Below are 288,358 nucleotides of genomic sequence, written 5' to 3'. Positions count from 1 at the left end.
AGATTTTCTCTCCTCAACTACCAGCTTACTTGGAAGTTCTAGTAGCTGAGAGCATCTCCTCAAACCGGCTTTGCCACTGCAGAACAGTGGTTGCAGGAGACATTTTCAGAAATATACACTCCTACACCCCACCTCCCAACTTGGAAATTCACAGTGCGCCTTAGTAATAGAAAAGATTCTGAGAATTACTATGGTTCAGAGTCCTAACTTTGTTTAAACCTGCCCTTCCCAGTATTATTTGACCAGATTCTTTGTTCTATGGCAGCCTTTTTGAACATCTTTCTGCAGATAGCTGTTACTGGAACACTGTGCTTTTGTACTAACTGCAGTTTGCGAAGGAGTACATCTGGAGCTGTGAGAGAGGAAATATATACTCTTTATTAAGCCTACTGTGTGCCAGGCACTGGTACTAGGCATTGAAAATACAGTGGTGAGCAAGGTAGACATGGTTACGCTTCACACAGAACTTATAATTTAGCAGTGAAGAGAGAGAAATTTATACAAAGTGGGACAAGTGCCATGACAAGGAAAATACAAGACCTTAGGAAGCACAAAGTAAGGCCACCAGACACTCAGGATGGGCAGAAGGACTTTCCAAAGGATGTAGCACTTAGGAGGTCATCTAAATTGTAGGAGGGGTGGCTTGAAGGGAGAGGATAGTGCAGTTGGAGGAACTGGATACGTAAAGGAAGAGGAAACACGTGAGAAGAGGAAATGAAAGATGTTTTCTATGGACGGAACTCAAATACAAATAGGAGATAAGTGAGAAATTAAGTCGAGAGATAGTAACTGTAGTAAATATTGACTAATATTTATGTGTCAAATATGTCAGATACTGTATCAAACATTGTATTCTATCTCATTTAATATTCATAACTACACTTTGAAATGAGTATTAATATTCCCATTTTACAGATGAGGACACTGAGGGACAAAGAAATCCAGTAATTTGTCTATTATGAGACAGCTGGTAAGCAAGAGGTCAGTCTGGTTCCTCTAGACTGTGCACGTCATTCATTTTGCCATTGTATAGGTTAACTTCCAAGGTAGCTTCCAGCTCTTTAAGGACCTGTAGACCATGACAAAAGGTTTGGCGTTATCCTACAAATGATAGGAAGCCATTTAAGGGTTTTAAAGCAGATTCACATTTTGGAAAGATAATTCTGGCTAGAAAGTAGATTGGAGACAAAGTTTACCAGTTAGGAGTAATTCTGGTGAGTTATGATAATGTGTGGCTAAGATGTGGTCTCAACAGGTAAGGAGAGAAGCGGATAAATTGAAGATACATTTTTGATGGTAGAATCACTAGGAGTTGATGATTGATTCAATGTGGGTAGGTAAAAGAGGAAATGAGGTTTACCTGGGTTTTACTGTTAAGCAGTTGGGTGGGGCTATTTACTGATATGACAACACCTCACAAGGGGCAGGGGTTAAGGGGATGATGACATCCAATTTGGGGCTTGTTGTGTTGAGGTTAGTCAGACATAGGAATACAAATAGTTAATAGTAAGAGATATAATTTGTAGCTTAGGAAAGAAGTCAAAGACAATGATTTGGGTGTTATCCACACACATAATAGGAGGTAAGGCTATGGGAGTGGAGCACTCTGCTTAGATGGTGTGTAGAATGTGAACGGAAGGTCTGTGGCTGAAGCCTGGTCAATATCTAAGAGGCCAGCCGCGAAAGATAAACCTACACGGTAGATTGCCTAGGCATCCTGATAGGCCAAATCAGCTCTGGTGATCTTTGTACCACACAGCTGCGCTCAAAGTTGACCTGTTGTCATAACTGCTCATTTCATTACTTGAGCAAGCCTTTTGGGCACCTGTGTGATATGGGCACTCTGGAGGAAACAGTGCCATAGTCTGTGCACTCATAAAACTTTAAGCAGTATATGAAAATGTGCTACTTAAGAAAGGGGACAAAAGTGATTTTTTAAACCCTTATTAAAATTCTCTTAAACTTAGACCAGTGTTATAGATATGTTAACCTTCTTTCAATTCAAAATAATGCTTCAAAGTATAATAATGTAAAATTGTGCTATTAAGCTAGACGATAAGGTATAGATAAACTGTTTAAACCTAGCAAAAATTGAGATAATAGGTGTGACAGTGCTGTAAAAGTACAATGCAAGTGTCATTAGAAAATACAGATACAGAAAATCATAAGATAATTTCTTGGATGATCGATCCAGACAGGGTATTAAAGGAAAATAGGACTAATCTAAACCTTTCAAGGTGATCATGAAGGAGGACAAGTATTATGTTATGCTCTTTAATTTTAGGTTTAATGGATTCAGTTTGGCATTTCTTGGGGTGGTCCTGCTAGTGATTATGACAAGGTATGATTATAAACTAACAAGGCTGCTTTCTGCAAACCACACATAAAAATCAGCCTTGTCTGTTTTATGATCATGTGCTTCACCTGTGTTTTCATAGCATTGTGTATAAGCTTATACCATTATGTAGGTAATACAATGAAATGTAGGCATTTAGGAAAATCTTACTCTTAGTCGTTATTATAGAAATAATATTTGATCACAGGTTTCAGTGAAATTTACTTTCTTTGAAAAACTGCTTTTCCTGTTCACAGTTGTTGAAATTACCTCCAACATTCATGCCAGTGATTCACCACTCTCCATGAAGAGTTGAACTGGCACAAGTGGCAATGTATGTTACTGATGTAGTTGGCACAAAACTGTTTTCTTGTTTTCTCCTTCACTGAAGCCTATAGCCAAGGTAGGGAGTTTTTCTATGGCCAAGTTAACATTTCAGTCTGGCACATCACAGTGAATAAGATTTTTAAAACACATTATGATAGTATCTTAGTAATAGAACAATTCTAAATTATATCCAATTGCTCTTTATTCCTAAACTAGACTACAGGTAATTTCTTTTCTCTCTAGTCTATATTGCACATTGCTGCTAAAATAATTTTCCCAAATCATATATCTGATCCTGCCATTGCTGGGAGGCATGAACTTAGTTCTTCACCCCATCTGTGAATTTTGTAATTCTCTTCAAGCCACTTAACCTTTTGGAGATTCAGTTTTTGTGTCTCTATAATAGAGTTGAAGGCTGAGGTTTCTTAAGTTTCTAACGTGTTAAAATGCCAAATCTCCCCATCTCTCTCTGCAAGAATGAAGTGCACACTCCCGAGCCTGACTAAATCACTGTTTCTACTCTTTCCTTCCACCACTCCCCTCATGTATTCTACAATCCTGCAAAAATCTGATTTGGCCAATTATTCTGTGAACCTCTCAAGTGCTTTCCTACCTACGAGCCTTTGTTATTACCTCCTATTTTGCTTGTAACTACCTGTGGGAAGCTTTCCTGATCTCTTAGCTGAAACTCTTGCCTGCCACTTTTTCATAGTTACTAAATAGAGCTCTGTGTCTTTTATGGAACCTGGCACATTCTGTCATGGATTACAGCTGTGAGTGCATTACCATAGGTAAACTAGTATAGTGTCGCTTCCCATGGGCTCCATGCAGCCCAAGATGACTGTGAATGCAGCCCAAGATGACTGTGAATGCAGCCCAACACAAATTCGTAAACTTTCTTAAAACATTATGGGATTTTTTTGTGTGATTTTTTTTTTTTTAAAGCTCATCAGCTATTGTTAGTGTTAGTGTATTTTGGTGTATTCTATAGTTTATACCCTCATAAAACTTTAAGCAATACATGAAAATACTACTTAAGAAAGGGGACAAAAGTGATTTCTAAGCTCTTATTAAAATTCTCTTAAACTTACACCACTGTTAGAGATATGTTAACCTTCTTTCAATTCAAAATGATGCTTCAAAGTATAATAATGTTAAATTGTGCCATTAAGTTGGATGGCAAGACATAAACTGTTTAAACCCAGCAAAAATTGAGATAATAGGTATGACAGTGCTGAGATAATAGGTGTGACAGCGCTGAGATAATAGGTGTGACAGCACTGAGATAATAGGTGTGACTGCACTGTAAAAGTACAATGCAAGTGTGGCCCAAAACAGTGTGGCCCAGTGAAGCCAAAAGATTGAATATCCCCGTAGGGGCTTGATTCATCCCTATGGCTTCTCTAACATGGAGTTCAAAGTTATACCCATGATAGGTAAATAATGAATAATTAGAGGGTTGATTACTAGAGGGTTGAGTACTATTTCTGCTGCTCAGCAGCAGATTTCTGCTCAGCAGCAGAAATAGTACTAAACAGATTAAACTAATACAGTCTTCATTCTGTTTCATTAGGTAATTAAATTTCTGTCTCTTAAACAAATTTCTCTGTCTCTTCTTTTTTTATTTTTTATTTTTTTGGGACGGAGTGTTGCTCTGTCACCCAGGCTGGAGTGCAGTGGTGCTATCTTGGCTCACTGCAGCCTCTGCCTCGCGGGTTCAAGTGATTCTCTTGCCTCAGCCTCCTGAGTAACTGGGACTGCAGGCACATGCCACCATACCCAGGTAATTTTTGTAGAAACAGGTTTTACCGTGTTAGCCAGGATGGTCTAGATCTCCTGACCCTGTGATCCGCCCACCTCAGCCTCCCAAAGTGCTGGGATTACAGGCATGAGCCAACGCACCCAGCCTCTCTGTCTCTTCTTACACCGTTTTTCTTCACGGATTAGTTGTACTTTGTGAGGCATGTAGACTAAAGAATTTTATATGTTTCATATCAATATAAAACTCATATCAGTAGTTTAAACAGCTCTTTGGTTGGTTTACTGTTTCTCCCTTTGGAGTCAAATGATTATGAAGGCATTTTTTAAATTTTAATTTAATTAATTTATTTATATATTTATTTGGAGACAGAGTCTCGCTCTGTCACCCAGCTGGAGTGTAGTGACACAATCTCAGCTCACTGCAACCTCCGCCTCCTGAGTTCAAGTGATTCTTATGCCTCAGCCTCCTGAGCAGCTGGGATTATAGGCGTCCACCACCATGCCTGGCTAAGTTTTGAAATTTTAGTAAAGATGGAGTTTCACCATGTTGCCCAGGTTTGTCTTGAACTCCTGGCCTCAAGTGATCTACCTACTTCAGCCTCCCAAAGTGCTGGGATTACAGTTGTGAGCCACCACACCTGGCCTATGAACGCATTTTTAATGGGCTATTAAGACATCTGCTATTTCAGAATACTTGCATTGAGAAACTCATTTAGCTTGTTTTTTAAATTGTCTTATTAATTAATGAAGTATTAATGTTTTAGTAAAAAATGTCTAATTTCTACTGATTTTTCTACTTTTTGACTTTGGTACAATATTTGGAGTCCCAAAAAAGGAGTGTATCTATGAATTTTTAATATAAATGGTATAAAAGTAAAATACTTGGAATTTTACTTTGCATCAACTTAAGCAGAACATATGTATTATATAAATAGATATTACCACTTATAAAATATGGCTGCAGTTTGAATTTTAAAAGCAGAAGAAACTGAAATTGTCTTTATAGGTCCCCAGATTGTAACTAAAACCGTAATGGAGTAACCAAATGTAAAACTTGTTACCAAACAAAATTAATCTAATTGACTCTAATCCAATTAAAAATGAAAAGAATGGATCCTGTGACAGAAGTAATTGCAATTTCTAATTAGTACTAAAAAACTTAGTTACTTAAGCTGTATATGTTTAAATTTAAGCGATTGTAAAAAATATTTTAATGAAAATGTCTGGCTTCCCTAAATTCCAAAATAGACAATAAGAAAAATATAATATTAAGTTCTAAGCATCACTGTTAAAGTTCCCAGTGACTAAGTTGTTGACTTCGGAAAGATAGGTGTTGTAAAATTTCAAGGAAATAAATTAAAATCAAATATGAGATTCCTTTGGTGACCACTGACGAATCTCAAGCAACTGTTGAGGACTCCATCTTTCTCTCAATTTTTCTCAGTCCTTTTATTTTTGCCCCTTCTTTTTGGTTTTCTCAGTATTTTCTGTTTCTTCATTGCCTACTGTTAACTTTAAAATTTTTTTTCTTTTGTGCTAACTACTAAGATATAATTTACATGTTTTAAAAACAGCACAGATCACAAATGTTCAGCTTGAAGAATTTTGACAAATAAATTGAGTGTGTGTGTATATGCACACGCATATTTCTTAGCTGGCAACTGGGGTCCAGAAAAGTTGCCAGTTCCCAACTTCTGAAGTACAGTCATGCACCACAAAATGATGTTTTGGTTAATAACTGACTGCATATACAATGTTGGTCCCATAAGATTATAATACTCTTATTTTTACTGTATCTTTTCAATGTTTAGGTATATTTAGATACACAAGTACTCACCATTGTGTTACAACTGCCTGCAGTATCAATACAGTGACTTAGGAGCAATAGGCTATACCATAGAGCCTAGGTGTATATAGGCTATATCACCCAGGTTTATGTACACTGTGACATTGCCACAAGGACAAAATTTCTGTGTTGTGCCTCACAACACATTTCTCAGAATGTATCCATGTCATTAAATGAAACATGATTGTATTTTCTTAAGCTTATAACCTCAAATCAATAAGTATTTGTTGAGCACCTCTTAGCAACTCTACATCATGGTAAGCACTGAGTTGTATTCAAAATTATGTGGCTACTTTAAGTTACTGAAAGATAAAGGACCAGCCCAATTACCTGATTCCTCCCACCACCACCCAAGTTGTTTAACAGAATACTAGATTCAGAGTAAGCCCTTAATATTTAGCAAGTATAAGAATGAAGACCTCTAAAATTTGTTCCTGACGTCATGAGTTGATAAAATTTTATAGAAAGTCTGCAGTGTAGCCTCTCTGAAGAATTTACAAATGCAATCATTGCCTTTTGTCAGATAATATTTACTTGACAATTACTTTTCTTAGTGTTACAGTTTTGTTTGGGGGAGATTTCCAGATTGGTTTTTGAAAGGGTAATTTGATCACCTTTCACATTTTAAAGGTGCCAAAAGGTATATAGTGACATGTCTCTTAACTCTTTCTCCGTCTGGACTTAGTTTTCTTTCTTCAAGTAACCAATGTATATCCTTACAGAGGTACGTCTAATATCTTCTGTAAGAATTAAAGAAAGAGGTAAGAAACATGAAAAGATGGCTTGCCAGTCATGACAGATTGATTTAGAGAAAACAAACCTGAGAGGCGCCTTCTGGCCGAGTTAGGTGAGAGGCACACTTGCTTACAAACTAAAAGTTCTTAAAGATTCAGGGTGGGAGAGTTTATCAGAGGCTTGGACTGCTTCTCTGTCTCTTCCTTGTGCTTATCTGTGAGGGAGAGTCGTGTGTCAGTTCCCATACATCTTTCTGCAGCTGCAGGCATATCCCCCAAGTCTGCTTTTATCTTTTCTATCCTAGTGCACCTGAAGGGGAAGGAATGTGCTTATTAAGGCCCACTATTTTACTGGGGCCCATTGTATGAGGGTGAAGTTTGGCAGTTGCTCAAGAGACTTCCCCTCCAACTCCCTTTGGGCCTGAGCTATCTTACCTGTATTTTATTGTCTGCTCTTTCTGGCTGCTTATAATTAGAAGAGAAGTAATTTCCTTGGAATGAGTGAGGCTAGAAAGGGAGCTGGAATTTAAAGTGGTGGTGTTTGTCTGAGAAGACAGTGCTCCTACTCTATCACCTTTTTTTAATACAAATGGCAACACGCCATTAACACTGTTATGCACCTTGCTTTTTTTCTTTTTACAATATATGTTAGCGATCATAACATCATTAAATAAAGACCATCCCCATTATTTCATACCATAATTGATTTAACCAGTTCCGTATTGACATTTAAATTATTTCCACTCCGTCCCTATTACAAACAATGCTATAGTGAATAACATTCTACATAAGTCAGTATGCATTTGTGCAAATAAATTGGGAGAACTAATTCCCAAATGTGAGACTATTGTATCAGAGAGGTATATACGCTTGTAATTCTGACAGGTTTTATCAGCTTGCTTTCCATAAGAGATAGTACTAATTTATGCTCCTGCCAGCAATGTATGAGAGGATGCCCCCCTACACTTCCTTCAACCTTTTCAATCTTTGCGATTCTGATAAGTGAAAATGGAATACTAGTATAGTTTTTAGTGTACATTTTACCTGTTGTTTTAAATAGGACTGAGCATATCTCCACATGTTTCAGAGTCATTTCTATTTCCGTTTCTGTGAACATCCTTTGCCCATTTTTTTCCTATTGGTTACTGGTCTTTTTCTTAATGATTCGCTGAGATGTATGCATAGGGATAATTGCCCTTTTTTGGTCCTGTGAGGTGCAAATATTTTTTCTCAAGTTTCTATGTGTCTTTTGAGTTTGCTTTTGGTGGTTTTTGCCATTCAGTTTTTTCTTCCAATGTCAAATTTTTATGTTTTTATATAATGCCTTTTGGATTGCAGGTTATGATTAGAAAGGAAAATTTTGAGATGGGCACACTGTATTACTCTGGACAGCCTTAGCAAACTTCCAAAAGGAATGGAGCCAAGAACTGCACAGGAGCCCAAGGCAGGGAAGTAGGTAACTTAGCTGAGTAAGGGCCTCACAGTATAGCCCTACTATAGTCAGTTTGACATGGATTTTGAGTGCCATTATATCAGCCAGGGTCCTTATTCCAAACAATAGAAACTGACTAGTTAAGTAGAAAAGGAAAGATATCAGGTAGCTCACTGAATCTAGGCAAAGCCTGCATAATAAGGGTCAGAAAATAGAAATGACCCAGGGAACCCATATCCAAGATCCTGCACAAGCCCAGACCTGGTTAGGGCTGCTACTGCCAGTGACATCAGTGCCCCTGGAAACTGGATCCTGACAACAGAATGAATTAACTGTCCCCACTTCATTGTGTTACTTGTCTCAGATCTACTAAGTCAGTTGCCTTAGATTCAAACTCTTGGGTAGAAGCATTCAGTTGCCCAATCATGAAAATTAAAGACTAATGAAGCTGAAATAATAATTTAACCAAAGACTGGTGAGGAACTAGCTGATATAAAGTACTTTATTTAGAATTCTGGTTATATTTCCCTGTCATGTAAAAGTTTCAACTTTAGGAAACAAGATGACCTGCCAAGAAAAAGTTTCATAGTTTGTTTATTCTAAAACTATGGGATACTTGAATGATGAGTTTTATCAGTGCCTTTTGTCATGAGTTCAATTCTAAGGCATGCTGAGATAAGATTATTTCAGATCTATCTATTAGAACATTTTTATTCTGTTGTAGTAATAGTAGTGATGCATTTAGCATAATTTTATTCAATTGTTTTAGCATCTACAGTTTCTGTGGAAATAGATTTAACACTGACTCCAGTTCTCTGAGCTTTTTTTCAACATGCAGTTGTTTTCATAATAAAAGACCCTCAGATTATATTATTCATCTGATTTTATTCCAGTCAATACTGCTACAATGTAACATACTTGTTTTTAACTATGACAGGGTTTATGGGGAAACAATGGGATTAGAGCACAATGCACAAAAGCTTCAATGACACATTAAAAAAAGATAGGAACCAACACGGTGAAACCCCATCTCTACTAAAAATACAAAAATTAGCCGAGTGTGGTAGCAATCCCAGCTACTCAGGAGGCTGAGGCACGAGAATCAATTAAACCCGGGAGGCGGAGGTTGCAGTTTGCTGAGATCACTCCACTGCACTCCAGCCTGGGCGATACAGCAAGACTCGGTCTCAAAAAAAAAAAAGGGGGGGGCCGGGAGTGGTGGCTCACGACTGTAATCCCAGCACTTTGGGAGGCCAAGGCAGGCGGATTACAAGGTCAGGAGATCAAGACTATTCTGGGTAACACGGTGAAACTCCATTTCTACTAAAAAAAAAAATACAGAAAAATTAGCTGGGCATGGTGGCGGGCACCTGTAGTCCCAGCTACTCAGGAGGCTGAGGCAGGAGAATGGTGTAAACCCGGGAGGCTGAGCTTGCAGTGAGCCGAGATCACGCCACTGCACTCCAGTCTGGGCAACAGAGCGAGACTCTGTCTCAAAAAAAAAAAGATAGGAATCTCATAGAAACAGTAGCACAGTTTTACACATGTTAATTAGTTTAAAAAATGCATAAATATTACAATAAATATGACACTTTACCTTTTAAAAGACCTGGAGTTTGCTGTGCAAGTGAACTTCAGAAGAGTTGCAGTTTATGAGTTATGAAGTGGCAGTAAGAGGGCAATAAGGAATCCATAAAAAGTTGTAACGCCAGATGTGAATGGATGTTCTCAACATTTTTGGTGAACTGAGGTCACTAGAAATGTTTTGAGATATATGTGCTTGTGTATTTTGTATACTCCTGTGTGATTCAGATCAGCTAGATGCAATGTTCTGCATTTACTTAGTGTTTTATGTGGATGAAAGTCACATTATGCTCAAATTATTTGTTTCCCTAATGTATCAATTACATTAGAACAATATTTGCATTTTTAAAACAAATATTATAGTAGAAGAGACTGTACTTTTACTAGAATAATTAGAGACAGGGTCTCCCTCTGTCAGCTAGGCTGGAGTGCAGTGGTGCAGTCATAGCTCACTATAACCGTGAATTCCTGGGCTCAAGTGATCCTCCTACCTTAGCCACCCAGGTAGCTAAGACTAAAAGCACATGCCATGATCAGCTAATTAAAAAAAAAATTGTAGAGATGTGGTCTCGTTATGTTGCCCAGGCTGGCCCCAAATTTCTGGCCTCAAGGAATCTTCTCAAACTGCTGGGATTACAGGCGTAAGCCATGATGCCCCACCTCAATAATGTATACTTTAAAACAATATTAAAATTTAAGGGGAAAATAACTAATTTTTAACTTCATAACACCAAAGAAATAGTTTTAAAATTATATTTATTTTTAAATTAACACTTTTATGTTTGGACTGTATGTATTTAAATATTTAGTTAGGATTATTTCTCCATTTCAAGGGTTTGGAAATTATATGCCCTTTACCAAGAAAATGGAATAATACCTGTAATCCCAGCACTTTGGGAGGCCGAGGTGGGCAGATCACGATGTCAGGAGATCAAGACCATCCTGGCTAACATGGTGAAACCCCATCTCTACTAAAAATACAAAACATTAGCCGGGCGTGGTGGCGGGCACCTGTAGTGACAGCTACTCAGGAGACTGAGGTAGGAGAATGGCGTGAACCCAGGAGGTGGAGCTTGCAGTGAGCCCAGGTTGTGTGCCACTGCACTCTAGCCTGGGCGACAGAGTGGGACTCCGTCTTAAAAAAAAAAAAAAAAAAAAAAAAAAAAAAAAACCAGAAAATGACATAATACTATACTGGGGCTTTCATTGGTTGATTGAAGCCATTATTGGAAGATAAAATTAGTTTTAACTATATATGCATACAATGGAATATTATTCAGCCATAAAAGGGAATAAAACTCTAATACACGCTATAATATGGATGAACTTTGAAAACATTCTGCTAAGTAAAATAATCCAGGCCCCAAAGACAAGTATCGTATGATTTCCCTAGGTATGAAGAACCTAGAAGAGACAAACTCATAGAGACAGAAAGTAGAATAGAGATTACTAGGGGTTAGAGGGAAGGGGGAATAGTCAGTTGTTTAATGAATACAGTTAGTGTTTGGGATGATGAAAGAGTTTTAGAAATGAATAGTGATGATGGTTGTACAGCATTGTGAATGTACTTAATACACCTAAATTGTATACTTTAAAATGGTTAAGATGGTAAATTGTATGTTGTTTATATTTTATCACAATAAAAAGAAATCAGTTTTAATTTGTCTCTGGTATTTATATCTTCAACATTGCCTGCATGTGCTACTAATTATACAGGATTACTGTATTTGTAAATATTTATCAGAACTGGATGGATATATGACTAGTTTTTCTCTTGTCAAAATTTGAGTGTTGAATTTAGGTATTTCTTATAATACCTAGCAATTACAGTAAGTCTTCTGGAATTTCACCAATTCCTATAAGAAATTAGATTTTTTTTCTTCTAATGGAAAACAGGAAAATATTTGTTAACCTTAATGTCCATATATATATATATATATATGTAAAAAAGTAAATGTCCGTGTGTATACATATATAAAAAATAAGAAGTAAATTATTTTACATTTGAGGGACAGGCCAGAGTACCCTGGAATTTCTTCCTCAGTGCTGTAGAATTCCTGGAATGTTTAAACTCTTAACTATTTACTAGATTTTTTTTTTAACTTTCTTTTATTTTTCAAATTTTATTTTAGATACAGTGGATACTTGTGCAGGTTTGTTACCTGGATATATTGCATAATGGTGAGGTTTGGGGTACAAATGATCCCATCACCCAGGTACTGAGCATAGTACCCAACAATTTTTCAACCCTTGTCCTCCCTCCCCTCCCAGTGGTCCCCAGTATCTGTTATTGTCATCTTCATGTCTATGAGTCCCCAGTGTTTCAGCTCCCACTTATAAATGAGAACATGTGGTATTTGGTTTTCTGTTCCTGTGTTAATTCTTGACTTAGGATAATGGTCCATGTTGCTGCAAAGGATGTAATTTTGTTCTTTTAAATGGTTGCATAGTATTCCATAGTGTATATGTACTACATTTTCTTTAATCCACCATTGATGGGCACCTCAGTTGATTCCATGTCTTTGCTATTATAAATAATGCTGCAATGAAGATGTGAGTGCATGTTTCTTTTTGGTGAAATGATTTTTTTTTTTTTTTGAATATATACTCAGTAATGGAATTGCTGGGTCGAATGATAGTTCTGTTTTAAGTTCTTTAAGAAATCTCCAAACTGCTTTCCACAGTGACTGAACTAATTTACATTCCCACCAACAGTCTATAAGCATTACCTTTTCTCCACAGCCTCACCAATATCTGTTGTTTTTTGACTTTTTAATAATAGCTATTCTGACTGGTGTGAAATGGTATCTCGTTGTGGTTTTCATTTGCATTTCTCTATGATTAGTGATGTGGAGCATTTTTTATGTTTATTGGCCATGTGTGTTTGTCTTATTTTATTATATTGAATTAGAAAAAAATCTTAATGATTTGAGTAAATTGGCCTTTGTGTTGATTTATAAGAGTCATATAATTGAGTAGGTCATTAAGCTGGGTTAGAGATGATTTTTTTGTTGTTGCTGTTTCTTAAATAAATAAATTCTGTTGGGTGCAGTGGCTCTTACCTACAATCCCAGCACCTTGAGAGGCCAGAGGAGGATCGCTTGAGGCCAGAAGTTTGAGATCAGCCTGGGCAACAAAGCACAACCTCATCTTTACCAAAAAAAAAAAAAAATTTTAAGTTAGCCAGGTGTGGTGGCACATGCCTGTAGTCTCAGCTGCTTGGGAGACTAAGGTAGGAGGCTCGCCTGAGCTGGGAGCTGGAGGCTTGTAGTGAGCTGTGATCCTGTCAGTGTACTCTAGCCTTGGTGACAGAGTGAGACCTTGTCTCAACAGAAAAAAAAGAAATTCTACAACAAATGGTTTTTCTTAGCTTTTTTCATACAATAAAGTTTTTAAGTTTTTGCATTTTTTTTTTTTACCTCCTAAAATTCTATCCAATTGTATTTCAGGTTGCAACAAGGACAGTGTCAGAGCAGGCTGTAAAAAATGTGGCTACCGTAAGTATTCTAAAAGATGACATGTTTTGCATTATTCATACTGGAATCATGGCCTCTTAGGGCAATATAACATAGCATCCTGATTTCAGGGGCCCAGTTGCATAGTCCTTTAGCCCTAAGCTAACATGTAGTTGTTACAGAAATTCCTCTGTTAGCACTAAATATTCACTTTTCTTCCCTGCTTTAGACCCAGTAACAGGTAGCTATGTATCTGATGACTAGCAAAAGTAGCATGAAGATACAGGTGGTTAGTAGTAGATTAAGGAGTTTGGAGAAAGTATATTTTTTAAAAACTATATACATACTTATTCTTTTCCTCCTTTCCACATACTAAGAGAAAACGTGGAGGCAATGCAAACTATTTATGAAGATTTTTTGTGTTTATTACATTTACTTTAAAGATTTAATTGATCTCAGAATTTCTGCTCATGAGCAAAAACTTGATTTAAACAATTATTAATCTCCATTATGATTAACTGAATGAAAAGGGAAACTTAAGCATGTATAATTATATAATATAAATTTGTAATTTTATACTCTAAGTAAATATTCTTTAGTTAAATGTAGCAATGCCTAAAGCTTTAGTAACAGCTATGGCAACAACATTTGCTATTTTCTGAGTTGTCTGCAGACCATGCAAATTAGCCTGGATTGTTAATACACTGCAGTTCATTGAAGAGTTATTATGTTTTACCAACTAAGAGTGATTTGACAAAAAGATGTTCATGCAAGAACGTGTGATAAGAGTACTCAGCATAAATCTCCATCAGAAGGGCACATTAAAAGCATGCTGAGAGAACAAGTCACATACTTCCAAGCAAAAGCTAAAACTGGCTCAAGGGAAGCTTGCTCAAGTAGCAAAATTGCATATATAATTATATATATATATCACTCATATAAATGAAAACTGAAGAATGTACTTGCATGCAAGAAATGAGTGCAATGAAATCTTTTCTATTTTTTAATTTGTTTATATTTATTTCCGTTTTGTTTACTTTGTTTCAACCATTGCTAACTTAAGCTTTGTTTACTTTCTTTTGATCATTGCCAACTTACCTGCCTCATTTCTTTATTCAAGAATTAAGAACCTACAAATGCTTCATTTACTTCAAAATCTGGAAAGGATTTCCCAGTCTATCTACAAATATCAGTCTCTACACTTGGACTTCTTTTAACCTAAGACTTTGAGGAAAACAATTAAATTCATTTTCTGGAAATAGAATATTTGTTGATGTCGTCTCCTCATTGTTATTTAAGACAACAATGCAAGTATCTGCAGTAATTAGAATTCTTTAGGAGAAGCCAAGCCAGCAAATAGTTTTGTCAATATTTCCACATTTAGTTATTTTTGCTTTATTATTTAGATCTTTGATTTTAGTGATTTAGTCATTAAACAATTTCTGATTTGTCTCCTGTGGAAAAATTTAGTAATATTTCCCTTCTGTGTTAAATTTACATCTCTACAGCTCTTAAATCTCTACAGCTATTAAAGAGGAAGGTCTTCTCAATTTACAAGTCTTTCTAATATAAATTGCTTTTACAAATTAGCTTATCTTTTATTTCGGGGCCAAAATTTTTGTATAGAGGTAAGAGAAAGATCAAGAAGATGATTCATAATATTTTTAATGCACAAAAGTTTGGGTATTTTTCAGTTGTTTACAAAAAAATATGCTCTCTCTTTTGTTGCAAAAATAGTTATTCAGATTGTACAATTTAAAGAATCTCAATACTTGATAGAAAAAGATCTTATTCTCAGTATGTGTCAATAGTGAATTTATCATTTTTAAAGTTTCAAGTTAAGTTTGAATGTATTATTAAATAACATGGGTCTCTCTTTCTGTGGCAGAATTTCCTTAGCAAAATTAACTTAAAAGAAATTCACAGAAAAAGAGTTATTTCAATAATGAGTTTTTATTAGAATTTCTTTTTAAGTTGGTAACTTCAGAATATTTAAAAACTACAAGGACAGTAGGCCTTGGGATTATTTATGAGATAATGTCTCAAATAATTATGATAGTTCTCAGAAAGTATGATTAAAAGATTAGTAGACCCATTGGTTGATCATAGCAGCAGGAAATAAAAACAAATATGTAAATACCTTTAACATTTACATAAATATAAATTCATCACTTTTTTATTGCCTGTTTGTATGTCTGTTTATTGGTGTTCAGTCTTGTGTGTATAAACCACATCTGAAATGCATTTTCTATTTTTTATAGTTTGCTTCTTCAAAGGTAGGCAATGCCTTTTACAAGTCTGACTCTTTTATATACCCCTGTTCATCCTCATTGCAGACAAACGAATCTGACTCAAAGTTACTATTTCTCTGGGTTGTTACCCACCACTCCCCCACCACCACATAGAGTAGTCAGGCAATGCTTGAGTGTAACAACCACACATTCATGCATATTAGCATTTTTTATTTGTCCTTAGTCAACTTCCTCTCCTGCTTCCCTCAGTGACTTTCCCAAACCGGTACCTGTCTCAAAACATTCATCATTCACTGTCCTGTCCTACTCAAACTCCCTACCTAAGGAGGCAATCCTGTCTTCTAATTTACAAAGAAAATTGAGATTATGAGGCTGGATCTCCTACTTTCTGTCACTACCTGAAAACATCTGTATCTATTCTCATCTAGTTTCTTCCAAACTTCAGAGGTATCTTTGTCATACCTCTTAAAGGAACTTGCTTAATCTTTCCTTATCTTCAGTATCTCAACCACAGCCTGATAATCTTATTAAAATTTCAGAGATAAAACAGTTGCAGATGATAACAAGGACCATAGTGTGGCCGTGGAATCTAGAATGTCAGGGAACCCAGAAAAGCTATCGACAACCTACGCTGTCCATTCAAGCTCGTGGCAGGGCTTAGGGTAAAGAGCTAGAGTATGAGCCAGATTCAAAAAAATTCAATGAATGGGGCTATTAACCTGCAGCAGGCAGCTGAGTGGACAGTTAAGGATTACTACTTGGAAACAATATTGAGAAGCCTGGAGAATACTAATAATACTGAGGTGAAGGATAATTAACTATAGAGAAATGCCCTCAAGGAAGAGCCAAATATCCCTTAAGTGTAGTGGCAATATTATGTGAGCACATAGGGCAGTTACATGTTTAAGAATCTATTGAAAAAGACTAGGAAAGGGGCAATGATCAGCTAGGTCAGTGGGGAAATAAAACAGATAAATATGAGGATAAGATTTCCAAGGAAGGTGGCCAGGTACAGTGGCCCATGCCTGTAATCCTAGCTCTTTGAGAGACTGAGGCAGGCAGATTGCTTGAGCCCAGGAGTTTGAAACCAGCCTGGGCAACATGGTGAAACCCCATCTCTACAAAAAACAAACAAACCAACTAGCCAGGCATGGTGGCGTGCACCTGTAGTTTCAGCTACTTGAGAGGCTAAGGTGGGAGGTTGGCTTGAGCCCAGGATGCAGAGGTTGTAGTGAGCTAAGATTGTGCCACTGCACTCCTGCCTGGGCAACAAAGCCAGACCCTCTCTCAAAGAAAAAAAAAAAAAAAAGACTTCAAGAAAGAATATATGACTACAGAAGAGGCCAGCATTTTTAGGGGAGGAACCAAAATGTTAGGGATGTGGAAGCTTGGTGGAATGAACTGGGTTTAGGAATTTAAAAGCTTATAAAATAGCTGTGTGTTCTTAAATCTGAGGATTTTACATAGCGCTAAAGCCTGGTTAAGTTAGTAGCTGTTAGCATAGTCTATATATTCTGTAAGCCCAGAAGTAGACATTTGGGTACCCTATTTATAAAACAAGAGGGGTTTGTGTGTGTGTGTGTGTGTGTGTGTGTGTGTGTGTGTGTGTGTGTGTACATTGACAGATTTTTATCTGCAGTCAAAATGAAACTGGAGGTTGTTTTTTTGTTTGTTTTTTGTTTTTTTCTTTTTTATTACTTGGCATTTGCTAATATAGCTACTCCTGGAGGGAGGAAAGGGGAGAATATGCTTTTCCTTGTATTAGTGAAATAAATAGTTATAACCTGGTACCATGTACTAAATACCTATTTGGTGCTTGTCTCTGTACTAACTGCATGAAAGATATTATTTTATTCTTAAAATAACTCCATAGAGTAGGTTTCATGATCTCCAGTTTTATGAACATTCAAGACAAATGGTTCTGGCACCAGATTACTTAGGTTCAAACCTCTGTTGGCACTTACTAGCTATGTGATATTAAGCAAATTGCTTGATCACTGTGTTTCAGTTTCCTGTCTGTAAAGTAAGATCATTATAGTACCTGATCCCATAGAGTTGTTGTGTAGATTAAATGAGTTCATGCAATTATTTGGATCAATGACTGGCTTCAGTAAATCCTCAATAATTGTTGTTATTTTTGTTATTGTTACATATCAGAAAACTGAGGCCCAGGGTTACCGTGTTAGTCAGTGGGAAAACTGAGATATGAACTCTGGTTATCTGTAAGATTTAATACTATGCCATGCTCCTTTTCATTTGCTTTTTAAAAAAATTGTGTTAAAATATATATAACACAAAATTTGCCATTATAACCATTTTTTAAATATACAATTCAGTGGCAGTAAATATATTCACAATGTTGTAAAGCCATCATTACTAATTACAAAACTTTTTCATTGCCCCAAATCTGTAACCATTAACCAGTAACTCTCCACTCCCTCCTTTCCCCAGTCCTTATTAACCTATCTCTGTGAATTTGCCTGTTCTAGATATTTCATATAAGTAGAATCATACATATTTGTCCTTTTGTGTCTGACTTATTTCCCTTAGCATAATATTTTCATAGTTCATCCATGTTGTAGCATGTATTATAACATCATTCCTTTTAATGGCTAAATTATTTCTCTATATGTATATACTACATTTTGTTTATCCATTCCCCTGTGGATAGACATTTGGTTGTTTCCACATTTTGGCTACTATGAATAGTGCTGCAATGAATGTTGATGTACGAGTATCTGTTTGAGTCTATGTTTTCAGTTCTTTGGGGTATGTACATAGGAGCAGAATTACTATGTTGACTTTTTTGAAAAACTGCCAAACTGGTTTTCTTTTTTTTGAGACGGAGTCTTGCTCTGCCACCCAGGCTGAAGTGCAGTGACGCCATCTCGACTCACTACAACCTCTGCCTCCCGGATTCAAGTGATTCTCTTGCCTCAGCCTCCCAAGTAGCTGGGAATATAGGCGCGTGCCACCATGCCTGGCTGCTTTTTTGTATTTTTAGTAGAGAAAGAGTTTCACCATGTTAGCCAGGATGATCTCAATCTCCTGACCTTGTGATCTGCCCGCCTCTGCCTCCCAAAGAGCTGGGATTACAGGCGTGAGCCACCGTGCCTGGCTGAAAAACTGTGAAACTGGTTTTCGTAACAGGTATACCATTTTACATTCCCACTAGAAATGTATAAGGGCTCTAATTTCTCTACCTTTTTGCCAACACTCATTATTTTCCTTTTTAAAAAATAGTGATTTGTGATCATAAGAAATACATATTTGGTCATTGTCCCTGGTTCTTGACACAGAGCTTCTAAAACTCTTGGAATTTCCTGAGTGATGGGGGTGATAGGAGAATCTTTTATTATTCATATCATGCCCCTTTCAACCATGCCTGAGTTTATACTATTAAGGTGATCTCTTGGGAGGCTCCTAGATCATTTCAGGATGGGGGCCAGTTGTCAGAGGAACAATCCATGTGATTAGAAAGTTGGAGCTTTCAGCCCCACTTCCAGACCTCCAGAAAAGGGAGAGGGATGAGGAGCTAGAGATTGAATGTAATCACTAGTGGTCAGTAATTGAATCAATCATGCCTATCGAATGGGGCCTTCATAAAAACCCCTAAACTACAGGGTACAGAGAGCTGCTGGGTTTGTGCACACATAGAAGTGCCGCGATTGTGGCACACAGAGAGCACATGGAAGCTCTATGCCACTTCTTTGCCCTGTGCATCTCCTCCATTTGGCTATTCCGAGTTCCGTGCTATATAATAAACAGGTAATAGTAAGTAAACTGTTTTGTTGAGTTCTGTGAGCTTTTCTAGCAAATTTTCGAATTTGAGGATGGGGTTGTGGGAACCCCCTGACCTTATAAAGCTGGCTGGTCAGAAGTATGGGTGGCCTAGACTCACTATAGGCATCTGAAATGGGAATAGTCTTGTGGGTCTGAGCCCTTAACTTGTGCTAACCCTGGGTAGTAACAGAATTGAATTGAATTGTTGGACACCCAGTTAGTGTCCAGAAAGTTGGAGAACTGGCTGTTGGTGTGGAAAAAACCCACACATTGGATGTCAGAAGCATTATGAGTAGAAACAGTTCAGACCATCCTCGTAGGTATGAAGTGGTATCTCATTGTGGTTTTGATTTGCATTTCTTTAATGACTAATGATGTTAAGTATCTTTTCATGTACTTATCGGCCGTTTGTATTTCTTCTATAGACAATGTCTCTTCAAGCCCTTTGCTCATTTTTTCACTGGGTTGTGTTTTTGTTGTTGAGTTATAGTTGTTGTTTATGTATTCTGGATATTAAGCTCTACCAGAGAGATGATTGCAAATATATTCTCCCACTCTGTCACTTTTCACTTTCCTGATAATTTTGCACAAAAGGTTTTAATTCTGATGACCATGTTATCAATTTTTTTCTTTTGTTGCTTGTGTTTTTGGTGTCAGATCTAAGAATCCATTGCAAAATCCAAGGTAATGAACATTCACTCCTATGCTTTCTTCTAAGAGCTTTACGGTTTTATATTTTATTTTATTTGACCCATTTTTAGTTAATTTTTACATATGGTCTGAGGTGAGGAGACCAACTACATTATTTCCCATGTGGAAAAGTTGTCTCTGTACCATCTGTTGAAAAGACTATTCTTTCCACACTGGATGGACTTAGCACTCTTGCTAAAACTCAGTTCACTATGTAAGTGTGGGTTTATTTCTGGACTTTCAATTCTATTCCATTGGTCTGTGTGTCTGTTCTGTGTGTCAATCAACTGCTTTGATTGCTATAGGTTTATGATAAGTTTTAAAATCAAGAAGGGTGAGTCCTCCACCTTTTTTTTTCTTCTACATTGTTTGCTACAAGAACATTTAGATTGCTAGCCATAAGAACTGTAATTTGCAACACAGTTATTACCTAGGCTTCACTAACTTATTCCCCAATAGAAAAAAAAAAATCAGTAAGAAACTTTATTTGTAATTTTGCAATTGATTTGTCTTATCACCTTAGGGTCACTTTGCTTGAAGCAAAGCTAAAATGGGTGTGGGGCAGAGACTGCTACCAGTGTGGTCATTATTTAAGCATTTTATTTATTTTAAATATTCATTTCAATGAGAGGATGAGAGGTGTTTGTGTACAAAGCTAGCTTAAGTACATCATCAGGATGTTAAGTGATCATCAGGAGGTTTTTTTGTTTGTTTGTTTGGTTTTTTGTTTATTGTTTTTGTTTTTGTTTTTGAGGCAGTTTTACTCTGCTGCCTAGGCTGGAGTGCAGTGGCACAATCTCATCTCACTGCGACCCCCACCTTCCAGGTTCAAGCGATTCTTGTGCCTTAACCTCCTGAGTAGCTGGAATTACAGGCATGTACCACCATGCCCAGTTAATTTTTGTATTTTTAGTAGAGACAGGATTTCGCCATGTTGGCCAGGCTGGTCTTGAACTCCTGTACTCAAGTGATCCACCTGCCTCAGCCTCCGTAAGTGCTGGGATTACAGGCGTGAGCCACCATGCCCAACCTGTATCATCAGGAGTTCTGATCAAAGAGGCCAGCCAAACCAACCCAGAAAGGCTTCCATTCTGCTACAAACACGTGTAACAATGCAGGAGGGAAAAAGTGTTATGTCAACAGCAACCACAACAACAACAAAAAACCCAGCTCAAAAGAACGAAAGGGAAATCCCCAGGTGCTAGACAAGAAAAGGAGCTGGAAGTCAGAGTGGGAAATCTTAGCTGAAAACAGTGGATCGACAGGCCTACTGGGTAGGCGTTTAAGAGCTGTGGAGTGACGCTTTCAAGCCCTGGGAATGGCAGTATGGCAAGGGTGGAGCCCCTCACATAAAGTCAGACTCCTTAAAAAGGCTATGAAGCAGGGATTAGAAAAAATTTCACTCACTGAAAGAAGCAAGAATGCATATAGTGTGTTTGAAATCCCATAAAATAATTAGAAGAAAACGAATAATCGAGAATTGGCAACCTCAGCTTACACCTTGTAAGTATATCTAACTATGAAGAGTGAATTTACACTGCTTCCAGTGAGGCAGGAACTATTTTTCCCATGCTAAGAAGTTAATGTTAAAAACTGTGCTGATATCAAATCAAATTTAAAAAATTAAGTCCAACTACATGTTGTGATTAATAAAACTACACATAAAACTAATAACTACACAGAAGTTTTCAAAATAAAAGGATAAGGCAAAAACACATGTTTGATTGAACATTGCTGATAGTCCACTGTTTTACCTACAAAAATGGCAATTTCATATTACCCAACGAATAATGAACAAAAGAGCACTAGTGGAACTGTTAGCGGTGGCAGGTATCCAAGTTACCTGTGGCGAATCTGTACAGGTCTGTAGCAGCCTCTATTCTTGCCACCTCAGAGGAAAGAATCTACTGAGGGTCATAAGACAGAAAAAGAGACGGAGGCAAGTTTCAGAGCAAGAGTAGATGTTTATTAAAAAGCTTTAGGCCGAGCACGGTGGCTCAAGCCTGTTATCCCAGCACTTTGGGAGGCCGAGACGGGCGGATCACGAGGTCAGGAGATCGAGACCATCCTGGCTAACACGGTGAAACCCCGTCTCTACTAAAAAATACAAAAAACTAGCCGGGCGCAGTGGCGGGCGCCTGTAGTCCCAGCTACATGGGAGGCTGAGGCAGGAGAATGGCGTGAACCCGGGAGGCGGAGCTTGCAGTGAGCCGAGATCACGCCACTGCACTCCAGCCTGGGCGACAGAGCGAGACTCCGTCTCAAAAAAAAAAAAAAAAAAAAAGCTTTAAAGCAGGAATGAAAGAAAGGAATATATACTTGGAAGAGGCCCAGGCTGGCACCTTGAGGTCAAGGCCCCATATAACCTTGAACCTAGCATTTTACATGCTGACTTCCACCGTCTTGCACCCCTTTCCCTTCATTCTTCCCTTATGCATGGTGCCCTGCCTACGCTTGGGAGGTGAGCATGCACAGTATGTTTACTAGAGTTGTACACGTGTTTACCTGAGGCTTTTTCTTCCGTTTTCTGGTGGAATGCCCCCAGAAGGTCATACTCCTTCATTTTTGTCTCCTAATGCGCATGCTCGAGCCCACTTGCCCAGTTCCTGAAATCTTATTGGAAGCTGCTGATTATCAATTTCAGGTATTTTTACCTATTCAGAAACTGCCTCTCCCTGGCACTGGCTGTGACCAATTATCATTTTAGAAAGACAGTGTGACAGCTGCCGGACCATCACTTGATGGTTGCCTGATGTTCCTTTGTGAGTAGGGGAGCCCTCTCCTGCTCCACTCATGCCTGGCTAGCTACCTACTGTAATAGAACCATTATAATTTCAGACTCTTGAGGCAAAAGCACTTCTGGCGATAAGGGGAAACTCAAGAACAATAAACTAAAAAGATAAAGTAATGATCTTGAAAGCATTTACTGATGTCTCTCTCTCTATATATATATATAGCAAAAACTGTATTACAAGGAGAAATGGACAAACCTACCCTAGAGAAAACCTGGTGTATGTCCACAGAGACATGTACAGCTGCTCATTTCAGCATTGTTTATAATAGCAATTATTGACAAATTAATACTTGTATAATCTTAAGTACTTCTATCAGAAGTTATTAGACAAAAAAAATAAGGTGGAGAAGAGTTGAACAAGCAAACAGATATAGAACCCTTTTCAACAAATAGCAGTATGTGGTTGTGTTGTTTAACAACAGGGATACACTGTGAGAAGTGTGTCATTAGGTAATTTCATCTTTGTGTGGACATTATAGATTATAGTTTCACAAACTTGGATGTATAGTCTACTACACATCTAGGCTGCATGGTATAGCCTGTTGTTGCTAGGCTATGAACCTGTACAGCGTGTTACTGTACTGAATAGTATAGGCAGTTGTAACACAGTGGTAAGTATTTGTGTGTCTAAACATCTAAACATTGACAAGGAACAGTATTATAATCTTAGGGGACCTGTGTTGTCTATGTGGTCCATCATTGATGTAAACACCATTATGCGGTATGTGACTGTGTTTTTGAAATACTTAACAAATCTTTCCTAAATTTACTACATCCTAGGCCATGAAAGAAGTCTCATCAAATACCAAAGAACTAAAAACATACAGATCCCATTCTCTGATAACAGTGTAGTAAATTTAGAGATTGACAATAAACACAAAGCCTGAAAACTCCTTATGTTTGGAAGCTAAAAAGAGTGCTTCTGAATGATTCATTTGTTCGGAAATCACAGTGAGGAAAACTTGTTCCAATAATATGGCAGACTAGACTAAGAAGCAACTAAGAAACTTTTATAAAATGTGCAATACATATTTTAGGTACATTAATATACTAGGAAGAAAATAAAGAATTAAAGAATATTCAAAGGCCAACAACCAAAGAAAAGGATAAGTTCCAGGAATTAAGCCTTGAGGGTATTTGATGAACCCAAGACTCTTGAACTTCGATTTTTCATAGGCCGACAGGATGCAGAGGATGAAAGCAAGGCGCAGGGCCCTGCCCAAGCAAAATTGGAACTCTAATTAGAGAGTCTCTGATATAAACCTAGGATTCCCAAAGGACTTCACTCACAAAATAAGAGACAACTAGAAACAACCCCTAGCATAGACTTGTAGTGAATCATTAGTGGATCGTGAAATGAATTATTTAGTCACCATTAGCACTGGTTGTTTTAAACACTGAATATAGAAATCCTTCAATTAACTTTTGTTTCAGTTTTTTTGTGTTAGAGTGTATTTATCCATGAATGTGTGTGTGAGTGCACTTGGTTGCATTATTTTTTATGTTCTCAGTTCTTAAGAAAACTTAAAAGCTGCTACCCTAAAGAAAACCTAGTACCTGTGCAACTGCTTATTTCAACACTGTTTATAATAGAGACATGTACAACTGCTTATTTCAACACTGTTTATAATAGCGAACTACTGGAAGCAACCTATGTTTCTGTCAATAGTACGATAAATAAATAAATATAATTTTCATACAGTAGAACATTATCCATTAGATAAAGTGAGCAAATTACACCTGTTATATTAGCATAGATAAATCACAAAATATTGGGTGGCAGGAAAAAATTGCAGGTATAGGTATAATTGAGTTTATTTTTTTCAGAATACATATCACAATATGTTGTTTGGGAATGATGGAGACCAACTTTAGTGCAGTTGCTTCAGAGGACAAAAAAATTGAATGAGATTGAGAAAGTGTTGCAAAAATTGATACAAGCTCTCCAGCTGTGTGCGTGTGTGTGCACAGGCATGCGAGTGAGCTTTTTCCTTAAATGAATTGAAAGTGAGCATGACAAAATGTTAATATATGGATGATAGGTATTTAGGTATTGGTTATATTATTTTCCGTACTTTTATAGTGTTTGTAATATTTGACTTTCTAAAACATATATGTAAGTGGATAACTTGTAGTTTTCTTATAGGGTAGAGTCTTTAGGGAAATGATGCAAGAATTAAACGTTTAGGTATTCTTTAGTAAAGCGCATTCGGTTATATTAATGCTTGTGTATTATTATGCCAACTTTAATTAGATGAAAGGTATATAATTCCATGAGTACGTTAGTCAGACTGGGAAAGAAAAGGTATGGCAAAGGAATACAATATAAAATCCCAAGTATGATGGTATTTTTGTATTTACTTAGTTTAGTTAAAGATATTACTGTGTTTTTAGAAAGGGAAATAGAATAACTCAATACTTTGAAATCCATAAGAAGTGGTCCCCAAAAATGCTTATTGAATAAGGAGTTCTGATGAAGAAAGGAAAAAGTTCTTTCTCAGTATTGCATTCATGGAAAAGTATAGGAAAAATAACCAAACTACTACCAACTGAATAAAAGTTAAAGCTTTCTACACTATATTATTGAAATTGTAACTTATTGGTTACCGTGAGGCAGCGAAACATACAAAAATACATAATGTATCTTTAGTTTTATCATTCACATTTTTTTTGTTTGTTTCACTTAGCTGGTCACCTGACTTTTGAATGCCGCAATTTTCTCCGAGTAGACCCTAAAAGGGACATAGTTTTGGATGTCAGCAGTACAAGTAGTGAAGATAGTGATGAAGAGAATGAAGAACTGAATAAATTGCAGGCATTACAGGAAAAAAGTAAGCAACATTTTTTTTTCCATACTTTAGAAATGTTTGTAAATGTCATATCATGCTTTCCATTACACTTACTAAGATCTCTTTTGTAGTTTATGTAAGAGCTACTGCATAGGAAACAGGTTTTAAATACTGTAAGTTTCTTGCCTAAAATTGAACAGCTAAGCAAGTACAGATCCAGGAGGCAAGTCTATTTCTGACACACAGCTTATGTTTTTTGTTGTTGTTTTTCCCCATCACATTAGGATATGTGTCAAATGGCTGAAAAAGCATGATTTAAGATTTGGTTTCTAGTCCTATTTGGCAATTTGTTTTAGCACATGACTTTCACCAAGTCACTTAACCATCCTGAGGCTTGGCTGCCTTGTGGGATAACACAAAATATTGGATTGTCAAATGATGCTCAGGCAGATCAGCGATGTTAGCCAGTATCAAGCTTCACTAATAATTTCAAGTATACAAGTGATCATGAGGCATAGGCAAAGCAGAGAGTTCTGGGCATGTCAGTACAGCTCCCCAGGTGTTTCCTTCCTACTTCAGAACCCACTCTGATCAATGTTAACAAGAAGTTTCTTTTTTTTTTTTTTTTTGAGACGGAGTCTCGCTCTGTCGCCCAGGCTGGAGTGCAGTGGCCGGATCTCAGCTCACTGCAAGCTCTGCCTCCCGGGTTTACGCCATTCTCCTGCCTCAGCCTCCCGAGTAGCTGGGACTACAGGCGCCCACCACATCGCCCGGCTAGTTTTTTTTTTTGTATTTTTTAGTAGAGACAGGGTTTCACTGTGTTAGCCAGGATGGTCTCGATCTCCTGACCTCGTGATTCGCCCATCTCGGCCTCCCAAAGTGCTGGGATTACAGGCTTGAGCCACCGCGCCCGGCCAAGAAGTTTCTTTATTACTTCTACCAAAGAAAGTTGATTTGGTCATGAAACATACTCATTTTATGCTTGGGTAGTTACATTTTCCAGGGAACTACACCCCATAAATCCATAGATTCCAGGTTTGTTTACTATCAGCAATCTCAGTTACATCCCACTAAAAGGATGTAAATAATAATTATATAAGTAAGGATTCTGTGGCTAATAGATATCATTTATTTTTTTTCCACGAGATCTGTTGTTAGTGTGTTTCAGAGAGATTTCTCCAGGTCACTCTCTGTCTTTCCTGGGTATATCCTCCTCTCTCCCTAGAGAGAGAGTGAATTGCAGACCTATTATTTAATCCTTTCTTTCCCACGTTATGTATAAAATAGCTCATCTGTGCAGTGGGGTTTTTAGGAATAAAATGTGATGCCATAAATTAAACTACTTTGTAAACTACAAAATGCAATATGGTAGATATCACTCTGAAATAAAATATAACTTATTTTAATATAATCTTAGACAAGGAATGAGAGTTATAAATTTTAAATTCATTTTAGTTTAGATTATCAATGAACATTAAACAATAAACTTTGTTTTTAATATCAAGCTTTCCATATTATGTCCAGTTAAGTGAAGAAGTCAAATGTAAGGTGCTAGAACAAGCTGAAAACGAAAAAGAGGCAGAGAATCCCAAAGAGGGCAAACAAGAATCATATTATATATGAGTATGTACAGCTTCAGGGTAAAGATAGTTGATTGAATACACACAGTTTTGTTCTCTACTGAAATACCACTAAAATGACAGATGTAGAAAAAAATTTAAAAACATAAACTCACAAGGGCAAAGAAAATGAGTTAGGAGGGAATAGCAGTAAAATTTTGGAAACTGAAAAGCAGATGGGTGATAACTGATTACACTCTTGAAAAAGCCAAATTCTTTAGCAGTGTGGAAAGCTGTGAAGTAACCCGATATATATTCTAAAATCCCCTAAAGACTGATAAATAGTATCCTTGGGTGCCTCTGGCTGAATATAAGGCTAAAAACAGGAGGATTGGTTTCAAGTCTGCAGGAGTTAAACCCTCAGTCCCCTTCCCCTGTGAAGTCAGATGACTTCATCACCCCAGCAGACTACTGGAGGTTTATTTTCTAGACAGGGTAAAACGTAAGTTCTTTAGACTGGGACACACTAACATAGCTGAAAACAGGGAGGAAGTTAAAGGCTGAGAACTTTCCAGCCCTCTTCACCTATTTGGTTCCCAGACATATATCACAATTAGTCTAGGAAATACTTCACTCAAATGAGTCCCAGAAAGAAAATGTCTAAGAACTGAATGACATTAGTTTTACAATTGAAAAGGTTCCACAAGTACCAAATACAGAGCTAAAAATAGACCCACACAAAAGCACACCATTATAAAACTTCATATCACAGGGAACAAGGAAAATATAATCCAGGCTTCCAGGATCAGGGATTAAACAAGTCATCAGTCAAAGATCAGGAGTCGGAATAACTTTCCACTTCTTTGAAGCAGTCCTGAAAGCTAATAGATGTGGGGAATGCCTTCACATTTTGGAAGGGAAGTTATATCCAAGTCAGAATAATATTCTCAACCAAATTATTAGCCAAGTGTGAAAACAGAATAAAGTTGTTTTCAGATATCTTCATTTTAGGTTGATTTTTATATATGGCATGAGGTGAGGGTACAGTTTTATTCTTTTGTGTGTGCATATACACTTGACCCAAGACCATTTGCTACAGACATCATTTTCCCATTGCGTGTTCTTAACACCCCTCTTGGTCAGTTCATCATATATGCATGCGCTTATTCCTGGACTTCCTCTTCTGTTCCATTGGTCTGTGTGTCTGTCTTTATGTCAGTACAATACTATTTTAATTACTATAGCTGTGTAATATATTTTGAAATCAAGGAGTGTGATGCTTACAGCTTTGTTCTTCTTAAGATTGCTTTGGCTATATGGGGTCTTTTGTGGTTCCGTATACAGTTTTGGATTATGTTTTATATTTCTGTCAAAAGAGCCATTGGGATTTTGGTAGGAATTCCATTGAATCCATAGATTGCTTTAGATAATGCAGGCATTTTAACAATATTTTTTCAGTCCACGAACACAGATATTGTCAAATGCTCTTTCTGCATCTACTGAAATATTCATTTGATTTTTAGCCTTCCTTTTCTTAATGTGGTGTTTCACATTTCTTGATTTGCATATATTGAGCCATCCTTGTATCCCATAGATGAATCCCAACTGATCATAGTGGATGATCCTTTTAATGTGCTGCTGAGTTTGGTTTGCTAGAATTTTGCTGAAGATTGTTGCATATATGTTCATCAGCTGTATTGGTCTGTAATTTTATTTTCTTAAGGTACCTGTGTCTGGCTTTGGTATCAGGGTGATGCCAGCCTTGTAAAATAAGTCTGGAAGTGATCTCTTCTCTCCAGTTCTTTAGAAGTGCTTTAGAGGAATTGGCTTAATTGCTCTTTAAATGTTTGGTAGGCTTCACCAGCAAAGCCATCTAGTCCTGGGCTTTTCTCTGTTGGGAGGATTACTGACCCAATCTCCTTACTTGTTACTGGTCTGTTCCTATTTTTGATTTCTTCATGATTCACTCCTGATACATTTTATGTTTCAAGGAATGTATTCTTGTAAGTTATCCAATTTGTTGGCATATAAATGTTCCTTGTATTCTCTTATATAGTTATATATTTATATAACACCCCTTTATATTTCTGTGACATCACTTATACTCTTTTTTCAGTTCTAATTTTGACCCTCTGTTTTTTTTTTCAGTTAGTCTAGTTAAAGATATGTCAATTTTATCTTTTTATTAAAAAACTCTTAGTTTCTTTGAGCTTTTCTGTTGTTTTTCAAGTCTCTATTTCATTTATTGTGGGTTTTTTTGTTGTTGTTGTTCTAGTTTCTTAAAGGTATAATGTTTGGTTGTGTTTTTTTGAGATCCTTCTTTTTTTTTTTTTTTTTTTTTTTTTTTTTTTTGACAGTATGAACCACCTCACTTGGCCCTCTTCTTTCTTAATAAAGTCGTTTATCATATAAATTTCCCTTTTAGTACTGCTTTTGCTGAATCCCATAAATTGTGGTGTGTTGTAATTTCATTTATCTCAAGATTGTTTTTTAATTTCTCTTTTGATTTCTTCTTTGACCCAATGGTTGGTCAGGTGTGTGTGGTTTAATTTCTACATTTTTGTGAATTTTCCAGTTTTTCTTTCATTACTGATTTACATTTTCATACCATTGTGGTCAGAAAAGATACTCAATATGATTCCAGTCTTCTTAAATTTGTGAAGACTTATTTTGTCGCCTAACATGCTCTGTTCTGGAGAATGTTCTATGTGCTTGAAAAGAATGTATTCTGCTGGTGTTGGATAGCATATTCTGTATATTTTGTTTTCATTAGAACCAGTTTCTCTATAAAACCTAGAAAGTAAACTCCTTATCCATCATTGCTAAGTGGAAGAGGAAATTATTCCCATAGCTACTGTTTTATTTCCTTAGTTCCTCATAACTTTTTTGGGACATGTTTGCAGTAGTTAGTCTGAAATTATCATAACTCCAAAAAAAAAAAAAAAAAGAGAGCGACAGCTATTAAAAGGATAGCTAAAGTGACAATTTTAATGTCAGACCAAATAGATTTCAAAGCAAAGAATACCAGCAATAAAGAGGTTTTTTCCTAATTATAAAAGGGTCATTTGATCAAGAGAACATAAAAATTCTAAGTATGGGCCTGGCATGGTGGCTCACGCCTGTAATCCCAGCACTTTGGGAGGCCGAGGTGGGCAGATCACCTGAGGTCAAGAGTTCGAGACCAGCCTGGTCAGCATGGCGAAACCCCGTCTCTACTAAAAATACAAAAAATTAGCTGGGCATGGTGGCATGTGCCTGTAATCCCAGCTACTTAGGAGGCTCAGGCAGGAGAATCACTTGAGCCGGGGAGGCAGAGGTTGCAGTGAGCCGAGGTCATGCCACTGCATTCCAGTCTGAGCAACAGAGTGAGATTCCATCTCAAAAAATACATATATATATGTATATTTTCTAACTGTTTATGTACCTAATAACAAATATCTGAAACAAATCCTGGTATAACCGTAAATAAAAATTCTTATGGATAGATGCAATTATAGCCATAGATCTCAACACCTTTCTCATTGACTAATGGCTGAATATAAGGCTTATGGATAGACAAATTTGCAATTATAGCCATAGATCTCAACACCTTTCTCATTGACTAATGGCACAAGTAGATAGTAAATCTGTGAGGACATGGAAGACTTGAGTAACACTATCGACCAACTTGACCCATTTAACATTTATGCAACACCTCACCCAACAACAGCAAAATACACTTTTTTGTTGTTGTTTTTGTTTGTTTTGTTTTGTTTTTAAGTGCACCTATCAAGATAGACCTGATACTGGGCCATAGCAGAAAGCTACTTAGAAAATTCCCAAGTGTTTATAATTTAACATAATTGCAAATAGTCTATTGGGTCAACAAAAAAAAAAAGAGCAAAAGAGAATTAGAAGGTAATTTTAACTGAATGAAAATAAAAACACATTTGTGGTATGCCTCCAAAGAAGTACTTAGAGACAAGCTTATACCTGTATTAGAAAAAAAGAAGAAATGTCTCAAATCTATGACTTCAACTTCCACCTTAACAAACGAGAAAAAAGAACAAATTAAACCCACAGTAAGCAGAAGAAAGGAAATAATGAAGATCAGAGGTAAAAAAATGAAATGGAAAACAAAACTACAGAAAATCCACAAAACCAAAAACTGGTTATTTGAGAAGGTCCATAAACTGAAAAATCACTATCCAAACTAATGAGATTTTAAAAAGAGAAAAGGCATATATAACTGATAACCAGAAATGAGAGAATTGATAACACTACAGATCATATGGATATAAAAGGGAGAAGAGAATATTTTAAAGAACTTTATGCCAATAAATTGGATAACTTAGATAAAATGGACAAATTACTTGAAAGTTACAAACCAGCAAAAGTTTGAAGAAGAAATCTAAAATATGAAGAGTACCCCTGCAGCTCTTAAGTTAAATGTTTAGTTTAAAAACTTCAGGCCAGGCGCTGTGGCTCACGCCTGTAATCCCAGCACTTTGGGAGGCTGAGACGGGTGCATCACGAGGTCAGGAGATCGAGACCATCCTGGCTAACACGGTGAAACCCCGTCTCTACTAAAAAAATACAAAAAAAGTAGCCGGGCAAAGTGGCGGGCGCCTGTAGTCCGGAGCTACTCGGGAGGCTGAGGCAGGAGAATGGCATAAACCCGGGAGGCGGAGCTTGCAGTGAGCCAAGATCCGACCACTGCACCCCAGCCTAGGCGACAGAGCGAGACTCCGTCTCAAAAATAATAAATAAAAATAAAAACTTCAACAAACTTCATGCCCAGTGGCTTCTCTTACAAGAAAACATTTAAAGGAGAAATAATAGAATTTGTACACAAAATCTTTTTAAAAATTGAAGGGAGGAGAGTATTTCTCAACTCAATTTATGAGACCAGCATTACCCTGATAACAAAACCAGATTAAGATATTACAAAAAAAGAAAGTTAGAGACTTATTAATACAGATGCAAAAATTCTTAAGAGAATTTTAGCAAATTGAATCTAGCAGTATATAAAAAGTATATCATGACTAAGTTGGTTTTATTTCAGGAATACATTTGTTTTATATTCAGAAGTCAGTGTAATTCATGATATTTAAGAGACTAAAAACAACCTATATTATTGTCACAATATTTTAAGAAAAATTATTCAGCAAGTCCATCATATACTTCTGATAAAAAAATTCTGAGCCAATTAGAAATAGAAGAGAACTTCATTAACTTCATACAAAATCTATAAAAAACCAAAATGTTACATCATACTTAATCATAAAAGACTGAAGTCTTTCCATAACATAAGAAACAAGGCAAATATGTCCACTCATACCACTTCTACTCAACATTCTGCTGGAGATTCTAGCCACTGCAGTATGGTATGAAAAATAAATCAAAAGTATCCAGATTTCAGGAAAGAGTTTAAAACTGTCTTTTTTTGCAGATGAATGATCATCTATGTAGAAGTACCTACTAAATCTATCAAAAAAGCTTCTAGAATTAATAACTGAGTTTAGCAAAGTTGCAAGACACAAGATCAGTTAGCAGAAATCAGTTATATTTCTGTACACTGGCAGTGAACAATCAGAAGTTAAAATTTTACAGATATCTTTTACAATAGCATAAAAAATGAAATACTAAGAATGTAAATCTGACAAAAGATATGCAAGACTGAAATATATTTTACAAAATATTGTTGAGGGAAGTTAAAGAAAGAAATAAAGATATGCTATATTCATTGAGTGGAAGTTTCAATTTTAAAATAAATGTCACTTCTCCCCAGGCAGATTTATAAATTCAAAGCAATCACAATCAAAATTCCAGCAGGCCATTTGAGAAACTGACAAGCCAAGCAAGACCTTATCTCTAAAAATAAAAATAAAAAAAATTGACAAGCCAATTGGAAATGTAAAGAACCTAGAAAAGCCAAAACACTTTCAAAAGGATTAGTAAAATTGAAAAACTAACACAACCTAATTTCAAGATTTTTTGTAAAGCCACAGGCAATCATGAAAGTGTAGTATCGATGTAAAGATAGATCAATGGAACAGAATAGACCCATACATATGTGATAATTGATTTTTTAATCGAAATTTTTATTTTGAGAATATTGTAGATTAACATGTAACTGTAAGAAATCACACAGAGACCCCTTTTGTCCCTTCCCTGGTTTCCCTCAATGGTAACGTCTTCGAAAACTCAGTTTCAAAGCAGGATAATGTCTTTAATACAGTCTACACAGAACATTTCCATCACCACCACGACCATTCATACTGTCTTTTGATAGCTATATCCACTTCTCTGTTGCCCTCACCACCTTCCTAAGCCCTTTAAACCAAAACTTTGCTCTCTGTTTTTATAATATTGTCATTTCAATAATGTTTTGTAAATAGAATCTTACAGTATATAATCCTTTCTGATGGGCTTTTTTCACTAATTATAATTCTCTACAGACTGACTTAGGTTGTTGCATGTATCAATAGTTCGTTATTTTTTATTTCTGAATAGTAGTGTGTGTTATGGATATACTACAGTTTGTTTAAGTGTTTATCCACTGGATTGTCAGTTTGGGGTTATTATTAATAAAACTGCTATAAACAGGATTTGGGTGAACATAAGTCTTTATTTCTATGAGACATATGCCCCAGAGTAAAATTGCCGGGTTGTTATGGTAGTTGTATGTTTTGTTTCCTAATAAACTGTCAAACTCTACAGTGGCTGCACCATTTTACGTCCCTACGAGAAACATATGAGTGACCAGCATTTGGCTTTGTCACCAGCATTTTTGTGCTTAGCATTCTAACACATGTGTAGTTATAGCCCATTGTGGTTTTATTTACATTTTCCTAATGCCTAATAATGTTATGCATCTTTTCATTACTGTTGAATGTTGAGTTCTGAACATATATAGATATATCTGTGTGTGTGTATATATATATGTGGGTACATGTGTGTATTTTGTATGTTCTTTATACATGTTGATATTCTTTATACCATTCTAGACACTAGTACTTTCTCAGATACCTGTTTTGAAAGCATTTATTCCTAGTATGGCATTTGTCTTTTTTATCCTCTAACCAGGTCTTTCACAAAGCAGTAGTTTTTAATTTTGATGAAGTCTAGTTTATCAATTTTTCCTTTTATAGACTATACTTTTGGTGTCAAATATAAGAACTCTTTGCCTATGCATAGATCTGAAAAATGCTCATATATTTTTTTCTAAAAGTTTTGTGGTTTTAATTTTACATTTAAGTCCATGATAAATTTTGAGTTGATTTTTATGTAAGCAGTGAGGCTTGATTTTGCCTATGGTTGTTCAGTTGTTCCAACACTATTTCTTAAAAAGGCTGTCTTTCCTGCATTAAATTGCTTTGCTTTTTTTTCCTCCCGCCAAAAAAAATCGGTTGGTTCTATTTGTGTGTGCTTGTTTCTGGATTCTCTGTGCTGTTTTGTTGATCGATGTGTCTTTGCCTCCGCTAATACCACATAAGCTTTATTAATATAGCTAAAAAGTAGTCTTGAATGAGGATACTAATTCTTTCCACTTTATTCTTCATCAGAATTGTTCAAGCTATTTTAGTTCCTTTTCGTGTCCGTAAAAATTATAAACTCATGTCTATATTTACAGAAAGCTTTGCTAGGATTTTGAATAGGAATTGCATTAAATGTGTATATCAGTTTGGGGAGAATGGACGTCATTACTTCGTTGAGTCTTCTGATCCATGAACATGATGTGTCTCTTTGTTTATTTAAAACTTCTTGGATTTCTTTAATCAGCACTGTGTAGTTTTCAGCATATAAGGCCTATACACTTTTTATATACTTTTTTTGGAAAATTATAAATGATACTGTAACTTTAATTTTGTTCTCTGCATGTTCGTTGCTAATAAAAATGAATTGATTTTTGTTTGTTTATTTTTTCTTCTTGCTGAACTAATTCTAGATTTTTTTAGACTCCTTGGGAATATCAGTGTAAATTGTCATGTCATTTGCAAATAGGAACCTGAGCTGATAGAGTGTTTTGTCATTTCCAAGTATTTCATGTAATTGAAATAGGTGAGCTTCAAAAATCATATTATTCATTCTGCTTAAATAGTATAGAATCTCTCCCAGCATTTCATCACTTGCATTGTTTTAGTACTTCTGTCATAATGGAGAGAAGTTTTTCAGGACAAATGGCATTGATCAGTTTTCTAAAAAGCTGTTGGCGTAACTGACAAAATCCTGGATACTAGAAATAGAGATAAGTAACCTATAGTACTTATTTGTACAATTTCTGAGTCTCCAGATGTACATTGTCATTGGATGTGATTTTTTTAAAAATGCCTTATTTCCCCCATCCTGTTTTTCTTCACTTTGCCTTTAATTATTTTTTCCAACTTAGTATGCCAACCATTGACACCTTAGCTGATAGCACTCAGGAAAGAGGTGGCCAGCGCCACCTCCAGAAAGGAAGAGAGATAACTGAGAGCTGGAAGACGTTAAAAATAGTTCTTGGAATTTCAAGACTGCTTTCCTCCGTAATACATTTTATCTTTGGTCTGGCCATTTTTTTTTCCTTTTCTTAATTACATTTTTAGTTCTCTAAACTACATACTTCCCACTGGTTGTCTTTAATAACTCACATTTTTTATATCTTCAGGACATCATCAACGTATTGTCTTAGCAAAATGCCCTTTTGAGACTCCTGTCATTTGGCTCTCCTGCTTCTTCCCATTTTTATTGTCTTCATATATCTACTGCAGGCCATTCCTCACAATTATTTGAAGACTCCTTTCTTTTTTTTTTTTTTGAGACAAGGTCCCACTCTGTTGTCTAGGCTGGAGTGTAGTAACGCAATCGTGGCTTCGTGAATCACTGCAGCCTCAAACTCCTGGGCCCAAGCAATCCTCCGCCTCAGCCTCCAGTGTAGCTGAGACTACAGGCATATGCCACCATGCCTGCTAATTTTTTTTTCTTTTATAAAGACATGGTGTCACTATGTTGACCAGGCTGGTTTCTAACTCTGGGTCTCACGCGATCCTCCACCCTCAAACTCTCAATTGTCTTATTTTTTTCATCTCAAGTCCTCTCATTGTTCTTAGAGACTTTCTTAGATGACCTGTGAATGACCTGCCAACACCCTAGCTCATCTTCTGGACCTTATCATTGAAAATGATCTTTTCTGTCTCTTCACCTCAGCCACACATTTCCATGATTGTACCCTGGACCTTGTTCTCAGCCTCCAAAATTAATGTCATACACTCTACGCTTTTTACGCCAAGTTCTTATCTTTCCAGTTTATTTAATGTAAAGACCCTCAGGCTATTGACCCACCACTTTCATTCAGTTAGTCTTCCCCTTATCTAGCTTAGATTCCATCATACATTATCATAATTATTCTTTTGCAAATATCAGTAACTGCCTTACTCATTTCTTTATCTTTTACCCTTATCTAGCAAGACCCCAAATATGGATGGACCTCTCTTTGCCTTCTCCATGCTGATCCCCTTACAGCAGTGCAAAGGTAAAGAGGCAGACTCGTGTTTTTATAAATTCATGATCCCTAATCTCAGCTTGCATTTATTTTTGCAAGTTCACTCCTCATACTTATTTTGTACCTTTCCCCCAGTCTTCAGACTTCCCACTTCTCCCTTCCGCCTTCGGCTAATGACTCCCTCTTTCATTGACAAAATAGAAGACACCAGATTAGCTTCCAATTACTTAATCCACAAATTTGCATATATATCCATCTTTCTTTTCTTTCCTTCAGTTAAAATGGAAGGACTGTCCCTCCTTTCAAAGGCATGTCCTACCATAATTGCTATGAATCTTTTTCTTCAAGAATTTTATTTCTTCAGTTATCCCCTCTCTACATCATCATTTCAATCAGCATCAATTTTTTTCTTGTTTTTCCCCCCTTCTTCCCTAGATCCTTTGCATACCTCTAGCTAACATCCCATTTCTCTGCCGCTTTCTAGCTAAACTTCTCAGAAAAGTTATTTATTCTTACTTTCTCTACCTTTTTATTTCCATTTGTTTTTCAGTCCACTTGTCAAGGACTTTAATTACTTTTTGCCAAATCTATTTGACATTTTTCTATCCACATTCTACTTGGCCTTTAGGTACTATCTGATAGGTGGCCCCTCTCTTCTTTAACGTTCCTACTTCTTGGTTCTGGTATTCTTCCAACCCTGTGGCCCTTCTTTGTCAATCTTTTTGATAGCTCTTCTTCCTGCTCTTCTCAGCCCGTAAATGTTGGAGTTCCTCAAGATGCAGATGATCTTCCTGGGCTTTACTCCCTGTATTTTTTTCTCATCATTCTCTAACTAAATAATTTTATTTATTCCCCATAGTTTTAAATACTATCTGTAAGCTGATCAGTGTGTGTGTTCAGACTAATCTCTAAACTTCAGAATCACATACCAAACTGCCTACTTCAGTTACCTACTTGGATGTCAAACAAGTCTTTTAGATCTCATATGTCTACAATTGAAGTCTCCACTCCCCACCCACAATTGTCCTCCAGTCTCCAACCCACTTCCCACCAATCCACATTTTAATCAATGGCACTGCTAAAATCCTGGTGGTCATCCTTGATTCCTTTCGTTCCATCGTCCTTCTCACACACATACCACCACCTCCACTGCCTTTATTCAGGGCACCACTGTCTCTGGCCTGCATTACTCCAGTTACTTTATTATTCCCCTGACTTTTCCCTTTAGCCCTTTCCAATTCATTTAACATGTTAAGACTGCCGATCACACAGTCCATCTCACTTAGAATGTAAAATCCTTACTGCTGCCTTCATGGTCTTGAATAAGCAAGTTCCTGCTTACCTCTCTGGCCTCTCATTTCAAGGTACTCTACATGTATTTATGATTTATTGTTCATCTGTTCTCATTCGTGTTCATTCTTATTCATAGTTGCCCCTCCCCTTCTATCTGCAACAACCTCTTGTTAGTTTCTAGAATGCACCAAACTCTTTTTGCCTTGGAGCTTTGGCACCGATTTCCTCTTCCTGACGTGCACTATCCTTGCTCTTCACTTAGAGTGCTATCTTTGCCTGTTCATTTTCTTTCTCACCACTTAACTGTAAGTTCCCTGTGGGCAAGGATCATGCACAGCAAAGACCCAGTACATAGCACAGTGCCTGACACATAAGCATTTAGTAAATATTTGTTGAATAAAGTGTGGTCAATAAAAATCTCCTAGGATTTTATGAGACAAACTGATCTCTATTCTCTACCTTGCCAAATAACCCCAAGTCTTCCTGGCTACTAAAAGGAGATCCTAACAGCAAAACTTTAATTCTCTTATTTATACATTTTTTCTGAAACCTATAAAGTCTCTACCTTGAACGTACATTGCTTTCATAATTAGAAAATATATAGATTTGGAATATATACATATATATACACAGATATTTTAAAATGTTTACAGCCAGGCGTGGTAGCTCAAGCCTGTAATCCCAGCACTTTGGGAGGCCAAGGCGGGCGGATCATGAGGTCAGGAGATCAAGACCATCCTGGCTAATATGGTGAAAACCCTGTCTCTACTAAAAATACATAAAATTAGCTGGGCCTGGTGGTGGTTGCCTGTAGTCCCAGCTACTCAGGAGGCTGAGGCAGGAGAATGGCATGAACTCGAGAGTTGGAACTTGCAGTGAGCTGAGGTCATGCCACTGCACTCCAGCCTGGGTGACAGAGCCAGATTCTGTCTCAAAAAAAAAAAAAAAAAAAAGAAGAATAGCTCCAAACTCTTAGTTTTTTATAGTCTTTTTTCTTTAGAGAGCTCTTTTGGGAAATAATCTTTCTTGTAGAAAAGCTATTTCTTGAATTTTACTTTAATATTCTTTTATTAAAGTAAAATTGAATGTATTGCTGTTTTTTGTTTTTGTTTTGTTTTGTTTTGTTTTTTTGAGACTAAGTCTCACTCTGTTGCCCAAGTTGGACTGCAGTGGCTTAGTCTCGGCTGACTGCAACCTCTGCCTCCCGGGTTCAAGCAATTCTCCTGCCTTAGCCTCATGAGTAGCTGGGATTATAGGCTCCTGCCACCACACCTGGCTAATTTTTTATATTTTTAGTAGAAGTGGGGTTTCATCATGTTGTCCAGCCTAGTCTTGAACTTCTGACCTCGTGATCCGCCCACCTCGCCTCCCAAAGTGCTGGGATTACAGGCGTGAGCCACTGCGCCCGGCCTGTTCTTTCTTTAAATAAACGTAAACAAGCTCTGTCACCCAGAAATACTTCTTATATGTAAAAGATTTCTATTGCTTATTGTTTCTAACAATGAAAGTAGAAATTGATAAATTATGGCTCATGGGAACACTATTCTGTGTTTAATAATGATATTGATATATGTTTAATGACAAAGGTAAATATCTGCTATGTTAAGTGAAAAAAATAAGCTGCAAAATATATGTGACAGTACGTTTTTCAAAGGCAAAAAAATACTTGGAACTTACGTGCAACTATGTGTATATGAGTAAATGTGTGTGTATGAGTAAATGTGTGTGTATGAGTAAATGTGTGTGTGTTTGGTTTTGTAAAAAGAATGCCTAGAAGAATAGACACCGAATAGTGTATTTAAAAAACAAGTTAGAGAATAATATGTATTGCATGATCCTAATTTTGTTGCAGAAGAAAGTTTTAAAACTGTGCACTGTTGTACTGTTCTGCTTTTTGAGGCCCAAATGGTGCCCATCAAACCACTGGCATTGACGTCCTATGGGAATTAGAGGTGGGGTACTTGCATTTTTTTGCTTGATGGACTTAGTATTTGAAATGTTTATAAAAAGCATTTAATACTTTTATGAGTTTTTTAATGGATAAAGATAATTAAGAAAGGGGAAAATTATTACAAAAGAAGTACAATATCCTAACCAGTGAAATTCACCAACAGCTAAAACTTTAACGTATTTACATGCCATATTAATATATAGACTCATGATGACTGGATTTTTTTCTTCTCACCTCCCAGGAATAAATGAAGAAGAGGAAAAGAAAAAAGAAAAAAGCAAAGAAAAAATCAAATTGAAAAAAAAAAGGAAAAGGTATTTTTTAACAGCATTTTAAAAAACAAAGCAGGCCTATGAGTCTAGGATGGATTATAAAATTTTATTTTTTACGTATAATACAGTTAATTTAATATTTTTTCTTCAACAACTAAGCTTTTCATTGAGCTTAAGTTTAAACTCTTTATATTTTGTCTTCATATACATGAAGTTGACAAAAATATTTGTATTCTTGTAATATTACCATGGCTAATAAATTAACTTATTAATAGAATTTAATAGAACTTGTCATGCTGTCCAGGTGCGATGGCTCATGCCTATAATCCCAGCACTTTGAGAGGTAAAGGCAGGAGAATGGCTTGAGCCCAGGAGTTTGAGACAGGCTTGGGCAACATAGTGAGACCTCATCTCTGCAAAAGGAAAAAAAAAACATCCAAGTGTGGTGGCATGTACCTGTGTTCCCAGCTACATGGAAGGCCGAGGTGGAAGGATTGCTTGAGCCCAGGAGATGTGATCACACCGCTAAACTCCAGCCTGGGCAACACAGCAAGACCCTGTCTGCCGCCCGCACCCCACGACAAAAAAATATATATATTTTTTTATATGTATTATATATATATAGTTTTATATATTATATATATATAATTATATATATGCACATATGCACCTACATACACACACATTTGTATTTATATTTACATATATTTAGCATGACAAGTTCATATATATATATATATATGTATATGAATGATGGCTGATGAGGGTTGTGAAAGACCTGAAGGAATCACTGGCATCATAACTTCCTTCCAGTCTTCAGCCACCTGTGCATTTTTACTATTAACTCTTTTAAAAACTAACTGGTTAAAGAAATTATTGAAAGTAGTAAGTGGCCATTTCTCTTGTTAATCAGTGCAGTTTCATTCATACTAGCATAAATTTGCACATACAGGCATTTTTTAAAAGCAATTAACCATAATTCTAGTTTAGACCCAGTTCTCATACAGAATAGGTTCTAGAAACCAGGGGCTGCCACTTCGTAGTTTTTATAGAGCATTTAATACATGTATTTTAATATTTCAGGTGTCTTATAAATTGGAAAAGTAGCTCACTTTCAAGTGTTAGGAGTTAACTAATAATCTTTAATATAAAAACAAATAGGAATGTAGAGCTCAGGGTTTTCTGTTCATGTATTATTAACTCATGTGTTGCAGCACAGCAAGATGGATTGCTTATAGGAAATGAGATTATCTAATAGTCTTCCAAATTCTAATACAGATAGTTCCCAATTTTTGTGGTTCGATATGATCTTTCAACTTTATGATAGTGCAGTAGAAATGTACTTCAGGTACCCATAGAGCCATTCTATTTTTCACTTTCAGGACAGTATTCAATAAATTACATGAGATATTCAACGCTTTATTATAAAAATAGGCTTTGTGTTAGATGATTTTGCCCAACTAGAGGCTAATGTAAGTGTTCTGAGAATGTTTAAGGGCGGCCAGGTTAAGCTATGATGTTCAGTAGGGTAGGTGTATTTTGTGTATTTTCAGCTGCAGATAGATTTATCAGGGCGTAACCCCGTCGTAAGTTGAGATACATCTGTATATTTCTTTTCTTTTTCTTTTTTTTTGAAACGGAGTCTTGCTCTGTCGCCCAGGCTGGAGTCCAGTGGCGCGATCTCAGCTCACTGCAAGCTCTGCCTCCCGGGTTCATGCCGTTCTTCTGCCTCAGCCTCCCGAATAGCTGGGACCACCGGCACCCGCCACCATGCCTGGCTAATTTTTTTGTATTTTTAGTAGAGACAAGGTTTCACCGTGTTAGCCAGGATGGTCTCAATCTCCTGACCTTGTGATCCACCTGCCTTGGCCTCCCAAATATTTCTTTTATAGTAACAGATTATTTATTTGGGCCTGTTTACCTTGAGCATCACAAACCTGAAATTAAACTAACTTTTCTGTGCACATTTAGCAGAGATAGTGCCACCTGAACGTGTTGCTATGCCACAGCCTAAAATTTTATCTTAAAATTGAGACTTCAGGCTAGGCATGGTGGCTCACTCCTGTAATCCCAGCACTTTGGGAGGCCAAGGCGGGTCGATCACCTGAGGTCTGGAGTTTGAGACCAGCCTGGCCAACACAGTGAAACCCCATCTCTACTAAAAATACAAAAATAAAAAAAAATAGGCATGGTGGTGTTGGTGCCTGTAATCCCAGCTACTTGGGAGGCTGAGGCAGAAGGATCGCTTGAACTCGGGGGCGTGGAGGCTGCAGTGAGCTGAGATCACGCTATTACACTCCAGCCTGTGCAACAAGAGTGAAACTCTGTCTCAAAAAAAAAAAAAAAAAAAAAAAACTCTGGGACCAAAAAGCTAAAGAAAAAAGTGCAGGCAGGGAAGAAGCTTTAGTCAGAATCCAGAGGTCAAGTCAAGCAGGGTCTTTAAAACAGGAAAGTAGACAAGATTCGAGAATAACAGAACTGAAGAGGCAAGGGAGCAGGAGAATACATGAGATAATAAGCTTTAACAGATGGTCGGAAGTCTGAGTAAGCAGACAAACAAGGAGGAGAAAGGAACACAACATTACAAAAATAAGGGAAAACTCGGAGTCACTAAAGGAGGAAGGCAGTCAAGGAATTCACACACTATACAGACACAAGATAGCCTTGGACCCCTGTAGTCTCCTGAATTTACATTGGCACCTCCTTTATGTCCGTCTCAGGTTTTCTTAGTTTGAGTTTTAACTCCTAATATTTAGATCACTAAACTAACTCTTCAGGTACCTTTTTTTACATTTTAAATACACTCAGTTTCTGTCTTGTCACTCATATTTTGAGTTTGAGTATAGGTAGAATGTTGCACATCTCTTTACGTAAGATCTTGAAAGACAGTGTTTTCTGTTCTTTTTCTTTTTCTTTTCCTTTTTTTTTAATATTAGAGGAAGGAATCCAACCAATGTTTCCAATTTAGTATTAAAGCAATATTTTTCAAACGCATAATGATAACCCATCCTTTTTCATTTATATCTAGCATAAAAGCATCCTTTGTAACTAATGAAAATTATTTTGTAATGCAAGTATTCATTACTCTCCGTCTAGACGGACCCAGTACTTGAAAAAATCAGCAGAATTTTAATTTGCTAACTTTCAGCTTTAATTCATTCCTATGAACGCAAAATTATAGCCCTTTAAAATAGAGAATTGCAACTTTTGAGGCAGTTTTAAGAAAATATGCTAAGTTATTATATACACAAGTGAATATAATAAGGCTTGGTGAATGCCCCTTTGTTTGCATTTTAGGATTTTGAATGGTATAACTGCATGAAAAACCAAAAGTCACAGAAAAATAATTTCATCCTTACTGAATTTAAAACTCATTACTAAAATTGAGTGGAATAGAGATACTAATTTTGTTAATTTCTGTGACCAAGCAGCACAAATTCTAAATTCAGTGTTTTAAGGGAATGCAAATATATGAAGCACATTTTAAGTTTATGTTTATACTCACTACCTTACTTCAAGAAGAATTTAAGGCAGTTCAAATCCCGCTTAAATTTATCTATCAGTCATAAATGCAATTCTCAGTCAGTGTGTATTATTATCCATAGGTCTTACTCATCCAGTTCCACTGAAGAGGACACTTCAAAACAAAAGAAACAAAAATATCAGAAGAAAGAAAAGAAAAAAGAAAAAAAGAGCAAATCAAAAAAAGGGAAACATCACAAAAAGGAAAAAAAGAAGAGAAAAAAGGAAAAGCAGTCTTCTACACCTAATTCTGAATTCTCCAGAAAGTAACTGAGACTTTGGCTTAAGCCATTAAATTTAAAAATTTGTTTTTAAAAAGTGTTTGCCCTTCTTTGGAATTTGCTATATATTGTGCTTTGCAATAAATCACAGCCTTTTCCCCATAGACATTTTTCATATGTGGGACCATTATCCCTCTGGCAATATATTTTTAATGTGCTATGACTGCAAAGTAATAAATCAGTCTTGTTACTTGATCACCATGCCCCAAGTATAGCTATTTGTGTATACTAAACACATCGTTTTTGGTATTTGTGTCTCTGTGTGTTTGGCTAGTGTTATTACTTCATTAGTTGATTGTAAAATGGCTTTACCGCAGTCAACACGGGTCATCTACGTAGCAGCTAATGAGTATTGCTGATTCAGGTGTCCACCTTCCAGTCATGAAGCTAGGTAAGGGGTAATGTTTTGCTCTTGACACAGAAAAATTTAATAGCTTTATATACTAAAATAGAATATCTTTTAAAGATAGTGAAATTCTTCTTTTTTTTCTAAATCTCTAGGGATTTTTTTTCAATGTCATAGAAGGTGCAGCTGCTTAATGGTCTTGACTAGGACTTTTTAAATGAATGGTGTCTGCAGGAAGATGATCATGAAAATATCTCTAACAAAGTTTCACTGTTCTACGAAATGCAGAATTTCTAGTACCTGCCTCCTTTGTTTTTGTAATAATTGAAATATTTCTTTCTTATATAAAGAGATTAGTTCAGCCTGTTAGTAAGTCTGCAGAGATGATGCTGAGTTGGTCAGGATTTTTAGGATAGACTCCTGGGTTGTTTTACAAATGTGCCATATTGGCATGTCTTACAGTGATACCTCAAACACAGAAATTTTTATTTAGGAAGATAGCTAAATCTTTATTAGAACTGATTTTTATTGTATTCAGTATGTAAATTTTGTGAAGCTTGTTTCTATGAGTAATGTGGAAAATTTTATAAATGTGAGCATATATATTTATTTTGTCAGACATAATTTGTAGTTTTAAAGCAAATTTCACACTGAACTTATGTTTTCATAAATGAGCAGTTTGGGGTGTTTCTCTCTTTTCCTTTTGTGGCAACCTCAAGAGCAGTGTCAAAAAATAGAATTAAGAATTTTATTCTGTACTTTTTAAAATTTAAGAGCCAGGGAGTTGCATCATGAAAGCCTTTATATAATAATGGAAATTTTATATGGGTAAGCATTTTCAAATACATATTAGTAGATATGTTTTTTAAATTTCTTTTTTTTTTTTTTTTTTTTTTTGAGATGGAGTCTTGCTCTGCCGCCCAGGCTGGAGTACAGTGGCCGGATCTCAGCTCACTGCAAGCTCCGCCTCCCGGGTTCACGCCATTCTCCTGCCTCAGCCTCCCGAGTAGCTGGGACTACAGGCGCCTGCCACCTCGCCCGGCTAGTTTTTTGTATTTTTAGTAGAGACGGGGTTTCACCGTGTTAGCCAGGATGGTCTCGATCTCCTGACCTCGTGATCTGCCCATCTCGGCCTCCCAAAGTGCTGGGATTACAGGCTTGAGCCACCGCGCCCGGCCCTGTTTTTTAAATTTCTATTTTCACATTGATCGGTGTTACTTTGCTTAATACTTAGGTATCCCTTATGCCCAATAAAGTAAATGCTTATGTTGTAGAAGCATCGAATATCAACCAACATCATGGCATAGCACCAAAGATTGCAAATACCTCACTATGGTGCACGTAGAAATTTTCAAATTGATCACCTACAGATATGGCTGCAGGTGAATTCGTGATAATGAAATCAGCTAAGTATACTTAACCTCACAGGCTAGAAAGGTTTACTGATTCTTCTTTCACCCGGCACCCAATGTGGGTACCCTCAGTAAGACTCAGGGAGCCTTATAACTCCTCTTAACATATGCTTACCCATGCTTAAATTCTAGGGAAGCTGTATCCACAGCCCTCTTCTATAATAGCATTGCAGCCATGACAGCTCTTACGCTTTCAGCCTTTCCATAACCTAATTTAGTCGTTTGGGCCTCTCGAAATGCTTTTGTTTAAATAGATCAGTCAGTAACTGGGAGAAAAATACAGAGCCAACAGGTTTTTAGGGTTTTGTTTTGCCTTTGCTGCTAATTTTTTGAAAATACAGTTCTTCAATTATCAAGATTTTAAAAATCGGTTTTTAATATAAAGCTTTTTTAAAAATGAGGCTGACCCAAGTTCGGTAGTGTTTCTCCACTCCCACTGCTTGACTTGACTAGCCTTGAAAAAATAATAGTAAAATGAAATATTAAAAAATGATTAGAAGATGCTGCAAAGGCAATGACCTCATTCCATTGAGTAAGATAGTTAAAAATGATAGTAATTGTAGTGAAATAGTTAATTGAGTTATTTGTAAGTTTTATTACTGTTAATTGTAGAGATTATAAATTAGGTCATTAGGTTTCTGAATGGTGACACAATAATGATTGAGAAGAGCAAAAGTCAATCCTCATTAACTAATGTAATATGCAAATTAAAATATTTTAATGATCAGTAATTTTCCCCCCAGAAATTATCTTGGTATTCCTAAGTAAATTTCCTATAATTTTAGCATAGTTTATGAAATATCTTATTTGAATAAAAATTTATTTTTACTGAAGTAATTTTCTTCTAAAATGATATTATTGAGATTGGATGTAAATCTCATGAATACATTTTAGAAGAAAATTAATGAAATTCCCTCCCAGGCAATATGTACCAGAAGGAAAACTGAATTAGCAGTAAAACAGTCTGTTCATTCTAACTACCTGTATGATCTTGAACAAAGTCACTTAGTTTCCCTGGGCCTTGATGTCTTTCATCTATAAAATGTTGTACCAGATTATCTCTGAAATCACTTCTAGTTTTAATATATATAATTATCAATATTTTAAAATTCAAGCAATATTCATTTTAATTATTATAAACAGCTAGCATTCTATAATAGTAAAGGTTGAATTTATTAATATAACAGTTAAACACGTTCAGCTTCTTCAAGCAGACAATTGATACTTGGTTCATATTCTTACAACCTAATGCATGTCATTTTCACCAGAAGCAGGTGGAATTTATATTTAGGTTTGCATCTGGAACTAGATTATCTGGCACTTTATGGCCATTATTTTTGGATTGATGGACCTTCTCCCCACACAATTTCCCCTTTTATTTTTTTGCATATCATATGTTGGCTGGTATTTCTCAGAGATGTCCCTCTTTCTTCATACTTAATATACATCTCCATTTACATCTTTGGTTCTCTGAGGTCAAAACAACAATAAATGAGAAGTAAAACAACTATATGTGTTTGTATTTACAACTCTATCTAAAAGTATATAACCCTAGTTTGCCTTCAGAGTAAACTAGGCTGAAGAGTTGTTAATAATGTTGATTAAAATGCCATTGAATCCTTTCTTCAACAAATATTTATTGAGTACCTAACATGGCAAATGCTGTGCTAAGTACTGGGGATACAGAGATAAGTAAGACACATTTGCCTCCCTGAAGGACTTCACAGTGTAGTTGGTAGAAGAAACACTAGAGCATATTCCGTTATATAATTAGTGCAGTAATTGACATGAGTTTATAGAAACTCAGAGTGGTACCTAACCTAGTCTAGAGAAATTAGAAGAGGCTACCTAGAGAAAGTAGTGACTGAATTGCACTTTGATTAAGGATAAGAATGAAGGTTATGGCAGTTATTGACAGATTGGGTGCTGTAAAGAAACACCAGATGTACAACAAGCTGTGTTAGGTGTTTGTCAAGAATTACAAGCAATCTGGTGTTGCTGGTGTATCATAGGCGAGGCAGGAAGTGGTAAGAATTGAGACTGCCATTTTAAGTTCTTAGGAACAAGAAGAAGGGGTCGTGTGTTCCATGTTTGGGAGCTTGAACTATAATCTGTAAGCAATGAGACATCATTAAAGAGTTTTAAGGGGGGCCAGGCACAGTGGTTCACACCTGTAATCCCAGCCCTTTGGGAGGCTGAGGTGGGCAGATCAACTGAGGTCAGGAGTTCAAGACTAGCCTGGCCAACTTGGCGAAACCCTGTCTCTACTAAAAATACAAAAATTAGCCAGACGTGGTGACAGGCGCCTGTACTCCCAGCTACTCTGGAATCTGAGGCAGGAGAATTGCTCAAACCCAGCAGGCGGAAGTTGCAGTAAGCCGAGATCACACCACTGTACTTCAGCCTGGGTGACAGAGTGAGACTCTGTCTCAAAAAAAAAAAGAAAAAAGAAAAACAATAAAAGATTTTAAGGAAGGAAATTACTTTTATTGGGGTTTGGTTTTATCAGTTTCATAATCCGATTAATCCCACCATTTTTAAAAGATGAAATTGCTTTCATTAGAAGGCTATGTAAAATATAATTTGATTATTTTAGGGTCTATTATTAGACTCACATTTCTTTCTACGGTCTCATTATTATTTCCAAAAATTACACAGTAACCTAAATCATCTAAAAACACATAAAGCTGCTGTATTCCTTATTAGACCCATCCCCAGAGTTATATGTACATGTACATACTTTGAGATGTGTTTTGTTCTTAATTGTATTGGCCTAAATTCTATCGCTATTTTAGTATTTGTTAGGTCCAAATCATTTCGAATATTTTTCAGTGTACAAAATGTGCTGTAATTTAATAAGGCCCCTTGCTTTTGAAATTTGGCTTAACCTGTGAAGCACAACTGCTTCAGAGTTACAGAGAGACATACCAATTGGTCCACTGGATGAGCCCTGTGGTTCTACCTCAGGTAACCTAGTTTTAAGCTAGCTCAGCAGGGAGTGCTTTAAGGACTCCAGCTGATCCTAGTGCTGAAACCAAAACTTCCTGGACATTGGGTGCCCAAGAACAGTAGGTTTCTTATGCCAGTGTGAAAATAATCCCAGTTGCGAAGACCAGAGTCTTCTGACCTCAATATCGCCTCCTAACTCCTCTAAAAATAGGTATAGCGACAGAGAATTGGGGTGCCTCTCCTACAGCACAACCCATGATGCATCCAGTCATGCCTGGCCCCACTATGCCTTTTGCACAAGTTGGGAGGAGTTGGGGCAGTGAGCATTTTGCTAGCTCTGTCTCTTTCCTGCTTCTTGTGCCATTTATAATTCTTGCCCTTGAGCAACAAAAGTAGAATAGTACTAGTGCCTTAACTAAATTTTTCTCAACCTAGATTTTCACCAGAGACAATATGGTAATATTACTAAATTACTGTATATCAAGATAGCAAATTTTCTGGGATACTTTAAAATCAAAGTTATATCAAAGATCAAGAAGCACCCATAAAAGCTTTATGAACTTTCACAAAATAAGTGAAAATTCTTTGCTTTTATGGCCATGTAAAATGTCATTTTTATAATGGAAGTGTCTTAATTTTCAAACTTAACATATACTTTAAGCAATTTTAATATTTAAACATTGGCAAAATTGTCTTTTTGAATGTGAAGTTCAACTCTGGCAGTAGGATGTTGCAATAGTGATCTGGAACTATGGGGCCAATATAGCCACATGGGGTTATTTAAATTAATCAAATAAATGAAAAATTTTATTTTTTCTGTTGCATTAGCCACATTTTAAGTGCTCAGTAGCCACATGTGACTGGTGGCTACCATTATTAGTGCAGATATAGGAAGAACATTTCCATCATCTCAGAAACTTCTCTCTAGACAGTTCTGGTCTAGGAGATAACAATAGTTCTTGGTAGAAATTTTGACAGGCTAATGACAAAATGTTTGTAACCCTGAGCTTTGCATGCCCAAGAAAAATAAGGCATTCTTTTTTATGTATCAGACCAGAGAAGCTGTATTCAGCACATTTTGAAATGCTAGTTTTTGGCTATGGCCATACCAGTCTAAATGTGCCAGATCTCGTCTGAAATGCTAGTTTTCTGACTACAAAAACTTCACAGGACATAGTAGATAAGCTCAGTAGAGCCACTTAAAATAATTCCCTTTTTTTTCTGATGAATTCTATTACAAAACCAGGTCTGTGTTATAATAGAAAACACACTTATGAATTAAAATCTTTAAAAATTATAATTTGCAGAAATTAGTTTTATTTCTAGATTTCTAGGTGGTATTAATGTGATAGCATTAGGTGGAACCAGAGAACTCATTTGTTTTGTATATTTCATTATACAGATTATTTAGGAAATCTATCAGCAAAAGTTTTTTTGTTATGCTTATCTCTTGAAACAAAATATTTATTGTACAGATTATACATTGTGATTTTTTTGTTACTGAATATATTGTTTGCGCCCAGAAAAATCTAAAAAGACATAGGTTGACTTCTAAGAGACTTAAGAACAAGTCACCTCTAGTTTATAAGACAGTTCCCCCTGATATTTACCTATCCAGTACCATCTCATAAAAATAACTGCCTGTTATTATCAAAAAGTTGAGAAATGGTGGTAATGTGACATAAACTTCTCATTGTTCTTCACTGAGATAGAATTTCTTGTTATTGATAAATTCTTTAATTTCTCCTGAATAATTAGCATAATCTCATGTGATACAGAAACATCTTAATTAGCAAATAAAAGTAAATTTATACAAAGGAAAACCAATAAAAACCTTAATGTGTGTTTAATAAAGTAACTGATCAAAAATGCAGCTGTGTCTTGCTTTGTGAGTGACGAATTTTTGAAAAGCAATATTACAAACTGTTTCAAATGCACGCTTTATTTTTATTGCCCCATCTCTCCAGTAAGCATTTAAAACACAGAATTTTTAGTTAATAAGCAATGTAGATTTGTGTTGCATCCATTGTTTTTTCTTGAATTACATCATCAGCTTCATAGTATGTTTCATTCGTTGCATTTGATGCTGCATTTGAATTGAGGGCTTTGGTTTTTTCATTTGACTTGCCTGCAGATACACAAACCAAAATGAAATAATTATTTGAAATTATGACATCGAGTTTCACTTATAAAAATGTGCACTTAAAAATAATTTTTGTAGCAATATTGAAAATATATCCTGAAAATGTTATGTGTATGAGTGATAATTGAGTTATTTTGAAGTGGTTTTTGAGTATTTCTTTCTGAAAGTCAAATAAGGGAAATAGTAACAGAAACAAAAAAATTGATTTCCATGCTTACCTTTTTCCTCCATGCTTCCATGAGGAAAATACACATTTGATAAAAAGGTAACAATTTCTGAGTGACTTAACAAAAGTGTGACTGTCCCTCTCCTATGCATGAACTACATTAAAGCCAATCATAATAACTTGCACAACCTTAAGGCTTTGCCATTATAACTGATTTAGATGTGGTTTATTAAAAGGGCACAGTTGTGCCACAATCCCATTCACTCACTGCATATAAATATGAGTCCAAAATGAGCAAAGGTAAAAGAATATGGATCTTTACTGATCGGAAGTTAGTACTAAACAAACACAGCAAAGAAATGGATTATTCAATGAATAGTGTTAGGAAAGTTGAATGATTGTAGAAATAACTAATGTATCATTTCACCAATAGAAAATAACATAAATATGTAAAGAAGAGTGGAAGAAATCACAGACATTACTAATGACCTCCATGTTGCTAAATGCACAGTCCGGTTCATTCTCATCTTATTTGATTTCTTAGCAGCAGTTGATCCAGTTCTTTCCTTGGCTTCCAGGGCACCATTCTTTTTTACTCTCTGCTACCTTACCATTACTAATTACCTCCATGTTGCTAAATCCACAGTCCAGTGGCCAAAAACCTCTGGTCCTTGATGCCTCTCTTCTCTCTCACCCTACATCCAATCCATCAGAAATCCTTGTTGACTATGCTTTTAAAATACATCCAGAATCAGACCACTTCTCACCATCTTCACTGCTACCACTATTCTGTTTTCAGCACAACATTCAAAGAGCCATTCTTTAAAAACTAAGTTGAATCATGCCCTCTGCCCAGAACCCTCCATTCACCCAAGTCTTATACAGTGGCCTACATGATTTCATACACACACCATTAACCTCTCTGACTTCATTTTTTTCTACTTCATTCTTTGGTTCACTCCAACCTCTTTGATTAAACATTTCAGGCATGTTCCAGCCCTTGGGACTTTTGCACTGACTATTTACTCTGTCTACTATGCTCTTCTTCCAGATAATCTGCACAATAACTATCTTTTTTCCAAGTCCTTCCTCAAAAGTCATCTTCTCAATAAGACCTACCCAAAGCATTATTTAAAATTGCAGCCTCCATATCCCCATCACCAACCCCTTCTGCCCTCCATTTTTCCCCCGAAGCACTTATTAACTAATATAATTTACCTATTTATCATGCTTATCAGTTATTATCTGTCTTCCCTCACTAAAATTTAAGTACCACATTCCAAGAAATTTTTGACTATTTTGTTCATTAATGATGTGTCTATAAAAATGCCTTGCACATAGTTGTTCAATAAATATTAGTTGAGTGTATTAATGAATTAAAGGATAAGACAGAAAACTTTAAAACTGGGTAGCAAAAGACAAGATTGAAAACCAACTAGCAAAAAATATTTAGAGCAAATGATGCATGTCTAATATGTAAAGATCTTACATATCAGCATGTAGGACATTAACACCTTTTAGTGAGTGAAGAAAGTGACAGAAAAGATAAAATGACTAATAAACATGAAAAAGTTTTAATCTTGCTAGTCAGAAAGAAATGTAAATTTGAAAGGTGAGAAACAATTTTTCATCACTCAGGTGAGGATAAAAAGTAATTTTTCTTTCAACGGTGTAGCATGATGGGAGTGTAAATTGGTGCATACTTAAAGGTGTCAAATGTTCCTACTGTGTAATTTCACTTTAACAAGAAATTCCCAAGGAAACCATCAAAGATGAGATCTAAAACTTATAGACATCTTCTTCACTGGTTATTTTCAATACCAAGAAATGAAAGTAGCTTAAATTTCCAATGATAGAATTGCTAAATATCATGCCTGAGATACCATGCAGCCCTTTAACTTAAAAAAAAATAAAAATGGTTTCTAAGAAATGTTTAATTACATGGAACGTGCTTAGAATACAATGTCAAGTGAGAAGAATGTAAAACTATCAGCAATATAATAATAGTTAATACTTACATAGCACTTACTCATAACATTATCAGCCTGTCTGCTAAAGCCCTTTGGGATCACACATAAACTTGGTTAGGCTGATGATCTGGTTCTGCTTTCCTCTTCTGGCTCAGTTCACCCCACTCCCTTCCTTGTCTTTGGTGGTTCAGATACCCACAAGTCCTGTTTTCCCCAAACTTTCCCTGGTGTCTCCCTCTCTGCCCCAAGCCTCTTCCAGTTGCCTAGTGTCTCTAATTCTCCAGCCTCTTTTGCTTGAAGAATTCTCCTTCAGGTTTTAGAAAATCTGCCACAAACCTCCCTAAGGGGAAGTCCATTAGCCAAGACTCCTTCCATTAGAAGTAGCTACTGTACATCCTCTTCTTTTCACCATACAGCATATCTTCTGGATATGAGTTTTTAATTTTTTTTCTTCAGGTGAATCTAAACCTTGCCTTTAAGCATGCCAATACTTCCTGGCTTTGCATATTAATTGCTTTCTATAAGTAAACTGCTTTTTGCAAGTAAAAATATATATTAAAGATACTTTTCTATAGGTAAAATGCTTTCTAGGATCGATCAGGACATCCCTCACTCTGGGACGATTTCATGGTTCAACACTCAAAGGACAATATTATTTACAAGTTTTGAAAGATGTCTCACTGCAGCTTCCATATCTTACCCATAAGACTGAAACATGCATGGTATTGATCTCTAGGCTAATATTAGAAGCACTGAAATTTAAAATCTGGGGCCTAGAGTGGCACAATAATGACTTTATTTCAATTACTTCTCCTCTGAACTATTTTTGGTAGTAAAATAAGTTACTTTCTACTTCTAAACATGCAGTAAGTATAATTTGATTTTTAAAAGCTAATTTGTTGTAGGCACAGCATTTGCCAGCCTGGAAAATAGCCTTTGCCCAATCAGCAAGCAAAGCTATTTAAAATAAATATAGTAGAGAAAGATGGCATGAAAAATTTAAGAAATAAAAAATTATTGACTTTGCAAAGCAAATATTTTCTAAAAATTAGATTCAAATTTAACAAATAATAAACAAGGTTTATGGAAATTTTATCTTGTCAAGATGATTAAAAAATCAGGCATTTTATAGATTGTTTTCAAGATTTTGAAAGACAGGTTTAATTGGCCTCATGCTGTCTTTATTAGGGCTTATGATTTGGGAAATTAAGTCTTTTCTCTCAAAGAATAAAGGTTTTCACCTGTTTTTGAAATCTTTATGTTATCACCTTGGTTAAATGAATGACTTACTTTGCAATGACCTGTGATCCTATTTCATGATATCAAGCCTTTTAAACTTTTTATACTTGACACACTTTCCAAAGTCAAATTCTAACTTGAGTCCTCATTAATTTTTTGCCTTTAGTCCCCAGAAGTCCAAAAGAGACATATTTGGCTTATTGGTATAGAAATCATACAGGAAGCATTGTCAAATATGAAATGGTGTTTGGTTTTCTTTGGGCTATATTTGTATAAATGTTATTGGTGTGTGTGCCAAAATTATAGGAAACTCCTATAATTCTAATATGACTTATTGTATGTTATTAATAATTATAATTATGTAAAACTGTTGTATGCCAGAGAAGTAACAAATTGCTAGTCAAATGTGGTTTTAATAATGGCTGTCCTAAGACTTCTCTTGTTTTGATCCTCTTCAAAAGGTGGTCTATAATCAGCTGTAGGACTTTGATAGGTGCTCTTGAATGCAGGTTTTTAATAACTTTGGAAATTGTGACATTAGAATAAAAGAAAAAACTTTCAGGACTCTCAGAGAACTGAAATGTTCACCAATATCAAACAGGACCAGAGTTAACTGCATGGACTGAGCTAAAAGAAGACTGAAGTAATCTTTTTTACTTTTAGCTTAAAATGTTGCTCATCTTTTGTTTTTCAGAGTGAAAAAAACTTATTTTAAGCTATCTACAGCTTTTAACAATTGAGTAAAGTATACTCCTGTAAACAAAATTTGGAGCATATTTCTCTCTTCCTTATTTCTCCAGAATTTGTAAACTATTTGTGAGTTTTCTTAACTTATGGCAACATAGTTATTTGCGTAAGTGCAATAAGAATGTTTTCTTTTGCAACAGGGCACAATTGGAGAAACTGGTTGTTTTACCAAGGCTTTGAATAGAATAGCATGCTTTCCTTTAAGGAATCAAGCTTAACCCATAGAGCCAAAAAAAGCCCTTTGGGGAAAACTGGCCTCATACCGTGTCCTCATGGTTCCTGCATAGGGCTCCTAACCGGCTCCTAACCTGTGGTAAGTAAAGAATATCACATTCTAACAGGCCCAGGAGGTCCAAGGTATCTTGGGACCTCAAGAGGAGAGGAAATTACACAACTCATAGGTATTTGAGGATACAAACCTATGGCTGGGCTCAGCTTAAAAAAAAAAAAAAAAAAGAAAAAAAAGAAAAGAAAAGAAAAGAAAAGAAAAAAGTCTTATCTGAGATTCCTTGAGTTTCATCAAAGCCAAATTTTAAAAGGCTATTTGAAAAATAATTATCCTTGCTGCCCTTTATACAAATAATCAGGCCAAGCATAAGACTAAATCTTATTTTTGCAAGCAAATCAGTCCTATTATGATTTGTTTTTAATAAAAATGGGAGACTGGAGAGAGAAAAACTATGTTTCAAAATGAGCTATAGTACACTTGTTATTAGATTCTAGTCTTGCCTAATGTTTTTCAATTTTTATTCTTTTCTACAGTTTGGACTGAATTCTAAAATTTTTCCAGGCTACAAGTCTCCAAAATAATGTTTTTAATTTAATTTTTGTTGTTTCTTTTCCCTTTTTTCCCTAGTTTTTCTATGTTGAAATCACTGAAAACTAAGCTGTGCTTTCTTTAAAGCCCTGCAAACTGAAGCTAGACAACTTAAGCTTTAAAAGAAAATAACAGCAACCTATTTACATACATAAGTCGCTTCATACCTGCCTACTGATGTATGGACTTCAAAGTAATATGACCTATATTGATTTTCCAGGATTGTTCTGGTTTTGTTTGTTTTCTCTCTTCCTCCTCCTATTTTCTCTTCATAGGACATGAGACTTCACAACCTGCTAAAAATGAGCTTTCCTCATAATGTGGCACCTACCCATCTAGGAATGAACCATACTAGCCATGAGAGATCAGACCAAACCTGAGACCAGACTCAATTTTCTTCTAAAATACTTTCTCCAAAAGATTTTAAAAAGAAAAAGGTGGGAATGTGAAAGGAAAATAAATCCTGGGATCCCAAAATCACTAAGCTAAAGAGAAAAGTCAACCTGGGAACTGCTTAGGGCAAACCTGCCTCCAATTCTAAGTCATCCCTCTGAGGCTTACCTGAGACAAATGCATATCCGATTGCTTCCTCTGCCCTACTGTTTATGTAAAAATGCAGATTCACTGAGCCAGACTAAATTGTGTATTCAGTGGAAGGCTGATCATGGACTCAAAAGAATGCAACCTTTTTTCTCTTATCTACTTCTAACCTGGAGTTGTCTCACCTTACCAGACCAAACCAATGCACATCTTACACATTTTGTTTGTGTGTGTGTTAAGACAGTCTTGCTCTATCACCAAGCTGGAGTGCAGTGGTGTAAGCTTGGCTCACTATAACCTCTACCTCCTGGGTTCAAGAAATTCTCCTGCCTTAGGCTCCCGAGTAGCTGGGACTACAGGCACGCACCACCATGCTTAGCTAATTTTTTTAATTTTTTGGTAGAGACAGGGTTGCCCAGGCTGGCCTCAAACTCCTGGGCTCAAGTGATCTGCCCACCTCTGCCTTCCAAAGTGCTGGGATTACAGGTGTGAGCCACTGCACCCAGCCCATCTTACACATATTAACTGATGTCTCATGTCTCCTTAAAATACATACAAGCAGACTGTACCCCCACCCACCTTGGGCACATGTCTCAGGATTTCCTGAGGCTGTGTCAGGGATGCATCCTTAACCTTGGCAAAATAAACCTTCTGAAGTGACAGAGACCTGTCTCAGATACTTTGCGTTGACATTATGTAATATTTGAAAATCAAATTAAGGTGTTTGTAGGTTGTTTTTCACTTGTTTAATATTATTTTTACTCTTTAGCATAGCAGGTAAAGATAAAAGATCAAAGATTTAATATATAAATTAATTTTGTATTATCTGGGTGACATCTGTATCTTATATAAGCACCGATTTAAGTATCTAAAATTTTAATTTTTTTTGAATTCCTGGAAATCTAAAAAGTGTAATGTTAAAGTCCTTCGTGTTTCCAAAGCTTTTTACATACTTAAATTCATAATAGTTTAATCAGACTTTCAAGGTGTTTTGTCATAACCAATTTGGGTTTTTTGGTTTTTTAGTGGGAAATAAACTAAGGAAGTTATTTCCTAACTTAGTCATTCTGGGGTTCTCTCTAAGTTATCCCCATTCTGATGCTCTTGTTTCCATTATATATTTCTCTGGCAACAACTGAAGGAATTTATCTAACTTGTTTACTCCCCTCTGAGATTTAAAGGCTTGCAAAATACATTACAGTAGTATAGATTTTTATTCATGTATGACTTGTAAAGATCTTTATTCCCCAGCCTCAACTCATTATTTACTTGGCTATTGGATCCTTCTAACCAGTGTTAAGTACAAAGATATTTTTTTGATTGGCTTCTAAAGCCAAAGCAATTCCCCTAACAAAACCAAATTGCTATGTGAACAAGAAAAGATGTGTTATAAACACCATAACACCTCTAGCATTCACTCTCTTCCTGCAGGTTAGACAAATCCAAAAGTGCTTTTTTCAAGGTATATCCCTCTGGTAACTTAGAGTAATCGGACATATTGGGAAACAACTGCAGTTAGTGGAGCTGTAGTGATAATACAGTCCAGCTAACTACAGCTCTGGGATAATTTTAAAAGAGAAAGATAAAAATATCTCAGCAACCTCAGCATTTCCTAGTTTTATTTTAATCGAGAAACTAGTTTCTTAACCAACAAAATAGGGATAAAAACAGCAGCCTCTTTTCTGTCACAGGTAACAACATGGATTCAATTTAAATGAATCTGTAATATCATTGCGCTCCCAAGAGATTTGTCACACATAAAAATTTTTTCTTTTTTAATTTATTTTTCTCGTTAGTGGAGTGGGAATTGCCAAGATTCAACATCACAGTTCCTTCCTACTCAATTGTCAACTGCTCTTCCTGCTGCCTGCTACTTATTTCCATTCTTTGGTTTTTGTTGTTCTAGTCATTGTATGCAAATTTCAACCTTCCTTTAATCCTATACTTCCTAGACTGGCATTAAATTAAAGCTTTGGCCTTTGCCAAAATTTAAATCCAATTCATCGAACGAAATCTTTCTACCTATCCTTATCACAGGTAGGCCAACATAATTTTTCTGATAACAGTTAAATTTTATATTTATTTTCAAACCCTTTCTTCAGGGACCTAGAATTCTTCTGTGAACTCTGCCCTTGCCTGCCATTTCAAAATATCAAAAGAATGTTGGGGACTCCTGCAGGTCTTTATCTCGTGGCTATCAGGCAGAACTGTCATTAAGCCTTTCTACTATCATCTGCCAATGTCCTCCTAGCTTCTGGGTTACCATTCTGATGTTCTTCAGCAGCTTCCATGTACTAACCTAGCTGAGTCACTTTATTATTTAGTAGAAAATCTACACATCCCACTCATCCTGCAGTTCCTTTTTGCGGAAACAAGCAATTTCAAGTTTTTACCCTAAAAGTGTTTTTTTTTATTTGTAAGAGGATGTTTTCCCTTCAAATTTAATACGATGATGCATAGGACTGGGTGTGAGCTAAATGGTGAAGTGAGCAAAACTTATTGACCTCTCCCTTTTCAATGCCCTGCCCTCCCCTCAAGTATGTAGAGAGATCTCACATAAGCACAGTTAAAAAATTTATCATGAAAGTTAGAATCTTGGAATTGCCCTTTTGCTTTAGTCACTCATTAATGAGTGCAGGCAGTTCTATTCAGAAATTTTTTCCTACACTATTTTTTCCAGAATTCATCTTTTTCTTTCTGTATTGTTAAATTCTTCCAACCATTGATGATTAACAATATCTTACAGAGGAAGTTAGCTGATATTATATGTCCTTGAAATAAATGATTTTCAATGAGAGATTGGCTTCTATTTTGCTTATTGGTTTGAGCATGACTGAGGATTGCCTGACTCTGCCCTGAGGAGGACTCCAAAATGCTATTATAATGCCAAAAACCGCAATTACTTTTGCACCAACCTAATAATATAGGTAACTACTGAGCAATTTTATTTTCTACATTGTAGGAACAGAAGCAGTTGTATAAAATTCTAGGCTCATTATTTTAAATAAAAAGGTCTTTCTATTTAAAGGGACACAGGTGGCCTTTTATGCCATTGAATTCCAATTACCCTATCTTCTGCTAAGATCTCAATGAATTCCTTTAAAATCTTTCTGAAATAAACACTGATTACCATTAATAAATAATTTGGCAGCGTAATTCATAAGAGCTTTGAGCAAATGTTTTTGAAAGGACGTTAAGGCTATTTAGAAAAGTAGTTCTCAACTTCTTTATACATTTAGTACAAAACCCATCAAAATACCATTTGTCTTTTTAAAATTGGACATCGTGATTCAAAAGTTTATTTGGAAACTTGAATGTTACTAGAGTAGCCCGAAAACTGAAAAAAAAGGATGACAGGAGAGGGGAGATGGAGTCTTGTTTAATCAGATATTAAAATAAACTGTATAGCTACAGTAATTCTTAAAGTATATTACTAGCTTAAAATAAACAGATGGATCAATTTAACAAAACACAAAGTCCAAAACAGACCACAATATATGTAAGAATTTAGCTTATGACTAGTGACATTTTAAATTGTCAAGAGAAAAATAGATTAGCCAATAAATATTTGACAACTGACTCATTATTTGGAAAATTAAAAAGGCAGATCTCTACCTCATATTTTATACCAAAATTAAAGCTCCAGGAGTATTAAAGATTTAAGTATAAGAAAAATGCATTAGAAGAAAATATAGACAACTACATAATTACCTAGTACAATATAGTTATCTATAGGTATCTAAATATATAAATATAGGTAACTATATTATATTAGGTAATTATACAGCTAGGTAATTATATAATTAGATAACCATAGGTAACTATAACTAATTACTAATACTTTGAACTATATTAGAAAATGTATTTAAAAATTAACTACATTAGAGCTGGGCTCTGTGGCTCACACCTGTAATCCCAGGAATTTGGGAGGCCAAGGCAGGCTGATCACCTGAGGTTGGGAGTTCGAGACCAGCCTGACCAACATAGAGAAACCCTGTCTCTATTAAAATTCAAAATTAGCCTGGTGTGGTGGCTCATGCCTTTAATTCCAGCTACTCAGGAGGCTGAGGCAGGAGAATAGCTTGAACCAGGGAGGTGGAGGTTGTGGTGAGCTGAGATCATGCCATTGCACTCCAGCCTAGGCGACAAGAGCGAAACTCCATCTCAAAAAAAAAAAAAAAAAAAAAAAAAAAATTAACTATATTAGAAATCAAAAATCAACTATACTAGAAAATATAAACTATACTGGAAAATACAGTTACCTGTATTTTCTACTAATGCATTTATTTTTTATACTTAAATATTTTATCTTTATATCTTCTGGTAAGGGGAAAACTTTCTAAGTGTGAAACCAAAAGGAGAAAACACAAAAAAAGAAACTTCTGCAGTTGAAAATTAGTCACATATAAGATTTATTTGTTTGTTTCTCTGTATTTCCTAATTTTCCTATAATGAACTGATAATGAACTATAATGAATTGAGAGGAAGATTTTCTTTCAAGGGAGCAAAATATAAGACAAATATAGCAGACCATGCTGAGCCAGCCCAAATCCTATTTTGCTCACAGGCAGAATAAATGTTTGCATTATCTTTAAATTTGCTTTCCTTCTCAGTATTTCATATATAATTTATGCTTTTCTCCTAGACAACTGTGCCTTACTGCTAATTTACTTATCCCTTTTCATTTATATCATCTGTCTTTACAAAAGAGAACATGAAATACAGGCTTGTTGTTTATTATACCTATACAACTGTATTATTTTATTTGTGCCAAGCAGCTCTACTAATATTTGCCCTTCTAATTTTTATCAAAAATTCTGTGTCTAAGAACCCTTCTCTTTGCTCCTTCCCCCAGCCCCTTCTACAACTCCAGAGTATCAATAGATATTCAAAGCCCCAGGATAAATATGCTTTATATTCCTGGAGCATCAAGTTTACTCAGATATGAGAGGGAGAAGATGCTATTATTAGAGTAAAGCAAGTCATATTATGCAGTCAAATTGAAAATTCTCATAATTTTAAAAATAAAATGGGAACTTCAGATAATTTAAAGTTCATTAGGCTTAAAGCAGGCCTTTCTACTCTAGCCCTTAGAATTCTGGAGACACAGGTTCCTTTCTCTTACATAGTTGGCCCTCCATATCCATTGGTTCTGCATCTGTAGATTCAACCAACCATGGATCAAAAATATTTGGGGAAAAAAAGCATCTGTACTGAACATGTACAGACTTTATTTTTCTTGTAATTACTCCCTAAACAACACAGAATAACAACTACTTACATAGCATTTACATTGTACTACATCGTACTACATATTAATCTAGAGATGATTTAAAGCAGGGGTCCCCAACCTCTGGGCCACGGACCAAGCTAGTCTGTGGCCTGTTAGGAACCAGGCCGCATAGCAGGAGGTGAGCAAAGGGTGAGCAAGCATTACTGCTTCCCCTCTACCTCCTGTCAAATCAACATTGGCATTAGATTCTCAAAGGAGCACAAACCCTATTGTGAACTGCACATGCGAGGGATCTAGGTTGTGCGCTCCTTATGAGAATCTAATGTCTCATGATCTGAGGTGGATCTGTTTCATCCCAAAACCATCCCTCCCATACCCGACCTGGAAAAATTGTCTTCCATGGAACCAGTCCCTGGTGTTAAAAACAGTTGGGGACTACTGATTTACAGCATATAAAAGGGCCAGGCACAGTGGCTCAGGCCTGTAATCCTAGCACTTTGGGAGGCTGACACGGGTGGATCATTTGAGGTCAGGAGTTTGAGACCAGCCTGACCAACATGGTGAAACCCTGCCTCCACTGAAAATACAAAAAACTTAGCCAGGCATGGGGACCAGTGCCTGTGGTCTCAGCTACTCGGGAGGCTGAGGCAGGAGAATGGCTTGAAACAGGGAGGCAGAAGTTGCAGTGAGCCAAGATTGCGCCACTGCACTCCAGCCTGGGCAACAGAGTGAGACTCTGTCTCTAAATAAATAAATAAATACATAAAATGGAAAGCTATGCGTAGGTTACATGCAAATACTATGCCAGTTTACATCAGAGACTTGAACATGTGAAGACTTTGGTATCCGCAGGGGGTCTTCAAACCAATCTCAATGAATACTGAGGGACAACTGTATACATTTAAGGATACTCTGGTGGAAAAGTTTGAGAAGCAGGGCTCTAAGACGCCCCTTTAATTGCTCCTCGGTTAGCCATTAATTCCTCCACAACCTGTGGAATGAGCCCTCACCCTCAGAGTGTAGACTCAGAAGGATGCCTTTCACACAGCCATCTGTTTTCTCAGGAGCTGGACGTCCTATACAGAACAATTTACAAGCAATAGTATTCTTTTAAACATTGGCATTTGAAGCATGCATAACCCGAAACACAAAGTTTAAAAAGAAGAAAATGGTTATGGAACACAACTTAAAGACCGATCAATTGCTTCAGCAATAGGTCCTCTGTACAGAATGAGCCCTAGGGGTAGTCCAATTACAGTCTACAATCACTGCCAGAGACTAGCTTTTTTCAAGATCCATTCCAAACGTTGGAGCCTTAAATTGTAATGCAAGTCAACAGAATAAAGATATACTATGCAAAATCTTGGCAAAATTGTCTAATATTAGACTATTTTAGACTCTCGTCACTTATAGAGGGAAAAAAAATTCAGTGTCCTAAGTCAATTTAGTGTGTACACAAGAACATATTTCCCTTTAGGCCATTCAGATTTCCTATGATGGAAACAGTTTCAACTGTAAAAATCAACCTGAAATATCGAGAGGCTGACCCATGAATTTTTTTTCAAATTTTTTATTATACTTTAAGTTCTAGGGTACATGTACACAATGTGCAGATTTGTTACATATGTATACATGTGCCATGTTGGTGTGCTGCACCCATTAACTCGTCATTTACATTAGGTATATCTCCTAATGCTATCTGTTCCCCCACCCCCTCCCCACAACAGGCCCTGGTTTGTGATGTTCCCCACCCTGTGCCCAAGTGATCTCATTGTTCAATTCCCACCTATGAGTGAGAACATACGGTGTTTGGTTTTCTATTCTTGCAATAGTTTGCTGAGAATGATGGTTTCCAGCTGCATCCATGTCCCTACAAAGGACATGAACTCATCCTTTTTTATGGCTGAATAGTATTCCATGATGTATATGTGCCACATTTTCTTAATCCAGTCTGTCATTGATGGACATTTGGGTTGGTTCCAAGTCTTTGCTCTTGTGAGTAGTGCCACAATAAACATACATGTGCATGTGTCTTTATAGCAGCATGATTTATAATCCTTTGGGTATATACCTAGTAATGGGATGGCTGGGTCAAATGGCATTTCTAGTTCTAGATCCTTGAGGAATCGCCACACTGTCTTCCACAATGGTTGAACTAGTTTACAGTCCCACCAACAGTGGAAAAGTGTTCCTATTTCTCCACATCCTCACCAGCACCTGTTGTTTCCTGACTTTTTAATGATCACCATTCTAACTGAGATGGTATCTCATTGTGGTTTTGATTTGTATTTCTCTGATGGCCAGTGATGATGAGCAATTTTTCATGTGTCTGTTGGCTGCATAAATGTCTTCTTTTGAGAAGTGTCTGTTCATATCCTTCGCCCAGTTTTTGATGTGACCCATGAATTTGGAAAGGACATGGGTAACTGGTGAAACCAATTTTCCTCTGACATAATATTTACTTCTTGATTTATTATGCAAATATTCTATTATGTTCCTAACCTTCAAGACATTCCTTAAAGGCAATAAAGCCACAGACTTGCTTTCTCAATAGCTAGAACACTGGCATCCATTGCTAGGTAGTAGAATCATTGGAACGGAACATGCATATTTAACGAAGGGTACAGCAATGTGTAAATATCACATCAAAGGCTCGCTTTCAAATACAAACAATTTTCTCTTTCATTCTAGTGACATTTGAACTATTTTATTTTGGGCTCTCCACTTTGTCTGATTTGGTTAAAATCAATGCAAGGGACCAAAATCACCTCATTTGAAAGCAGCAGGAAGTCACTGATCACTTAAAATCCTGCCTTACCAATAGCACGCATTCAGGAAAGGTGTACTGAATTGATTTGCCAATTTGACAAAATATACTTGTGAGAGGGGCAGAATAAGGATATTTCTTTGCAAGTAAGCAGCCTCATCTAACTGTAATGGACTTCCTCACTCAATAGCAACAAGAATACAAAATTTGAATCAACAAGCCAACTAATTCTGTTGCTATGTTCTGAAGTCAATGTGAAATAAAATTTTGGAGCAGTACCTAAGCTAAATCTGGAAAAATAACCAATTTTTATTTAGCACAGTGCATTGTATAGAGAAGGCGGTCAATGAATGTTTTATGACTGTGACAGTGACAATATTTTGCCAATGTTTCTCAAAATATGCTCCTAGTATGACACACATGCAGTGCTACCCCATCCAATTCATTCATGGAATATTTGCTATGTGTTCTAGGCACTGGGGATACAGTAATGAGCAAACAAGACAAAAATTCCTACTTTTCTGGGACTTAGTTTCTACTCGGAGTGGACAAAAGATAGACAACAGGTAAGTAAAGGATATAATATGTTAACGGTGAATGCCTAAGATAAATTCAAAGCAGGAAGAGGGTATTAAATGTTGAAAGGGAATTAAAAATGCAGATAGGGTAACCAGGGGAGAGCTCCTGGGAAGGTAACTTTTGAGTAAAGATGGAAAGTGAAAAAGTAAGTCATGCAGATATCTGAGGGAAAAGCATCCTTGACAATAGTGGAAGCATGTGTAAAGACCTTGAATCAGGAATTTCAAGGAACAGCAAAGGGGCCAATGAGGCTGGGCATGCGAAGATAGGAAATATAAGGGCAGATCACAAAAGTCCCCATAGGTCATGATGAAGACTGTTTTCTCCATTGAAAGAGACAGGAAGCGATTAGTGTTTTCAGCAGAGGAGTGACATGACCTGACTTGTGTTTTAACAGGTCTGCTCTGGCTGCTCTGGAGAGCAGACAGCAGGGGAACAAGGACAGAAGCAGCAAGAGGAGCTGCTTGTTTTAAAATGCAGAGCCTGGAATTTGTGTTTTTTAACAAGCTCTCTATGTGATTCATAGGCAGTCAAATTTAAGAACTGCAACTTTAAATTACCTAAGCAATTGAGACAAAAATTGATTTTACAATCTGATTATTTGATAATCACTACTCGACATCCAGTGGAGAAACTGGGCCTAAGTCATTTGTACTAAATTCAGCTAACAACCTATCATTTCAGCCATGTAATCTCCAAACAGTACTTCCGGAAGAGAACTTTCAAGGAATCTTGGCCCCCTTGTTCTGTGACACAGGATACCCTCTGAGAGGTCTCCTCTGCAGAGAAGGAAATGAGAGCTAATGCAATCGCACAGTGGTGATGTATTTGATAAGGTCACAGAACAGGTACCCTATAATATGAGAAGTTTTAGGATGCAACTAAAATAGAGTATATGGGTGAGGACTTTCCTCAATTTTTTTAACATAAAGATTTTCATTTTATTTTTACATGGAAGCAAGTAAGCACTTGTGTGTCATTCTAAACACATATATAAACCCTAAATTTAACAATCTGTTTATATATTCTACATATAAATTATTGATAAATTCCGTATATATTTTATAATGTATATTCTAGATTGGTTTATATGTGCATCTCACAATAAAATTTATAATTAGTACTTTTTAATACACTATAGAAATTTATATTCACAACAGTTAAAAATTCTTTGTGATTGAGTTTTATAATGGTAACAACTAGCATTTGCACAGCACTTGATGATTGAGATAATAGGACCTAGTTCCACAAACCATAAATAAACATTATTTCTACTTTATAGTCACACTATACACATACAAATCCCAATATTTTAACTAGTTTGCAATCTAGCCAATATATCTTCTACTTATTTTTTGTTTCTTTTATATGCCTCTGAATTATTTTATATGCCCCTCTGAACTGTGTACACAGTAGACACACAGATAAATTCTTAACTGACCACTGACTAGCCAATCTAGAGTGATGAAAATATTTGGTTCAGAGAATAAGTTATCAAATACTTGTTTCCTCTATTTATTTGACTTCTTTGACCCCATCTAAAAACAAAATTTTTAAAATTTCAAGAGGATAAACCTTAATAACCAGAAGGAACATAAATATATTTAAAGCAGATTTACTGAACCAATGGTTTAATTTTCATGAGAATAATTACATCCTGCTGCTATTTTTCCTTCAGCACAATTTCCCTAAAGTATTTCATCATTAAGGCCTGATTCAATGTGAATTTTTAGTAAGACACATAGTAAACTGAATTTTTAAAAAGCATTCATTGTTAACAGTATGATCACCCAGGCACAAGTTATTCTTTTGGATAAAGTTCAGGTAATTGGTAACAAATAATAGATACTGATTACCTTCTTGAGTGGAAGAAGCCTCTAAGTGTTGAAGCTTAAGGCCAGTGTCTAATCTTTGAGGCTTTGTATACAGAAATAAATAGCAAAGGACACAGACACTGATGACAAAGGCGAGTAAAACAAGGGCAGCAATTCCTAATCCAATCAAGGCACCAATGCTGAGGAAAACAGGAAAAAAACATGTGTCACACAAAGTGGTTCACACTGGTTCAACTAAAGAGAAGGCATAAATATATCGTTAGTTCTTGCTCTCAGTCATTCATAACCAAATTGTATTTTAGCATAAACAGTAACTGATTGAAATCTACAGTTCACCTTTTTCCATCACCAAATTCTTGTATTTTCTCTGTAGGATTTTCGAGACCCTGTTAAATTTATACATTACTTTTTTTTTTTTTTTTTTTGAGATGGTGTCTCATTCTGAAGCCCAAGGTGGAGTGCAGTGGCACAATCTGGATTCACTGCAACCTCTGCCTCCGGGGCTCAAGTGATTCTCATGCCTCAGCCTCCTGAGTAGCTGGGACTACAGGTGCATGCCATCATGCCCAGTTAATTTGTTGTATTTTAGTAGAAATGGGGTTTCACCATGTTGCCCAGGGTGGTCTCGAACTCCTGAGCTCAGGCAATCCACCCACCGTGGCTTCCCAAAGTGCTGGGATTAAAGGCGTGAGCCACCACTCCTGGCCAGCCTGTACGTTACTATTAATAGGGAAGATCATGTGTTCATATTATAGGTTAAAGGTCACATGATTCTTTTGGGATAATTCTAAAACATCTCCATCAAATAAACCTCTATTATTCATATATTTTAGAAGCAAAGATCAGGTTCAACAACAAATGATGAACAGAAAAATATTTGTTTCTGCAAAAGCACTAAAGACATATGTGAAATGCCATTTGTTGATTTACAAAGCCAAAACTATTATAAAAAAGGAGAAAGCAATTTGAATTAAAGGAAAATGGTATTTGTGAAATTCATGTCAAGTTTATGTTCAGTTTGACTTTTTCCTTTCTAAAGGGGCATAATGTCAATGGCTTCTAGCATTAAGGAAGAAGCCCTTATATTTTTCTCTAAAAACAAAATGTGTATCTGATTGTATTTGCTCCACCCTAAATTTGTAATGATTCCGTCTGATACAGTTACCTCTCAGTCTAATCATTTGAGAAATATAGTTTTCATAAGCCCGTGAACTGAATACTACTAAATGGGAAAAGAGCTTGGGGGAAAAAAAAGCATTATCTTAAAAGACTAATATGCTAACACGTACTTCTTGAACCACATTTTGTTCTAATTAAAATCTACCAATAGATTTTAACCTATAAATAGATTTTAATCAATTTTACTCAAGAACAGATACTTCTGTTGACTTTCATGGTAGTGTTGTATACACTTGTTTAAAGCATTTGAGAGTTTAGCTTGTAGAAAATGTTCAATAAATGGAAATAAATAATAATTGACTGCTGATTGATCTACCTGTATTTGGAACATACATCATTGAAAAGTAATGATCTTTTTCTTCATTATCTTCCTGGCTTGCCTTTAGGCTTCTGCTCTTTCCCTGGGATTAGGACACTGACAAGTTTAACCTGTACCAAAAGGGAGGGGAGGGAGAATTTGACCAGGGATGCCAGGAGCATTGTTGCTTTGGGAGGAAGGAGAACAGAACTGAAAGTGAAAAGTTAAGTTCACTCCACTTGTCCTTCATTTTAGGAGCTAGAACACCCCTGCAAAGAAGAGATTGCCTCCTGAACCACACACATGAAGTCGACTTTCAGAGATTCTTGTGCTTGTTTTATTGTCAACCCAGTTCCACTAGCCTTGTAGACAAGTGAAGGCTGGGGAAATTTATGGCTAGAGTCACCGTAGAGCTATATATTTCAACTTGGGGTTTGCTCTCACTGGATGCACTCTCATCTAAAAGGTAGACTCCCTATATTTGGCGACTCCTCTTTTATACTTGTTTGCACCAAACCTAACTTTTGTGCATTTTAAGTGTCAGGGAAGGTTAGGATCACTTCACTATACACAGACACATGTGAATGTAATCCACTCAGTTAATATTATCTGGTGCACAGAGCAGATAAGAGGCTAGACATCTGGAAAGATTCTGCAAGCAAGAACCTGATTATTAAAAAATCTTCAAGGTAAAAATGTAATTTAGTCTATTTGAAAGCAAAATTGTTACTTTAATTAACTTCCACATACACAGTGTGGGCTTTCAATATACAAATTATAAAACCAGACCATTAAATTTGAAAGAAAAACAAAAACAAAGCATGCCATCCCTGCTTTCTGTTAAAAAAGAATGTTCTTCATAATAGTGACAAATAGTTTCAATGTCATGGTTCACTTTATAAAAAAGTTGCTTTATGGCTGGGCGCAGTGGCTCACGCCTGTAATCCCAGCACTTTGGGAGGCCGAGGCAGGCAGATCACGAGGTCAGGAGATTGAGACCATCCTGGCTAACATAGTGAAACCCCATCTTTACTAAAAATACAAAAAATTAGCCAGGCATGGTGGCAGGCGCCTGTAGTTCCAGCTACTCGGGAGGCTGAGGCAGGAGAATGGCATGAACCTAGAAGGCAGAGGTTGCAGTGAGCCGAGATTGCGCAACTGCACTCCAGCCTGGGTGACAGAGCGAGACCCCGTCTCAAAAAAAAAAAAAAAGAAAAGAAATGTTGCTTTATGCATGCAAAGCTCTAGGTATAAACTCTCGGTAAAGATGGAGCTCCAGGAGACTCCTTAAATATTCATTTCAATAAATACTTTAATTAAATAGCCACTCATGCATGGCCCTGTCCAATAGACCTTATTTTCCCAAGTCCTGGAGAAGATTACCAAGGAAAATCCTAAGAACATAGGGAGTCATCGGAAGAGAAAAGATGGGAGGGGGCCAGACACAGGAAAGGAAGAATTATCCTTTCCTCAGCACCCTATGGCAATTGTTTTACAAGCTTTGAGAGAGGGTCTGAAGCTGCTGTCACATTAATGCAGCAATTCTCCTACTTAGGAAGTTCATTTACCTTGCGATAGCCACAGCTGTGCCTTTCTCCAGCCACTATAGAATCTCAAAACAAGGGCTAGTGACTCTTCACAGTTGGACTATTTTAAATTAGGAGTGGAGAGCAAAGAACAGAGGGGAAATGAAGCTCTAATAAATTTACCTCCCTATTGTGTTCTCAGAGCTCAGTAATTCACAGGGACCCCAGGTTTAACACTGCCAACCGACAACATCAGTTGAAGTGATTTTTCTATTTCCCAGGGAATGGAGCTGCACTGTCCGTTTTGTCAGTGCTGAATGAAGACCCCAGCAAGCTGTTCACTCCTTTGTGTCCTTATAAATCTTAGGAAGGTTTTATGTCCTCTATTGCTTGTCACTTTGGAACTATTCAGGGATCTGAAAATCTCAGGCACATTTTCCAATTGAGTTTGACTTAGGAATTGCCAGTCTCTGTTGGAGGTGCTTCTGCCATTAGTAACGCCTCCAATGACCCAGAGATAGATTACTCTGTTAGTTTCCAAAAGGCCAGATAATAAACCAGTGCAATACAGATTTCTTCCCCATGTAATCTACTAAGGATAAGCTATCATTATTTTCTGACATTTTGCCCTTCTCCAGCAAAATACAACTTTGTCAGTTGAACTTACTGGAAGGTAGGCACTCCTGTTGAGACTTTTTGATGCTTCCAATATAGAAAAACATGTTAATATTTTATTGCTTCAAGAAGTAACATTTAGTCATTTGCTATAGACTTGGCCTGTGTGTTAAATTCTGGGTCATGTAGGTGACTGGGAGACATAATCATAATACTTTATCTCTTACTAGCAGAATCCATCTCCTCCAACCCCATAAACTAATTAATATGTACAAAACAATTTAAGATGGGAGCTCTTTCCTTGACTGTCGAACCCCTTTCATTCTCCAAGCAAAATGAAAAATTAAGTTTAAAGTTTGCAGCCCTTCAGAGTGGAAGGGGGAAAAGAAATTCATAAGGAAAATGTCTACATCAATACTAGTTGGAATAAGTAAAATAAAATTGCCACTATAGGAAAAAGAAAGAAGACCCCACCTTAGAAAGTCTCTTCACATTCCAGCAATAGCCACATGGCTCAGGTTTCAAGAAAGGGGGTGTCCTGTTCTACAGAGGGTGTGTATAATCATGGCAACCAAAAGCTGTATCTTTCTTGGTGTCTCTTCAATTCTCTCCAGGGTAGGGGTCAGATCCTCCAAAAAGGGCAAGTCGTAAAGCCCAGTTGCTTGCGCAGGCCCTCAGGAACACACACACACACACACACACACACACACACACACACACACTCTTTAAAAAATATATGTGTATTTTAAAGAATACAGCCAATTCCTTCACATCCCTCAAAGAGTCTTAAAATACTCTGATCCTTGTTAATGCAGTAAAAAGAGCCCCAAAGGAGCCTCCTTTCTCTTCAAATACACCAAATAAACCTAAAAGAGGATTTTAAACCTTCCCCTTGGGTTATCTGCTTGTCCTCCCGCTCCACCAGTAGGGCTGCCAGCCTGGGACTGGTCCCCGGCGAGGGGAGAGCAGTCAGCTCCCGGGAGGCGGGCGGGGAACCCAGCGGGGCCAACCGGGAGGGCCCCAAGTGCGCCCTGGGCGCAAAGCCCGCGCTCCTCCAGCGCGCGCCTCGCCTCCGGTCCCGGCTTCTGGGGGAGTTTCGAGCCGGGGCGAGATTTCTCTCCCTACCCTCACCCGCCCTCAGAAGCTCCGCTTCCTTCCGTAGGGACCCAACCCAGAGCCGATGGCGGGGACCCGGGGGACTCCCCCTGGCCCTGGCGTGGCTCCGCTTGTCGCCTCCCTAGCCCCGGGCCCGGCCAGCCGCCGCACGCGCGGGCTCTCAGCCCACCTGAGGCTCCACATGTAGCTGTGCTTGTAGGGGAAGTAGCTGCCCGGCTCGCTGCAGCAGTACTTGAGGTCGGCGAAGCCGCAGCAGTACTGGAGCGCGGCCCCCTCGCCGCGCCGGGGGCACTGGAAGGGCTCCACGAAGCTCTGGTTGAGGCTGTAGTAGCCGGAGCACAGCCTGCTGTCCTCGCTCATCGCGGGCAGGGGCCAGAAGAGGCTCGCGAGGGGCCCGGTCTGCTCTCGGATCGCACCGGTCCAGCACCTCCAGAGTCCGCGGACCCCTCTGCCCGGACTCAGCTCTTCCGATCTGGGCTCTGGCTGCCCGGGCGCTCAGTCTGCCCGCGCCACCTCTGCTTTCTCTCCTCCCCTTGTCCACATGGTGTCTGGGCGCCTTACTCTCGCCTCTCCCTCTTGCTGCTGAGCGGTCGCTCCTTTTATCCGCCCATCTCGGCGCCCACTCCCCTCTACTTTCCCTCACTTCACCAGCAGCCTGGAGACCTTAGCTATCCCCACACCATGCCAGAAAGAGCTTTCTCCAGAGGGAAAAAAGGAGACGTGGGACATGTTTTCAGTCCAGGCAGATGCTGCCAAAGTTGCAGTTTTCCTGCCTAGGGACAGGGCAGGTGGATTCTGGGCAAACAGACCAGGTCTAGTGGAACCTTAACTGCCCAGCCATAGACTCAAGGAGTGGAGGAGAGGACCAGCTAAAAGGCAGTGAACAGTAGTGAGGCGGCGTTGGTGTTCTCTTTCTTTGAGAAGTAAATGTGAAACATTAAGATCTGCCCATTTAAACATAAAAAACAAGAAACAAAGTCTCCCCTAACAACTGGCCATGCTGCAGTTGCTTTCTGTGTTCAGCTAAAATATCCAGAAAAGTTAAGAAATGCAAGACATGAAGGTAAAGAAAGTGAGAACTTTCTAGAGAGGGAGGCAGCCAAAGGAAAAAAAGGCAGAGGAAATAGGGAGAAAACTTCAGTCAGTTTTGATGTGCTGTAGGAACTTCTTTTGTCTCCTTTTTGTTTGATATTCCCATTTTCTTGATTGGTTTGTTCACAAAGGCTTTTTAAAATAACGATGATAATGCATGCTTATTGTAATAAGTCAAGCAATGCTTGGGTGTATAAAGAAAAAGATAATAATAGCCTTATGATGGGAGAGGAGGCGATTATAACATTTATAAAATGTACAAGATAGAGTATTGTTTCTTCCTCTTCATTTCTGCTTCCTTCCCTTGGCCAGGGCCTTGATTGGATCCCAGATGTCGAATTTTACCTTGTTGGGTGCTGGATGTTTTTGCATTCCTATAAATACTCTTGAGCTTTGTACTGGGATGCAGTTAAGTTCCTTGGAAACAGTTTGATTCTTTCAGGATTGATTTTAGTATTTGTTAGGCAGGACTAGAGTAGCCTTTAGGACTGAATTTTTCCCCACTACTGAGGCAATACCCTTCGAGTTATTCTACCCAAACCTTGTGAATTATAGGGCTTACCATTCTGACTGGTGGGAACACAAAGTATTTTCAGCCTTGTGAGGGCTGCAAGGATTGTTGTTCCCTCTGTTTCTTTCAGGTGGTTCTTTTCTGTGGTTCAAGTTGAAAGTTTCCTCCCAGGCCTGCAGTGATCGGTATTCATGAAGACTCTGGTGATGTCCAAAGTGCTCTCTCCCTCTCACTACCTCTCTTCCGCTCTCTCTTTCTCTCCAGCCCTCTCCTTCTGGTACTCTGTTCTGCTGCCTCTAGCCACTGTTCCCTGGACTTCTCAGACCACTGAGTTCTACCTGGCTTCTACCTTCTTGTACTGCAAAGACCTGAAAACTCTCTCCTGCCAGTGAGCTGGACTCATAAGGCCCACCTCACCTGTTTCCCCTCTCTCAGGGATCACTGTCCTGCAGTACCTGATATCCATGTCCAAAACCAATTGTTTCAGGTATTTTTGTTGTTTCATCATTTTAGGCAGGAGTGTCCATTTGGTCCCTGTTATGCCCCTACGCCTTAGCCAGCGGATTGGACCTGATTCAAAGTAGGCCAGTTAGGGTCTGTCCCCTGGAAATGGAATTCCACCCATGTGGACAGGAAGCCTCAAGAAGCTAGTGTACAGGAAATAGAAAAATGAAGCAAACAGTAGCAAAAGAAAAGGTGGGTAGAAGAGTGCTGGCGGCTTTGCAATTCTTGATCAAGTCCTTTCTGGAAGCCCAGGGCATTCTTAAGAGTTTCCTGACATGTCCTATTTCCTTATAGCCAAAATCCGCTTTTCTGGCCACAGTGCATTCAAGTTGGATTCTACTGCTTGCAGCCAAAGGGTTGTAACTCAGACAGGACATCTTCAGGCAAACGTGAGGGGAGGAGGCAGTTGAAAGGAAAGAATGGAAGCTTTTTATTCAATGGATCAATTTCCCTTGGAAGGGGGAGAAATATGCAGCACTAGCAGACTTCTCCTCCCGTTACATGAGAGAGGAAAAGAAATTTGGAGACAAAAGAGAGGAAAGTTTTTCTGGAAATATTGATTGTCTCAATAAAATATTATTGAGAGCATGAGACAACAAGGTGGAACTTAGGTGCTTGACAAGAATGGGAAAGACGGAGTGAACACTGTAGGGAGCATGCCTGGGTAGAGGCTGAGTGGAATAAAAGGATCGGGTGCATCGCTGAGCGCCCGCTTTGGGCTAGAAATCACAGTCTTCAGGTAGAAACTCTCCAACAATGAACGGTCAACAGTCTGGGAGCAGCAGCAGGGAGTAAACAGTGAGATTTATCAGGATGATTCTCTGGGGCTATCACAGCAATCACAGATCACCTCAGCCCCCTCCAACCTCCAAATACACATAAAACACAGAAAAATCCAGAGACAGGCATGACCACAGAGGCCGAATTTCACCAAACTTGGAGTACCTTGAAGCCTCTGAACAAAGGAGCCTTTTACCATATGAAGCTTAAGGGCAGTATTAAGACTGTGGCTTTAACCAGTTAGGAAATCACTTGACCTTGTCTGCTGTGTAGTCCCATGTGACTAAGTCCCTAGTTACCTTCCTCCAGGCAGGAGTTCTGATAGGGAGTAGGGTGGGGCTGATCCCGCACCAAAAGATAGCCATCGATTACATCTTTTATTTTCTCTTCTTCTTGTATCACAAGAAGAATTCTCCGTTAGAGAATATTCTGGAAATAAGGAGACAGTTTTGGTTGTCATGATGACACTGTCCTGGCATTGATGGTAGATAGCCTGACCCCCTGCAATATGTATATGAAAATGAAGAACTGTATGTGACTTTCAAATGTTCTACAGTTCATTCATGTAGATGAAAAACCTACTTATAATTGTCTGTACCTAGAACCTATCCTTGGATTACAAACAAATACAACGTTTTTCTTGAATTTTCCAGGAATACAACTACCATGTAAAATGAGGGAAGATTGTTACTTGTTTTGTTTGGAACTCTACCAAGATTTGTTCACAAAAAATTATGTGCCAATAGTTATGTTGCTCAAGGGTTTGTATTTGTGTTGCCAACACCACACGCTGTGTCAGCCTGCATTTGTACCGTCACTCCACAGTGATTTGTAGCTATTGCATGCAGAGTATTGATGTAAGCATTATGTCTTTTGGTACAGTTGTGCTTGAGCATTTACATATGGAAATACTGTATATATTTTATGGTAAATTACACTCCTTTTATGTATTCTTTATATTATAATAAAGGCATTATATAGAATTACTGTATGTGTTTGCTAGGTCCCCCATAATAAAGTACCACAGACCAGGTGGCCTAAACAACAGAAATGTATTATCTCACAGTTCTGGGGGCTGGAAGTCTGAGATCAAGATGTCAGCAGGATTGGTTTCTTCTGAGGGTTGTAAGGAGAAGAATCTGTTCCGGGATTGTCTCCTTGACAGGCCTCGATTGCTGTCTTCTCACTGTGTCTCCACATCATCTTCTCACTGTACTTGTCTCTGTCCAAATTTCCTCTTCTCCTAAGGACACTCTAGAACTGGACTAGGGCCCACTCTAGTGACCTAATTGTATTTTAATTACCCCTTTAAAGGCTCTGTCTCCAAACATGGTCACATTGTGAGGTATTAGGGGTTAGGACTTCAATATATGATTTCCTAGAAGGACACAGCTCAGCCCATACCAATTAGGTATGTAGACACATCCTATTTCAAGATAGCAAAGGGAAAGTTATAGAAAGATTTCTGATAAAATGGGGACATTGAGTCTGATAGGGCTGAGAACTGCGGGTATGACTCCTCACAGGACAATGGTAAGTGGTGTCTCATAGGTGAGTGCTGCCCCTTACTTCTAATTTCCAGCCCAGCAGGGTTTACCGAGAATTGGCGTGACAGAGCAAGTGGAGAGAGATTAGGGACAAGAAATATTGGCTGTTGGGTAAAAGAAAGATAAGGGTTCAAACAAAGCTGACTTTGGCTATAGAAATAATGAAGAGGCCATATGAGTGCTTTGCTTAAAAGCTTTCAATATATCTTTATTTCTGAAGTTTCTATAACCAGTGCCACTCTACCTTTCCAACTTTACTTTTCTCTTGTTTAACATCTTCTGATGCTCTGTTGAATCAATCTTCTTCTTTCCCCAGAAATACCTTAATGTATGTTTTTCTATCCAAGAAATGCCACATCTTTCTTCTCTATCTTGAAATCTTGTCCAGTTTTCAAAGCTGAGCTATGGGATTTTCTCACCCCATATCTCCCGGAAACCAATAGAATTGAGCAATTGGTAGGTAGAGTAGAATCTGAAAAGATGCACATGAAGAGGCCAGGAGGAAACAGGGGTCATGAGAAAGCTGAAATTGTAGCCTACAGGCTATAAGGCAGCAGAATAGAAGAACAAACGTATAGAAAACCAAAAAGAGTAAAACAATTTCTTGGCAGTAAAAGGAGGATGAGAAGCAGAGTTGCTGAGTGAGCATAATGGTGCTAGTGGAGGCAGGGGTGGGGTGGGGTGTTGATGAATTCTTGCTGCTGAAAGGGTTAATAAATTCTGTCCCTAGAGCTGTGCTGTATCTTTCAGATACCAGTCACCATGATACCTAGATATTCGTGGATTCCTGTGAGTGTGTGCTATGGTGGGATGGAAGTCCTTCCTGATATATCTCATATTACAGTTCTCATTTACTCTTTGGGAACACAGATGTAAGATCACAGAACCTCAAAAGGCATACATCCATCTATTACTTCCAAATTACATCATCTCTATGAAAGACACTTGTTGCTTTATACCAGCTCCCATTTCTTCCTCCTCCTTTCCAAGATTACCCATATATTAGTTTCTCCACACAGACCCTGAGTTTCAGAGGTAGGTAAACGAACCCCAGTGCCAGAGATGGCCCCTGAATGACTGGTTGCAATCCTTGGTTTAAGGGTTAAGCATATGACGTAAGCATCTCAAATCATTGTGGGCTTCAAATTCTTGCTCAAAATACTAGGCCAGAGTCTCCTGCTGGATGTGGGGGAAAGCACAGGCCTGGTGGCGGCCAGGAGTCAGCCACGCTACAACTATGGTGAGAGGCGGCCTCGGGATGAAGAGGACGCTGCAGATGGCAGAGCTGAAAGGCAGAAAGGAAAGAGGCCCTTTTCCAACACTGAGCCACTGGATCAGCCAACTCCCTGAGCTTTTCATAATGTGAGCCAATTAACTGCCTTGATTGTTTCAACTTCTTTGAATTGGGTTTTCTGTGACTTATGACTGAAAGATCCTGACAAACTCTGCCCCTTTGACATTACTTCATGGACCAGCTACAGGAAGAAGAGAAATGTTACACCATTTAAGCCAACTGGCGAGTACTTGGCTTCTTGGCCATGGTGATTTAGAAGGTTAGAGCAGGCAGTACTGTGCAAACGCCAATAATTCCTGGGCTTCTGAAGCCCTCTTTGGAAGCTTCAATGAAGAGTCCAGCAGCTAAAGTTCCACTGGGAGGCTTCCACTGCAATTAATTACAGCGAAGGCAATGTCTTTAATACATCACACACGAGATTAAAAGCCATGTGGCTAATTTTTATACCTGGCACACAGAAGTCAGCAACAGCAGCACTATCAGACAGCAGGCTGTAAAGTATCAATAATATGCACAGGTGGCAGTGGGGGATGCCTGCCAACCCCAAAGACACCGGGGGAGACTGTAAACAACGTTTAGGAGGTTATCCAGTTTTATTGTCCTTATTCACATGTGTGGCGTTACAGTGCTCCCTCATTCCCAGAGAAAAGCAGAGTGGTTCTCTGTTCTTTCACCCAGAGAGTCACAACCACCTACAGACAAAATTAACACTAACGGTTACCGTTGATTACTCACTCTCCACATGCCAGGCACTGTCGTGTGCATTTCACATGTATTGTTTCACTTAATCCTCATAATATCCTTTAAGGTAGGAACTATTTATATCTCCTTTTCAGAGATGAGGAAACTGAGGCACAGAGAGGTTAAGGTCACAGAGCCAGTAAGGTCCCATGGCGAGTAAGGGGCACAGTAGGAGTTTAATCCCTGCTATCTGGCTTGCGTTTCTTAACCCCAACACTACATTGTCAACTTCTGTGCCATACTCACTTTTCTGCAAATCATCAGAGACCCCTCTGATGATTTGTGAGAGGATATTCATCTTACTTTTAAAATGTATATTTTATATGTGTATATGCTTTTCATGTATATTTTATGCCTATAAAATTACATCTATACTTTTCATATTTATATTAGTATTGTTATCAAAAGTTAAAAACATCCCCACAGTGCAGGGTGCAGTGGCATGTGCCTGTAGTCTCAGCTACTTGGGAGGCTTAGGCAGGAGGATTCCTTGAGCCCAGGAGTTCAAGTCCAGCCTGGACAACATAGTGAGATCCTGTCTTTCAAAAAAAGAAAAAGCCCCCAGCATCCCCTCCCCTAAGAGGATGGACTCGCTGGGATCCACCCTGAGACTATCAGCACTGGCGACTTCTATGAGGGCCTTTAGCCAAGGGTAGGCATCTCTCCTGAAGAAGCTGCAGGGCAGAAGTAGCAGCCATGCTTAGAACTCACAATCCGATTTATCTGATGAAGGAGGAAGTGTCTGATTTCATTGGAAACCTGAACATACCTGGCAAACTTTCTGGCCTGTAACTAAGATAAAAAGGCTCACGGCTCATGGCTCCGTGGACATGGCTAACTTACACCCTTCTCCTTTGGGATGAGCGTCACCCTGTCAAGATGTTGAAGGAGTTTGTGTCCCGACACAAACAATATGATTGAACTAGTACAGAATTGGGAGACGGGGTCCCTAGCCAGCGACTATGAAGACAAACAGCAATTCATCAGGAAGTGGTTGCTGTCACCAATAAGTGATACAAACACTCCTTAGAAAGCATGTCACTCCATGAAATACTTGTGATCTGAGCAGAAAGAAGTTTCCTTCATAGCTCTTCCGAAGGTAAGGGTGTCAACAAAGGACCAGCTCCTGATAAAGGTTACTGTATCATAACATAACCTAGGGACTGATTTCTGACTCTCCCCTTTTCTTACAACTCTCAGGATGTGGGGAGAGGGAAAAGGGTCTCTCCCTCATTTGAAGACGCAATTTGATTGGAGGTTCATTGGTCTATGTGTTATTTCTAATCTCTGAGAGGATTTATCTTAAGTGTAGTAACCTCTACTTTATAATTATTAACCCAGTTTTAATAGTCACTGTTTAACCCACCTTTCCCCTTCCAAGAGAAAGGAAAAGGCTACCAATTCATTTAGCATTTACTGTGAATCAGATGTTGTCATAAAGAGTAATTCACCATTCCCCCTTCTCCCAGATTAAAGGGGAAATGGTTGTTTGTGATCTTGTGGTCTAGCATAAGGATGGGAGAGCCACTGTTTGGATTGATGCTGTTAAGTATGGTAGAATGGGTGTTCCAGGGTTAGGTAGGTTCTAGAGAGTGGTAGAAATAAGGTAGTGCAATGGTTTGAATGTGCCCCAAAAAGCATGTGTTGGAAATTTAATAGCAATTATAGTAGTATTATAGGACTTTTAAGGCAGGACTTTTAAGAGGTGATTAGGCCACATGGGCTCTGCCCTCATGAAAAATAGATTAACACCATTATCGAGGGAGAGGTTTTGTTATTGAGGAGTGGGTTTTTTTATAAAAGGACAAGCTTGCCCCCCTTTTCTCTCTCTTTCACCTTGCATCATATGATGAACCAGCGAAAAGGCCCTGACCAACAGCCAGCCCTTAGATCTTGGACTTCGCATCCTCCATAACTGTGAGAAATAAACTTCTGTTCTTTAGAAATGACCTAGTCTCAGGTATTCTGTTATAGCAGCACAAAACAGGCTAAAACAGGTAGGCTAACACCCAGCTCTTTAGCTTTAGTTTATAGAATCAGCAATTCCCAAGGACGAAATTTACACTCAGTCTACCAAGGTTCTGTTTGATATGTAGGGTCAGAAAAACTAGTCTAAATTAATATTTACTCAAAGATTCTGCTCATCTTTGCTAGATTATGTGGGTCTCAGAATCAAATGGGGATGGACTCTGCTGGTTTGAAAGTTTGAGTGTGATGCTTCTACCAGGAGAAATGATCATGTTTTCCATACACTGGGACCTGCGACTGCCCCTTGGCCATCTCTGATTCCTCACCCCTCCTACAGAACATTCTTTCCTTGTTTTCCTCCTGGAATAAAGTCTCCATTTTCTTTCTTTCTTTCTTTCTTTCTTTCTTTCTTTCTTTCTTTCTTTCTTTCTTTCTTTCTTTCTTTCTTTCTTTCTTTCTTTCTTTCTTTCTCTCTCTCTCTCTCTCTGTCTCTCTCTCTCTCTCTCTCTCTTTCTTTCTTTCTTTCTTTGAGACACAGTTTCACCTTGTTGCCCAGTCTGGAGTGCAATGGTGCAATCTCGACCTCTGTCTGCCGGGTTCAAGCGATTCTCCTGCCTCAGCCTCCAGAGTAGCTGGGATTACAGGCATATGCCACCACACTCGGCTAATTTTGTATTTTTTAGTAGAGACAGGGTTTCTCCAGGTTGGTCAGGCTGGTCTTGAATTTCTGACCTCAGGTGATCCACCCATCTCAGCCTCCCAAAGTGCTGGGATTACAGGCATGAGCCACGAGGCTGGCCAGCTGTCCATGTTCTTAACTTTGGTTGTAAACTCAAGTGCTCTACCAGTATTCCAATGTGCAAAGGGATCTCACAGCTCTGGCATAAGCTGGGCCACTGCATTAGTATTGGCAGAGGCATTGACAGCAACAGCTCTGTGGAGGTGGCACTCATGTCCTTGGTGGAAGCACAGGACCATGATGACAACATAGGTGGAGCTAGTGAGCTCCAAGGCTTTCAGGGGCAGTAGAGATCTCTAAGCTGATGGAAGCTAAGAGGGCTTATTTATTTGCCAAAATTAGCAGTTGCCCTGAATTCACCTATGAATGCATGCAGGTCATTGGGAAGATGAAACGTGACTGAAGCGCTAAAATAGTGGGTAGAGCTGAAGCCAAAAAAATGCTTTTAATTACTGTTTATATGACCTTTAGTGACTTCCAAGTTGGAGAGGAAGAATTTTTTTTTTTTTTTAACTGTATCCATATAAGATTTTTGGTCAGAGAGTTTATCTAGAAAAAAATTGTTACCAAGTTCTATGATGGGTTTATGTTATAAATTTTTGAAAATTTAACCATATCTTCCCATATTTTACTAGTAAAATTAATCTAAGAATGCTTAGATTTTTTAATTAGAAAAAACAAACATTTAAGCATTTAGTATATCACTTATGTTAGCTATGTTATGGCAATATAACCGATATGAATTTACATGCTTAGGTGAAAAAAGACATATTGAATCATTTGTTAAAATCAAATGAAATCTGATGCCAAACACCAATCTAACTGGCAGGAAATTCAATCTCAGTCACATGTTGGGAGAACTTTATCTCTTCTCCTGTTAGTGCAAATGTCCTGGAGAGATTATGCAATTCTAAACAATTTGCGGGAACAGTCTGCCCCAGGCGCAGGCATAAGAGGTTGCATTTTTTGTAGGCAATTAAAAACAATAATAATGCTAATTTAAAAATCACTCTGCTTTTTTATTATCACTGTGTCCTGGCTATTTCAAATAATGTCAGTGAAAAATACTCCATCATGAAAAAAAAAAGTTGTGGGTCCAAAGTCTAAACAATTTCTGTGAATATTGTTGAGTTTTAATAATATATATGTAAGCTATAAATTAGCACTTTTCATTACTTATGCTTTAATAAATATTTCACGCTACATGGACTTTAAATAGAAGAACCTTCCATTTTTCATTTATTTCACCTCACTTCACCACTGCCGTAGATCAGTCTTACACATTTGGTTAGTGACAAATTCCTAAAGCTTAGGAATCACTAACGTGAATCTCTGTGGTGTTACATATTCCTGCATTTAAACAGTAGGTTCAAAAGAAGCAGTGATAACACAGTGATTGTACAGATGAGTAAAGAGAGCTTCAGTTATTTCAAATCTCCCTTTCCATATGGCAACTTGGAATTTTTATTTCTGTTTAAAATTTAAAACAGTGACTCCAAGTGCATACTGCTCCTATGTGAAATATTCTAGATCAATTTGCATAACCTTTTTTAAATTGAAATTTTATATTCTTAATTGTTAATCATTTTAAAACTAGAGAGTGAATCAAGAAAGTAATTATTATGTGATTATTCTAAATGTAATTTTATCTTATATAGGTAAGGTGCCAAAAAAAATGATTGATTCTTAGTGTCAAATGCACTGGCTATGCCCCTGCTCTGGTGTTCAATTCATTATAGGGGCCTCAGCTCCTGGCAGCAGGGTCTGTTTGAAAGGTGGCAGGTCTGGCCAACAATCACTGGGACAGCTTCCTCAGCTCCTGAGTGTTCACACACTGCCCATAAATAAAATAGTCACTTTTTAATGCTTGATTAAAAAAAAAAAAAAAAAGCCTTCATGGATAAGTCTTTTTTGCCTAGGTTTTGGAAAACAAAATTCTCATAACACAGTTCTGGGACAGGGAAAGTTCACCTTTCTTTTTTTTTTTTTTTTTTTGAGACGGAGTCTTGCTCTGTCACCCAGGCTGGAGTGCAGTGGCCGGATCTCAGCTCACTGCAAGCTCCGCCTCCCGGGTTTACGCCATTCTCCTGCCTCAGCCTCCCGAGTAGCTGGGACTACAGGCACCTGCCACCTCGCCCGGCTAAGTTTTTGTATTTTTAGTAGAGACGGGGTTTCACTGTGTTAGCCAGGATGGTCTCGATCTCCTGACCTCGTGATCCGCCCGTCTCGGCCTCCCAAAGTGCTGGGATTACAGGCTTGAGCCACCGCGCCCGGCCTCACCTTTCTTTTTATGTGTGTATTATTAGAAGAAGGAGATGGGTCAGGACTGGGACAGGGAATCAGGAGTAATATCTCTTATTGTTTTGTGTTGAGACTATAGAAACATGAGACATAATGTGATGGTTAATTTTACACGTCACCTTGACTGAGCTCAGGGACACCCAGAGAGCTGGTAAAACATTATTTCTGGGTGCATCTGTGAGGGTGTTTCGAGAAGAGATTAGCATTTGAATCTCTTTCAGTGCTGTAGACTGAGTAAAGATCGCCCCCACCAGCGTGGGTGAGCATCATTCATCATCCCTTGAAGACCCAGATAGAACAAAAAGGCAGAAGAAGGGCGAATTTGCTCTCTGCTTGAGTTGGGACATCCATCTTCTCCTCCCCTCGAACATTATGCTCCTGGTTCTTGGGCCTTCAGACTCAAACTGGGACTTACAACAATGGCCTCCTGCTTCTTAGGCCTTTGGGCTTAGACTGGAGCTACACCACCCGCTTCCCTGGGCCTCCAGGTGGCAGTAGTGGGACTTCTCAGCCTCCACAATCACAGGAGCCCATCCCTCATAGTGAATCTCTTTCTCTTTCTCTCTCGCTCTCTAGATTCTATTGGTTCTGTTTTTCTGGGGAGCCCTGACTAATACACACACTAACACACCTTGACTAACCCTGACTAAAAATTTTTCTCTTGTGTTATCTTGCCACATTAGTCAAGAGTATTGTGGAATTGTATTTAAATACTAATTCCTGTGAGTACTATCAATTTAGAGAAGTAAAAATGATTGCATTTGTAGCACCGTTAAATCCCACAAGCTTAGAAATATTATACTCCACTTGAGTCACTGAGTTTGTTAATTACAGTCAGGCTTTATTTTTGTGGGATATAACAGTATTCATCCTTGATTATATTATTGTTCTGTGGTCTTATCAGTATAATGTGTTATTGTATATAATGTGGGCGATAGCATTTTTTGAAGGTGACAAAAATATTACCTTTTTGTAAGACAGAATGCAGCAATTAAACCATGAAGTATCAACTAATTACCCAACTGTGTATAATGTGAAGTGAGGTGCCTCACTCACCCCACACATCCAGATTTGATATAACAAGCCCCCCATGACCATCTTGGGCCATGTTAGCTTGCTGCCTCTTTACCTTACCAATCACATTGACAGTGCAGGTGTGATGCTTCTCAACAGTGTCTTTTCTATCTCCCCATCCCTACCAGCTGGACTGTCCACCCCTCAGTTACTGGAAGCAGTAACAGAAGGCAGCTTGCTCCTAACCCTTCCATTCCTACCCCACCTATAATTAACTCTTTGCATTCCAACAGTGCCCTCTAATTCCACCAACCCTGATTGGAAATGATAGAAGTTCCTGTCTAACTGCTGAAGCTTGGGAGCTTGATCCTGGGACTGCTACTTAAAACTCAAATTCCATTTCCTTACAGAACCGATTTTTGTCAGAGTTGAAATAAATCTTGAGTATGGTACCTCTAATACAGTTTGGATCAAACAGGCTTTTTGTAGGCTGACAGGAGAGCCCAACTACAATGTATAACATTAACTCTGAAATGTATGCTCCTGTAGACTTCGATATTGTCTGGAATCAATCTTGCTGGGAAATAAAGCCCATTTATAAATTAGAAATCCTCTGACAATTCACATTGTCTGAACCATGCACTCTAGCCTACACCAGAAGCACCAGTGGGGCCTCCATGTTGAGAACAAAGGGTCAAAATAAGAACATTAGTTCAGGAAATAAGTAGCTAGTGCCATTGTATCTCAGGATGTGTCGAAGAGGCATGGACACTGGAATTTGGGTGTATGTGGGGAAAGGATTGCAGGTGGAAGGGGAAGTGAGAGCTGGAGTCCGGGTATTATACCCTCCTAGTCAGGCAATGTAGAAACTCTGAGATGCAGAAAAGAGCCAGGAAATGGTCACTGTCAGTCACAGACCACGGCAAATATAGGAAGCCCCAACATATATGGGGACTCAGTGGTGGAGCAGCTAGGGCAGAGGATAGCTGGAAGATACAGTTGTCAAACTCGAAGAATATGTTGGAGGCTGGGGTTAAGATTAGGGGCTCTAAGAAGGATCTCAAGAATTAAACAAGATTTCAGTGAGGACCAATGAGAAGCTGAGTCCTAGAAAATAAAACATGTCGGTGGGGGGAGAGAGAATGTACTGGGGGAAAGAGATGCTTACCGAGGCACAAGGAACCCCATTGTCATAACACGGAATCAGGGGAAGGAGTGATGGTGAGCTGCAAACTAAGGACTGGGAGAGAAGCCAGGTGCCGGTGATGAATCTCCACATTCTGGGCCCACCTTGCACCTGCATGTTGAATCAGTGCCCTGAGGACAAAGAATGATTGGCGGGTCTTCTTTATTCCTAGTACACTGCCAAGACCCAAGCACAAGACATCCTGCTTGTCTCTCCGTTGCTTAGCAACGGCCACCTTCTTGATTACCCGAGTTGTCATAGTTTTTCTGTAGCTATCTACTCTGACACCCGGTACATTGGGCCTACAAAGAACAAGGCAAAAGCCTGGTCGTTCAACCCAATACAAGATGACTTGCAGTGATAAGCCAGTACATGCTAGTATGGGCAGTTCTCAGTACAGGGAGCAACAAGACCGATTTCATGCTGAACCCAAACGTCGAGTACCAGACAGAGAAGGGAAGAAAATTCCAATTCCGTAAACGCCAGAATTATGGGGGAGAGAAAGAAACAGAGAGAGAATAAAATAAATAAAATGTCAGGTAATGATATTTTAAATAGAATATGTGTTTCAAATGTATATTAAAGTAAAATTTCTTCATCAATCACTCTTTTTCTAGGAAAATCATTTAGTTCTGTCAAACACAAACAAAAACAGGGAGGTTGCCACTCAAAAAGCCTAAAACTTCCAGATTAAAATGGTCATAGATGTTTCTCAAGAATTGCAGTAGTTAAATGTTAACATCTAAAAGGGTTGGGAAATTCTGTTCTCTGCAGGGTAGAACAAGGACTAAGTCATCAATCAGATGACATAATACCAAAAATAGTTTGGAAAAGTCAAGAGTAGAGATCTAAACGTTCTCTCTATTCCCACCTGAAAGATCATCAGCTGGAAAATATTCTACCTGCAGTGATTAAGTCCAAATCTGTGGCACGGTGCTTAGAAGAAGAGCAGCAAGTTAAAAGTCTATGTTTCTGTCCATTAAAGCCCTTACACTGCCTATTCACCAGCCACAGCCCTCTGGAAAACACACCTGTGCGTTTTTCTTCTTTGAAATCTGGGATGGCAAATCTTCTTTTATTGTTGGGCATCACTGTCACTCCCACCCAGATCAACAAATGTTCTCATGCAAGTACAAAATGTACGTAGTTCTTTTGGTCTCCGTGGGTTTAATAGAAATTATTTTTATTGAAACAGATACATTTTTACCATTTCGCTCCCTATCTATTAAATGAGATATACCTAATAAAAGGAAACCTTTCAGGTCACATTTTGGCTAGTACAAGCAAAAGTTGCAGCAGGAGAAAGGGACGTGAGGAGAAAGGATGGGGGAGGGAAGAAAGGCGGGACAGTGGAAAAGTGGTGAGGAACCAGGAGCTGAATGAGAGGGAGAGGCTGCCCAGAAGCCAGAGGGCCAGTGCTGATCACCTGGCTCTCCTCACATCCTGTGGGTGATCCAGGCGTGTCTGTTTCAGACAATCATTGTCATCACCACCCCTTGAGGTTTTTATTTCCTTCTTGTAGTATAAATTATTGCCTGACTTCGGGCCGGGCGCGGTGGCTCACGCTTGTAATCCCGGCACTTTGGGAGGCCATAGGCGGGTGGATCACGAGGTCGGGAGATCGAGACCGTACTGGCTAACACGGTGAAACCTGGTCTTTACTAAAAATACAAAAAACCAGCCGGGCATGGCTAATTCCTGAGCAGCCTCCCAGCTACTCGGGAGGCTGAGGCAGGAGAATGGCATGAACCCAGCGCCACTGCACTCCAGCCTGGGCGACAGAGCGAGACTCCGTCTGGATAGGAAGGAAGGCAGGAAGGGAGAGAGAAAGTATTGTTTGACTTATTTTTTAAACTTCAGTGTTTATTTTCTCAAGAAATTGTATGTTCCCATTCTCCACTTCTCCTCTCCCTGCTGAGGAATCATCTAAAGAAATTCTCAAGCTTGTCCAAGTCACCTTATTTTATTGTTGTTGCAGTTCTGTTGTTTTTGTTTTAGGCTTTTAGCAGCCCGAAGCCATGGTTTTTAGTTTCTGTCTCCAGTGATGAAAGGAAAAAAGGGATGAGAAAGGGGCTTTACCACCCCAACCACAAATGGATACTAAGAACCTATGTCTATATTCTCTTCCTTGGACACCTAACCAGTTTACTTAACAATATTTGCAGGATTAGCTGGATGCAGTGTCCCATGCCTGTAGCCCCACCTACTCCAGAGGCTGAGGTGGAAGGCTCTTTGCAGGGATTTGAGTTTGGGCTGGGCAATATAAGGAGAACCCCCCTTCCCGCGCATCTCTAATAAATAAATAAAGTTTTCGAAGGATTAGTCAATTTACATAGTTATCTGCCCCAAAGTCTTTGCTGTCTCCCTTTGAAACTATAATTTAGAAATCAAACCAAGCAATACTAATTAAAATGCTATATCCAGATTTTTTTCTTTTACATTAATTTTTATACCTTATCAAAGTAAAACATATTAAAAATTAAAATAGCACTAAAAGGCTTATAATGAAAAACAGTAATCCTTTAACCAGTTTCCTCCTTAACAGGTCCCACCCACCATCCTAATACTATCCCTCTTCCTGGAATCAGCCACTTACAAATGATTTAGCTGTTAATTTGGATACTTTCCTCAATATTTTAAAACAATATACTCATATATGAGATTTATTTTTGCACAGCTTCAGATGATTATTTCATTTGTAAATATTGTACAAATTTTATGACTTAAATAATTTATACAGCCAAATAGAAAATTGCATTAATGATTGCTAGGGCTTGTGATGATATGGGATCAGCGTAGCATATAGGGCTCCTTTTCCTTGCTGAGGCTGTAGACTGGACAGTGGCCTGGAATCAACAGGAGTGGGGGTTTACTTGTACGCCACCAGTATCCTTGGGCAACATTCCCTCTTCCTGAGGTCTTCTGCACTCCAGTCCGTGGGGGACGCCATGGTGCAGGCTGCTCAGCTGGGCCTCAGAAATCCTTCTCCAGGAGCCAGGCTTGAGCTGCTGATCAAAGTCTCCTGGCCGGGCGTGGTGGTTCACGCCTGTAATCCCAGCACTTTGGGAGGCCTAGGCGGGTGGATCACAAGGTCAGGAAATCGAGACCATCCTGGCCAACATGGTGAAACCCCGTCTCTACTAAAAATACAAAAATTAGCCGGGCGTAGCACCTGTGCCTGTAGTCCCGGCTACTCAGGAAGCTGAGGCAGGAGAATCGCTTGAACCCGGGAGGTGGAGGTGGAGGTTGTAGTGAGCCAAGATCGAGCCACTGCACTCCAGCCTGGGCAACAGAGCGAGACTCTGTCTTAAAAAAAAAAAAAAAGAAGTCTCCCCTGACTTGCAGCATACCTGTCACCTCATTGACCTGGTGCCTGGTGTACCGTACGGGTATGGGTACACAGGAACGGGTGTCTTTTCCAGCAGTGGGCTCAGAAAATCCTCCACATCCTTCAGCAGCGCCCAGATGTCCTCCTCCACTTTCGGGGTCACAGTCATCTGAAAGTTGCCATGTGCGATGTCCTTACAGACAGGGATGTTGTGCATCTGAGGGCATTGCACAAACTAGGGCAGATTGGGCGGGGTTGGGGGGGGTTCTCTGAGAGACTGCCAGCCATTAGGGGTGGGATAATGTTCATGCCTTGGGGACTTTGGGATCCTAGTGAAGGGTAACAGTCACTCTGCAAACGTGTTTATCCACAGACTTCACAAAGCTGGGATAATCCAGAGGCTCTAGGGTATGGCTCAGCAGCCATAGCCCACAGCCCTGGTGGAGGCCCGTCCTCCAGCCCTGCAGCATGTTCCACAACATGGTAGCTGCCCCTTACCTAGCTTATTCTGCTATCTATTTAACAATTTAGATGTTAGCTATTGACTTATTTATGATGTAGGTGATTTCGCTTTTTAAAAAATATTCCTCCACCCTTTCTTCCCATCACTAGAGTTATATCACCTTACTCAGTTTGTCTTTACATTATTATAATAATTATTAATTATATTATAATTGTATTATATATAATAATTATATTATAATGAATAATAATTAATTGTTATATTTGTTCACCACTGAGGCAAGTCATCAAATGTATGCCTCCTTTCTTGTATAGTGTTTTGTTCTCTTTGAAGTTCTTTTGTTCCTCATGGTACATGTTTCTACCATTTTCTCCAAGTTGTGTGTGTGAGTGTTGTGTGTTGTGTGCTTTTGTGTGTGTGTGTGTGTGTGTGTATTTTGCTCTCTTTTATATTAAAGAGATTTTTGACTCTGTTCATGTTGAAATGTGAAGTACCAAAAATGTGAATTGAAGCTCTGTGAGTTGTGTTGGGCTCGCCCCATTTGTATTGGGAAACCACTAAATGTCATATGTGGAAGTCTTTGTTTCTGGGATATTCAATTTTTCCAGAAAAGAATCATCTAATTTTCTGCTCATACATGCCGCATGTGGGAGTCAGTGAGTGTTGTGTGTCTGTGTGTGTGTGATCCTGGCTGTTGGCATTTGGAAGACTGCATTGGGTGAAGGAGATTATGGATCCCACCATTTGATGTGCAGATTGTCACTTATTTTTAATTTTCAGTTTTTGACCCATGTCTCCCCTTCAGGTCAGAGGTAATTGAGTCCTGTCCACAGACTTTCAACCAAGCCCCTGTTTGAGCTTCAACCTTTGCCAAGATCTGTGTACTCCAGGTCTGTGTACTTCCAATGAGTGCTGGTGGTCTGATAGGAAAGTGTCTCTCTCACTTCTGGTTGGTACTCATTGGTTCCCAATCCTCCATGCACTACCCATTGAAATTACCGTCTATAAAGGGGAGTCCTATATAAGGAATTAATCATGAATTAAGTATACAATCCAGAAACCATTGAAATGTAGACTTTAAATGGATAAATTATATGGTATGTGAATTATAGCTTAATGAAATTATTTGAAAAATGATCCTTACATCAAAAAACTGGAAAACAAGTAAAAAAAAGTTTTGTGTTTTTGTTATTATTTTTTTTGATGGAGTTTCACTCTTGTTGCCCAGGCTGGAGTGCAATGGCATGATCTTGACTCATTGCAACCTCCGCCTCCCATGTACAAGTGATTCTCCTACCTCAGCCTTCCAAGTAGCTGGGATTACAAGTGCCCGCTACCACGCCTGGCTAATTTTTGTATTTTCAGCAGAGGCAGGGTTTCACCATGTTGGCCAGGCTGGTCTCGAAGCCTCCCAAAGCGCTGGGATTATAGGCATGAGCCACCGCGCCCGGCCAAGAAAGGTTTTTTAATGCACTAAATTGGGAGACTCTATATGTGTGTATGTAAAATATGTCTATAAAATAATTTAAATTTCTTTGTCGTATTGCAGATCAAAAAAGAAAATAATAAAAGGATTACAGTAGAACAACTTGGGAGCAATAAATAAATAATATAAATACTGGAAACTTTCAAATTTGAACTTCATAATTGAGATGTAAAAGTGTATGAAAATCTGAGAAATAATATGACATATACAGTAATTAAAACCATTTTCTATTAAAGTTCCATTTTCTATAAAAATTACTCTCAGAGGAATCATTCCCAAAGAAATTAAGGATCAAAACCGAAGACCCAACATATACAAAAATAAAAAGGCAACTACTATAATGAGTTGTATTAGTGGCCTACATACACAACAAAAATAAAAGAAACTGATACATTCTAATTTCTGATTAAACTGTGGCTTTAAACAACTATAGAAAACACATTGTAATACAAAACTATGCACACAAAAGTGCAATAACATATGAAACCTTGGATGCAGTATAATAAAAATTTCAAGCTGTAAAGCATGTCTGAAAAAGTCTCTCATAAATATATGATTAAAATAAAGTTTAAAAAAGTCTTCTATCTCTTTCCAAAGAAAATCAGAAAACAATTCACAGGGAAATAGTGTTTTAAATCCTCAAAAACATTAATTAGGAGAACAGAAGGATCAAAAAAGATAAGTAGCAAAAGGATACTAAAATAATAAGACAATATATCTTAAAGGACAAAAGCATAGGATTTATATACAAAGTGATAACTTCAATGCATGTATTATACATTAAGGACTCAATTGATGTTAAAGACTAATTGTTGGTAATGAAGATACAAATAGTTAATCTTACAATTTTAATAATAGACAAGTAGAGGTCTCTGATTTTTCTTACCTTTGCTCTTTAAGAGATGATGACTCTGCCTCTCTTCATATTACCTTAAGTATATCATCTTGAAGCAGGCCAGATCCTGTTTTCCAACTAAAAGTTCTTTTAGTTTGGGGAAATGCTAGATAGCTGTATTAGTTTCCTGTAGCTGCTATAACAAATACCACAAACTGGGTGGCTTAACAGTGTATAAATTTATTCTCTCACAGTAGTTGTAGAGGCCAGAAGGCCAAATTCAAGGTGTCAGCAGGGACACATACCTCCTGAAGTTTCTAGCTGACAATCTGTCATTTGCTTTTCTAGATTCAGGTGCCCATAGGTGTAGAATAATACCTAAAATTAAGGCCCAATTTTCTGTGCTGTCTTGACATCTATCTGATAGAATTAAGAGAGCCTTGAATGGCCTAACTGCGACCTCCTTTCCCCGTTCTGCTACTGCAGATCAGATTCTCTAGACCGGATAGCCCACCTTATGAAAGGGACCAGGCACAGTGCCTACCTATCCTTGAGTAGTGGGTTTCAGTTCTCTGCCAGCCCATCGAATTATTCAAATAAGCCAGTCGTCTCCCCACAGGAACCATGATGTACTTCATCCTCTTGACATTACAGAGCCTGCCTCCCACTGCCTCTGGTTGTTCATTCTGTTACCAAATGCAATCCCCATGTGACCCTGCATGGCCTGTGATATCCTCTTCCCCAGGCTGTGAGTATGTGTGAAAAATAAACTGCTATTGATCTCATCTCTCCAGTGACGGTTGTCATGTCTTCAGCCATCCTGATAATCTTGGGGTGGGGATCCCTTCCTCACCAATGGGGTAAATAGGAGGCAGTTAAAACAACAGGCATTCCTTGACTTGTCCAACATCACATCAATTTCTGCCTCTGTGGTCACACTGCCTGCTTTTCTCTCTGTCCTTTCCTATTCTGTCTGCCTCAAATTTCCTTCTGCCTTTCTCTTATAAAGACATTTTTTCGTTGGATTTAGGGCCTACTTGAATAATCCAGAATGACCTCCTGATCTTAAGATTCTTTCCCAACACTTTGGGAGTCCACAGCAGGAGGATGACTTGAGCCCAGAAGCTCAAGACCAGCCTGGGCAACATGATGAATTTTAAAAAGTAGCTGAACGTGGTAGCATGCCTGTAGTCCCGGCTACTCAGGAGGCTGAGGTGAGAGGATCACTTGATTGCAGGAGTTCGTTACAGGGAGGTATGATTGCACTCCAGCCTGAGTGTCAGAGTGAGACCCTGTCACACACACACAAAAGATTTTTTATTACATCTGAAAAGATGCTTTTTCCAATTGAGATAACATTACAGGTTGTGGGGATTAGGATGTGAACATACCTTTTGTGGGCCATCATTCAATCCATTACAAGAGCCCAGGCAAAAAATATGATGTCCCTTCTTTCTTCTTACATTTTGCTCTAGTTATTTTTTAAGCTCATCGTTGTGAAAGAAACATGTTATGATGATTTCCATAAAGCTTTCTGAAGCTGATATTAAAATTTGATGCTTTCTGAAATAAAATGTACGTTATGTGAGTCCCTCATGTTTACTAACAAAAACAGGTTTCAAGCAAAAAGTGAAACATAATCAAATTTTAAGGCTTGCCTAGAACACTGTAATGAGAAAAATTCTGAGTGCATTCCAGCCAATAGGAAAAAATACTATGATTGATTAGCAATGCCTGCCTCAGGTGAAGGAGGGAGCATGGCAGAACACACCATGAATTTGCAATCCCCAAATTTTAATGACCTCAAGCCATAGTCTTGCAAAGCAATTCCTAGGTAAATTTCAGGTTGGCTATAAATTAAGTCATTCTTGTCCCTAAGAATAATCATTATATCAGTCAAGATTTGAACAGAAAGCATAACCACTAAGAGATACATTTAAGAAGGAAGATTGTTTAGGAATTTGACCTTACACACTTGTGGGAGCTGTTTGAACAGTTTATGGGAGACTGTTTCTTTTGCCTCTAGAGCTACAGCCTGAATTCAGCGGGGCAGGCAGTGAGCAAGGGCAGAAAAACATGAAGTGGAGGAAGCAGGAACAAACTAGAACCTGAGAGAATAAGCAAAACCGATGAGGACAGACTGAAACCTGCGTGTGTCTCTCCCTGATGGCAAGCCTCCAACTGTGATGATAGGATGGTCCTGCAGGAAAAGTTGGTGCTTGGAATAGTTAACTTTATGTGTCAACTTGATTGGGTTACTGGGTGCCCAGATTTTTGGTTAAACATTATTTCTGGGTATGTCTCTGTGGGTGTTTCTGGATGAGATTAGTGTTTGAATCAGTAGATTAAGTAAAGCTAATTGCCCTCTCCAATGTGAGTGGACATTATTCAATCAGTTGAGGGCCTGAAGAGAAGTAAAAGGTGAAGGAAGGGAGAATTTTCTCTCTCAGCCTGAATGCTTGACCTGGAACATTGATCTTTTCCCCTCAGATTAGAACTCTCATCATTGGTTCTTCTGGTTCTCAGGCCTTCAGAGTTGAATTAGAAGTATAGCTCTGTGTCTTTCCTGTATCTCCAGCTTGCAGACAGCAGATCATAGGATTTAGCCATTATAATTGCATGAGCCAGCTCCTCACTCAATAATCTATCTATCTATCTATCTATCTATCTATCTATCTATCTATCTATTCCATTGATTGTGTTTCTCTGGAGAACCCTGACTAATACAGTACCCTTAAGCAAGGAGCTAAACATGTAACTGACTCAGTATCTAAAGAAGTTGATGGAAGAGATCCAGTGGATCTGGGGAGAGCTGCAGGACCAGTTACTGCCTTGCCATTAAGATGAGCCATCAGATCATAGTATGTGTGAGCTGCAATGATGCTTCATGTTCTGCTTTGACCTGAGAATAAAAAGAATGTGGTTGCTACTCTACTTCCCTTTTCTAAATCTCATGCAAAACATTTTTGGTAGCCCATACTAGCTCGGATCTATGTAGGAAAGGGAATTCTTAGAAATGTTGTTCCAGCTTAACTAAATTGGCTCAATACAAATTCATCACAAACATAACAATTATAACATTAGCAGGGTTGTCTCATGTCTGTTGGTCAAGCAGAATGTTTTCTTACCTTTTCTGATGTGTTATCTTTGTTTCCTTCTTTCCACATGTGGCAGCCAGATAGGTGCACTGCTTGGTTCATCCTTTAAGAAAAATTGCCATTCAGCTGTGAGAAGGACAGTCAAATGACAGATTCTAGCAGCAGGATCTTTGAGATCTACTACAGCTTTTAAGTGGAGACCACTTTCCCATCCAATGACTGAGCACAGAAGGTACTAGGGCCTGGTCGTTTCTACCCAGCTGACACTTGGTGATGGTGTTTGTTTACTAGAGCTGTGTATTAGCCTGTTCTCACACGCTAATAAAGACATATCAAAGACTAGGCAATTTATAAAGGACACAGGTTTAATTGATTCATAGTTCTGCAGGGCTGGGGAGGCCTCAGGAAACTTACAATCATGGCAGAAGAGGAAGCAAACACATTCTTCTTCACAGGGCAGTAACAAGAAGTGCTGAGCAAAAGGGGTGAAAGCCCCTTATAAAACCATCAGATCTCGTAAGAACTCACTATCTTGAGAACAACATGAGAGTAACTGTCCCCATGATTAAATTGCCTCCCACTGGGTCCCTCCCACGACACGTGGGGATTATGGGAATTACACATCAAGATGAGATTTGGGAGAGGACACAACCAAATTATATCAGGCTGCCATAATAAATACCACAGCCTTCCAGGCTGTTGGCATAATTCCCTCTTCTTTTGGAGAGGCCGATCTTTTTCTCTTAAAGCTTTCAGCTGATGGGATGCAGCTCACCTACATTATGAACAATCTGCTTAACTCTCAAAGTCTGCTGTTGGAAGTGTTAATCTCATTTTAAAAATACCTTCACAGAAACATCTAGAAAAATGTTTAACCAAATACCTGGATACCAAGGCCTAACTAAGCTGACACAAAAAATCAATTATCTTAGTGATATTTGCTTCAGAGCTCCTCATGGGATTGGCTGAGACTGTCACATTTGCATAGCAGTCTGGGGGTCTCCCTGAACAGTTTTGGTTCAGGGTTTGACATAAGGTGAACCTTGAAAAAGAAGCTGGAGTCTGCAAGGTAAATAAGGCTGGGATAAATCATTCTAGTCAAAAAACAAAACAAACAAAACAAACGAACAAAAAACCAAAAAAAACCCCACAAAAAACAAAAAAAACCCTCTATTTTTCCTGGCATGGAGTCTGAACAGAAATGGAAAGTAACTTGGTAAAAGAGATCAGATAATAGAGTACTTCACAAATTACCTAATATGTCAGCTTTTTTGGCTTTTACAGAAACTAGTTAATGATAGCAGTGCTAAATACTATTAAAAGCTCTACAGTTGCATGTTTAACTTATACACCTTGTATAGGAATTACATCTTCTATTGCTTTTATTGCTGTTTTGATTGCTAAGAACATTAACTTTTTTGTTTTTTAAAGAAAACTAACTTTCTTACAAGCATGATTTCACCCAAGGCAACTCCCACAAGAAACAGCCAATAGGGAAAAGAAGGAGAGTAGCATGAAGCAGGGAGAGAATTGTCAGAGGTAGTTCATTAAATGAACTTTATAGTGTACACATGATCCTCAGTACAGAAAGGGGACACACTAAGACCTCCTATACATAATGGAATGTTGAGTGTTATTCAGAAAAATCTCATGTTTACAGTTCAATTTTTACAGTCTATGAACCTGAGGAGTATGTTTCCAAAAAGAGAAAATAGTATATAGCATACCACGTTGATACACTGTCAGTCTCTGCACTTCAGCTCCCTCCTTCTTTTCTCCCTTCCTTCATTCCATAAGCATTTACCAAATAGTAACAATATGCCAGGCACAGCCTGTAGCCCAGAATAGGAAAGGGTGAAATAAAGGAGTGAATAAGAAAACATGAAGAGGTATTCCTCTTTTAGTTATACAAGTGACTAAACCTGAAGTAATATAGAAATCTATAGAAAATCTGGTCTACAATCCTAAAACAAATATAACTATCAACTAAATAGTAATATATAAGTTTGCTAACTGAAAAGTGACTCTTTTTTTTTTTTTTTTTGAGACGGACTCTTGCTCTGTCACCCAGGCTGGAGTGCAGTGGCCAGATCTCAGCTCACTGCAAGTTCCGCCTCCCAGATTTACGGCATTTTCCTGCCTCAGCCACCCGAATAGCTGGGACTACAGGCGCCTGCCACCTCGCCCAGCTAGTTTTTTGTATTTTTTAGTAGAGACAGGGTTTCCCCATGTTAGCCAGGATGGTCTCGATCTCCTGACCTCGTGATCCGCCCGTCTCGGCCTCCCAAAGTGCTGGGATTACAGGCTTGAGCCACTGCGCCCGGCCAAAAGTGACTCTTAAAGATTTGGAATCTTCATGTACACACTTTCTGGAGAATTTAATGAGTTTTACATAGACAGAAATAAAATCTCAAGGAAAGTTTGTATGTGACATATTCTAGCTAAATTGTCAGAATGTGGACAGTTTTCTTAGTGTTGACATCATCATTGTTGCTTTGTCTTTAATCATCATTCTTTTATCTCTTATGAAATAGATATTGTTGCTTCATTAAATCAGTACAAATAAAATTTATTCCAGATATGTCCAACTATGAGGCAGAATAATGTCATTCTTAGTAATTTAACTCAGGTTAATCAATAGATAAATAGATACATTGTTTTTCTTTTTTCTTTAGATTCAAGTATCACTTTGTAATAATAACATTTAGTTTAGTAAGTCACAAAATCGCCAACGAGGCTCGCCAACTTAATTATTCATATGGGATAGTATTTATGACTACATAACAAATATTTATTATCTCACACTTTCTATGGGTCAGGAATCTGGGCAAGGCTTGTCCGTGTGCCTCTGATTCAGGGGTCCCTCAAAGGACTGCAATCAAGATCTTGGTCAGGGCTGCAGTCAGATCAAGGTTATGTTGGGCTTCCAAATTCACTCACAAGGCTGTCAGCTGATGACATTAGTTCTTTGCCACCTCAGCCTCTCACGTGATGGCAAATTTTGCTTTCTTTGCAAATTTCCTGCTTTCCCCAGAGTGAGAGGAGTGAGAGAGAAAGAGAAAGAGAGAAAATAACAGTCTTTTTGTAAGCTAATTCTCAGGAGTGACATCCCATCTCTTTTGTCATCTTCTATTTGTTAGAAGGAGGTTGTTAGGCCCAGTCCACACTCAACGAGAAGAGATTGCACAGGTTGTAAATAACTGGAGGCTGGCCTCATGGGGGGCACTTTACAGGCTGCCTAGCAAGTATGATAAAGCCAGTTTTCTTTACATTTTATATTTTCAAATGGTAAGGTCAGACTGTATTATTTCATGATCGTGATAATGGCTTTTTAAATTGAGTCTTATGTTCCAACAGCACCGATAAACATTTCTGCCTGAGCCCTAGCCCTGGGAATGTGGGTTGTTAGCTTTTAGAGATAGGGGATGGTGAATCATGCTATTTCTCACAGTTTGTCCTTTCCTTCCTACTCTTGTCATGTTCACTGTGGGAGACGTATATGATGCCATCTCGCTAACTTTAGGTTTGGTCACGTGACTTGCTTTGACCAATGGGACTTGGGGGGAAGGAACACTGTTCCAGTTCTGGGCAGAAGTTTTAAAAGGCATGCTGTGTTCCCACTTATCCCCTTGTATCGCTGCCTTTTAGTACGAAAAACACAGAATGAGAGACACAGAGCACAGACCTCAACCAGAGCCATGCCTAAGCCAGATATGTCATATTTATGCCGCATATCGGAAGGCAGAAATATCTGTTTATTATTGTAAGCCTCGGAGGTTTGGGGAAATGCTTCACTGCTGCAGCAAAAGTTGACTGGTGAAAATGGAGACAGCAGGTATGATAGAGTAAGTGAACATCCCAAAGAGTGTCTACTACTTCCGGCGCTCTGTTTCTAGATCCCACTGAGACTGATTAAAGCCCAGTCCCCATAAGTATTTGTATTGGATGATGCTGTGTTTCAAGAGGTTCAGTCCCCAAGGCTTGCTGCATAACTTTGGCACAATCCTCAGGGCCCTCAGTAAAGACCTATAAACTGTAAAAAAAAAAAAAAAATATATATATATATATATATATATGTTTTAAATCAGTGATTTCAAGGTACTGTGTTTAAAACTGGGCAAATGTGGCCGGGTGCGGTGGCTCAAGCCTGTAATCCCAGCACTTTGGGAGGCCGAGACGGGCGGATCACGAGGTCAGGAGATCGAGACCATCCTGGCTAACACGGTGAAACCCCGTCTCTACTAAAAAATACAAAAAACTAGCCGGGCGAGGTGGCGGGCGCCTGTAGTCCCAGCTACTCGGGAGGCTGAGGCAGGAGAATGGCGTAAACCTGGGAGGCGGAGCTTGCAGTGAGCTGAGATCTGGCCACTGCACTCCAGTCTGGGTGACAGAGCGAGACTCCGTCTCAAAAAAAAAAAAAAAAAAAAAAAAACAAACAAACAAAAAAACTGGGCAAATGTTCAGTTTTCTAAAATTTTAGATAGTGTATTTTGCCTCTCTTAAAAACTTTTGTTTGGTTTATTTTGTGATCTAGATACTGTCATTGAATCCAAATAGTGAAAGAGGAAACTTTTAAAATGAAATAATATGCATGCTAGCTATTATTAACTCAGCAGGGTAGCTGTTTACATAGTCAAGTGATTGTGCTATATCCTTGAACACAGAGGGAAAAACATGAAAAGGATTGGGTAAACAACATGTTGCCTCTAAAGATCTCTGGAAATACTGGTATAAATCAAGCAATTATAGTCTCTGTCTGAAAAACAAACGTTGAAGAGATTAGGAGACACTCATTCTTGTGGTTAATTTTTAAAACATTTTTTGTTTCATTTATTTGTTTTTTAACTCCTTGCCTGCATATGTGAAGAAAAGCCAAGGGCTGCAAAATTGTTTCATACCACCAGATCAGAAATCATCTCGAATAGAGCATTGGGTTATCCAGTTACATCTTGCATGCGTGTATGTGTATGTGTAATCTAAACCTGCATTATCCAGAGTCATTGCCAGGGCTTCCAAATTCATTTATTGATAGCCCAGCCTTCTGTTCTGTAACCTAATAGTCTAATAGCTATATAATATATAATTCAGGGACCAAAAAAGGTGATATATTCAAAATGACATTAGGAAAAACAATTATTCACCTGATAAATTAAAACCCTAGGTTAGATTATCATTGAATGATGTAACAGATCAATTTCCACATAATTTTCTAAAGTTGTGATGCTCTGTGAATCTGCCCTCCCCAAATGACTTCAATTATTTCTCTGTAAAATGTTTTATTTTAGTATTAAAAGAATAATTTGGACCAATACAGTTAATTTAATCTTCCATTCCTTTCCCTGTTCCTTCTCTGCCCCTTCTATTTCCTTTCTGCCCCACTGTTATCATCCTACTTACAATCTAGTGCCTGAACTACAGCGTAGGTTTCCAGCCAGCCTTGCCTTTCTCAGGCTCATTTCCCTTCAGTTCATTTCCCAGTGAGATACCACATCTCCCCAAGAACTTCAAAATGAGGGAAACTCTTGTCCATTATAAAAAAGTCATGCTCACACTTCATGAGTAGGAGCAGAGACAGACACCATGGGTTAAAAGCAGGATTGCTCCAAGGCCTGTGGGAAGCCTCTCCTATGGAGCCTCTTAGAATACATTAAATTATCCAAAGAAACATGAAAAATAGAACAAGGTCGTGTCAAACTGACAAGGGCTGGTCATCTCTAGAGGTTCAAAAGGGAGAGTTCCAGAGGCCATTGAATAAGAGCCCTTCCGAGACTTATCTTTGGACCAATTCAAAGTGATAGTTCTGCTGGGGAGCTCTTGAAAACTACCTGGCTCATATCAATACCTGATCTCTACCTGAAGAAATTCAGATTTAATTCACCTGGGGTGGCACCCAGCCTTGGTATTTTTAAAATACTCTCCAGGAGATTCTAATCCAGGCTGAGAATCTCTGGTAAACTCTAAATTCCTATTGTAAAACAGGCCAGCAGGCTATCTCAGTTTCATGTCTGCCAGTAGCTCCAAAGCCAAGAAACAATGCATCCTGATTCCATGTTGACTGGGCAATCCCCTGATTTCTCTGAGCCCGGCTACAGAAAGAGTTTACATCCATCAGAGGAACTAAGCTTGAGTCCTTATGATGGTTCTCTTGTACATTCTAAAAGAGCTTCTTGTCATGATTTTCCATTTTATTCATGGAAAGAATATATTATTAACAGAATTTCCAGTCTATGTGCCAGTGATATTTCTCACAGTAAATAAGTAAATTGGAATTTTTGTGTTTATTTTGATCTCCTGTGAGTTTTGGTTTCATTTTTTTGCCTTTCACTTCTTAATGGAAACAATGTATTTGCCAGGAGCCTTCAAAGTAGAAAATTCAGAAAGTAGAAGCTTTAGTGACTTTCCTCAGAGATTCTGCTATACCACTGTCGTCTGCTCCCAGTGTCTGTACCTTGCAACTAAATGAAATCTTTCTTTTTTTTTTTTTTTTTTGAGACAGAGTCTTGCTCTGTCACCCAGTCTGGAGTGCAGTGGCATAATCCCAGCTCACTGCAACCTCTGCCTCCCAGGTTCAAATGATTCTCCTGCCTCAGCCTCCTGAGTAGTTGGGATTACAGGCGCCTGCCACCACACACGGCTAATTTTTGTATTTTTAGTAGAGACAGAGTTTCACCATGTTGGCCAGGCTGGCCACGAACTCCTGACCTCAAGTGATCTGCCCACGTTGGCCTCCCGAAGTGCTGGGATTACAGGCATGAGTCACCACACCCGGCCTAAATGAAATCCTCCTAAAGTGAAGTTCAGATCACATTACGATTCTTCGCAAAAACTTCCAGGACTTCCTCACTACCTTCTGTTTCAATCTGCCTTTCCTCTCTCAGTGCTTCCATTAAGAACTCAACTCTATACTGCAGGCAAACTGATGCATATAAACTTCATTTTCCTGCCTCTTAATTTTAAGTTGAAACTGGTCCCTTCATTTTTCACCTCCACACTCTTATTAATCTCTACCATTTTTCTTGGTGAATTCAATTGACTTTTAAAATGTGATTTCATCTATGCTGCCTACCTCCCTCACCCCAGTCATAAAAAAACTATTTCTTCTGTACATGCTTCATTGGTACAATTCCAACCTGTTTCTTCAGTCTAGAACTCTCTCCTTGCCCTCCCTACTTCCACTCATATTATATTCAAGTTTGAACTTAGATATTTTCCCTATGGAGGCCTTTGCTGACTCCCAGACTTCAGTGAGATTCCTGATGTGTGTCTCCAATGACGCTCTGTACTCCTCGGTCAAAGCAGTCACCACATTCAATTACTTGCTCAGAGGCTATGATCCCTGATCATCTCTGAATTCCATAAACGTAAGGACAAGTCCATCTTATTCACTGCTGAATATTAAGCCTCTAGCCTAGAACCTGGCACACAGTGGATGGTAAGTTTGTATTTGCCAACTGGATGTTGAATGAATTCAATTTCAATTCGATGAATTTTACTAAGCTCCTGTAATGTGCCAGGCACTGTTCTAGGTGCTTGAGAGAACAGTGAATAAAGAAGAGAAAGATCCTTTCCCTTATGGAGTTCAGATTCTAGCAGAGAGAGACAGATGATAAAGATGATAAATCAATGGTATAGTATGTTAGAAAGTCATATGTGGTGTAGAAAAATGCAAAAGAAAAGCATTAAACCTGAAGTGCACAATTTGCAGTATTAAATAAGGTGGTCAGGGTGAGTCCCGTTGCAATGGTGGCATTTCAGCAAAGATTTGAAGGAGCTGAGGGAGTCAGTCATGTGGACATCTGGAAGGAGAGTGTTCCATGTGGAGGAACAGCCAGTGCAAAGCCCTGAGATAAGAGCATTCTTTGTGTTTGGGAGAAACAGCAGCAGACAGTGTGCCTAGAGCAAAGTGAGCGAGGAAGAGAATAATAGGAGGGGAGGTCACATGATCTGGGGCCCTTCTGGATGTTTGTAAGGACTTTGGCTTTTATGTGGAGTGAAAGGGGAGGTAATTTCAGGACTCTGAATAAAAAAAGACAAGATCTGACGTATGTTTTAAAAGAATTACAGCTTGCTTGATACTAGAGTCCAAAGGAGAGGGTCAAAGGTATAAGTACAGAAAACAGCTAAAAGGTAGGGGAATCTGGCAGGACCAGGGTATGTGGACCAGAGTGGTAGCAGGGGAGATGCTGAGAAGTAGTCAAATTTTGCTTTTTTTTTTTTTTTTTTTTTGAGATGGAGTCTTGCTCTGTCATGCAGGTTGGAGTGCAGTGGCGTGATCTGATGGTTCACTGCAACCTCTGCCTCCTGGGTTCAAGAGATTCTCCTGCCTACAGGTGTGTGACACCACACCTGGCTAATTTTTGTATTTTTAGTAGAGACAGGGTTTCACCACGTTAGCCAGGCTGGTCTCAAACTCCTGACCTCAGGCAATCCGCGTGCCTTGGCCTCCCAAAGTGCTGGGATTACAGGCATGAGCCACTGCTCCTGGTCAAATTTTGCATTTTTTAAAAGGTAGAGCCAATAAGATTTTCTGACAGATTGCATATAGGATGTGAGAGAAAGAGGGGAACCACAGGTGACTCCAAGGTTTTTATCATGAGCATATGGAACAAAAGAGTTGACATAAACTGAGAAGGAAAGTTGTGGACTGATGGTTTTGGGGGAAGTGGGAATCAGGAGTTCAGTTTTGGACATGTTGAATAAACGATGTTTATTAGACATTCAAGTGGGGATGTGAAGAACCCAGTTGGACATATGAATTTCAAGTTCAGAAAAGAGGCCTAAGTTGAGATAAATTTGAGAGTCATCAAGAAAAGCATGAACATAGTATTTAGAGTAACAAGCCTAGATGAGATCATCAAGGGGGTGAGGAAAGAAGAGGACCAATGACCAAGTTCCGGGACCTCTCACATAAAGAAATCTAAGAGAAGAGGATGAACCAATAAAGGATATAAAAACAGACCAGAATCAGAGAGGAGGAAACCCGACACTGCATTGTCCTGGAAGCCAGAGGAAGTCAGTAATTCCAGGAGAATGATAGGTTGTGACAAATGCTGCTAATAGGTCACATAAGGACTGAGAACTGGCCATTAGATTTAGTAACTGGTCATTAGTGAGCTTTATGGAAATGGTTTTGGAGGACTGGTGGAGGTAAGAGCCTGTTTAGAGTAAAGAGAAAATAGAAGGAGATGAATTTGAAGATGAATGAATGCGTGAAGACCTATGACCTTTATCTCATTCTACCTTTTGTTATCATTATGTTTTCATTTTGTCTCTTTTTCTAGATTATAAACCCCCTGAAACAGAAAGAGGCTGTATCTATGACAACTACATAGCTGTCATGGAACCTGGCACAGTGCTAGCACACAGCAGAGATCAATAAATGTTGCTTGACTGACTAACAAAAAAATGAACATTAAATGAAGACAGTCAGGTGAAATTAAGTTCCTCCTTATCCTTTTGGTGTTCATTCTTATTCTTTATAATTCTATTCTCCCCACCCAGGCTCCCAGGTACTCCGAATCTGCTTGACAATTTACCTACGTTGAGCCTATTCCTTCAGGAAGGTGATGGGAGTAAGAACAGAACAGCTAATCTCGTAAGAGAACTCCAACTCAGGAAACTATCATTTGATGACAACTTCTATTGAGTAACATCCACCTCAGAAAGGTACCTATTCTGATGCTCGGTAGTAAAGGCCAATGGAAGCCAGATCTCACAATACAGTGAAAAGAATTTGAAATATGAAAGTGTGTTGTTTTCCTTCATTTAATCTGAATTACACACATCCAACAGTGAATATTAATCCACTGTTTCTAACGGAATAAGAAAACAGTCTAAAATAAATCAAAGTACCACAGAGCTGTTCTTAATTGCCTTCTCATAGTATTAGCTTTTAAAGTTGCAAAATAGTATTATATATTTTTTTCAAATGAAGCATGGACTTGTCTGTCTAATGATTTAATGTACTTTCTTCAAATTAGTTTCTGTAATGGGTTAATTTTAGGCTATCATACATTCTTAAGTTAATTTTGGAATATAGGATTTGAATTGCTAAATTTTATTCATTCATTTATTTAAGAAATATTTATATATGTTAGACACTGTGGTCTTAAACATAACAACAAAAATGCATTTAAAGCAAAGACCAGATAAGATCACTTTGTTACCCGTTGGGAGAGATAGGTTAAAACTACGTTTCCTCTTATTTCTTTTCTAACCTCTCCTTTGCAGTTAAGAATTTTAACTATGATACTCAAACATTTATACAAATATATTTCAGTAATTTAACTCTCAAATAGGAGCAACATGTTATTTCAAATGAGAACATTAAGGTACAAAGAAGGAAACTGACTTAGTTCATGTTATTTGACAACCAATGTGCAAGCAACAGAATTATCCAGGCATAAAGTCTGAAAGCAGCTTAATAAATACTTTCCACCAGGATGAAGGCAAGATCTATATAAATTCAATCAAGCAAATTATTTCCACAGGGAGAATGCACACAGGAAGGGTACTGGGAACATTTTTGTCGTCTAGGTATCTTATTTTTCCAGATAATTAGCAAAAAAGGACAACATAATTTTTTTTTCTTGTTCTACAAAGGCTGCCCAGAAGCCAAAGATAAGCGTTTGGGGTGACTGACAGGTTTCAGTAAGGAGAATGGAGCTATGATCTGTTAACAATATGGTCATCAAAGCATAAGAGTGTATACATTATATATTTGTTCATATTTGAATCAAAGGAAACTGGAAAAGAAATGAAGAAGTGAATCATAGGTATTGAGTTTATTCAGGAAACAAAAGGATAATCAGCTCAGCAAAGTATAATAGTCATAGTTCAGCTCATTCCTGAAACTCCATGTGATCCAGGCTAAGCGGCACCAGCTGTAGCAATTCAAGCTCGCTCTTGTATTATTCAGGCAATTTTGCAAAAAGATAAAGAGTTAAAATAAGCTAGCCTTTTCCATTTCCCTTTGCTCCCCTTTCCCCACAATCAAGCTATCAGAACAGCAAAATAAAACCAAAACAGTCTCTATAAGAACACTTTATGAGTTTCCTCTCTGTCATTATTCTCTTTTGGCTGAGCAATCTTTTTTTTTTTTTTTTTTTTTTGACTACAGAGTATTTATCTTCCTTGCAATTCCCGTATTCATGGCCTTTTGCCATCCACTGTGGTAATAATTTAGCTGGATAAAAGGTACAGACAAGGTCCATTTGGAAAGTCAATTTGTAATTTTTGTGTTTTAAACTTTTTTCTCATCCCTTAAATTCATTTCAGATAGAGTAAAAGATTGACTAATAGAATACTAAAGCTTACAAATCAGAATAAAATATAATTTAACAGCTTGCAGACTATGAAAAGATATTTTTATAAATTACAAGCTTAGGAACAATAGATAAAATAATAATGGAACGTACCAACAGATTTGAATGCCTACAAATAACAAAATTTGCACATAGAAACAAAAAAGAGTTAAAGTCTCTATTTTATAGAGAGCTCCTGGAGGAGAATCCTTTCACTGTGGCATCACCAGATCTTTTATTATTGCTCTTATCATATATAAAGACCTTTTCTAATGCATTTTACAAGAAAATCCTCAGTACCAATCAAAATAAATGAATAAAATTTAAATCAAAATAAATTACAGAAGATCAAATAAATGAGAAAAATTGCTAAACTTTAAATAGCTAATGGGCAAATGCCATAAATAGTCAATTCTCATCAGCATTAAGCCAGTTGCTTAGTAAACATGGGAAAATACTTCAGTCTCATTAGAGAACAAAGAAAGGCAAATCAACCAGTGAGGTACACTTTTTCTTTCTATTGAATTAGTGAAATATATGATTACACAAATGGCTGGTAAGAATACAAAATAGTGGATACTATGATACATTCTAGTGACTGCAAAAATGACTTCAATATTTTTGAACCCTATGATGGCACTGTGGATAGAAAAGCTAGAAAAATGTCCTGTGTCTGCTTTCTGCCAAGATGACAGACTAGCCTGGGTTGTAGACTCTACCCAACAGCAACGCTGAAATAACTGTAAATGTTACAAGGAGGCATGGATTCCAGAAACCAGTACCAATAACCATCAGTGAAAAATATCTGGGAAGATTAAATCTGTCCTAAACATTATGAGGGGTTGGATGGTGCAATCTGGTGTGGAGAGTGGCTGTCTTTGGCAAAGAGAGGATAGGTAGAAGAAAGTTTTATAAATTCTGCAGTGTCTCTGTTTTGGTTTGTCTTCAAACAATCATTATCTGCCCTTTCACCTCTGACACTAGAGCCCTGAAGGCAAAATCAGAGCAGCATTAAAGTCTTGCTGGGGAAGGGTGTTCATGAAAACAGACCAGTGTCAGTCTTTCAGCCTTACGCTTTGAAACCCTTAGGCCTAGGATTTCAACCTAGTCTATTCCAAATGCTACTCTTCCCTAAGGGTCAAAGGGAAAGACTGGGAGTAGCAGCAGGAGATCAGCAGCGGTTCATTTGTGCCCGAGGCTCTGCATCCTTGACTTATCTTCTCTCTTATCCTTAAACACACCTGGACTGACATAGACTTTGGGTGTTCTCTGGTGCATATTACTGGAGAGAATAGCTGATACCTTCAGGGGAACATAAGCTCAAAGGCCAAAATAGCTAACAGCTGAATAATTCGACTGTCTCAAAAAAAAAAAAAAAAAAAAAATCCCATAAACTGAACATTACTTATCATCTGAGTTAGAAATATTAAAACAGAAATATTGAGAATTTAATATAGTATGTGATAGATACAGGGATAGATTGCTAAGGAGCAAGATACGGAAGTAAAAAATCAGAAGAACTCTTCCAGAAAGCAGCAAGAAATGATAAAAAATAAAACAGAAAAGGAAACTGAGCCATTTAGAAGAGCAGGAACCCAACATTCAGATAATGGGAGACCCCAAAGGAGAAAACAATAAAGATGAAGAGGAGAAATATTTAAGAAATGATTTTGGATAAAGTTTTTAAAAAGATGAAAGACTTCAGATGGAAAAGAGAAATAAAGAAATATCCAGATATGATAATGAAGTTTAAGAATATCAAAGACAAAAACTATAAAAGCAAAGAATAGATCAACAGAAAGGAATAAAAATAACACATCAGATTTTTAAAATAAGCAACATGAGATCAAAAATGGCAATAAAGTAATATTTTTAAGATAGTAAAAATAATTTCAAAACTACAATGTTAAATTCAGCCAAATTGTCAATCAAATTTGAAAATATAAGAAAAATATTCTCATGTTGTACAGCCTCCGAAGGTATACCACAAAAAGGTTTTTACTGAAAACACTTGTGGAGAAAGAGCAAAAAGTCTAGAATCTAGGGCAAGAGATATGGGAAGCATGGGTGGTCAGATAACTTATTAAGGCCTATTTTTTATTTTTAAAAACCAGAACTAAAGAAATTTTAAAAATCATATTCATAATAAAGAAAAATTAAAATTCTAGATATTAGCAACATGATAAGTGGGCTATGAGGTGGAGAGTACTACAAGCACATAAGAGTGTGTGGGCCAGGCATGGTGGCTCACGCCTGTACTCCCAGCACTTTGGGAGGCCGAGGTGGGCAGATCACAAGGTCAGGAGATCAAGACCATCCTGGCCAACATAGTGAAACCCCGTCTCAACTAAAATACAAGAAAATTAGCCGGGCATGGTGGTATGCACCAGTAGTCTCAGCTACTCAGGAGACTGAGGCAGAGGAATCGCTTGAATGCGGGAGGCAGAGATTGCAGTGAGCCAAGGTCATGCCACTGCACTCCAGCCTGGCGACAGAGAGAGACTCCATCTCAAAATAAATAAATAAATACATAAATACATAAAAATTAAAAAAGAGTGTGTCAAATTAATTTTCTTGTTGGAATTAATTTATAAACACTGATAAGCTTAAGAAATCAACAGGTGCAAATAAACCTGAGTATGGGTGTTAAGTTAAAGACAATATCGAATGAAAAAAATATAATGTATAGCTATTAGATGAAGAAAAATCATTTAAACTATCAAATGGAGAACAACAAAGGAAAAAAAAGAAACGAAAATAAGACAGCCATGTCTTTGGCTGGGGGTGGTGGCTCATGCCTGTAATAGAGGCCGAAGTGGGTGGATCACCTGAGGTCAGGAGTTCAAGACCAGCCTGGCCAACATGGTGAAATCCCATCTCTACTAAACATACAAAAATTAGCCAGGCATGGTGGCAAGCACCTGTAATCCCAGCTACTCAGGAGGCTGAGGCAGAAGAATCACTTAAACCCGGGAGGTGGAGGTTGCAGTGAGCCAAGATCATGCCATTGCACTCCAGCCTGGGCAACAGAGTGAAACTCCATTTCAAAAACAAACAAACAAAAAAACGATATCCATATCTTCATCCCTGGAACCTGTGACAATGTTAGGTTATATTGAAAATGGGATTTAATGTCACAGATAGAATTAAAGTTGCTGATCAGGTGACTTTAATAGCAACATTATCCTGGATTATTCCAGTGAGCCCAATATAATTCTAGAGGTCCTATTAAGTAGAAGAGGGAGGCAGAAGAGAGTCAGACACAGAGATGTGGTAATGGAAGCAGGGTCAGAGAGATGCTATAATGTTGGCTTTGAAGGTAGAGGGAGGAGGCCATGTGTCAAGGAATGTAGGTGGCCTCCAGAAGCTGGAAAAAAAAGGAAATGGTTTCTTCCTTGCTATGAATCTGTCCCTCCAAGATTTATAGTTGGAACTTAAATCCCAAGGTGATGGTATTAAGAAGTCAAGGAATGTGGGTAGCCTCCAGAAGTTGGAAAAAGAAAAAAGGGAATGGTTTCTTCCTTGCTATAACTCTGCCCCTGCAAAATTTATAGGTTGGAACTTAAATCCCAAGGTGATGGTATTAAGAAGTGGGGAATTTGGGAGGTGATTTAGCCTTGAGGATTCTGTTTTCATGAAAGAGATTAATACTGTTATAAAAGAGGCTTCAGAGAGATGCTTATCCTTTCCATCTCTTCTGCCACACGAAGATACAGTATTTGTACCTTTTTTCTTGTCTGCCATGTGAGGTCACAGCATTTATACCCTTCAGAAGATACGAGATGCCATGTTGGCAACAGAGAGTGAGCCTATACTAGATATTGAATCTACTGATACTCTGATCTTGGACTTTCCAGCCTCCAGAACTGTGAGGAATACATTTCTATCACTTATAAATTACTCAGTCTGTGGTATTTTGTTATAGCAGCAGGAACAGACTAAGACACTTCCCTAGAGACTTCAAAAGGAATGCAGCCCTGCCGACACCTTGATTTTAGCACAATGACAGCTGTGTTAGGCTTCTGACCTAGAGAACTAGACATCATAAATTTGAGTTGTTTGAAGCCACTGTTTGCAGTAATTTGTTATAACAGCAATAGAAAACAAACACAGAAGGGAAGTACGATCCTACTATGTATCTGGATGGAGGAAGAAGTGGAAATATTTGGTGAATAGCACTAATGACTATCACAGAAGGGAAAAGATTATTTGCGTAGAATAATTATTTGCACAGGATGATCACTTACCTAGAAAAAACCCCACAGAATCAATAGAACTCTCTGAACAAACAGAGGCATTCAGCAAGTTTGTTGTATACAAGAGGAGCATTAAAAAAATCATAGTCCATAAGAAACTAGATACCATTAACAAGAATTAACTTACATATGAATATGCAAGCCTGCAAACAAGAATTAATTTATGCATGAATATATAAGATTTCTTTGGGGCAAATCTTAAATCTCTAATAAATGACATAGAAGATAGTCTAAGTGAAGAAAGAAATATAAAATTACTCCCCCAAATTGTCTATATCGTATTCATTGGAACTTGTGAATATGTTACCTTACATGGTAAAATGGACTTGCACATTTAAGTTAATGTTTAGCAATCTAATTCACAGATTCCTGAAAAGGCCCCAAAATTGGGAATTCAAGGTATCTTTGAAGGCGGTATTGTTGAGCTGAGTGGGCTGAAGAAGATAGGTTTAAAGTCTTAAGGTCATACAGTTTAGTCCCAGATCACCTTCCCAACTCTGCAAAGCTCACTGCCTCTTCCCACACTGCATCACATATCTATTTCTGTGCAACAGAGCACCCCAAAGCTGCATCGTAAAACAGCAGATTTATTATTTTTCACAATCCTATATGTTGGCTGAGTGTTTCTTTTATTGTTCTCATCTGACACTACTCTTGAGGCTACATTCAGTTAGGGATGATTGAAGGATGGCTGGGCCTCTTTCTCTATGTGGTTTCTATTTCTGCATGTGCTCACTCATCATTCAGTAATCAGCTTGGACTTTCAATATAATCATATGAGCTGGATTCCAAGACAGCAAGCTCATCCATACAAAGGTATGATTCACTGAAGGCCATTAATGTAATAATCTACCATGCCCATTGCCTTTATCCATTTTTGCATTGCTATAGAGAAATATCTGAGGCAGGATAATTTATAAGGAAAAGAGGTTTAATTGGTTCACAATTCTTCAGGCTGTACAAGCATGGCTTCAGCATCTGCTTCTGGCGAGAGCCCCAGGAAGCTTACAATCATGGAAGAAGAGGGCAGGCAATGTCATATGGTTGGGGGCTTAGGAGGAAGGTGCCACACATTTTTAAACAACCAGATTTTGCATGAACTCAACTCACTCATCACCAATGGGATGGTGCTAAGCCATTCATGAAGGATCTGTACCCATGATTCAAACACATCTCCCTAGGCCCCGCCTCTAAGACTAGACTTGGTATCTGAGGTCTGTGGGTACAAATGAGGGTGGAAATTAATACAAACTAAATGGTTAGATTTTCAGCTGCCTTATCCCCAAGGTTCTAGCATGCTGACAGCCAGAATTATTCCCACAAGGTAGAAGTTTGGAGTATTCTTCTCTGCAAGAAACACATCAGCCTTAGGAAAAAGGTCTGATTAGTGATAGTTGGGAGAGGACTAATGAAATAGATAGGGTTCGTCAGAACTCTCCAAGTTAGTAAGCTCTCCTACCAATACAGAGCTGCTAAACAGCTTTTTTTTTTTTTTTTTTTTTGACAGGGGCTCACTTTGTCATCCAGGCTGGAGTGCAGTGACACAATCAGCTAACTGCAGCCTCAACCTCCCAGGATGAAGCAATCCTCCCACTTCAGCCTCCCAAGAAACTGGGACTACAGGTATGTACCACTGTACTCAACTAAATTTGTATTTTTGGTAGAGAGAGTGATGTGGTTTGGCTGTGTCCCCACCCAAATCTCATCTTGAATTGTAACTCCCACAATTCCCACATGTCATGGGAGGAATCCAGTGGGAGGTGATTGAATTATGGGGGCGGGTCTTTCCCGCACTGTTATCATGATAGTGAATGAATCTCACGAGATACCATGGTTCTAAAAATGGGAGTTTCCCTGCACAAGCTCTCTCTTTGCCTTCTGCCATCCATCTAAGATGTGACTTGCTCCTCCTTGCCTTTCACCTTACACCATGATTATGAGGCCTCCCCAGCCATGTGGAACTGTAAGTCCAATAAACTTCTTTCTTTTGTAAATTGCTCAGTCTCAGGTATGTTTTTATCAGCAATGTGAAAATGGACTAACACGGAGGGGTTCTCACTATGTTGACCAGGCTGGTCTCAAACTTCTGACCCCCAGTGATCCTCCTACCTCAGCTTCCCAAAGTGCTGAGATTACAGGCATAATCCACCATAATCAGCTTTTTAATGCCTTACTTTTAAATATAAATAGACAGCCAAGGATAGTTACCTACTTTCAGTAGCTACATTCTATTTCATTGCCTGGATGTGTCATAGTTTATACAATTGGTTCTCTATTATTGGAAATTTAGATTGCTTTTCTACTTTACTATTACAAGTGATGCTGGAACAAATATTATTCTATATATATCTTTGTATACATGTCTGATTTTTTTCTTAGGACAAATTCTGAAAAGTGGAATTTTTGTGTCAAAAAGTAGGCATTTTAAATAGGTTTTTAAAGCACACTGTCAAATGGGCATGTTATCTTAATGCAGTTTATTAATCTATTGCTGTGTAACAAATTATCTTAAATCATAGTAGCTTCAAATGATAGTAAAATTTATTGTACTTATCTTTCTATGGGTCAGAATTTCAGAAATAGCTTACCGGGGGGGTTCTAGCTTAGGATTTCTTATAAGGCTGTGGTTAGGATGTTGTGCTGGGCTATGCTATTGTCACTTGAAGACTAGGAGAGGGAGTCAGGTGAAAGTTATTCTTTTCATGAGTTAGCTTCAGAAGTCACATGGCATCACTTTTCTATTTGTTAGAAATGAGTCACTAAAATTGGTCCCCATTTGGAGGAGTGGCAAATAATTTGTTGACGTATTTTAAAATCATCATGCTTAGGAAAATTAATTATTTTAAGTATTGAAGGATTTTACTCTTAAAATAATAAACATACATTTACACTTCAATTTACTGATTAAAAAAATCCATATTTAAAAATACCTTATGTGGGCTGAGCATGGTGGTTCATGCCTGTAATCCTGGTGCTTTGGGAGAATGAGGTGAGAGGATCACTCGAGGCCAGGAGTTTGAGACCAGCTTGGGCAATATAGTGAGATCTCACTTCTACAAAGAATTTTAAAAATGTTTTATAAGACTGTGTTAGTCCATTTGTGTTGCTAATATAAAGGAATACCTGAAACTGGATAATTTATAACAAAAAGAGATTTATTTGGCTCACAATTCTGTAAGCTGTACAGGAAGCATGGCACCAGCATTTACTTCTGGTGAGGGCTTCAGAAAGCTCATACTCACAGCAGAAGATGAAGGGGAGCCAGCATATCACATGCTGAGAGTGTGAGCAAGACAGACAGAAGGAGGTGCCAGGCTCTTTTAAACACCCAGCTCTCCTTGTGAATTATCAGAGTGAGAACTCACTCATTACCAAGGGGATGGCGCTAAGCCATTCATGAGGGATCTGCCCCATGGACACACATATCCCAGTAGGCCACACCTCCAACACTGAGGAATCACATTTCAACATAAAATTTGGAAAGGACACACATCTAAACCATATCATTCTTCCTCTGAATGCCCAAATTTCATGTCCTTCTCACATTGCAAAATTATCCCTTCTCAATAGTCCCCCAAAGTCTTAACTCGTTTCAGCATTAACTCAAAACTCCAAAATCTCACCTGAGGCTCCAGGCACATTCCTTCAACCTATGAGCCTATAAGATCAAAAACAAACTATTTACTTCCAAGATGCAATAGTGGCATAGGCACTGGGTAAACATTCCCATTCCAAAAGGGAGAAATTTGCCAAAAGAAAGGAACAACTGGTCCCATGCAAGTCTGAAACCCAGGAGGGTAGTTATTAAATCTCGCAGCTCCAAAAAAATCTCCTTTGAGTCCATGCCCCTCATCCAGGGCATACTAGTGCAAGGGATGGGCTCTCAAGGCCTTGGACAACTCCACCCCTATGTCTTTGCAGGGTGTGGCCTGCAAGGTTGCTTTCACAAGTTTGAGTTGAGTGGCTATGGCTTTTTCAGGCTTAGGGTGTCTGATGGTTAATACTGAGTGTAAACTTGATTGGATTGAAGGATGCAAAGTATTGTTCCTGAGTGTGTCTGTCAGGGTGTTGCCAAAGGAGATTAACATTTGAGTTGGTGGACTGGGAAAGGCAGGTCCACCCTCAGCATCTAATTAGCTGCCAGCAGGGCTAGAATAAAGCAGGGAGAAGTTGGAAAGAGCAGACCTGTCGAGTTTTCCAGCCTCATCTTTCTCCCATGCTGGATGCTTCCTGCTCTTGAACATCAGACTTCAAGTTCTTCAGCTTTTGGACCCTTGGACTGATGCCAGTGATTTGCCAGCGGCTCTCGGGCCTTTGGCCACAGACTGGAGGCTGCACTGTCAGCTTCTCTACTTTTGAGGTTTTGGGACTTGGACTGGCTTCCTTGCTCTTCAGCTTGCAGACGGCCTACTCTGGGACTTCACCTTGTGATTGTGTGAGTCAATACTCCTTTAATAAACTCTCCTTCATATGTACACCTGTCCTATTAGTTCTGTCCCTCTAGAGAACCCTGAACTAATACAGGGTACAAGCTGCTGGTGGCCTTACCGTTCTTGCATCCCAGTATAGAAAGGGTGGTGGCTCCCTTCTGACAGCTCCACTAGACAGTGCCCTGTTGGAGATTCTGTATGGGGGCTTCAAACCCACATTTCCCCTTGGCACTTCCCTAGTAGAGTCTCTCTGAGAGGCTCCATCCCTGTGTCAGGCTTCTCCCTGGGCACCAGGCTTTCCCATACATTCTTTGAAATCTAGGTGGAAGCTGACAAGCATCTTTTACTCTTGCATTTGGTGAACCTGCAGGCTTAACACTACGTGGAAGCTCCCAAGGCTTATGGCTTGTGCCCTCTGATGTAGCAGTGTGAGCTATACCTGGGGTACTTTGAACTGAGGCTGGAACCAGAGCTGTCAGGATGCAGGGAACAGTGTCCTGAGGCTTAGCAGGGCAGCAGTGCCCTGGGTCTGGACCATGAAACCATTCTTTCCTCTCAGGCCTCTAGGCCTGTAATGGGAGGGGATGTTTTGAAGAACCCTGAAATGCCTTTGAGGCCTTTTCCCATTGTCTTGAATATTAGCATTTGGCTTCCTTTTAGTCATGCTAGTCTCTCTAGCTAGTGATTGCTCCACAGCCTGCTTGTATTCCTCTCCTGAAAATGCTTTTTCCCTCTTTGCCACATGGCTAGAGTGCCATGGAGATTTTCACTCCAAGTTACATTTAAAAATGCTTACCTCTATTATTTTACCAAATTTCTTATTTTTTAAAATTTCAAAACTATAGAAAAGTTGAAAGAATGGTACAATGAATATTCTGCATACCCTTTGTCTGGTTCGTCAATTGTTAATACTTTGCCACATTTGTTTTATCTCACTGTCTCTGTGTGTGTATATATATGTATGGTTTCTTCCTGAACCATAAGAAAATAAATTCAAACATTATGATATGTATACCTAAATACTTCAGTATGAATCACCTGATAACGAAGTATCATCCCACAATAGGCACAATTCCTAGGAAAGTTGATAATAATGCCATAATGTCATCTAGTATCTATTATATATTCCCCAATGTTTCCAACTATGACTTTTATAGGCATTTTTAAAAATTCAGGATTAGTCAAGGATTACACATTTCATTTGTTTGATATGTTCCTCATTGTTTTTAACTCAGAAGAATCCTTCTTTTTTTCTTTTTTTTCACTTTTTTGTGACTTTTTTTAAAGGTTTATTGAAGAAATCAAGCTAGCTGATTTATAGAAGATTCCTCACGGTATAATTAAACTTGTTATCTTCTCTCTGTTTCTTGTAAGCTTTCAGTTAGATCTACAGGCTTGATCAATCTCAGCTAAACATTTTGGATAAAATATTTCCATATTTCATAATGCATCACATCAAGATGCATATAATGTTAGGTTGCCTCATTATTGATAATAATAAGTTTGAATAATAATAATATGTTTGATCACTTGATTTGGGGTTGACTGTCAGACATTTCCATTTTAAGTAAGCAATCAATGAGGTCATATTTTGGTATTGAGTTTTCACAATGTCTTTTCACGTGGTGGTTTAGGAACCCATTGAGGATTTTGTTTTCAGCCAATTACAATATTAGGAATTGAGTTACAAAATGGTGATTTTTTTCCTTCTATCATTTAATCTATATTTATAAGCTGCATTAAAAAATAAAGATGAGCTTTTTTCTCTCTTAACTATAGACTTTTAGATGTTATAATCAATTATTGCCATTATTCTCTTTGATGCTTAAATTAAATTTAGTGAATAAATTATAATTAATGCCAAATATGGCCAGTGCAAGCCAGCTCCTATCTCCCTTTGATATGACCTAATCAGTTCTGAGGACTACTTTGCTTTGTGAGAAGATGTCCAGTTTTGCCTTAAACTTTCTCTGCTCCTGCCCTGGAGTCAGCCATTTTCCAAGGTATGTTATTACTTTAATGAGGAATAGTATTTAGAAACCCATCTGGGCATGGGTGAATCCTTAATGATAAAATTTCAGACATTGCTGTTGGCTTTTTGCAAGAGGCCTTTTGGAGTAGTCACGCCCATCCGAACGCTTCTCTAATCATGCTGTGTATAATGCTGAACATTGTTCCTCAAAGGCCTAAGACTAGCCTATGAGACAGATACCGTCTTGGAGCTTCAGAGAGCTGGATGAAACTAAGAAGGGCTGATTAGAGCAGAATCTGCCATCTTAGTTTCAACCTATGTGTCCTAAAACAAAATTATTTGTGGAGAAAATTATGGTCTCCATCCGCCCCCAGCTTTCTTACCCCACCTGGGTTATTGAACATAGTCCAAAGCTAAAACGTCTTCCAGGTGTCCTCCTTATTGTCTGGTTTACTCCACCCTTAGAATTAGTATAGTCATCTAAGAACGGATCCTAGAAGAATTAAGTAGACCTATTTGTTCAACGGCCTTATTAGTCTCCAGGCCCCAGGCTATACCAAAATAAACTCTCCCTTGGCCTTAACAGGATGAACATGGAATATCCAGTTACTAGAAGTGAACATGTATGGTTTGTGTAAACTCTATGTACCAATGTATGGATACATTGATGGATCCATCATACCCAATTTAATTTTCTGGTTTAAACGTTCTGGTTCTAGCCCTGCTGAGCAGACAGCAGGTGACAGGACTCCTCCCATTCTGTGCAGAATTTACTGGTCACCCAATCAGGATTTGAACCAAAGGATCTAGAGAGAAGTTTCAGTCTTTAGAGTTTAATGTACAATTGGGTCTGATAGCTATGTATAAGTGAGAAAGTAAAGAAAGATGGCTGAGAGATTATGGCAATAGGACAAGGCTGTAAATAGATTAGGGTGAAGGATACCATACCATTGCTGAGAACTATTTCACCTCTCAGGGTCATTCCCTGTCCTCGGAGTCTGTGAAGTTACTGTGTCCTTGAAATTAACTTATTTCATTAATAGAATTAGTTTGAGTGTTCTTTGCAACTGGCAAATCTTGGCTCCAATACTATACAGTATAAAGGTGCATATTATTTTTTCATTCTTTTTTGTTATAGAGAATCATTGTGTTTTGGGTTATATTATCTGCAATTATCAGACGAATAGAACGTTTTCAAATATTTGCTTAGAGGAAAACTGCATATAAAATATTAAATGAACACTACATCTACTTCTTTTGCAACAGCAGTCAGTTGTTTTGTGGATCTGTGCCTCTCCAGCTATAAGATTTGATTTAATCTGTCAATAAGCAATCCAATCAACAGAAGCCCAGGAATGCTCTGATCATATGTCAGCCTCACACATGTATCTAGTTATGTTAGTTATGTTAGCCTTTCTCTAGATCCAGCTGTGGTTGTACCTATTGTGGAATCAAACAATACTCATAAGTTGAGAATGGTAAATGTTTATGGATAGCGAGTCATAATAAAGTAAAAATGTGAAACATAAAAATACAAAGGGAGTAGAAATTTTAATTTGGGGTACGAAAAGAAAAATGCAGAAAATTACTTTGGCTGAATGTAGTTTGGTGTATGTTTGACCTCTTCCTGAGTCTGACCAGTTCCAAAGCTACCTGTCAGCTCCAGACCTGGGCACTGAGACAGGAGGTTCTGCTGTGAGGTGTTGGGCACTGTAGTAGATGTTACCATTGCTCCTCACCCATTCTCTTCATTAGGCTGCATCAGGACCTCCTCCGGCTGCTTTGCATGTTAGTCGATAACAGCTCACAGGTGTACCCTTCTCCTGAGAATTGCCCGGTGCCAACAAGAGCCACTTCACCTGGGCTTGCTTGAGAAATTACAGCCTCCCCTCAGGGTTCCTCCCAGTCAACGTCTGACTGACATGTGAGTACAATAGTCTGGCCCTCTTGTCTCCAGTTAAGATAACCCTGTGGTGTTACTGTTGTCCAGAGTTCCCTGTGAGGTCAGACAAAAGCTAGATTTAGACAAAAACCACACCTTTGAGTGTTTTTTTCCCTGCCCCCATGCTTCTTTCCGCATTCCTCTGCAGATTTCACTTGAGGATATTCAAATTTGCTCAGTAGTTCCCATCTCAGCTCTCTTTCTAGGGGACCCAACTTAAGTAATCTAGTATTTAATTTGACTAAGTAAAGATGGTCTTTTGCTTTGCTATTATCTGTAGCTTTGCTACTATCTGTAGCATTGCTAGCATGTCAGTGGAGGAATAACTATCTGGGCTGATCCTTTTATATTCAACTATAGGTTTGCTCTGTGAGGACTCCTCTCCATTTCATCATGTTTACCTTTGAGCACCTGGCACTGGAGTTGTCTTAGGGAGGAAAATGTTTTTGTTTAGGGAAATACCTTGCTGAGCTGCTTGAGAGTTGAAAGAGAGACCCTGAGGCCACGTGTTTAAAGAGGATGATGAAACAAAAAGATGGATATACTGATCTGCATAATAATAAACAAAGATTTTATACTGGGGTTAATCAGGAAGGTTAGAGGGTTTGGGGAGGAGAAGGAGAGGGAAGTCTGGCAATAAGATAGATGGATAAGAATTTCTAGTGGTGTGATATCCAGAAGACACTTAAGACCAAAGACATCTAATACTCATTACGAGTTGTGTTGTTATGAAGAAAACTCCCTCTGACTCTAGATCTTCAGTATGAATTTAATTTGCCAGAACAACCTTCTGGGGTGGGAATGGGGGAAATAAAGAGTCAGGGTAGTAAAATCACCAGTCCCATACTCACTCCTTTGCTGACACCCACAGGGGTTAGCAACATCCTTTCAAGAGAGCAGCAGGCCATGTGTCCTAGCAGCAGGCCGTGTGTCCTGGCAGTGGCTAGCAGTAAAGTGAATGATGGCCCACAGAGTTGCCAACAGAGGCAGAGAGAAGCAGCTGTGGTGTGAAACTGACTCAGAACAGGCAAGAGCCATACCCTCCTTTCCCCCAAATATGCTAGAAGAATACCACTTAGAAGCAGGGAGAGAAGGACTGGCATGTAGATTACACAAACACACACATACACACACACTCAAGTTGGTACTACCTATTGTGACCTTATAGTCTTCAATAAAATTCTGGCAAAATGGCACACAAAGCATTAAAATTTGTAACATGGTTATATAACCTTTATTTGGCTTTCTTTCTTTCTTTTTTTTTTCCAGAATAGACAACATTAGAGCCTATTAGTGTTGGCCTTGGGAAGATTAAGTGCTTTTGCAAAGTGTACCCTGTTATAAACAAAAGACAAGCACAATCTGGTAACTAAAAATGATTTCCTAAGAGGACAGAGATGTACTTTTTCTTCCCCCCTCTAAGTCCTACTGATTTTTAAATGTCTGATCTCAAATATTAACCTTCATAAAGCATCTACTAACCTTTTCCAAATTGGCACAATCTCTTCCTTCTTTGAGCCCTGTATAACTTATTATTTAAAGAACTTATAAGTTAATATTAAATTTTGCTATGTTTCATAGTGTTATATCCAATCAGGACTCATCTTGGGAAAATTAAATTAAGACAGAGATATTTGGCAGAATTTCAAGAGACTGGCCACATGGAATTTCTTTTCTTTTTTTTTTTTTTTTGTGAGACAGAGTCTCGCTCTGTCGCCCAGGCTGGAGTGCAGTGGTGCGATCTCCACTCACTGCAAGCTCCACCTCCCGGGTTCATGCCATTCTCCTGCCTCAGCCTCCCGAGTAGCTGGGACTACAGGCACCTGCCACCATGCCCGGCTAATTCTTTGTATTTTTAGTCGAGACAGGGTTTCACTGTGTTAGCCAGGATGGTCTCGATCTCCTGACTTCATGATCCACCCGCCTCGGCCTCCCAAAGTGCTGGGATTACAGGCGTGAGCCACTGCGCCCGGCCAGAATTCTTAGTACTAAAGAAGTCAACCCACATGCCAGGCTAAACCTAATTCAGAGAAAGGTTTTCATAATGATTTTATAAGTGCAGAAAATACAGTAGTTAATACTTAAATAGCATGTACTATATGCAAGTTCTCTGCTCACCTTAATTCATCTAATTTTCTTTGTGATCCTATGAAATAAGGACTGCTATTATCCTCATTGTATAGATTGCATAGCTGAGGACAGAGAGGCTAAACAGCTTGCTTAAAGAAGTAGCAGAGTCAAAATTTGAACCGAAGCAGTTGGCCTGGCTCCAAAATCCATACTCTTAACTGGTAAGTGTTAACTGCCTATTATATAATTTTTAAAAATCCTGGTTTACAAATTCCACTTTTCTCCTGCCAAAATACCATAACCTCTCACATGACAAAGCTAAGGAGGGTAGACAAAAAAAGAATAGAGTCAGGAAAATTTTTTCCTTTCCCTCTATCCTGGGATGTCTCTAAGTCTGTAAATTCTTGAACGCCTGGTATTCACTGCTTTTTGAGATAACATTTATGCATTCATTAATACTAAAGGATCTAGGACTCTGCTATACATCTTATTGGCACATATCAACTATCAAACATCTTGAAATATCTATATGTATATATATACACACACGTATATATACACACACACATATATATACACACACACACATATATATGTGTGTATATGTATATGATATAGCTGTGGAATGAGTCCCAGGACCAGAACTATGTTTATTAAGGTAATTATCCTAACCCAATTTTGACAGAGGGTAAGGCAGATATATATCAACCCATTCACTTTCCTTTGAAAAGTTCCTTTAGTAAAAAATGGGGAAAAGAGCTAATTTAAAGACTGTCTGCCCTCCATGAGTTTACCAGTCATCCTATTTTAATATTTTTCATTTCTCTTTGATGAATATAATTTTAAGTATGATAAATATATAATTATTTATATTTCTTCCCATTTTCCTTACCGGACTGAACAACTAAAGGGCAAGAGTGTATCATATCATAATTCCACATTACTTTGCACAATGCTGTGTCCCCTAAAGATGTATTGAATTGGGTTGATTAAAGACATTAGGTAGATGTTGCATCTGTCAAGGTTTGAGTAGAAAATAGAACAAAAATTAATAATAAGAATCAAAAGGAAATAGAAAAAATGTAAAGAAAGGACTGTGTACAGAGATGTGGGTTTAGGCAGGATGATGAAACATACACAGATGTTGTGGGCTGAATGTTTGTCACCCCAAATTTCCTGTTGAAATCCTAACTCCCAATATGATGATATTAGGAGACGGCGCCTTTGGAAGGTGATTAGGTCACAAAAGCGGAGCGTTTGTGAATGGTATCAGCGCCCTTATAAAAGAGACACCTTGTCTCCTTTCGCCACCTAAGGATACAAGATGGCAGTCTGCAACCCAGAAGAGGCCCCTCACCAGGAACCGACCATGGTGGCACCTGTATCTCAGACTTCCAGCCTCCGCAACTGTGAGAAAAAACATTTCTGTTTATTGAGTCACCCATTTTATGGTACTTTGATATAGTAGCCTGAAAGGACTATAAGGGATTAGTAGGCACAGGAAGCTGTTACCTCCCCTAGATACGAAGGGAAAAGGAGAGGGTGTGGCTACTGGAATCTGGTGAGAGCTATAGCTATAGGGAAAAGGCTGCCTAGCAAAAGTTGTGAACTTGGGTCAGGGAACACAGCCACTGTGGATCTGTTACCTGCCTAGAGAGAGAAAGAGAGCTGGTGGAACAGACACCTGGACCTCTATCTCTTCCTGTAGTTAGGTCTCCTGGAACAGCCTCCCATTGGCTGAACCAACTGGAAGCCAACAGACAGAGTAGAAACAACTGAAGAGGAATTTGGAAGGGCACATGGAGAACATGCAGCAGAAGGTAAATAACAAGGTTCATGCATTCGTTCAACAGCCATCGGTCACTTAAGATGTACAAAGCACCAGACTCTGTCATGTGGGAGAAACAAAGATGAAAACGGCACTGTTCCTGTGGTAAGTGGTTATTTACATTTTGGAAAGGATTCCTAATGGATTGCAGTGAAAGAAAAGGTTTCAGTTTTTTAAGTGTTCCCAAAAGTATGTGCACATCTTTAAAATGGACTCGTAATGGAAAGCAATAGTTTGCTATTGTTATTATTATTATTATTATTTTGAAACAGAGTCTGACTCTGTTGCCTATGCTGGAGTGCTGTGACAGCGATCTCAGCTCACTGCAACCTCCACCTCCTGGATTTAAACGATTCTCCTGCCTCAGTCTCTCCCAAGTAGCTGGGACTACAGGCTGCGCCACTACGCCTGGCTAATTTTTTATTTTTTGGTAGAGATGAGGTTTCACCATGTTGACCAGGCTGGTCTCGAACTCCTGACCTCAAGTGATTCACTGGCTTCTGCCTCTCAAAATGCTGGGATTACAGGCGTGGGTGACCATGCCCAGCCTAGTTTGCTATTCTATCCTCCTCACCACCAGTCTTTCTTCTCAGAGGCTGAATTTGCTTAGTTCTGATGATAATCTCCAAATCTCTAAAAATATGCTTACACTTAAATTTTGGTTGGACACCTGTAGACACTATTAATTTCCTTTCATGGATTTTTCTCTGGAAAACAGCTTCAGAGAAAAGGTCTTCATTTAATAACAGCTGCAGATCCCCCATCTATATAGATATAGTTCTCTACCCAATCACCCCAATTTGAGGTCACTACCAACTAAGAAGCTGCACCCAGGCTTGCAGAGCCTCCAATCAGCTCTTAGTATCTCATACTTTTGCTAAAATTTAATTTTAATTTTTTCATAGCCATAGATGGATAGTTTCAAAAATCAATTAGTATTACAATGCTTATAATTAAAAAAACAACAGTCCTTTTTCCCCGTACTATTCTATTTTCATTTTCCTTTAGACAAAGGTCCTATTTTCAAGTCTGTTAGCTATTTCTTCTAATATTTGTCACTATATAAAAATATATATATATATATATATATATATATATATATATTTTTTTTTTTTTTTGAGGTGGAGGCTCGCTCTGTCCCCCAGGCTGGAGTGCAGTGACGCGATCTCGGCTCACTGCAAGCTCTGCCTCCCAGGTTCATGCCACTGTCCTGCCTCAGCCTCCTGTGTAGCTGGGACTACAGGTGCCCACCACCACGTCCGGCTAATTTTTTGTATATGTAGTAGAGACGGGGTTTCACCCTGTTAGCCAGTATGGTCTTGATCTCCTGACCTTGTGATCCACCCACCTCTGCCTCCCAAAGTGCTGGGATTACAGGCGTGAGCCACTGCCCAGCCTGTCACTATGTTTTTAAATGTATACTGCTAACATTTAGATACATACACATCAAAAACATTCATAGCAGTTATATAGATAGCATTATGTTTACAAAATGCTTTTGTTTTTGTTTATAAAATTTTGTTTACAAGAATTTTGTTTACAGAATTCTTTATTTTGTAAAAGAAAATAGAATTCTTTCTTTTTCTTTTTTCTTAGCCTTTATTTCTTCTGCCTTTTCATTCCAATATCTTCATACTTCTAGCTGACATTTCCAAATGAAAATTCAATACCTTAAGGAATAACCAATCACAGTAGAGCAAAAGGAATGTATCAAAATGCTCACAAGTATTTAATACTTGTACTTTTGAGATATACATAAACTACATTAACAAATTGATGTTAAGATTGTTTTAGGAAATTTTAAGAAACTTGATTTGAAGATAGACTTGTATATGAACATTTTGTCAAAAGTTATTTTGCTTTCAGATACCTATTTATCAGTTTATATGCTTTTTCGTTCTTCTCCAATATTGTATTCACTCTTTTTTTTTCATACAGGGTCTCAATCTGTTATCCAGGCTAACATGCAGTAGTGTGATCACAGTTCACTGCAGCCTTGACCTCCCAGGCTCAAGCAATCCTCCATCTTCAGCTTCCTGAGTAGCTGGAACCACAGGTGCATGCCACCACACCAGGCTAATAATATTTTGTAGAAATGAGGTCTCACTGTGTTGCCCAGACTGCTCTCAAACTTCTGGGCTCAAGCAATTCTCCCACCTCAGCCTCCCAAAGTGCTAGGATTATAGGAGTGAGCTATTGCACCTGGCCATATTCATTCTTTAAAAACACTCAATATTCAATTTATGACCTACTGTGACATGAAGATTATTTCTTTATTTTCTGCCTTTGCATTTTATAAGTTTTTCTTCTTTTTAGTTGAAATAAAAAGTGTTATAGAAGATGGCCGAATAGGAACAGCTCCAGTCTCCAACTCCCAGTGCGAGCAACACAGAAGACAGGTGATTTCTGCATTTTCAACTGAGGTACTGGGTTCATCTCACTAGGGAGTGCGGGACAATCGGTGCTGGTCAGCTGCTGCAGCCCGTCCAGCAAGAGCTGAAGCAGGGCGAGGCATCGCCTCACCTGGGAAGCGCAAGGGGGAAGGGAATCCCTTTTCCTAGCCAGGGGAACTGAGACACACAACACCTGGAAAATCGGGTAACTCCCACCCCAATACTGCGCTTTAACAAGGATCTTAGCAAACAGGCACACCAAGAGATTATATCCCACACCTGGCCGGGAGGGTCCCACGCCCACGGAGCCTCCCTCATTGCTAGCACAGCAGTCTGCAATCTACCGGCAAGGCAGCAGCAAGGCTGAGGGAGGGGCGCCTGCCATTGCTGAGGCTTAAGTAGGTAAACAAAGTGGCTGGGAAGCTCGAACTGGGTGGAGCTCACAGCAGCTCAAGGAGTCCTGCCTGTCTCTGTAGACTCCACCTCTGGGGACAGGGCACAGCTAAACAACAACAACAACAACAAAAAAGCAGCTGAAACCTCTGCAGACGCAAATGACTCTGTCTGACAACTTTGAAGAGAGCGGTGGATCTCCCAACACGGAGGTTGAGATCTGAGAACCATACAGACTGCCTGCTCAAGTGGGTCCCTGACCCCTGAGTAGCCTAACTGGGAGACATCCCCCACTAGGGGCAGACCGACACCCCACACCTCACATGGTGGAGTACACCCCTGAGAGGAAGCTTCCAAAGCAAGAATCAGACGGGTACACTCACTGTTCAGCAATATTCTATCTTCTGCAGCCTCTGCTGCTGATACCCAGGCAAACAGGGTCTAGAGTGGACCTCAAGCAATCTCCGACAGACCTACAGCTGAGGGTCCTGACTGTTAGAAGGAAAACTAACAAACAGAAGGACACCCACACCAAAACCCCATCAGTATGTCACCATCATCAAAGACCAGAGGCAGATAAAACCACAAAGATGGGGAAAAAGCAGGGCAGAAAAGCTGGAAATTCAAAAAATAAGAGCGCATCTCCCCCTGCAAAGGAACGCAGCTCATCGCCAGCAACAGATCAAAGCTGGATGGAGAATGACTTTGACGAGATGAGAGAAGAAGCCTCCAGTCCATCAAACTTCTCAGACCTAAGGGAGGAATTACGTACCCAGCGCAAAGAAACTAAAAATCTTGAAAAAAGAGTGGAAGAATTGATAACTAGAATAATTAATGCAGAGAAGGCCATAAACGAACTGACAGAGATGAAAACCATGACACGAGAAATACATGACAAATGCACAAGCTTCAGTAACCGACTCGATCAACTGGAAGAAAGTGTTAAAGCAATTGAGGATCAAATGAATGAAATGAAGTGAGAAGAGAAATCTAAAGAAAAAAGAAGAAAAAGAAATGAACAAAGCCTGCAAGAAGTATGGGATTATGTAAAAAGACCAAATCTACGTCTGACTGGGGTGCCTGAAAGTGAGGGGGAAAATGGAACCAAGTTGGAAAACACTCTTCAGGATATCATCCAGGAGAACTTCCCCAACCTAGTAGGGCAGGCCAACATTCAAATTCAGGAAATACAGAGAACACCACAAAGATACTCCTCGAGAAGAGCAACTCCAAGACACATAATTGCCAGATTCACCAAAGTTGAAATGAAGGAAAAAAATCTTAAGGGCAGCCAGAGAGAAAGGTCGGGTTACCCACAAAGGGAAGCCCATCAGACTAACAGCAGATCTCTTGGCAGAAACTCTACAAGCCAGAAGACAGTGGGGGCCAATATTCAACATTCCAAAAGAAAAGAATTTTCAACCCAGAATTTCATATCCAGCCAAACTAAGTTTCATAAGTGAAGGAGAAATAAAATCCTTTACAGATAAGCAAATGCTTAGAGATTTTGTCACCACCAGGCCACCCTTACAAGAGACCCTGAAGGAAGCACTAAACATGAAAAGGAACAACCGGTACCAGCCATTGCAAAAACATGCCAAAATGTAAAGACCATCGAGGCTAGGAAGAAACTGCATCAACTAACGAGCAAAATAACCAGTTAATATCATAATGGCAGGATCAAGTTCACACATAACAATCTTAACCTTAAATGTAAATGGACTAAATGCTCCAATTAAAAGACACAGACTGGCAAACTGGATAAAGAGTCAAGACCCATCAGTTTGCTGTATTCAGGAGACCCATCTCACATGCAGAGACATACATAGGCTCAAAATAAAGGGATGGAGGAAGATCTACCAAGCAAATGGAGAACAAAAAAAAAAGCAGGGGTTGCAATCCTAGTCTCTGATAAAACAGACTTTAAACCATCAAAGATCAAAAGAGACAAAGAAGGCCATTACATAATGGTAAAGGGATCAATTCAACAGGAAGAGCTAACTATCCTAAATATATATGCACCCAATACAGGAGCACCCAGATTCATAAAGCAAGTCCTTAGAGACTTACAAAGAGACTTAGACTCCCATACAATAATAATGGGAGACTTCAACACCCCACTGTCAACATTAGACAGATCAACGAGACAGAAAGTTAACAAGGATATCCAGGAATTGAACTCATCTCTGCAGCAAGCAGACCTAATAGACATCTACAGAACTCTCCACCCCAAATCAACAGAATATACATTCTACTCAGCACCACATCACACTTATTCCAAAATCGACCACATAATTGGAAGTAAAGCACTCCTCAGCAAATATACAAGAACAGAAATTATAACAAACTGTCTCTCAGACCACAGTGCAATCAAACTAGAACTCAGGACTAAGAAATTCAATCAAAACCGCTCAACTACATGGAAACTGAACAACCTGCTCCTGAATGACTACTGGGTACATAACGAAATGAAGGCAGAAATAAAGATGTTCTTTGAAACCGATGAGAACAAAGATACAACATACCAGAATCCTGGGACACATTTAAAGCAGTGTGTAGAGGGAAATTTATAGCACTAAATGCCCACAAGAGAAAGCTGGAAAGATCTAAAATTGACACTCTAACATCACAATTAAAAGAACTAGAGAAGCAAGAGCAAACACATTCAAAAGCTAGCAGAAGGCAAGAAATAACTAAGATCAGAGCAGAACTGAAGGAGATAGAGACACAAAAAATCCTCCGAAAAATCAATGAATCCAGGAGTTGGTTTTTTGAAAAGATCAACAAAATTGACAGACCGCTAGCAAGACTAATAAAGAAGAAAAGAGAGAAGAATCAAATCAATGCAATTAAAAATGATAAAGGGGATATCACCACCGACCCCACAGAAATACAAACTACCATCAGAGAATACTATAAACACCTCTACACAAATAAACTAGAAAATCTAGAAGAAATGGCTAATTTCCTGGACACTTACACTCTCCCAAGACTAAACCAGGAAGAAGCTGAATTCCTGAATAGACCAATAGCAAGCTCTGAAATTGAGGCAATAATTAATAGCCTACCAACCAAAAAAAGTCCAGGACCAGATGGATTCACAGCTGAATTCTACCAGAGGTACAAGGAGGAGCTGGTACCATTCCTTCTGAAACTATTCCAATCAGTAGAAAAAGAGGGAATCCTCCCTAACTCATTTTATGAGGCCAACATCATCCTGATACCAAAACCTGGCAGAGACACAACAAAAAAAGAGAATTTTAGACCAATATCCCTGATGAACATTGATGCAAAAATTCTCAATAAAATACTGACAAACCGAATCCAGCAGCACATCAAAAAGCTTATCCACCATGATCAAGTGGGCTTCATCCCTGGGATGCAAGCCTGGTTCAACATACGTAAATCAATAAACGTAATCCAGCATATAAACAGAACCAAAGACAAAAACCACATGATTATCTCAATAGATGCAGAAAAGGCCTTTGACAAAATTCAACAGCCCTTCATGCTAAAAACGCTCAATAAATTCGGTATTGATGGAACGTATCTCAAAATAATAAGAGCTATTTATAACAAACCCACAGTCAATATCATACTGAATGGGCAAAAACTGGAAAAATTCCCTTTGAAAACTGGCACAAGACAGGGATGCCCGCTCTCACCACTCTTATTCAACATAGTGTTGGAAGTTCTGGCTAGGGCAATCAGGCAAGAGAAAGAAATCAATGGTATTCAGTTAGGAAAAGAAGAAGTCAAATTGTCCCCGTTTGCAGATGACATGATTGTATATTTAGAAAACCCCATTGTCTCAGCCCAAAATCTCCTTAAGCTGATAAGCAACTTCAGCAAAGTCTCAGGATACAAAATCAATGTGCAAAAATCACAAGCATTCTTATACACCAGTAAGAGACAAACAGACAGCCAAATCATGAATGAACTTCCATTCACAATTGCTTCAAAGAGAATAAAATACCTAGGAATCTAACTTACAGGGGATGTAAAGGACCTCTTCAAGGAGAACTACAAACCACTGCTCAGTGAAATAAAAGAGGACACAAACAAATTCAAGAACATACCATGCTCATGGATAGGAAGAATCAATATCATGAAAATGGCCATACTGCCCAAGGTAATTTATAGATTCAATGCCATCCCCATCAAGCTACCAATGAGTTTCTTCACAGAATTGGAAAAAACTGCATTAAAGTTCATATGGAACCAAAAAAGAGCCCGCATCTCCAAGACAATCCTAAGTCAAAAGAACAAAGCTGGAGGCATCACGCTACCTGACTTCAAACTATAGTACAAGGCTACAGTAACCAAAACAGCATGGTACTGGTACCAAAACAGAGATATAGACCAATGGAACAGAAAAGAGTCCTCAGAAATAATATCACACATCTACAGCCATCTGATCTTTGACAAACCTGAGAAAAACAAGAAATGGGGAAAGGATTCCCTATTTAATAAATGGTGCTGGGAAAATTGGCTAGCCATAAGTAGAAAGCTGAAACTGGATCCTTTCCTTACTCCTTATACAAAAATTAATTCAAGATGGATTAGAGACTTAAATGTTAGACCTAATACCATAAAAACTCTAGAAGAAAACCTAAATAATACCATTCAGGACATAGGCATGGGCAAGGACTACTTGTCTAAAACACCAAAAGCAATGGCAACAAAAGCCAAAATTGACAAATGGGATCTGATTAAACTAAAGAGCTTCTGCACAGCAAAAGAAACTACCATCAGAGTGAACAGGCAACCTACAGAATGGGAGAAAATTTTTGCGATTTACTCATCTGTCAAAGGGCTAATATCCAGAACCTACAAAGAACTCAAACAAATTTACAAGAAAAAAACAAACAACCCCATCAAAAAGTGGGCAAAGGATATGAACAGACATTTCTCAAAAGAAGACATGCATACAGCCAACAGACACATGAAAAAATGCTCATCATCACTGGCCATCAGAGAAATGCAAATCAAAACCACAATGAGATACATCTTTTTAATGATAGAATGGCAATCATTCAAAAGTCAGGAAACAACAGGTGCTGGAGAGGATGTGGAGAAATAGGAACACTTTTACACTGTTGGTGGGATTGTAAACTGGTTCAACCATTGTGGAAAACAGTATGGCGATTCCTCAGGGATCTAGAACTAGAAGTATCATATGACCCAGCCATCCCATTATTGGGTATATACCCAAAAGATTATAAATCATGCTGCTACAAAGACACATGCACACGTATGTTTATTGCAGCACTATTCACAATAGCAAAGACTTGGAATCAACCCAAATGTCCATCAGTGACAGACTGGATTAAGAAAATGTGGCACATATACACCATGGAATACTATGCAGCCATAAAAAAGGATGAGTTTGTGTCCTTTGTAGGGACATGGATGCAGCTGGAAACCATCATTCTCAGCAAACTATCACAAGAACAGAAAACCAAACACTGCATGTTCTCACTCATAGGTGGGAAGTGAACAATGAGATCACTTGGACTCGGGAAGGGGAACATCACACACCGGGGCCTCTCATGGGGAGGGGGGAGGGGGGAGGAATTGCATTGGGAGTTATACCTGATGTAAATGACGAGTTGATGGGTGCTGACGAGTTGATGGGTGCAGCACACCAACATGGCACAAGTATACATATGTAACAAACCTGCACATTATGCACATGTACCCTAGAACTTAAAGTATAATAATAATAATAATAGTAAAAAAGAAAATCAGAACTTAACACATATAAAAAAGAAAGTGTTATAGAATATATTTAGGATCCAAATGAGATAAATGTCTACGGGTATGTCTCTTTATCTCATTTGGATCCTAAATGTATTCTATAATACTTCATTTATTTTTTCCGGAAATATCTATATACTCTAGGTCTGTGTGATCAACAAATTTGTAAGAAGAATATTATGTTCCAAAGTTGTTTTTAAAGAACCAATTCAGTTCCATTTCTGAATACCACATTTTCCTGTCATTACAAAAATCCTTTTGAAAGCATTCTTTCTACTAAATGATTTGGTATCGTATCTATTTTGAGCATATGAGCAAGCACAATTATTTCTAAATCAGAGCAAAGTTACAACTGAAAATTCCTTTAAATTCTATAAGCCTTTAGTAGAGTTCATGTGGATCTCCTCATCACAGAACTAAGACAAGGCACTTCAAGAAGCTTATGGAGTGGCAAATACATAGTATAGGTAAATATAAGACAGATGGTATTGAGAGCCAAAATGTGTGATACAGGCAAGCAGTGCTTATAGGGTTTCAAAAAAAGAAGAAATTGAGATATCAGTATGGGCTGAGGTCATTGAGGGGAGGTTACACTGGAGAGCCTTGAGCAGGGAGAGTAGTCAGGACAGGACACTGATAACAAGAGACAATACTGTGGCAGGGTTGAATGGGGCAGGGTAGGGGAGTTGGGGAGAGTTGGTATTCTGGGAGATTGGGAAGATGCAGACTTGCATACATTGAGTTGGAGCAAAGAGAGCTAGAATCGAACCAATGAGGCAGGGATACTGTGAAGTATGACATTGGGGGTAATTTTGATTATAAGGATGTCTTACTACAGATGCTCCTGGGGATGCACAAGCCTCATCTTTTGGTATGTTGACCTTAGAAAAAATGTTGCATGCTGTGCACCAACAAAGTTTAGCCAGGACAAAGAATTCTGTATTTTGTGGAAATACAGAGTGGTTTGAAGTAGAGACAACTGATTGTCTCAAAGACAGCACAGGGCAGGCAAGCTCCAGGTAAGAAAGACTTGTACTTTATCTGTGAATTTTCACAGTGTCAGCCCAGGTTGCTTCAGGGTTATTTGTATCGTTCATTCCTCTTGCCTCACCTGCCTCCCAACCCCATTTTCCCCCTTTCCTCCGTTACATTCTGATCACGCCTAGAAGATTTAGAAAAGACTAGAACTGTATTTGGAGAGCCACTGACACCAGATTTGTGACTAGTCATGCACAATTCATTAGCTTTTATGTTTATACCATAATAGTGAAGCTGCAGATGCTGATATCAAATCAATATAAATATATTTTAAAGTGCTTGCAACTAGTGCAAAATTTGAGTTGCTAAGACCATACAGAGTAAAAATAAACATCATGGGAGTGACGATTCTGGGTATTTCCTTCGCTGTAGGCTGAAACAGATCAATTTACTAAAAAGCAGTTTATCAAAAGATTTGTTTGCTGGAAAACCAATTTGTAGAGCACCAGTTTGCCAAATAGTGATTTATGGACTAGCAATTAGCTGATTGAGCAATTTATTAAAAGACCTATTTGCTGAATTATCAATAGAGTAAAAACTCTTTCTATTAACTATTACAGCAGAATGGCATATTAACTCATTCTGTCAACAAAAGTGCAAATAAAATGTGGTTATTTTGTTTTTCAACAATTAATCTAATTTTTCTTATATGCATCCCCTCCCTGACTCCTACTCTCTTGGGTCTTGTGGGCCAGGAGAACCGCAAGTAAGGATTTATCATTCTATTCTGATTTCAGTGGTTTCCTTTTAGTCTCTGACTTTCCAGTAAGTGTTTTGTCGTTCACAGTTCTTCACCCAATGCCTTGTCCCTGGCAAATGTGGGTCTTGGGGTCCTGGTCTTATCATGTTCTTGAGGCAATGGCGGGGAAGGAGAGGGGACTGTGATCTGTGAGTGGATCTTTGTGCTCTCTGGCTTCTGCCGAAATAATGGCACCCATCCATCTTGTCACTGCTCCTCCTGCTGGCTCCCATTACTGAAGTTTACTGACGAAGCAGGCGACCTTGTGGTCTAGATCCTCTTGTCTTCTCTGAGGTATTGTCCATTGATTCAGACCCACTTCTGTGGTCAGGGATGTGGCATAGTTCCCCTGACATCTAGCTGTGAACTTCATTTGATTCTCACTCTGGGTAGTTGCCCTGTAGACATGGCTCGCACTGCAGGATGAGCCTGAGAAACTTACCAGTCAGCAATGTCAACCCCTTTGTGTCCTACCACATGTCACACGGAGTGACAGAAACTTTCCATATCCCCAGGAGCTCGGGAAGACTCAGCAATGCCCCAATGCCATGTGACCTTATAACCCTTCCAGGTTTACTCTGAAGTGGCTGGAGCTGCTGAGAGGGCCATTCATATGGTTGTGCCCCCCTGGAATTGTGTGATGCAGGGTCCTGAGGTAGCTCAGTAAAGTCTGCAGCTTTCTCTTCAGCCTGTCTAGCTTGCTCTTCTTTGATAGCCTAGAAGTCAGAAGTCAGACAACAAATACTTGAAGTCTTGCTTTCTCTACGTCTGTCCTTTTCTCTTCTCCATAATCTCCTAGTGTCTGAAAGAGGCCAGATTTTCACTTCTCCTGGCTTGTGAGAACTTCTCCTCCATTCTCTCGTTTCCTGAAGCGGTATTCTCACTCATGTCCCTCCATTTCTGGGGCTATAATGACAGAATGGCTCTCAGCCTGAGAGCTTAATTTACTGGAGAGAAGAAAGGAAAAACAAAACAAAACAAAACACCCCACCCTATCAGCTTGATATTTTCAAAACTTCATTTTCATGTCTTTTTCTCCTTAATCCCCTCCCTCCACACAGTTGGATCTGTGGGGCTGACTGCCTGTGGAGGGAGCAGACTTTAAAGCAAGACGTGAAGTTACACGGAGGGAAGTGCCCCGGTGGGTCCACGTCAGGAGAAAGGAACATGAGGAAGCCACAAAAAATTCATCAGCCATTGACTCCAGTTGCTGATGTGGCAGTGTGACATGAGGCAAGGAACACATTGGTGAGAGAGCCACAGGCCGTGTCACGTCTGACACCTGTCTCCTCACAGGATATCTGTGGAGCTGCCATCTTGGTGAGGAGGCTGGGGAGGAACATCTGAGGGGCAGCATTTCCCTGAAAGGGCCATTTGTACTGAAAAGAAATGGTTGAAACTGAAGACATTAAGATATGTCAGGGTGGGTGAAGATTAGAAAAATAAAAAAGCTACATTTACTTTTCACGTTTGAAAGTCGTTTGAATGAACTTGTACAATGACTTTAAAAGTTTATAGACATTCACTTTACTAGATGCTACCCCATGTTCAGTGTACTTTTTGGAATAACAATTTATTGGATAGTTTTAGTTTCTGGCATTGTACAGGTCACAAATATCAAAGATTTTTTTTTTTTCTTTTAATGAGGGGGTTGGCATCTTTATCCCAAACTATTTTCCATTCAGTCTATTGGCTTTCCTAATGCGCTTAATTAATGACTTTGCTTTCTGGAGTGGGACAGAAGGTGGCGGAATCGCAATGATGTCCAGGGAATTGTGTCTGGAGTGGTTTTCCCACATTTGTATACATACCATCTGCTTTGTGTGTGAGCACATTCACACATACACTCTCCTGTCTACTTCAACTCTGAGATCCCACTTTATTTTTATGTTCCTAGGGGCATGTTAATCTTCACATATCCAAGATAGTTTAAAGCGCAAGGCAAGGAAAGACTGACCATTTGTGTATATACATTCAACGTTGATGAAATGCTTACGTATCTGAAATGTGAAAGAGCTTGGTTTTGCTTTATGCCGTGTTAAGGTAGAGGCAAGCAGAGAAAGGTTCTTCTCTTCCATGCACAATATCTTTCAGTTCCTGTACTTTGCTGTACTTTCAGGGATGTTTGAACCACGCCTGACACTAGATGAGAAAATGATACCAAAATGACTGAGCTGTTGAGTCTGGCATCAACAAGAGTGAGTCCCAAGATTATGTCTTATCTAGGAAACAGCAGAAAAGACATTTTTTTCCCAGACAAAACACAAAGCTGAATTAGAATTTTAAAACATGTATTGGCTAGTATTAAGTGTAAGGCGGTGTGCTGGCACCACTTGGAGGAGTTTTCACAGTGCTGTAGGACAATCCACAGGTAACCAATGGACAGATGACTCAGGAAGTTCGTCACCAACTGTCCTGGTTTGCTCGGGACTGAGGGAGTTCCCAGGACATGTGGTTTTCAGAGCTAAAACTGTCAAAGTCTTCACCAAACCAGGATAAGTTGGTCACCCTACTTATCAGACAACCTCAGATCCAAATTCTATGATTTTAACCCCAAACCTCTACTGGGTCACAATAACCTGTGATATTTAAACTGTTATTGGACCTATAGATACTTGCTTTTTGCTGAGCAGATATATGCAGGAAAGAACTCTGGTTTTTGGAAAACTGATTATGCTGCTTTACTAGAGCACATGAACTCATACTGTTACACTGTTTTAGGTACGTTCATACATACATAATTAATTCATAATTAATCTTTGAACTTTATTACATAAAATGAAAATAATCATCACACTCATTTGTTGTGAGGATTCAGTGAAATAATGGGAGAGATGGTGTTTTTCATACTTTAAAGTATAATGCAGATGTGAGATGTTATTATTTCAGACACGTTCCTGTAGCAATAATAGAATAATAGAAAACAAAAAATTCATTTTTTTCAATCTCTTATGATAAAATTTCCCCCTCAACGTGTTTTATAATTTAGTAGAATTAAACATATTTGAAGATACGGTGAAGCACAAGGTATTATTGTACTGCCATCTTTAGGGCATATTGTGAACTACACTTGTATAGTTCAAATTGTTTTTCAAAAGCAGTGCTGTTACGTTTTAAATGTATCAGACAGCAATTCAGACCACTGGCATAGAGTTTAAAGGCCTCATTAAAAAGCTACTAGTCAATCAGTCATAATGAGTCACGTCAAAAATGGCTAGCACCAGTCACAGAGCTACGCTCATGAATGAGGCTGGTCTTCCGGAGTGATTAACTGTTAAGACTGGAAGGGACATTGGAAGTTAGTTCTTGCAGATGACTTCCTGTTTGCTTCCTGTGCTCACTTGGGGATTTAGCAACAGGAAGAGTAACAGATTTAGGCCTGAGAGATGCCCAGGAAGAGGGAATAGGCAATCTCTGGCACAAAAGAGAGACCAGACATCCGGGCTCAACACACATGTATCATCTATGTATCTATGTGTGAATGAATGAATGAACAAATGAAACTCTTGTGTCAGGGTCGTTTTTATTTTTTTTATTTTATTTTTTTGACTCCAAACTCTCTCTGAGTTCGAGGTAGAAATCAGATAATCATCCTTAGAGTCTCCCATCCTGGGAATATGAGTGCTGGCCAGTGTCCTTCTACCTTATGAGGTGGGAAGGTAGCCTTCAGAAGACTGGGATTGGAGGAAACTCCTTTTAAATCATTCTCTGGCTTCCCTGGGCTCCATAAGCTGTGCCCCCTAAGGAATCTAAGCAGTTATTTTACTAAAGGAATCAAGTAAGAGAATCAAAGGATTCGAAGGATTCAATACTGAGTTGGGAGAATGTTTGCTGGGAGGAGGAGAGGACAGGAGAGGAGGCAGAAGTTAAGAGTTGTGCTTTTGTTTAGCTAACTCAATCTCCTGTGTCACACGTTAGATCTTTACAAAGATTCTTTGCTTGGCTAAACTTTAGTCAGGCTTCTGAACCTCTTCCTAGACCCATCTGCGTACTTCCTTGTAAAAATCCAGGTGTAGCAAAGAACTTGCTATGTCAGTTTAGCAAGATCCCTTCATCCTTGACCTCTGATCATCCTTGATCATTCTCCACCATCTTCTGGGTGATGTCTGATCAGCCTGGCTGGTCTTCAGCAAGAATCCTGTTAGACTGGTTTAGCCAGAATCCCTCTTACCCCTGATGCTTCCTCTCAGTAATTTTCCATCCTCTGACCCCCACCTTGCTCCCCAGCTATAATCCCACTTGCTCATGTTTTCAGAGTTGAGCCCAGTCTCTCCCACACTGCAAGATCCCATTGCAGTGGTTCCTGTACCTACCCTGATGGTCCTGAATAAAGTCCATACCATATTTTGACAAGTATCATTTAATATATACATTTTTAACAAGCTTCAGAGGATGTGGCTGCCTTTCCCCCCAACTCTCATGTTCTACTCAATCTGTGCAGAGTCCTTTTTTCACTGCCACCCTTCTAAGACATACCATCTTGCCTTTCAGGATAAAGGTTCTCAGATCCATTTCCTTCTTGTCTGGAGTTGTTGCACTTTGACTTGATGTGCCAGGTCTAGAGTGGGCAAGTGGCTCCTGAATGTCTTCTTCAGAAATATTATTTCTCTGAGCTTCAAGTCAGTGACTAGTAAAATAAAAAGAGAAATATTATTTCTCACATCCACTACAATTTTGTCAGCCAAAATGACAAATAATATCAATTATTGGTGAAGATGCGGAGCATCCAGAATGCTCTGACATGGCTGTTGGAGTGTAAAATAGACAACTGTGGAAAATTATTTCCAATGAAATTAAATATACACCTATTCTATAACATGGAAATTTTAGATATATATTCTACTTCTAGATAGATATCTAGAAGAAATGAGTACATATGTCCACAGAAAGAACATTTACAGCAACCTTATTCATAAAAGCAAAAACCTGGAAGCAATACAAATATCCATCAACCGGACAATGGATAAACAACTGTGGTCTATTTATACAATGCAGTTCTCAGTAGTAACGAAAGGACAAACTACTGATGCATGAAATAACGTAGATTACTCTCAAAAACGTTACGCAGAATAAGTCAGACACGAGAGTTCATATTGTATGGTGCCATTGACACGAAGTTAAAGAACAAGCACAATTAATCTGTGGGCACAGAAATCACAATATTGTTTACCTTTTGTAGGGGAATACTGACTTTATAGGGTCAGGAGAAGAACTCTGTAGAATGAGATCAAAGTTTTTATATATTGGCCAGGTGCAGTGGTCCATGCCTGTAATCTCAGCATGTTGTGGGGCTGAGGCGGGCAGATCACTTGAGGTCAGGAGTTTGAGACCAGCCTGGCCAACATGGCAAAACTTCATCTCTACTAAAAATACAAAAATTAGCCTGGCCTGGTGGTGCACGCCTGTCATCCCAGCTATTCGGGAGGCTGAGGCATGAGAATTGCTTGAACCCGGAGGCAGAGGTTGTAGTGAGCCAAGATCATGCCACTGCACTCCAGCCTAGGTGACAGTGAGACTTAATCTCTCTCTCTCTCAAAAAAAAAGTTTTTATATCTTGATTTAGTGGTGATCATATACTGGTGTATAGAAATTGCAAAATTGTTAAGCAATAAGTTTTGTACATTTTATACTTCATGTAAATTATGGCTCAATAAGGTACTGTTAAAATCTCCTTTCCTTTCCCTCAACTCTTCTACCAATTAGAATTCCATTTAGGTTTACTAGCTCCTCTTTTTAGATCATACTGATAGGGTTAGGTCAGCCTGGAGTAGTTTGAGGAAGCAGGCGGGAGGTAGGAAATTTCCAAAGGCAGCCGCCTCCACTTTGTAACTTCAGTCAGGAGTCAAGTGGTGGCAACTGCTTCAAATGTCACAAAAGAACATCTCCACCTACTCCTTCTGTACCCGGATGGATGTGGCTAGAGAAGAAACACAGCTGTGCTAATTTAGTCTCATATTACATTTTTCCCCACAAGTCTCAAGTGGGCCCTCTGCAAATCCTTGCAATTCTATTATATTTCGTGAGTAAATTTGCTTTCCTGCTTCTAAAAATTATTTCATGCCTTAACTCTCTCTCTTCAAATCACCACCACCCTCTCAGCTCTGACTTTGTTTCTTATTTCATTGAGAAAATAGAAGAAATCAGAGGAGAACTGCCTCATCCTCCCACCACCAAGTCGATCAGACTACCTGCATTTGTACTCATACAACCTGACTTCACTTCATTTCAATGCGTCAGTGATTATCAACATGAGCTATATGTAGAATTTTTTTTAAATGCTAATGCCCAAATCCCACTTCCAGAGATTCTGAATCAATTAATCTACTGTGGGACATCTATTTTTTTTCTTTCAGAAAAAAAATCAAGGGATTCTTATATATCAGTGACATTTAGAAACAGGAATTTGAAATTCCTATTGGAGTCCCTACCTAAGGGCAAGTCCTCTACTTATGGAGTGGAACCTACTCCCTCTCACCTTCTCAAAACCTTGTTCCTTCAACAAGCTTTCCTCCTTCCTACAAGATCAATATTTCTCTCCTGGCTAGATAAGTCCCATCAGTATACAAATATACTTTATTGTCTTAATAATCCTTCTTTCTTGACTCCACCTTTTTCTCCAGTTGCTCCCCCTTACACCAAAACTCCTTCCAGTAGTTGTCTAATAGTGGCTGTCTCTATTCCATAACCTCCAATTTTCCCATCAACTTACATTTGTCTCTGTCATTCAACACTAAAATCATCAACAACCTACATGTTGGCAAACTCAATGACCTTTTTTTTTTTTCTTTTTAGACGGAGCCTTGCTCTGTCATCCAGGCTAGAGTGCAATGGCGCGATCTTGGCTTACTGCAACCTCTGCCTCCTAGGCTCAAGCAATTCTCCTGCCTCAGCCTCCAGAGTAGCTGGGATTATGGGCATGTGCCACCATGCCCAGCGAATTTTTGTATTTTTAGTAGAGACGGGTTTTTGCCACATTGGCCAGGCTGGTCTCCCCTACCTCATGTGATCCACCAGCCTCAGTCTCCCAAAGTGCTGGGATTACAGGTCTGAACCACTGTGCCTGGCCTCAATGACTTCATTTTAAGCTTTAACTTATTTCACTTTTCAGCAACATTTAGCACAGTTGATTTTTCTTGAATGTCCTTTCACTAAGCTAGAGCATCATTATCATCTTTCTTTCTTACGAGTGCTTCTTCTCAGACTTCTTTTCTAGCCCCTCTTTTCCCCAAGCTTTAAACCCCAGGTGATCCTCTGGCTCAGGGCCTGCCCCTAATCTTCTCCAGCCACATTGTTTCTCAGGGGATTCTCATCCATTTCCATATGTGGGTAGCTCACACAGATGTTTCCTGAACTCTCATGTCTTTTCTAAGACCGAAGCTCATATCTCCTTGCCTCTCTAACATCTCAATTTGGGTTTCACATCGCACACAATTCTCATTTCTCTACAACCATGCCATCCCACAATTTGCAACCTGAAAGCTTAGTAAATGGCATCTGAGTCACTGAGACCAAACTTTTTTAGTAGCATCCTTTGTTCCTTTTTTCCATCACTTTATATCCAACTCACAAACAAATTTAGATTACTTTCTATTACCACTTCTCCTCATATTCCATTGTCACCAGTCTCATCCATGCCATCATCCTGTCTTATTGCAGCTATTTTAACACCGTCTTAACTCTGCTTCCACTCTTGCTCTACAGTCTGCTCCCACACAGCGGCCAATAAATCTTTAAAATATAAATCAGATCATGCTACACCTAAGCTCTCCCACGCCTTCCCCTAAGAGCTTCCCATAACACTTGGAATCAAATCCACACTCCTTAACATGACCACAAAGTCTCATGTTTGCTACCACTCCTACCAGTCTCCTTTTCATTCACTCTGCTTCAGCCACATGGATTTATGTGTATCCCCCATAAGACCAAGCTTGTTTCTCCCTCAGTCATTGTTTCTGCCTCGGTCATTACACCTTTTGCCCCTCTCCCTAAAAAGTTCTTTCTAGACATCTTCATATTTCTGGCTCTTTCACATTGTCTTGGATTCTGCCTCCATGTTTTCTCCTCAAGAAAGCCTTCTCTAATCACCCACTGCAGAGTAGAGGGAAGAATATTTTTTTATATTGTTTACTGCTGTCTTCCCTAGGACTTGACACAAAGGCAACTCTCAGTGAGTAGCTGTTTAACGAATGAATGTTTCGTGCTGCCTTGAGCATGAGAGCCTTGGTATCCACGCTAGGATATAAGACACAAGGTGGCTGTGTATCTGTAGGAAACAGACGAGTGGTGTGAAAAGAGTTTAATTAAAAAAAAAAGTAAAAAGTGTAGACAGGATATAGGGAAACAACAAGACATAGTGTGGCACTCTAGGGATGTTAACAATGGGATGCCTTTACAACTCTTAGGGAACAGAACCTAGAGAGAGGGTTGCATGGGGAGGACCATCTGCCAAGAGTCGTGACATTCAGTCACTGCATGTAGTCAGCCCACTGTGACCCTGCAGGGAGACAGTCAGTGTGACACATGTACTGATTTCATTGTCTTTTTCCTCCCTCCTCCTTCCTGTCAGGCTCCCCTTTGACAGACACATTTGGAAGCCAAAGGGCAAGGGAGCCCACTGATGGAATTCACGTGGTTCATCCTCCTGGGGCACAGAGCAAGTTGGAGAAGATTAGAAATAGATCTGGAGGGGCAGAAGAATATCTAACACTCATGCCCAGAGTTGGAAAGTAGCTTCTTTCCCCCAAGTAGGCAGGTTGGCTAATTTAAATGGTTGCTTATTGTTAAGAACACTTTGTTCTTTTTAGGGGTTGTCTGCCCCTTGCATGGTGAGCTGCTTGAAAGCAGGCATCTCTCAGTCATGGATCATATGCACAAAGTACAGTTGACCCTTGGTATCTGAGGGTTCCACATCCATGAAGTCAACCAACTGTGGCTTAAAAATATTCAGAAGGAAACAATAAAAATACAAATATAATAATAAAAATAACACAGATAAAAACAATATAGTGTAGCAACTATTTACATAACATTTACATTGTGTTAGGTATTATAAGTAATCTAGGGTTGATTTAAAATATATGGGAAGATCACATAGGTTATTTGCAAATACTATACTACAACATTTTATGTAAGGGACTTAAGCATCTGCAGACTTGGTATCTGTGGGGGTGGTGGGGGTTGGTGGTGGTACAGGGAACCAATCCCTGGTGGATGCCAAGGGATGACTGTATGTAGTGAAGCTATCAAAATATCCTTTAGAATGGTAATACTTTCCCAAACAGTTTCATGAAGTTCTCTTATCAGTGGTTCTTTAAGTTTGTACAGAATTTCACTACTTGTGAAGCTTTCATAATAGCTTGGGGGATCAGTAGGACAAATGTTATTATCTCTGCAGGGCTGATAAAGAAACTATGGATAGGGGTCCATGACTCAGTGGTACACAATGGGTGTAGCTGGAGGTGAAACCCAGAACTTTTGACTTAGAGTCTAATGCTATATACTATAGGATGCTGCCTTCTTTAGGGGGTCATTTCTGAGGGTTATTCCCACCCCTCTTCATCCTGGTAGGTGTATGTAATTATTTCATTGTGGTTTTAGTTCGCATTTCCTTAATATGCTCATTAGCCATCTGTAGATCTTCTTTGCTGAAATAGTTCTTCAATCTTTTGCCTATAATTTTTATCAATTTGTTTGTTTTCTTTTTATTGAGATTCAAGTGTTCTTTATACATTCTGGATATCAGTGTTTCATCAGGTGTGTATTTTACAAACATTTTCTCCCAGTCTGTGGCTAGCTTTTAATTTTTTAAAGTCAATACCTTTAAAAAGCAGAAGTGTTTAATCCATTGTATCTTTTTTTTTTTTTTCCAGGATCTCACTCTGTTGCCCAGGCTGGAGTGCAGTGGCATGATCTCAGCTCAATGCAACCTCCACCTCCTGGGCTCAAATGGTTCTTTTGCCTCAGCCTCCTGAGTAGCTGGGATTGCAGGTGTGTGCCACCATGCCTGGCTAATTTTTTGTATTTTTAATAGAGATGGGGCTTCACCATATTGGCTGGGCTGGTCTCGAACTCCTGACCTCAAGTGATCCACCCACCTTGGCCTCCCAAAGTGCTGGGATTACAGGTGTGAGCCACCACACCCAGTTTAATCCATTGTTCCATTGTATCAATGTTTCTTTTTTGATTTGTGTTTTTTGTGTGTATCTAAGACATCTTTGTCTAACTCATTATAAATATTTTTCTGTATTTTTTTCTTAGAAGTTTTTATAGCTTTAGATTTTACGTTTGTGTTTTAAGTTTTGAGTTGATTTTTTACTATGATGCAAGGTATAGGTCAAGATTCACTTTTTGCATGTGGATGACCACTTGTTCCAGCACCAGTTGTTGAAAAATACAAATATTCCATTAGGTTGCCTTGACACCTTGGTAGAAAATCAGTTAATGCCATGTGTGTGTGTGTGTCTATGACTGGATTCTCTATTCTGTTCCATTGATCTGTGTGTCTATCCTTTTGCCAATATTAGCCTGTTTTTATTGTTGTAGTAGCTGTGTATTAACTCTTGATTCAGGTAATGTGGTTCTCCAGTTTTACTCTTCTTTTTCAAATGGTTTTGACTATTCCAGTTCCTTTTCTTTTCCATATGAATTTGGAATTAGGTTCGTCAATTTCTACAAAACATCCTGCTAGAATTTGCATGCTTTGGGTAATATAGACATTTTAACAGTGTTGATTCTTCTAATACATAAGCATGGAATATCTTTCCATTTTTTTGTGTGTCTTCTTCAATTTCTTTCATTAATGTTTCATAGTTTTCATTGTAGAGATCTTTTGCTTCTTTGGCTAAGTTTATTCCTAGGTATTTTATTTTATTTGTAGCTATTGTAAATGGTATTACATTCTTGATTTCTTTTTCAGATTGTATGCTGTTGGTACATAGAAATGCTACAGATTTTTGTATGTTAATATTGTATCCTGCAACTTTACTGAATTTGTTTATCAATTCTAATAGTTTTTTGGTGGAGTCTTTAGGTTTTTCCAAATATAAGATTATATCATCTGCAAACAAGGAGAATTCGACGTTTTCTGTTTTAATTGGTTGACCTTTCTTTCTTTCTCTTTTCTGACTGTTCTAGCTAGTACTTCCAGTACTACATGGATGACAGTTGTGAAAGTGGGCATCCTTGTTGTGTTCCAGATCTTAAAAGAAGGACTTTCAGTTTTTCCTCATTTAGTAAGATGCTACCTGTGGGTCTATTACATTGTGTTGCAGACCCTGTGGTTCTGCTTTTATTGTGTTGGGGTATGTTCCTTCTATACTTAGGTGGTGGTTTTTTTTTGTTTTTTGTTTTATCATGACACATTGTTGAACTGTATTGAATACTTTCTCAGCATCAATTGAAATGATCATATGGTCGATCATTTCAATTCTGTTGATGATATGATATAATCCCATTGATTGACTTGCATATATTGAACCATCCTTGCATCCCTGAGATAAATCCCACTTGATCATGATGAATGATCTTTAATTTATCTTTGATTTATTTGATAAGTTTTTATAGTTTTCAGGATATAGATCTTAATGCATATTTTGTTGAATTTTATTTAAGTATTTCAATTTTTGGTGCTATTTCACATGATACTTTTTAAAATTTCAATTTCTAATTGTTCATTTCTAGTATGTAGATATATGCTTGATTTAAAAAAATATTGACCTTGTATCCTATGACCTTGCTAAATTTACTTATTAGATGTAGTACCTTTTTGTAAATTCTTTGGGATCTTTTACATAGACAATTATGTCATTTGCAAATAGAGAAGTTTAATTTTTCCTTTTCAACCTGTATGCTTGTAATTTCCTTTCTTGCTTTATTTCACTAGCTGGGAGCACCAGTACATTAAAAAGTATATGTAATAGCTTTATTGAGAGAATTCATATACTGTATGATTTATCCATTCAGTGGTTTTTAGTATATTCACAGAGTTGTGCAACTATTACCATAATCCATTTTAGAACATTTTCATCACTCTTAAAGAAACCCTATACCCATTAGCCCTCACTTCCCATTTCCCCTGCAACCTCCTACACCCTTTACTAGTCAACTAGCGATCTACCTTCTATCTCTACAGTTTGCTTTTTCTGGATATTTCACATAATTTGAATAATATAGTATGTGGCTGAGTTCTTTCACTTAGCATAATATTTTAAAGGTTTATTTATGTTGCAGCATGTATCAACACTTCAATACTTTTTATTGCCATTATTATTTTGTTGCATAGGTATACTACATTTTATTTCTCCATTCATCAGTTTCTTGACATTTGTTTTTTTCTAATTTTTGGATATTATAAATAATACTGCTATAAATGGTTGTGCATAGAGTTTTGTATGGACATATGTTTTCATTTATCTTGGTATATACCTAGGGTGAATTTGCTGAGTCATATAGTAACTCTATGTTTATCTTTTGAGGAACTGCCAAACTGTTTTCTGAAGCAGCTACATTATTTTACATTCCCACCAGCAGTACATTAGAACTTCAATTTCTCCACATCCTAGCCAGCTGTGTTATTTTCTGTCTTATATGATAGCTCCTGTAAAATTTTAATAGGAATGGTAAAAGTGGACATCCTTACCTGCTCCTCTTCTTAGAGAGAAAGTATTCAGTCTTTCACCATCAAGTGTTTTATCAGCTATAGGCTTTTTGTAGATGCCCCTTATCCTTTTTTGGAAGTTTCTTTTAACTCCTAGTTGCTGTGAATTCAAATTTAATTCCTAGCTTGTTCATTAAAAAAAATCATGAATGGATATTGAATTTTATCACATGCTTCCCCCATGATTTTCTCCCTGTTTTCTTGATATAGGGAATGACATTGATTCTTGAAAGTTGAACCAGTCATGCATTCCTGGCATAATCCTCCCCTTAGTCTGGCTGTGTTGTCATCTGTCTGTCTATCTATCTATGTATCTATGTATGTATGTATATATGTATCTATCTATCTCTATCTATCTATCTATCTGTCTATCTATCTGGTTGTATTTTACTCACTAGTGTTTTGTTCAACAGTCCTTTTGAATATCTATCTTGGCGATTGCTTTGAATTTTCATTAGCTCTTTTTTTTATTCTGTCGTTTTTCTAAGAATACTCTATCTTGTTTGATGAGGATGCAATATCTTTCCAAATTTATTAGAGTATAATTAGAACTATTTCTGTTTTCTCCAGTGTCAGTGTTTCTGATTTGCTTGTTTGACAGTCTTTTTCTTTCAAGTTGTAGACTCTCCTCAAATATCTAGTGATCCTTGTTTGTTTGTTCCTAGTTAAGAATGAGCTGGTTAAAGCTGATTGTCATTTGACTTATGGCTTCATCTTTGGGTAAATATATGAGGAACACAGAATAGGTTCTGACATTAGAATTTTGTGGCATAATAGTTTTTGAACTATCTACCCGGTTGTCCTTTATCATTGTGCCAATTTTTAGAAGAACTGTTCAGTACCATGACCCCTCTCTCTTATATACTCATGAAGCAAAGCTACTATATGTCCAGTAAGTGCATAATCTTTCTTTTGCTTCAGTTTGATGTTTTCTAAGCATTTTATCTCTCAGTAGAAGATGATATCCTGCTCTGTAATAAGTCATACAATTGGCTTAGCTCAGTGAGAGACTCAACATAGCAATATGTAGCAAAAATAAAAATTTTGTCTTGATCAAAATTTGAAAGAAATGTGCAATTATACCAATGTTATAATGAATTTCTAGAAATCCTTTCTAAGTCTTAGAAAAGAAAACACAGAAGAAGTTGATTTCTGAATTGGGAATGAGAAGAGGGTTATTTTTAAGTAGAGTGAGCTGCTGAAGGAAGTGGAAGAGGCAAACCTGGATCAGGTGCCACAGTCAGGTTTCTGAACATTTGGGGGCAATGTGAATGCTGGCCCCACACTTCACCTCTCTCACTTGGAGTGAGTACTCCTCTCTTCACCCATATGGAGGATGGGTTCTAATATAGATAAGGGACAGAATGGAATCTCTAGAGACAGACAGTGTACTGTGTTAAGAGATGGAATTTTAGTAGGAGAGTTAAGGGGATTTCTTAAAAAAAATAAAAGAAAGAAAGAAAGAAAAGAATTGAATGCAGCCAGGTGCAGTGGCTCATGGTTATAATCCCAGCACTTTGGGAGATCAAGGCAGGCAGATTTCTTGAGCCCAGAAGTTCAAGACCAACCTGAGCAATATGGCAAAACCCCTTCTTTACAAAGAAAAAAAAATACAAAAATTAGCTGGGCATGGTGGCACGTGACCATAGTCCCAGCAACTCGGGAGACTGAGGTAGGATGATCACCTGAACCTGGGGAGGTAGAGGTTATAGTGAGCTGTGATCACACCACTGCATTTCAACTTAGGCAACAGAGTGAGACCCTGTCTCAAAAAAAAAAAAAAAAAAAAAAAAAAATTGAATGGAAACAAATTCTCCATGGAAAAATTTTCTAATGCAGTAGATGGGTTTGTGACAGCTTTTCCTTAGGCATATTATTTTACTTTAAACAGGAAGTTTAAAGGCACAGGGACCCAAGATCACAGGCATAGTGATCCAGGATCACATAGAATGAGAGATAAGTTGACTTCTGCAGTTATGCACAGGCTAGAATAATACTTCATATCTATGAAGCCAGACTTAGAGCACTCTTCACCATGTTACAGTTTCCTGCATTAAAAATAATATAGACTTTCACCATGTGGAGTTTTGTGGAAGAATTTCTTCATAGGAGAGTTTGTCTTGCAGAGTCAAAGGGTAACAGCTGAGGCCCAAGCATTGTAAAATTATAACTCAATAGTGGTATTTTCTGGCATCTATTTTAATTTATGTCTCTTGGATTATTTTCCGCCAATATGTGGTGATGAAGACAGAATTTAGAGACTTGGAAGAAAGCACAGTTAGTCTCTTGGGCATTCTCAACCTTACTTTTGATAGGAAAATGGTAGTTGCCAATTTGAGAGTAAAGTACTCTGATGAAAGCCCAGAGTAGAGAATGATGGTTTTGTTGATTCAAAAGAGATTTATATGTTTGACATGTCAGATGATCAGACAGTAATATCAAAAACCTATTCATTCAAAATATTTCTTCAGAGATGACTGTGTGCCAGGCAGTCGTCTGGGCACTGGAGATCTAGCAGTGATTAAAAACAGACAATAAACCCTGTCCTCATGGAGCTTATATTTCAGTAGGGGGAGACATGATTATAAACCAATTCTGTGACATGTAAGAAACTGATAAGCTCTCTGGAGGAAAATAAATCAAGGAAGGGAGCTGGAATGCTTCCTCTCCTGGGCTAGTGCACCTTCCAGTTGCCACTTGACCGCCCCTCTCCTGAGAACTGCCCTCTGCTGATATGCCATCTTTCCTCAAGAGGTTACTCTGTGCAACTCCCTTGCCAGATGGCCCACAGTCAATGCCCCACAGACGTGAGGGTCAAAAGCTGGCTTCTTTGCCTCAAAGGGGTGCAATTAGACAATGAAGTTTATGCCCCAAACCCTGTCCCTTCCACCCCTAACAGTGGATCAGGCTAAGCCTAGATTTTACCTGAGACAACGTCCTTGCTCAGCTCTTTCCTCTAGGATAGGAAAAGAGGAAAGAGCTGAGCAAGGAGAAGATTATTCCTTCAAAAATATTATTAATAGATGCATACAAATCCTTATCTTAGGATCTGCTTCTATGAAACCCAGCCTAAGACATTGGGTACCAGAATGGTCCTAGGAAGCTGATTCTAAGGATAGGATTGCTCACCAGACAGATGGCAGTGAGATTCCTAGCCTGATAGCAGGGACCTAATAGCAGGCTAGGAACCTCACTGCCATCTGTCTGTTGAGTAATCCCAACGCTGAGCTTTGGCATGTTCTAGCAGTGTAATTTCTAAGGCATTCACCTATCCTGTTGCAATTTGGACAGGATACAGGTAGGAGGGGATGCACTGACTGTAGCATAGGAGAACTAGCAATTAGGAGGGCTGTGGCAGGGGATGGTCATTGATAAGGGAAAATAGGCTCTGGGCATCAGTCAACAATCTAAAGCAAACTGTAAGAGTGAGTGGACCTTTTAGGAGGAACATAAAGAGACCCTCATCTTCTGTAGCTGGAGGGCAGACATACCTGAAGACTAGACACACTAGATTTAGTTTTAAGAGGGGCAGAGTTTCAAAGCAGTCTGAATTCGCAATACTAGAGTTAGGGTCCCCATAGAGATGGAGCTCTGGAAAGGGAACTTCTAAGTATTTTCCCTTGAGCCTGATAATTGCCCAGATTCTCCAGAACCTTCCAAGCCTGCGGAAATGGCTCATTGCACCTTGTGGAAGATACAGCCGCTACCCCCTCCATTTTGAAGACAATGCAGACACCTCAAATGACACTGGGGCCTCACGAGACAATGCAGGTCTTCCTCATAGGAAGGAAACAGGATCTGCCTGTGTTTCCTTTTCTGGCTACCTGACCCGTAACTAAGGTGAGATCTACAATGGACATATGCTAGGCTTTTGAAAGGAGGTGATGAATTATACACCAAAGGAGCTGACTTATGTGTACCAGTAGAAACCACAAGAATGTGGATCCTAAGGGTGCCGGATCAAGGGGTGACAAAATATAAAGCTGAATAAGAAACACTCCTCTGTGACATAAGATTTAACACTTTGGTAAGGATCCTGGAAGATGGTTTAAACAGCAGTTATGGCACTTGGAAGCTTGAAAAAAAATGATGGGTCACATTAAATAAAGCTGTGATACAAGAATGACCATGCAGAATACAGAGGAAGGGATTAGAAGACTCAGAGAAGTAAGCATGCTGGCATAGATCTACTATGAGACTGGAAAACCCACCAGCTGACTCTGTTCCTTGGGAGGATGCAGAGGACACTTTATTTTCCAAGACAATAAGGAACGTCCTAGTGAGGGAGTAGCAGTATTAATAATGAGTTTTGTGGTGTCCATCCTGTGTAGGACAGGTCTGATAGTAGAAGAGGCTGTTATTGAACTGGGATCCTGCTAGCAATGGAGATGGTAGGATCCTGGATTAACAAAAGCTGGGGGGGATCATCTAATCATCTGAAGAGGGTGGGCATAATTGCTGTAAGGGGCAGCAGGATCAGAATAGTAGGAGGAGAGGTGAACCTGCAGGGATCTTTGGAGATGGCTGATAATGGTCATCATGTATTCCTATAAGTAAGATAAATGGCAGAGGTATTACTTAAAATATAATTTGAAGGCAGCAAAAATGATGAGCAGAAGGCTGACACCACAATCTCTTATCCAGTTTTCAGATATGAGCCAGTTTTCTCTCCTCATCTACTGACTGGGGGTCTACATGTCCATTAAGATGGTCTCTGCAAATTTTCCTCTTGCAAAGTTTATGCAGTAATGATTCCCCTAGTCCTTCCCCAAATGGCCCTATGGCCATTTATTCAGGACACTGAATAATGGGAAAAGGGGAATACTCAACTCTTTCAAGGGCTTTGGATAAAGGTTCTGAGCTGACACTGATATCCAGGGGCCCAACATCTGTTAGAGGAAGAACAAGGGGAGTCCTGACCCATATTGGCCTCACAGTGGGTCAGTGGCATCCATGGACCCACCTAGTAATGATTTCTTCTGTTCTGAAATATATCATTGAAATTGATATACTTAGCAATTGGCAGTACTATCACATTGATTTATTGACCTGTAGAGGAAGAGCTATTGTAGTAGAAAAGGCCTAGTGGTAGTTCCTCAAACCTTCCAGCCTCATTAAGATAGTTAATCAAAAACATTATTACATATCAAGGATAATGGAAGAAATTCATGGATGTTGATTCTTATCATATCCCCATTTAATTCACTAGTTTGGCTTCTTCACAAACTGGACAAACCATGGCAGATACAGTGAGTAGACTGCCATAAGCTTACCCAAGAAGCTCCAATAGTAGCTGCTTTGCTGAATGTGGTACCTTTACTGTAACTGATTAATACAACCACAGGTATGTGTGTTATGAGAGTTTAAGACAATTTGAAGGATCTCTACTAATTGTAATTATAATAAAAATTATTACAGAAAAAGATGCAAGAAGTTTTAAGAGGATCAGGATTCTAGAGATGTTATGGGTTCCCAATAAGAGTTGCTAATTTTTTTTTTTTTTTTTTATACTTTAAGTTCTAGGGTACATGTGCACAACGTGCAAGTTTGTTACATATGTATACTTGTGCCATGTTGGTGTGCTGCACCCATCAACTCGTCAGCACCCATCAACTCGTCAGCACCCATCAACTCGTCATTTACATCAGGTATAACTCCCAATGCAATTCCTCCCCCGTCCCCCGTCCCCATGAGAGGCCCCGGTGTGTGATGTTCCCCTTCCCGAGTCCAAGTGATCTCATTGTTCAGTTCCCACCTATGAGTGAGAACATGCGGTATTTGGTTTTCTGTTCTTGTGATAGTTTGCTGAGAATGATGGTTTCCAGCTGCATCCATGTCCCTACAAAGGACACAAACTCATCCTTTTTTATGGCTGCATAGTATTCTATGGTGTATATGTGCCACATTTTCTTAATCCAGTCTGTCACTGACGGACATTTGGGTTGATTCCAAGTCTTTGCTATTGTGAATAGTGCCGCAATAAACATACGTGTGCATGTGTCTTTGTAGCAGCATGATTTATAATCCTTTGGGTATATACCCAATAATGGGATGGTTGGGTCATATGGTATTTCTAGTTCTAGATCCTTGAGGAATCGCCATACTGTTTTCCACAATGGTTGAACCAGTTTACAATCCCACCAACAGTGTAAAAGTGTTCCTATTTCTCCACATCCTCTCCGGCACCTGTTGTTTCCTGACTTTTTAATGATTGCCATTCTAACTGGTGTGAGATGGTATCTCATTGTGGTTGTGATTTGCATTTCTCTGATGGCCAGTGATGATGAGCATTTTTTCATGTGTCTGTTGGCTGCATGCATGTCTTCTTTTGAGAAATGTCTATTCATATCCTTTGCCCACTTTTTGATGGGGTTGTTTGTTTTTTTCTCGTAAATTTGTTTGAGTTCTTTGTAGGTTCTGGATATTAGCCCTTTGTCAGATGAGCAGATTGCAAAAATTTTCTCCCATTCTGTAGGTTGCCTGTTGATGCTAGAAGAAAACCTAGGTAACACCATTCAGGATAGAGTTGCTAATTTTATCTTCCCTGAAACAAATCAACTATCTTTACGTGTCACTAGCAGAGGTTTTCAGGGAAGAGATGGGGAGAAAACTTTTAAAAGCCCGGACTAAATTTTATCAACAGAAAAGTACGTGTGTACTGTTACAAATTATGCCACAATGTTATGGACTTTTATCTAACAATGAAAAAAGCACTCCATGTTCTCATTGTATAATATTATTACTCAGCAGATGCGTACCTGGGGTATAGCCCAACTCCATGTCCTTAGATGACTTTTTGGAACCCAGCTTCTCCGTCTCCAGTAGACCTCACATGTCCACAGCACACTATATTTTCATAATATACTTTTTAATCACTGAGTGGTTGAGTACCTGGACATAGCATAACTCCATGTCCTCAGATGACCTTTTGGAACCAGGCTTTTCTATCTGTAGAAAACCTCACCATGCCTCATGACAGCACAGTCTGAGCCTATTAATTTGAGGGTTCTTACTAGAGAACATCACCTCTATCCACTAAGTTGATGGCATCATATTAAGTGGACTCGGTGACCACGAAGTACTGTGAATGCCGTGGTAAAACACATGAACTCCAGGGGATGGGAAATAAACCTTGCAAAGATTAAGGGACCTACTATATCGGTGATGTTTTTAGGGGCCCCATGGTCTTGGGGATGCTGGGACATCCCCTCCAAAATGAAAACAAGTTATTGTGCCTGGCATTTCCTATCATTAATAAAGAACTATGAAGCTTGGTCCCCCCTTCAGGGTTTGAGGCAGCATATTTCCACTTGGGATGCAGCTGGTCCCAAGATGATATAGCTAATTTTTATCATCTCCCTTAGGGATAGAGCTCTGACCTGTGTATCAGATGTTGTTAAGAATGTTAGTTTTAACTGGGTCCCAGAGCGAGGAGCAGTTCTGCAGCAGGTTTAGGGCACTGGATTAGCAGCCCTGTCACTTGGGTTATATCTGGCAGAGGTCATGGTATTAGAGGTATCTGGGTATTTGAGGATGCTAGTGGAGACTCTGGCAAACTCCTATAAGAGAGTCACAGCAGAGACCCTTAGGGTTTTGAAGCGAGGCCATGCAATCTGCAGCAGAAAATTCTGAACCATTCAAAAAACAGCCTCTTGGAGGGATGAGGCTGTGATTGGGTCCAACAGCATTGGTTTGTGGTAGACAGAATAATAACTCCTCCAAAGATGTTCACATCCCAATCCCTGCAAATAGGTTATTTTACATGGCAAAAGGAGTTTTGTAGATTTGATTATATTAAGGATCTTGAGATGGGAAAATTATCCTGGATTATCTGAGTAAGCCTGATGTAATGACAAGAGCCCTTACAAGAAGGAAGCAGAGGGGTCCAAGTCAAGGAAGGAGCAGTGATGATGGAAGCAGGAGTTATAAGCAGAGAGGGAGGAGAATTGAAGATGCTACACTGCTGGCCTAAAGATGGAGAAAGGGGCCATGAACCAAGAAATGCAGGAGTCCTCTAAAAGCTATAAAGCAAGGAAATAGATCATTCTCTAGAGCCCCTGGAAGGAATACAGGTTGGCTGTCCCTGGATTTTAGACCAGTGAAACTGATTTCTGACCTCTGGAATGGTCAGTTGATACATTTGCATTGTTTTTAGCCACAAAGTGTGTGGTAATTTGTTACAGCAAAAACAGGAAACGAATACAAGCCTTTCTCACCAAGGCTGGCAGACATTCAGCCTGCTGAATGTCCAACCTGTTGGTAACAGAGATTGACACTGTGTCCATGATACAATGTCATTTCTCGATACGAACTACCTGTCACTTGATGGCAAATTGACTGCATCTACCTGACTAGGATTATCCTGTTTTCTGAATATAGGTTTGCCTTTACTGTCTGCAGAGTTTCATCCAGCACCATTCTCTGTGGACTCACTGACGTGTAATCTACTGAAATAAGATCCTGCATAGCACTGCCTCAGACCAAGGGTCCCATTTTAGAGGAAAGGTTATCAGTGAAAACATGACTACTGGATTCACTGTTCCTATGACATACTCCACCCTGATGGAGTGATGACATGCTCTTAAAGGAGAGGATACCTTGCAACATTGGGTGTTATGCTCCAGGATGCACTATTCTTCTTAAACCAATGGTTGCTATGTGGTTGTGTCTCCAACAGATAGAATATATGGGCCCAAAAATCAAGGGCTGAAAGTAGGAGTGGCCTCAGTAATCCCCTGTATGCTTCCCATTTCTACAACTTTAGAGTCTGTGGGTCTAGAGATACTGGGTCCTAGAGGGGAGAAAATGAGTCCCACTAAACTTTAAGCTACAGCTGTTACCAAGTCACTTTAGATTCCTTATGCCAGTTAACTTGAAGGCAAATAAAAGAGTTATCATACAGACAGGGGTAGCTGGCCCTGATCATCATGGCGTGAGAGAGCTACTGCAAAGTAATCATGATGCAGGTAAATATTTGGCACTCAGGTGATCTGATGGATCATCTCTTGGTATTCTCATATCAAGGTTTAACTGTAAGTCGAAAAGAACTGCAAACGCAGTCCAATAAGGGCATGGTAACCCTCAGAACCTCATACCCCTTGATGAGGGTCTAGCCATTCTACTGGGCAACCCAGGAGGGTCAGCCTAGAATGAAGGGTTCTGGAATGGTTGGTAGAGTAGGGAGATGATGAGAATCAGCTATACAGTCTTGGGACCAAATGCATAAGTGGGGGCTGTGGTTTGTCCCACTATCCCTCTTTTTATTTATGGCTCCAGGAATTGTGACAACAGAATTCAGAAGAAACTGTATCTGAATGGAGCAAATTTAATGTGAGAACAAGTGAATCTGAGCAATGCAAGGGGTGAACTGTCATAAATGCTGTAGTGCTTGCCCAGATTTGTGTCACGGGGCCATAACATCATCTCTCAGCTGCTGTAAATGTTGGCTGCTGTAGCATATGCATTCTTTCGCACTTAGCTTTTGTCCACTCATCACTGTTATGGTTATATTCTTGCATATGGTTGTAAGTAGCTGTAATGTAGTCCATTTATTTGTTTTTACTGTTCTATAGCATTCAATTGCATGAATATACCACAATTTGCTCATTCCATGCTTCTACTGATGGATCTTTGAATTGGTTACAGTTTTTGGCTGCTGCAAATAATGTTGCTATGAATATTCTTTTACCTGTCTGAATACACACACATATATTTTTGTTGGGTTTCTATCTAGGAATGATATTATTAGATCAGAGGTCACACAAATGTTCCAGATAATAGATAATGTTAAACAGTTTTCCAAAGTGGTTTGTGTCCTGTTAGGAACTATTTCACAATTCTACGGGTGTGAAGATATTCTCCTATATTATATTCTGTACTGTTTACCTTTTAACTTTATATCAGTAATCAATTTGGAATTAATTTTTGTGTAAGTCATGAGGCAGCAGTCAAGTTTACATTTTTTTCCATGTGGAAATCAATTAACATTTGATTTAAAACACTGTTTAAAAGATTTTCCTTTCCCCAATGTTCTCCAATATGGTATCATGCAATGTTTTGTTTGTTTGATTTTTCTCTGTAAAAGAGCTTTAGTTCTAAGCAAGTAATTAAACAGTTATTTGTTTGAACATCTTATGATGTTGGTATTATTATCCACATTTTACTATGAGGGAACTGAGGCATATGGAAATTAATTTAGTGAACAGGCTCTTCTGTACAAAGATTCACCTCGTAATGCCTTAAACAAGATAGACATTATTTTATTTATTTATTTTAGCGGGTAATAGGATGGAGGTAGGTGGCCCAGGGCTGCTAGATATGAAAATAAATAAAATTTAAGAGCTATTGGAATCCCCTAAACACTTTTAGCTTTGAGAGAGATATGACTGTGATCTGAGTCAAATACGGTTACAATTTCTGCTCTTAGATTATAGATTAACTAGCTTTCTTATTTTTCTTGTTTAGTTCATTGGCTAGAGAGAATTAAACACCAAACACTTTAAGCCTTGAGAGAGACATGACTGTGATCTGAGTCAAATGTCATTACAATCTCTGTTCTTAGATTATAGATTAACTCACTTTCTTATTTTTCTAGTTCAGTTCAATGGCTAGAGAGAATTAAACATCAGGAACAAAACCTTCTGCCTTCTTAATTAATGACTCTTATAATAGATTAATTTTTCCTTTGTTGCCCTGGTTTGCCTAGATCAGACGACAGAAAACCCATGGTTATTACACCATCTGTAAGAATGTGTTAAGTGTACCCTTCCCAGAAAGAAACACTGCCTATAAGCAAATTGCTATATGTGCCAACCTTGTATGAATAATGTAATTCTGCTAAAATCTCCTCTGTCTCTGCCTATAGAAATGAAATCTTAACTTCCTTACTTTCGAACACCGACTTTATTCCTTTGGAGATGGTGTTTCTGGGTGGTCCATCTTCCCACCTGGGTGTGAAGAAACTCTCTTTACGTTAGATCTTGATTATTTTAGGTTGACATAGGGAACTTCTGCCATCCTCAGTTGGTGTCCATTTCTGGATTCAGCATGGTTGCTTCAGTTCCCATGCTCATGTTCTTATCGCAGAGGGAAGAAAAGAAGATCACGAAAATGCACACCTTTTATTTAATGAATGTAACTTGGAAATTGCACACTTCCACTCATATACTTTTGGCCAAAATCAGTTATACAGCCACACTCACATCCAGAGGAGCCTGGGAAATGGGAGTCTTTACTTTAGGTGACTAGTGGTGTCTTTAGGTTCTCTATTACTAAAGAAAAAAAGGAGAGAATGGATGCTGGAACTGCTAGCCACAGGCATGTACTTGGTTGCAGCACGTCTGAGATTCAAACAAAAGTCTATGAACTCCAAGCTGTACTGTACAGTCCTTGGCACCCAGCTGGACCACAACAGTTTGCCCCTTGAAAACCTTCTTGGGGTACATTCCTGTCAGAATTTCATTTCTAGATAGCTCTCCAGGAATATAGGGGTGCATATGTTTGTGTGTGTGTCTCCTTTTATTAGAAAACAAAATAACTTAGTGTATTTCTTTTTCTTGCTGTAGCTATCAGAAACCCTGTGCTAAATTTAAAGACATTGCTCTTGTTAGTGAAAAAGTTTCTAAACCTGTTTTACTCCTTCCTCCACTGACTTCACTTAGCAGTTTCTTTCTTTCTCTCTTACCTTCTTTTCCAGACCCTTGCTTCCTTCCTCTCTTTCCTTCTCATCCCTCTTTGTGCCTCTCTGTCTCTTCCATTCTCAAAAGCTCTGGTGCCCTGTTGTTTCCTCTCCATATCCCCACTGCCCATATTTTGACAAAGAATAAGCCAAGGAGGGGATGGAAATAGGGTGGGGAAGAGGATGAAGACAATTAGTGAGTCAAAAATGTCCCTTTCACATATTCATTTTTTAAAACTTTTATTATTAGTTTTTATTACACAAGTAATACATGTTCATTGTAGAAAAATTAGAAAACACAGAAAAGCAAAAAGAAAAAATAATCACCCATAATCCCGCTACCCATAACTACTATTAACATTTTAGTTTATGTCCTCCTAGCTTTCTTATGCATATATATACATACATAGATATATTTATATATAATTTTCTTTTTTACAAATATTGTGTCATACTATACATACTGTTTTATAACATGTGTTTTTCATTTAATATATATTGTGAACATCATTGTTTATTCCCTGAAAAATTATACAGATACTACATGCTCATTGTGGAAAAATTAGAAGTTACAGATATGCAAAAAGAAAATAAATATAATTGCTCCAAATCTCACCTCCCAGAGATAAATGCTGTTACACTTTGGCAAGTATCCTTTCAGACTCTTTAATGCACACATGCATGCATATATTTTTAAAAAGGGATCGTACTATAAATATTCCTCTATAACTTCCTTTTTCATCTAACAATATATCTTGTACATTTCAATAAATACACATATGGTGCTTATTCTTAATTGGTACGCAGTATCCCATTGAAAGGATGTACCATATTTAACCAACCCTATAAAGTAGGCTTATTTACATTTTTCTACTTATCCGAATAATGCTGCTATAAACATCCTTTCTTGCATATACTTTTTGAATAATGAATAAATGCATCTTAGCTCATTTTATTTTCTGACCCATTTAAAGGAGAATTTCCCTAAAGTGGAATTACTAGGCATGCAGGAAAAATACATTACCAAAATATTTTTTCAGAAAGGTGGAATCAATTTACACTCCTGTTGACTCTATAAGATAATGTTTATTTCTATACTTCCTTTTTGTCCCTGGGAACTTTAATTCTTTATACCCTTTGCCTTTCTGACATATAAAAAGGAGTATATAATATTAACTTGCATTTTTTTATTACTAGTGTATTAAAACACTTTAACACTTTCATATTTATTATTAGTAGGTTATTTTAGTTTATTATGCATTGCCAGTTTGTGTCCTTGGTCTAATTTTCTAGTGGAAAGTTTGATTCTCCTTGAATGAGAAAATAACATTCATTCATTCATTCATTATTCACTCATTCAGTAAGTATGTTTTCAGCATTTGCTTTGTGTCTGGCACTGTGTTATGTGTTATGGATGCAACAATAAGCAAAATAGACATGGTTGCTGCCTTCTTATACTTCCAATTTAACAGGGGTAAACAGGCAATTAAACAAGCGATAATGAAAACATTCAATAAGGAAAGAATGAAATGGAAACATTTGGTTGAGAAGGGAGTTGTAGATCATGGAAATGTCCCCAAAGTAGTGATGTTTAAGCTCTTAATATGTATTTGAGATCTATACTTTTTGTTGCATATATTGTTTTCTCAATTTAGTTTGTTATTTTTCACTATATAGGATTTTAGCAGTTTTAATAAGTCAAATTCCATTCATCCTTTCTTTCTGTTTTTTTCCTTTGGTGTCACTCAAAGAAAGGCTTCTTTCACACTCAAATTATATAAATATCCACTCATGTTGCCTGCTAGTCTTGTTGTATGTTTATTTATGTGCTTGAATATGTCAATCTTTATTTCATCTGGAATTTATTTTGATAAGAATTATGAGGTATAGATCTAATATTTCTCTCAAGAAATGGCTAACCAGTTATCCCAATATAAATTAATAATCTAAACTTTTCTGATCGATCTGAAATGTCATTTTTATCATATACTCAATTCTTTTATATTCTTAGGTCTATTATGGTCTATATATTTAATTCTAATAATTTATCCTGAGGCCAATAGTATCACAGCTTTTTCTCATCCTACCTATGGTTACCTGAAAGTTGAGCATTTTGTATTTGGTGACATTCCTAAGACAAAGAAATGATAGACATTGCTTGGGTATGTGTGGGTAAGGTGGGAAGTTTGGCTGGATGATATCCGTAATCCTTTCAATGTTGACACTTTCATAGTTTTAAATTCCAGATGGGATCATTGTTAATTTGGTCCATTTGTTTGCTGTTTAAAACAAAGTAGATGCTTTTACATTCTCTGTGTCTTTATTTCCCCTCACTCTGAAGCGTAGCTTTCAGTAGGTGGCAGTATTGCCAAACACTCAGTATCCCAACTGGTTTCGTAGAAGCGCAGAGAAACAAAATGGTCTGGCAATTTTAGAATTTCCCCCAAGAGCTTTAATTCATTAGAGGAGGCATCAGGACTATGCTACTTCTAAAACACTCTTTGTACCCCTGAATAATGGCATAACCAGAGGTTTGCAGTGAATCTGCTCCTAGACGCGTGCAAAACATTAGTGGACAGATTTTTTTTTTTTTTTTTGCTGTTTTTGTTTTGTTTTGTTTTTTTAAGTGACACCTTGGTTTTGTGGGCATTTCTTATCTTACCCAAAAGTGCCTTTGGGCCACTGACTGATTTAAAACCCAGAAATGTGGTTTTAAACAATGTGGTCGTGGTGGAATTCAGGTGATTTTTATTTTCTATTTGGTAGTATTTTTCAGATTTCCCACAAAGAACATGTATTGTCTTTGTAATCTGAAAAAAAAAAAAATCAACACAGGATATTAAAGATATGGTGGGAAAATGGGTGAATGTATGCCACAAAAGTTTACATCCTTTTCTGTTTCAAGCATGTGAGTATGTGCGACAAAATGCGTTCAATGTTCTCTTCTTAACCCTAAAGATTGGCTCAGTGTTATTGCTAATCCGAAAGCAAATTACCAGCAGGAAGCCAAGACAGTAGAACTTTATCGCTTGGAACCACACCTGAGAAAATCCTTTGGTAGGTGAGAGGAGAGCAGGGCAGCTCATAAGGGATGCATTGGCCTATCTAATGGGAGACAGTGAATTAACTACTGTAACCATGGGCCAGTGTAGGTTACCAGGATTTTGAGCACTAAACTTAATTTTAGGATATGTTACTGAAAGAGGGTCTTTAGATCTTGGAGTTTATCTGCGGGAACTACAAAACTGATCAAAGGCTGGAAAACAGGCACTATGAATAAAATATACGGTAGTTGAATATATTACCTTAAATATGCAAAGTCTGGCTAGGTAATTAGACAAATTCCCATCTCCATGAATAGCTACTACAGTCTTTTTAGACATGGAGGTGAGACCTGAATTTATTAACAGTCTTCAGTTGTACAAAGGACAATTGCACAGAAGGTAAGTGTTACTTTCGCACTGAGACTAAGGCGAGAATGAACACAAGTTAACCAAGCAGAAGTTATTCAGGTCAGGCATTTAGAAGAACGTGCTGAAAAACAAGATTGGGCTTATCAGTTAATAACTTTGCATGGATTACTAGGAACTAGACTGAAGCTAGAGTTCAATATAGTTGAAGTATAGGAGAGGGGATAGGCAGGTGCTGAGAGCTGCCAAACTGGGCTACTTCAACATTTCAAAAACAGTGGATCTTAAGTGAAATGACCTTAGGGGGTGAAAATGAATTACATTCAGGAAGGGATATTAAGCTTAAATCAAGGTTTGCAGACCAGGTAAGTCTGGGTTGCTTGTTTTCCCAGGGAGTATTCACCCTAAGAGTCTTTAAATAGCCGAATTGTTTTACAAATATTTGATTCAGAAAATTGTGATTTTCTCGTTTAGCTTTCCGTGGCTACTTCTTTTTTGAAGCCAGGTATACCTATAACCATGCATTAATTACTGGTTCATTGGAACACGACTCTAGATTCAAAGAATAAGGCCAAAAACCAGCTGGTATATTCTAAATAGAGACCTGTATAACATTCTCTTCCAACCCTTTAATTCTTTCATTTTCAATCAAAAGAGCTAGAAGACAATTCCAAGTATAATTTCCACATTGGATATTAGGGTGAACTATATGAAATTGCCATTTTGTAGGTCAAAACAGTCAAATATAGGAAATTTCATATAATTCAACCTAATACAGTAATTATTACAGTAGTTCATCTGTACCTCTCTTCACCTTCACTAAAGCAAAAGGCCTTAATATATTTAGTTTTTAGGTAAAAATATTGGTATACATATAAACGCCTGTGCACATAAGTATTGGGAAAGAACAGGGTTGGGATTAAAGATGTGTCTTTAATAAACCACTTATCGGCATCTAGCTCATCCTTCTATTGTACTAGACACTGGTGCCTCCTGTCTGACTTGAAGGTTTTTCAGACTATGGAAAACAAGAAAAGAAATGCAAAGACTTGATCTCTCAGCCCATGGGAAATTCTGTCTGGGAAATGGGCCAAAGGAAGAACAGGGGACGGTATAACAAAATTTGTACCATGTTACAAGTTTAGTGAAGGAAGATCACAACAAAGCTGTGAGCAGAAAAACAAAGCATGTGGCTTCCTCCTTTCTAAAATATAGTATTGCTTAATGTGTCCTGCTTTCAAGAGTCTAAGCGTAAGACAAGACACCAACTACACATTGGAAAAGTCTTATCTGCATAGTCATCTAAAATGAGACAAGCTTAGCTTAACTAAAAAACTTTATTAACAATGTAAAATGTTAAATATTTTTATGATCTGAGCTAATTCCAGCATGCCCTATAAGATTTAACACTATGCTGATGTGCAGACACCATGCTTCAGATTTCAATTAGAACAAAATGTAATAATAATTGATTTTACATTTGAGGGTAATTGTATATGTTACTACACCATTTCCTAACTGAATTACTTCATTCTCCAAGAAGCTAAAAAAGACATCATTGGATCAAAAAGAAATTAGTTGCCCATATGCATTTGTACGAAGGTATTAGGATTATTGTGTATTTACAAAATTTTAGTATTTTTCGTATGTGGTTTTTGTTGCATTATAAATTAAGATACTTTTATGTTGAAGCTCTTAAATGCCGACAGAATGGAAGACTAAATGTAAATGAGTGCCGAGAAAGCAATAGGTGAGGTGGTATATGTTTGCTTATAATATTATTTCTAATGATATTGATAGATTGGATTTTTGAACACAGTTTTTCAGCTTTAAATAGATTTCTAAGTTTAAAGACTTCTTTCATATACGATAAATTTTAACATGAGATCAGCAAGAGTTATAGATATACTATTATATGTGAAATATTTTTTCTCTGTATAATACATTTAAAAAAATCTTTAAATAATTTAAAAATCATAATTCTTGCATCTGTCATGGCATGGTTTGGAGCAGACATGCACAATGTCAGCTTTAAAATTTCCTTTTAAAAACAGCTTGCTTTTTGAATCTGTTCTTTTTTTTCTCGACGGCAGCTGCTTTCAAGTGTAAAATCATTTAAAAGGGCAAGGGGAGGCAGATAAAAGTAATAAGGAAGCATAGAAAACATAGTCAAAAACCAGTAACTGTGTGGTTCCGCTGTCTGGAGGTCCTCAGGTTTTGTGATTTTTTTCAGATGTTCTCAGTGGGTTTCCAGGAGGAGCCACCTAGCTTGAGACGAGACAACACAGCCCAAAGAACCTTCTCTTCCGTCTTCTCACCAGGGGGTAGGGAGTTAGATTCAGAAGGCTGCTGTCATCTGTGATGGGACATAATGTGCACATGAATGAGGTGTAGACACAACAACCTGCTTTTTAGGAAGTGGCTTTAAAAATCCATCATCCTCCTAATCAGGATTTCTCAACTTCAGCACTGTTGGCATTTTGGACCAGGTAATTCTTGGTTGTGGGGTACTGTCCTGAGCACTGTGGGGTGGTTAGCAGCATCCCTCAATTCATCAGATGCCAGTAGCACTGTCTGACAATTTGTGACAACCAAAAATATCCCCAGCTATGACCAAATGTTCCTTGGTGTGGGGGAGGCAAAATAATTCAAGGCTGAGAACCACTGCTTAAAACTGAATTGAAACTACTTAGAGGCAATCTTTCAGTTGGGAAATGTGTACACCTTATTTGAAAGAACCCATGCTTACGAGTAAGATTGACTTCTTTTCTAAACCTGCCTCGGCTATTTGCCAGTTCTGTGACTTTGAACATGTAACTGAAGCTTGCTAAGCTGTCTGTAAAATAGAGTTTAATAAAACTTAGCCCAGGTGAGGATTACATGAAATAATCTATGAAAAAGATTTAGTTATGATGAGTAGCTTACTGTCTAGCGTAGAGGAAGCATTTAGTTAAAATAGCTATTATTAACTATTTTCCTTTCCATTGGATCATTATCATGCCTTCATTCATCAACTTCATGCCTTTTCATGTTTCAACTATTTCCTATTGAGTCTTTTCTCAGCACTTTCTGTAGATTTATGTACACAAGGGCATTCAGAGAAGACTGCCAGCTGTTGAATTAATAAATTTTGGTTTGAAATTTTTAGGATGATGACAAGTAGAGGAAGAAATAAACCAGTAAACCTAATCTGGTTTAAAGAGTTGCATTTTTTAAAAAAGTGCAAACCAAAAGAGAAGGTGGGTAGAAATACCCTGTTGAAGCAGAACTGGCCAATGTGGGTCCCAGAGGCAAAGGACTACGAGGGGATAATCTAGAATTTTCCAACTGGGGCAGTGCTAGGACATGGTCAGACTGGAGCTAAGAACAACAAAATGGTTAATTGGCGTTGGTGACTGATATGTACCTAAGCTCTGCCAAGACTAGTTGCACTTTCCTTCCAGAGGAGGGCTAAGGAGTTCCCTCCTTTCCCCGTCCTAACCTTAAAGGGGATGGAAGCTTGGCAAAGGGCACAGAAGCAGAAGTTAGATGAAGAGATAGCTAAAGTGAAAAATGTGCCCCACCTGAACTGAACTGATTCATAGAAGAGGGCTTGTTTTTCTTGATTACTGAGCCTAGATGCTGTAAACCAAAATAAAATTGTAAGCCCCACAACCACCTGAATGGACCCCTCCTCTCAGCCAATTGCATTCCAAAGTTAACTTGAAAAACTAGTTCAGGCCATTTTGGGAAGAGGCAGTTGAACATTCTTCATTATATCATCCTCCCGTTTGGAATTCAGACAAAGCTAACTAGAGTTAACATCAACACAGAGACCTTAAGACTGATAGAACAGACTCTTTCATTCTGATAAGAAACATTTATAGTCTATTTTCACTGAAACCTGCTACCTGGAGGCTTCATCTACATGATAAAACCTTGGTCTCTACAACCCCCTATCATAATAACCCAGACATTTCTTTCTATTGATTCCAGGTCTTCAGATAATAACTCAAGCAACTGCCAATCAGAAAATCATTTAATCTGCCTATGACTTAGAAGCCCTGCTTCCAGTTGTCCTGCTTTTCCAGACCAAACTGAGATCCATCTTACGTGTATCGATTAATGTCTTATGTCTTCCTAAACCTATAAAACCAAGTTGTAGGCTGACCACCTTGGGCATATGTTCTGAGGATCTCTTGAGGCTGTGTCGTAGGCATGTACTATTTCCTGGCAAATTAAATTTCTAAATTGACTGAGACTTGTCTCAGATACTTTTTGGTTTACAATGCTCAGGAAACTGTTGAGAGCAAAAATAGATCCTGGCTTTCCAGTCCTCTTACATAAAGTGTCATCTGAGTGCCTGGGCTTCTCCTCCCCTTCCCAAAGGCTCTAATGTGTCACACTTATTTGTAAATTAGTATCACCCACAAAGGTTGACAGTGTTCCTTGGAATGTTGCACTATGTTATATATTTAGATAGAGCTAGAGTAGCAAGTCCAAGCCAGAGAAGAAAACAGGCGCCCCCGCTGGGCATATCAAATGAATCAAACACAGTCCACCCTCCCAGTCTCCAGAGATTAAAATCCTCTCTTAAAGCTCATATTCTGTTAACATGGAGAAAAACAGGACTAAATTGTCCTTTCCATAGTGAAAAATAATTTACTGTAATCTGGATATCAACATTATGAGAGTTAAAAAGAGGATATCTTTCTTTTAAAGTTAACTTACTCCCAAATAGTTAAGAAACTGAAAACAATGTTAGATACTAAACATTAGCCTCAGTTTTCAGGAGAACATCTCAGAGATAAACCATGAAATATTTGGAGCAGAAAGAAATAACTAATTTTCTCGTCATTTTTAGGACTCTTACTTCTTTAACCATGAATTGATCAAGGTACTTAACCTAGTTGGATATGGCAAAGATATAGCAAATTCTGAGGGGTAAAGAATTTTACCTTTCAGTATCTCTTTGGACTCTGACTACACTTTCTGAAACTCAAATTCACCTGGAATTCAATGCTTCCCTAAAACAGAGTCACCAAAAGTATGAAGATATTTATGGGAAAGAAAGATCTTCATAGTGCTGTTTATTTAAGAGTTGGAAGATCTGTTTTCTAAATTCTGGTATCTCCTTCCCTTTCCCCAAATACTTACCTAATTTGGGGAGGGACTGAAATGGTCTTTATATGTTATAGTATGCAACTCTGATGTGTTTTGCTCCTCTTACATGAGGAAATGTCTACCACAATGTTGTATTTACAAAGGAAAATGTGTACGTGTATGTTGTGGTCATATACTTAGTTCCACTGTCTTGTTTTTGTATATATTAAAAGCAAGTAGGTATTATACACAGATATTATGAAATTTGTATCAAGATTGATACTTATATCTGTGATGCATTCACTACAGTGGATTAAAAAAACCCAAAAACCTTTCAATAGCACAGCCTTTTGTGCTATTGAAATTCTTCTCACTCAGCCTTCTATCTATCTATCTATCTATCTCCAGATATACATATATATGGCATATATACACATATTATGTACACATATGTACACACATATACATATATATGTATGTGTACTATATATCTCTCACAAGGGAATAAATTGTTAGGATTGATGAGAAAGTGCTCAGACATTAAGCAAAGGGGAGGCTGCCTATTAAGGACAACTGCTGATTTGGGTCATCTTTGCTGCACATTTGTGAGACCTTTGCCTTGCTTAGCGCTTGTCTGACCAACACCTAAGGCCGAGGTAACAGAAAAGCTAAAAAATTATTGGCAGAAATTCAGAGCAGCTTTCTACACCATGGGGAGCTGACACCTGCAGTAAATGCTGAAATTTACGAAGCAGTAAGTATTCCTGGGATGGTTTGAAGTGAATTCAGCTCCAAGGAAATGTGTCTCTCCACATTGATTGAAATCCTGTCTCTGAAGGCCTCTCTCAGTAGCTCTGGGGTGGGGCCAGAGAATCAGCATTTCTTACAAGTTCCCAGACATCGCTGCTAGTCCTAAAACCACCCTTTGAGAATCACTGAATAAACAGAAGGGCTGCAAGAATGTAAGCAAAAGGGAATGTTTCCCCAGTCGTTCTAAATTTTCTGGAATAATGCACTTGAACTTGTTGGAAAATCTTTGATTTTTATTGCAAATTTTTATTTAGATGTGGCTTATCATTAAGAGTTTTATAGCATTTTTTCTCCAAAGTACTCACTCTCAGAAAACTATAACCTAAGACAGTTTTAAATGTGAAAATGAAAGGTGGAAAGGGAAGCAGAGTAAGTAAAGCCTAGCAGAAAGTGGAAAAAAAAAAAATAGAGGGAGAGTAGGAAATTTGGCCACCATTAAGTTCAAACCTCAGTCATTCAATGTTTAATTATTTTAGATTTATTAAAAATTTTTATTTATAAAGAGACAGGGTTTCATTATGTTGCCCAGACTGGTCTCAAACTCTTGGCCTGAAGCAATACTCTCACCTCAGCCTCCCAAAGTGCTGGGATTATAGGAATGAGCCACCATGCCCAGCCTCAATGTTTAGTTCTTGAATGCTGCTGAAGCCAGGGACACGGCAATTCCCCCAAACCACTTCTCTATTGCTCAAATTTATTTTGCTAATAAAAGATTTCTTATATAGGTGATGAGAAATGCTTCTACTACATTGCAGTTACAAATTTCTATTCCAGGGGAAAAAAGAGAGAGACCCTCAGCTAAGCCAGTGGTTCTCAAACATTAGCTGCATCAGCATCATCTTAGGGCTTGTTAAAGCAGACATTGCTGACCCCAACTCCAGAGTTTCTCAGTCAGTAGCTCTGGGGTGGGGCCAGAGAATCAGCATTTCTTACAAGTTCCCAGACATCGCTGCTGTTCGTAAGAGCACACTTTGAGAAACACTGGATTAACAGAAAGCCTGCTAAGTCCAAGGCTCTACATTGGGTACTGAGGATAATACCAAGATGGGTCCTAATAGAAAGATAGTCCCTGGCCTCAAGAACCTTTCCTTGAGTAACAATGAGGCTTTGTGAAAAATGCCGTAAAAGAGAGTGGACAGTCCAGTCTGGCTGGAATGAAGGGCTTATAAAGGAGGAGACAGTCCAAAACAGAGCTACTTAGAATTCCCTAGCGATGCTTGTACTTTCTTTTGCCTGCTGCCTTTGCACTTGCCACCTCTCGTTTCAGAAAAGTCCTCCCTCCTTAGACAATTGGCAAGCCCTCCTTCAAAGATTAGCTTAAACATTTTTTTTTCCTGCAGTCTTTTCTGACTGCTCCATGCTTCTGTATTCCTTCACATTCCCATTGCTTCTATAAACGATTGCTGCAGCTCTTGGCACATCATCTGCATCCAATCCCATCTTCCCACCGCTCTGTAATAAAGTCTTAATGAATTTACCCTGGCTGCCCCAGTTCATCATCTGCCATTCACTTCCCCTCCTCCTTAGCCAGGCTTCCATGCCCCAAATTCCAAGAAAGCTGCTTGTGCCAACACCACAAGTGACCACCTTGTCGTTAAATCCTGTGGACACTTCCAATTCATATTTAGCTTCACCACTGGCCATTCCTTCTTTGCAACCTTCTTTGATTTATTTAATCATGCTCTTGTAATTTTCATCTCAGTCCCCTTTGTAGACTGATCTTGTTTCCTCTCAAACCTTCCCTTTTGGTATTCCAGGACTCTTGTCTGTGCACACTATTGGTAGGGCTTCAATTCCCACTACGCTGATGATGCTCAAATCTGTGTTTCAGTCCTCTCAGATCACATGTCTCACTGAGCACTGCTCCAGAAGGTTCCCCCCACGTCCAAAAGTTGTTCTCTGCCTTTACTACTGCTCCTCTGCTCTCTCTAATTTGGTGACCAACATCGTCATTTACTTCATTTTCCAAGTCTGAATTTGGGTTTCTTCCTTGATTCTGCTTCTCCTTATGCACCACATCCAATTGTCCCTGTCCTCCTTTCCAACCTCCTGACTTTAGGTGAGATCTTAAGCATTTTTCACCTGGATGACTGCACCTGCCTCCTCATGGAATCCTTCCAGTGGCTCCCAAACCTCTTAACAAGGCCTAAGGGGCCTTAATAATACAGCTCTTGTCTCTCTCTTATCTCTCTCTTAAGCCTCTTGTCTAGACACTTTTCCAACTACTTAAGTCCTTGTAGTTATCAAAATCCCCTCCTCTTTCATCTCCCCGTATGCCTTCACACATCCAGAATCTTCAGCCTAGACTATGTTTTTTCTATTTCTTTGGCTAAGTGCTACTCATCCTAAAAATTCTCAGCACAGACACCTTCTAAAAAGCAATCCCTAATAATCCCCCGTTTTCAATTCAAGCCTGGGCCAGGTGAGATTCTAATATACCTTGTAACAACCCATGTCTAATTGTTACGGCATTATTATATTGTGAGCACTAATTTCTGTGTCTTTCCAATTGTGTGTGTGTGTGTGTGTGTGTATCTGTCTGCATATGTAATAGTTGTTTTCAGCCCAACCCTGAAGGCTCTACCAGAATCTGTGCGAGAGGAGGCATATGGCATTTCGAAAAGTTTCGTAGGTGATTCCCATCCAATTTTTCCCTGTTGAAAGGGACAGGTTTTAGTGGAGGAGAGACATCCTCAGCACCTAGCACAGAATTTGACACATCATTGGTGACCATTATATGTTGGATGACGATGGGGACAAAGGCTGCTGGGGTGAGAGGTCTGTTCTTCCTTCAGTAGATAGTGAGTAGACATAGCTCAACATAATAGAGTAATGCATTAAGAAATCAGATTGGTTTGCTTATGTCACACTGAATCTTGGACAAGAGATTGCAGAAACTGCAAAGGATATGGGGCTACTGGTAAAACTGCCCAGAATAACTTTCAGACAGCAGCTAGAAACATAGAAAGTCTTTACGAGGCCCTTGGGGGAAGGACCTAAAAGGTCGTCTCTATGCTAGATGGTGGCATAACTGCCCAGTGTTCTTCAGCCAGATATCTGAGGACTCTTCTGCCTCACACAGCCAGGTTCAGTTCTGGATGTGGGGGTCCTGATTGGAGGAGGATGCCATGAGTTTGGGAGAACTATCTCTAGGCCCACGTTAGTCTGGAGTAGTCTTGTTCACAGGAGGGGACTCATTCTAGCCCAGGTCAATTCCTGACTTACCTACTTCCAGACTGATTCTCGTGCATGGCATCAACGACCGAATTCTATGCAAGAATGAACATACCGACACCTCCCACAGCATTCGCTAAATCAGAATTTTGGAAAAGGTGAAACTGTCTTTCAGGCTTAATTTATTTCTGCTGATTTGTTTTGTTTGATAACAGCATGCATTTAGAAGACGCTTGTCCTTCACTTTCCAATCTCCTTTTAGCCTCTGTCAGTAACCTTGCAGGCTCCCCACAGGTGGTTCCATTTGTAATCCATTTGACACAGCGAGACTATCATAATTAATGAAGCTCCCTACAGCACTGCCAGTGACCTAGAATGTAGGACAGGAGGGGCGCTGAAGCAGTGGAAAGAACAGCGGGCTGAGAACCAGGAGACCTGGCCCTTGTCTGCAGCCCACGGTGGAACTCAGCAGTGCAAGGGTGGCTTGCTCTTCTTTTGTGCATCTCTTTGCCTCCAGTCTGAAACTGGATGGATGGGAAAGAAAAGGCTGTCTAAAAATGAAGGCATAATCACTAACCATTAAAATTCCTGCCCTTGGCCACCTTCCTTTCTTCTCCACTGAAAGTTGATTTAAAGTAAACTGTTGTGGAGCCGAGTTTTGACTGTAGTAGAAAGCGGGAGAAGATATGATTAAATCTTTAAATGCTGAAATAAACATGGAACAGTTTTGGAGTTGAGGGCTGAGTTAGAGCCTAGAGAATAGTGGACTCAGTCAGCAGCATTTTCATGTGGTCAGGGGTTGAGATAGGAAAGATGGGGACCAGGAGTGGTATCTTTTCCCTTTTTTTTTTTTTTCTGATTTAAAGACCCATGTAAATGGAAAGAAAAGAGAAAGGAAATAAGAAGGCAGAAAGAAAACAGATGGCTTTCTATAATGGTTTTCATCCCGTTAGAATCATGTTTTGACAATAAGGTCCTACAGAAAAGAACTGGAATACTTTTTTCCACATTTTACCCTGCACCATTTCCTGTACGTATTAGACCTGTATAATAAATAAACCACCTGAAAAGAATTCCAGAAAGGAATTGGGGAAGCCTCTATGGTCTATCTCAGTCTATGTAGCAAGAAGAATCTATATGATTTGTTCATTAAAATGGTGCCACATGCATCTGTCAAAATGTTCCCAGAGAGACTCTTCAGGTCCCCTCTGGATCCTCCAGTTCAGACACAGTCCCCTTCCCCACTGGTCAGCTCAGTAGGCTGTGAGGTCATGTTAAACACATAGGGAACAAAGATGTATTGTTTCATGCTAAGGATTCCCATTTCTTCCCTCAGTGAAGAAACTCAAATTTCTCACAATCCTTTACATTAGTTATTTTTGATTATTAAAATCCTACTGCACCACCTCCTTCTGAATAAGTCCTTGTATCTCCTTTCTAGCTTTTTCCTTTCTGTTCCCCAGATAGATCCAAGGTTCAAGTCCTGAGTATAATTTATTTTGATGACTATTCCCTTTTCACTCATGTTTTCACTCACAGTATCAACCTTTGATTATTATTATTACATTTAAAAATGTAATTAAAATTAATTATTTTTTCATGTATAAAGATGATACAAAGTCACATAAAATATTTATGTGATATTCTTTATGATTATAAATGACTAAATAAAACAAAATTTCTGTCTTTCTATTAACACACAGTCAAAAACTGCTGGATGAATGATCACTAAATGGGGAGGGAATGTTTAGGATGATGTGATTTAAAATATAGGTTACATGGCACCCATGAAATTCAGACTGGGGGACCCTGGGCAGCCATCCTCTTGGAAAGCTGAATGTAAGGGAGGGCGAGACGTCAGGGTGCTACTGATGAAGGAGGCTTGTCAAACCTATTAAGACACTGAGGACAGCTTCAGACATGAGCTGCGGATCTAAAGTCCTGGGGCCAGTGTTTTGAATTGCAGGCTCAAGACCAGCCTCACATGTACACTACACATGGTCTGTTGCAGAGTGAGTGGTAGCAGGGATTCCTCTATTTGATGGTGATTTGGGGTTCTCTTGAGCAAAGCTGGGTTGACCAGCTTGTAAATAATATTAACAGTGACAACAATAATAATAATAACAAAGCGTTTGTCAAGTGTTTGCTCTCTAAGTTTGGTAGTAGGCATATGACACATTGCTTCAATTAATCCCCACAACAGACTTCTAAAGTAGGTGATACTATTATCCCCTTTGCAGGGCTAAGGAAATACATTTGCAGAAGTTAAACAATTTGTTCCCAGGGTGCAAAGCTGGTAGGTGGCAGAGCCAGCATTTGAACCCAAGGCTGTTCTTAATTCAAAGCCCTTGTTCTAAACACTGTGCTTATTTCTGGCAACAATCTTCCATGTAGTGGTCAGAGCAGTCTCTCATCACTACAGCATGTTTTCTACTTTCTCAAAACACTACACCTGTGGCTCAAGCCAGTTGGCCTTGGCGAGCAGGCCCTTCAGGGGCTGTTCCGAGTTATCTGATGTGCTGGAGCCCCTGCTTCTTATTTTCTGACCTCCGCCCCTGTGCAGCTCAGGCCACGCTACTCTTCAGCCTCTTCATCTGGTGTTCTCACTTCCACCCCTCCACCTTCTGCTGAGCTGCTCCTGGAGCCAAGAGGAGCCTCCAGCTCCACTGCCAAATCCTCCTCCTCCTCCTCCTCCTCGCTTCAAGGCAAGCGGCACCCTGTCTTCCCTCCCATCAGGCTTTGCTCAGTGAAAACAAGAGGAGTTTCTTTCTTGCCTCCTAGAAGCCTTTCTCCACCTCTATGTACAACCCTCTGAAGTTGATACTTTAACTATGGCTGCTCCAGCCATGTATACTTAATGTAAGCCCTTATTATTGGTCCTTTGTACACACTGTCAGTCTCTGGGGCTGCAAAGGTAGGTGCAGATTTAACCAACATCGATTGTGACAGGTATTATTCTGCTATGTCCCAGGCTCCAGATACTGAGGATACAATAGTTTAAAAGGCATGCAGAGGACTTTCCCGCATTCTAGTGAACATCTCCCTCTCATTTCTGCGTTAGGGCATATACTCCCATAGGATAGACCTGGAGACAGATTGCCTGAATTCACATCCCAGTTTTCCTGTTTACAGTCTGTGTGACCTTGGCCAAGTTAGCTAACGTCTCTGTGTGCCAGTTTCTACTAAATTGGGAAACACTAATAGCATTTCCCTCAAAGTTGTTTAGAATTAAATAAGTGAATATGGTTAATATATGCAAAGTATTTTGAATAGTGGCATGCTGTAAGTTCTCAATATATGTGAATTTTTTGGATTACTTTTTAAAGATAATTATGCAAGTGGATGGCAGAGATCTTCCTTTGAAGGTGTTCTGAAGTCTCTTGCTGTGCCTGGCATGGTGCTTTCCACAGTGAGTAACAGGGCCAGTGGAGGAGGAGTTTGTTTTAAGGTCAGAATGTATCTCGGGCCCCCTCAAAGCATGCTGTGTTCACCAGAGAGTCTCTAGTCTCATTTTGGTATCTTCTTGAGGCAAGACAAATGAATGCTCAATGCCTTCTACTGTTTGTGTGAGACATATGCTTTAATTTCCAAGAAACAATTCCCAAGGTTATCCCATTAAAAACATCCTCTGCCTCAAAGAGAAGTGACAAGACTCACCTTGATTTTTCAATGGTAAAGGCATAGTTTCCCTGAGTTTGCTTAAAAGGTTTTTCATTTCTCGCATGTCTCTGTAAAATTGAAAAAAAGACAGAATAATCAGCTGTAAATTTTCAAAACGAAATCTCAAACAATCTGTTCTATGAGACAACTGAAGGATGAGAGTCTGTGTCTAATTGCACTAGCTCTAGTTTCCAGTAGGCAAATATTGAATTTATTTTGCTTTTACAAGAAAAAAAATCTGAGATAGGTTGGCTCAGGAAAAAATGAGAGCTACTCTGCCAAACATTTCTACAGGGCATTCTCCTGCAGAAGCCCTCATCTCTGCCTCCAGTCGAACCTGGCTAAGATCAGAGAAGAGCCATTGGTCACGAGAACAGCGCTTTAGATTTACAGAGAGGCCAAGGATGTACAACTGGAGCAACAGGGTTACCCAGAGCAAACTTGAGGCTGGGTGATGGTGCTATCAAGACTTTATGGTCAGAGGACTATAGTGGCTGCGTACGTTCACTTGCTGTTATTTGCTCGTTTGTTAAAATTTGTATAAATTTAAGGAGTACAGGTGTAGTTTTGTTACTTTGACATATTGCACAGTGGTGAAGTCTATGCTCTCAGGGCATCCATCACCCCAATAATGTACATTTTACCCACTGAGTATTTTCTCATCCCCCACACCTTCCCACCCTTCTGAGTCTCTGAGGTCTATCATTCCACACCCCATGTCCATGTGTACCCACCATTTAGCTCCCACTTATAAGTGAGAACATGCGCTATTTGGTTTTCTAAGTTGTTTCACTGAAGACAATGGCCTCCAATTCCATCTTCTGCTTGGTTTTAATATAAGTCCCTTGTTACCATGATTGGAATTCAGTATAACTCAGGTATTAAGCATTCACCAGGGCTAACACTTATTATATTGACTTGGAATAATGAGAGAGTAACAAATTCTAAAACTTCCAGAGAAGAGCTCCTTACAATGGATGAAACAGAAAGGGGCGCAGTATAGGAACAAGAGGGAAAACAGCCCCACCTGGGGACAGCTGGGCCTTCCTCTAGCACGGACCATCCTTCCACACTTCCTGACTTCAGCGCACAGCATGCAATGCCACTGCACGCATCAAATATCTTCCCTCATCTCAGAGCATACATGGTCATAAAACCCCAGAACTGTAAAGCAGGAAGCCATCTTAGGAGGCTTCTAGTCTAAGGTAGGGGAAAACCGATCTTTTGAAACCCTTGGGACAATGGTCCCTATACACTTCTAGGTGGTTGTGCATTGGAGAAAGTGCTCTTGAAACCCCAGGACATAGTGGCAGCTTTCATTTAAAATAGCCAGGAACATAATTTGGTACAAAAAGCAGATGTATCTTTTAATGAACTGAGGATAGGCAAGCACTGGTAGGCACCATGGGTTTAGGAAAGTTTTGTGGGGGAAGATCATCCTAAAGTTGAAGAAATTCTATCCACTTATTTTTCTTCTGTTATCTGAGGAAAGACAGTCACCATTTAATTTTAGGTATGAAGCCACTCAGTCCACTTCACAAAACACCCCTGTTCTGTTGAGCATGGTTTGAGGACCATTTTCTCAGGGTAATTCTGAAGACCTCATGGGAGCTCCTTTTCAAGTATTGACTGATATGTGAAGAGGAACTCAAGTCTCAGTAATAATTGATTGGAAAAGGAAAGGAAAGCAGCCTTGAGGATCTGCAGAAATATGCCTGTAAAAACATTCCAAATCCACTCCCATGGGTGTGAGGTGTGAGGAAGTGTCTGTGGTCTGCATGCTGATCAAGTGAGAGAGGAGGGCAGGAGAACGGAAGCGGGGCCCCATCTCCACAAGTGCAAGGCACAGTCTGTTTTTATGTAAGATCTCAAGGACAGATGGAACGGGTGAGAAAGGGCTAGGAATGCAACATGGGGATTGAGGCAAGGTCTCCTCTAATAAAGCACCAGTTCTCAACCTTGGTGGTTGCAGAGGAGAATCACCTTAAGCCCAGGTCTCACCCCAAGAGAGCCTGATACAGCTGGCTTATAGTGGGGCCCAGCCGTCAGTATTTTAAAAATTCCCTCCTGATGACTTAACTGTGCAACCTAGTTTGAGACCCATGATCTCTCAACGCAGACAGCCAGGGAGAACAGAGTTAGCCACATCCTGGACCAGGTCCACTGTGCCTACCTACCTCCATCTCCTTTGACCAGAATCTGGGCTTTCAGGCTGAACGGAAACATTGCCAACGTTGTGGGCCATAACTATCCTACTGTTACTGCCATCCCTTCTTATAAGCTTATAAGGCTTGAATATAGCTGCTGTCTAAGGTTTGCAAAGGAAATGGCTTCACTGATGGTTTATGCCCTGATATGGCATTTCAGCAGATATTTTTTTCCCTGGGAACAGAGCTAAGAATTTTCTATTTTATAAATTAAGATAAATCACTCCCTCATCATTTGTCTATAGTGCTATCAAACTGTGCCAAACAGCTTTATTGTTTGAATTGTTGCATTTCCAAGCTTATACAAAATCCAAGTTTTATTAATAGCACATAATTACCACATGCTCCAATTTTCTATAAACACAGAAATTCGGTAATTAGCTTTAGAATTATGTTACAATCTGAAAGTAGAACCACAATGGCTATAAATGCCATTGTGTGTTACATTTCTAAAAATAAAAAAAAATAAAATGTTCATTATGTTGTCAGTGACTCAACCTCATACACACAGAACACTCAGTGGAATTGCCCAGTATTCATTCAGCTGCTTAGTGCCAGCTCTGGGGACATTAGTAGCAAAGGGCACAGATATCAGTGTAAAGGCAAATAAACAAGAGGCTTATCTTTCTGCCTCACAGAATGTCACTTTTAGCATCTAGATGGGACATGGTATTTATTATAATAATATTATTATTACTCCTTTTTCCTAAATAAAATAAGATCACTGTAGAGTCTCTTCTTTTCAAGAAAGAAACTGCCTCTCTAGAAGTGAGCTACTGAAGTTAAGAAAATGCATTGACTTGCTTTGACCACTGAGGGGCTATCAGCTACCTTATGGAGAGAAAGAGAAGGGGGCCCTGGGAGAAGCCCTTTGTGAACTGGACAGAATGCTCAGCCCCCAAATGGCAGCTAAGCAGGCTGTTCCATATACCTGAAACCCGAGACTTTACTGGAGGCATCTTTGTGTAATTTTGGATTTTCTCCCTTAAACAAGTGAGAATTTTGGGCACCAGCCCAGTAGGTGAACTGTGACAGCATGTAGACTTTCTCCCCTCCAAGGCAGCACACTGTTCTCATTTTCCACGGAGATGCAATGTGTTGGAGTGGGAGAAGCAGAGGCCTGGGAGCCTATGCCTACTGTGGGTGCTGCTAGTGTTCCTCTGCAGCATTTGGACTGCTTACCCTCTCTTGTCTTAGTTTTCTTGTCTGCAGATTAGGCAGTCTCCAGGGTCCCTGCCAGCACTATGCTCCTCTGGCAGACCAAAGAAAGCTCTGTTTCTGAATCTGAACTAGAAAACCTCATCTCTCTGTGGCCCCTAAGAACATTAACGGGAGGAGGATTGGCAGTCTATTCAGGGTAACTTCCCACTTACCTTTCAGTGTTCTCAATGTCTGTGGAAACCTGCCAGGAATGTTGCTGACTATCTACGGGGGATGATGAGGAGTCTTCTAGGGCAGGTGTTTCAGCACTCTCCTCAATTTTGCAATCCAAACTCTTGGTTCCCCCGCCAGGTTCCTTTCCTAAGGGAGGGAGGGTGTTGGTAAAGATAAGAGAAATAAGAAATCATAAATGCAGGCTCTATATGCAGGATGTCAGTGCAAAGGTTGGCTATGCTTTGAGTCAAATGTTCCATTAACCCTAATAGCTTTCTGAGTAATAAAATAATTAGATATATACATGTATGAGTGTGTGTGTTTGTGTGTATAGCATGTTTTCACAACATTCCGGGAAAGACAGCTTGAGGTCAATGGAACCTAAAGATCAAGTAAAATTAAAGCCCCTGTCTTTGATAGAATATTGGTGTTTTATAATGCATTCTTAGTGAATTAGATTAAGTTAGCTCAGGAGGAGGGATTTAGCTTGTGAAACCTACTGGCTTTTGGTGCAGGTAAAAGGGCTGGGAGCAGGTGACACCCAGCAGAAAGAATGAGAGCTCCTGCTGTTTTCTCTGATTCTAGACACTGGCCCTCTCAGCATGCAGCAGGGATCATGCAGCTGCCTTCCAATTCCTTGGCTCTCCAGCCTTCCCCAACACATCCTTCTATGAGGAGAGAGCCCGACCTTGATCCAGACTTACACCACTAAGACCATAAAGCACCATCAACTCAAATGTGAACACCATGTACTGGGTAGCCGTCCACAGCAATGCACTGCCTACCCACTGAGACTTGTCTTTACCATGATTGATCTCAAGTGAATAAATCAGTACTTTCTGGAAACAAATCTCCAAACTGGTTCAGTCATAAATTTATATGAAATTAAATGGGAGGTTATGTTGTACGGCCTAGGCATAATCTCTTAATGTCTTTTATTCTTTCTTGAAAATTTGTGCCTCCACAGGGGGGTATCCTGGTACCATGGAAATGATCAGTGAGGCCTGAGAACTGGGTTTTAAACCTGGCTTAGTCATTTGTTCATTCATTCACTCACTCATTCATTCATTTATTTACAAATATATCTTGAGTGTCAGCTACCAGCAAAGGGATTGCTGCTAGAGATATGGAGGTGAAAGAAAGCTCCAGCATTGTAAGTCTCACGGAGCTTACAGTGCTGGAGTTAAACAATAAAAACATTATACAAATAATTACAAAGCTGTTGTATAACATTATGTAGTCTGGAAAAAAGGGTAGCTATTATATATAGTGTTTTTGCCTCCTTTATCCAGTTTTATTTTTATCATGTAGATATAACTCCAGACTAGTTAAGTGATTGTTACAGCCCATATCATTGCATATTCATAAGGTAGTGGCTATATCACCTTACCTTTTAGCTCAGTTTCCCTAATCCTGCTGTGATTGCTTTGCATTAACAAGAAAACTAAGAAAAAACCAAAACCTACAAACTTGTGAAGAGGATGCCTCCTCATGGTAAAATCTAACAGGAAGTTTTTTCCTTGGATTCCTGCTGGAGGGAAGTAGCAAAAATCTCATCCCTGAAGTTTCTAACCCATGTGGTAACAACACAAGGAGAAAGAGCGAAGCAATTTAATTGGTTGTATGCCTTTCACCAACCTACAGTAGAAATCGACCTCTGAACATTCAGCCAGAGCACATGCACACATTTACTGATGAGAAACTTTGATCCTTTCCTGTGTACTTTATGCACATTGATCCTGGGTGATGGGACTTGCCTGAGGAATTGTTTTTCCAATTTTATGGTATGCTCTTGGGGGAAAATTAATTAAGCACATAATTTAGCACATTACCATTTCACAGTTGGAGGGCATTGACCTCTTAAAAGTATTTGCATTTTGCCTCTTGGCAGAGTGCGGCAAGTGCAGTCAGTCTACCAGCCATGTATCTCTAGGCAGGGTCAGCCTTAGGATGTGAGTCTGAGCAGGGGTAGCTGAGATGAGGGGAAGCGGCAAAATGAGGGCTCCTCCAAAACAGTCTTCTGTTTTTCAAAACCTGAAGGCTTCTGTTACACTCCTGTGTATTGGAAATGCCTTGGTGAATGGAGTATGGTTTGGGCATCAAAGAGGAGGAGGGGAAGAAGATTCACCAGAATTCTCTGGTTTATGGGCTTTGTCTAGCTTTGGGGCCATATTATTCCCTGTCCTGAGGTCCAGACTATAGAGCCTGAAGCTTTTATTCCAATGAGGAAAAGGGAGGACACCAGGAAATGTGATGTTCCTTGTTGGAGTCCTCTCTCCACTTCCCTCATATTACACTTTTTACATGCAAAGCCGTAAATGGAATCTAGTTGACAACACCTTTGATTATACTTAATACCTGTGATTATTCTGCTACTTACAAGACAAATGCCCTTCCATAACTTTTTCAAAGTAAAACATCATTTTAAAGATTTCAAAGATCCTGAAACAGCCTCATGGGCTTGTAAAGGCAGGTAATAACCTTCTTTTCCTATTTTTGGTGACGTTTAGGTCTAACTCTGCTAATGTAGCTGAACCAGAATAGAAACCACGAATGTTGGCCCTCACTTTAGGGCTTTCTGTCAGCTTACAAAATCCCTGCAGAAGTTTGATATAGTATCTTCTTTAGCTAACATGTCTTAAAAGACAGAAAAGATCAATATGAATTTAAGGGGTTTTCAATTCCAGAATGTATGTGGTGTCAAGTTTACTCTGCAAGTGAATTATAATTTACCTATAGTACCGACTTTATACTAGGATTCTTCTCCATGACATGACATGTTGCCTTCTTAGAAAAGTCCACTATCAGGCCGGGCGCGGTGGCTCAAGCCTGTAATCCCAGCACTTTGGGAGGCCGAGACGGGCGGATCACGAGGTCAGGAGATCGAGACCATCCTGGCTAACACGGTGAAACCCCGTCTCTACTAAAAAATACAAAAAACTAGCCGGGCGAGGTGGCGGGTGCCTGTAGTCCCAGCTACTCGGGAGGCTGAGGCAGGAGAATGGCATAAACCCGGGAGGCGGAGCTTGCAGTGAGCTGAGATCCGGCCACTGTACTCCAGCCTGGGCGACAGAGCGAGACTCCGTCTCAAAAAAAAAAAAAAAAAAAAAAAAAAAAAAGAAAAGTCCACTATCAGAAATGATCTTGCTTATGTGTTTGCTTACTAGTTTGTTTGCCATCCCCAGTCCCACACTCATCTCTCATCTCCAAACTTCATAGGTAAACTCTGTAAGGCCAATAATTTTATCTGTTTTCTTCAATTCTATAAGCCTACTACCGAAGACCAAGGCTTACGCATAGTAGTATCTCAATAGATATACAGCATTAAAAAATGTAATTATACTATATATGTTGTTATACAACTTACTTTGCTACTGTAGTCAGGCTTAGAGATATTTTCCTGTTAGTGCATTTTAATTTATGGAATGCTTTCTAATGGATGGGCAGTATTCCATAATAAGGAATCTAGGTTGTAATTGTTCTCTCTTTTCCACAATATGTCAATATTTATGTAAAACAGATCCTTTGAGGCAGAATATTGAGACAAAGTATATGTATGCACATTTTAAAATTTAATATATATTGCCAAATTGGCCTCTGAAAAGGCTATGCTAATTTATACTTTACATCCACCAGTGGTAAACCAGGGGGCCCATTTCCCCACTCCTTTCCTAGCACTTCATATTATCAACATTTAATTTTTGCTAATCTCATTGCCCTTTTGTTTTTATTTTTCATTTCCTTTATTACTACTGTGGTTAAACTTCTTTTCTTTTTTTTGTTTTCTACTTTCTTTTTAAAAAAACTTTTAACTTCAGGGGTATAGGTGCAGGTTTGTTACGCAGGTAAGCATTTATTTTCCTATTTTATTGACCACTTGTGTTTCTTCCTTACATTTTCTATTTGTATCATTTGCCCATTTAAACAATGGGTTGAGTTTCTTATTGATTTGTAGGGGTTCTCTTCATAGAATGGATACTGAACATTTGCTATATATACTGCTTATATCTTTTACTCTATTATGTCTTTGAATTTTGTTTGTAATGTATTTTGTCAAAAGTTAAATTTGTGTAGTCAAAGCTGTTCATCTTTTATGTCTTTTGGTATTATGCCTTGCCTATATTTTCTTCTAATACTTGCACAATTTTGAAATATTCAGTTCTATAATTTACTTTTGTATATGGTATGATATAATAATCTAAATTTTTAGCTCAAATGAAGAGCAATTGCCCCAACAGCATCTAGTGACTTTTCTATTGACTTTGCTCTTTCTAATATATTAAGTTCCCATAAAAATGTGGGTTTATTTCTGGATATACTATTTTATTTTATATTTATTTGTTTATCCAGTGGCAATTCCATGATATTTTAATTATTATGTTTTTAGTATTCAGTACAGAAAGTTCTCCTTCATTGTACTTTTTCCACTGACATTTCTGAATTTTGAAATTTTTGATTCCACTGCAAATGAAACTATAAATTACTATCAAGTAAGACTTTGACCTTTATTAAAGCGTGAATCATTGATTACTTTTTAAGTGTTGTCTAGGTTTAATGGTTTATTTAAAATGATTTGTCTTTTTATGTTAATTTTGATAATTCATTTGTCCTAGAAAATAATCCACTGCATACATTTTTAATAGTATAAAGTTGAATGCAGTTTTCTTTTGGAACTGTTTCATACCCTAATGCTGTTTATTTATGGCTCCTGATTTCTTTGTATACCACTTTTTCTTGGATTTCAAACATATCTTCCTCTTTTTTGAATTCAGTTTTCATTTTTGGGAGCATATCCTTGACTAATTGTTTCAGAGGAGATCTGTGGAATGCTAAATTCATTAGTTTTTACATGACCGCAAATACATTTTCTTCTCTCTCTCTCTCTCTCCCCCTCTTGGTGCTTACACTTAGATTCTAATTGGCTGGCTATATAAATTCATGTTCAAACTAAGTTTTTCTAATAACTGTTATGACTCTGTTCTCTTCTCTTTTATCTGTACCTAGAGATGTGCCAATGTTTTTAAACTTTGATTAAATATGATTCAATATAATTTGATTCTATACGATTATTTAATGTATCGTCTATATTTAAATTTCCCCAATGGTTTCAATAAATACTTTATCATTTCTCTTTAAATTGAGGGATACATTTAAGGACTATGCACTGCATTTGCTTGTTGTGTTTTTTTTATTTTTCTTTTTCTTTGAGACAGGGTCTCATTCTGTTGCCCAGGCTAGAGTGCAGTGATGATAATAGCTCACTGCAGCCTTGAACTCCTGGGCTTATGTGACCCTCTCTCCTTAGCCTCCCAATAGCTGGGACTATAGGAATGCAACACCATGCCTGGCTAATTTGTTTTTATTTTTTGTAGAGATGGGGTCTTACTATGTTGCCCAAACTGATCCTGACCTCAAGCACTTCTCCCACCTCAGCCTCCCAAAGTGCTGGAATTACAGGCATAAACCACTGTGCATGGCCTGTCATGTTTCTTTATCTTCTTTTAATCTAGAACAGCATCCTTGCCTTTTTCATTTTTACTGTCATGAATATTTTTGAATGAAGAGTTCAGGTCAATTGTTTTATATAGTGTCCTTCCACTTGGATTTGTCTGATGGGTCCCACATGCCTAGATTCAGAATAAACATTTTTTGGCAAGAATATATAGGGGTGATACTGTGTCCTTAGTGCATCACACCAGAAAGAATGTGAGTCCGTTTGTCTTATTCATGATGCTAAGTATTATCAATTGTTTGTTTAATGTGGTTTCTGTCAGCTTGTACAAGGTGCATTGTAGATGCACCCCTTTTCCCCTCTGTAACTTTTTTTTTTTTGAGACAGAGTCTGTCTCTGTTGCCCAGTCTGAAGTGCAATGTTGTGATCTCAGCTCACTGCAACCTCTGTGTCCCAGGTTCAAGCAATTCTTGTGTCTCACCCACCCGAGTAGCTGGGATTACAGGTGTGTAGCACCATGCCTGGAAAATTTTTTGTATTTGTGGGAGAAACATGGTTTGGCCATGTTGGCCATGCTGGTCTGAACTCCTGGCCCTAAGTGATCTGCCCACCTTGGCCTTCCAAAGTGCTGGGATTATAGGTATGAGCCACCGTACCCATCCATCCCTCAGTAACTATTAAGTAATCTACCAAGTGATTCATTGAGATAGTCTAATATTTTAACTTTAGATATTTCTTTGTTTTTTTTTAGGGTTGTGGATTGTTTTCTATTTCTCTTGATTATTGATTTCTCTCAATTCTCTCTGTTCTTTCAGAACTACTATTTTATATTGGAGTCTCTGGCTCAATCTTTCCCATTTTTTAAGTATTCTCCATACTGAAATGATCTTTTGGGCTGAATTCTGGGAGAATACCTTGACTTTGTCTTTCAGTTGACCATTTTAGGCTCTCAGTATTTCCATTATAATAATGTTAAGAACTGTGAAAGGTTTGAGATTTTACCTTACTTGCAAATTAGCCTATTGTAGTTTCATGGATACTGGAAGAAGACATGAGATTTCTCGGTCAGATACAAAGGTAGTTTATTACTCACAGAATAGCAGTAGCCAGAGGATTAGCATTTGTGCTGGTTTTTGAGTCCTAATTCCCACAGTGAGGAGCAAAAGGGCCAAACAGTACCTGCACACACAGTGGGCTGCGTGACAGGAGGGCAGAACCCTGAGCTCAGGGATTCTGTGTCTTTTATAAGCATGTCTGCCCTTTGCTGAAGAGGGAAACATTTTCATTGTACTGAATAGTAAGTATGCCTTGCTCTGGAAGAAACACTGTCTCTGTTTTCCAAGGCATTTCCTAAATAAACATCCTTGAGAAGATAGGGTAAAACAAAGGGCAGTCAGTGCCCCAGTTTGCAAGATGTGCAGAATGTGAGAGACGAGTGGAGAACTGTCTCCCAACACTAATTAACCCATCTATTTTTATTTGATTGATCACATTTTTACTTCCAACAAATCTGGCTGCTTCCTTTATGCTGCAGACAAAAATTGTCTTAAGAATATGCAGACTCATAAATCTCTTTGCATATATTGATCACATATATTTTAAATTTTTTATCACTTTTAAAATGTGTTCAGCCGGGCGCGGTGGCTCACGCCTGTAATCCCAGCACTTTGGGAGGCCGAGGCGGGCGGATCACAAGGTCAGGAGATCCAGACCACGGTGAAACCTCGTCTCTACTAAAAATACAAAAAATTAGCCGGGCGCGGTTGTGGGCGCCTGTAGTCCCAGCTACTCGGGAGGCTGAGGCAGGAGAATGGCGGGAACCCGGGAGGCGGAGCTTGCAGTGAGCTGAGATCCGGCCACTGCACTCCAGCCTGGGCCACAGAGCGAGACTCCGTCTCAAAAAAAAAAAAAAAAAAAAGAAAAGAAAAATTTAAAAAAATAAAAAAAAATAAAATGTGTTCTTCAAGTATTAGTCATTTGTTGTATTTGGTGTCTCCTTTTTACAGTGTTTGGTTTTCTTAAAAATCTTGTCATTCCTGAATGTCTATTCATATTTGTTTTTCAGGACCTCTGTCTGTCCGTTAATAAGTGTCCTCCTTCTGATGATGATGGAGAAGGGGCAGGGTGTGTGGCTGGACAATATGTGTCAAAAGCATTTCTTCTGGGTGTGAGGGTTTCCCATCTCCGGTGGATACCTGGGTACTCTGCCTGTTTTTGGCCCTGTGCCTGCTCTAAGTTTCCTGTTTACCACTCCTATTCCGGTGAGATATACTGAGCAATTTAGTCTGGAAAAAGCACTGTAGTCATGTGCTCACTGTCTTTTTCTTCTGCAGCTGTCCTTGTGGAGGCTCAGATTTATTTTACACTCTTTTCTGCTTTGCTGCCCAGTCCTGACCCTCACACAAGATGTCCTCCTGGGGCAAGCACTGATGGTCTATGCTGCTCAGTGTGGGGTAGCCCAGCTTTTCCGTAATGCGATTTTGAACATGAAATTTCCTGACAGCAGTTCCAGCAATCTTTCCCATGATTTGTATTTGTTGACTCTGAGTTTGAAGAATCTCTGGAATTGATCTCATTTTCACAGAAAATTTCTCCTGCTTGAATTTCTTCTTGAGCTTCTTATCTGCTAGGGTTTCCTCTGTTTTATTTTCACCAGTCTAATCCCAATTGCTTTCTAGCTTTGACAGATTCCTCAAAATTTCTAGTTTGTTGAAGTCATCCTTCCTTGTTTTTCAAGGTTGTGGGAGACTGTTTTGTGTTTGTCATCCTCTATTTTCTTTTCCTCTTACTATTAGAAATGACAGAGCTATGGCCAATGGACTCTGATTAGGAGTGATGTATGCCTTTTCCAGACTGGCCCCTGAAAGTCCTCCTATAGGATCCCCCAGGTTTTCCTTGTTTTCCCCCTGACCATTTGATGAATGCAGAGAATGGAAACAGCAACACTGCTCACTCTACCCAGCTCTGGCATTGGACTATGCCATTGGTGAATAATGAACTTTTATTGTCTTAATCCATTGAGATTTGGTGTTATCTCATACAGTAGTTACCCTACCCTGACAAATACAGGAACTAATATGGATTTATTCCTTTCATTACATGTTTTTCCATTATTTCAGTGGATTTTCACCAGGAAGGAAAATATATGCATAAGTTCAGCCCAACATCTCTGGATAAACTTTTCCTCTAATTATACTCTCTTTCTTTTGACAATAGACACAGAATTAAAGCAATTCATTCATTTATTCAGTAACCATTAATTGAAACTTTACTCTGCTTGAGGCACTCTGCTAAGTGCTAGGGATACAAAGGTGAACATACTCATGGTGATCAAAGTCTAGAGAGGACAATAGGTAAGAAACCAGGCAATCAACTCTCAATGTAATGTGTGCCATTATTAGAGTCATGGAAATGCTTGAGGGACACATTGAGTGGGCATTGGCCCCGGCTTGGAGGGTCAGGAAAATATTTCTGAAGAAAGTTATGGCCTTCATAAGTTATCTACGTTATGACCCAAAGAAAGTATAGGGATGGGCCAAGTGAAAGGGACGGGGTAGGGTGAGGTAGGATGGGTCATATGTCCAAGGCAGAGGAAAAAACTGGAAGGAACTTGCAAGTTGATGTTCCTCAAAGTAGTTCAAGATGATTCAAGTGGGTAGGGCAGGGTATAAGGGCAGGTGAGGTGGGGATTACTGGTGAGATATGAGACTGGAGAGGTTTTCAGGGTCAGTTCATAGATACTCTTCTGAGCCACATTAAGGCGTCAGCAGAGCCATCCAAACCTGGAAAGTGGCCAATTTGAGTTCTTCATCCCCAGCATCACCCCCTTTGACAGGTTGTCCTCAGAATTCAGTACTTGTTTTCACATATCAGGTGGGCTCCTTGCCCTCTTCCTGGAAAAGAGGTCAACATGTGCTTCCAAATGGTGACTTCAAGTCAATGTTTTGCTTTGCCCAAGGGAGTTGTTGTACATTTAAAATCATTTCTTATTATGAAATGAAAAACTCTGTCCCCTGAAAAATCAATTTCAGGCCTCAGTGAACAAATATTTGCTCAGGAGGGGATGGGGTAGGGGAGGAAGAGAACCCTTAGAGCACCTTAAAATCATACCATGCCGGTTACATCACTGTTTAGAACTAGGACATGAAAAACTTGGCCACTTTCCTTAGAGTCTTGAAAAGCTTTTAGCCTTCAGCTCCTTGGGGATTTCTACGTATTTTTAGCTTGTTTATGGATAATATAATAGGCATGTTTGAGGAAAATTTAAGGGAAACCACCCATGAAGCACATAACAAATTGAAAGGCTGGTTATTCTTATATTCGTGAGAAATTGCCGGTCATTCACGAGAAACAAAAACACATCTGACTGTGGGGCAGTCTCAAGGGTGCAATAGAGCACGCTCAGCTTTAGGAGTCCTCGGCACAGGCACCAGAGGAGTGGGCTGGGAGTCCTTTATCACACCCACTCTACAGACCTCTTTCCTTCTCATCTCTTATTTCTCCCATCCTTTCTCCTCCACTCGTGTTTTCCCCATTCCTCTTTTCTTTCCCCTTCCATTCCTTCTTGCTTTCCTGCCTGTCTTCAGTTTACCAGTGACAATGGGAGGCGCTGCCATAGTATCTTTTTGGATGTCCTTAGTTTGGTCTCTATTGTCCAGTAAAGTCAATTTATCCATTTGAGTAATTGTCTCCAGGAATCAAAACAAAATAAACCAATCTTCTCTGGGATAATACTGTATCAGTGCCCTATCACTTCCTTGGTGGCAGGAGTAAATTTCCTACATCCTTTGTGCTCCTGACACATTACCTGCACACTACGCACAGAACAGGCTTGCAGGGCAGTTTTCATACTGACTGAATGTGAACAACAAAATGAACATGGCTTACATCGGATTCATGAATGCTTATGAATCCAAATAGTTATACTAACTCTCATGCATTTTCATAACTGCTAGGTGCTTTTTAACACCATGCACTGTGAAAAGGACTGGGGAAATGTAGGCTGTTTTTTAAATAATCCACTTTTACTCTCTTGTGTTTCTAAAAAGCATGGAACTTAAATAGAAATAAATTATATTAATTCAGTTAGTCATTTACCCATATGAAAAAGTAGTTTCAAAGGTTTTCCCACACTATGGCAAGAAGATATTCTTAGGGTCGTAAAACACATGGCAAAAAATAATAATTATACCATACCCGGAGCTCCATTCTTCCTATGCACTGGGAGATAAACATTTTCCAATTCAGAAGAGATACAAAACTATCCCCTTCTCCTACTGCCCTTTGGCCTCCTCTGCGCTCCTTGTGGCACTGCTGTCCCATCATGGCCCCCAGAGTAGCAGCCTTCATGGTAGTGCCAAGTAGCTGTGTAAGAAGCACAGAGCTCCCTTGGAACACAGGAGGAGAGCAAACAATAGAAGATACATTCAAAGGATATCCTTATGGGGCTCTGACTGCTCCCTTTCCAGCCCCTAACACAGTGAGAGCAGCACAGTGCCTAAGATGTATTCACTCTGTAGTTAATTAATTCAGACTTTTCCATACTGGGTGTCATGGCTAACTTGTATGCCTTTTGGATCACATACATGTTTCATTTTATTTATTTACTTTTACTGTATATAATAGTTTCTTAGAATTAAACTTTTTCACCCATGGTAATATATTTTGTAAATAAGATGATATATGGAGTTAAAATTCTCTCCAGTCTTGAAAGTACCTCTCCGAACTAAGTGTTATTTTGGTAAGAAACTAAAAACACAATGTGTTTTAGCTATTAAGCATGGTTTTGAAATATGCTCACTAATCATTAAATAAGATAAAATTCAGCTAACTATGCTACTATCCTTTATTTCTCCATTTGATATGTCCTCCTGCCCTTCTCCAATGTAGCTTAGTAAGAATGGTCTAGTGCAGTGGAACAACCACAAACTTTGTAGTGAGACAAATGTGCTATGTGGCCTTAGGCAACTTACCTCATTGAGCTTTGAGTTCCTCATGTGTAAAATGGGGAAAATATACATGAGGATAAAATGAGATGATATGTATAATGCATCTAGTGAGTAGAAGGTACACAGTAAGTGGAAGCTATGATCATTGTTATTATGCTATTCTTCAGCCAACATCTACATTGACTAAATGTGACAAATAATGTCCTACTCACTGGTATGTGAAGACCTGGAGATAGAGTAGAAGAAGGCTTTAGATTACCCTTGGGTTTCAGAAGTAAGTTATGATTATATTCTTCAAACACTACATGCCTGTTCTGGTCATCTGTAACACGAATGTTCTTGAAATTGTTTCCTTCTTGTCCTTTAAATCTCAGGTTAAATTTTATCTCCTTAGAGAACTTTGACCACCCCTTCCAAAGTAGCCGCCCAGTCACTTTCTATTACATCATCATCCATTCTATTTCAATTATTTTCATTGCAGTTATTAGTATTTGGAACTTTTAGAAAAGTTGTTTATTTCTGTTCTTTCTTTCCCCCCCCTCTTTCTTTTCCCTCCCCCTACCTCTGCTCTGTCTGTCTCTCTTTCTCCTCTCTCCTTTTGCCTTAGAATATATATTTCATAAGAAACAGAAACCTCTTCAGTTTTTCGCCCAGGTTGGATTGCAGTGGCATCATCGTGGCTCACTGCAACCTCTGCCTCCTGGGCTCAAGAAGTTCTCCTGCCTCAGCATCCTGAGTAGCTGGGATTACAGGCACCCGCCACCACACCTGGCTAATTTTTGTATTTTTACTAGAGACAGGGGTTTCACCATGTTGGACAGGCTGGTCTGGAACTCCTGACCTCAAGGGATCTGCCTGCCTCGGCCTCCTAAAGTACTATGATTACAGGAGTGAGCCACTGCGCCTGGCCTACCTCTTCAGTCTTAATCATTGTAGTCTCTTACCACTCAGAACAGTGCCTTACATATGATAGATAATAAATATTTCTTCAAATAATGAATGCATGTTTCCACTTAGAATTTGAATCATGTCTAAGATTTATTCAGCTTTATTTCTTCTAATCCATTGTTCTATTTTAGTATCAATTGCCTCATTCCATTAGGAAATAAGGCAGCTATATTCTATTTCTGTCTTTATGTTGCTGGCTTCTTTTGTTGAAGTGTGGATCACCTCCTTTACATTTCTTAATATAATGCTGAATACATTGGAGTTTTTACTTCTCATATTTTATTCTTTGTCTTGAGTTCATCCTGTATTTTGCTGGAAGATGGTTCATTAATTTCTCATTAGTGCATCTTGAGCTTTTAGCTCCCAGCAGATACTGAATTGAGATTTTTCAACTTTTAACATTTCTCTATTATTTCCCTTTTGTGATTACATCTCCTCTGCATATTTTTATCTCTGTATTTACCACGGTAGCACATTTCAGGGGAAAGAACCCATCTCATCTTTGGGAGAGGGAGGGAGGATGGTATACCCTCAAAGGGCCTGGGGACAATTTTGCTGTAAGCTATGGCAGAGAGGACAAGCAGAGTCAAAGGGGACCACTGACAGAGCAAGGTAAAATGAGAACAAAGATAGAAAGGGCAGGTTCACATGTGGAGGGAAGCTGGACTGGAGTGTTCTGTCATCTCTGCTCTTTTCAGAATGGGGCTGTTGCCACAACTGATTGAATGGGGAAAAGAAAGCAAGAGAGAGGAAAACCATGGTCAAAATGGCAGGATCATTCAATTCCCTTAGAAACCTGGCTCCACTTTCTGCCAATGAAGTGAATGAAACGTGCAATCTCTTTTCATCTGGTGGCAGAAAACAGGCATCAATGGTCAATGTGATACATGGACTCAGTAATGGGAAAAGATTTCCTACCTAACTAACTGTGAAGAAGTGAGAACAACTATTTTTCACCATAAACATAGAAATTAGACTTTGTCAAGTAATGCTTCAATCTACAACTTAAAGTGTTAGAATATGAAACTACAAGATGACTAAAATTATTCCCATCTGTCACCTTCTTAAAACAAACAAAGTTTTTCAGAACCACTCTCTACCTGATATAACTCAGTAGTGTTTATTATATGTAGATTTTACCTCACATTACTGTAATTTACTTTCATTTTGTTGGCCATAAAAAAAGAAAATCACTTTAGTAATGTTTTTCTTCATTTCTTTGGCAACAGGATCTTCTTGCAAAGTAAAAAAGATTTCCAAGTAGATTGTACCAATCAGACTTATGAGACAGCAAAATTTCAGAAGCATGGTGCATGAAATAAACATGAAAATCCATTGACGATTTTGCTAAGGACTAGAAAGATAGTTACACGTTGCTTAATTGGGAGAGAAGGAAAATCTTCATTACTAAATTCAGGCTCACTGCAGGAGCTTTAAAGTTATTTGAGGCTTGTTTTTCCCAGAAAGAAACTATATTCTTAACCCTTGCAGTGACCTTGTGTGCCCCTTCTCTCCAAAGAGTAAACTCATGTCATGACTACTCAATACAGTAGTACAACTAAGTGAGATACACAATTCTATCTGAACTTCTGGTGGCAGCCAGGGAGGTGGATAGACATAAAAACAAATTAAATGTATAGATAATTGTGAAACAGTTTGGTTTCAGTATCTCATCCTAATAAAAAATTGACTAGAGACTCTCATATAGAGCCAAATTTAGTGACTCAGTTGCAATCCCTTTTTTTTTTTTGATGGAAAAGAAATGCTGAAGAAGAGGGGAATGGCAAACTTTTAGTACTCACACAGAGGGAAAATAGTGTAGCTTGCATAATGGATTAAAATACCAGTTTTTGTTTTGTTTATATTTTGAGATGGGGTCTTGCTGTGTCACCTAGGCTGGTGTGCAGTGGTGTGATCTTGGCTTGCTACAGTCTCTGTGTCCCACTTCAAGCAATCCTCCCACCTCAGCCTCCCAAGTAGCTGGGAGTACGGGTACGTACCACCACACCTGGCTAATTTTTGTATTTTTTGTAGAAACAGGGTCTCACCATGTTGCCCAGGCTGGTCTCAAATTCCTGAGCTCAAGTGATCCTCCTGCTTCAGCCTCCCAAAGTGCTAGGATTGCAGGTATGATCCACCACACCTGGCCTCCAGTTTCTATTATAGCATTAAAAGAAACAAACCAGATAGAGATTCTATGCAGAAAGAGATTTCAAGTGTTACAGATTAGAATGTGAGCCATAATTCCCCTAAAACTCTGGGGACTATTTTATTTCTCAAAGAAAGGCATTTAGTGAGGTCAGCCAGACAGACTCAATCCCTAGCCTGAGGCCATGCCAGAGGTACCACTGTTTGGTTATGAGTGTATTATCTTGCAAAAACTAGTCTGCCATCTTAAATCTCAGTAAAAAGTCTTCTTTCCATTGGGAAAATGGTCATTTTTGCTAAGATATGACATATAAAATTAAATAAATATATGTGTATTTATATTTTATATACCTATTTATATGGATTTATATTAGTTCTGGGAGAAGGAGACTAATTTCTTGATCCATGCTTTCTCCTGCTACCTCCACCACCTTCCTGAAATTTGGAATCACCTACATCTCAATTCTTAATGCACTGCTCATTTTGAGTCTATACATATTTTTCCTTAATCATGCATCTTGACTCAGGGCCTTAAGTCATATTAGCATAGCCTTCCTCCCCATTCCTTCCCCATTTCCTGTTTTTATGAAGATGAAGCATTGGTCTGCCTTTCTCTCCAGTGGTAGTAAGTTTTCTCACCTCTTATTGGTAGTAAGGCTACTTGACTCCTTTCTGTCTACTTTTATGAGTAGGTGCTCCAAGCTTCAAGGGTTCCAAGATACATGTTATGTCTCTTAATTTGTCTGACTCTTCTGTTATAGTTTAATACTCTTGGGTTGTGGTCTATGGACCTATCTCTACCTCAACTCATTTCTGGCTATTCGTGGTCACTGGAACCAAGTATTCTTATTCTTTTAACCATGGCCTCCCAAAGAGTCATATACTTGTGTATTAACTAGAGGTTCCCGGGCAGACAGGTTGCTCTACAGTTTCCAATGATATCAAAGAATGAACAAAATCTAGTGGCACCAGCTAACATTTTCTGTGCTATCTTGATGGTGGGAATATGAATTAGCACACAATACAAACAAGCCAGGAGTCTAAAGTATTAAGATAGTATTAATCCCTTAGGTGTAATAAAGATATTAATGGTGAGAAGAAATAGAAAGGATGTGTCATACAAATATGTAACTAAAAAATTAAAAAATGATTTCTTTAAAGTAATCACCCCATCCAAAAGCGGGCAAAGGATATGAATAGACATTTCTCAAGAGGACATTCATACAGCCAACAGACACATGAAAAAATGCTCATCATCACTGGCCATCAGAGAAATGCAAATCAAAACCACAATGAGATACCATCTCACACCAGTTATAATGGCAATCATTCAAAAGTCAGGAAACAACAGGTGCCGGAGAGGATGTGGAGAAATAGGAACACTTTTACACTGTTGGTGGGATTGGAGACTAGTTCAACCATTATGGAAAACAGTATGGCGATTCCTCAAGGATCTAGAACTAGAAGTACCATATGACCCAGCCATCCCATTACTGGGTATATACCCAAAGGATTATAAATCATGCTGCTATAAAGACACATGCACACGTATGTTTATTGTGGCACTATTCACAATAGCAAAGACTTGGAATCAACCCAAATGTCCATCAGTGACAGACTGGATTAAGAAAATGTGGCACATATACACCATGGAATACTATGCAGCCATAAAAAAGGATGGGTTTGTGTCCTTTGTAGGGACATGGATGCAGCTGGAAACCATCATTCTCAGCAAACTATCGCAAGAACAGAAAACCAAACACTGCATGTTCTCACTCATAGGTGGGAAGTGAACAATGAGATCACTTGGATTCAGCAAGGGGAACATCACACACCGGGGCCTATCACGCGGAGAGGGGAGGGGGGAGGGATTGCATTGGGAGTTATACCTGATGTAAATGACGAGTTGATGGGTGCTGACGAGTTGATGGGTGCAGCACACCAACATGGCACAAGTATACATATGTAACAAACCTGCACATTATGCAAATGTACCCTAGAACTTAAAGTATAATAATAATTAAAAAAAGTAATCATCCCTCCCCCAAAGCTAATATTTTATTTGTCCTTCCAGAAATTTTTAGGAAATTTGTCTAGTGTATATTTTCATGCATATGTTTGCTAGCACTTTATTTTCTCTGGTTTAATGATATTTTCTTTCATGCTTATTACTAGTGACTTATCTTCACCTTCAATATTTTTGTTTTGTTTTGTTTTGTTTTCTTTCCTTTTCTTTTTTTGAGATGGAGTCTTGCTCTGTTGCCCAGGCTGGAGTGCAGTGGCATGGTCTCAGCTCACTGCAACCTCCACCTCCTGGGTTCAAGTGATTCTCCTGTGTCAGCCTCCTGAGTAGTTGGGATTACAGGCACACGCCACTACGCCCAGCTAAGTTTTGTGTTTTTAGTAGAAACAGGGTTTCACCATGTTGGCCAGGCTGGTCTTGAGCACCTGACCTTGTGATCCGCCCGTCTCGGCCTCCCGTAGTACTGGGATTACATATGTGAGCCACTGTGCCCAGCCTTCAATAGATTTCTTAAGCCTACATGTTACTATTTTCTTTACTCCTGTATTAATTGATAATTTGTCACCAATAGAGTAGTCTCCTCCTCCTCATTGCCTTAACTCTACTGGTACCAAGAGAAAGGTAACAGTCTATAGGACAGCTAGTTCTTGGACTTGCATTCTGGAAACACAAGAGACTTGCCAGGAGTGTAGGGTATATGCATACTTCCAAAAAGAGTAAAGAATTATGGTTTGCTGGCTACAGATGGTGATCGAGGGTTATACACATATTCAGTTGGAGAAATATCTCAATGACTTGTTTTATTTTTTTCCAGCAGTAAAAAAAGTAACTTTAGAGGTGTTTCTGATTTGGTATGTCTGGGGTGAGGACTAAGAATTTGCAATTCTAACAAATGATTTGGACACCGATGCTGTTAGTTCAGGGGCTGCACTTTGAGAACCACTGCCTATTTCAATGGTCACATCCCCAGTTCCTGGAGACAACGCACTGTATGAGCCATCACACAGATCACACTCATCGGGGCACCTACCCCTTTTGTATTTGCTTTTCATCAGCATGGGGGAGAAAGAAGAACACATAAAGTCACATTGAAAGTGTACACTTCGGGGAGTAGACAGTAGCAAAGCAGAATGGCATGGTAAGGGCTTGGAAGTTTTTCCTTTTATTCTTACGGAGGGTGGGGTGTGATCTACATTTTTTTGGTCTCAAAGGGTAGAGGAGCAGTTCTTAATCCTCAATGTGTTTCAGAATCACCTGGAGTGCCCTCAGAGACTTGAATTCAGTAGGTCCTTGGATAGGATCCAGGCATCTGCATGTTTATCCAGCATCCTGGATAATTTTGAAGCAGGTTTTCTAAGGATTACACTTTAACCAATAATGATTTTAGAAGATAGAAATCCAAGTGGACACTTAATCCTACATGGGGGAGAAATCAAAGATACTATCAGACATTTTCTTTTTATGAGTTGTACATGGAAGTTTAGGCACTAGAGCAGGCGGCAGCAGTTTATTTGATTATTTTTTAAAAATAGGCAGAGAAAGAAGCAGAGCAGAAACTGACAGTGTAGACAGGAGGCAGTGAAGACCGAAGGAGCTGCTCAGTTAAGAGGTGATTGCATTTCATTTGCATGAAATGACCAAATGCAACAAGAAAGCAGTCTGGATGGGGAAATCCCCTTTACTTATAAACAGAGAGCTAGCAGAGAGGAGTTGTTGTTGCCTTTTCAAAAATCAGTTGTGAAAAGACAAAAAGTAGGAGTGGATGGCAGAAGGAGACCAGGTGGCAAATCGAGGAGCTACAGCAGGAGTGGGAGTAGAGATCACCGGGTGTTAAGGACATGCCGTCAGCAAGGAAGATCCCAGTGGCAACCAGGCATGAAATCCTGCAGGTGCAGCCAGTGCAGACCTGGGAATAAAACTACCTATCCCTTGCCTACTCAGTCATTAGAAAGAATGAAAATACTACTCTGTATGTGGGTTTGTGTGTGAAAGCATGTACATGTTTGTGTGTGCGTGTGTCAGAGAGAGACAGAGAGAGAAAGACATCAGGCCTATGACATCAGTTTGGATGTCATGAGTGTGTCTGAGTATTCAATTTCCTGATCAGGCATTAGGAGTGTCAAGGAGCTAATCTCTCATATATTAATAACAGAAGTAAAGATGGAAACCCTTGCAAAATCAGCCGTCAGAAGGCAAAAGGAGAAAGACATAATATTCACATATTGGGAAAAATGTTCTCCTGCCTCTGGAGCAATGTAGTAGGATCTTGTTTTTAGTTCACCTGTGTGCATATGTATATGTGTACACAAGATTATTATTATTTTTTTTTGAGTGTCGCTCTGTCGCCTAGGGTGGAGTGCAGTGGTGGGATCTTGGCTCACTGCAAGCTCCGCCTCCCGGGTTCACGCTATTCTCCTGCCTCAGCCTCCCGAGTAGCTGGGATTACAGGCACCCGCCACCACACCTGGCGAATTTTGTTTTTGTAGTTTTAGTAGAGACAGAGTTTCACCATGTTAACCAGGATGGTCTTGATCTCCTGAACTCGTGATCCGCCTGCCTCGGCCTCCCAAAGTGCTGGGATCACAGGCGTGAGCCACTGCGCTTGGTCAAGATTTGGTTTTTACAAGTATTTCATCATGTCCTTTAGTTTCCTCCAAATTGCAATGCTTATTTGATTTCAAATCTTTCCTTTAATTGCTTCTTCATATGAAATATCTTTCTGTTTCCTTCCCTAACTGAACCCTAACTTCAGAACCCTAAGATTTTCCCTGAGTATTTCTAAGTTCTCTGGCCTTTTCTATCTCTGAATTTAAATCATAGGCAAGGATTACCTTCTATGCACAGCCCACCCTCTACCATTCTCCTGAGCTCAAGCACAAAAACACTGTATTCTAGAAGTTTCCAATAAATTATTGTTCAATGAATTAATGAAGAAAATACAGATTGAATCTTCTGGTGATGGATACTTTTGACTTCCTCTGTGGCATCCTTCCCATTCCACTGTCTCCCATCACAGAATATCCACTGGTTGGGTGGGGCTGACTCCACCCCCTAGCTCCAGGAATGGGCCTTGATTGCCTTAACCAGTCAGTGGATTCCTCCCCACTGTCTACAGTGATTGGTTTAGGCATAAACCTGGTCCAAGCAGAATGAAGCTCAGAACTTTTTCTCTGTAGTTGGGAGAAGTTCGCTCTCTTAGTGGACAGTACCAGATGTGATGACTGCAACTGTTGCAGTTTGCTAATGTGAGGGAAGCCAGCTTGAGGGTAAAGCCAACACCCAGAAGGCAGAGCATCATTCAGAATGGGAGCTGGAAGTCTGATGAAATCATGCTGAAGCCATGACTAACCTCTGGAGGGTACAGTCCTTATTTCCTTTATGGTTTAAGCCAGAAAATGAGGTTATCTATTACTAACCTCCCTGTTATTTATGGAGTTTCCTCTATTTTTAAATCTTTGGGACACTATGTAATTTGTCTTCTTGCAACTTAATTCATTTAGGAAAATAGCAGTCTTGGATAGCATTTACTCCCCTAGTAAAATCAGTACATACCTTGCTGTTTATGCTGAATCTAACAAAAGTCATGTTCACAACAGCTAAAATAATAAATTTGAGAACTGTTGCTGCCCTAATTTCTGTTCAGAACAATCCGTGTTAGTATACACTTAATAGTACTGATATAGACTTCTTACCTATTTATATAGCAAGCATTTCCTGAACATTTAAATTCATTCTAATTGCATATAGATAGGCATATGGTATATATGGACACTTTGCCAAAGACTAGCTTTTGTTCAACATTCCTCAGTGTTTCCGGCAAGATTAAACGTAGATACCTTTTCGATGAAACTGAAGAGACCCCAGCAGACATATGGATTTTAGCATCTCTGTGGTATACATTTCTAAACAGCACTGCAGCTGGATGTAAAGCCGACAGATTTCTGGATGGATCTCACCATCTTCCGGGCTGCAACAGAATGAAAGAGAAAAGCTGTGAACATTCTCAAGATTTCACTCATCAGCCATTTGTCTCAGCTCCGAGAGGGAAAAATGCTCAATAAAGATTCCTTAAAGCCTTGATTCTAAAATATAGGACTTCCTGCTTTGAAACCAATGACCAATGTGACAGTTCTTATGTAAGTCTCTTTCTGACTAACAGTTCTTAATTTTTTCCCCCTTCAGCAGCAGAGTTCTGCCGGGAGCTTAAAATCATAAATGCTTTACATAATTGAAAATATCAGACATCTTCAATTGAGCTGTTGGAACAAATTTCCAAAATATATTTAAACCATAAGAATCTCCTAGCCTGCAAGAAGAGATTAAAAACCCTTGTTTTTAGAGAAACTGACAAGAGCAATTCAATTACCAGTTGTAAGACAGCTCTTTAATATTAGGGCCCTCGTATAATATGATTAGAGAGCAATTTACAAATTATTTTTATCAAGGTTCTTTGTCTCAGTCTAAAGGTTCTTCCTTTATTGTTTTCTATTGCTAATTTACGAGAGACCAAATGTTTTTAACGAAAAAATTAAAATGTCATGAAAAAAGTAATAAAATTCTACTAATTATGCTTAACAATCTAAAGCTAAATAAATGCTGAACTTATGCTCTAAAGTTTATTCTAAAGTCCTTGTGTCTTCCTCTATTAAATATGATAAAACATATATAAATGATAAAACATGGAGCGATCACTTTTGTTTTTAAGGGGAGAAAAACTAGTTGATAAAACAATACTCTATTTTGTATGCGACTAAAATAGCATGTGTTGAATAAAACAAATCAAATAAAAGGGATACAGTTTAGAGATAGATTAGAAATAAAAGAAAGCCTAAAAGTGAACTCTATCAAATGTCTTAATGAGTTAACTTTACTTCCATCCCTATTAATTTAAAATGCAATGAAATCTGATTTTTAAATATAGCATTTGGATTTGATTTCTTTGTAATGTGGGTCAGTGGCAAAATATCAGGAGGTAATTATCAGATAAAAATAACGACTTCAAGTTCTGGAATCACAGTAAAGAGAATTTGTATGTACATAGCGCTTTACAATGATAGTTAGTTTTCATTTTCAATACTTATTTAGTCGATGAGCAAGAGTTGATCTAACCATATGGCTTATGTAACACAAAGAAATGCAAAATTCTTAGCCTCAGCATCAGTGATGCCTGCACATGTTTTTACTGTGTCAGACAGAATAAAGTACCTCAGAAGAGCTTACATGCAAAATTTGGCTTTATCTGAAAATTAAAAGATGTTATTTTCTCATTGGTGTCTCGTGGGTGCCGCCCTAGGCCAACATAGGAAGCAAGTGTATCTCTGGGGAAAATATCGGGTTTTTTTTCAGAGCATCCTCCCATAGGTGCCTTCCACTCTCAAGCTGTCCTCCGATTCTCCCATCTCACCCCACTCAGACATACCCAGACATACACACACACACCCAGACACACATACACACCCCCCTCTGATTATTTCATATCATCTTCAGCCTTCACAGTCTCTGACTGTGTCCTATTCCCTCATGGACCTGCTAGATTCTGAACAGATAATGGGCATTAATTGTTCATGTAATAAAAATTGATCCTTGTATGTTATCTACTGATACATTTACTTTTCAGAGCAAAATCTGAAGATAATATCTTAATCTAAAAGGAGGGTAAAGGGAAAATATTTTAAGGCAGACAGTTCTTTTCTATGCTGGTTCATCATCCCAACATCAGCTGCCTATTTTCACCTACATATAACACTGGCCCTGGTGGCTCATAGGCAGATATTTTTAAAAATTTTGTTTTTAATGGACACATAATAATTGTATATACTATGGTATAGAGTGTGATGTTTTGATACATGTATATATTGTATAATGATTAAATCAGAGTAGTTGGCAGATCTGTTACCTCAAATATTTATCATTTCTTTGTGGTGAGAACATTCAGAATACTCTCTTCTAGCTATTTTGAAATATAAAATACATTATGGTTAACTATAGTCATGCTACTTACTGTGCAATAGAACACCAGAACTTATTCCTTCTATCTAACTGTAACTTTGAACAATATAAAATGCTTCACAAATTTGCATGTCATCCTTGCTTAGGAGCCATGCTAATCTTTTCTGTATATTTCAATTTTAGTATATGTGATGCTGAACCCTCATATGCAGATTTTTAAAAAAAAAACTTTAAAACCTTTTAAAAATCTGTTGTATGTATTGTACATTTTGTGAGTGGGACAATTAGCCAGTACAGTAGCATCCGGGCCATGGAACATTTGTATTTTCAGAAGTACAAAATATGTGCCTAGTGGGGCTGAGCTCCAAAAATATGCAAACTTCATATATGGATGACATTTTACGTAATTTAAACAAATGACTACCATATTAACATGTTTTAAGAACCAGTATATTTAGTATTATTTTACAGCTAGAAAAAGAGAGGCAAAGCAATGCATTAGGTGCTTCTGAGAAAAGGCATGTCAAAACAGATTAAAATGCCTAATTCAAAACATTTCTTTGGGTGCCATCTCCCAAATGCCTCTGTAAGCCACAGAGATTCTCAAACTTGTTACAAGAAGAACTGAATAGGTGCCACCAGAAATTCAATCTGCCTAACAAAAATTAATTGATGCTAAGGTTGCATCATAAATTTTCTGGTTAACAAAGTCACATATACACTCATATGTTGCCCTTTAATGTCTTGGGAAATTGAAATATAGAGAAAGAAAGGAACTATTTAAAGAAAAGTGGAAAAGTTAAGGTATCTTTTATGTTAGAGTTTCATGATGCCTAGACTAAGTTACTTTAACTTCAGGGCTTGTACAATTTATTTCTCCCTCTTTAGAGCTTTAAGATTTATTACCGTTAGTGATTACTGAAAATTCATTGAAATGCAAGTTGTCAAATGAGTTATAATATGTTTGATGTTATAAGCAGTGAACTGAAATACATTTTTGGGAAACATTAAGAGCATTTGCGTTATTTTCATAACAAATGAGTAAGAGCTGAAACACGGAGAATGAAAGAAGAGCTAAGAAAACAGCAATTTAAAAGCTTGAAACTTCCTAGGGATAGATTACAAGACCTAAGGAAACATTTACATTAAAATGAAATTGGACCTGTGTAATTCCTATGGGAACTGGAAGTAACAACTTAGAGGTAACTTTACCACATGTTACTTATGTTTAGTCTAACACGATTCACTCTAATTAATCAGAGTTTAGGTCTATGAGAGTCACCCCTGAGGGTGATTCTTTTAATTCAGTCAAATATGTTTTATGAGTTAGCGACTAGATTGTGATTATTTATTTTTTCTATTGAGTGTAAGTCAAGAGCTTAACCATTTTGATTAATTTCAAAGCCTTAGTATTGATAGAAAAAAACTCTAAGAATTAACTTCAAAATTTCAGTGCTTTAGAGCTCAAGCTGAATCCAAAAACATTTAAAATAATGACCAAATTATAAATCTGCTCTCAACTAACTCCTTGCAGATCAGGATTTAATGACCAAATCATATAGCTTAGGAAACCTGAACTGTTGTAGGAGGAGGAGGACACAAATACAGATTTTGACTAAGTTGCCTCTTGACAATGGAAACTCTCTCTATTGTGAATATTCTTATTTTGTAGTTCAAAAAGTAATCTGACAAAGGCTTGATAGAATGGCTAACTGTAAAAAGACTCATAATGCCCAATGTTGGTGATGATGTGGAGCAACAGAAATGCTCATACATTGTTCATGGGAATTAAGTGATCTACAACTCCTTTCTAAAAAGTTCTGGAAGTTTGTTATAAAGCTAAACATACACCCTCCTATGACCTGGATTCCATTTCTAGGTATTTGGCCAAGAGAAATAAAAACATTCACAAATAGAGTTCTACAGGAATATTCATGGTATTTTATTTAGATTAACCCCAAACTGGAAACAGCCCAGGTGTCTGTCAAGAGAAAAATGGTTAAAGAAATTAGTACACTTCTACAATAGAATAATACTCAACAATGAAAAGAAGCTAACTCCTGATCCTCAAAACAACATAGATAAATCACAAAAGCCTTATCTTGAATGAGAAAATCCTTACACAAAAGAATAAATACTGTATGATTTCATTCATATGAGGCTCTAGAACAGCTAAAACTGATGGTAAATATTAGAACAGAGGTGGGGAATTGACTGAGAAGGGGCATAAGTGAACTTTCTGGGGTAAGGGTGATATCCTGTGTCTAGATGGAGGTTTAGTTACACGGGTGTATACATTTGGCAAAATGTATTGAATGGTACACTTAAGATTTGCATTTGATTACATGCAAATTTTACTTAAAAAACCAAAAGCAAATATTGAACTAAGTTAATGCTATATATGCTGAATTGTTTATGAGTAAAGTTTACTGATATCTGCAGGTTCAGAAAAATGAAATGGATTGCTGGTTGGACAGAGGGATAAACAGACAGGTAGATATGTAATAAAGCAAGCATCGTAAAATGTTAATTGTAGAATCTAGGGAGTGGGTATTTATTTGATGACTGAGGATTTACATTTACCTAAATAATTACATGGGATAAATTAATCAAAACCACTGGGAGGCTTCATAATTGGTAGGGTCAAGTTTAGGAGTTAACACACTGGGGATTTTAGTTATGAAATGTTTTGGCCCTGTATTTGTCTGCTCTTTTGCTGAGATTGCCAGACTTTGGAGGCCTGTGTAGCTGCTAATAGCTTTTCAAAAAAATAGCAAAATGTTTGTTATTTTAATGGTCTGTCCCTAATGTAATGATTTATGTATTTAGTTGAAGGGAGTAAGACATAATGAAAGGAAAAATTGAATCCTGGAGTCAGAAAACTTAGATTTAAATATAGGTTTGCCCCTTAGAATTGCGATCTTAGGAAAACTACTTTAACTTCTCTGAGACTCAGTTTCCTCAGCTGTAAAATTGGAATAACACCTATATGAAGTATCTCAAGGTTGCTGCAAGGATCAAATGAAGTCATGTGTGGGAAAACAAGTATAAAAGGGAAAGGATGGTAAGAAGTTGGCTGCAATTCCTTTTAGCGCATCAAACTTGTGTTTAGTTAGCCTTCTGCTTGAACATAGTCTTTACTTATAAAAATTATCTGCTATTGTATAAAAGTCTTTTTTTGCTTTACAGTTCCCTAATATGGACTTTGCTTAAAAAATATGCCATTAAGCTGAGGAAAAAAAAGTGTGACCTCACTGACAATCACTCAGCATTTTACAGAATTTAGTGATGACAGAAAAACACTCAGGGTTTGTCAGCTAGCAGAAATGGAAACAGAACTCCCGTCACAACAAATATATCTAAGTTTCTCTTTTTGGAATCAATTCTGTTGTTGGCTATTATGCCAAGTGGCAAGGAAAGACCAAGGAAGCCAAAACAGGATGAGGGAAGGGGACGGTATCATTTGCTTTCTTTTTTAGAGCAAATAGGAAGAAAAGGGATTAAATGACTTCTCCAAAGAGAGTGAGCTCCAGGATCTCTCTTCAGATATCCCCACTGGTTCCTCTCAAATGAATTCCATTTACAAGGATACACCCTAATTCTGCGCCAACTTCAGTGACAGCTTCAGAGCTTCATATGGCTTCAGTGAGGGAGCTTCCTCAAGGTGGTCCCATATATCTATGTAATCATTGGATAGTTGGGGGCAGGGAAGATACAAATGTGTGTGTAAACCCAGTTATTAATTTTGGTTTCAAATTCTTAAAGGTAATTACAGACTCTCATAGATACAGAACAGGTGCCAGATCTCTACTGAACAACTACACTATTTCATACCAAAATAAGTACTACAATTAAAAAAAAAAAGAAGCCCAGTTAATTAGAAGAATAGAAATAAGACATTTTTCAAGGCATTTACACATATTATAGTTGAGTCTTGTCTCCATTTTTCTCATAATCTTGCTCTAGTGAGTTTTGATGAAACTTGTGCTTTAGGTGGAAATGTGTGTTGTTTTTTGTTCATACAGAGCCTTAGCAAGTGTGATTCCAGCAGGAGCCTTTGAAGAATAATTGCAGTAATTTCCCTCTCTTCACAGCATGTTGTTTCATGGGAACATATGGCTGGCTCTGTGACTTCCTCACCACTGAACATGAGCTGAGATCAAACTCTGCCCTGAAGCTATTCAGGTTCAGTCAGAAATAAAACTTGACTTTTAACAGGAAAGGGGAACCTGAAGTGCAATGGAATTTTCTTTTGGTGGCTACTTGGGGGACCTATATGTAAAGCAACAGGCCTCAGAGGGGCCAGCACCTTTTACAGTTTCTAGCGATATTCTGGTGACCGTCTCCCTGTTGTCCCTTGCTTGCCCTTGGCCAGTACCTTTGCCATTTCCCTATGACCCGGTTGGGAGAGTTGATAAATAATGGGTAGCATTACTAAGCACTTTATTCACTTTTTTTCATTTAAAAAGTAAAAACCATATTTAAACATTTAAACACTAAAAAAAAAAAACAAACAAAAAAAAACAATAACCATCAGTTCCCTGACCTTCGATGCTTATAATGAAATAAGACTAAAAATATTACGATTAAAGTCATCTTTTATTCATCTTAAATGTAACTGTTAATGCAATACTGGGGAAAGTTGGGAATAAGCGGTGACATTGGGGCAATTCTGAAAGGGTGGTCTAGGCATTTCTCAGGGCATTGGTAGTTGAAAGAGTTAATGGTCGATAACATCATGACTTCGTGTTTTCGTGACAGGAGTATCACTCTTAAAACTCATGCTTATTGGCAAGGAGAAAACTAACAAGTACAAGGCACCATTTCTTAAATCTTTAAAATAAAATGTCTTTATTATTCTGTCTTGGCCTCGTCTTCCACCTTCCTACCCTTTTTGGCTTCAGGGTCTCTTGACCTCTCCATTTTTCCCTTTGATTCTCTTAATGTTGTCCTGTTTACCATAAAGAGGCAAACAGCTCTTTAGTCTTGGTCTTATAAGGTCTTGTGATTCTCAGAGCTAGCAGAGACAGGTCTGCGACTGATAGAGTCCGAGTGCTTAATTCTTCAATCTCTGCTGGGATGAAAATCAGTACCGTGGATTACATGGCTAGAACACAGCCCTTTCCCACTGACTATAGCTAGGATTAGTTTATTTTTAAAGGTATTTATTTAAGTGTGTTTTTATGTAAATATATATATTTATAAATATAAAATATAAATATATCTTATAAATATATATTTATGTCTATATATTTTAAAAGACAGCTACATATACTTGAATTAAAGATACATACAGGTTTCCACATTTTAATCTGAAAAATATTTTTGCATCTAAAATCAAGATTTTCAACCTCTGGTGCTTACTATTTTCACCTGATATCAATGATCTTCAAAGGTCAATTATCATTCAATTATCATGTGTTATACTGCAAAGAAATCAACTTAATTTTCATTATATCCAAAGTATGGGTCATTCATTGCAGCATGCAGTTAATTTCTGCGTTTATCCTCTGGAATTTTAGGGGTCAATACATTAAACTGTTGGCTTATTTAAATAGTATTTAGCTTTTCCTTCTTAATTATATCATTAAGTTAGTGATGCTGTATTTTTCTTCAGTAAAGCTACAGGTTTTATGGAATTAGTATTGCCAAAAACAATGACAGAGCTTTAAAACATCCTGAGGTAACTGGGCTATGTTTAAATTATTCAATTAATCCTGATGTCTGCAACTTCAGAAAAATAATATGGATTGCTGGTTGGACAGAGGGATAAGCAGACAGGTAGATAGGTAATAAAGCAAGTATCGTAAAATGTTAGTTGTAGAATCTAGGGAGTGGGTATTTGCTTGGTGACTGAGGATTTACAAAAGAGAGATTTTAATTTAAAGAAGACATTATTCTATCATCTAATTTAACTGTAATAGCACAAAATGTTGATCAATACTTTAATAATTAATTATGACAAATAAGTTGTATAGTTATAGAATACCCAATTGTTGAATCCATTGTGTTTGCCAGTTCCAAATGGCCTCCTCTTCCATGCGAAAGACTGTTTATCTAAAGTGATGGCCCACAGGGTGACAGAAAGACCAAAAGGGCCCCCAAACATGGACCATAGTGGTGGTCCACACTACATACTAGTAAGCATGTTCTGCGTGGTCCTCTGGGTGCACATGCGCAGTAGCTGTACATGCTTGTTCATATGTTGCATGTCTCATTGGCATCTTAAATATCCACCCAGGGGAGGTTTATTTTACTATGAAAATGAGCAAAAGGTCCATTCGAGGACTGGTAAAATTAAAGTGTACCTGCTCTCAGTAGGGGAAATTCCCTACTCAAGATAGCTTTGCTTGAGACAGTTTATCTAAAGTTATGGGCCACAGGGTGACAGAAAGACCATAAGGGCCCCCAAACATGGACCACACAGGCCTGAAATCCCATTTTTTAGACTCACAAAAGGATTAAACTTGAAAGGTAGTAAAGGAAGTGACCATGCAACCAGAACCCAGCAACCGTGGTGACCATGCAGTCTACACAATAAACCCCAGCATTCCCACTGTAATTGAGCTCATTCAAGCAAAGCTATCTTGAGTAGGGAATTTCCCCTACTGAGAGCATGTACACTTCAATTTTACGTGTCCTCAAACTGACCTTTTGCTCATTTTAATAGTAAAGAAAACCTCCCCTGGGTGGAGATTTAAGATGCTAATGAGACATGCAACGTATGAACAAGCATGTACAGCTACTGCACATGTGCACCCAGAGGACCACTCAGAACATGCTCACTAGTAACATCTCGTCCCACCTCCTAATGAATAATCATGTAAGACTCCTGTCAAGCAGTCTCCCCAGTGCCAGTCTTTGCTGTCTCGCTTTAACAAGCAGCCTGCGCTGAATTCTCTCTCTCTCAGGGTGTACTGTCTATTCTGCACCTAACTTACAAGAAACTCTTTTTCTTTTGCAATAAATTACTCTCTGTTGCATTTCCTTTGCTGCGTGCCCCTTGTTTAAATTATTTTAAACTAAGAAAACAAGAACCAAGGCATCACATCAGCTGTCAACAGCCCTGTGAGGAGGGTTTAGGAATAGGGTAGGAAGTTGGCATCTGTTTATCATACTACTAGTAATAATAGCAAAAACAGACAGCTTCTACTATGTGCCAGAGGCCCAGGGCTGCCAGCTTAGCTCTCTGTTTCATGCTTTAGTTGATATGATGAATTTAGAGGATAGTTAGAGCTTTCTTCCCCAGCATTTTGCAGTCTTTTTCAGCTTCAGACTCCTACCCAACACTAGGGGTTCTGTACACATTACATCTAATTGGATCCTGGAGTGTTATTGTCTTTTCATTGGCATACAATGATAATTTCCATTTTTTTTGCATAATTGTCAAAAATGACACTTCACGCCAATATGAAAATGTTTATATCTAGACAGATGTAAGAGCTATTTTCTACAAAAAGGCACATGCTTTATGCAAACAGAAGAGGCCAGTATCTATATACATGGAAAATATCATCTTCCACCATGAATTTCTTCACTGGACTGTAAACTCTTTGAGTTAAAAAAAGTTTATCTTGTGTATCTCTGTAATCCCCAGCCCTTAACATGTTCTCTGGTACATACGAACTAAAACAATTCCAGGGTGGCTTAAAAACTAGTGCCTATGTGGTGTGAGAAGTTGGAAGGCTGGGGTTACAGCGCTGGTTCTACCTCATCAGTTCCATTTCATCACTAGAGATTGGCTTCTTGAGGGTTTCTTTTCCTGAAGTCTTCTCCTTTTTTTTTTTTTTTAAAAAAACCTATTTTATAAAAAATAATACATATAAACAGAACTTTTATGCAGAAACATAAGTAGAAAGAGGAAAAGATGACTTATGCCAGAAGTAAACACCCTAATATTTTTGTATATTTCCTTGATTAAAAAAATAAGTATATAAATATATATATACACAGGCAAATATATATGTATGTGTATATATATATAGAGAGAGATAGAGAGCAAGTGAGCAGCATATAATATATATATTACATTGGAGTTCGCTTTTTTACCTAACCACATACCACCCATTAGCTTAGCTTTTCTAAGTGAATTAGCCTCTCTGAGTCTTAGTTTTCTTATCTATAAATTGAGGATGACAGTGCCTATCTGATAGTGTTGTTGTGATGAGTGAAATTATTCATAATAAAGTCTCCAGAATGGTTATGCATGGAAAAATCTGAATGCACTCAGATGCTTGTCCAAGTTTCTTCTTTACTTGTAATAGTTTGATGCAGAGATTGCATACTGGTGGCATGTGGTCCAAACATGGCCACAAACTTGTTTCATTTGGCTTGCAGTGGTCAACCTTTTGTTCATGAATTCTCACAACAATCTAGATTTCCTGTGTTTCTTAATGTCAGAAGATGATTGCACCCGGCCTGCTCTGGAATGGCAGCACTTAACTGCTTCTGAGGAATAGCCACCCTTGTAGACGAGCAGAAGCTCCCTTCTCCAGAGACCCCTGCCCAGACTGCTTCACATATTGACTGTGTCAGTGTGGCTTCTGCTTATCTACATTTGTTAGTGTTGGCTTAGAGCACAATGAATTAGGATATATAACAGTCTGCAGAGTGAGCTTACCAAACAACCACATTTTAGGAGGGAAGTCTGCAGGCAGCAAATGCTTGCATCAATTTCAGTGGAGCAGAATTTCCTCAATAATAATGCTTTATTTGATATGAAACGTAAAATTGGAGATTAAGTTGGTAATTATTTAAGTGTATATAAAAAGTTCATCACAATCTGTACCCTTCTCATAAATCATGAATTATAACTGAAAATAGTTATTAAAAAGCTTCAAAAGTTCTTGAACAAACAAGAGCTTTTTATCATTAAATAAGCCACATATTTGAAATATAGCAAAATAAGCCTTCTGGTCTTATTCCAAGAAGCAAAAATTCAGTTTATCCCTTAACCAAGAAGTATATTAAAGAAAACCAGCAAAGATCCTTGAAACTGTATAGTTGGCTTCAGTTGCTCTAAAAATAGAACTTTGGAAATACTTCCCCAATGGCAGTTACTGAATTAACTGCAGTGTTTGTGGGCAGACTGAGGCAGAACATGACCAGTGGAAGGGTGGTATATAGAACTGTATTAAGAGTATGGTAGCACTGTGGACCAGATGACTGATGTTTTTTCCAGGTCATTCGCTTTAAAATAACCACTTCAATCTCGGCTAACTTAATTCTCCTATTCATTGTTAAGAGAAAGGGAGTTAACTCTCTTGACTAGAGAGTGATGCTAACACTAACACAACAGTGAAATTGATGTTTAATACCCTTCAGGTGAAGTGCATTGATGGACTTCTCTGTGAAGGAAAAAATGGGAGAAAAATTACACAATTACAAATAAAAGAAGTGCAGAAATGTTTAGACTAGAAAGACACAGCCTGTGAAGCCCAATAATCCAAGTTAATATTATCTTGAAGGATGTCAAAGAAGCACCACAGACTTATTTTTGAAACTCCAAGAATTCCTTTTAGGTTCAAAATAAACACACTTAGAAGAAAGTAAAGGTATTGTGTATTAGCTTGCTAGGGCTGCCACCACAGATTACCACAAACTAGGTGTAATCAGAAATATACTGTCTCACAGCTCTGGAGGCTGGAAGTTCAAGATGAAGGTGACAGCAGGGTTGGCTCCTATTGAGGGCTGTGAGGAAGAAACTGCTCTGTGCTCCTACCTAGCATCTGTTAGTTTTCTGGCAATCACTGAAGTTCTCTGGCTTATAAAAGCATCCCCCTAACCTCTGCTTTCAGCTACACAGAGCTTCCTCTGTGTGTGCATGTCCACATTTCCCTTTTTGATAAGGATATCAGTCATAATGGATTAGAGGCCCACTCTAGTCCAGTAAGATTTCTTCTTAACAAATTACATCAGCAATGACCTTATTTCCAAATAAGGTCACATTCCAAATAAGGGTTAAGACTTCAACATATGACTTTGGGGGACATACAATTCAATTCATAACATTGCTATTTGAAAAAGCAGTTGATGAATTTAAGAAACCCTACCAGATTGTCCAGGCTCAAAATATAAATGGGTACAAGGATTAATTCATAAATGAGAGATCTTTATCTATAATACAGTAGGGTTTTGAGTAGTTAACTCTACTTTCCTTTTCCACCCTTTAAAGTAATCAAGGAATGTATTGCCCTAGATTTAAAATCACAGGTGTGCCAGTGCTAGATAGACTTCCAAAGCGACTTTTCATCAGGATCCAGGGAGAGGGTGCAAGCAGGAAAAAGGAGCAGCTGGGGAGACAGGAAGGGAGTGTGAGAGGGAGGGGCAACATTCTTAGACAATGTGTTTGCTATCAGATACAGATCCTTAGATTACAATATCCCCAGGACCAGGAAGTTTTACTCATTGTCTGGGTTTCCCCAGCACCTAGCTTACTGCCTGGCTCATTAAAGGCTCTCCATCCATGTTTGTTGAAATGGATCAAACTGAACTTTCAAGGCTGACGTTGTGGAAGATGCCCAGTCCTGCTCACCCACCAGCTCACCTGGTTTCACTGCTGGAAACGGTGTTGTGCTGGATGGACCATGGATTTGGGTCCGTGTGGTACAGATACTGTTTTCAAAGGGACAAGGCTAGTAACTTCAGAGTGTTCACGTTGGTGAAGGAAAGCAACAGTCCTGGGGGAGGAGAGTCCACTTGACTGTGGGAATTCACACTTCCTCAAAAAGAGGAAAGAATATTGACATTAAGGCCGCCTTCTAGCCTCCACATGAAGCACAGATGCTCCAGAGTCAGAAAGTCCTCCCTGGGTTTCTATTTTAATTTCATTACTCACAACTGTGTGATTTTGGGCAAGTTTCTTAATCTCTCAGTGCCTCAAATCAGTATAATAACACTTCATAGCATTGTGAAAAAGATTTAAGTGAAATAATATATGGAAAATATAAGGTCATAACAAGCAGAAATGAATGGAGGATGTGTTCCAGGGAGGCAATTCTGTACATTATGCCTAGAGAACCTTATATCTTTGTTACCAGCTTTCTTCTTACTTATTGATGCAAATATTATATATTGAGTCCCTGCTATTCAAAAAAGGATGAAATTGGGGGAAAAAAGAAAAGCATTACATTTTCTGGAGTCCTTTCCTAAGAGTTCATGAAGACTCCCATTATTATCCTATGGTGTTTTTATTGGATGATAACCTATTGTAAAGTCTCCTGTAACACAAATTGATTTTTCTGAATAGTGATAGAAAACTTGCAGTCCTTTATTTCCTTCCTTGATGTAGTATCATTTTATCACCAACAAGTTTTCAACTAAATGGTTCCACCGTGGAGATCTACATATAATTTTTTCTTTCTTTCTTAATGATGAAGTATAATGCACCATTAGGTGAAACAGAATGAAAGGACTGTGCACCGCTGCCAATGGTTAGCTCAAGAACGGAAATAGCTCTTCAGGCAGACAGACATATGGGCAGGAGGAGATAGTGATTAGCAAACGTTTAGGCCAGTCTCTCCAATAGAGACATTACTTTTGATTTTCAAAGTGGCATAAATTATGCAAGATCATTTAGTGAGGGAAAAAGGGTTGGTGAGCTTCATTGACAAAGAACTTGAGGTTAGGAACATGCTTTTATTATTTCTTGGCATTCAATTCAGCATTAGCAAAATATAATAACGTTTATTGGGAGTTTACTGTGTGCCAGACACCATGCTAAGCACTTACATCCCATTTAATTCTAACAGTGAGTCTGTGAGGTAGTTGTTATCCTTATCCTCAATTTACAGATTGAGGGAAATGAGGCTTAAGAGAGGTTGTGAAAGTTGCTGAAAGTCACCCAAAGAATAAACACAGTGATAGGACTCAAACCCACATTTATGTACATACCATCACCAGGAGAGAGTGCTCGGGAACGGAACTATATTTATATGTTTGTTTATTCATCCCAGGCATGGTTATTGAGAGAATACATTTTGTAAAATATTGTGCTTGGAATGAAATAATCATTTTGTTCTATTTTTTCTTTGTTGAGCCCCTAAATTATTGCGGCTTAAAAGTTGGCCCTCCTCTAGTTCTTTGACTTTTCCTATAATAAGTATAAATGTTATTTTCTGCCTAGCTCAGAGGAACACATAACACAAAGTGGGCATACATGTCTAGCACAGGAGGACCACCAGGATAGTGCAAGTTAGTGTAAGTGGGGGTATGGGGAAAGCTGCAAACAAGAACAGGGTGCTCCTGCCCCCCAGGAGTCCCTGCATCTAAGCAGAGCAATGAGAATGGGAAAAGGATATGGCAACAACTGGGCATAGAAGCCTCTCTAACTTTTTGTGCTCTTTTCTGCACACACAAAAATGAATGCATTGAGGAAAAAATGGGAAGGCGGCATCAATGCTGTTCATGGACTGTCATTATTCTCTTTTTCCCAAGGAGAGGCAAGAGTCAGGATGCAATGCAGCGGCTCCTTATCATTTTACTGGGAATGTGAGACTTCTCTGCATGAGGGGAGAAATGAGTACTGAAAATTATTTACAAAGCATTTTAGAAGTGAGAAGATTATTAATGCAAATATATGACATTGTTAGAGACTAATGGCTCAGTTGGATTTCCAAAACAAGAGCTTTCAAATATTATGCTGAGACAAGTGGTCTTCAAACTTTGTATATCATGCATTTCTATAAGTAAAAAATTAAGCATGTACCTCTAGTGTGCAACATGTACTTGTTGATAAATTATATATATATATGTATACACAATGATATTAACTATTAGACATATTTTTAAATACAAAAAATAGAAATTAGGAAAGGAGTATGTAATAAGAAAGTTATGATATTTTCTTTCAGGTCATCTTGCACAACTTCACTTTGAAGTCCACAGATTCAGCTTGGAGGTTCTCAAATTTTAATGTGCATCAGAATCACTTGGAGGGTTTAAACCACAGAATGCAGGGCTCTATCCCTAGAGTTTCCAATTCAGTGGGTCAGGGGTGGGACCCGATCATTTGATTTGTATTAAGTTGTCAGCTGATCCAGGAACCATACCTTGAAAACCACTGGGTTAGCCTATTACAACCATACCTCTGTAAACACATTAAAACAAATTTGTTTTTAAATACTAGATATAGAGAAAGTACTGTAAGGTTAAATTTTGATGTTATAAGTGGGCATTTCATGGTTTGAGTTATTTGCATGAAACAGCCAGTGTGACATATGTAGGGCCTAATTGAATGATGAACATGTTATGTAATATGGCTTAATTTAGACAGATTAGAATTCAAGTATCCCAAATAATGATTTCCGAAACATGACAATTACTTCCAGTAAACCTTTATCCATTCAGGGCTTCTCTAAAATGAGTGTTTTTCCAGGATTTTGCCCAACTCCTTTGAGGAGGGCTTTTCATTGTATTTTTAGTGGACAAGTTATTGTTTTTAAATCCCACATGTATGTTTGATTTTGTAAATACCAAATAAATGCACATGTATGTCAATGGAACAACACAGTATTAAAATGAAATGTAACTATTGGAAGGATGCTCAGCACCTGGCAAATGTACTGCATTAGTAAAACTTGTTTTGCCTTTTTACATTTCTTCCACTAGAACTTCCTCTTTCCCTTTTCTTCCTAATTTTCTTATAGTCCTCCTCCTTCCTCTCAGCCCTTCCATTATTCCTGGGTCCTGTTCTGCTTTTATTTTCTGTCTTTAACATCGGCTAAGGTGTTAGGCTGAAATACGATATGCCAGCAGAGATATTTACATTTAAGAAAATGCTGAAGATGAGAAGGCACCTAGCATCCCAACATCCAAAGGAAAGGACTAATAATGTTGACATGTCAGTGGTAAGGTTGATATTTAAAGCAGGCAACCCGATAGCGTTCCCCCAAATATAACATACAGCCATAGAGGTAATTCCATGAACCAGAAGAGTAGTGTCAGTAAACATCCAACCACATTCCAAGACAACACATGGAGAGAAAAATGTTTTCAGATGCCATTCAGGATACACACTAGAAAAATCTTAGTAAGTAGATCCAAACACACACCTTAGCTCAAAGTTAAGCAGATGGAAGACCATGGGAGGCTCCAGGCCCACAGTGGTATGGCATCCCACATGACAGGCACCCCTGAGAAGCCAAGCATTGCTTGGCAGATTATTCCAGGAGGCCTCCTGGAGGGTGTGCATTCAGATTGCAAATCCTATTTGGTTTGCACTCCAGGTTTTACTGTGCAAGGTTTTATCCTAATTTTAAAAGTGTCTTGTTTAAAAAGTTTTGCTTCATTTTGGCCTTCTTTCATTTCTTGTCCTTGAACTCATGTCACAGCAGTCTTAATATGAACTGACATCTTATTACGAATCAAAGGAAAGGCAGCAACACCCACTTCACAAATTAGCATATAAGTTAACAAAGAGTCCCAAATGGTGAGATTACCAGAAAGGGGCAATGTTCTAGGCAAGGACAAGGGCAAAGTCAAAAGCGATAAACTCAGAGGCTTTCTGCCTCCTGTCCTAAATACATCACTTATAGATGTGTTCATTTAAAAGCAACTGGGAAAGGCAGGGGATACACAAAGTCACCTTCCTGCTCACACCACTAAAATTCCAGAGATCCATAACAGATATCCAATATGCCTACAGCTGATAAAAAGTGCTTGAAGGATGTCACGCTGCAGCCTCCGCTGGGGCCTGAAGTCTCAGCAAAAAAGTAGAAAGACAGCTCCTGTCTTGGTTATCCTGGCTGTGCTGTCTGAACCTGCTGCAAAGAGCACTTGTATCAGGATGGAAAACATCATTCATTAGAGAGTAGGAGGGAAATTAGGAAAGTTGGTTCAGGCAGAAAATGAAAGAGTAATACCAAGAAAACTGGCTGACAATATGACAGAAGGAAAGGACCCATCAGGACAAATGTGCTCGGGTATGTGGGGGAGCGTAACCACATTCCTCCAGTGGAAGTTTACACATGCTGGCTGCTAGTGCTGTAGTGAAACATCTTATAGAACACAGCCCATTCTGTCCCAAGAATGTAGGTGAGCAGGAAGTATTTTCCTTTTAGTTTTTACATTACAGTTTTTGTTTTGTTTGTTTGTTGTTTTAAGCAGTGCAGTTCCACTTTTTAAGAATGTCATTTATTTTCCAAGTTGACTGCTTAGAAATACAAGTATCAGTGTGGACTGAAGTTACACTTCCAAAATATGAATAAGTGAAGTCTCTAAGAGATGTGCACAAATTCATTTCCCTCTACTAAGAATTATGAAAAGCAGTCTCCTTTATAATTTAAACATGTTGTCTAATTAAAGATACAAATCTCGAAATGCCTTTCTTCTCTCAGCAGTCTATTCTTTCTACACACACATAGAGGCACACACATACACGGATTTTTTTTTTTAGGTCAAGCACACAGTGTTCTACCAGAAAGGAATAATGTCAAATAAAAATAATAGCAGGGATAAAGAAAAATAATCACCCAGTCTACATGGAGCCAGGAGAAAGACTTAAAAAACAAAGACTAGGAAGTGGTAGGGCAATTTTCCCAAACCTCAAGCAAAACTGTATTTGTTTTGCTCTTTGAAGATGAGAAAATAGTATTATGGCGACATTAATGTCATTTTTAGATAAAAAGTAAATTTCCCCAAATATCACTATCTTAAGGTATCTAAGTTAACAACTGTAACAAATTTTCCAAACTTTAACCATCTGGACATTTTCTTTTACTCTGTTAAAATCACTGAAGGCCAATTGTGTGTGTGTGTGTGTGTGGGGTGGCGGGGTGGGGGAGATTGCGTTTTTTTTTTTTTTTTTTAAACTTATCACTATATCATAAACATTTTTCCACTTTAAATCATTTCAACTGCTGTGGAAAAACATAAATAGAAAATTCACAGTAAAGGAAATATGAAAGGTTAATAATGACATAAAAATACTCAGCCTCATTAGTAATCAGGAAAGTGTAAATTTAATTCAGTGAGATATATCATTTGATACCCATTAGATTAGAAAAATAAAAACACAAAAATAGCAAATGTCTAAGAGGAGGTGAAGCAATGTACGGATTGATGGGAGAGTAAATTGATACAACCATTGAGGAACAATTTAAAGTATCAAGTAGAATGGAAGCTGTGCATGGCAGCAATCCATCAACTCTACTCCTGTACCTATTCTCCAGAGCAGCACAATCCAACAGAATTTCCTGTGACGACGGAAATATTTTCCTGTGCTGAGCAATATGGTAGCTACTAGCTTCCATGTGGCTAAGGAACACTTAAAATGGGCTGGTGGACTAAGAAATTGAATTTCAAATTTAAATTATGTAAATTTAAACTTCAATGTTTCTAGCATTGTGTAGCATATGTGTACCAATTTTACCACAGAATTACCAGAACTGAATGTTTTTAAATTTTGACATTTTGTTAATTTACAATGTGTGAAATTCAATTTCTTGTTTTACCATGTGCTTTTTCAACTATTAACACAGTGGAATATTTTTCCTTGTGTTTGTTTATTTCAATTGTCTGTTCATACCCTTTGTCCATTTTCAGCTCAAGTCCTTGCTATAAATCCCAGGTAATCTTTTTCTTTTTCTCTGGCAATAGTTCCTACTTATTTTATACACTCCTTAATTTCTTTATAATTTATATCCCCTAGAATTTCAGTGCAGTTTGCCCCATTGTATTTTTCAGTAAGCGTTAAAACATTTTTGCCTTTTTTCTTAAAGTTTCTTGTTTGAAGGTTAAAACAACTTTAGTTAAGATCAACAGGTTTAACTATGTAAAAAATAAACTACTATTGAAACAAAACAAATATGCATTGAGTAAAACAGACAAATATGTTTGTCTAAAATGTGATGAGCTCCTTTAGTTCATAAGGAAACAGTCAGTTGTGAAGTGTGGCAAGGTGTTCGTTGCCTGTAATCTGCTAAACATTTTATTCTGTTGTCATCTGGCTTCTATTTTTGTTGTGGAGAGACTCACTTCAAGCTTAATTGTATTGTGGTTCCTCTGTAGGTAATATCTTTTCTCTCCTGTTGCTTTTAAGAACTTCCTTTGTCCTTGGTATTTTGTGGTATCATTCCATTGTCTATTTTCCCTTTCTGTAACTCTCATTAGAAATATGTTGGATCTTCTCATGCTGGTCTTCATGTCTTCTTAATCCCTTTTTATATTTTCTATATCTTTACATTTATCTGTTGCATTTCCTTCAGATCCATCTTCCAGTTTACCTTTTTTAGTTGTAGATAATATATGCATTAGGTTTTAATTTTATTAATCATATATTTTATATATATATTCGTTTTTAGAATTTATTTGAGTTATTTTCCAAGTATGCTTGGTCTTTTTACATACTCTTTTGTCTCATGTTTTCAATTCTTATCTTGTGTCTTTAATAATTTGACATATTTATTCTAAGTCATTAACAGGTAATGGTATTAACTAAAGCACTTGAAGGACTAAATCCTGCTGTTTACTTTGCATGTTCACTTTCACCTTTGCTAGATTCTTTCCTTGTGTGTTTTACAATTTAACTTGTGATCTCGTATTCAGCAGACTTTATCTGTAGATTTCTGAGATGTATTGCTTTTGGACTATAACAACAGTATAGTCATGATTCTTAGGATGCCTAGTCAAGCAAACATCCTAGTTATCTTCTTGGGCTGGTGGTACATTTTCCCTACCTCTTCACTAAGCATGTAGCCCTTTGAAAATCCTGGCTTGAATCAGAATTGTAACAGGAAACAAATGGATGATTTGAAGAGCATCTCTTTATACAGGGAGTAATTATAAAGGTATGGGTGGCAAACAGAAAGCCCAAGGAATTTGAGGTTGGCTGTATGGTGCTGTCACCACTAAGGATGAGAGGAGGAAGAGGTTCCTGGCACCTGAAAGGAGAAAGAGTTATATAGTGCAGGCTTCCTTGTATAGAACAGTGACCTGAAGTTATGGGAGACTGTTAAAAATAACCTTATAGAGAGGGAAATGGGAGAATAAATACCCTGGCTTCACTCTTCTCCTTCCTTCCAATGTCCTGCCAGAGTTTCTGATTGATCAAGCCCAACTGAAATCCAGAGGATAAGGGAGTGGGATGATATAGGGTGGAGGAGGGCAAAGAGCAGATCTGGAGGGCCAAAGAGCAGACATCCAGCAAATTACTTTATGTGTATATCTCAGTTCTAATTCCTGCTCCCACATGATCTTCCAACTACAAGCCCCTTGTTAATGGAGTCAATGAACTTCCTCAGGGAAGCCATTGTATCAGACCATGCTGCCTTTCACCTCACTTTTTATTCCCTATTCATTTTCGACCCTGAAGATTTCTCTTACTTTCCTGTGAGCTTAGTTATACATTTAAAATGGTGTTTGTATACGTTATACAACTTAACTATCTTGTTTGTTTTAGGGTTATCTAACCAGTGTCTTGCCAGAAATAGATACATTATCTCACTCAATCTTACACAGACCTTATGATGTGTAGATATTATTAATATTTTAAAGATGAGGAAACTGAGACTGAGTTAATTCTCAGGGGTCATAGAACTATGAAGTCTAGGATTGGTACTCTAATCCCAAAGCCTAGGCTCTTTCTACTACACTAAACATTGGGTGCAAGCATGCTATCAGAATGGTCACTGACATTTTGAAAAAAAAAGTCATTTTGAAAGAAAAGAAAGAAAGAAGGTAGAAAAGAATAAAGGAAGAAAGGAAGGGGCTAGGTGTGGTGGCTCACACCTCTAATCCTAGCACTTTGGGAGGCCAAGGTGGGTGGATCACCTGAGGTCAGGTGTTCAAGACCAGCCTGGCCAATGTGGTAAAACCCCATCTCTACAAAAATACAAAAATTAGCTGGGTGTAGTGGCACACACCTGTAATCCCAGCTTGGGAGACTGAGGCAGGAGAATTGTATGAACCCGGGAGATGGAGGTTGCAGTGAGCCAAGATTATGCCACTGCACTCCAGCCTGGGTGACAGAGCAAGACTCCGTTTCAAAAAGAAAAAAAAAAAAAGAAAAAGAACGGAAGGAAGTCCTACAGATTCAAGTTATATTAAGTCATCTGAAAGATTAACTGTAAAGCTCCAAAAATAAAGGACAAACAGACTAAAAAACAAGAATACTAGAGATTCATTAATAAGGACTGACATTTAAGTATTATAGGTTGCAGGTGCAAATCTGATATTGAGTCTCCCATGGAAGCCATTATTAAGGGAGGAAGAAAAGTAAGTCCTGATAATTTATTTTCTTTTGGTCAGCACAAGACTGTGAAACAAAAACATCCTGATTTCCAATTATCTGGGCTTTTGCAACTGTCCCATGTTACTTCAAAACAGAATCAACTACTCAGGAGGCTGAGGCAGGAGGGTCACTTGAGCCCCGGAGTTTGAGACCAGCCTGGGCAACATAGCAAGACACTGTCTCAAACAAAACAAAACAGAATCAAAAGCCTCTAAATTGACAAAATAGTCAATAGACACCATGGAAAGAAAATAGCAACATTTACAAGTCCAGAAAGCCACAATCTAAATTCAGACCCAGGTGATAAAAGTTGATGACGCAGAGCGGAAATTCTCATTCCAGATTATGTCAAATCAGGACAAACACTTATTTCATGTATAGAGGTAATTCAAAATGAAGATATGTTAGGTATGTCAAGTCAGTTATAATTCTCCTTTGTTGAGAAATTAGTACAAAGATGAAAGAAAACAAGAAAAAGAAAAGAGTATTCTGTCAAATTCAATAAGATACCTTCTACTTCATAAGTTAAATAATTAAGAAAATGTCAGAAGTAGTTAAGATAGTCTAAAAACTGACTAAGTTTTGGAAAGCTATTTAGAAAATATTACTGACTTTGGAAAAAATAATCAGAATTGGGAGAAGAAAAAAGAGTAACCATTTCTGAAAATAAGAACAAAATTTTTTTCTAATAGATACATTTTAAAATACCATTTTAGGAGATGTTATTTAGGGGATAAATTTTTCTAGACTGTTTATATTAGACCACATTATCGCCATTTGTGATAATCAAAAGACATATTTTATTGAGCATTGAAGGGAATACACTTTAAAATACACGTGAAAATAAGGAAAATTAGTTATGCAGATAAAAAGTGCAGAGATGCCTTATTTTTTCAAAAATTTTGATAAAGGCACGTATCCAGCTTCTAAAACAAATTCTAATCAAGTTTATAAGGTATCAGACATGCAGTTGTCAATCTAACCTTGTTCCATTTTTAGTATACAGATGAACTTACTGTAAGGATGTCAGCTGAACAAATGTATTTTTAGAGGAAACTGTATATGAATCAGATGATATGTAATTGGAACAATTGAAAAATGATCTTAAAATTTAAAAAGTAAAAGATTTTAGATTAGCTATAAAGAAGAGAATACTAATATATAATGGACAAAGTAATTATTAATAACTGCTTAACACATAATAAAAGGAAAGAAAGAAATTTCAACAAAATGCAGAAAAACATACCGTATTTTTCAGACCTAAAAATGACCAGAAGCTATTTAGAATAATCCCTTTGGTCTTAATAGTCAAGTGCTGATTTGAAAGATTTTTTCTAAATACTTGATGTCTAAAGATGAATTGAAGCACACTCTATAGTCTTAATATAGGCTGACTCCCGTAAAAATCCTTAAGACACACACTTTGGGAGGCTAAGGCAGGCAGATGGTTTGAGGTCAGGAGTTTGAGACCAGCCTCGCCAACATGGTGAAACCCTATCTCTACTAAAAATACAAAAATTAACCAGGCATCATGGTGCACACCTGTAATCCCAGCTACTTGGGAGGCTGAGGGAACAGAATTGCTTGAATTTGGGAGGCAGAGGTTGCAGTGAGCCAAGATTGCACCACTGCACTCCAGGCTGGGAGACAGAGTGAAACTCTGTCTCAACAACAACAACAAATCCTTAAGACACAGGTTGCTTCTACAGACAGTAATCTTTGTCTGTTTTAATACTGTGTTGGCAGAAGGGGCAACATTCTTGAATATGGGTGACAAATAAGCAGAAAACCCAATACAGAGAGTAGATAGAAATGACTTGTGTTTCAAGGAAATGAAACCTTAGTTGAGCCAGCATTCAATCTGGATAATTGCTGCTATGCTTGTATTGTGGTTTAAAGGCTTTAGAAAAGAATATTTATATAATTTTGAACACTTCATTTTTAATATATTTTAAAATGCATTTGTTTTACAAAGTGAGAAATATTCTACATTATGGCCTGAATGTATCTCCCCTCACCAAATTCACATGTTGAAGCTGTAACCTCAGTGTGATGATGGTATTTGGAGATGGGGTATTTAGATGAGGGTTAGATGAGGTCATATGGGTGGGGTCCTAGTCTGAGGGGTTAGAGCCTTTAGAAAAAGAGACACCAGAAAGCTTGTTCTCTCTTTTGCTCTGCCAAGTGAGAATACAGTGAGAAGGTGGCCATCTGCAAGCCAGGAAAAGAGCCCTGGCTCTCAACTATGCTGGCATCCTGATCTTGAATGTTCAGCTTTCATAACTGTGAGAAAATCAGTGTCTGTTGTTTAAGCCACCTGGTCTGTGGTATTTTGTTATGGCAGTCAGAGCAGACTGCTATAACAAATACCTAAACATGTGGAAGTGGCTTTGGAACTGGGTAATGGGTAGAGGCTGGAAGAGTTTTAATGTACATGCCAGAAATATCGGAGGTTAAGAGTGGTTCTGGTAAGGTATCTGACAGAAATGAGGAACATATTTTGGAAACCGTAGGAAAGATGATCTTTGTTATAAGTAACAAAAAAGTTGGCTGAACTGTGTTCTCGTGTTTTGTGGAAGGTAGAACTACCAACCGATGACATTGGGTATTTAGCTGAGAAGATTTCTAGGTGTTGAAGGAGTGACTTGGCTCCTCCAAGTGCTTACAGTAAAATGTAAAAGAAGAGAGATGAATTTAAGAAGAAATTGTTTAGCAAAAAGAAACCAGAACTTGAGGATTCAGAAAATTCTCAGCTTGCTCATATTGTAAAAAAAAAAAAAAAAAATGAGAAAGCTTGTTCTGAAGAGAACACCAAGAGTGTGGCTGGACCATCACTTGATAAAGTAAAGAGCTTATGGGATTACATGAGCAGAAACACCGCCAGTTTGAACAGAAGGGGATGGAGACAGGACAAAATGAAGGAAAGCTGTCAGACTTTTCAGACTTGACAGGAAGGAATGATAAAGCTATTCAGCCATGTGTGATGTTCTTCAAGAAGAAGAAAAAATGACCCTGAAGGTGATTCAGAAATTTCAAGGCCACTGCCTCAGTATCAACAGTCCAGATGGCCTCTGCCTGAAGCCTTGAGGGCAGAACTGCTTGGCAGAGCCATGGGGGCAGGACCCCCACCTGGAGCCATGAGGCTGACTCTGCCACCCAGTTGACCTGGAGGACAGAGCACTGAACCAGAGAGGATTATTCCCAAGTCTTAACATCTAATGGAATTTGTTTTGCTAAACTTTGGACTTGATTGGGACCTGTCACCCCTTCCTTTCTTCCTATCTATCTCTTCCTTTTGCAATGGGAATGTCTATCCTGTGTCTGCCCCATCACTGTATTTGGAACTACATAACTTGTCTGTTTTCACAGATACATATCTGGCAAGGAATTCTGCCTCAGGATGAATTATACCTCAACTCTCATTCATATCTGATTTAGATGTTATTTAGATGAGACCTTGTACTTTAAAATTTAGAGGTGATGCTGGAATGAGTTAAGACTTTCAGAGCTATTGGGATGGAATGTATTTTGCGTGAGAGAAGCACACAAATTTTGGAAGGCCAAAAATGGAATGTGTGTGACCGAAAGCTTGTGTCCCCTGAAAAATTTATATGTTGAAGTCCTAACCCACAATGTGCTGGTATTTAGTGATGAGGTCTTTGGGAAGTAATTAGGGTACTTAGTTAAAAAAAAAAAAAAGTAAAGGGCTTTTGACTTTGCCTTTCTTTAGAAAAACAAGAACAAGGCCAGGAGTGGTGGCTCACATTTATAATCCCACAACCTTGGGAGGCCAAGGTGGGCAGATCACTTGAGGTCAGGAGTTCGAGACCAGCCTGGCCAACATGGTGAAACCCCGTCTCTACTAAAAATACAAAAATTAGCCAGATGTGGTGGTGGGCGCCTGTAATCCCAGCTGCTCAGGAGGCTGAGGCAGAAGAATACTTGAACCCGGGAGGCGGAGGTTGCAGTGAGCCGAGATCACACCACTGCACTCCAGCCTGGGCAACAGAGTGAGATTCCATCTCAAAACGTAAAAAAAAAAAAAAAAAAACAAAACAACAAAACAAACATGTTGGTTGTCCAGTAAAATATTTCAAATCTTGAATTTATGTTTCTATGTGGTATAATTTAACTTGCGTACAGAAATTTTAAATTATTATATAGGCAAATGTGTCACACATCTTTGTTAAGTTCACTGGTTTCAGTGTCACTTTTATAAAGGCCTTTCTGACTCAACTGTATAAATATGTATCTCTATTATTTTCTAGCACTTTTACTTCAGAATTTGTACTTAAATCTGTGACCTATCTAATTTTGGTGAAATGTTTAAACAGATTTCTAAATATATTTACCATGATACTTGTGAGAATTGAATAAATTATTAGATGATATTGACAAGCAATATTGTATATAATATTAACACAAATATATATTTACTGCAACAATAAGTTAATTATTAGATAATAAGTTATATTGCTGCGGTAAAGAATTATAGATAATATTATCTGAATTGTCATATATTTATTTCCTTTGTCAGGTTTTAGATATTGCATCAAACAGAAACTGCATCAAAGAGGAAAAGACCATGAATCAAAATATAGAAGAATCAATATTCAGTTTTATGTCAATAGTTTATTTTATTATTTTTCCCCAAAAGACCTATTAGCATTCTTCAAAATAAGTCTATACTTCTGAGTATAGTGAATGATGACTTCAAATATAGCATTAAAATAAAAATAAGAAGAGGAAACAGAACCATTACCTCTAAACTTACTACTTACACAAAATATAAATTGGAATAGATGCATCAGTGAGAAACTTCCATCATCATAGAAGCTACTTGCTTCTTTCTAATACATTAGATGATAATATTTCCTACATATTCAAATTATGGGTGAGACTATTTCTGACAAAATTTTTCTGATTGTTATGATAACTTTAATGGATAATTAAATTACTTATTTCTCATAAAACATCCTGAATTATGTTTACATGTTTTAAATATTAGATTTGTTTTACTGGAAAGGTGATAGCCAATGATGGGAAATACTTAAGGTAGGAAACTTGAAATTGAAATTGTTATAAGTACCAACTGAAAAGCTATGGTTTATAATGTCAGAAAACCTGAATTTCAAAATGTCTGCTCACCAGAAGGCTAAAATCAAAAAGACAGACAACACCACACTTTGGTGAGAAGGATTTCCATACACTGCTTTAGGGAGTGCAATTGATTCTACCCCTTTAAAAACTGTTCAGCTTTATTTATGCAAGTTAAAGATACACCAACCCTATGCTCCAGAATCTTGCTTCTAGATGTTTACCCAAGAGAACTGAAAATCTTTGTCCATCAGAAGATACATGCAAGAATATTCATAGCAGCTTATTTCACAACAGCTCCAAACTGGAAACAACTGAAATGTCATTCAATAGAAAAACGAATAAATTATAACACATATACACAATGAAATATAGTAATAAAGAAAAAAACTGCTACTTGCAACACATGCATGAATCTCACAGATATGCTGAAAGATTTCTTTTACATGAAGTTTAAGAACTGGCAAAACTATGGTGATGGAAATCAGAATTCCGATTATTTACCTCTTGGGGTTGAGGTTGATGAGAGGAGGCATGAGGGAACCTTCTGCAGTGCTGGAAATACCCTACATTTTGGTCTGAATGGTGGTTAGACAGGTGTATACATATGTAGGAAATAAATGAACTATATACATAGATTAGTTCATTGACTTGCTTTACTGTACATATATCCTGCTAATTTCACAAGAGACAGTAAATTCTACTGCTGATGATTTTAACTGCATGAAAGTTAGAATAAATATATTCAAGTTTCTCCCATGTAAAAAAAAATTCTTAATCTGTGTCCCTTCTCAGTATCTGCCCATCTTTCCTTCCCTTTACAAAGTTCTTTCAAAGATGTCTGAGTTCACCTTCTTTGTTTCTCACCTCCCAATCTTGTTTCAACCACTGTCCTCTTCCCTTCCCTGAAATGGTCATTTTCAGGGTCCCTAATATCCTTGTTATTAAATCTAGGGGACTATTTTCAGTTATTTTATCACCTGTTGAGAGCATTTCACACTGTTGACCTCTCTTGCTCCTCCTTGAAAGTCTCTATTCCTTGCTTCTGTGACGCTGTCTGTCATGGTTTTACTCCTACCTCTCAGGGTGCTGCTTCTTGGTCTCCAGTGTTTTATCTCTGTCTGTTCATTAATCTTCGTGGTCTGCAGGGTTCTGCCCTAGCACTCTTCATCACACATCACACACTCTCCCTGACCACCTCACCCATCCCCAATTAATTTTTGTATTTTTAGTAGAGACGGGGTTTCACCATATTGGTCAGGCGTGTTTTTTTTGTTGTTGTTGTTTGTTTGTTTGTTTGTTTTTGAGACAGAGTCTTGCTCTGTCACCAGCCTAGAGTGCAGTGGTGCGATCTTGGCTTACCGCAACCTCGTCCTCCAGAGTTCAAGCAATTCTTCTGTCTGAGGCTCCTGAGTAACTGGGACTACAGGTGCACACCACCATGTCTGGCTAATTTTTGTATTTTTTGTAGAGATGGGGTTTCACCATATTAGTCAGGCTGGTCTCAAACCCCATTACTTTCATTAACACTTGTAACGTTTATTTCCAGCCCAGAGCACTTTACCAAGGTCCAGATCCATTTATCCAGCAGCCTATTAGGCGTTTCCACTTTGATTTCTCACAAGTTCCCCAAATTCCATATTATTATCTCACCCCCAAATCTCCTTTCATAAGCCCTAGCTCAATGAATGGCATTCCCATTTACTCAGGTGACCAAGCTGGAATTTTATGAGTTATCCTGTTATCTTTAGTTTATTCCCTTCTTTCTCTTCTCAGATGCAGTTAACCACTTTGAATCTACCATTTGAATTATACTTAATTTCCTCTGCTTCTTTCTACTCTTACTAATGAAGTTCAGGTTCACATCACTGCCCACATAAATTATGCGGGGATCCTCGTGAGTTTTGCTCCCTTTCCACTTATTCTCTACAGTATAGCTAGAGTAAACTTTCTAAGATGCAAATTTAATTATATTATTGCTTTGTTTAAAACTCTTCAATGGTTCTCTATTGCCCTCAGGATAAAAGCCAACTCTGTCGCCCAGGCTGGAGTGCAGTGACACGATCTCAGCTCACTGCAACCTCCGCCTCCTGGGTTCAAGCTATTCTCCTGCCTCAGCTTCTTGAGTAGCTGGGACTATAGGTGCCCACCACCACACCCAGTTAACTGTTGTATTCTTAGTAGAGATAGAGTTTTCGCCATGTTGGCCAGAGTGGTCTCAATCTCTTGACCTCGTGATTCACCTACCTTGGTCTCCCAAAGTGCTGGGATTACAGGCATAAGCCACCACACCCGGCCAAAAGCCAACTCTTTAATGTGTCTTACAACATGGTTCCCACCTCTTCAGTCCAGTCATTTTCTTCTGCTCATTGATTACTACGGCCTTAGAGTCAAACTACTTAAAGTTCTAGAATGTGCCATGATTTATGGCATCCCAGAGCCTTTGTATATGTTCTTCTAGTCATCACACTTTTTTCAACTCCTTTTTCCTTACCAACTCGTACATGGTCATTTTTCTTCTTCTTAAGAGATAGGGCCTCACTTGGTTGTCCAGGCTGGAGTGCAGTTACATGATCAAAGCTCACTGCAACCTTGAACTCCTGGGCTCAAGTGACCCTCCTGCCTCAGCCTCCCAAGTAGCTAGGACTATAGGCATGCACCACCACCCTTGGCTATTTTTTTTTTTTTTTTTTTGCAGAGACAGGGTCTCACTATGTTGCCCATGCTGGTCTCAAACTCCTGGCCTCAAGCAATCTTCCTGCCTCAACTTCCCAACGTGCTGGGATTATAGACAGAAGCAACAATGCCTAGCCTTCTATACATCTTCAAGTCTCATCTTAGATATCTATATCACTTTCTTTGGGAAATCCTCCCTAAAATTCCTAACCAGCATTAAGTACCATCCCTGTGAGATCCCAGTACATCTCCTAGGATGATATGCATCATACTGTTTTCACCACCTGTTTGCTTCTTTTGCTCCCACTGCAGCATAAGCTTTATGAAGGCAAGAACTGTGTCTTGCTCACTTTTGTGCCCCAGTGCTTAATTCAATGCCTGACACATTGGCTCAGTATTTGTTGAATGAATGAAGAGTAAGTTAATCATTTCTAAAGTACAATATATCAAATATCACTAGTGCACTTACACATGTAACTCTGCTATTCACAGAGATCGGTAAATCAAAAGGTTTCTAAAGCATTATCTTTTTGGCATTTCTGGAAAGGGAACCATTCAAAAGTTTTTAAAAAATGCTGAAAGTCTACCTATTGTATAGAGATGCCAGGGATTTTATTTTGGCCACAGAAACTAGACCTCTGGCTCAAAAGTTAGTGATTAAAGCCTATAGTTTAATGGCCTCTGCCCTTCCCTTTTCTTTTCATTCTTTACAGGGAAGATAGAGTGGACACCCTTGCTCTTGCCCTACCCAACCTTCACTTTTGTTGGGGCACAGCAGCCCCTGGGAACATGGCTCTCCCTGCTCCACTTATGCAGCTCCTGCAACCTGTCATTTTCTTGCATGACACTGACACCCTATCCACAGGTGATTGGTTACAGCTAGACGCTGGACTTAAGCTGTGTAAATCATAATACCTGTCCCCTGCCCCTAATGGATTAATCCAGAGATAGGCACAAATCTGTTTCTTTTCTGGGATTTTTTTTTTAACTTTTTTTCTGCAGGTAGAGGAAGCTGTCTTGAGTGAGAGATAATGAACTGTCACAGAAATGAGAAACAAATAATTCTCATGGTGTTTAAGTTCTGGATTCAGTTAGTTGTGAGTTACCCATATGCCTATCCTTCCCACATTTAGTTTAAACACTTTCATGGAGTTTTTGCACCAATTAATCCTCTTTTTGGCCTAAGCCAGTTCAGCATTAGTTTCTGCCACTTGCAACTAAAAGAATCTTGTCTACTTTAGAGTGAAATGTTGTACTTTTGATTCTGTCTTTGCTGACATTGACAAAAGTAAGCTCCCAACATTCAACAATCTGGCTCACTACACAAAATATAGATAACATGGTCATATTTTACCAGTAGAGGTCTTTTCTAACATAAGTCTCCTATGAGTGTCCTCAGAGCAATTACTCCACCATTTTTCTTTTTTAGATAGATACCTGCATATATCATATATACTCTAAGCACTTTTAAATATGAACTATCAGTGTTGTGCCATTTTCAAGATGGAGATATGCCTCCTTTTATGGTTCAAAAAGATCATAAATATGGCATTAATGGGTCTACTTCCACATGGAAGAAAATATCTGCAACAGTGTAAAGGAGTTCTCCCCAAACACTGACTTCACAGAGTCATATGAGGCCAAAAGGAGACAATGGATATAAAAGAGACAAGCATCATGTACTTAATAACTTTGCATTTACTTATTTGCCCATTCTTGTGATGAAAATGCTGTGCTATAAAATGCTGATGAATTATAGCCATAGAGCTCAGATTATTCAATTCATGGTGCTGGATGAGATATAAAATGTTTCCTTTTACTGGTAAATCAATCCATGTCCACGTGGAAAACAAAGGGTTAACAGCAGCCCTGAGACTCCTTCCTCCCTACTTGGGGATGGTTGACCTCAACCAGGGCTCCTCGTAAACATGTTATGGCTTTTAAATTAGTGGAAAGATACCAGAGAGTCCCTATCTAAAATAATGTTTTTGGGCAGAATAGACTTGATCTGTCTAGACTATGTATTATAAATAAAGTAGTAGTTTATGGATTTATGGGGCATGGCTGGCTAGAGATCGGGAGGTAGTCCTGTAAGCATTTTAAATCTAACTAAAGGAATATAAAACTGGGAACCCCAAAACCAAAATGGCATTTAAAAAAAAACAACATGTTCACATATTGTTCAGAACTCAGCTGTTACTCTGAACCAAAACATATCCTAATGTAAGAGAAGGGGAAGTTCTGGGGAGCTGCATCTGGTAGACTCAGGCACCTTCAGTAATTCATCCATGTCGGTTCTTGCCAGTACCTTTGTATCATTAGTAAAGTCTGGTGTTGGGTGAGACGAATGATACTGACAAGTCTACTTTAAACTTTCAACTCTTTCGTTAACACGAAGCATATATAAGGAATAAGAAGATGGCAAATGCAGCATGCCAGAACAGAGAAAGAGAGGACAGATTATTTTTAAAAAATGCTGTGAAAATTGGTTAATATCTAGAAATACATGAATTCCTACCTCAGATTATATACTACAACAAAAAATAAGATGGAAAAATCATTAAAAAAAACTAGAATAGAAAATATCTGAAATGATTTCTGATTTTTACTTAGGGAAGCTTGTTCTAAGCAAATTAATTAATTTTAAAACATCAAAAGAAGAACCAGAGGGAGAGGACTGGTAGCCAAAGAACAAACTGGGGGAATGTATTTGCAATGCATTTGACAGAGGTAGATTTAGTATATCGAGTAAAAAAATCACTGAAAAAAAATTAATGCTACTGTAGGAAAATGGCAAAGGTGATAAGTAATTGCCAAATGGAGAAATACAAAGTGTAAATAAGTATAAGTACAACTACATTCTAACTGAGAAAACTCAAAATAAATGTGAAAAAATGAGATGCAATTTTCTGTGTATTACATTAGCCACACTTGAGATGATGAGAATACCCTATGATGATGACCAGGATCCTGGAATGCAGTTGTTCTCATCTCCACTGCTGGTAGGAAGTGAATGTGGCAGACATGGAGGAGAGAACCTGCTGTGCAGGGTCCGTGAGCTCACCACCTACAGCTGTTGTGTTTTGGGGACCCATTGATGTGGCTTGACTTGGATGTTAGTCCCTCCAAATCTCATGTTGAAATGTGATTCCCAGTATTGGAGGTGGGATCTGGTGGGAGGCAATTGGATCATGGGAGTGGATCCCTCATGAATGGTTTAGCACCATCCCCTTGGTAATGAGTGAGTTCTCCCTCAGTTAGTTCCCATGAGATCTCATTGTTTAAGAGCTTCTAGGACCTCCCCCTGCTCTCTCTCTTGTTCCCACTCTTATGTGGCATGCTAGCTCTCCTTTGCCTTCTGCCATGATTGTAAGCTTCCTGAGGCTGTCACCAGCAGAAGCAGAGGCTGGCACTATGCTTCATATATGACTTCCAGAACCATGACTCAATTAAACCTCTTTTCTTTATAAATTATCCAGTCTTAGGTATTTCTTTATAGCGATGCAAGGATGAACTAACACACCCACAAAAGTGTTATCCAGTCTCAGGTATTTCTTTATAGTGATGCAAGGATGAACTAACACACCCACAGAAGTGTTCATGCCAACACCGAGCTCTCCAGAATCACTAGCCACTGACTAAGCATGGTGATATGACTAGAACTGGGTCACTCTGTTCAATGCAGGACTCCTCTAGCAGGTCTTCTTTGCTTAGGGTCTTCCCCTTGGCCTGGTTGAGGCTTTTTTTTAAGGCTGCATGGCTCTTCGTAGTCCTTCCTCCTTTCTTCCTCCTGTTCTTTCACAAGTGTCAGTCCTGATGAAAGCCATCCTGTCTTCCCACTGTTTTCTCTCCCCTTCATCATTCACAAGAGTTTCCCCAATAATAATCTTGCATTTCTAATTTCATCTCAGTGTCTGGTTCCCAGAGGACTTGAACTGAAGAAAACAAATTAGTATAATCTTTTTGGAGGTCAATATAGTAATACTCTCTGACTTGTATTTTACTTTTATAAATTCATACTAAGAAAAAAGCAGATATATTTATAAAGTTTTATGTAGGATTATTTGACACATTTATAATTGAAAAAAGTGAAAATTAATGATAAATGATTGGGTATTTTATTATAGTCCATAAAACACTACACATGGTCTATCAAGTTTAAAGATATGGGAAGTTCACTGCTGCTTGTTTGGTTGGTTAAAAAACAAAACAAATAAAGTTATGGCAAATTACTATTACACTGTTAAATGAAAAAAGATTATAAGTGGTACATACAATATGAATTCAATCTTAGTAAATATGTATGTAGACAAAAGAACATAGTAAATATGTATGTAGACAAAAGAACAAATTGTATACGTGAGGATGTAATTTTAATTTTCTTCTTTGTGCTTTTCCCTGTAATTTATAAACTTTCTGCAATAAACACATTATTTTTACAGTAAAAATGTGTATTATTTAACTATAAAGGAATTAAAAAACCAACTACAGAAAATATCAAAATATAATCAATTGCTATTCTTTGGGAGATAATATTATAAGTAATATTTTTCTGCTTTACTGTCTTTAAGTTTTAAAATTTTCTAAAATCAAAAAGAATCTTCATTAAAACTAGATTTTACTGATTTATAAAATTATGCAAATCAGTTGAATGAAGAACAGATAACCTCAACAACAAATAATACTGAAACATTGGGCATTCATATTTTAAAATATGAACTTAACCTATACATCATACTTAGTTCACAAATTTAGCTCAAAATGGTTCACAAACCCAAATGTAAAATATAAAACTGTAAACTTTTAAATTGTTTTTAAACAGGATTTCACTGTGTTGCCCAGAGTGGAATGCAGTGGCTATTCACAGGTGCAATTCCATTAGTGATCAGCGCGGGAGTTCTGACCTGCTCCATTTACAACCTAGGTTGTTTCACCCCTCCTTAAGCAACCTGGTGGTCCCCAGGTCCCGGGAGGTCACCATATTGATGCCAAACTTAGTACAGACACCTGATAGGCATAATTAACTGCAGCCCAGAAATGGGCAATCTTTCTGCCTCAGCCTCCTGGGTAGCTGGAACTATAGGCCAGCACCACTGCACCTGGAAAAACTATAAAACTTCTAAAAGAAAACATAAGAGAAAGTCTTTGTAGCCTTAGATTAGACAAAGAGATCTTAAATAAGACACCAGAAGCACAATTCATAATAGACAAAAATTGGTAAATTTTAGTTTACCAAAATTTTTAAAAATTTGCTCTGTGAAAAACACTGTTAAGAAAATGAAAATACAAACCTCAAACTGGGAAAAAATATTAAATTATATATCTGACAAAAGACTCATATCCAGAATATATAAAGAACTCTCAAAAATCAATAGTAAGAAAACAAACCAACCAACGAATAATAAGCCAAAGACTTAAACAGACACTTCACTAAGGAAGGTGTATGAATGGCAAATAGCACATAAGCAGATTCTTCACATCTTGAGTCATTAGGGGAATGCACATTAAAAACAAGAGATACTTCTCTACACTTTTAAAATGGGCAAAGCAAACAAAAGCTAACAATATGTAGTACTGAAGATGTCATCAAAACTGGAAACAACTGACAGTGAATGGATAAACAAACTGGGGCACATCTGCACAACAGAATGCTACAGAACGAATAAAAAGGAATGTGCATTCAACAATGTGGATGCATCTCAAGTAGAATCAAGTGGAATCTCAAATGAATTAGGCTAGTGAAAGAAGCTAGACTCAAAGGCTACACGTTGCCTGTAATTCCAGCACTTTGGGAGGCCAACAAAGGTGGGTGGATCACTTGAGGTCAGGAGTTTAAGACCAGCCTGGTCAACATGGCGAAACCTCATCTCTGCTAAGAAGGCAAAGATTAGCTGGGCATGGTACGGGTGCCTGTAATTCCGGCTACTCGGGAGGCTGAGATAGGAGAATCTCTTGAACCCAGGAGGTAGAGGTTGCAGTGAGCTGAGATCGTGCCACTACACTCCAGCCTGGGTGACAGAGCAGGAGTCTGTCTCAAAACAAACAAACAAACAAACAAACAAACAACAACACCCAGCTACATGCTATATGATTTAGCTTAGATGGTATTTTGACAAAGACAAAACAAAGGCAAAACAAAGACAAAATAGTAGGAACAAAAAACAGATCAGAGTTTGCCAGGGGCTATGCAAAGGGGAAGGGATTGACTGTGAAGGGGCAAGATGAGAGAGTGTTTTGGGGGTGATGGAACTCTTCTGTATCTTGATGTTGGTAGTGATTATACAACTCTACACATTTGTCGAAACTCATAGAAATGTACAACAAAAAATGAATTTTATTGTGTGTAAGTTAAGCCAATTTTAGAAGATTTAAAAAACTAGGGAGACAGAAAAAAGTTAAAAATTAAGTTTTATAAAAACATTCATATCTTTGATAATAATATTAATTAAAATTAGCTATGTATATGGTTTCAGCTAAGTAGGTAAAATAATGCATATTTATTAGGTTTATCAACTTTAAAATTCATAAATTCATAAGAAAACAGGTTAAAGAAGAGGTTAAAAAAAAAGAGCTTTCTATTTACTTGGTTGAAACATTAGTTCTGTCTAGGGTTATGAGTTCTCTCCTCTTTCTTTCCTGTCTTTCCATTCTTCCCAGTGTTCCTATGTGGCTGCCTGCAGATTTTTAGCACTGAGAGAAGTTTGTCATGTGGATCTTAAAGTATCAGGCTTTGAATAGCGTAATGGAATGCTTTTAGCAGCATAGCAGAGCAGGCAAAGATATTCTTCATATGACAGACTCTTTCCTGGATCATCAGTGAAAGTCAAGAGTCTTACACTAAAATCATGTATCTGTGAAGGAATTTCTAACATAATCTAAAGCAAAATGGTCCATGATGTAGCTTTCTGGGGCTCTGTCTTGATCCAGGAACAGAACTTAGGGAAACTCATATTCCTAGGCTCTTTCTCTCGAATATCATGATTTTAGCCAAGCTTCTGGGGAGAGGTAAAGCTTGGAGAGCCCAAAATGAACATCCCTAGCAGGTACAGTAAAAACTCTCCTACCCAGTTTACCAAGACTGGTAATCGGGTGGTAAAAAAGTCAACTCTAACTATATATCTTAAACTTATTTTAGATTGAGACACATAAGTGTACATTGACCTACCAGTCTTCTGGTGACAGCCTAAAGCAAGCTTGTAACCCGTGGCCCAAGGGCTACATGTGGCCCAGGATGGCTTTGAATGTGGCCCAACACAAATTTGTAAACTTTCTTAAAACATTATGAGATTTATTTTTGCGATTTTTATTTTGAGCTCATCAGCTATCATTAGTGTTAGTATTTTGTGTGTGGCCCAAGACAATTCTTCTTCCAACATAGACCAGGGAAGCCAAAATATTGGACACCCCTGGACTAAGGTCTTCTTTTTAAGTATGAATCCATTGATTGGAGTTCTTCATCTGGCAAGAACCATATTCATTATACATTATCTCCACTTGATCTTAGCCAAAAGGCTGAGAAGTGACACATAAAACATCATCTCCAATTTCCAGTTTCAATTTCTTTAAAGTCTAGAAGAAACTTGAAGATACTTGTGATGCACACGCAGTGCAGAATCCTTCTAGAATGTTATGATTATTTGTTACAGTCTTTTATAGTTATCTTGGCCACACCAAATTTGATAGCATTTCTTTTCTTACTAGTTCATCAAATTAATTTTTATGTTAACAGCTCTTTTTGCCCTCCTATTTCATCAAATCACCTAATCAAAATACGGCAAAAACAGATTTGGAAACCAGCATAGCTGACTCTTGATAAGCATACAATTCAACGGGTGGGTCAGAAGTCCATATCTGGTACTAGAAGTAGCTTGATAACCAGGGCATTAGTCAATAGGTTTCACAGAGGGAATAGAAAGTTTCCCTTAATCCGGTGAGTTAGGTAAGTGAAGGTCAGTTAAAAGAATACCTATAGCACCTGAAGTGTAGGTATTCTATGTTATTGATATATTTTGTTTTGAAAGTAGTCTGTGACTTGAACTGAATTGCAAGGATACATGTAAATAAGATGAAGATTTTCATCCTATAAGAACAACTACTACTGTTAATAAAGGTATTTGGATTTTTTATTGTGAATGTGTGTGGCAATAAACACCATAAGGAACATAATCACCCTAGTTAACATAATTTCTTTTTCTCCATGCTCCCTAACCTGAGATATCTGGTGCTCGTTGGATTTCTCACATAGTCCCTCTCAGAATTTCCTATATGCTCTCCACTTCCTCACTGTACTCACAAGCTCTTGCTCCCAATTGAAGTTTGTCTGCAGAAATCAGAAATATCTTCCCTTTACTGGTACGGCTATGGGCTTCTGTCTTCAAACTCAGCCCTGCCCCAATATCATGAGCTACTTTTTGGCTGTTCCTTGATGTTTAATGAGGATATTACCAACCAAAGACACTTCTGGACTTCAGTTCTGAAAGCCCTGCTACACAGGGCAAGACCACTGTATTTTGACGTTGAGAGTTACAAATTATCCTTCTCTGCAAAATACAGACTTAAATTGGCACCTGTAGAGTAATTTATTTCCATCACAATTGTACCCCCAAGGGCTTGTCTACATAGACACCCCAGACAGCTAAGTATTTTCAAGACTTTTTGTGTTACCCATTTTGAATCCCAAGACTCTCTTCCAATAAAGTAGATTTTTGCCTTTTTCAAAGCTGATATTAAGCTGCTCCTTTGACAATAACTGGCCAAATATTCCGTTGCTTCTTGAGGTCATAATCTAAAAGATATTGGCAGGACCATTTAATCTCCATAAAGGAGGATGTATGTCTTCCTCTCTGCTATGGAAGGAGAGTGAAAATCTCGTTCAGCTAAAAGCTATGTGAATTTATTCAGGTTTTAAGTTGAAATGAATAGGAATGTGAGAAAGTCTTACTTTGTGCTATTTAAAATTGAAGCTTTCTATGTTGGATAACCTCTCCTGTCATTTAATAATCAACCTTTCTTTTTTTCTTTATAGGCATTTTAAGGGGATCATATATTTTGCTCTTTGATTATGATGGTTAGTTGAAGCGGTGGGGCTGGGAGGGAGCATCTTTCCAGAAGTTATTCCTACATGGGGTGACAGCAGAGCTAATCCTCTCCTTAGCATTCATTCAAGTTTCAAGTTTCTTGTAGCCATTATGTCAAACAGGGGATGCACTGAGTATATTTAAGCTGAGATCAGGCATCTAGTGTATACACTTGTTCTTTAACAAGAAAAATGTGCACACTTTAATAGATCTGTATATTCAGAGGTCTAGATCAGGATAGGGAATAAGTACTTGTTTCCATGAAGAGCAGAACTTCTTGGTAGATGGGCCAATAGCCACTGCCTCCATTTCCTCACATCTCACTTTCTCTTCAGCCCTCAAATCCAGACTTCTGTTCCCAGTGCTCCTCTGGCTGCTCATGTCAAGGACACCAAGGACCTCTCTCACAAAATCCACTGGTCCCTCTGTCCTTATCTTATTGGAAATTTCAGCAGCATTGTTAAAACTGTCACACCTTCCATCTGCGACAGTTTTTCTCTTGACATCCAGGGCCCTATCACCCTAAATCCCTGGACCCTACTCAGTTGCCTTTGTTGGATCTTCCTTCTCTTCCTAGGCTTTAAGAGCACCTCAGTGCCCAGCCCCTAGCTCTCCTTTGTTTTCTTTCTACATCATCTCCCTACATGAACTCATCCAGTCCCAAAGTTTTAAATACCACCTCCATGCCAGTGCCTTCCAAATTTAAATTTACAACCCTGACCTTTCTTTTGAGCTCCAGATTTGTCCTAATGGACATTATCTTTTAATGGATATTAATGGATGCTGAAAGGAATCACCAAGTTATTATCTTCAAACACAGCTTTTGGTTTTTTGCTCTCTCATCTGCCAAAGGGCACCTCACCTAGACCTCCCTGTTTCATGGCATAGCACCACCATCAAATCCATTACTCAGACCAAACACTTGTTTCTGATTCTCCCCTTTCCCTCATTCTCATCACTCCCCCTCCAACCTGCAACACTTCTGCAAATTCTGCTGGTCTTACCTCTAAACAGTTGCTTACCTCTAAAATAAGCAACTATTACCCGAGGGACGAATTCCTCTGTTGCCCTGTACAGTCTTTTCTTACACATTTTAAAAACATAAATCTCATCCTCCAGTGGCTTTTCACTGCATTTTAAATCAAATCCACTCTTTCTTGTGACCTAGCGAGGCCCTGCCAGGCTGGTTGCTAACTCCTTCCTGACCTTGTCTTGTCCTGCGTTCCTGCCTCTCACCACACTCCAGTCTGTCAGGTTCTGGAACTAGCCAAGTTTGTTCCTGCCTCAGGGTCTTCGCATTCACTCCTCCTTCTGCCTGGCATGCTCTGCCCCAGATCTTCGCATGACTGGCTCCTTTACCATTCAGATCTCACCTCAAATGTCATCTTCCCAAAAAGGACTTTCCTGGGTACCTGAATCAGCTGCTCTTTTCCTCCACCCACAGATGCAGCACACTTGTTCTCATATTATCCTTTTTCTATTACTGTCCTTAGCCACATCCCACTTTTGTAATAATCTTGTTTATTGATTTGCTTTCTTATTTATCATATGTGCCCTCTGGCAGATATAAATTTCACAAGTGTAAGTCATGTCTGCTTTATTTCCTGGGGTATCCCCAGTGCCTGGTACATAGTAGGTGCTCAATACACCTTTGTTGAATGAATAATTGTAGAATAAATAGTTGTAGCTTAGAAATAGACATGAGGTGGGGAGGGAGAAGGTTGGCATAATGTTTAAACTTCTAACAGAGTTTTACTTCACTGTGTCAAAATACAAAGAGGCATAAATCTTTGAATGTATGTGAAATTGTTGTTAAAATCTGGGTCTCTTGCACATACTTTATTTATGGAAGAAAAATATGAGGTGATGATCTTTATGTTTAATTCCTCATCCTGCCGCTTTCTAGGTCAGGGGTTCTCAACCTTTTTTGTCCATTGGGATCACCTCAGGGGCAGGACTTGGGTCCCATCCCCCAGGTGATCCCCATTGATGTGGGTGGTGCCCTGAGCATTAGGCATTTTAAAGCTTTACAGGTGATTTTAATATGCAGCCAAACTTAAGAACTCCTGTTCTAGAAGATATTTATGGAACTCATGAAATATGCTTTCCAAAGCTCATGGAGTCTGGGAAATAGAGCCATTTACCTGAAAATCTAGTATGAGAGTCTCCAAAGCTTCTTATTCATTAATATAGACAGGGTTGACAGGGCCTAACTCATTCTGGCTGAGTTTGAGTATCACCAACCACATCAGTCTCTCTCAGATCTAGATGTTTCAGGAGCAATGAGAAGAGAATTTCTGAATGCAGGTGGAGGATGAAGGTCCATTCAAGAGGAAAGAAATGAAGGGACTACCTAAGTGGTGCAATTGAGAAACTGGTATGGTCATCACCTGGGCTATAGCAAGACGGAAGAGTTCTCAGGGACGGCATCCAGAAGCTGTTGGGCAGAAAGGCACATGGACTGGTAACAACAGCCTAGTGTGAGCAATGCCCTGGAAAATGAAGGCACAAGAGTGGCAGTCCAGATTCCAATCAGTATGTGTATATTGGTGAGGCTGTGAGGTAAGTGGGCCAGAGACACAGAGCTGCAAACAATACTGAAGGGGCAGTGTGGTAACACTAGAGATTCAGGCTGCAGCATGGGCTGACTCAGCAGTGAATGTGGGACAGGCCCTCCGTTACCCAAATACACTAGAGAAGAATGGCCTGAAAAGGCGGTTGGGGGTATGTGGGGGCAACAGACTTCACAAATAATATGAGAGGAGGGCTCAAGTCATTTTACTTGGGTACTAAATGTAAGGGTAGCTTCTGAGAACTGAAGAATTTAGAAAAACTTTTGTTTCATTATTTATAGAAGTTTTTAGCAGCTGATGCACTTACTTTCACTGGGAAGTAGAAAACTAGACATCATTCTTTTTACTTATTGTTTTTACATGGAAATGGCTTTCCAAATACCTAAAAAAGCAAACATAGGTGCTCGTACCTTCAACTTTCAGAAACAAAAGGTTATTATTTTGACACTTGAAATGGTATTTACACAATTTCTTCTAAGAATAAATGCTCTTTCTAAAGCCCATTCTGCCTCTCTACGCTTTGCAGATTAAGCCTCATTGTTCTACGGGGCTCTTCTGTTTGGGTTTATGAAAACAGACACTGGACTGATACAACCCAGGTTTGGCTCCAGGAAAAAAAAAAAAAAAGGATATTACAACAAATTGTGGTGGTGCTTACACTATTTAGAAAAAGATTTAAACAATGATAACATCAAGTCATTGTTTAGCTCTTCCCATATACAGCTCCAGTTCAGTTTTTATCATCCAAATTAGTCCAACTTTAAGTATAAGTCTGTCTTTGGTGAGCTCCTTCTTTTTCATTTTCTGAAAGACAGTAAGCATGCCAAAAAGGCTTATGAAACGAAATCTTTCAAGACCTAAGATTCTGTCTAAAAATAGCACTTCCCGATAAGCAATGAACAATTTTTATTCTTTACTTGTGCTTGTATGCACATAGCAAAAGAGAGAGAGGGGGGAGAAAAACTCTAGCAGGTAGGAAACTAAAGGATAGAGCAGAAGGGGAATTTCCAAGATGATGAAAAATTTTAACAATGTTTAAACATATTAGTAAATAGGCTACTCCAATATTATTAATAAGTGAGTTCTCTAGATTACTTAAATACCCTATGTTGTTTGAAAAATTAAATTATCTCTAATTCTTGCATAGCAACATACACAACATCAAAATCACGTGAGAACAAGCCTACCATACATACACACAAACAAGACTTTTTTTCAGGATCTATGAATTTTTATCCTCATTTTCTCAGAAGCAGGTGCTGGAAACCTCAGTGCCTAGGACACAGAAAAGTGCATAATAAATGTAGGCTGAACAAATGAATGAATGAATAAATGAATAAGGAGCAAGTTTCCACACTGTGCCCAAGAATGGCTGTGACCTTATTGCATGGGGTGACTTCTTCACAGACTGGAGCTGGATTAGAAAATGAACGAGTGTAATCCCACAGACTTCCTAATTTGGAAGATGTTGAATAACAAACTCCCCAGGTTCAAGTTTTGTATTTCTTTTTCTCAGTGTGCAAATTGATTGTGTCTCCAATGACTTTGTTATCTACCACAGATTTTTAAAATTAAGAGTGAATAAAGTATTCTTTTTAAAATAGCTTGTAATTTTCCTTGGAAGCCTCTCTTACAAGATTTTCTAATACTGCAGAAAAATAGAAGGATGTGGACATATAGTTTTGAACTACTGTTCTGCAGGAGACATTGTTTTGGTTGTCTTACATTCAATCCTTCTTCCTATTGAGGGACTCCCCATTATTGATGGTATTGAGGGTATACAATGTCCACTATAGAAGCTTCCTTCCATGGGGACAGTCTTTCCTCTCCTACTCCCTGCAACCAGGATGCTGCACATGACCAGTTGGGTGTTTGTACCAGAGCTTTGAAGCTAGAGTGTTTGACCCAAGAGGAAGGGGTAGTTAGGATTCATTTAGGGCAGCAGCATCCATCAGTGGTGTTGGCTAGGGCAACATCCTGGCCAGCTTGTCTCAGCTATGTAGCCTGTGCATTCTCCTAGGTTCGTGTCCACTTTCCAATCCCTTTTCTCTCATTTCCCCATGTGATTGCAATGATTCCCTTTGCATTGTTTGGAACAATGATTCCAATAAATTATTCTACCTAATAAATATATCTAAAGCCACCTGCTCTTGCTTGCAAAAAAACAAAAACAAACAAACAAAAAAAACTCTATTGACACATCTCCTCAATTACTGATTAATAACAGAGCTAAGTCTATTCTTGGCAGTTATAAGTAAAATGAAAGGAAAAGCAAAAATTATAAATAACCTAATAAATTTGAACCACATTTAGACACGATTTGTACTTCCAGTCATGGCACAGTGGAAAGTATAGTGGCCTTTGAATCAGGGGGATGTAAGTTCAAGCACTGACACTAGCATTTATTGCCTATGTGACCTTGAGCAAGACACTTAATCTTTGTGAGCCTTCATTTCCTCATCTATTACACAAGAATAAAAATATCGCACAGGTATGTTCCAAGGACAATGTGAGATTATTTTTATCATGAAAGCACTTTTAAATCTTGAAGCTATTTTTGTCATTCTAGGCCAATAATGTATCTTCTATATAATCTCATTTTGTATGCAATCTACATTCATTACATATTTCCTAGTTTCTTTTTCAGATAAACCTGGGAGATAAAATACTTCTGGCTTCAAATTCTAGTTTTTAAAAGGCCCCCTATATCATTACTTCCAATGTGAGCAATACAGTTAAAGTATGTTGTAAAGATGAGTAGATCCTTTTTTTTTTTTTCCTCAATTTGAAAGCTAAGTTTACATCTGACTCGACTATCTCACTCTCCTAAGGACAGGTGCATGCACACAGAACAGTTCAGACCACAGCTCCTGGCCTGGTGATCCTTCAAAGACACCATCTGAACACTTTGGCTTCTACCAAAAATTAATGTGGTTGAAACATATTTTCCTGGTTCATTGATGTCACCTGGCATAGAAATGGTATAGAAGTCCTGAAGTATAGAATTGGTATAAAAGACCTGCCCATGGAGGTTCTTAAGTAGCCATAAATGGAAGTTTTCTGGCCATGTGATGCAGAAACACAACTAAAGGAGGGCTGTGAAAACTGAAGCAGAGATGCAGAGAATGGAAGATGACATGACGCTAGAACAGCAAGGATCCAGAATCTGGTCACTTGCCTTGGTGAAAGAGGAAGGCAGACAGCCCTTCTTGGGGACTATACTTGTTCAAATAGATCCCTTGTCTATGTCTGTGGTTCTCAAACTTGTCTGCATATCAGAAACACCTGGAGGTATTTTAAAAATTCTGGAACCCAGGCCATGCTCCAGACCAAGTAAATCAGAATCTCTGAGGGTGGGAGCCAGACACTGGCATTTTTTTTTTAGGCTTCCCAGGCGATTCCAATGGGCATCACAAGCTTGGTAACCACTGGTTTATATTGTTCTTATAACCTATTTAATTCAGTAAAGCCCGTGATCTGAAACCAACAATATCTTAGAGTTTCTTTTCCCCCATTCCTGTACCCAGTCCTGGTTCTCTTGAATCTTGAGTCTGACAAAAAGTCAAGATACATTCATTATATGAGGTGAGTATACTATATCATTTTGAAAACATTTCTAAAGCCCTAATCACTTTTATAACAGAAAAATACTTGCCTTAAACCCCAAGTCATTTCTAGTGTAATTTCCTTTATCGGCAGCACATCATTTCTCTAAGGCATTCTTTCTGAAATGAAATATTCTATTTTTGGTGTCAGACCTTAGAGGGACTATTTTTAAACACTTGAAATAATTCTTTTTTTTGGTATTAAAATGGCAAAAAAGTACATTTTTCTAATCAAAATATAACCTCCCAAACTATTTTTATCATTCCATGCCAGATTGTTAAAGCTGTAATCTTAAGTTTTTGTAATTCTCTTTTTCTGGATTACAATAACAGTGTTATCAATGCCGCAAGTATTTTTGGTTAAGGAATACTGGAATATGTTGTGATAATAATAATAGCTGGCCTGTATTAAATACTTTTTATGTGCTCTATGTTGTTTTTTTTTGTTTTTGAGACAGAGTCTCGCTCTGTCGCCCAGGCTGGAGTGCAGTGGCCAGATCTCAGCTCACTGCAAGCTCCGCCTCCCGGGTTCACGCCATTCTCCTGCCTCAGCCTCCCGAGTAGCTGGGACTACAGGCGCCCGCCACCTCGCCCGGCTAGTTTTTTGTATTTTTTTAGTAGAGACGGGGTTTCACCGTGTTAGCCAGGATGGTCTCGATCTCCTGACCTCGTGATCCACCCGTCTCGGCCTCCCAAAGTGCTGGAATTACAGGCTTGAGCCACCGCGCCCGGCCTATGTGCTCTATGTTTTGCTTTGTGCTTTATCTATATCACATCATTTAATTCTCATGGCAATCCAGTGAAATTGGTGCCATTATTATCCTCCCTCCCACTTTTTTTTTTTTTTTTTTTTTTTGAGATATACTCTCGCTCTGTCGCCCAGGCTGGAGTGCAATAGTGTGATCTCGGCTCACTGCAACGTCTGCCTCCCGGGTTCAAGCAATTCTCCTGCCGCAGCCTCCTGAGTAGCTGGGATTACAGGCTGACATCACCACACCCAGCTAATTCTTGTATTTTTAGTAAAGACGGGGTTTCACCATGTTGGCCAGGTTGGTCTCGAACACCTGACCTCAGGTGATCTGCCCACCTCGGCCTCCCAAAGTGCTGGGATTACAGGCCTGAGCTACCGTACCCAGACTATCCTCCCCTTTTTAGGGGTGGAAACTCAGGCTCACAGGGGATAATTCTCTGAAGTCACATGTTTGTTAAGTAGCTCTTAAGGCATGTGTGAGTGAATGAAAATTTATTGAACAATTGTGTGCTTAAATGTGACCTAATCTTTTTCACTGATGTCTCTTATTTTATCTTCATAATCACCATGGTATACACCAGGCAAAAAATATCACAGGATGCTCTAGGGAAGAAAAACAGATCAAGAGCCTTCTCTCCTGGCTCCCTGGTCTCCTGACTTTCTCACTTCTGCTTCCTCTCTCATTATTCTCTCCAATGAAATGAGGGCAGCCCCGCCAGGACCCAGAACAAATACTGCAGGAGAAATGCCTTCTCCATCTTCTCCCTAGATCTTCGGTCTTCAAATCAGGAAGATGAACAAGTCTAAGGTTAGTACATTTTTGTAGGTAACCTAGAGGACGAGCAAAGCAGCCAGTTTTTGCATATATCTTCCTAATAAATATAAAAGCTAAAGCACTACCTATAGAGATATAATTATTTTTGAGATTTTCTACAACTATATTTGACTGATATTCAAGGTTTGACATGTGTGGATAGATTTTTTCTCTCTCTTAGTATTTACCACAGAATATTTAGAAAACAGACATGTAAAAAGAACAAAATGAAAGTCATTCATCAGGAAAGGAAAAACTAAAGATTTTGGTGTATATCCTTGCAACCATATACATATCTATATAATTTTTTCATTTGGTTTCAAAAATGAGGTCATAGAGTAAAACTATTTTATAATCTGCTGTTTCACTTAATGTCGTTTTATATGTTTGCACTGTATTCTAGCACCTGGGTATGCGTGATTTATTTAATTAATCCTCTATTGGATATTTAGAACATTTTTTTTTTTTTTTTTTTTTTTTACTGTTATAAGCAATGCTGGAATGTACATACAAATTTTTGTGCCTAAAAGAAACTTAGAAATGATATGAAAACCACAACCAGGAGTGGTCAGGGAATTGACCAAAATTACCCAGCTGAAATCTTGCAGAAACTAAGTGGGGTCTTCTGATGATCAATCCTGGCCTCTTTCCTCCATACCAGTAGTTCTCAATCCCTACTGCAGATTCTCAAATCACCTGCTGAGATTTAAAAATATATCATGTCCTCGCTTCACCCCCAGACATTCTGAATTAATTTATCTGGGGTGAAGCCCAGGTAGCAGTATTTTTAAAAAAAACTCCCCTGGGGGCTCTAATGTGCTGCAGGATTAGGAGCCATTGCTCTATACCAGGCAGCTGCTGGAATCAAGACTTCACGGAGAGCTGTCCTGGAACCCTCTCAGCATTAGCTTCTGCAAGTTAAACAGGGAATGGTATAATAGAGTCTCTCAAAACATCCTATAATTATTCTTTCTCGAGCTAACTGGACCCGAGTATGTTACTCTGGTAACTTCTTGGTCCATTTTTGTGGGGTCTTTGGTCTTGAAAGAGAAATTTCAAGTGTGTATTCAGGAGAATACATTGGAGAAGTGCTTCTTCATGTAACTGCTCAGGTTTTAAGAGAGCTTTGAGTGTCTGCTTTACAGGTGGTACAGGGGAAGGGCTGGAGAGCAAATGAGGAGCTGCAGCTTTAGTATCTCAGGCTTTTCCCATTTGTACTCACAGCCACAGAGCCCGTTAGCATTACTCGCACACAGATCTCCATGGCTCTGAGCCCCTCCTGCTTGGCTACAGCCAGCCTCTTTAGGCATCTCCAGGAATTCCAGGGTTGAATTTCTGTAAAATACTGGTAGGTGTCTAAATGGGTCCATTAGTTGCTCACTGTCGTGGTAAGCTGGCCTGAGCATCTGCAGCCTCAGGCCCTAACTGTCCTACAGAGGTATCAATCAGACCAGAACTTGTCCATCACTACCATTCATTGTGCCTTTTTGTTGCAGGGAAGTTGGAAATAGCTTGCAAGCTGAGGCTAGGGAAAATGGTGCTCACCCACCATGTTTTCAGACCAGAGATTGCAAATTAGGAGAAGACTGCCTTCTGTGTTTTCCAGTTATTTAGACAAGTGTCTGGAGGGAAAGTTAATTGGCCCACAAAGCTCTAGGATTTAGTGATTCAGCAGTTCAATTCATATTCACAGGTTCCCACTCCAGGGCCTGAGCTGAGGAGTATGGGGCCATGATATACCATACCCAGAGCACCACTCTCTCAGTGAAACTGGCCTGATTTTCCAACAAGCCACATGCCAATAGAATTGAAGCAAATTTACATTTGTACAATGAAACACACCTGCTGCCTGCTGACCAACTCCTTTTCCTTGCCCTTCCTGTTTTCCTTTCTGGCTGTATAAACCTGTAACTTTAGTGAGGAAGAAGGAATGGATTTGAGATCTGGCTCTCGTGTCTCTGGCTGATGTCACCCGCAATATAATAAAGCCTTCTTCCCATGTCAATACTCATCGTCTCAGTGATTGGCTTTTTGTGCAGTGAGCAACAGGACCCAGCCTGGACCCCTGGTGTTCAGTAACATTAGAAACTACAGCAAAGTGCTAGATTCCCTTCTCCCTTATGGTGGATTTGCTCCTGGGGGCTTCCTACTGCCCTTCCTGTGATCTGCATGCTTCAGGTCTGTATAATACATCAGAACACCAATTGAAGATAAATGATGAAATAAAAATGGAGGAGATGGGTGTCCATTTACAAGTGATAGAAGAAGCTGCTTGATCCTAGCTCTGGTTACTCAGAAATTCCTTCACAATAAATAACAGGATGGCTGGAGAGGGGCACCTGTGGGGTAGTGGGCAAGATCGTGGGCTGGAGGTCAGGAGATCTGGCTGCTCATTCCAACTCAGTAGCTCACATGCTGTGTGACTGAGGCAAGTCACCTCACCTCTCAGGGCTTCGGTTTCCTCATATGTAAAACAGGGATAAATAATTCCCAGCATATAGAGGTGCAGAAAGGATTAAATGTCATAATTTTGGTGGAAGCATGTTACATCTTGTAAATCACTAGAATATCTACAGTCAGAGTGGGGTCCACCCATTCAGTAAAGGGTAAGTGTGCCTCTTACCCTCGGGAGCCTCTCAGGCTTCAAGATATCAAGGAGTAGGATACAGCACTCCTTTAGCTCTAAAGTTGAAGTCTAAAACAACAACATCATCAACAACAACAACAAAAGCCCTGTAAGAGACTTCACAAGACACCTAGGAAGGAATACAGTCCCAATAGCTGTTCTTTCTGTTACTCCCTGGCTTAGATTGCTGAGCTAGGGTGGAGATGCTCCCACATCAAGAACACCTCCCTTATCGCTTGCTCTGTTCCCATCTCTACCTCCATTACCAGTATTTGAATATGCCAATCTGCTTGGGGGCATCTCTTTTATCCCTGGAGGAGGGTGGAAGTTGAAATGGGTGGGAAATAGACCTAGAAAAAGGCAGAGGATGATGGCGGGTTGAGTGGTACATTTACCACTTTGATGGCGAGTTGAGTGGTATGTTTACCACCTGGACCCTAGAATAAACTCAAACCTTGATGAGATGGAGTGAGGTAGACGTGACAAGAAATACATGAACAGTTTATGAGTGGCACTTTCTCAAGCCCCAGGCCACTGAGTATGGCATAGAATTGGTGGAGAGGCCAACTCACATTTCAGTATATAACCCACTCACTCTGGGGACTGCAAGCTTTCAGAGCACCTCAAGACAACCCCCTTACCTGGATTTTTCAGAGTGATGGCAAGGAAGTTGTGCTAAGGGGTCTTGTGGGCAGTGGGCATGGACAAGGGACAGCTGAAGCAGGAGAAGGAGAGGAGGGTTGAAGTTGCTGTGTGATGCCTGTGGTTGCAAACTGATTGGTGGGCTCATGTGCACTATCTCTTTGGGGACTAATAAAATAATATAAAATTTTTAAAGAACATGAAAGTTTTGGAGTTACGGATTCAATTGTCCTCAAAAGCCCCAGAAAAATGCAATTGCATTAGCAATATAATAGTGATGTTTAAAATGTTGATGTTGAATCTAATTAGAATAAATTATTGAGGAAAAAATTAAATTATAGAAATCCCAGATCTCAGAGTTTTAATGAACTTCTGTGTTAGTCATATGATCCAGTTTCCCTTCAAATGTACAAATTTCTTCCCTAGACATCACTCCGCAGGTAATACCTATGTTTCTCGATGCCTAATCTCCTTCACTTCAGTTCCCTTTCACTTGGCTACTTTATTGGAGGAGGGAGAGGAAAGGGCAGGAGAAAAATGGATGGGCTACATTAAATCTTGAGTCTTAGAATAGGGACAAATTAAGTTTTGAAAAGGAAATGTTTGATGTAGGTTCCACACCTGTAAGCAAAAAAAGCTGATCATAGAATGAACACTGTGCTGGGAATTCAGAAATAGTTGTCTAGAAATGGCCATAACTCTTTTGCGTAGATTGACATCTGTCAATATTTCACATACAGTGTTCTCTTGCAGTTAAATCTTACCAGCTACTAAATCATATAAATAACAAGAAAGTAGGTTAAGAAGTTTTTTTCCCTTTAGGGTCTCATTTAGATAAAGTTAAATATGTATGCCCAATATTTAGCACGCATGCAGACCTCAGACTCTGTTATATACCTGACAGGCTGTCTTGATCTTAATTATAATAAGATTGATGGTTCCTGTGTGATGCAAGAGAGTAATATGTGAGCCATATGATAATTTGCATTTGTCTTCTCGGCAAAAGAGAAGGTCTTTAAAGCAATTTGATTTCAGAACAAATTAACAAATATGATAATTTCTTTATGTTCAATTACAGAAAGGTTTAACATGTTCCTAAGGCTAATTTAAAAGATTTGGTCTTCATTAATAATTCAAAGCCAAAATGTATTTCCTTTTTTCTCAATATTTGGCGTATTATTTTTATTTTAATTATGTAACAGGTATTGACAAGTTTTAACACTCAATAATGTGACATTCTGAAAGCAGCAAAGAAAGAAGGTGATAAAGGTCACAGTTACTAATATAAACTCAAAGTGATAAAACACTCAGGCATTTCTTTAGTTGTTCACATCCAACAATCCACAAATATTCTGAACAAACAAGCAGGTGATAATTAACAGAGGTAGACACTAATGGCTGAGAGCCACTTTTAGTCAGCAGACTTTTTCTATGGGCCAACATATAAAAATTGTGATATTTCACACGTAAACTTGAATTCATCAATTCTCTTAAGAAAAAGTCACACACACAAAATGGCACATTTGGCCAATATTTCCCCATGGGACTCAGCAAACAGTGAAGCCTGGTGGCAGCTGCCTGCTTCAGATCCAGGGGCACGTGCTCACCCCGACAGCACTGCCCCACTGTGTCCACTTTTTCGCTTCACCTACCTAGGGCCCTGCTGGACCTGGGTTTGGAGACCTTGAATTGCACACTCCCTCCAATCACCAACTCTGCGACTGGAGAGTCCCTTTTATTTGCCTTCAACTCCATTCCTTTATCTCCTGGCAGTACCCACTCCTTAGTCAGCATAGTTCCCAAAGAACTGGTTCGGCCCTCCTTCCCCATTTTCTCTTTTCTTTTCCAGCTGAATCATTCTCCTTCCCTGCCTCTTTCCCCCTCACATCCCACAGAATTTCCTTCTCAGAAGATGGAGAATGCCTTTGTAATGCTGACACGTGAAGCAAGACTTTCCTGGAATGAACTGTGTGATCACATATATCTTTTGGAAAGATTACACCTAAATAGATATCTGAACTCGCTTCACATTTTCATTAGATCTACAATGGCGCTGTGTAATAACCTAATACTAAAATTTAGACAAGAATTGAAACCACTCAGAGCCTGAACAGATTTGGTAGCTTAAAACATATTTCATCCTCAGAAAACAAAAGATTGAATCTATGAATATAGAAACAGTTGATATGGCTTGTTTTATGGAAGGAACATTTGCCAAGTGATTTTGCATTATGGTGCATGCTGTGGCCTAAAATAATCCTCATTATTCAATGATGGTACAGTACTCAAACAGATGCAACCATTTGAGCTCAAACTTCAGATAGTAAGAAAATGTGACTTATGGTGGAAAGACATGCATGGGAGTCACCGAGTTTGGAAGAGACAGCAATCTCCTTCAAATCGTGTTCTTCCCTACGTAGAGAGTCTTCAGTGAGGGCTGAATCATGTTCTCGTTCCTGACTGTGCGCTGACTGGCAGGGGTCATCTCTCTGTGCACACAGGTAAGGCTTCTCAAATGTCCACAGGTGACTACCCCACAGCTACACTCTTTCAAAATGATGACAACTGGGGCCTTTGGCCATCTGCTGTGGTCAAGGAAAAGGACCCAGCTGGGGAGAGACCTTCCATTCAGCCTTCAGTAGGGTGAGTATTTCTCTCTTCCAGGCAGAGGACAGCTGTATTCACTGGAACTGGACATTACCAAATTATGGTCACAAAAAGATTCTGACCATTTCTATTGGCCTCACCTAGCTCACTTGAGGACAGAGAATCTGTTGTAGTCCTCACAGGGAAGGTCTTTCTACACTGGCCACTATTTTTGAGCAGGACCCAGATAAGTATTATTACAACACCAAATAGATTTTTGTAAAAGTTAATAAAGTGCTTGTAAGAACAGGAACAAGAGTCTGAAGGTGATTGGTCTTTGACTTGCTTTCCAGTTACTTTTTACTCTGTGGAAATGTATCCATTTCCTCCCACCCACATTTTGTTACAGCAGGATAGGACAGAATGGAGTAGAATCATTTATTAGAAAAAAAATTACACAAACCCAAAATGTCTCTGATGCACGATTCAAGAAACATGAAGTGCTTATTATATATCAGGGACCATTTTAGCAATAAATTTGTATTGCTACCTAAATTTTTCCTACCTCAGCAATATTTTGGTGAGGATAAGGGAAAATGATTTATTCTTTAATTCTAAGATAAATAGGACTGTTCATGGTAATGAAAAAATAGGAATATGATATAAAAGATGAAAACTCAGAAAATGTCTGTTTACTGACAATATGTAAAAGAGACAAAAGGCCAGGTGTAGTGGCTCACGCCTGTAATCCCAGCACTTTGGGAGGCCAAGGTGGGCAGATCACCCAAGGACAGGAATTTGAGACCAGCCTGGCCAACATGGTGGAACCCCATCTCTACTAAGAATACAAAAATTAGCCGAGCATGGTGGCTCATGCCTGTAGTCCCAGCTACTCGGGAGGCTGAGGCAGGAGAATCCTTGAACCCGGGAGACAGAGGTTACAGTGAGCCAAGGCCGTGGCGCTGCACTCCAGATTGGGTGAGAGAGCAAGACTCTGTCTCAAAAAATAAATAAAAAAGAATTTTAAAAACCCCATCAAGTTCCCAGATTTCCTCAGCTTAGTGAGTGGATGGCAAGACTGGAAATAATTCCATGCCAAAATAGAACACTTCAAAATGAGACCCACTAAGGGAATAAAAGAGTTTAAAACTCAGAGCCTGAAGCCCCAACAATCAGTCATTTTGGCTGGAAACTAGAAATCTCATGAGGGAGGCAATTTAGGTAATTACCATGATGATTTTAACGCCATTTGTGGGAGAACAGGAGCTCTTGTGGATTTATTGACAAGGGATTTCAGTATTTTAAGAAGTAGTGTTTTTGAGATTGGTCTGATAATCTCTTCCGGATCTCATTTCCTATGATTTCTTCCCATCTTTTCTCCCAGCCTCAGTGTTACTTTCTTAGGAGTGTCCCTGTCACTCCAGGGGGAGGCTGTCTCTCCTTCAAACCCTTCCAGCACTTCCTACCATTCCCCACCCTCACCACCCCCGTGCTCATTGATGTCCTGGAGTGGAGCTGGTGGCCAATGCCATTGTTGTGATGGGGAGTCCTGCCCCTGCTAACATGTCCTCCCCTGGGAAAAAGTAGGTCAATTCTTGAAACACCCAGAATTCAGCCCACCCAGACCTGGGTCAGAGTCTGATCCCATAGGGTTATGTCTAGGACTTGCATAGTCAAACAACCAGGAAAGAAGGTGCCCCCAAATGAAGCAATGTGAGTAAATGTGGTATAGGAAAAGAAAGACTGAAAAATTAGGGGTCCAGAGAAAAGTGCTGAGGCCTCAAGAATGCAGAGCCAAGATCCATTTACATTCCAGCGGCGGCTTCAGTAAGGCCATAGTTTTGTTATTTTTTTCCTTCCTGCCTGTTTTCCTCCTCTTAGTAGCTGAGGAAATCTTAAAAACCCTCAAATTGGCTGTGTGCTGGCTGAAGAGATCCTTGTTCTGAAGTGTGTCCGGGGGAAGAGAGGCTCTAAGTGGAAATAATAGTTTGTGGCAGTAGAAAAGAAGGAAAGCAATCCTGTGGCCAGTCCAAGAAAGAAGGGTCTGTCAGGAAACAGCACAATATGGTGGCAAGAATAAAGATTCTGGCACCAGAGAGACCAGTGTTCAAACTCCAGCTCCACCAAACATCTTGACCAAATATCTCAACTTTTCAGAACCCCAGTTCACTATAAAATGGAGATTTAAAAAATACCTAACATTTTGAGTTCTCTAGAAAGTTTCCAAGTGAGCTTCACCTAAAATCCAGAGACAGCTCTGGAATCTATTTGCTCTGGACAGGACCAACATCTTGGAACCATAGGGAAAAGGCAAAAGAATCATGAGGATCTCAGTCCTGACATTCTTGAGTTGGTGAAATAATCTCAGCTCCCACCCAAATACACAGCTGGCTCTATGATGACGCCAATCTGTGAACAGGTTGGTCTCTGTTATTTGCAAGTAAATGTGCTTCCCAGTCAACATACCAACCTTTAAAAACAGTATCCTCCCGGGTTGTAGGTAAACGTTATTTCAGATGAATCATATTCATTTCATCATGAATATGATTTAATCATGAATTATATGTGCAAAGGGAACAGCACATAGTAGGATCTTAGCACATTTAAACTCCTAGTTCTGTTTCCCCATGGTTCAAAACAGACAATTAGTGTCTCCTGAGGCTTACCTATGGCAGAGGCCTATGACTGTATAACTAAAAGAGAGAGTACATTGCTATTTGCTCTTCAAAGTTCAGCCCAAGTGACATCATTCCCTTTATGAAGTTGTTTTCCCTGGCTACACCCAGTCAGGCAGAGCTGATTACTCTTCCTCTACTGTATCCTCTGCCTACTTCTATTGCAGAGTTGATTCCATTGTTCTGCAATGATTTGTTTAATGTCTATCTCTATACAGAGGCTGGGTGATAAGCTCCTCAGGGGCAACGGCCATGTTGATTCATCTTTATGCTTCTGGAGGCTCTCACAATGTCTGGCCCATAATACGTGTTCAGTGTTTAATGAAAGGAACAAATGAACTAAGAGGAAAATGAGCAGGAAGGAGAGGTTAATGCTGATGGATCTACCTTTACTTCTTTCTCCCACTCCAGCATCCCTTTTCCTCACTCCTCACATCCAAGCTCCATACTCTTCCGGTCTCCCCAGTCTTGCTAGAGATCCTGCCCTAGGCCTCAGGAAGCATGACTTTGGCTTATAGATTAGGAAATTTGTGTTCTCAGCAGACAGCTGGTATGGAGAGAGATGTATGCAAATCAGATCATGAAACTTGCAGTCAGGGAAATTACATGACACCGCCCTGGCTGCTGGGACATTCAGGAAGTTGCTGTGTGAGGCTTCTGAGAAACTCTTTTAAGAAGGGCCACATTTAATCGGCTTATGTCTGTGCTCTCTGCCCTTTCTACTTGCCTGGAACATGGATACAATTTCTGAAGCTGCAACATCAATCTTGGGACCTTGAGGAAAAGCCCCAGAGAACTACAGAAATCTCAGTCATGATGTTCTTCAATCATGAACCAATGTTGGCGATCCCTACCCCTTTAGGTATTTAATTATGTGAGAAAAAGCCACCTTTATATGTTTAAGTCACTGATGTCTGGCCTATGTTACTGGCAGCTGAAGATAATTCCAAACTGATAATGCAGTCTTCAAGGATATTTACCTTGCTGTTGGCTGCTGCCTCAAATGCTTTTCTCTACAATTATCGTAGGACTGGTCCCTTCTCAAAGTCAGGTATTCAGTTCGAATGTTACCTTCTCAGAGGCGCCTTTTTAACCACCTATCAGAAGATAACTACCCACACTGCATATATCATTCCTTAATAATATCATCTTGTTTTCTTTTCCTCACTGCATGTATCACTATCTGAAATGCTCTCTTTTGTTTGTTTCTTCTCAATCACCAGCCCCACCCCCGCCGTCACCACCACACACACCATAAATACAAGGATTTTATTTTGTTCAAAGCTGTTGTATCTACCGCACCTAGAAAAGCACTATGAATAGGTTCCCAGAAAGAAAGATGACTGCTGGAGTTGGGCATGAATCTATTTTCCCATAGAAAATACAGTTATATATGATGAAAAGGGTTGTAATTTAGGAAATTATGGGTTAAATACTGTTTATGACCTAAGTACTATGTATAACATTGTTTATATGGGATAATGAGTTCCAAGTCCAATTTCCCTTAATGAGCTCATTATGATCTTGACCACAGATCATCTTGTAGTTTATCCCCATCTCCAGAAAACCCTTCCTGCTTCCTTGAGTTTTCTAGCTGCTTCCCACCTTTTATTCATAACAGTTTATCAGATTTTAACTCCTTGATGACATTTTTTTCTTTGATTTATTTACGGAGGTTTAAACATTTTTTTAAAAGGGTCTCAATCTCATGTAGATTTTTTTAAAAATTGATTTCTTGAGTGTCACTACCTATACTCCTTGCAGGCTCTACCCCATTTCACATCCTGTCTTGTGAAAATTATACTTAAGTCCTTTCAAAGCCAACTCACCTAACTTCCTGCCCTCCCAGTGGTTTCTAAACTTCATATCTTTTCCATGAGTTCACTTAAAAGCCACAAAATCTTTTTTTCAATCCTTTCCGGACCCTTTCCCCTGTTCTGCTTTTCAGTGTGAGGAGCATGGCAGACTATAATGAGAGTGCAGGTAAGACCTTGACATGCAGGGGAGTGAAGTTTTTCTTTTACTGGCTAACGAGTACGGATTTACATATAGAAACTATATATGTAGATGAATGGAATAGGGTCACTCTGTTACACACACTGAAGGAGTAAAAACTAGACCAGTTTGAGGAAGTGGAATGTTTAGAAGTGAAGTGGTAAAACATCCAGGAATATAGGTTGGGTACTGTGACAGAGGTTGTTAGTTGTTTCCCCATACCCATTCTTTCCGTTTTCCTTAGTAATGAAATCCTTTTTATTTAAGGTGGCAATGAAAAAAGACTGTATTCCCCATTCTTGCTTGCAATTAGGTATGACCATATGGTACCGTTCTGGAAGTTTTGTTTGAAACTGATTAAGGAGTGCTGACCCATCTGGACATGGTGGCCTTTTGCCCTTCCTCTTTCCTTCCTCCTTCTGTGCTGGAACATGGACGGATGGCTGAACTTCTGTGCTCATCTTGCCTCATAAAGCAAGGTTGAGGACAGAAACCATAAACAAAGAATGGGCGCAGAACCATCTGGTTTCATGGAGCCACTGTACCAGTTCCGAATTGCCCAACCTAGGACTTTTTTTTTTTTCTGGGCAAGAATAAACCCTGGTGTCTTTAGTAATTGCTACTTTGAATTTTCTGTTAAATATAGCCAAGTATAATCTTTTTTGATACAGATGCACACTTGGGAAGCTTTTAAAAATACCCCAATGCCCAGGCAGCATCCCAGACCAATTAAATCAGAAACTCTAGGGATGGCACTAAAGCATGAGCAAATTTTTAAAGCTTCCCAGGTGATTCCCATGTGCAGCCCAGGTTGAGAACCGCTGTTCTAGGCAGATAGGCCTCATATGTTGCATGTTCAACAATCTCCTGGGAGATGCAGTGGTGCTTGTTAAAAATTTGGATTTCCTATCCTTACCTCCCCAGAGGTTTCGGTTCTTCAGGTCTGAGGACATCCCACCCACGTGATTCTGATACAGGAAATCTAGTTTCAAATTTGAAGAAACACTGCTTTAGGCAATAGGAAATCTTTAGAAGTTTTAAAGCAAAGAAGTGACAAGATCAGAGGAGCATTTTAGGAGGAGGATTAGCCTGGATCTACTGAATAAATTGAAGAGAAGAGGTGAGAGATTGAACTCAAGGGGACCAATTGGGAGGTACTACAACAGCTGATGGCCAGAGGGGATACAGTTGTGAACTAAGAGGTGGCCACAGAAATGGGGGGAAAAAAAGAAGGCACACAATAGACACTGAAAAAGATAAAACACTACAGGACTTGGTACCTTATGGGATAAGGGTGGGGGCACTTCAAGATATTCTCAGTAACTGAAGAATACATGAGGGCTTTGGCTTCTTCCGGGTTAGTATATATTTCCCCTTGTGCTCAAACTTAGATTGGTGTAGTTTATCAGTTTTCTATAGATCTGCAGCTGCAAATGTTAACTTGACTTTTGTTAACCTGATTGTATCTAGAGTCTTCTATTAGGTTGAAAACATATATTTAGGTCAAGAGTGGTGAGTCACACTTATAATCCTGGCAGTTTGGGAGGCTGAGCTGGGAGTGTTGCTTGAGGCCAGAAGTTCAGGACAAGCTTTGGCAACATAGCAAGACCCCAGTCTCTGTAATAAGTTTTTAAAAAATTAGCTGTGTCTCATGGTGCATGCCTGTAGTCCCAGCTACTCAGGAGGCTGATGCACAAGGATTGCTTGAGCCTAGGAGTTCAAGATCAGCCTAGGCAACAGAGTGAGACCCTATCTCTAAAAATAAATAATAATACTAATTATTATTATTCGCTAAATTAGTTCTATTTAAAGGCTCAGATACTTTATCCTAACCAGAATCAATCTCACAAATAAGTTTACTCTGTGTGTGTGTATTATATATGTATATGTGTGTATGTGTGTATATATATATGTTTTTGTGTGTGTGTGTGTATGTACGCATATAGGCAAGTAATTAAATGTTTTTCATAAAGTTTTACCTTTTCTAAAGTCATGTTTTGTAAAGCAAAGGAAATAAACAGGCAGTTTAAATACTGTTCTGGAGCTGTGCTTTCTATAGGTGTCTTTTTGGGATAAGACACAGCTAAACTCTCGGGGCCTAGAATTTTAAACAACAGTTCAAAAAGATGATCTCAATGGTAACTGATTAATTAACTATTCAATATAAAGTGTCCACTAAGCAGAGAGATGTTACGGTAATATTTTATCAAATAACATAAATTAAATATAATTACTTTATGAGTAATTCTAAGATACACAATGCCCGCTGATTTGTCATAATAATGAACACCTATGCCTCAGAAATGGCTCTTAGGTATGCTCTTCGAGTCCTCTGTTATTTAAAAACCAACATTGGTTTTAGAATTATATAAAAAAAATAGTTAAATGTAATAAGATGTAAACGAATGTAATCTCTCAATTCTTACTAAAGTCTGTATCAAGACCCGGCTTCTGTTAAGAATAGATTTTAAAATACCAAGTAAACTTAATGAATAGAGAAGACAACTATATCATCACTGAGCTTACCACTCAGGGTGCAAAGATGAGTGAAACAGTCTTGCTCTCTTGCACTTTAGAGTACACATAATAAAGTGACAGTGAATTTTTCCAAAGTTAGTTTTAGATTTAATTTTCTCTCTAATTGGAACATCTATTAAGAAGACTCTAACAAGGTGAAAGTCATTAAATCTGTTCAAAACATAAAACGGCTAAACTTCAGTAGGCAATGGGGGAACACTTGTCTAGATGCCATATCACATTTAGCTGAGTTGCTAATAATAGCCCTCTTCTTTAATCTGGTGTGAGTCAGAACCTTGTCACTTGCTCCGGAGTATGCTTATGGTCCTTAAGCAACAGTATTAGCATCATTGAGGGGCCACCACCTGCTCAATTCTCTCATGCACACCAGGGAAAGTGAATACCCCCTGTGTGGGTGTGGATTGTCAGTTGCTTCATCAGCTCTCCCCAGTATTGCCTCTTGTAGCTGGTTTTGGTTTATCTTTATAATGTGATTAAAAGTTCTAACTGTATTAGAGACTCAGTATCTTTGTGAACAACTCCATTTCATACAGAAAACATTCTATTCTATGTTCACAAACTCTACCCTTATATGAGTTACGATCTTGCAGATGATTAAATATTGGGTCCTGGGATGGCTTTGTATGAAAGTACAGAGAGAGTATATAGAAAGTCCCAGGCAAAATCCCACCTCTAGTTGGGGCAAAACAACCCAAAGTGTGTATTTAGCTGCAGATAGGTCAAGGAAATTTGTCACGGGTTAAATTATGCTCCCTTTCCCCCAACCAAATTCATATATTGAAGTCCTAACCCCCTAGTACCTCAGAATGTGACCCTTTTTTTTGAAAATAGGGTCATTGCAGGTGTAAATAATGAAGCTAGGATGAGGGCATACTGGAGTAGAATTGGCCCCTAATTCAGTATGACTGGTGTCCTTGTAAAAAAGGGAAATTGGAACATGGATGCACACACGAGGAAAAGGCCATGCGAAGCTAAAGGCAGAGATACTTCACCAAACCGAATAAAGTGAAAGATGGTCAGCAAACCACCAGAAGCTAGCGGGGAAGCATGGAGCAGATCCTTCCTCATGGCCCTCACAGGGAACCAACCCTGCTGACACCTTGACCTTAGACTTCCAGCCTCCAGAACTGTGAGACAATAAATTTCTTTTATTTAAGCCACTCCGTTTGTGGTACTTTGTCACGGCAGCCTTTGCAAACTAATACTGAATTGTTCTTCCATCATTATCTTTATGGGTAGTATATTCTTTTGGTATAGACAAAACTTGCCTTTCACTATTTGACCAGTGAGAGCTAAACATTTTAAAGCAAAACACCTTTAATAGGAAGAGAAAAGAAAAGACAGAGTGGGTGGCCTGGCATGCCTGCCAACCACAGGTCCCTTTTACTAACGGCAGAGGCTGTCACTGCCCACATAAGGCCTCCTCCACCGTGTGGATCAAAGAAGGCTGAGAACTGCTTCCATGGTCACCAAGCTCTTCTTCCATACTCTGTCACCACACATCATTGCTGCTGGCTCAGCCAGTGTTGAAAGGACTATTGCTAAGCTGCAATACTTTATTCTCCCTTATCTCACTCTCTCACCTCCTAACTTCCTAACAAACAGAACAAGGGTAGGAACAAGAAACCAACTATAAGTGGGACTGAAAAAATCATGGGAAAAAAATTAAACGCAAATCAAAACCAAAACGGCCCACCCCAACCCCCCAAGAAAAGGCAGGAGGAGGAGAAGGAAGACAAGGAAAGAACTTGAGGAAAGAGAAGGAGAAAAGGAGAGAAACATAGGTCTGGTTGGTCAGGAAAATCATTGCTGGAGGGAAAAACCTGAAATAGGAAATTAAGATTCTTCTTGTGAATGTTCTATGTTTGGATCTCAACAAATTATTTCTGGAATTCAGTCATCAAACTTCTTGCATGACATTTATTTTTCCATAGCTCAGTTCTGTAAACAAGGTCCATGTGATTCTCTATGAATTAACATAGAATAATGAGATGAGGAAGCCAGGAGATTCAGAAGTCATTCAATGTAACACTCTCATTTTGGCATGCAGGGAATTTAACAGACTTGTCCAATGTCATATAGCCTATACCAGAACTAGACCAAAAGATTTTGTAAATATTATTTGATATATGAAGAATCTAGGCTGATTTATATAAAAAATTTCTAAACTTAACTACTTTTGAATCTTAACATCTCCATATAATTGTTATGGTATCCCAGAACAGGCTTTTTGATAGCCATCTGGGAAACTTCAACCTAGAAAATGTCTCAGAATATAATATAAGAAACCAAGGTAAGCAAAGATTTATTCCAGCCAAAGTATTCATTTGGAAAATATTTGATGGATTAACACTTTTTATATAAATGTATCTCGACAATCTGAAATTTTAAATGTCTTATTATATTACCACTAACTTGCACTTAATAGCATTTACTATATACTTGCAGTCTCCTAACTACTTGATCCTCACAATGCCACATACTCTGGTCCCATTATTCATTAACTGCATTTTGCTGTTGAGGAAACAGAAGCAGAGAGGGAGAGACAATATCTTTGCCTGACTTCATACTACATGTGACTACCAGCACAGCCAGACTGCGAGTCTGGCCCCAAAGTCTATGTACTTAACCATGGTACCAGACTACCACTAACCACTCTGTGAATCAATCTGCATACAAATTCACACATGTCCTTAGCAAGTGGTAAAGCCTTGTCTAATCTGATTTAGAATCAGTGCTCTTTCCCATCACACTCTACTGTCTCTCATATTGTCATACTTAAACTTAAGATCTGGAGTAAATCCTTCTACATTTAGATTCTCTTGAGAACCATTAATCAAAAGCAGCAGTGTGAGAAAGATTCAGTCCAACACAGACACTGCAGAAGTACAGCAGCACAAAGAGAATCCTGACCACCAGCGCCCCAGCCATAGCAGTAACTCCCGAGGTGTGCTGAAGGATGTTGGCTCCTGGGGCCACTCGTACCTTGTATGCTATGCTCATCTCTCCTCATTCTCAGGTGTGGGTGATGCAACAGGTGCTAGACCAGGGAGCAGGAGATCCAGGTCCCAGTCTTAGAGCAGCCTCTGACTGGCAGTGCCATTGACAGGCTGGACATGTGGTCCCTGCTTCACATACCTAGCTCAGTTAACTCTCTCAAGTACCCCACGAGCGGGCATGACACTAGTTTACAGATGAAGGAATTGTGGCTCAGAGAGTTAAGCATTCCATCAAGGTCATAAAAGATGATACTCTGTCCAAGTCTGCCTGACTTCAAAGTCTTCACGTATTCTTTGTCAAGTTGCCTCAAAAGTCACTTAAATCCTCTGAATCTTAGACTTCTCAAATATAAAGTGCCATGGAGCCCTAGGGATTCTATGAAGTGTCTAGAAGTCACTTTGGGTAGGAAGTCCAAAAGGCAGGACCCGGCCTACTCCTGATATGCACATGGACACACACACACACCCCAAGCAGTGCAGAGTAATGTCACTATGACTGTCTTTATAAATGTGGCTTTTTACATTTAGATTGAAGAGAGGATTTGCTGCTAAAAAGTTTGAGGCCCATTCTTGCAAGTGATCTTTAAGGCCCCTCTTAGCTTTAATGTCTGGGAAAGGGTCAGGGTTGTAAAGATATCATAACTTTAGTAAATCATGACAGTCAGAGGAGACTTTGTATTCACCTGGCTAGGTCTGTCAAGAATGCAGATATCTGATGCCTTTGAAAGAAAAGGCTGTGTCTGAACTCTGCTGATCTAAACATAATTTGAGAAACTGTGTTGATTGTGTTTGTGAAGATGGCCTTCTTATACAGGGCCAGTTAGAAAAAACGTAGTCTGAGTTTTCTTCTGCTGTGAGCTCCACCATTCCTTGAGAGTTTCAGTTGGTCAGGGATGAAAGGTATATAGCATTAGTGGCTTGTTTAATGCTAACTCCTTGTTTTTCCTCTTCTTCTCTATCTTGCCTCATCTTCTTTTTACCCTGTCCACCTTCAATCCTGTCTACCTCCTGTGGCCCCAAAGCCAGCTGGCAGACCAGGAAGTGGGGGTCTGTATTGGTAGAAAATGAATAAATTCACTTACTCCTTCAAGTCCTGCCTTTCCCGCACTTGTATTCCTACACAGAGCAAAGCATTGGTGCTTAAACAATAGCCATGAGGCAGGTGTCTTGAGGAATGCGTGGGGAGCCAAGTGTTACTTTTCCTCCACCCTATAGCTCATACCCCTTCATTAAAAGCTACATATGTAGAAAATAATAAAGTTGACAAAAGAAACACAAAAAACAAGTGTTAATGATGGTGATGATGATAATACCTTTCTAAAAAACAATTATTGAGGTATACTTTGTACACCATAAAATTCACTCGTTATTAGTTACAATTCAATGACTTTTAGTAAATATACAGTATTGTACAACCATCACCATAGTCCAATTCTGGAACATTTCCATCATCCCAAAAAGATTCCTCGAGCACATCTGTAGTCTCTACCTGCTCTCGCCTCCAGTTCTAGGTAACCACTAATCTACTTTCTGTCTCTATAGATTTGCTTTTCCTGGGCATTTCACATGAATGGAATCACATGATATGTGGTATTTTGTGACTGGCTTTTTCAGTTAGCATACTCTTTTTAAGATTCATTTATATTTTATCGTGTATCCTTTATACATAGCACCTTTTTGAATGGCAGCATTATATAGAGGAAAAAGCATGAATATCAGAAGCATGCAAACATGGGGCAGAATCAAAGCTGTGTCACTTCTTAACTGTGTAACTTTGGGCAAGTTCCTCAATCTCTCTAGACCTATTTGTAGAATAAGAATAATAATCCCTCCCTCAGCTGAAAGGGAATAGCTGGGTTGTGATGACAAATAGTGGGCGCTCAAGAAATCCAGTTCTTCTCTCTAAATTTCACCAAAAACCTTTGCTTTTCTCATCCCTGCTTCAAACTTTAAAGTGACTCCTACAGCCTCCCTACCAGCCTTCACATCAAGCTTGAAACAAGAACCCACATAACAAGTGATATCAGAAACGGAATTCCGCCAAAGGGAATCACATCCTTCATTAATGGAGCCCAGATGGTGAGGAACTAAAGGGATTTCCTTCAATTATATTGCTGTCATTTTTTATAACGAACGTCAAATTGCATTTAATTATTATTGTAAGGGGGGAAATGTGTCAAATTCTATCCTAGAACATTTTATGGAGTTGGTTTTCCTTTGGCAAGGCTCTAAGAACCTTATTTTACCATGAATTCTTATAAAACTGCGCCCATTAACATCAACACTCAGATAACATGCAAGCAAGTAGCAAAGAGCTAAAAACACCAGAGTAAATAAAATCCACCTCATGCCAGGTGCCATGGTGCATTCTTGTAGTCCCAGCTACTCTGGAGGCTAAGGCAGGAGGATTGAGCGCAGGAGTTTAAGACCAGCTGGGGTAACATAACTAGAATACCTCTGAAAGAAAAAAAAATCCATCTGAAATCCTCCAAACTCAACTTTTAGCCAATAGTTTCGGACCTTTTCTTTCCTGAACCTTTAGAAAACCCTGAATTTCGTGTGTGTAGCAAAATAGACTGAATTCAACTCCTTGTTCATTCCTCCAGCCCACCTTCTCTGATTAGAACATGTTCTCATTTTGAGTTCCAATTCAAAGGGATCCTAAATACAATCCCATCCTGTAATCTAGGACACAAAGTTTACAGAGTTGCTACTCCTTAGCCCTGAGAGAAAATTTCCTGTCCTAAATCTGCTTTTCCTTTGGAATTATTGTTTATCTGTGCCTTTAAATTTAACAGTGCTCCTTCACATTTCTGATTTTTTTCCTCTCTCTCTCCTTGTCTGGGACTTATCACAGCTGCATTTCTTCCCCAAACTCCTGAACCACTTAATTCCCTTCCATTACCCAGATTTACTTCTCGTTAAGAATAGTATAAGAGTTAAAACAGAAAAGGATAAGGCTTCTCAATATTTTTACTAAATAAAATAGGGTTATAGCATATTTTGTTTATCCCTCTCTTCAAGGAGATGAGTACAGCATATCATTTTTCATGATATAAAATGCCTGTGGTCAAATGTGAACTAATTATTAAGAGAGGCAATATATGGCTTTCCAGTCTTTATAAACTAGTATTAGTCACTATATATATTATTGGAATTAAAGATGGCAAACAGTGATTCTTTCAAATAAGTAAATTAGATATAATTTCTACAAGTGATCAATTTGTAACATTATCAGGTGAGTCTGACCAATTTGAACTCCTGCTGTGATAAAGATATACTCACATAGATAAACAGATAAATGCTATATCCAGTTTGAACCAAACACTTAATGTATCGATGCATTTGTATAAGGATTCCTATGTTTCCTTGCTCTAAGTACTTATCTTGAAAATAGAAACTGTTAACAAAATCCATGGCTAACTTTTTTCCCAATATTAAGAGGTGAAAGAAGGAGTAGGTAGGATCCAAAGACACAAGTTTTCACATACTGAATTATCTCCTAATACAGGCTTGAAAAACCATAAATCTGATGAAAATAAATAAAAATTTGGGGGACAAAGTCATCTTAGTTTTACTGAGATTGTGAATGTCCCCAATCTTTAAAAACTGTTCTTATGCTAAAACTTACCCCTTCAGATCACCACAGTGAAGAGTAATTTATATCTAAGACCTTATTTTAGGGATTTTATTTTAGGCGGTATCATAGGAATTTATCTCATGGTATAAATAGTTTAGTAAATCTGGGATTTGGGAAAGATTTTTCTCTATAGCACAGGCCTTTTGTTCAGCAGCAGATGACAAAATAATTTTGAGGCATGATGATTTAACTTCAGTTTGATGCCCAACCATCCACCCCAAATCTTATGCTCCAAATTCCAGTATGTGGCCAGAGTATTGAAAATTAAGTTTTAAAAAAATCACTTGATCCAAATCTTCTAAATATATATACATATATACAAGAATGACATAGCCTTCAAATTGTGGTTTGGCCTATAGTTTGTGTATAGCTCTCTAAGAGAATTTCGATCTCAAGATTAAAATCTCAAATATGTGGAGATCATCTCTGAGGCCTTGGCTACCATAAAATTCTGTCAGCATCCATGCATCATGTATAAGAATTACCAAATAATGCCGAGTCTCCTACCCTGAGATGGCAGCCAATTTTTGGTGTGCCTGACGGGCCATTTCACAGCCTTTGGTTCTTGTCTTGTGCATTTCCGCCCGGAGTGAGGGGCAGCTGACCGAGACATCCCCAATAGAAATGACCAGCTCTCGGTACAGGGCCACTTGTGTGTTGAACTCTTGGACAAGCTGGAAAAGAAGTGAGTTTTTTTTGTTTTGTTTTTTTTACCAAACATTTCTCATCAGAAAGTTTCCTATTTTGGAGTACATAAACAGGGGCCTTCACTGACCCCTCAGTCGGCTCCCCAGATCTCCAGCTAAAGAACCTAGGAATGGTTTAAAGCAGTAGCACCAAAATGGCAAGTCTCTTTGTCCAAGGCAAGTGTTTATTTTCATAGGCAAGCCTGGCCATGGAAGCTCTAATTCCAGACCTACTTCCCCTCTCCCTTTCAGACTCAGTTTCTGAAGAGCAAGAAAGCATATTTGGAGGGCTACCATGCCACTCCCAGGCCAACAGAGAATGATGCTGGGGACTCCTACATAGACGCTCCCCTCTGCTACTGCTAGGACATGGCTTTTAAGTTGCATGGCGGGAGGGGCGGGGGAGGCCACAGGTAGGGTGTAATAGGCAAACCGTTCACCTCTTGCTGGGCCACTGAACCTCTCGGCCTGACGGGAAGACCAGCTACAGCCTCTGCGCTGGAACCTTCGACCCCTCGGTAGTGCCCCGTGCGCTGTATTTGGGTTTGTTTGCTACTCTCTCCCCAGAAAGCAGCATCCCCACCTCCTCATCTCTCCCTCCCCGGTGAGCGAGCCAGTTCACTGTGTCTTTTGCATCCACCATTCTTCGAGGGGGTAGAGGCACAACCTACAGTCGCTGATCCAAAAGACCCTTGCTGTGACACTTCTCTCTGCAGGGCCATTACGACCCGGGTGTCACCCTGAATTTGGGGGACTGCAGATTTAAAAATAGTGCATGTGCCACGTGATCGGCATTGAGGCGCTGAGGGTGGGGGAGTGGCTGGCACTCAGGCAAATGATTAACATACATGACTCCCCCCACCCCCTCTCAATTAAAAAAAAAAAGAGGCGCAGTTTTCACCCACCATCTTGCAGTCGTCCAGGGCTCGTTGGGTTTTGTGGGCGCTCTCGGAGCCGCTGCCCCTGCGCTCCCAATCTCCGCTCTGCAGCGGGGGCTTGCTGATCTGGAAGATCGAGGAGCGGGTGGACCGGCTGGGGCGCTTTTTGCGCCCATTCGGTGCAGAACTCATGCATACACATCCACCAAGCCGAAGCCGCTGGTGCAGTGCGCCCCGGCGCGGGCGGCCCGGTTGTTGCCCTGGGCGCCGCCGCCGAGCAGCCGGAGCCTGGACCTGAGGCGCGCAGCTCACAGTGCTGGGGCTGGCTGCACGGGTCGGTAACCTTCAGCTTGAAGGAGAGCCAAGGAAGCGCTGGCTGTGCCGTGCAGCATCGCTTCCACTAGCAGCGAGGAAGGGGCGCGATCAAGTTCTGCTCAGCAGCATTGCCGACCCTGTCCCGGGAGCTGGGCGCTGGCGCGGGCTCGCACTGCCTTCCTCTCGGCATGGATTGCAAGGCTGGGCGAGAAGGAACGCGCCGCCCGGCGGTTCCGAGTTTCCATTCAGGTGGGGGAGCAGCTTTCAAAGCCTGCGCTGCAAGGTGGGGGGCGGAAAGGGGTGTCGCTCTTGCTTCAGTGTCTTCCCGCAGCGGCACTCGGTTGTCTTTCCCCTCCCTCCACTGTCGCCAGGCCTGGAAGGACTGGCTGTCCCCAAAGCAAGCAATTGGTTCTAATCGGCTGCCTTGATCCCTCGTCTCTAAGGGCTCGTCTGTTTGAAGATCCCAGATGAATCTGTGGCGGGACTGGCAGACGCAGAGAATCGGTCCGGCTGACGTTGTTCACGGGCCCGCACATTGATAGGACGGGAATACTAATGTGATCTGTCCATGCAACCCCCTTCCCCCTCCACACTTTATGCACTTATCCAATCAAATCCCCGGGAACATCAATTGCAATATTACTTCATCTGCTCTATTATTAGAAACGAAAAGTGTCATCAGAGTGGAGCACATGCCACATGCTGGGACCTAAACATGGATTTGAAATAAGCCAGTATGGGCCTGAGGCCCTCACCATCTGAGACTGAGACTGGGGCCACAGGAGGGGGTGCGGTTTTGCTCCAAACGGAAGACCTCTTGATAACCTAAAAGGAAATCTTTGTTTCCCTGAGTTGTTTTGTTTTTATTTTGTCTTTGTTCATGGAGGGGGAAGGAGGAGCCAGTGAGGCAGAATGCACAGAGGCATTCGCTCAGATTGGGCCTCATCCCCATCCCATTTCAGCTAGTAAAGTTCTTAGTCTTGCATGCCAGGGTTTCAGGACCCGGCTCCTAGAGTTCCCTTCTAGAGACTTGAACAAATAAGAGCCAAGAGATCTCCCTGGACACTCAAAATGACCTTCTTCTCAGTAACCCAGAGGCCAACAGAAGTGGCCTAGAAAAGTGGGGATGATGCCTGTGTGAAAAGGAGTGGGGGTGAGGCCCTCAGCCATTTAAGTTCACCCTTCCCACTGGCATCTTCCTAAGGTTCTTCTGGGAGGAAGAGCTAGTGTTGTAGGCATTCAACTCTAAGGCTCTAGGGATGCTTGTTCTCTTGAATGATTTGTTTGGAGAGAGAGAGAAAGGGGTCTGCCACAGGAAAGCTAGTTATGTATTAGTAATCCTAATGAGAACAGATCAGAAGTTCCTGGTCAGTCTGTTAAAGGGATATGGAGAGTACATAGAAAGAGAAAGCCAGAAATAGCCAGGAAGCTTAATATCCTAAGGAGGGTGACTCTACATTTTTTTTAACAAGACAAGTAAACATAATGGGGTACTACAATAAGAGAGTTATTTGGTCTTTGTCCCCAGTTCCTGGTGCAGAATTCCTAAAATGCTTGGAAATTGCCTGACTTATTATAAGGCATCTTGTCACCAGAAAGACCAAGCCTTAATTAGATGCTTGCAACTTTCAACCTCACCCCCAATCTCAGGGGAAAGAAGAGGAGCTGGTGACTGAGTTCATCACCAATGGCCAATTACTTAATCAATCATGCCTACACAAAGAAACCTCTGTAAAACCCCTAAACAACAATAGAGTCTGGGGAGCTTCTGGGTTGTGGAAGATATCTAGGTGCTGGAAGGGTGGTACGCCAGGAAGGAGCATGGAAGTTCCATGTCCCTTTCCCATACCTTGCTCTATGTTTCTCTTCCAGTTGGCTGCTCCTGAGTTGTATCCTTTAGTAAGTAAAGCTCTTTCCTGAGCACTGTGAGTCATTCTAGTGAATTACCAAATCTGAGAAGGAGGTTGTAGGAACGCCTAAATTTGTAGCCAACATGGACAGAAGAGTTGGTAACCTGTGGATCCCATACTTGTGACTGGCCTCTGAGATGAGGGCAGTCTCGTGGGACTGAGCCGTTAAACCTGTAAATCTGATGTTAACTCTGGGTAGTTAGTGCCAGAAATGAATTGTAGGCCACCTAATTGGGGTCAGAGAGTTGGAGAAGTGCTGTTGGAAAAGATATCATGTAATTGGGTGGGAAGGAAAAGAAAAACCTAACAGGTGGATAACTGAGTGGATATTTGGCTGCATTATTATTATTATTATTTTTTCTGAGTCAGGGTCTCGCTCTATCACCAAGGTTGGAATTTAGTGGCACCATCAGAGCTCACTGCAGCCTCAACTTCCTGGGCTCAGGTGATCCTCCCACTTTGGCCTCACAGGTAGTTGAGACTACAGGCACATGCCACCACACCCAGCCAATATTTTGTAAAGACAAAGTTTTGCCATGTTGCCCAGGCTGGTCTTGAACTCCTGAGCTCAAGTGATCCACACACCTTCACCTGCCAAAGCGCTGGGATTACAGGTGTGAGCCACTGTGCCTGACCAGAACTTCACACAAGCTTGAGAGTCAGTTTTCCCTATCAAAGATCAGAGGAAGGAGGCATCAGCCCTTATGCCCAGACCTTGGTGTGCTGCTATCCTCCAGGTGTTTAGATGGCCCAGAGACTGAGAGGACTCTTCTGCTGGCCGAATCTCCCCAAATATAAAAAGATAACAGGTTAATGCTTAGTCAGCTCCCTGACCCTTTCTCTTTCCTGCAGTGTCAGTTACCTCCCCTCCCCTCCCCTCCTTTCCTTCCTTCCTTCCTTCCTTCCTTCCTTCCTTCCTTCCTTCCTTCCTTCCTTCCTTCCTTCCTTCCTTCCTTCCTTCCTTCCTTCCTTCCTTCCTTCCTTCCTTCCTTCCTTCCTTCCTTCCTTCCTTCCTTCCCCTCTCTCTCTTCCTTCTCTCTCTCTTTCTTTCATTATTTTGCTCATTTGTTCATTCTATGGAGTCTCACTCTGTTTCCCAGGCTGGAGTGCAGACTTCTGAGTAGTTCCACAGTCATGCCTGAGTTGGCTGCTCCTAAGTTGTATTCTTTAGAATAGACTGGTAATAGTAAGAAAAGCTCTTTCCTGAGTGCTGTGTCATTCTAGTGAATTACCAGATCTGAGCTGAGTGGACCACAGGCATGTGCACCATGCCCAGTTAACTTTTGTATTTTTAGTAGAGACAGTGTTTCACAATGTTGGCCAGGCTGGTCTCAAACTCCTGACCTCAGGTAATCTGCCTGCTTCAGCCTCCCAAAATGCTGGGATTACAGGCATGAGGCTCTGTGCCCAGCCCCAATTTTCTTTCTACTTCATGTGTTTAAAGAGAGAAGTAGAGAAATGCATCAGGTGCCTGGGGTTTTGTGAGGGGTGAGGATGCTTGGGATGAAGAGGAGGAAGATAACAGAGAGACTGAGGGGCTTTAAAGAAGGATGGATGATATTCATTTGTAGATGGTTTAAGTCCTGTGTTATAAACCCCTTTCACTGTCACTAGCTTACCCCTGAACCCTCCACCCAACTTTCAGGAAAAGTCTGCTATAACCCATTGTTGGTGGTGCTTTGGAGAACCAAAGGAAAATGGGCTACCTTTTACATGTGTGTGCACATGGGTTGGAGAGGATGGGACACTGGAGATCAGTCTGCTGGAAATCTTTTTCCATGGCTCTGTTGCTTCATCCCCTTTTCCTGTGAGGAAATAGCCACTTCTACCAGATTTGAGCATCTCAAAGCTACTCAGTAGTAGGTTTCTACTCCAGTTACAACCATCTGGTTTCTAACCCCCACCTCCCTTCTTCTGCCTAGAGACAATTTCAACAAATTAAAAGAAAAAAAGGCAATATAATTGCACTGCCCTGTTTCTATGCCATATTTCTGGCAGGAGCTGGGGGGCAGGGGCGGGGGATGGAATAAATAGGTCAAATGCAATGCCACATCTGAAGGACTACTGACTTGGGAACCTGCTGAGGGATTAAGCAGAAATTTCATTCGTAGGTGCCCCTTGGCCTTCCCTGATACACAGCCCAAGCCATTTTCCTGAGAAGGGAGAAAAATAGCATCAATCTCAGAGCTGTCTCTCCCAGCCAGCGACAAATGCTGTAATCAGAATAGCAGCAGGCAGGCTTAGTTTCCTAACCTTCCCCCACATTCAAAACTGCATGAATTTACATTCCTGAGGCTGTCTGACTGCCAAGTAGAAGGGTAAAGTGTAGTTGGAAATCTCAACGACAGGCACATTTTTTGGTTACCCAGACCTGATTTTGGCACATCTTTGATCAGTGGTCCCCTATAGGTATGTGACTTTGACAAGAGTCACATCCTAGATTCACTTCAATATAAGATATACCTTACATTTTGTGTTCTCTCTGTGATAGTTTTGAGAATTCATTTTGATTTGAAAATTTAAAGAATATCAGAGAACATCAGTTTAGAATGAATAGGAGCAATTGCTGAGTTTCTTCAAATTGGTTCTGTAGGGAACCATAGTGGGACCCAGAAATGAACACTTCATAATGGATTGGCCTCTCATGAGAGGTGATAGTAGGAGGCAGGTTTCATCTGGGAATAAAGTCCAGAGAAGTGAAAAAAAAGGGGGAGGTGGGGCGCTTATATGGGTGGGTCTGTGATAGAGGCAGAGAAAAATACATTAAGATTCTGAATTCCAGAAACTAGGGAGATCTGAAAGACATGATCAAGTTATTTTTTTGTTAGTGTCAAAAGATAAGAGATAAAGTTATTGTGAAGAACTTAGTGAATAAACTATCTAACAGATGGTTTCTTTCTGCTAAAAGCAGAAGCGGGTGCAGTATGTTGGGAACATTTATTTATTAATTTCACAAATAGTTTTGAGTATTCTTATGGGGCAGATCCAGATTTTGTTGGTCTTGAAGCTTATACAATTTGGGAGCCCCTCTTTAAGGAAAAGAACTCAAAAATTTAAATACAAGATGAGATACATTGCTTTAGAAGGAGCTTATGCAAGTGAGGTTCCCTGAAATTTAGGCTTCATTAAATTCACAGTAAATTTCAACCTTGGAGTGTTTTTTGTATGCATAATGGGCATCTTGTGTTTTGCTTGCTCAATTTTTATTCTCCCTTTTCTGATGATAGCACCTTAAATTTCCTATGAGAAGTCAGTGCTCTCTCACTTTTTGTCCACATGGCTCTGTGCGTGGGCATATGATTCAGGACTGACCAATACAAATACTGCATCTCAGTGGCCACAATGACTGGTTTAATAATGGTTATGAAATGCAAGTTGGACCAATGAACTTTAGCATTGGGACTTTTTCTGGAACTATTAGGTTGAAAGATATGAAATTGCCATTATTCAACCATTTTGACCTACATTAATAGCAATTTTATATATTTCAACCTAATATTTAGGTTTTTTTCCTTCCATTGGGTTGGTAAACTGGTAAGATGAAAGCTGGAATTTCTGGTGGCCATTTTTGTCATTCATGGTCAACAGACTGCCTGAGATCTAACCCAGAGGATCAGAATGGAGAGACGGAGAGATATTGACTCTTAATTATATTATTTGAGTTTGTAGATCCATCTCTGCCTTAAGTCAAACTATACCTGCAATTTCAGGTAGGTGAACCAAAAAATTTCCTTTCAAATTAAGTCAGTTTTATTTGGATTACTACCACTTGCTACCAAAAGAGTCTTGATTAATATAATATGTAAAGAATAATTGTGAAAAAGTTTAGGATATATCAAATCAATCCATCTAATACTTATTGAATGTTTACTATGAGCAAGATACTACATTAATGACAAGAGAAGATATAATAAGAATAAAAATATAATTCTTCTTTTTAAGGCACTTACACTTGGGAGATAAAATATACAGACAAGAAACCACTAAGAACATTAAAATATGTAATAGTGTTACTTTCTGCTACATATAAATACTGCAGGAATTTAGAGATGGGATCAATCTCTGTATGCTGAGGTTACTAGAAAAGGCTACATGATAGAGATGGAACCTGAAATAGGTATTAATGTATATGTGTGCAGGATTGGGATAGATGAAGGAGTGTGGGACAGCTTTTCAATGGTTGACTAAGAGCAGGAGGAAGGGAGTAAAGAATGGAGGACATCAAGAGTCGGACCTCAATTGAAGATAAAGAGGAGAGGCCTTTGTGAAAGTGTTGTGGGCGAGGTCACAAAAGCAGGACAAATGATCTGGTTTTGGTTTAGGAAAGGCAGAAGGACAGTACATTAGCCGCAGAGAAAACCTAACAGTTTTCTTTGGATGACAATAATATCCATGATTTGTGGCTGCATTGGGAATACATACACCCAAGGGGCTTATCTCATGTCTACTATTGACTTCCTACAGCTTTGCAGAAGTGAACCTGGAGGCTGAACTTCAGTGTTTTGAGAAAATGTTGATGCAAGTTATGGGTAGGGTGGAAGTTAATGGTAACTAAGAATGGCATGGTTAACATTACTTAGAGCCTTTAGAGTAAAACAGAGGAGTTTGATTCTGATGCTGGTTTGGGATAGACCATTGGCAAAAGAGGACCACTGCCATTTCTTAAGTGAACTAATGAGGCATGTTGATGTTTTAAGAAAACTGATTTGGCAGTGATACATAGAATTCATTGGAATGAAGAGACAGTGAATGATCTGAGCTATTATAATAATCCAAGTGGAAGAGGAATGTGACTGCTGGGAGGAGATTCAGAACCAGGGAGAAATTTCAGAGGGTTTTAGGGTCAGAGCATTACGTCAACACAGGACTGACTAGAAAAAAAAAAATCTGAACTATCTAAGGTAAAAGGCAACAAATATTTTAATTTCCCATGGAAATAACAAAACTCATTGACACTTGTCCCTGAAATTTGCATTTAGCCCTTACTCTATAGAGTCCTTCCTACCTGATATGTACCCAGGACATATACCCGTTAGCCAAGCCCTCCAGCCGACTTTGTCTATGAATTCTACTGAGACCTCTTACCCATTTGACTAGACCTCTTTCTAGCCCACCACAGCTCTGGCCTAAATCTAACCTGTACTACACTTTATCCAGGCACTAGTCAGCCCCTGCTTTGCTTATCCTGTTTGCTTCTGCTGGCCTTACCAACTCTGTCTGCAGTGGTTACTCTTCCAATAAAACTTGGTTCTTTTAAGGACACTTCTGGGCCTGCCAAGTATGCTGAAACACACGTTGAAGGAACACTGCAGTGGACAGGATGTGTCTGCAGAACCAGTTCCTTAACTTTGACCCATCTGTGCCCTGGCTCATTTCTGGCCTTCCATTTTCTACCTTTGCTTCATTATCTGAGTCCTCTTTGTGATTTTTTTCTCTCCCTCTCTCTCTCTAATAACCACACAATTAATGCATATATATATTTTCCTTATTTTAAAACAACTGAATTGCAGATAAAGATAAAGTCCTTTTTGAGCACGATTCCAGCCTCAGTACTCTCCTGGCTCCCCCAAAATAATCTTTCTGGAAGATTTTATGCGTACATTTTCTGTTACATAATTGTATACTTATATCTTCCTGAAAAAACATGTAGTGTTTTGGTATTGTTTATTTATGTGTATGTTTTTTATAGAGATTGTACATTGTATGTCATTCTACAATATTACAATATGCTTTTTTTTTTTTTTTCCTTTGAGACAGAGTCTCACTCTGTCACCCAGGCTGGAATGCAGTGGCATGATCATGGCTCACCACAACCTTCATCTCCTCAAGCGATTCTCCCACCTCAGCCTTTTGAGTAGCTGGGACCATGGTACTTGCCACCTAATTTTTTGTATTTTTAGTAGAGATGGGGTTTCACCATGTTGCCCAAGCTGGTCTCGAACTCCTGAGCTCAAGCGATCTGCCTGCCTCAGTCTCCCAAAGTGCTGGATTACAGGTGTGAGCCGGACACACAGCCACTGGATATTGTTTCTTTCTACTTAACACTAAGTCTTTGGAGAGGCTTCTATATTAATAGATATCTGCCTCAATCTTGTACTTCGGCATAATATTCTAGAATAATAGATGTATCATAGCTTACTAAACCATTCCCCAGTTGAGAAATTTAGATTTCCAATGTTTTAATATTATTAAGACTGCAATGAAATACTTAAGCATTATCTTTTCTTCATGTGAGAGTATATACAATATTTCATAGGTATATATAAAGAAGTGAAATTGCTGGGTCATAGAGTATGTGCATTTACATTTTTAAGAGATATTCTGAAATTTCTTTCCAATATGGTTGTATCAAATTACATTAATGCTGACTATTTACAAAAGTACCTGTTTCCCCACATACTGGTCAGTTGAAAGACCAGTTTAACATCATTAAGCTTTTGAATTTGTTCCAACTTGATTTTTTTTATTTCAATGCTATGTTCTTATCTCTCAGCCTTCTAGTTCCTGTTCACAGGCTTTCACTGATTTTGATTTAGCAGAGACTCTCTATGGGATCACACTTGGTAACGCTTCCATTCATCCCCCTCACCCTACTCCCCACACTCATATGCTACCCTCCCACCTACTATGACTCTCAAACTCCTACTCACATCAGTAGCCTTGAGTGGATGCTGTCCACCTCTGAAAGAGTAGGTTTATAAATTGCACCAATTAGGAAATATAGACAGAATAGGGATGAGATAAAAGAGTAAAAGATGAATTTGAATTTCCTAATCTGAGAAATTATAAAAATGGATCTTTCCCTGACAGAATTGGACAACTGAAAATATTAGACTAACTGACAGGTTGGGTCTGGAGATGTAAATTGTGAAGTCAGAAACAAAAAGTGTTCCATGACGTCTTGAGCATAAATGTGTTTCCAGGAAGGAGTAGTACAGAGAGGAGAAAAGGCAGAGGGTGAGGATTAATTCCTGAGGCGTTTCAACAGATGAGAGGTGGAATGTCATAATGAGTCAGTGGAGACGGAGAGGGGACTGCCTGAGAAAGACAGGAAGAATCCACTGAATACAGTGACCCAGAAGCAAAGGGCAGAGTCACTTTCAAGGAGTGAGCTGTATTTGCCCCAGAGCTATCAAGGAGAAGAAGATTTAGAAAAATATCTTTTGCCAAGAAGAGGTCATTGTGGAAAGTTGTGTATTTATAATAATAAAAGAAGCTAAACCCAAATTAGAAGTGAGCAATGAGGATGCAAAGTGGAAGAAGCAGGCGGAGATCACAAGTATAAGGGCAAGGAGACAGAGTGATATCCACAGAATGGCAGGTTCTGATTGGTGTGTCCAAAAGGACATGTTTAAAAAAGAAGGAAGGGACCAGTAGATAAGCAAAGATAGACATTGCTTTAATAAGGCATAATCATAGAAAAACAATGTCAGCTGAGAGAAGAAAGAACTGGTCCAATGTACAAACGAATGGAAGTTTACTGATTTTTTTGTAAATGAGGAGTTGTGGACAGTTTTCCCAGAAGACCCTAACAGGAATTCAGTGCTGTTGGTCTCAGTTTAATACTGATAATAAAATCTAGGTCTAAAGTGTCTACATCCTTAGGATATGTTAATAAAATAATCAATTGAACAAACAAAGGGCTACAAATAACACCATCAGTTGGCATTGGGGATTGAGGCATTAGAACTCTTTGAGTTTTCTATCTAATTTTTGAAATTCTGATGCATCAGAGGGTGATGGAAATTCAGAGCCTTCTGATAGGGAGTTTGCGTTTTTTCTGAGGTTGGTTCTGAAAGAACATTCTACAGTTCATCTCAATAACCTGTTCTAACATCCAACAAGTCAGGACATTCTTATTTATATATATTTCAAATTTCTCCTTGGAGCAATTTCATTCTGCTTTCTTAGTGAATATGGGAAATAAATAGCACATGTGTTGCCAGGCTTAAAGTAAGACAGATGACTAAAAATAAAAATTAGGTTTTCAAAACGATGGTGTAGGTAAGTCTTTTATCCCGATAGAAACGGGGAGAGAACTAGGTTGGAGAGAGAATAATGCCAAGGTGTGGGGAATCTAGGGTTTCTCCTCCCAAAGGGAATTGGGGGATAAGAGGGCTCTTCTAATGGGCTGAGAAATGGAAGTTTTCGCATCAGATTAGGATGGATACCAGTCCCTTCTCTTTGGCTCATTCTGTCCTATCTCCATTTCTGTGGAAGTTGGAAGGACTTATCTGATGTCTCTGTTCTGGTAGTCTGGCAGAAGTAGAGTGTGTCTGAATTCCAGTTTGGCAGCAAATGCAGCTGCAGTACCCTAGCTCTTTCAAAACTGCCAATGCAGAGTCCACCAAAACTTCTACTGATTTGTTATGTGACTATAGGTAAAATGAGGCCACTATCCTCTTTATGTTAACTCTTGTATCCTGACAGATTCATATCCAGGTCACCTTTCAGGTTTTTTCCTTCCAGGCAAAAGTAATTTAATTCCTTCACCCTTCTTGAAAGATGTACACAATCATTTTTGTTTTTTCAGAATAACTGAAACTAATCTCTAAAATATGGTCTCTAATAATAACCTGATTGAAATAAATAACTTTATTGTATCATAATATTATATCTAACTAATACATTGGGGCTCCAACTACTACTTCTGAAGTTAAACAACCAGGCTAATAATCTATGTTAACTTCGTGGTTTAAATGACAGATATAATTCCTTTTATGACAACATCAGTGAAAGAAATGATTTAAAATAAGCTTTTATTTTTATATATTTTTATTTTTAACTTTTACACAAATGTTTATGCAGAATTGTTCATAGTATACAAAAGCTAAAAAAGACCCAAACATAAATCGTCTGATGATAAATAGATAATATGTGGTATATTCATACAATGGAATAAAATTCAGCCACAAAAAAGAATGAAATATTGATATATGCTACAACATGGATGAATGTTGAAAACATTAAGGTAAGTGAAAGAAGCCAGCCACAAAATGTCACATATTATATAATTCTATTTAAATGTAATGACCAGAATAGGCAAATCTGTAGAGACAGAAAGTAGATTAGTGTTTACTTAGGGCTGGGGAAGATGGGGAGATAGGGGAGTGATAGCCAAAGGGGACAGGGTTTCCTTATGAGGTGAAGAATATGTTCTAAAATCAACTGTGAATATAGTATATCTGTGAATATACTAAAAACCACTGAATTGTACATTTTAAATGTGTGAATTGTATGATGTGTAAATTACATCTCAATGAAGTTGTTTTAATAAGTGTATGAGTATCAAATATATGCCAGACACTATAGCAGGTGCTGACATAAAATCCAGGTCAAATCTGTAAACCTAGTGTCTCTTGTTTTGTAAATGATTCTTCAACTCTTAGAAAATTAAGAAAAACTATAAGGAAGAAAAGAGACATCATCTATAATCATATCATGCAGTTGATAGTCACTATGTATATTTTTCATGCATTTTCTCTGTTTTTTTCTTGCATTCAGAAACCTTTTAATGTATTCAATATGATTTTGACATCTTAAAAGATATTTATGTAGCAAACTGTTACATGTTTACCCACCAATGTAAGGAATAAAACATCATCAATAGAAGAAAATACCGTCAATGTGAATAATTATCCTGAGAAAATAATCAGAGGATATGCAAGATGTATGAGGATGCTCACCACAGCATCACCCTTAATGGCAAAACAAGAGAAACATATTTAACAAAACTATCTCAGAAAAGGTGTTTTTAAAAATCTGTGTGAATATAAACAAAAAAAGTATAAAAAAATAAGTTTTTTACTTTTGAGATGGGATCTCATTCCATCGCCCAGGTCGGAGTACAATGGCACCATCATGGCTCAACGCAGCCTTGATCTCCCATGTTCAAGTGACCCTCCCACCTCAGGCTTCTGAGTAGCTGGGACCACAGGTGCAGGCCACCACGCCCTGCTGTTTTTGTATTTTTTGTAGTGATGTGGTTTCGCCACGTTGCCCAGGCTGGTCTCAAACTCCTGGGCTCAAGTGATCTGCCCACCTTGGTCTCTTGAAGTGCTGGAATTATAGATGTAAGCCACCCCCCCAGCCGCATCTCATTTTTAGTGTAAAGTTTTCCATAGTAATGAGAGAGAGATTTTTATGAGTTTATTGTCTTTTGATGCTTTGACAACTTATATGTGTAAGTCTTACGGCCTTTTGCTTTGGTTTTCTGATTTGACAGATCTCTGCCTCTATTAAGGATAGTAACTCTTCTGCCAGATATATTGTAAGTATTTTTCCAATTTTGACATTTTTCTTTTCTGTTGTTTATAACATTTTTGAAGACATAGAAATTCACTTTTTTTCCAGTGGCCAAATATACTATTCGCATCCTTTAGATTTCTTTGATTGCTCTTAGTAGAATGGTTTTCATCATCTGAAAATAAATTAACTATTTATTATACATTATTCTAGTTTTTCATACTGGCATTCTTAACTTTTCACAATGCTGTGTTAAGTAAAATCTGTGTATATCATAACTGCCTAAAGCAGTAACTGCCTCTATTTCGAAAAATAAACTCTTTAACCCTTTTATAATTTAATTTGGGAGATGATGTGAGGTAAAGTTCTTATTTGATTTTATTCTAACATTCATTTAAAAAGCCATCCTTTCCCAAAGAATTAGCATTTCTTTTATCTTCTATTAAGCTCATAGGTATTCTAGCATGTAAATTAAGATTATGTCTTCTATTCCATTATATTTTAATTGCTACATAATGCCATAATGTTTTAAATATAGTACTATATATGTCAAATACATTATAATGGCATACTTCTGTTGTGATGGAGGCAATGCTTGATTTCTCGAATGAAATTCAGAATCACTTTTAAAATCAAAATTCCAAACCGTGTAAAATGTATGAATTAATATGGGACTAATTAAAATCCTGGCAATATACAATCTTTTCAACTAGATATATAGTTATCTTCCCACTCATTCTTTTAAAAATATTTCTCAGTTAAAGTTGGCTAATATGATTTTAGTTTCTTTCTAATATGTTATAAGAAGAAGTTTTGGGTATACAAAAAGTTAAAACAATTTTATCATAAGTACTTGTACAGATTCTATCATTAATACTTTAATTCATTTATCACATACCTATCCATCTATCCATCCATCAATCCATCTTGAGTTGTTTTATATACACTTTAAATTGCATATGTATATCAGTACATAGCCCCTCAAATATTTCAGAATGCATATTATTAACTAGAGTTCAGTATTTGTCATTTTTATTTAAATTTTTATTGTAGTAAAATATACATAACAACATTTACCATCTTAGCCATTGTTAGAGGTACAATTCAGAGGTGTTAAGTACATTCACAATGTTGTGCACCCATCACCACTAACCATTTCCAGAACATTTTCTATCATTCCAAGTAGAAACTTTGTACCCATAGGATAACTCCTTGTTCTCCTCTCCCCTAGCCCTGGTAACTTTGTGTTATTATGAATTTGCCCCCTATAGGTACTTCATATAAGTGGAATCATATAATATTACTCAATGTTGGTTTTTATTAAGTTTTTGCTCATTTAAAAAGTTGTGACTGGGTGCAGTGGCTCACACCTGTAATTCCAGCACTTTGGGAGGCCAAGGCAGGCAGATCATGAGGTCAGGAGATAGAGACCATCCTGGCTAACACAGTGAAACCCTGTTTCTACTAAAAATACAAAAAATTAGCCTGCGTGGTGGCCAGTGCCTGTAGTCCCAGCTACTTGGGAGGCTGAGGCAGGAGAATTGCTGGAACCCGGGAGATGGAGGTTGCAGTGAGCCAAGATTGCACCACTGCACTCCAACCTGGGCAACAGAGTGAGACTCTGTCTCGAAAAATAAATAAATAAAAATATATAAATAAAAAATATGCCTTTACTGTGTGCTTAGACTTGTGGTAGGATTACATGAGAGACATAGGATGTGACCTCAGAGAATGTATAATTTAAATGTTTCATATTCACGTCTGTATTTCTTCTTTTTTAGCTTTTATTTTAGTTTCAGGGGTGCACGTGTACACATGTTATATAGGTAAATTGCATGTCACGGGGGTGTAGTGTACAGATTATTTCATTACCCAGCTAATAAGCATAGTAGGTAACCCAGTAGGTAGTTTTTTGATCACCCTCCTCCCCACCTCTACCCTCCAAAGTAGGGCCAAGTGTCTTTTGTTTCTTTCTTTGTGTCCATGTATACTCAATGTTAAGCTCCCATTTCTAAGTGAGAACATGCAGTATTTGGTTTTCTGTTCCTGCATTAGTTCGCTTAGGATAATGGCCCCCAGCCTCATCCATGTTGCTGCAAAGGACATGATCTTGTTCCTTCTTATGGCTGCAGAGTATTCTATGGTGTATATGTACCACATTTGCTTTATTCAGTCTACCATTGATGGGAATTTAGGTTGATTCCATATCTTTGCTACATGTGAAGAGTGCTACAGTGAACATATGTGTGCTTGTGTCTTTATGGCAGAACAATTTGTACTCCTTAGGGTATATACCTAATAATGGGATTGCTGGGTTGAATGCTGGTTCTGTTTTAAGTTCTCTGAGAAATCACCAAACTGCTTTCCATAGTCCACTGCTGAACTAATTGACATTCCCACCAACAGCATATAAGCATTCCCTTTTCTCCACAACTTTGCCTGCATCCATTTTTTTGCCTTTTTATTAATAGCCATTCTGACTGATGAGAGATGGTATCTTGTGGTTTTGATTTGCATTTTCCTAGTGATTAATGATATTGAACGTTTTTTCATAGCTTTTTGGCTGCATGCATGCCTTCTTTTGAAAAGTGTCCATGTCCTTTGCCCACTTTTTAATAGCGTTGTTTGTTTTTTTGCTTTTTAAGCTCCTTATAGGTTCTGGATGTTCGACCTTTGTCAGATGCATAGTTTGCAAATATTTTCTCCCATTCTGTAGGTTGTCTAAGGTTAATATTGATATGTGCAAATTTGGTCCTGTCATTATGTTGTTAGTGGTTATTCTGCAGACTTGGTTGTCTAGGTACATTACAGTGTCAATAGTCATGTACTTAAGTGTGTTTTTGTGGTGACTGGTAAAGGTCTTTTGTTTACATATTTAGCACTCTCTTGAGGATCTCCTGTAAGGCAGATCTGTAGTAATAAATTCCCTTACCAATTGCTTGTCTGTAAAGGATTTTATCTCCCCTTCACTTACGAAACTTAGTTTGGCTGGATATGAAATTCTTGGAGTTTCTTTTCTTTAAGAATGTTGAATACTGACCCCCAATCTCTTCTGGCTTGTAGGGTTTATGCTGAAAGGTCTGCTGTTAGCCTGATGGAGTGCCCTTTGTAGGTGACCTGCCTCTTCTCTATAGTTGCCTTTACTTTTTTTTTCTTTCATGTTGACCTTGAAGAATATGATGACTATGTGTCTTGGGGATGGTCATCTTGTATGGTGTCTTGAAGGGATTCTTTGCATTTCCTGAATTTGAATGTTGGTCTTTCTAGCAAGGTTGTGGAAATTTTTGTGGCTGATATCCCTAAACACGTTTTCCAAGTTGCTTGCTTTCTCTCCCTCTCTTTCAAGGACCCCAGTGAGTTGTAGATTTGATCTTTTTACATAATCCCGTATTTCTTGGAGGTTTTGTTATTCTTTTTTGAAAGAATTTTGTTGGATTAAGTGAATGTGGAAGACTGCTCTTCAAGCTCTCAGATGCTTTCATCAGCGTGGTCATTTCTGCTGTTAACACTTGTGACTGTACCATGAAATTCTTGTAGTGTTTTTCGGCTCTATCAGATCAGTTTGGCTCTTTTTTAAAATGGCTATTTCATCTTTCTGCTCCTGTATTATTTGATTTTATTCCCTAGATTCCTTGGATTGGGTTTCCACTTTTTCCTGAATCTTAATGATCTTTGTTCCTATTCGTATTCTGAATTCTGTGTCTGTCATTTCAGCCATTTTAGCCTGCTTACACATCATTGTTGTAGTTGTTTGGAGGTAAGAACACAGTCTGGCTTTTTGAGTTGCCACAGTTCTTGCACTGGTTCTTTCTCATCCATCTGGGCTGATGTCACTTTAATCTTTGAAGTTCTTGTCTTCTGGATGGGTGTTTTTTGTTTTTAATCTTCTTTAATGTCCTTAGGGGTTTGACTGTGGTATAAGGTGGGTTCAGTCAACTGACTTTGATCCTGGAAGATTTCAGGGGGCCAAAGCTCAGCTCAGCATTCCTGGGCTGCATTCTCTAACTCTGGGGGGCTGGTACCAGGCCCCCAGCTTTGACCTCTGGCCTCTCAAAGTTAGAAACCTGTTTTTCTGGCAGGATTGAGGTGTTCTCTTCCACTGACCACAACATTCTGATGGGAGATGCCAGCTAAAGCACTTTGTAGGGGCAGTGGCAGCAAAATCCATGCTCGCTCGTGAATGCCAGAAGCTGCAGCCATGCAGTGGGGTGCACACACATCAGCTGGTGTCAGGGGCCAGCAGAAGCAAGGCAGTGGTGTCTATGTGCATGTATGTGCCTGTGGCAGTGTTGTGATACCAGCGAGGGCAGGATTCAAGTGTCTGTGCTTGCACTAAAGCCAACAGCAGTGGCAGCGGCATGAAGGGCTGCCCATGCCTCAGTGGGGGTGGAGCACTGGCAGGGATGGTCAGGGTGATGGGGTGTGCTTACTCCAATGGCAGTAGGGTGGTGGGGTACGTGTGCACACGTTTGCTGTTGGGAGAGGAGAGGCGAGGTACTCCTGTGCACATGCTGGTGAAGTGGTAATGATATGGTTTGGCTGTATCCCTACCCAAATCTGATCTTGAATTGTAATAATCCCCATGTGTCAGGGGCAGGTCCAGGTGGAGATAATTGAATCATGGGGCAGTTTCCCACATACTGTTCTCATGATAGTGAATAAGTCTCATGAGATCTGATGGTTTTATAAATGCACAAGCTCTCTTGCCTGTCCCCATGTAAGAAGTGACTTTGCTCCTCCTTTGCCTTCCACAATGATTGTGAGACCTCCGGAGCCATGTGGAACTGAGTCAATCAAACCTTTCCTTTATAAATTACTCAGTCTTGGGTATGTCTTTATTAGCAGCATGAGAACAGACTAATACAGGGTCCATGGGCAGGGTATGCCAGAACATGGCAGGGGAGGCTGCAGTGGGACGAGGCTGTGAGTGGGCTGTTCTTGTCAGCAGAAGCCCGTCTACAGGAGTTCTCTAATGGTTAGGTTTGAGCTTCCTGACAAAGGAGCTATGAGGCAGGCCTCCAGGAAGCACTGTGATTTGGCATCTGCGGCTGCACTGAAGGTGAGTATAGCCAGGCTGGGGACCTAGAAGAGGCTGGCAGACAGGGGGTCACTCAGATCGGACTGGCCCTGTCTCACAGGCAAGGCTTCCTTGCTCTGTTCAGGTCTGACAGTCACTCAAAGGCTAAAGCCACCTACAAGATTTTGGCAAGCCTTGGGGAAAGGGTATCCCTGGCTGTGTTCCACTACAGCCATTCCCATGCCAAACCCTCTGGGCTCTACACAGGCTGAAGTCCTACCCCTGCCACCAGTCTAAGCAGCTTTACTTGCCAGCTCAAGTGGGGGTTGTGGATTCTCCTGCAGCTAGGATTCCAGAGGTCCATAACGACAGTGGGCCACTCCTTAACTGTTCCACTTACCCCTTCCCCAGGAGTTTATGGGGGCCAGGAATGGATCCTAGTGCTCAGCAGCCCCATGCAGGGTTCCCAGATTCCTCCCCTTTCAGTTTAGCATCTGTGTCCTCCCTCCATCCACTCTCAATGCCTTTCCTCTGAAGGTCTTCTCAGCATGTGCCAGTCTTCCTAATGTCCCACTCTCTTATTGGGAAATGTTCCTCTTAGCTGTGTCTAGTTGCCCATCTTGACTCCCTCTAAAATAAGCTTTAGACCAGGACTAAAAAGAGATATAAATAGATAAGACAGAAATAAAGATTGATTAATACAGAAATTTCAAAAGGAAAGGACTTTATCATGACTTATTTTTTTTTGATGTGCAGTTAAAAGAGCTAATAACTCCTTCTTTTCATAAATTGAATCTTTCTTATTACTCCATAGTTATAACTGCAATAAAAATTATGGAAAAGTTACTAGATAAGTAGATTGGAAAATACTAGACATCTAGGAGAAGTATCTGAATCTATCAATCTAGGGATATACTGAGAAATCAGAAATGAGGAATTGAATGATTGATTGATATATAATTCTTCATTACAAGGCTAAAAGACAATTGATTATAATGAATTCATTAAAATGTTAAAATGTATTTTAGTGTTATACAATGCTATGGTTTAGATATGGTTTGTTTGTCCCCACCAAAGCTCATGTTAAAATTTGATCTCTAGTGTGGTGATACTGGGAGATGAGACCCAGTGGGAAGTGTCTGGGCTATGAGGGTAGATCCCTCATGAATGGCTTGGTATTGTTCTAGCAGTAGTGAGTGAGTTCTCACTCTCTGGCGACTGGATCAGTTATCTTGAGAATGAGCTAGTTCCTACAAGAGTGGGTTGTTACAAAGCCAGGATGTTCCTCAGGTTTCCCCTGCTTTTAATATGTTCACTTCCATTTTTACCTTCTCTGCCATGTGCAATGTAGCAAAAAACCCCTTGCCAGAAGCCAGGGCCATGCACTTCAACTTCAAAGACTGCAGAAAAATGAGCTAAAGAAACTTTTTTTCTTTATAAACTATTCAATATCAGGCACTCTTTTATAGCAACACAAAACGGGCTAAGACATACAATTAACTCAGAGCAACATCAACAAAGCTTTATTGAATGGCTGGTATACTCAGTGCTTTAGGCTATACAATAGAGTCTAAGAAATTAGATGACACAGTTTCCACCTTTAGAGCCATACAAATAGACATGAATCTAAGAGAGAAAATTCTAACTGTCATAAATCATGCCTGACTGTGAGACTTTATAAGGAAAAGGAGGAACAGAGTGTCTAGACAGAACTGGGACAAGGAGAACTGACTCTTGATGGGGAACTGACTGTCCATTTTGCCATGTTAAAAGAGACTGGACAAAATTGGCATGATTCATATTAGCACAAATATCTAAAGAGGTCTAACTTAGCAGAGATTTCTTTGGTTCAGAAAATATGACCCAGGGCTGGGGTGTCAGGGAAGAGTTGCTGGGAAGATGTTGGTCAGAGGGTACAAAATTACAGTCAGATAGGAAGAAGAATTTCAGGAGCTCTATTATGCAATATGTTGACTATAGTTAATAATGCATTGTATTCTTGAAAATCACTGAGAGTAGATTTTAAGTGTTTTCACCACAAAAATGGTATGCAAGATAATACATTTGCTAATTAGCTTGATTCAGCCATTCTACAATGTATACATATTTCAAAACATCCTGTTTTACACAATAAATATATACAATTTTTATTTGTCATTTAAGAAAAATAAATAAATTAGGGAAAAGAAACATCAGAGAAAACTAATGTTAAGGAAAATTCCCCAAAATCATGACTAATGCTCTTCACAAAAGTCATGGTCATTGAAAACAAGGAAAGATTATTTTGATTTACTGTCAAAGATTGGAGAAAACCAAGCAGACAAAATGATTATATTCAATGTGGTATCCTTGATTGGATCCTAGATCAAAAAAGGGACATTTGTGGATAATCTGTGAAATCTGGATTCTGTACCATTGGTTAATAGTACTGTACCAATATTAATTTTTTAGTTTTGATAAGTGTGTATAATGGTTACATAAGAAGTTAACATTGAAGGAAGATGGGCAAAGAGATTAAAAGAATTCTCTGTGCTATTTTTGCAACTTTTTTTCATAACTCTATAATTATTCAAAAATTAAAAGTTTATTTTAAAAAACATGACTTAAATACCTACTATATGCTAGTTTCTGAGAACACAAAGACAAACAAGATAGATCCCTGCTATCAGGGGAACCAGCCCCCAATATTTCAACCTAGGTTCTTTCTATTTTCCCTAAGTGTTGACTGGTCTGAGAAATAAAGAGAAAGAGTACAAAGAGAGGAATTTTACAGCTGGGCTCAGGGGGTGACATCACATATTGGTAGGACCATGATGATGACCCTGAGCCACAAAACCAGCAAGATTTTATTAGGGATTTTAAAAGGGGAGGGGGTGTACGAACAGGGAGTAGGTCACAAGGATCACATGCTTCAAAGCGCAATAAAGATCACAAGGCAAAGGCAAAATTAGAATTACTGATGAGGGTCTATTTCAGTTCTTATCTCAACTACATAAGAGAGACACTCCCAGAGTGGCCATTTATAGACTCCCCCCCAGGAATGCATTCTTTCCCCAGGGTATTAATTATTAATATTCCTTGCTGGGAAAAGAATTCAGTGATATCTTTCCTACTTGCACGTCTGTTTATAGGCTCCCTGCAAGAAGAAAAATATGGCTCTATTCTGCCTGACCCCGCAGGCAGTCAGACCTTATGATTATCTTCCCTTGTTCCCTGAAAATCGCTGTTATTCTGTTCTTTTTCAAGGTGCACTGATTTCATATTGTTCAAACACGTGTTTTACAATCAATTTGTACAATAGTGGTCCTGTGGTGACGTACATTCTCAGCTTACGAAGATAATGGGATTAAGAGATTAAAGTAAAGACAGACATAAGAAATTATAACAGTATTATTAGGGAAGTGATAAATGTCTGTGAAATCTTCACAATTTATGTTCTTCTGCCTCAGCTCCAGCCAGTCCCTCTGTTCAGGGTCCCTGACTTCCCACAACACCCTGCCTAAGAAGAACTAACTGTAACAGAAGTAGAAATGGCAAGCAATATGTATAGTATGTCAGACGCATCTGTGAGAGAAGTTTGTTGGGAGTAAGTCTCCCAGCACACAAGGGAATAGAGGATCAAGCTAACAAGAGCTCAGTAAGCTTCTGAGGTCACAGAGCAGTATAATGAGATTTAGAGCTGGGCTCAAATTTTTAGAAGAAACTGGAGAACCTGAAGAAAAATCTGAAGCAGAAGTTCAGTGATGTGAACAATGCCAACATTCTTGGGAGCAGAGAAAGGGTGTATTTCAATGACCTCATCGGTACACAAGCTTATCTACACCAGGCTTCCCACCCTTGGCAACAAGACTAGTTTTAGGTGTGGGAATTTCTTGTGCACTATCTATGTTAGACAGGAGTGTCTGGGGAGCTGGAAGTAGAGAGAGATGAGTTGGTTTGTGGCATACACAGTATTTGACTATGGTTGGGGAAGGAAAGGACTCACATTTTGTTGCTAAAATGAGTAGAGGGCCAGAGTGCTGCAAAAGTTTAGTGGAGAGAGCCAACATGTTGCTGAATTTGTAAAGAAAGATTTCAGGGAGAGATAAAATTTGATGTGGCTCTTGAATAAAAGAGATGGGATTTTAGTAAGGAGAAAAGGATAAGGAAAGCATTCAAGGCAGGAGAATCAGTATGCATAAGAGGAGGGTTCAAATATACATACTATGCATGGGGAATGACAATTATATCAGTTTGACTGGATCAGCAGGTATATATAAGCAAATAATCAAGAAGATTGGAAAAGTGGATTGGAGCCAGATTATAACAGATCTTGAAATACTAGGCTAAGTATTTTGGACTTCATTGTATAAATAATAGAGAAAATTGATTATATTTTTTATTTTGAAAGTGAAAGTCTAGCAATGTTTTGAGAAGATTAATGTGGCATTAGTGTATAGAATGAATAAAGTAGAGACTAGAATGAGAAACATTATTGCTGTAAAATAATGGAGGCTGGAATTTAAAAATAGCAGTGGAAAAGGAAAGGGGGAGTTGTGAAAGACATTATGAAGGAAGACTTGATAGAATTTGGAATAATGGGAAAGGGAGGTTTGAAGAATGTCTCCAGGGTTTTATATTTAGGAGGCTCAATAATGGTAGAATCATTGTCTGAAATATCAACAACCAGAGGAGAAGCTGGTTTTGTGGGATGTAGATGTGCTAAATTGAGGTAAAAATGAGATTTCTTAGGGAAAGAGTCCTGCAGGTAATTATATATACTACATCTAAAATTCAGTAAACAGATTAGGGGTCAAGATACATGTCTGACAATCTTTCTGGTAGAAGTGAAAGTTTAAGCCCTTAACTTCATAAGTCATTCTCTAGGAGAATGTGTACAACAGTGATTCCAACCCAGGCTATGTATCATAATCACTGGTGCAGTGAGCAGCCATTGCTTCTGCCTGCCTTCCCTCTTCTGGTAACAGAAACAATTATTTTCATTTTCTTCCTCTCCATATGATTCTGGTGGGAAGATGGGGAAGCTAAGGTTATGGGATTCCACTTCCCACACCATAAAAGAAGGCCTTCAATCTAGTCTGGATAATCAAAGCACCTGTCCCCTAGATATAGTGACTGGTCCAAAGAGACCTAACTCTTTTCTCCAGACTCACTAACTATGCAGGGGGTGGAAGCCAGAAGCTTCCTGTAGCCTGTTTCCCACAACATAAAGGAAGCCTGCCTCACAGTGAAGCCCACAAAATGAAGCCCACACAGGGGTCCTAATGCTGCCATTTGAATCCCTAGAACCAGACATTTCTGAATTTAGCCCTACCACATTTGCCAATATGAGAATTTATTTATATGCCATCCAGCCACATTGGAGGGCTAGAGAGGAGGGAAGGAAGGGGCACTGACAAAGGCTGCTTAATATCAATTGGCTGTCATCTTGTTCATTTGGCTGTTTAGATGTTTGTGATAATAGGATAGTTCTGTATCTTGATTGCAGTGGTAGATACACAAAACTTCACATGTGATACAATGACATAGAACTATATCCACACATTATACCAATGTCAGTTTCCTGGTTTTGCTAAACTACAGTTTTATGAGATGTAACCATTGGGGGAAATGGGGTGAAGGTAAACAGAACCTCTCTGTAAGATGTTTTCAATTAGTTGTGAATCTATAATTACATAAAAATAAAAAGCTAAAAAATTTGCTATTTACAAGAGACATATCTAAATATAAAAATGAAGAATGGTTGAAAGTTAAAGGATGATAAAATATATTGCATGTAAATAATAACCAAAATAAAGTTAATAGGTATATTAATATCAGGCAAAATAGACCTTAAAATAAGAGACATTAATATACAATAATGAGAGTCAATCCATAGTGGTAAAAACTTTAATTTACTAGGAAGCTATCTAACAACAAAACCTCAAAATATGTAAAGCAAAAAATTGATAATTAAAAGGAGAAATAGACAAACCCATAATCATAATAGAAGGTTTTAAACATATTTTTTCTCAATAATTCAGAAATCAAACTGTAAAAAATATCAGTAAGAGTGAAAATCTGAATAGGACAATAAATTACCATATGCCCAGGATATGCAACTATAAAATGTATATATTTAGGAATATCAACCCCATGCTGGGCCACAAAGCAATTCTCAACAATTTTCAAAAGTCTGGCAGCATATAGACTTCATTCTTTGACTACAAGGCAGTTAGGTTATAAATCACAAACAAGAGATAATTACAAAATTCCATATACTTGGAAATTTAAAAAACATTTCTAATAGCTAATGTGTCAAATAACTCATAATAGAAATTCAAAAATATTTCCATTTGAATGATATGAAAATATTATATATCCAAACTTGTTCAATGCATCCAAAATAATAATTGTAGGGTGATTTAGAGCCTTAAATGCCTATGTAAAAACAAAATTTTTTTCCAAGATGGTGGATTGGAGGCTTTCAGCATGCCTCAGCTACTTGGAAATAGCAAGTTAGTACAGAAAGACCAACTCTGTGAACTTTAATTAAAAAAAGAAAAACGGGAATCTACTGAAACATGAAGGACACCCAAGACCCTGGAGAAGAGAACACTGGTAAACAGCCCCCATGACAGTGCCCTACTGAAAAATCCTACCCACATAAAAATAATT

At 38.8% G+C, this 288,358-nt stretch overlaps 3 protein-coding genes and 1 non-coding gene across 5 annotated transcripts in view; 1 reads left to right on the top strand and 3 right to left on the bottom strand.

Moving 5' to 3' along the window:
- Positions 1 to 45,203, top strand: part of SREK1IP1 (SREK1 interacting protein 1) — a 46,079-nt gene extending 876 nt beyond the window's left edge. The window contains exons 2-5 of the mRNA XM_025388230.1: positions 13,469 to 13,516; positions 25,681 to 25,824; positions 40,290 to 40,362; positions 43,926 to 45,203. Coding sequence (XP_025244015.1) covers positions 13,469 to 13,516; positions 25,681 to 25,824; positions 40,290 to 40,362; positions 43,926 to 44,112 — 452 coding nt within the window. The 3' untranslated portion in view covers positions 44,113 to 45,203. The remainder of the gene's footprint in view (positions 1 to 13,468; positions 13,517 to 25,680; positions 25,825 to 40,289; positions 40,363 to 43,925) is intronic.
- Positions 45,204 to 50,756: 5,553 nt separating this feature from the next.
- On the bottom strand, positions 50,757 to 72,276 carry SHISAL2B (shisa like 2B). Of its 2 annotated transcripts, XR_003120000.1 has the most exons (4): positions 71,770 to 72,142; positions 68,362 to 68,474; positions 66,888 to 67,045; positions 50,757 to 50,958 (listed from the first exon to the last, which is right to left on the bottom strand). XR_003120000.1 is itself a non-coding variant. In XM_025389379.1 (3 exons), exons 1-3 carry the CDS (start codon positions 71,958 to 71,960, stop codon positions 50,825 to 50,827), a joined length of 483 nt encoding a protein of 160 aa, XP_025245164.1. In that variant the 5' UTR covers positions 71,961 to 72,276; the 3' UTR covers positions 50,757 to 50,824. The 2 variants fall into 2 exon arrangements, 1 of the variants encoding a protein (XP_025245164.1); XM_025389379.1 differs by lacking the exon at positions 68,362 to 68,474 and having other exon boundaries at positions 71,770 to 72,276.
- Positions 72,277 to 159,560: 87,284 nt separating this feature from the next.
- RGS7BP (regulator of G protein signaling 7 binding protein) lies at positions 159,561 to 265,373 on the bottom strand. Its single transcript, XM_025388139.1, has 6 exons — positions 264,242 to 265,373; positions 263,158 to 263,324; positions 197,016 to 197,146; positions 176,660 to 176,807; positions 173,077 to 173,147; positions 159,561 to 162,709 (listed from the first exon to the last, which is right to left on the bottom strand). Exons 1-6 carry the CDS (start codon positions 264,404 to 264,406, stop codon positions 162,618 to 162,620), a joined length of 774 nt encoding a protein of 257 aa, XP_025243924.1. The 5' UTR covers positions 264,407 to 265,373; the 3' UTR covers positions 159,561 to 162,617.
- Positions 199,230 to 199,332, bottom strand: LOC112627195. The gene has a single exon (XR_003120056.1). It is a non-coding gene; the product is annotated as a U6 spliceosomal RNA (small nuclear RNA).
- Positions 265,374 to 288,358: the final 22,985 nt, after the last annotated feature.

The sequence above is a fragment of the Theropithecus gelada genome, chromosome 6, assembly GCF_003255815.1.
Source record: "Theropithecus gelada isolate Dixy chromosome 6, Tgel_1.0, whole genome shotgun sequence".
NCBI classification, from domain to species: Eukaryota; Metazoa; Chordata; class Mammalia; order Primates; family Cercopithecidae; genus Theropithecus; species Theropithecus gelada.
The sequence above is the reverse complement of the archived record's forward strand: the minus strand, read 5'-3'. Positions and strand labels throughout refer to the sequence as shown.

Coding starts and splice junctions, on each gene's coding strand:
- SHISAL2B (XM_025389379.1), bottom strand. CDS start 71,960: ATGAGCGAGGACAGCAGGCTGTGCTCCGGCTACTACAGCCTCAACCAG. Junction 67,046..71,769: donor AGCTACATGTGGAGCCTCAG/GTGGGCTGAGAG, acceptor TGTTTTCCTCAG/CATTGGTGCCTTGATTGGAT. Junction 50,959..66,887: donor GGCTTCTTCCACTCAAGAAG/GTAATCAGTATC, acceptor GTGTATCTGCAG/GCAAGTCAAATGAAAAAACC.
- RGS7BP (XM_025388139.1), bottom strand. CDS start 264,406: ATGAGTTCTGCACCGAATGGGCGCAAAAAGCGCCCCAGCCGGTCCACC. Junction 263,325..264,241: donor CCCTGGACGACTGCAAGATG/GTGGGTGAAAAC, acceptor CTTCTTTTCCAG/CTTGTCCAAGAGTTCAACAC. Junction 176,808..197,015: donor TCTTCAGTTTCATCGAAAAG/GTATCTACGTTT, acceptor TCCCTCCCTTAG/GAAAGGAACCTGGCGGGGGA.